Consider the following 282405-nt stretch of genomic DNA (forward strand, 5'->3'; position numbering starts at 1 on the left):
TGAAAAAATAGCCTTATTCTAAGTACTAGATGGTTAGTGTCCTACCTGTTGTGTAAATTATCCATTACATCCTATTTTACTTGTCCAGAGGGTTCAAAAATATTTTTAAATCCAAGTCACATTTGAAAAGCTTTACGTCAGGCTCTTCAAATCATTTAGTTGAATTTTTCTAATTTTTTAAATTAGGTGTGTTAAGATCAAATTTGTATCATCAATTAATTGGAATATTGTAAAATAGTACAATTTGTTGACCAGAATAAAGATTGGGGCATATTATTCAGTTACAAGAGTGGTATTGAGCCTTTAATGGAAACTTAATGGAAATGATCAAAACAGGTTTACCAAATTGAATTTATTAAGTTATTTATTGGCCATCCCCGGTGAAATGTTATTCGTAAATTTAATTGTTGAGTAATATAAAACTATAAATGTTATTTTCTCGGTAGCCAATAGCCAACAACTATTTGAAAAATAAGATTAGCGGCTGTTTTTCTAGAAAATAAAAATGTCTGTCCCATACATTTTGATCAAACGGAACATATTAACTCTTAAACTGTCAGACATGCCATATGGAACATTTCAGGTCATGACCTATATGTAAATATGACAAAAAATGTTAAATATTTTATACCACTGAATAGAGGATTTCATGAACGTTCCAAAAATTTAATGGTTAGCATGTGTGTGCTGTATCATACGGTCTGTCATTGAGTCAACTGGCAAGGTTTCAATTCCCCAGTTGTACGTGACAAGGAGTAGGACCACCTGTTCAACCTCGTGGGTTTTCTCCGGGTCCTCTGGTTTCCTCCTACTGCTAAAGACCCCTACACGCAAGCGAACTATTGAAAAAAAATTGAACCATGTGTTAGTCCCGAAATGACCTAGTTTGTGTCGAGTGGATATTAAACCCCATTTCTCTCTCTCTCTCTGTCTTAACTACATGTATATGCTTTTCCTAGTCGAAACCTCAAAACAATCCGACGGTCAAAGGTTTAAGTTATTTATTGCCAATCTAACATGAAGAGGTTGGGGATCACGGTGGCTAAATGGGTAAGGCGCTGGCTCGCTAGCCTGGAGGTTGGGTGTTCGATCCCTGCATTGGCCGAGAAAGTTCATCCAGATTTTCTGGCGTGGTTTCCCCTTGTCAGTGATGCAGGACGGAGGGCCTGACAAGGACAGCTGTCTAGTCATTCAGATGAGACGAAAAACCGAGGTCCCGTGTACACATTGGCGTGCACGTAAAAGATCCCTTGACAGTTGGAATTCGATATAAGAGTAGGCCGTAGTGCCCCTGTCCGGGCAAAATTTCCCGTCTTCATTAGCCCAATTCTGAACAAAACAGTAGGACGTTAAACCCCATTTCATTTCATTTCATTTCACATGAAGAGGCATACGTAGATTTAATTGTTGAATGATATAAAACTATAACCGTTAACTTCTCTGCAACAAACAGCCAATTAAATCTACGGCAATTTGAAAAATAAGATAAGATTTTATTTTTGTACAAATGCACTTATAGTTATTACCATACACTTAATTAAATCAGAGGGATGGATGGCCGAATAATTAGTGTGTGCGCGTAGTGTTATAAGGTCTGTCATTGAGAGAGAGAGTTTAACGTCCACTCGACGCAAACTAGGTCAATTGGGGACTAACATGTGGTGCAGTTTTATTAATATTTATTGCTTTATCATGTGTTATTATATTTTTAAATTATACTTTATTACTCTTTATCTTTGTCGTAGTTTATGTCTCTCTTTGTTTCCCCGGTTGTACGTGACAAGGAGTAGGGTCGCCTGTCCAACCTTGTGGGTTTTCTCTGGGTTCTCTGTTTCCTCCCACTGCCGAAGACCCCTACATGCAAGCGAATTATTGAAATAAAGTTGAACCATGTGTTATTCCCGAAATGACCTGGTTTGTGTTGAGTGAATATAAACTCTCTCTCTCTCTCTTTCTCTCCCTCTCTCTCTTTCTCTCTCTCTCTTTCTTTGGGGGGTTGGATGGCTGAATGGTTAGCGTGCGCGCGCTGTATCATAAAGTCTGTCATTGAGTCGACTGGCATGGTTTCGAATCCCCGGTTGTACGTGACAAGGAGTAGGGTCGCCTGTCCAACCTCGTGGGTTTTCTCCGGGTCCTCCGGTTTCCTCCCACTGCTTAAGACCCCTACGCGCAAGTGAATTATGTAAATAAAATTAAACCACATGTTAGTCCCGAAATGACCTAGTTTGTGTCGAGTGGACGTTAAACCCCATTTCTCTCTCTCTCTCTCTCTCTTTCTTTAATCAAAACATATCTGCATCCTCCAAATGTAAATATCTGAATTGAGTTCTAGTGAGCCATGGCTTCTTCACATCATGAAAAAAATTGACCAGCAAATTTCCAATTATGTGTGCTTCGCTATAGTAGATCAGCGTTTTATTTCTTTTCCTGAAGTTCATGTCAGACGTTTTGTGGTTGTTTATGTGGGTTTTATGATAGAATATGGTGAACATAATTATTATTCACATAGAGTTTTGTATTGATAGAATTGGATGGAATTAAGTCAGCTTTTATGATGTTAAAGGAGGTCCACAGGCCATATTGCTCTATTAGTATTATTGATCGCTTGTAACTTTTATTGATAATCTATATAATACTAATAGTGGGGGGGTATATAGGTTGTATTTAATAGTCTATATGTATAGTGTATGGTATATAGCTTGTATATAGTGTATGGTATATAGGCTGTATTTAATAGTCTATGTGTATAGTGTATTGTATATAGGCTGTATTTAATAGTCTATGTGTATAGTGTATGGTATATAGGTTGTATTTAATAGTCTGTGTATAGTGTATTGTATATAGACTGTATTTAATAGTCTATGTGTATAGTGTATGGTATATAGGTTGTATTTAATAGTCTATATGTATATAATGTATGGTATATAGGTTGTATTTAATAGTCTATGTATATAGGTTGTATTTAATAGTCTATATGTATAGTGTATGGTATATAGCTTGTATTTAATAGTCTATGTGTATAGTGTATTGTATATAGGTTGTATTTGATAGTCTATATGTATAGTCTATGGTATATAGCTTGTATATAGTGTATGGTATATAGCTTGTATTTAATAGTCTATATGTATAGTCTATGGTATATAGCTTGTATTTAATAGTCTATGTGTATAGTGTATTGTATATAGGTTGTATTTGATAGTCTATATGTATAGTCTATGGTATATAGGCTGTATTCGATGATATGATTAAAAGGCCTACATGTCATCGGTTTCTCCCTTCCGAATGTCAAAAACTAACTTAATCTATAAAAAAAGCCTTTTTGAGAGTATTTATGTTTTATAGATCTGTTTTTCAACATACATTATGTAAGTTGAGTCAACTGGTGTGGTTTCGAATCCCCGGTTGTACGTGACAAGGAGTAGGGTCGCCTGTCCAACCTCGTGGGTTTTCTCCAGGTCCTCCGGTTTCCTCCCACTTCTAAAGACCCCTACGCGCAAGCGAATTATTGAAAAAAAATAAACCATATGTTAGTCCCAAAATGACCTAGTTTGTGTCGAGTGGACATTAAACCCCATTTCTCTCTCTCTCTCTCACATTATGCAAGAGGTAAATCTGCCTATTACAGGTCTTTCTTTAGGCCTGAAATGTTATATAAACTAGACATTAATTAACATGATAACTTGAGATTCCATCTGATGGGTCCGATTTTAAATAAATTTGAATCTGATCTGCAATTCAACAACTGTTTTGTTCATGATTTAAAGTAACAATGGATAATTGAGACTTTGTTTAACAATGTTAAAAATGACAATTGGGGCTACAGTATTTTCTTGGCTCAGAGTGAAGTAATTTGACTGAAATTTTCAGCATAATCTCTTTACGTTATCGGTTTTTGAATTTTATTTCAATAATTCGTTTGTGTGTATTGGGTCTTTATCAGTGGGAGGAAATCAGAGGACCCAGAGAAAACCCACGAGGAGGTTGGTTATTATAGTGAGAACTGTCGCCTCTTTATCTTACTTAATGCTCCTTTACCATGTAATTGTATGATTGATTTTGTGGTAACTACAGCTGATGATAACATCGCTCAATCTTGTCACACTCAATAAGTATTTAATTACCACACGGTCTGTCAGTCCATCATTAATTGGCTTTTGAGAGAGAGAGAGAGTTTAAGTCCACTCGACGCAAACTAGGTCATTTCGGGACTAACATATGGTTCAATTTTATTTCAATAATTCGTTTGCGTGTAGGGGAGAAAACCGGAGGACCTGGAGAAAACCCACGCGATTAGACAGCCGACCCTACTCGTTGTACAACCGGGGAATCAAAACCACGCCAGTTGACTAACAGAGCTAATGATACGATGCGCACGGGCTAACCATTCGGCCATCCCCCCCCCCCCCTCATGATTACAATCCACTTAAAGATTACTAGGGTTTGGAGAGGACAAATTCTATCAATCTATCAATATGTATGCCCAGCATCATATTGAAATGCCTAGTTATAAAACTCTATCAATATGTCAGTATTCAATCAATGTCATGCAGCACTTTCCTTACATCTTGAAAGACAACAGTTTTGAAAGGATTAATCTGATTAAAATACAGATCTATATTTCATTTCGTTTCGTTTTTTTATACTTTCGATGGCCTACACTACATGAAGATCTGACAAGTTAAAGCGATAGGTCGCGTCATCGGTCAAAATACCGACTTTTGACCTATGACGTCAGACATTTGATTAACCAATCAGCGTTGACGTTTCTAGTGGATTACCCACAGTTCCGGGCAAAAAAGGTCGAACACTCGATTCGACAGACCATTTGATTGGCTGATCCCTCATTTCAAGCAGAACACGATCTTCCAGATCCAAGTGTAGTAAAAATAAGTAAAACGAAATTTTGAATTATCAAAACGAAAGGATGTGTTTTAACCAGATTGTTAAAGGATTATTTTCAAATTTGGTGTGAAACATTGGGGTCATGACAAGACAAACCCAATCCCAATCCCGATATTCTGTGTCCTGGGACCTTTTCAAGAGTTACATCCCCTGTGCTAGAAATTAACCCTGCGAACGCTGAATAGATTTTTCACAATTTTTTTTTTTTTTTTTTTTTTTGTTGGTTCATGGGTTACCTATCACTTTTAATTATCCATGTCACACATTATCTATAGGTACACAAACACTCTTAAATTATTTTGTCCCTTATTTTGATATTATTCATTTATCCTGTTGTTAATTCTTGGTAAATATTGACCTGGTTATGAATCGTGATAAGAAACGTATCGTAGCAACTGAATCGCAATACGTATCGTATCGTGACTGCAGTGGCAATACCCAGCACTAATGTTTGGTTCAATATTACCCGGTTGGTGGTGATCTGCCATTAAACCTCATTTCATTTATACTGCATGCTACTAATTTGAATTTTTTCTCCTACTACCAGTGCCAAGTACCCTTATGCGCAAGCTAATCATTAAAATAAAAATGAACCATATGTCATATGTTAGTCACGAAATGACTTAGTTTGTGTTGAGTTGACATTAAGCTAACCATTAAAATAAAAAAAACGGTAAACCATACAATAGTCCCAAAATGACCTAGTTTGTGTTGAGATTACATTAAACTCTCTCTCTCTCTCTCTCTCTCTCTCTCTCTCTCTCTCTCTCTCTCTCTCTCTCTGTATTTCAATCAAGTCATGTTGCCATGTTAATTGTATATGTAAGAGCTTGAATTTCTTGCCGTCTCTCTCTGTGTTTCAATCAAGTCATGTTGCCATGTTAATTGTATATGCAAGAGCTTGAATTTCTTGCCGTCTGTGAGTAACAGCGTACATACTCATTTCGCTAATGTCAAAAGGATTGTTGAAGCATGAAGTAATTGGTGAAAAAAACATGTTTTGTCTAGATATTGAATAGAACTGTAATGACAATATATACACATGTTATAAATCAGGGAAGCGTTAGAAATGAATAGATATAAAATTACCGAGATTCGTGTTCACGATAATCTTAATTGATACCTAGGTGTTGACCGTGTTGGGAATTCTTTATTGAAGTTAGCGACAGATGAAAACACAAGCAGTGATTTTATCGATCAACAAACCACACAACAAACTAATAACATATCAGATGGCTTACTTATCTCAATTGTAAAACCTGCGAAACGTGACATGATAACAGACAAAAAGAACTTAAAGAGCTTGGGGCATGTGAATATTGGTGATGGCTAATTCGATTAGCTTAACAAGGGAAGAAGCTCTGGATATTGGTGATGGCTTATTCAATTAGCTTAACAAGGGAAGAAGCTCTGGATATTGGTGATGGCTTATTCAATTAGCTTAACAAGGGAAGAAGCTCTGGATATTAGTGATGGCTTATTCAACTAGCTTAACAAGGGAAGTAGCTCTGGATATTGGTGATGGCTTATTCAACTAGCTTAACAAGGGAAGAAGCTCTGGATATTGGTGATGGCTTATTCAACTAACTTAACAAGGGAAGAAGCTCTGGATATTGGTGATGGCTTATTCAACTAGCTTAACAAGGGAAGTAGCTCTGGATATTGGTGATGGCTTATTCAACTAGCTTACCAAAGGAAGTAGCTCTGGATATTGGTGATGGCTTATTCAACTAGCTTAACAAAGGAAGTAGCTCTGGATATTGGTGATGGCTTATTCAACTAGCTTAACAAAGGAAGTAGCTCTGGATATTGGTGATGGCTTATTCAACTAGCCTACCAAGCGAAGAAACTCTGGATTCTGCTGATGTTAGATGTACATGTATATTCAACTAGCTTACCGAGGGAAGAAGCTCTGGATATTGTTTTACGGACTTTGTTTTCATTTCAAGGAGTGATCGACTTCCGATTTCCAAACCCAAACAAAATTGATAATTATCTTGGAGAAATAATAGAGTTAGCACAATATTATCGATATTGTTATTTGAGCTTTAAAAAAATAATAATCTTGAGAATAGTATTTGAAAATGCACCACTCTGTCGGTTGCTTTATTATGGTAGAAGTGTGGAAACCACGGTGGCTAAGTGGGTAAGATGCTGGCTCGCTATCCGGGAGATCACATATTCGATCCCTGCATTGGCCGAGAAAGTTCATCTGGATTTTCCAACATGGTTTCCCCTTGTTAGTGGTGCAGGAAAGAGGGCCTGACAAGGACAGCTGTCTAGTCATTCAGATGGGACAAAAAACCGAGGTCCTGTGTAAAGATTGAGTTGCACGTAAAAGATCCCTTATTAGTTGGAATTCGATATAAGAGTAGGCCATAGTGCCGCTGCCCGGGTAAAATTTCTTCCATAGCACACTGTAAGGTGTATGCCCATCTTCATTAGCCCAGTTTGGATCGGAAAAGTAGGCCGTTAAACCTGATCTCATTTCATATTTGATTATTTATTCATGATACTTGTTGTTGTCTTTATAACTGATAAAATAAATATAACAAAGAATCAATCAAACATGATATATCACTGAAATATTTATCAGTGTTACAAGAATAACACTGCGGTGACTGTACAATAAAACTTGTACATTTCATTAAGCTTACTGTGGTGTTAATGTTAGAAGAATGACTTAATTTCCTCAGGGAATATTAAAATAATATATTCTCTGAACTGTAATACCCAAGATAATCAGTAAATCTGTGATCTGTTTGGCCTTTTCTTTAAAGGGCACGAAATCATTAAATTTGTGCAGTTACTTGCAGAATATGTTGACAAGGTTATATCGATCGTGGTAATTTTTTTTTGTTGGAAAGCCAGGTAATCATTCCCTGACAGATGGAATTCGCAAGAGAGAGAGAGAAATGGGGTTTAACGTCCACTCGACACAAACTAGGTCATTTTGGGACTAACATATGGTTAAATTTATTTCATTAATTCGCTTGCGTGTAGGGGTCTTTAGCAGTGGGAGGAAACTGGAGGACCCAGAGAAAACCCACGAAGATGGACAGGCTACCCTACTCCTTGTCACGTACAACCGGGGATTCGCAAAAAGTTTAGGTTGCAATAATTTTATTTTCAAAATGCTAATAAGTAAAAATGCTGATAAGTCAAAATGCTTAAAGCCACTGATTGTTATTTGAGCGATTTTGAATCGTTTAAAAAGTTGAATCTCGGATGCCTCATTCCCATTGTCATGCGATAGTCCCTATTGAGTCCATGATACATTTTGATACAATCAACACGATTAAAACCATGATTTCATTCGCACCATGAATCGTGATAATGAGAAATGAAACGAAATGGGGTTTAACGTCCTACTGTTCTGCTCCTAATCTGGGCTAATGAAGACGGGCATACGCCATACAGTGTGCTATGAGAGAAATTTTGCCCAGGCAGCGGCGCAACGGCCCATTCTTCTATTGAATCCAACTGCCAAGGGATCTTTTACGTGCACGCCAATGTGTTCACGGGACCTCGGTTTTTTGTCCCATCCGAAAGACTAGACAGCTGTCCTTGTCAGGCCCTCCGTCCTGCATCACTGACAAGGGAAACAAACCACAATGGAAAATCTGGATGAACTTTCTCGGCCAATGCAGGGATCGAACACCAGACCTCCAGACTAGCGAGCCAGCGTCTTACCCACTTAGCCACCGTGGCCCCTGTGATTATGAGAACCTAGCATAAAAGAAATATAAGTCCAAATGTGGTTCAGTTTCATTAAGTATTTACTGAGGTATTATGAATTAAAAATTTTACAACATTTGGTTTCCTCTGTCAATGGTATAACCAAATGAAATAAAATGGAGTTTAATGTTCTACTGTTCTGGTACGTGACAAGGAGTAGGGTCGTTTGTCCAACCTCGTGGGTTTTCTCCGGGTCTTCCGGTTTCCTCCCACTGCTAAAGACCCCTACGCCCAAGCGAATTATTGAAATAAAATTAAACCATATGTTAGTCCCGAAATGACCTAGTTTGTGTCGAGTGGACGTTAAACCCCATTTCTCTCTCTCTCTCTCTCTCTCTCTCTCTCTCTCTCTCTCTCTCTCTCACTCTGTTCTGAAAATGAAGATGTGCTATGAGAACAAGTTCACTTAAATGGCAGGGGTGAGGCGAATGGTCAACACGTGAGAGTATGCATTTTGTACCATCACCAATATTCACATGCTCCAGCCCTTTATATAAGGTCTTTTTGTCTGTTATCAGGTGGTGTTTAACAGGTTTCACCATTGAGATAAGTAATCCATCTGATAGCGATATGTAATTGGTTTGTTGTGGTGGTGGCAATGATTAACGCGTGCACGTTGCATCATCAGGTCTGTCATTGAGTCAAGTGGTGTTGTTTCGATTCCCTGCTTGAATGTGACAAGGAGTAGGGTCGCCTGTTCAACCTCATAGGTTATCTCTGGGTCCACTGGGGCTACGACCTACTCTTATTATGAATTCAAACCCTAATCCTTGTCCTGCACTGTTGACAAGGGAAAGCTATGAACAACTTTGTCGGTCAACACCGTGATCAAACCAGAGAGATGCTGATTGCCTTACTCACTGTTTCCGATGTGGTTTCCCCTTGTCAGTGGTGCAGAACGAAGGGCCTGACAAGGACAGCTGTCTAGTCCTTCGGATGAGACGAAAAACCGAGGTCCCGTGTATACATTGGAATGCACGTAAAAGTTCCCTTGGCAGTTGTAATTCGATATAAGAGTAGGCGATAGTGCCGCTGCCTGGGCAAAATTTCCCTCATAGCACACTGTATGGCGTATGCCCGTCTTCATTAGCCCAGTATAGGAGCAGAACAGTAGGACGTTAAATCCCATTTCATTTCATTTTATATTAAGATTCTCATCAAGGGTTTCATTTGAGCATCAAGTGTAGTAATATCTGACTTCATTGTTGTGTTTCCTTTGTGATCATAAATAAAACTACAGGTTAGTTGGTTTCTACAACTTTATTGTTAAACTGGTTGACTTCGAAAGTCCCTTGTTCTCAATAAAGCATAGATGATAGCTGCTAGGAATATCTGAGTGAGCTCTGATCAATTTCGTTCAATACCCCTTATTTCTGTACGTAATTTCTTTCCCAAATATGGAATAAATATCCCCATTCCCCCAAGACCAGGGAGGAGAACATTACCTTTTTTGGTCTATCAAACACATGTCATCAACAGATAGAATTTGATGGATATTTTGACAATGGTTATATCACTGTTTTTTTATATGTAAACATGTCATCCACTTTCATTATTATGTGCGATTTGACTCTATAGAAAGTGTTAACCAATCATTAAAGATACACTATGGTCGCAAGGACCAAAGTATTACACAGTAAGGTTTAGTTGACACTATGTAATATAATTAGTTGAAGATGGAACCCAGCTGATTCTGAATCCAGCTGATTCTGAATCGTAGATAACACGATTACTTAAGGGACGACAAATCTTTCACCATTAATAAGTATATGTCTAGACTCTGGACATTGTAATAAGGAATAATGGTCATCGACAGATTTGGTTCAATTATTGAATTTATATGTATTGTTCAGAGCTTCAAGATTATGCTGACAAAGCTTTCTGGAATTAAGGCACCTGTCACAATGTCAGGCACAGATTTAGGTTTTATCATAAATGAAACCTCTGGAGCCTTTCATTTTGTCCGGTACTGATTTGTCTTTTTTATTGATATTATTAATACTTGTCCGGCAATAAGATGAAAATGTCAGTTACTATTTCATCAGTGCCTGACATTTTGTCAGGTACATCTAAAACTGATATTTCCTGGCCTGGATGTATACCTTTTGTAGCAAGAGAGAGCGAAAGTAACGTCCACTCGACACAAACTAGGTCATTTTGGGACTAACATATGGTCATTTAGCAGTGGAAGGAAACCAGAGGACCCGGAGAAAACCAACAAGGTTGGACAGACGACCCTACTCCTTGTCACATACAATGTATAACGGGGGAATGGAAACCATGCCAGTTGACTCAGTGACAAACTTTGATACAACACGCACGCGCTAACCATTCGGCCATCCACCTCCCATCCCCTAGGAATTGAAACCACATCAGTCGACACAATGACTGACCTAATGATACAACGTGCACGCGCAAACCATTTGGCCATCCATTTGTAGGATGTAATTGTAAACTATAAGTATTGTAATTTAAACATAATGGATGATATGATATACGGAGGAAATTCCAAAAGTGATATATGTAACACAAGAGACAAAAAGCTCTAGAATATTCAGAAGATTTATGAGGACAGACTAGCTAGCTATACCGTAATCCAATTGATCTAAAACGCTGTGGATAAAATACGCGAAAATTGTGTTACTTAAACTATGTTAAATAAAATCAGATTCCATTTGGCTTCTCTAATATTTTATCCTATAATTGTTTTATCGTCAATTTATTCATTGTTTTGAGGCATTTTGGACGTGTTTACTGATTTTTAGTATGTTATGCTAATTGTGCTCATTGATTTTTCTCGGCAAGGGACACGAATCAAATATATTCAACATTTAAACATACTGTGCATACTTAAAGGACAATATTGGTGTCAGCCATTATTACATATATGTGATAGAACTGGTTAAAGTTACAATTTCATATTTTCTAAGAAAGTCAAAACATAATTATTTCTATGTCTTTTGCTCAATAGGTTGTCAATTCACTATTATACGATCATAGGTTATCTTTCTCACACTTAAAAATCTCACACCGGAAATAATAACACAATTACCTCCCAATTACCTCCCTTGTTTTCCTATTCCCCACCATGGAATAGCTATCTTCAAACGTTTGAATTTGAAATTGAAAATGATATTTTTGCCAATTTCTCAACTGGCAATAGTGAATTATAGCATTAATAGGATCACTCTTTAACAAGGTAGGACTGTTTATAGATACCATCTATTTTAGGGCTTTGTTGTAATACATTTTAAAAATATAACTTAAAAATATGAAATTGTAACTTTTAATAATGAAACATTTTGAAATACTCTTTGTCAAGTATCGCAATATATTGCAATATTTTTGGTCAAGTATCGCAAAATATTGCGATTTTTGGTCGCAATATACAGCACTACATGTAAATACAAACTTAAATTTATTTGAAAATTATATAATTAAAAAATATGTTACTGTCTAAACCACTCAAATATTTTTTCCATCAATTATAATTGAAACTGGCTTTGTAGTTTTCAAGGGATCCAATCAGATTAAAACACAGATCCTATTTCGTTTCGTTTTTATAGTTCAAAATTTCGTTTTACTTGTCTTTACTACACAAGGATCTGGGAGAGTCGTTATATAACTAACGTTCTGGATGATGTGAGGGATTAGCCAATGAAACGTTCTGTTATGGCGAGTTTTTGGGGTGAGGTGCACAGAACTGTGGGTAAACCACTGGAAACATCTATGCTGATTGGTTAATCAATGTTTGATGTTAGAAGGTCAAAAGCCGCTTGTATGACATGTGACGCGACCTTCCATTTGGCGTTTCTAATGTTTTATCCTGTAATAGTTTTATTGTCAATTTATTCATTGTTTTGACACATTTTGGATGTGCTTATTCATTTTAGTGTGTTATTTAGATGACGTTCTCATTGATTTTTCTTGACAAAGAATACAAATCAAATAGCTTCAACATTTAAAGGAGCAAAATCACTAATATTTGGGACCTAGAAATTGACACAAATGGGTCGTAACGCATATAATAATGTAATATGAATGTATACAAACTGATTTACATTCAATTGTTTCCATTTTCACTTTAATTTCAAATCAGTTATGTTCGGCGAAATATGCCATAAGTCTTAATCGAATGGCATTCCAATGGCGTCTAGTTATTCCAGTCTACATCGGTAGTATTTATTGCACAGGCTCTCCAGATAAGAATATGGCGTCACCATTTGACATGACTTTTGGAATAAGTCTAGCCTTGTTACAAATGGCACTGAAACGCATTATGGTGCACGATTCGTGTACCAATGGTAAAATGTTTATTTTTTCTTATATATTGGATATCAGAAGCCCATCATAAATACAGATCTATATTTCGTTTCGTTTTTTTAATACTTGCAATGTCTATTAGTCTGTGTTCAGGGTTTCCAGGGGTTTTTTTTGTCTAGTGGTGTAATTTTCTTGCTCATACTAATAAATAATTCATTGTCCATAATAATTTTTTTATAACTCTTCTGCTTTCTTTTTTTGTTTCAGAGACAACTAAACTGTATATACATTGTCAGATGGGAGTCAGTCGATCTTCAACGATTGTTATTGCTTATTTAATGGCAAAGAAAGGGATGGATCTCATGCATGCTGTAAAGCATGTAAGACATCGTCGGGAAATCTTCCCGAACTCTGGCTTTCTGAAACAGCTGTGTGATCTTAACAAAAATATATACGGTGAATAATGAGACCAGTGATACAAGAATCGGGAGGTGGGCGTCTTTCAGTGAATACTGTTACTATAATTATTCACATCTTCTTTTATCAGTGAAACCTGTAAGCTAACAACAATTCCATTACCAAAACTGCCCGGACAAGGACAGCTGTCTAGTCATTCGGATGGGACGGAAAACCGAGGACCTGTGTACATATTGGCATGCGCATAAAAGATCCCTTGACAGTTGGAATTCGATATAAGAGTAGGTCGTAGCGACACTGCCCGGACAAAATTTCCCTCATAGCACACTGTATGGCGTATGCCCGTCTTCATTAGCCCAGTCGGAGCAGACCAGTAGGACGTTAAACCCCATTTCATATCATTTCCATTACCAAACAAGAAGCTCAATTTGTCGAAAAAAAGTTATTCATTGCTAAGTAAAGTCAAACTGGAATGCTATTAGGGTCCCTCGGAAATATTATTATCCTGCTAGATTAGAATTTTCTCACGAAAATAGCATTATCTCACTGATATGGAACTAAACAACTTAGATAGAATTATATTTACGATCGTTGTAGCATTATTCCACTGACATAGTTTTATCCCATTGAGATAAAACTATCCCACTTACCTGGTAGGTAGAATTGTCTCATTTGTGTAGAGTTATGGCACTTACGTAGAATTATCTTTGGAAGATAACATTATCCATTGAGATAAAGTTATCTCATTGAGGTAGGATTATCCAATGGACATCCCACAGTGGTTTGAAGATAACATTATCCATTGAGATAGAATTATCTCATTTGGGTGAAAATTATCCCACAGAGGTTTCAAGATAACATTATTCATTGAGATAGAATTATTTCATTTGGGTAGGATTATCCCATGAAGATAGCACTATCCCACTGAGGTTTCAAGATAACATTATCCATTGAGGTAGAAATAGGTAGGATTATCCCATGGAGATAGCACTACCCCACTGAGGTTTCAAGATAACATTATCCATTGAGATAGAATTATTTCATTTGGGTAGGATTATCCAATGAAGATAGCACTATCCCACTGAGGTTTCAAGATAACATTATCCATTGAGGTAGAAATATTGATTGCATTATTCCTTGAGATAGAATATAGGACAGTTGTCTTTTAGAATCAGACTTCAAAGCAAATCTAAATTCTACAATCTGGTATCTTTCCATTATTAACTAATCCATTCAGTCAGTCTGATTGACAGGATGTAGATTTAATTGCCAATGGTGAATAACAGATCGGAATCTGAACAGAACTAATTCATTTGAGTTAAAAATATGGATATTGGAATAGAATTTATTGACAGTGGAAATGTTGTTTCAGTCAGGTTTCATTCTGTATTGTATTCCGGGCCCAATTTCATAATGCATTCTCTGACTTAATTTAAGAATTTACTCAAAATTGTTCGCCTTATTTTAACTCAAATATAGCCCTTAATAAAAAATTTGTTGCTTTAAATATATCAAATACATCAATATTGAAGTATGTGCAAAGTTTTATGTGTCTGGAACAAAGATATTTCTCATAAACAGTGATTGAAAGTTGAGTAAATTTGTAACTGAAATCTGAGAATGCTTTATAAACTCGGGTCCGGTGTTTTAATATATTGTAATATTTGGCAGTGGTAGTGTTGTTCAAGTCAGGTTTCACTGTGTAATGATGTATTCTGATATTGTATGTTTTACTATACATTGTAATATTTGACAGTGGAAGTGTTGTTCAAGTCAGGTTTCACTGTGTAATGATGTATTCCAATATTGTATGTTTTAATATACATTGTAATATTTGCATGTTATAAATGTAATAACATACTGTTTTGTGAAAATTTGCCTTATTCCAACTATTATATGTATTAACTGGCTTCATTGTTTACTAATGTGATGCTTTTTTTACAATTTTTTATCGTCTCTTTTGAGAACTTTCCTCTCTATTTTGTATGATCTTCCTGTTTAAATTGTTCAGCTTTTGGAATAAAAAAAAAACTGACTTGTATTGAAATTGAATAACATATTATTTATTTTTGAATTTTATGCAGTAAATGTTCTTGTACACGACTACGTTAGTACGATATTTAGGCCAGGCTAATTTGAATTTCTGTTCTTTAGGATCACAAAGGAACAAAATCATGGGGGGGGGGGGGCATGAAAGCCTAATATTTATTGCGTCATTATTTAGCCCATGCATCAATTAAAATTAAAAATCATACTTCTTTGGGAAAAAAAGGATTGCGAAAAAAAAAAAAAAAAAAAAAAAATGTGGCTGATCTTCTCAAAGTTATTACCTCCTCCATATTTTAAAGTTTTCAAATTTAAAAATTTAAAAATATAAACATAGATCTGGAAGAACTGAAAAGCACTTTGGTTATGAGCCTCAAACTTTTTCGAAAAATTACAAGTGTAATAAGTGATATTGAACAAACAGACATCGGGAAAAATTGACCCATGACACTCAGATATGGCTGACTTTAAACAAATTTATATACTTAATGTATAATTTTTTTTAAGTCTGTGGGATTGAGATAGGGAGACACCCCAACTCACCTCCTTTCATTTCACTGTCAGTGAATTTTGATTGATTAACGATGAAATTGACTTGATGAGAAATCGACATGTCAGTATATTTAAATTCCATTTAATCTGTGTCTTGAAAGTATATGAAAGAAAACACGGTGAATATAATTCAAAATTTGTAGTTTTTTTATTTTAAAAGCCCTGAACAATTGGTTTATAAATTGTAAAAATTCGAAAATATCTTGCCAGTCTATGGTTAAAACAAGGCAATGTTACAACTTTTGAATGGACACGTCTGTATTATGTTATTCCTTAATGATTTTATACTACGTACCATATACCTCCTACTATTCTTCCAATTCAACGATCCTTCGCACATTTTGTTTTGCTCAACCAGTCTTATTTAACAGTGAGACGTATTTACTTTATAATGTATGTATTTTATAATAGTTATTAACGTTCAAAATAACTCAACTTTATGGATTTACTTTATATATATACTCAATGGCTTGATGCAACATTTTTATACACCCACTTTGAAATTGGTTGTAAATTGTCGTCGCTGCCGTCCATACGTTCGTCCGATCGACTTTAAATTTATACACAGTGTTTAAGTTCATGAGATGAAGAATCCTATCGATTTGCAGCGATTTCCGATAATTACTGTGAAAGTTATGGCCCTTGATCACTTTGAAAAATCTTGTGGTTGCTCTTGAGGCTAAAGTTAATATAAATTGTTTAAAGTCACGAGACAAACAATCGAAAACAAATTCTAATGTATTCTGATAATTACTTCATGGGTTATTATTCGTAATCAGATTTTCATGTGTTGTAAATGTTCTCATTACTGACAAAAGAAAAAATATGTGACAACACCTGTTGACTGCTCGGACGACTTAGCTGCTCTGGGCGTATGTTTCGTTGCCTGGCAACCTATCTTCATTTTCAATATAAAATTTGTAATGATTTAATCCACACTGACATTTAACTTTTACAATCTGGTTAAAACACAGATCCTATTTCGTTTCGTTTTTTATAGTTCAAAATGTCGTTTTACATGTCTTTATTACACTAGAATCTGGAAGAATTGTTATATAACCGCATTCTGGATGATGTGATGGATTAATCAATGAAATGATCTTTCCAAAATATGCTTCAAGTGGCCTCCGCGGTGTTAGAGGCAAACCTGCATACGTCGTGCAAAATTGTCAATTACTCAAACACATTCCATTTTGGGGAGGCCACTTGGAGCATATTTTAAAAAGAACATGATTTTTATGCAAAGTCACCAAGATAACTGAAACTTTGGGGAATGATCGTACACAGACTGATGTTTTAGTTTGCTGGACATTAATTGTAGGATTTAATAAAAAAAATTTATGCAAAGCCACCAAGATAACTGATACTTTGGAGAATTATCGTACATTTGCTGGACCTTTGTAGGATTTAATAAGAAATTTTATGGGTTTGTTTTTTTACGAAAACATTGTACAGCTATGTAGATCAATATTTATGATATATACAATTAAATATACAATTTATACACAATAATAAAATTCTATAAGTATAGATATACGCTCGAACTAATTTATGGATATTTGTAGCTATACAAACTAAACTCGATTACCCAATCTACGATCTGAATCCAATGAATGTTTTTTAGGTGCTAATTAATTTATTTTTAATTAATGAAGATTTGATTCCCCGGTTGTATGTGACAAGGAGTAGGGTTGCCTTCCAACCTTGTGGGTTTTCTCCAGGTCCTCCGATTTCGTCCCACTGCTAAAGACCCCTACACGCTAGTGAATTATTGAAATAAAATTGAAACATGTGTTAGTCCCGAAATGACCTAGTTTGTGTCAGTGGACGTTAAACCCCATTTCTCTCTCTCTCTCTCTCTCTCTCTCTCTCTCTCTCTCTCTCTATAAAAAACATTATTTGAGTTGATTCCTAATACTGAACAATACTCTTGACGCAAGATGGAGTTTGTATAATCCCATTAATATACAGATGGCCATGATGTAGTATGTTTTAATTGAGAAACAGATCTCAACAGTTTTTGATCACAACTGTTTTAGAATTTATTCCTTGGACTGGATATATATTTTGAAGAACAACTTCCTGCTGGCTGGTTCCGAGTTAGGATCGATGATGTACAATATATTTTTAAAATACATTTCTATATTTTAAGTGTTGTTTAAATGATTTCTGAATTTAGTTAGTTTAATATTCAAGTTATTTCTGTGATTCCTTGGTATCAAATTTTTATAATTTTAGAACTGTAGTATACAGTGTATGGATATTATGACTAGTTATTTGTGTGTAATTATTATATTTTACAATATGTAACTTCAAAGTATATGGATATTTTGACTTGTTATTTACTATTAATATTTCTAGGTATCTATTGTTTATGATTTTAGAACTGTATTTGTGTATAAGTAGAATATTTGACTTGTTTGTCACTATGTTTATGATTTTAGAACATTATTTGTGTATAACTAGAATATTTGACTTGTTTGTCACTATGGATATTATATCTAGTTACTTATTATTAATATTTCTAGGTATCTAATTTTTATGATTTTAGAACTGTGTGTACAGTTAGTATATTAGACTTGACATGTTTGTCACTATGGATATTATATCTAGTTACTTATTATTAATATTTCTAGGTATCTAATTTTTATGATTTTAGAACTGTGTGTACAGTAAGTATATTAGACTTGACATGTTTGTCACTATGGATATTATATCTAGTTACCAGTTTGTACGGATATTATATCTAGTTCTTTATTATTATATCTGGTTCTTTATTATTATATCTAGTTTTTTATTATTAAACATACATTATGTAAGATTTAGATAAAGAGCTGACCATTCTTGTTATATGATATCCAAGTTACAGTGAGACTAAATTAATCATATTTCTGTATAATCTATAGACTAAATCAATCAAGTATCTATTGATCTGTAGACTAAATTAATCATATTTCTGTATAATCTATAGACTAAATCAGTCATGTATCTGTTGATCTGGAGGGGGGGGGGGGTTGGATGGCCGAATGGTTAGCGCGCGCGCTGTATCATACGGTCTGTCATTGAGTCAAATGGCAGGGTTTCGATTCCCCTGTTGTACAACCTCGTGGGATTTCTCCGGGTCCTCCGGTTTCCTCCCACTGCTAAAGACCCCTATGCGCAAGCGAATTATTAAAATAAAAAATTAAACCATATGTTAGTCCCGAAATGACCTAGTTTGTGTCGAGTGGATGTTAAACCCCATTTCTCTCTCACTCTATCTGTTGATCTGTAGACTAAATTAAAGGTACATTAAGTAAGATTTAGACCGAGCTGGCCATTATTGCTATAATAGCTCAAAAATAGATAATGTAAAATGAGAATATTGAAAATTTCATTCAAATAACTTCATTCTGAGCCAAGTTATCACTGTTTGTAGATTTGACAAGATGTGTGCGCAGTGGTAACCAGGACACTGGTATATTCAAGACTTAGCCTCACTTTCCCATTTTTAAATTAAATTTTTAAATGGCGAACCGTTCTAATATAGTTAAAATCTTGGTTATCCGATGCCATCGAGAGTTGATTAAGTTCTTTTCATGTTAATAAATATCTAATTAATACTGTATATAACATTTCAGGGAATCCAGGCCTAAAGAAAGACCTACAATAGGCGGATTTAGCTCTTGTATAATGTATGTTTAATATGATTAATACACCAGTATAATTTTTATGACGTTAGAACTTTAATCTTTTATGTATAATTGTTATATTTTAAAAAATTAAACATCTGTCACTTTATTTAACATTAGTCATCATATCTATTATTATTAATATTTCTAGTAAACCAGTATAACTAATATTTATGATGTTAGAACTTTTAAAAATCTTTTTATGTATAATTATTATATTTTCTATACAATTCTAATGAAGCTTTATCCAAATATGATCGACCTATGTCAGTTTAAGTTATAATATGTATAATATGTTTAGTTTTTATTATTAATATTTCTATGTCAGTTTAAGATATATATATGTATAATATATTTAGTTTTTTTATTATTAATATTTCTAATGTAAATATAGCTGTTATGATGTTAGAATTCTGATCTATTTTACATGCTGTTATTGTGTTCAGGTTTTATTTGATTATTTTATCAATTTTGAATATGTCCCTTTAAAATATATATGTTTACATGACTGACACCACTAGTATTTATTTTTAAAGATACATTATGGGGGATTAGATAAAGAGCTGGCAGTTCTCACTATAATAGTTAAAAACATTAGGCTTTTTTATCGACTTGCCAAATCGATTTGAATTTAGTGGAGATGTCATGTGACAGTATAGTCCATTTCAAAGTACTTTGGCGAGTTCGTTAAATGCTGGACACACTTGAAAAAAACATGTGATCACCCGATCAAATCGTCAAATCGCACCCCAAGTGATTTGGCGATTTGATGTAATCGCTTCGGAAATCGGTGTCGATAAATTTGTTAATTAGGGTAACCAATTTGAATTAGATGGATGGACGTTAAAGATGAAAATTTGATTGAATGCAAATCACTTTGGCTAATCAGTGGTCGATAAAAACGCCTTAGATTATAATGTAAAGGGAATTTGTTGAGAATTGCAATCAAATTGCTTCACTCTAAGCCGGTAAAACCTTATTTTTAAATCTTTGTGGCCTCGATTGTCATTGTTTCCGTTGTCACGATAATTAACAAAGTCTCGATTATCCATTTTTGCATTTAATCATCAACGGACGTTAAACAGCAGATCGGATTCAAATCCAATGAAAACCTGACATGTAAGATGGCATCTAGAGTTGATTATAGTCTGGATAAGTTGGTTAAGTCTAATTAATAATTTAGAAAACAATTCAGGCCTTAAAAAAAACCTGAAATAGGCAGATTTACCTCTTGCATAATGTATCTTTAATATAGGTTGACATGACACCTGTATGTCATTTATAATTAATATTTCTGATATAAATTTAGCCGTTATGATGTTAGAATTTTACATGTTATTATTGTGTTCATGTGTTATTTCACTAAACAGATATCATCTAATTTGATATTATGATACATCAGTATTGATTTTTATCTACGTGGTTTTCAATTACTAATATGGATCTAATTATGTACAGACATGCATCCAAGTAATAATTAAAATGTCAAGGGAATGCATCAAGGACAAAAAACCTTTTTACAATCAATCAATCAATACTTGTTTTTAATTAATTGATTAATTTTGAAATTATTACTTGAGTATTATTGGGAGTGGTATGTTGGCGTTCTTTGAATATTTTTTAATATTGACAGAAAATGCTTTTTGTTTCAATTAAAGAGGGGGTACAAACATTACGAAGAAAATATGATGTGATTGGGTTCATGAGAGACCAACCCTAGAAATAATCCATGTTCTGCAACTTATCCATTTTTGTGGTTAATCATCAACTGCCCTCGAACAGCAGATCAGATTTAAATCTGCTTAAAATCGGACCATTCAGATGGCTTGAGAGTTGATTATGGTCTTGTCATGTTAATAAATGTCTAATTAATAGTTAATATAACATTTAAGGCCGAAAGAAAGCGCAAATAAAATTAGGAATACCGGTATATATATTTTTCAAAATAAATAAAATTCATCTTCACATTTGACTGAAAACTATGATGGCCTGAATCCGAGGAGAAAAAGGATCTATGAGTGATGTGCTAGTTTTGTTTTTTTGTCGTGTCACATATTCTACACTGCAATGGGGGTCCAACGAAACCAGTTGGTCTGAGGGCCCAGTGCTACCCAGTCCTCCCTTGATAGGAATCACCATTACAATATATTTACTATCATTTGAACAAATCAAAGCGGTTATACTTGTAAAACCTTTATAATAGAGAACTGTTTACTGGATATTGATGATATTAAGATACGATATATAAAACCAATAACGTTGATGTGTTGCACTATAAATTAGTAATGGTGAAGGATTTTTTGCTAATATTTTTGAATAGAACTAATAGATAACTACTCTCGATAAATTTGTGTGCAGTATTTCCCGTGATAATAGTTTGTTACAGTTATTGATGCAAGGGTGGATTCAGTGGGATGGACAAGGGGGTGCACCCCTCCCTCTCTCCTTTTGTCTGACAATTAAGTGTGTCTATTGAACTTATTCCCATATTAAACTACATGTGTATTTTTTATAGTGGGGCACATCCTCTTTTCTTAGGTGCACCAATTTTGAAATATATCGTATGTGTGCATTTTAATGTTAGTGCACACTCTCCTTTCTTAGGTGCATCCGTTTTGAAATATATTACGTGTGTGTTTTAATATCGGTGTGCACTCTCCTTTCTTTGGTGCACCCATTTTGAAATATATCTTATGTGTTTTAATATTAGTGCACACTCTCCTTTCTTAGGTGCCCCTGTTTCGAAATATATTACGTGTGTGTTTTAATATCGGCGCACTGTCTTTTCTTAGGTGCATCCGTTTTGAAATCTATCGTACATGTTTTGATATTGGTGCACACTCTTTTCTTAGGTGCACACATTTTAAGATTCATGTGTGTGTTTTAGTATTGGTGTGCACGCTGTGTTTTCAGGTGCACCTATTTTAAAATTCATGTGTGTACTTTAATATTGGTTCACACGTTATTGTTCTAGTTGCATCCATTATAAAATTTAAGAATTTGTTTTAATATTGATGCATATTTCTTGGTTTAAGTGCATTCATTTTAAAATTCTTTTGTGTGATATAATATATTTAGAATATAAACATTGTTTAGAGCACAAGCGTATTGTTAAGTTTCCACAGACAATGAGTTTTTATACATTTTTTCAGGTTGGCAATTTTTTGAATGGTTTGCATTCAATTTTTGCTTAAATTTATACATGCATTTTAACATGTCTACATGGTTTGTGAAATGCTTCTATTTTCAATATCTTATCAATAAAGTTCATAAATTTATTTTATTGGTTTATGAAAACTTCTATGTTTTGTTGAAGAACTTACAGGTGGAGAGAGAGAGAGAGAGAGAGAGAGAGAGAGAGAGTAACTATTTTGGGACTAACTATTGGGAATTCAGCTTGCAGAACTTAAAGGGTTTAACATCATACCAACTGGGCCAATGAAGAACAGCATATTGTGTTATTATGGCGAGAGAGAGAGAGAAATGGGGTTTAATGTCCACTCGACACAAACTAGGTCATTTTGGGACTAACATATGGTTTAATTTTATTTCAATAATTCGCTTGCGCATAGGGATCTTTAGCAGTGGGAGGAAACTGGAGGACCCGGAGAAAACCCACGAGGTTGGACAGGTGACCCTACTCCTTGTCACGTACAACTGAGGATTCGAAACCACGCCAGTCGACTGAATGACCGACTGTAGTGTTATTATGGACATTTTGCCCTGACAGAGGTGTTATGGTCTACAATTATTCAATCTCCAACCACTCTAGTCTAAATCAACAAGTCTCCACTTCATTAACCCAGGGGGGGTGTGTGACTGAATGGTTAGCACGTGCGCGCTGTACCATAAAGTCTGTCATTGAGTCAACAGGCGTGGTTTCGAATCCCTGGTTGTACGTGGCAAGGAGTAGGGTTGCCTGTCCAACCTCGTGGGTTTTCTCCAGGTCCTCTGGTTTCCTCCCACTGCTAAAGACCCCCTACGCGCAAGCGAATTATCGAAATAAAATTAAACCATGTGTTAGTCCCGAAATGACCTAGTTTGTGTCGAGTGGACGTTAAACCCCATTTCTCTCTCTCTCATTAACCCAGTAGGACATTAAACACCATTTCATCTAAATCCACAAATAATTAATTCTTTGTAATTGAGTCGAAAGTAAATTGTTTCAATGGCATTTAGTAATTGAACTGGAATATGCAGGTCACAATTCTTTGGAATAGAATTACTGCTTATTACTGTTTCGACTAGGCTTCAATTACTAGAGAAGCCTAGTCGAAACATTGCTCGGTCAATTACTGCTCAGCATTACTGAGCGACGTTTCGACCAGGCTTCTCGAGTAATCGAAGCCTAGTCGAAACTCACTCAGTAATAAGCAGTAATTGTTTTTCATAGAATTGTGACCTCTATATATGAGCCGAAAGGAGATTGATTTATGATACCATAATGACCAGTTCATTGTTTTATCAATCGGCTGTTTCAAACGTCAAGTGGCTCAAGCTGACTTTAATCAGCTGATTACGATCCCTGCACTTGTCATTGTTGCCATGTCAATCACAACTGACAGGTAGAAACCAGACTTGAACATCCACAGGAACTTCATGGTCAACAACTTTATTACACACAAGATATCCTGGTTTGTGAGTCTAGGTGACTCCTGGAGAACTGATATAAATCATGGCTGGATAATTAAATATGAAATGAAATGGGGTTTAACATCCTACTCCGAACTGGGCTAATGAAGACGGGCATATGCCATACAGTATGCTATGGGGGAAATTTTGCCCGGACAGCGGCACTACGGCCTACTCTTATATCGAATTCCAACTGTCAAGGGATCTTTTACACGTGCATGCCAATGTGTACATGGGACCTTGGTTTTTCGTGCCATCCAAACGACTAGACAGCTGTCCTTGTCCGGCTCCCCGTCCTGCATCACTGACAAGGGGGAACCATGCCGGAAAATCTGAATGAACATTCTTGGCCATTACAGGTATCGAACACCCGATCTCCAGGCTAGCGAGCCAGCGTCTTACCCACCGTGATCCTCAGCTGGATACTTAAGGCATATAGGTTTTAGGGACTGTAGCCCTGGGGCCTCCACCAGTCGGGGGACCTCTAGGGATTAAGTGAAAAAAAACTATTTCATAAGTGATTGCTGAATTAAAGTATACATATTCTCAATTATCTATCCATAAAAGGGGCTCAATTAATCCATTAAACATACTGCAGCAAAAAGAAACACTGTATGGACTAAGACTAGTAATTATTTCCCCTTATTCCATGATGGCAACATAGTGCAAGTTATTAATATACAATTTTTCCCTTATTTTTTTCTCCCCTCTTCCTGCATTTTTTTGTTGACCTTTTGGTCTAGAATTGGAGAAAACGGATCAAATTTGCAATTTCATTTGTAGATGATTTTACAGCGGAGGGATAGGCAGTGTAAAGTGTCTTCCTGCAGAGCAATCATTGTGTCGGAAGTGAGATTTTTATCCCAGTCAACATCAAACCCCTGTAGCAAAAATTCTAAATAATCAACCCCCTACAAAATTATGATGAGGGTATTGTCAAATACGGTCCCCTATGTGCCTATAAAGATTGGAACCAATGAGGTGTGGGGGTGGGGTGGGGCTAGAGGGGAGTAGCGCGTACGTGTTCAATCATGAGGTCTGTCATTGAGTCAACTGGCGGGGGTTTCGATTCCCCGCTTATACGTAACAAGGAGTAAGGTCGCCTGTCCAAACCCGTGTGGCTTTTCTCCGGGTCCTCCGATTTCCTCCCACTAAAGACCCCTGTGCGCAAGCGAATTATTGAACAAAAATTGAACTAATGTTAGTCCCGAAATGACCTAGTTTGGGTTGAGTGGATGTTAAACCCCATCTCTCTCTCTCTCTCTCTCTCTCAAACACTTAATATATTTGGGATGAGTGGAGTTAAACCCACCTCTTTCTCTTTCCTGTCTCAGTCTCTCGGAAATCCACGAGTTCTAGTCCTGTACCCAAACATCGGTTTCCCCACACCCGGTCCTGACCTAGTTTTATATTGTATTAAACCTCATCTCCCTCCCTCTCTTACTCTAAACCATCACAATATTGACTTTAGTAGATTCCATATTGACTTCTCCTGCCATTTTAACCTGTATTTACATTCCATTAACCTTGCTGGTGCTTCCAGTCTCTGGTGAAAATTAAAAACAAATTTCTGGAGAAATGTTGCTCCATAAAGTCTGGCTGACTGTAAGAATATAACCATAATTCATAACTTGAAAACATTTATTTCAGATATAGATCATTTACAACAAAATATGGAGAATTTAACCATGATATATACTAATATAGAATTTTAAATGATGACGTCAGAGATAAATGTACAGAATGAATTGTATTCCCTCATATTATGTATATATACGGCCAACTCTTACAGCGAATTCCAACTGCCAAGGGATCTTTAACGTTATATGTACAGAGTGAATTATATTATATAAGTAATGAAAAATAACCTGTAAAATATTAACAAATTAAATAATACATAGAAATATAGGTATAGATATGTTAAAAATTCAATGAACCAATTATAAGGTTGATAGGTTTAGTCAGTATAAATTACCTGGAAAATATTTACAAAGTAATTAAAAAAAAATACAAACAAATATAGGTTAGATATGTTTAACATTGAATATGAACCAATTATAAGGTTGATAGGTTTAGTCGGTATAAATTACCTGGGAAATATTTACAAAGTAATTAAAAAAAAATACATACAAATATAGGTTAGATATGTTAAACATTGAATATGAACCAATTATAAGGTTGATAGGTTTAGTCGGTATAAATTACCTGGGAAATATTTACAAAGTAATTAAAAAAAAATACATACAAATATAGGTTAGATATGTTAAACATTGAATATGAACCAATTATAAGGTTAATAGGTTTAGTACAATGTGACTACGGCAAGTGCACAAATTCAATAAGGCTAGATATCTTAACCATTGAAATATGAACCAATTATAAGGTTGATTGGTTTAGTACAATGTGACTACGGCAAGTGCACAAGTTCATAAGATATCTTAAACATTGAATATGAACCAATTATAAGGTTGATAGATTTAGTTACGTCATGAACTTTATATAAATCTATATAATACGGTTTATGGTTTTGTGCAATATGACTAAACGGCAAGTGCACAAATTCAATAAGGCTGTATACGGCAAGTGCACAAATTCTATAACATGTAATTTCTGGTACAATTATTATTGATCTTTCTAAAATCACAGACATATTTATCAATTTCAGTTCGTTCCATTCATTACACAAGGCCCCGCGAAGTATAAGGTTAAATCTACATTGTCTCGTGAAATAATGTTGATCTTAACACACATTCATTACACAAGACTCCGCGAAGTATAAGGTTATTAATAATCTACATTGTCTCGTGAAATAATGTTGATCTTTATAATATTATCACATGTATTCATTACACAAGACTCCGCGAAGTATAAGGTTATTAATAAATCTGCATTGTCTCGTGAAATAATGTTGATCTTTATAATATTATCACACGTATTCATTACACAAGACTCCGCGAAGTATAAGGTTATTAATAAATCTGCATTGTCTCGTGAAATAATGTTGATCTTTATAATATTATCACATATAGTCATTACATTTAAAGTAGCCAAGTCTCAATCTGAATACCATCCAAAGTCTTCGACACTGAAAACACGAATTATTTATCAATTCAAATCAACATTGATGTTGGGATCTTACCGGGAAAAGATGGGCTTCTGATATCCAATATTTAAGACAAAATAAACAATTTAGCATTGGTACACGAATCGTGTACCATAATGCGTTTCAGCGCCATTTGTAACAAGGGACCCGAAGAACTAGGCTAGACACATTCTACACGTCATGTCATTACATTTAAAGGACCTAAGTCCGTAACTCAAAATCCTCCAAAATCTTCGACATCGAATACACGAATTATTGGTCAATTTAAATCAACATTGATGATGTAAACTTACCGGGAAAAGATGAGCTTCTGATATCCGATATTTAAGATAAAATAATTTTTTTAGTCATTGGTACACGAATCGTGTACCATAATGCGCTTCAGCCCCAGTTGTATTGAGAGACTCGAAGGACGAGGCTACACACATTGCACCAAATCAAATGGAGTTATGTAGACTAGAATAACTAGACGCTAGAAATTTGCACTTGATTGAGATTGCTGACTTATTTTGCCGAACATAACTGATTTGAAATTGGAGTAAAAACGGAAACCATTAAATGTAAATCAGTTTATATACATTCATATTACAGTATTATATGCGTTGCGACCCACTTTTGTGAATTTCTAGGTCCCAAAATGTTAGCGATTTAGCTCCTTTAAAGTAGCTAAGTCTCTACGGGGATATTATTCAAAGTCTTCGACACTGAAAACACGAATTATTTGTCAATCTAAATCAACATTGATGTTGTGATCTTACCGGTAAAAGATGGGCTTCTGATATCCAATATTTAAGACAAAATAAACATTTTACAATTGGTACACGAATCGTGTACCATAATGCGTTTCAGCCTCATTTGTAACAAGGGACCCGAAGAATTAGGCTAGACATATTCCACGAGTCATGTCAAACGGTGACGCTATATTCGTTCGTTCGTTTCGTTCGTTTCTGGGGTTTTACGTCCACTTCCACCTAAGGTGATATCGTAGACAAGCTATATTCGTGAGAGAATGCGCTATAAATACTATCAGTGTAGTAGACTGGAATAACTAGACGCTAGAGCTTGTCATTCGATTGAGACTTCTGGAGTATTTCGCCGAACATAACTGATTATAAATTACAGTAAAAACTGAAAAGGCTTCTGACATCCAATTTTTTACACACATTCATTACATTTAAAGGTTTCACGAAGTACCCACGTGTCCTGACTTCACAGATTAAGAAAAACATTCAATCGGGCTTGATTCAGGAGCACTGATAATTACAGACTTAAGCCATTGTTTTAATTCACACACAAACCGTAATTTTGAAATTGTCCTCATCTTTTAATCAGATTGTAAGTGTTGAAACAATAGAACTGATATGTGTATATATACACTAGTTTGTTCATCCATTGTTTTTAATACACACACAAATCATTATTTTGAAATTTCCCTCATCTTTTACTCTGGAATAATTTTGTTAATCTGGCCATTTCAGTCATCGCTTCATAGATTCCTTCTCCAGTTTTAGCACAAGCTCCTTGAACGTACCATTTTCTATCTCGGAATGACATCATATCTAATTGATCAGCTATTTCAGATGTTTTTAACGCTCCTGAATTATTCAAATAAAATAACAAATCTCAATAAATGAATTTTATAATGGAATACTATTTTGAATAAAAAGATTCACCCCACGTCCTTCACGCATAAAAAGATTTTATTTAAAAATGCATACTGTTCTTGGTATAATAGTTCAAAAATAGATAATGAAAAATGAATATATTTAAAATGTCGCTCAAAAGAGAGAGAAATGGGGTTTAACGTCCACTGACACAAACTAGGTCATTTTGGGACTAACACATGCAGGCCCGTAGCCAGAGGGGGGCAAGCCCCCCCCCCCCCCCGAAAAAAAAATTGCCGACCATAGCTCTAAAATACCTACTGTAGACTGTGCCGGGTGTGTCCCCCCTAAAAACTTCACTGTCCCTCCGACGCTAACAAGCTGGCTACGGGCCTGAACACATGGCTCAATTTTATTTCAATAATTCGCTTACGCGTAGGGGTCTTTAGCAGTGGGAGGAAACCGGGGTACCCGGTTGGACAGGCGACCCTACTACTTGTCACATACAACCTGGGAATCGAAACTACGCCAGTTATCTTAATGACAGATCTTATGATACAACGCGCAGGCGCTAACCATTCGGCCATACACCCCCCCCCCCCCCTCAGTCGATAAGAAGGTAGAGCTGAGAGCCGAGGTGAAAATAAGGTTCAAAGTAATCCGATCTCAATTTGTATTTTGACTTGCTTAGGGTTACTTTTATTTTCTTTTTGAAAGCGAAACGTCCACTTTAAACGGTAAATGTGTCAGGAAATCGTGAAATTTGTAATTAGTGACCTTACCAGGTAAATCCTGTTTATTGGCTACAATGACAACAGGTACACCTTCCATTTGGATATCTTTACATATAGCATGTAATTCTTCTTTAGCTTCGGCCATTCTGGTAACATCAGCACTATCAACAACATATACCAAACCTAGAATTAAAACATAGATCAATTAATCATATATTCAACATAAAGTATGCCAATAACTATATCTTTAACCATAAAGTATGATATAATAACTGTATCTTTAAACATAAAGAATTTATAATGACAATAACTGTATCTTTAACCATATAGAACGAAATAACGCCAATAACTGTATCTTTAACCATAAAGTATGATATAATAACTGTATCTTTAACCATAAAGAATTTATAATGCCAATAACTGTATCTTTAACCATAAAGAATGGCATAATGTCAATAACTGTATCTTTAACCATAAAGTATGGCATAATAACCGTATCTTTAACCGTAAAGTATGACATAACGCCAATAACCGTATCTTTAACCATAAAGAACGAAATAATGCCAATAACTGTATCTTTATAAATGACAATTCGCCAATAACTGTATCTTTAACCATAAAGTATGATATAATAACTGTATCTTTAACCATAAAGTATGACATAACGCCACTAACTGTATCCTTATAAATGACATAATGCCAATAACTGTATCTTTAACCATAAATAATGGCATAATGTCAATAACTGTATCTTTAACCATAAAGTATGGCATAATAACCGTATCTTTAACCGTAAAGTATGACATAACGCCAATAACCGTATCTTTAACCATAAAGTACGAAATAATGCCAATAACTGTATCTGTAACCACAAGGAATAAAACAACTTAACCGACGAAACAACTTTTATACTCAAACAAAGATCAAATAATCATATACTCAAATTATCAAATCATGTCAGTAAAAGTAACTTTAACCATAAAGGAATTGAAGCGTAGATGAATAATCATAAACTCAAAAAAATGACGTAATGCCAGATCAGATAGGAATTAATTTCCTGTATGCTTTATTAGTAGTAAATTTGTTGTCAGGGCTTCAGTCGTTAAGTATACCATTTTTAAAATGGTATATATACAGTACTTTAATGACCTTTCTATAAATGTAAACTAATTTGAATTATGGATGATGTTCTATCAAGATGATCGATGTCGTTACATAATAATGAATATCTATACTACTAGTCAGCATGGTCCAATCAAATTGAGTGGAGAGACCCCGATGTCGGCCGAGAGAATTGTCAGATTTTCAAGTCTTGTATCCCCTGTAAATGGTGAAGGAGGGTCCGTTTTTGTTTGTTTGTTAGTTTGGGTTTTTTTGGGGTTTTTTTTTTTGAAGTATTAGAAAAATAAATAAAGGTGTTTGAAGTGTTGTGACAGTATTTCTTTAAATCAAGTTCTGGAGGCAACACTGGTGTGACTTCGAATATAATATTTTTATTCTGCTTCTAACATATTATGTACAAACATCGTAATGTTAAAGACACCCAGGACTAAATTACATTAGTTGGCCGTTGTCCGGTCTTAACTCCAAACCTGCCTGGCCTGGAGTTAACTACCAGACGTCGCCTAGCCTCCGCCTGCCCTCATGTCCTGCCTGGACCTCCCTCGTATCCATTAGGTACCTTGATCTAGGCACCCGCCTAGCATGGCCTCCTGGACCCGCCTGAAGATTCGTTTCTGTTCTGAGTTTATAAACGTATTCGAGACAAAGGAGCTCATTAGACACCTGTCTAATGTATCAAGCATCATATGAAGGTTTATCATTCAATATAGTTTATCAGACAAAGAAAGTCAGATAAGACATGCCAACAACAAGTTATAGTTACGCAATGACATAAGGAATACTACCAAGATCTCCAGCCGCGTATTGATAGCGACAGGTTTATGTTACAATCACTAACACGTATTTTAATATGGCAGGACGCCTCTATGACATAAGTCATTATGTTATAGTGTATCTAGATGAAAAATATTTCCTATTGAGTGTAATTTTGTATATACAATGAGTAAACGATACACGCGCCATAGAGCCAATGATCTACGCCTCGAGATGTGACGTCACCTGTAGAAGGCATACATAACTTATAAAGGTTAGTCATATAATACAGAAGTATAAGAAGGCTTTCACAACCCCTTTTAATTTCTAATTCGAGCAGACCTAAATTAAAATCAATATAATTCTATAAAAGTCAATAACTACCTTGTGCGTTCTGGTAATAATGTCTCCATAAAGTTCTAATTTTTTCTTGTCCTCCAACATCCCACACTGTGAATGTAACACCTTTAACAGGTGAGACAGTTTCGACATTAAATCCTATAGTAGGTATTGTACATACTGTCTCATTTAACTTTAACTTATATAATACCGTCGTTTTACCTGTAAAAAATACAATTATTATTACATTTTCATGAAAAAAATTGATCCATATTCAATAAACGTACCATGTGACCCCCCCCCCCCACACACACACACACTGATGCTATGAGTAAGCACAAGAAACAGGTTTGCCATTCCTATTTCTAAAAACAGACTATTACTGTTGTATTATGAATATACTACGTAATCTTCATTCAAGACGCTTGGAAACGTGACAAGGAGTAGGGTCGCATGTCCAAACTCGTGGGTTTTCTCCGGGTCCTAAAGACCCCTACGCGGAAGCGAATTATTGAAATGAAATTAACCATATGTTAGTCCCGAAAGGACCTAGTTTGTGTCGAGTGGACATTAAACCCCATCTCTCTCTCTCTCTCTCAAGACGCTGGGAATAGAGAGATGAAACCCAAACAGGCAGATAAGGGGAGTGCCCCACCCCACCCCCTTCTCCCCGGGTGGATAATATGGCGACTAAATAAGTTAGCCATTTTACTCGACCCATCAAGTGAATCTCGGGGCCTATAACGATCCCTTTTAACGTGTTCACTTCGATTTCCGTTTGACTTGATACCTTAGGCCTTCTTCTTTTTAACTACAAAATATACGAATTCAAGCTATTTAATATGTCACCTGGGTAGTGTTTTGTTGTAAATAATAAATTGTTCTTGGTGTTTGTCTAACAATTTCTCGTTGTTTCGACAAGCAGGGAAAAAATAAAAATGAAATAGATGTTCCAGATGCGGCCGATTATAATCAAAATGTCATTTGGTTTGAGAGTTTTTTTTTTAACATCCAGAAAATTTAACGTTGCACTGAATAACAGTGTATAAAGAGTTTTATTTTTTGGTTCAAGAAACCTATCTCGGTATGTAAATATACCAGTCGTCTATAATCAGATATAATAAAATATATTCTCTACTTACCAGCAGCATCTAATCCTAACATTAATATCCGGGATGGATCACTACCGCTAAAAGCTGTTAAAGCTTCAATAATCTTCGATAAAAATAAACCCATTGTAACCTAAATAAATCCTGTCTTGTAGGCTAATTAAAATGATGTTCTTGAATCGAAAGTTGAAGAATATCAATTCACAAAACAGGTATCCGTCTCTCTTGCAAAATTAACTTTTTAAAACAAATACTGATTTCGATCGGCCTTTTTATCTCTCTCTATCTCTCACAAGGTTTGTTGATTAATGTATTTCTGTTAAAACTAGAGACCCGTTTCTATTCGATGTTTATTTAGTTATTGAAATATCGCATGATAGAAATTGTTTTTATATCAGCTATCAACATGACATGGTAACTGCAACGTTTGACAGATACACGTGGCCGATCTATTTTTAGCACCCAGTTTGATCAGACCAGCTTGGTTGGTGTGACGTCACCAGAGAATGGTATCACGTGACATCAAAGATATAAACAGTGGACGATTTGTAAACATGGGACAAGTTTCTACCGCGATGGAGAAAACGAAACCAGCTGGATTCATTTTTCTCCCCGGATTCTATTTTCAGTGAATGAATTTGATTGATTGTTTTAAATAAATATAGGTCAATTATTTTTACAATGGGGCGGATGATCCCCATAACCCCTCGGATCACGTCCGATGGTCTGAGATCCATGCAGTCCGCCCCAGTTTTTAGACATAAGTCAACATGAGCTACTCTTAGCTATCAATTATATGTTGTTTTAATTAAAGACAATTATTGATTTTTTCAGAGTTATACACAATGTTCAGGTAAACCCAGCGTTAACTATCAACATAAATATTCAATTATCTGCTCTATTTTACTGACTATTTTACAGTCGAATGAACGCATCCACGCTGTATCATAAGGTCTGTCATCATGTTAATTGGCGTGGTTTCGATTTCCCGCGTGTACGTGACAAAGAGTAGGGTCGCCTGTCGATCCAACCTCGTGGGTTTTCTTCGAGTCGCCCTGTTTCCCCCCACTGCTAAGCGAATTATTGAAATAAAATTCAACCATGTGTTAGTCCCGAAATGACCTAGTTTGTGTCGAATGGACGTTAAACCCAATTTGTAATTTTATCGGACTCTTATTTTGTAGAGGCATGGCGGTCCATGGTAGGGGTTATTCAAGTTTTATGTAAGGTGCTCTGCTCTGTTTAATATATTGAAGTGGTTAAACTAATGCGTGACAACGAGAAATCGGTTAAGTAGGTATTTTGCAAGATTCAACTGTCTTAGACTACACCCCCCTCCCCGCCACAGTTCCTGCCACCATCAAATGCTGAAAGTAGGGTACTATCGTCCAGTCATCTCGTGCACAGATTAGTTCAATTAAATAGAATAATGTTGACGTAAAACGGTGCCCACACGAAATACTTACCAAAAAATGGTAATTGTCCCGCCCTAATAGCTGATGTATCTATACTTTCTATATAAGAAACAGCGGGGTTAAATTTACCTTTAGACATCATTCGGAGTTTCCAGGGGAACAGCATACCCACGGCCTCCTCGGCTTAGAGACTAGAGTGAAGACATCATTTGGAGTTCGTATATAGGAATCACACATCATTTAATGTTCCCTGAAGAACGCTCCCACAGCCTGCTCGGCTGAGAGGCTGGGAAACACCGGCGCAAAACACAAGCTAGGGGATAGAGAATTTATATTTAGCTTATATTTAATGTCATAGTTGTGTGTGTAGTTTCCTGTATGTAACCATTATATTATGAATGTTATAAAGATATAAAAACATAGTTAACCAAGAAACTGTTCCAGAGTTAATAGTTTTATATACATTAAAGTGGAGGCCAAAGTTAGTTTCTAATTGATCACAGCATCACAGAACCGTTTTTCGGTGCCGTGACGAAGGATAGTGTCCCAGGCTGTTTTGGGAAGTTTTGACCAGGATAGTCAAATCTGTCCCCGTATTGTCACACATCTATGTATGTGTTCAGATACATTTTTCTAGTAAAAAAAAGGCGATATTAGCCGCCGTGTCATTTTAGCAAATATGCCTATATTTTACAATTGCTTTTTTTTGTTGTCACCGCCCTCGTGGTACCATTTGACACCAAATCTGAAGTTGACCATATCAAATAAATCTAACCTCTGTAAAAGTGGATGTTCTCCTGTAGTTTTGAAACCCTTTCAGTCTCGAATTTACGACGTTTTTAATGAATTGGTAACTTTGCCAATCGCTAAATTTCTGCATAAGCTTGAAACATTTAGGATATATTCTACCATTTACAGTCTGTTTTTAACACATTTTAGAGTGAGAGCTCCTAGTGGGGCCAGGCTCGGGAGTCTCCAACCCCCAGTCCGTCAGTGCGTGCGCAACAATTTACCATTATAGCCCACATATAGGTTACCGTGACATATGTTCGACTTCCATGCCCAGTCTTCGCGCTTAGTCCGGAGTCGAGTACCCTAACAACCCGACTCCCCCCGCCCTCACCCCTCCCACTACTGTTATTCAAACCCATGACACTATTGTCCATAACATATAGTACTGAGTTGACCTTGTTGTGTTAAACCTCATCGCATGTCTCTTTTAAATCGCAAAACCATCACAATATTTACTTTAGTATATAGTTTCCATGTTGACTTTTGATGCCATTTTAACCTGTATTTACATTCCATTAACCTTGCTGGTGCTTCCAGTCTCTGGTGAAAATTAAAAACAAATTTCTGGAGAAATGTTGCTCCATAAAGTCTGGCTGACTGTAAGAATATAACCATAATTCATAACTTGAAAACATTTATTTCAGATATAGATCATTTACAACAAAATATTGAGAATTTAATTATGATATATACTAATATAGAATTTTAAATGATGACGTCAGAGATAAATGTACAGAATGAATTATAGTCCCTCATATTATGTATATACGACCAACTCTTATATCGAATTCCAACTGCCAAGGGATCTTTAACGTTATATATACAGAGTGAATTATATTCAGTCATTTTATATACATAAGTAATAAAAAATAACCTGCGAAATATTTACAAATTAAATAATACATAGAAATATAGGTATAGATATGTTAAAAATTCAATGAACCAATTATAAGGTTGATAGGTTTAGTCGGTATAAATTACCTGGGAAATATTTACAAAGTAATCAAATAATGCATAGAAATATAGGTATAGATATGTTAAACATTGAATATGAACCAATTATAAGGTTGACAGGTTTAATGCAATGTGACTACGGCAAGTGCACAAATTCAATAAGGCTAATAATATATACTAATGTCCAAAAGAAAGTATACACTGTGCATTTTGTGCTGCATCAACCAAAGTCGTTTTTCCATGGTATACGGTATTTGGGTAGAATGTCAATTTGTTTCACATTTTTATTTTGCTTACAAATGTTGAGTTTGGACGCAAGAGACAATCTCAGTAATGCTTTATCAAATGTTTTTAATCTAAACAAAACTTAGTCCTACTTTTAGTGTGTATACTTTCTTTTGGACATCAGTATAGGTAAGATATCTTAAACATTGAATATGAACCAATTATAAGATTGATAGATTTAGTTACGTCATGAACTTTATATACTTCTATAAAATATGGTCTATGGTATGTGCAATATGAATAAACGGCAAGTGCACAAATTCAATAAGGCTGTATACGGCAAGTGCACAAATTCTATAACATGTAATTTCTGGTACAATTATTATTGATCTTTCTAAAATCACAGACATATTTATCAATTTCAGTTCGTTCCATTCATTACACAAGGCCCCGCGAAGTATAAGGTTAAATCTACATTGTCTCGTGAAATAATGTTGATCTTAACACACATTCATTACACAAGACTCCGCGAAGTATAAGGTTATTAATAATCTACATTGTCTCGTGAAATAATGTTGATCTTTATAATATTATCACATGTATTCATTACACAAGACTCCGCGAAGTATAAGGTTATTAATAAATCTGCATTGTCTCGTGAAATAATGTTGATCTTTATAATATTATCACATGTATTCATTACACAAGACTCCGCGAAGTATAAGGTTATTAATAAATCTGCATTGTCTCGTGAAATAATGTTGATCTTTATAATATTATCACATATAGTCATTACATTTATAGTAGCCAAGTCTCAATCTGAATACCATCCAAAGTCTTCGACACTGAAAACACGAATTATTTATCAATTCAAATCAACATTGATGTTGGGATCTTACCGGGAAAAGATGGGCTTCTGATATCCAATATTTAAGACAAAATAAACAATTTAGCATTGGTACACGAATCGTGTACCATAATGCGTTTCAGCGCCATTTGTAACAAGGGACCCGAAGAACTAGACTAGACACATTCTACACGTCATGTCATTACATTTAAAGTAGCTAAGTCTCTACGGGGATATTATCCGAAGTCTTCGACACTGAAAACACGAATTATTTGTCAATCTAAATCAACATTGATGTTGTGATCTTACCGGTAAAAGATGTGCTTCTGATATCCAATATTTAAGACAAAATAAACATTTTACAATTGGTACACGAATCGTGTACCATAATGCGTTTCAGCCTCATTTGTAACAATTAAGGGACCCGAAGAATTAGGCTAGACATATTCCACGAGTCATGTCAAACGGTGACGCTATATTCGTGAGAAAATGCGCTATAAATACTATCAGTGTAGTAGACTGGAATAACTAGACGCTAGAGCTTGTCATTCGATTGAGACTTCTGGAGTATTTCGCCGAACATAACTGATTATAAATTACAGTAAAAACAGAAAAGGCTTCTGACATCCAATATTTTACACACATTCATTACATTTAAAGGTTTTACGAAATACCCACGTGTCCTGACTTCACAGATTAAGAAAAACATTCAATCGGGCTTGATTCAGGAGCAATGATAATTACAGACTTAAGCCATTGTTTTAATTCACACACAAACCGTGATTTTGAAATTTCCCTCATCTTTTAATCAGATTGTAAGTGTTGAAACAATAGAACTGATATGTGTATATATACACTAGTTTGTTCATCCATTGTTTTTAATACACACACACATCATTATTTTGAAATTTCCCTCATCTTTTACTCTGGAATAATTTTGTTAATCTGGCCATTTCAGTCATCGCTTCATAGATTCCTTCTCCAGTTTTAGCACAAGCTCCTTGAACGTACCATTTTCTATCTCGGAATGACATCATATCTAATTGATCAGCTATTTCAGATGTTTTTAACGCTCCTGAATTATTCAAATAAAATAACAAATCTCAATAAATGAATTTTATAATGGAATACTATTTTGAATAAAAAAGATTCACCCCACGTCCCTCACGCATAAAAAGATTTTATTTGAAAATGCATACTGTTCTTGGTATAATAGTTCAAAAATAGATAATGAAAAATGAATATATTTAAAATGTCGCTCAAAAGAGAGAGAAATGGGGTTTAACGTCCACTGACACAAACTAGGTCATTTCGGGACTAACACATGCAGGCCCGTAGCCAGAGGGGGGCAAGCCCCCCCCCCCCCCGGAAAAATAAATTGCCGACCATAGCTCTAAAATATCTACTGTAGACTGTGCCGGGTGTGTCCCCCCGAAAAACTTCACTGCCCCTCCGAAGCTAGCAAGCTGGCTACGGGCCTGAACACATGGCTCAATTTTATTTCAATAATTCGCTTACGCGTAGGGGTCTTTAGCAGTGGGAGGAAACCGGGGTACCCGGTTGGACAGGCGACCCTACTACTTGTCACATACAACCTGGGAATCGAAACTACGCCAGTTAACTTAATGACAGATCTTATGATACAACGCGCAGGAGCTAACCATTCGGCCATACACCCCCCCCCCCCGCCCCCTCAGTCGATAAGAAGGTAGAGCTGACAGCCGAGGTGAAAATAAGGTTCAAAGTAATCCGATCTCAATTTGTATTTTGACTTGCTTAGGGTTACTTTTATTTTCTTTTTGAAAGCGAAACGTCCACTTTAAACGGTAAATGTGTCAGGAAATCGTGAAATTTGTAATTAGTGACCTTACCAGGTAAATCCTGTTTATTGGCTACTATGACAACAGGTACACCTTCCATTTGGATATCTTTACATATAGCATGTAATTCTTCTTTAGCTTCGGCCATTCTGGTAACATCAGCACTATCAACAACATATACCAAACCTACAATTAAAACATAGATCAATTAATCATATATTCAACATAAAGAATGCCAATAACTATATCTTTAACCATAAAGTATGATATAATAACTGTATCTTTAAACATAAAGAATTTATAATGACAATAACTGTATCTTTAACCATATAGAACGAAATAACGCCAATAACTGTATCTTTAACCATAAAGTATGATATAATAACTGTATCTTTAACCATAAAGAATTTATAATGCCAATAACTGTATCTTTAACCATAAAGAATGGCATAATGTCAATAACTGTATCTTTTAACCATAAAGTATGGCATAATAACCGTATCTTTAACCGTAAAGTATGACATAACGCCAATAACCGTATCTTTAACCATAAAGAACGAAATAATGCCAATAACTGTATCTTTATAAATGACAATTCGCCAATAACTGTATCTTTAACCATAAAGTATGACATAACGCCACTAACTGTATCCTTATAAATGACATAATGCCAATAACTGTATATATAACCATAAAGAATGAAACAACATAACCGACGAAACAACTTTTGTACTCAAACAAAGATCAATTAATCATATATTCAACATAAAGTATGACAAAACACCAATAACTATATCTTTAACCATAAACAATGACACAATGCCAATAACTGTATTTTTAACCATAAACAATGACATAATAAATGTATGAAACACGGTAACCTACGAAACAACTTTTATACTCAAACAAAGATAAAATAATCATATACTCAAATTATCAAATCATGTCAGTAAAAGTAACTTCAACCATAAAGGAATTGAGAAATGACGTAATGCCAGATCAGATAGAAATTAATTTCCTGTATGCTTTATTAGTAGTAAATTTGTTGTCAGGGCTTCAGTCGTTAAGTATACAATTTTTAAAATGGTATATATACAGTACTTTAATGACCTTTCTATAAATGTAAACTATTTTGAATTATGGATGATGTTCTATCAAGATGATCGATGTCGTTACATATTAATGAATATCTATACTATTAGTCAGCATGGTCAATGAAAATAATTATAAGAATCCAATAAAATTGAGTGGAGAGACCCCGATGTCGGCCGAGAGAATTGTCAGATTTTCAAGTCTTGTATCCCCTGTAAATGGTGAAGGAGGGTCCGTTTTTGTTTGTTTGTTAGTTTGTTTTTTTTTTTTTGTTTTTTTTTTTTGAAGTATTAGAAAAATAAATAAAGGTGTTTGAAGTGTATCTAGATGAAAAATATTTCCTATTGAGTGTAATTTTGTATATACAATGAGTAAACGATACACGCGCCATAGAGCCAATGATCTACGCCTCGAGATGTGACGTCACCTGTAGAAGGCATACTTAACTTATAAAGGTTAGTCATCTAATACAGAAGTATAAGAAGGCTTTCACAACCCCTTTTAATTTCTAATTCGAGCAGACCTAAATTAAAATCAATATAATTCTATAAAAGTCAATAACTACCTTGTGCGTTCTGGTAATAATGTCTCCATAAAGTTCTAATTTTTTCTTGTCCTCCAACATCCCACACTGTGAATGTAACACCTTTAACAGGTGAGACAGTTTCGACATTAAATCCTATAGTAGGTATTGTACATACTGTCTCATTTAACTTTAACTTATATAATACCGTCGTTTTACCTGTAAAAAATACAATTATTGTTACATTTTCATGAAAAATATTGATCCATATTCAATAAACGTACTATGTGAACCCCCCCCCCCACTGACGCTATGAATAAGCACAAGAAAAAAGGTTTGCCATTCCTATTTCTAAATACAAACGTCTACTGTTGAATTATGAATATTCAATGTAATCTTGATTCAAGAAGCTTGGAAACGTGACAAGGAGTAGGGTCGCCTGTCCAACCTCGTCGGTTTTCTCCGGGTCCTCCGGTTTCTTCCCACTGCTAAAGACCCCTACGCGCAAGCGAATTATTGAAATAAAATTAACCATATGTTAGTCCCGAAATGACCTAGTTTGTGTCGAGTGGACGTTAAACCCCATCTCTCTCTCTCTCTCTCTCTCTCTCTCTCTCAAGACGCTTGGAATAGAGAGTTGAAACCCAAACAGGGGAGTGAAATAATATGGCGACTAAATAAGTTAGCCATTTTACTCGACCCTTCAAGTGAATCTCGGGGCCTATAACGATCCCTTCTAACGTGTTCACTTCGATTTCCGTTTGACTTGATACCTTAGGCCTTCTTCTTTTTAACTACAAAATATACGAATTCAAGCTATTTAATATGTCACCTGGGTAGTGTTTTGTTGTAAATAATAAATTGTTCTTGGTGTTTGTCTAACAATTTCTCGTTGTTTCGACAAGCAGGGAAAAAATAAAAATAAAATAGATGTTCCAGATGCGGCCGATTATAATCAAAATGTCATTTGGTTTGAGGGTTTTTTTTTTTTAACATCCAGAAAATTTAACGTTGCATTGAATAACAGTGTATAAAGAGTTTTATTTTCTGGTTCAAGAAACCTATCTCTGTGTGTAAATATACCAGTCGTCTATAATCAGATAGAATAAAATATATTTTCTACTTACCAGCAGCATCTAATCCTAACATTAATATCCGGGATGGATCACTACCGCTAAAAGCTGTTATAGCTTCAACAATCTTCGATAAAAATAAACCCATTGTAACCTAAATAAATTCTTTCTTGTAGGCTAATTAAAATGATGTTCTTGAATCGAAAGTTGAAGAATATCAATTCACAAAACAGGTATCCGTCTCTCTTGCAAAATTAACTTTTTAAAACAAATACTGATTTCGATCGACCTTTTTAGCTCTCTCTATCTCTCACAAGGTTTGTTGATTAATGACTTTCTGTTAAAACTAGAGACCCGTTTTTATTCGATGTTTATTTAGTTATTGAAATATCGCATGATAGAAATTGTTTTTATATCAGCTATCAACATGACATGGTAACTACAACGTTTGACAGATACACGTGGCCGATCTATTTTTAGCACCCAGTTTGATCAGACCAGCTTGGTTGGTGTAACGTCACCAGAGAATGGTATCACGTGACATCAAAGATATAAACAGTGGCCGATTTGTAAACATGGGACAAGTTTCTACCGCGATGGAGAAAACGAAACCAGCTTGATTCATTTTTCTCCCCGGATTCTATTTTCAGTGAATGAATTTGATTGATTGTTTTAAATAAACATAGGTCAATTATTTTTACAATGGGGCGGATGATCCCCATAACCCCTCGGATCACGTCCGATGGTCTGAGATCCATGCAGTCCGCCCCAGTTTTTAGACATAAGTCAACATGAGCTACTCTGAGCTATCAATTATATGTTGTTTTAATTAAAGACAATTATTGATTTTTTCAGAGTTATACACAATGTTCAGGTAAACCCAGCGTTAACTATCAACATAAATATTCAATTATCTGCTCTATTTTACTGACTATTTTACAGTCGAATGAACGCATCCACGCTGTATCATAAGGTCTGTCATCATGTCAATTGGCGTGGTTTAATCGATTTCCCGCGTGTACGTGACAAAGAGTAGGGTCGCCTGTCGATCCAACCTCGTGGGTTTTCTTCGAGTCGCCCTGTTTCCCCCCACTGCTAAAGACCCAACGCGTAAGCGAATTATTGAAATAAAATTGAACCATGTGTTAGTCCCGAAATGACCTAGTTTGTGTCGAATGGACGTTAAACCCAATTTGTAATTCTATCGGACTCTTATTTTGTAGAGGCATGGCGGTCCATGGTAGGGGTTATTCAAGTTTTATGTAAGGTGCTCTGCTCTGTTTAATATATTGAAGTGGTTAAACTAATGCGTGACAACGAGAAATCGGTTAAGTAGGTATTTTGCAAGATTCAGCTGTCTTAGACTACACCCCCCCCCCCCGCCCTCCCCGCCACAGTTCCTGCCACCATCAAATGCTGAAAGTAGGGTACTATCGTCCAGTCATCTCGTGCACAGATTAGTTCAATTAAATAGAATAATGTTGACGTAAAACGGTGCCCATACGAAACACTTACCAAAAAATGGTAATTGTCCCGTCCTAATAGCTGACGCATCTATACTTTCTATATAAGAAACAGCGGGGTTAAATTTCCCTTTAGACATCATTCGGAGTTCCCAGGGGAACAGCATACCCACGGCCTCCTCGGCTTAGAGACTAGAGTGAAGACATCATTTGGAGTTCGTATATAGGAATCACACATCATTTAATGTTCCCTGAAGAACGCTCCCACAGCCTGCTCGGCTGAGAGGCTGGGAAACACCGGCGCAAAACACAAGCTAGGGGATAGAGAATTTATATTTAGCTTATATTTAATGTCATAGCTGTGTGTGTAGTTTCCTGTATGTAACCATTATATTATGAATGTTATAAAGATATAAAAACATAGTTAACCAAGAAACTGTTCCAGAGTTAATAGTTTTATATACATTAAAGTGGAGACCAAAGTTAGTTTCTAATTGATCACAGCATCACAGAACCGTTTTTCGGTGCCATGACGAAGGATAGTGTCCCAGGCTGTTTTGGGAAGTTTTGACCAGGATAGTCAAATCTGTCCCCGTATTGTCACACATCTATGTATGTGTCCAGATACATTTTTCTAGTAAAAAAACGGCGATATTAGCCGCCGTGTCATTTTAGCAAATATGCCTATATTTTACAATTGCCTTTTTTTTGTATCTAGAAAAATATACCTGTCCATGTCGTGGAACAAGGAAAACCGCTACACACGTGACTGTTGTCACCGCCCTCGTGGTACCATTTGACACCAAATCTGAAGTTGACCATATCAAATAGATCTAACCCTTTCAGTCTCGAATTTACGGCGTTTTTAATGAATTGGTAACTTTGCCAATCGCTAAATTTCTGCATAAGCTTGAAACATTTAGGATATATTCTACCATTTACAGTCTGTTTTTAACACATTTTAGAGTGAGAGCTCCTAGTGGGGCCAGGCTCGGGAGTCTCCAACCCCCAGTCCGTCAGTGCGTGCGCAACAATTTACCATTATAGCCCACATATAGGTTACCGTGACATATGTTCGACTTCCATGCCCAGACTTCGCGCTTAGTCCGGAGTCGAGTACCCTAACAACCCGACTCCCCCCGCCCTCACCCCTCCCACTACTGTTATTCAAACCCACGACACTATTGTCCATAACATATAGTACTGAGTTAACCTTGTTGTGTTAAACCTCATCGCATGTCTCTTTTAAATCGCAAAACCATCACAATATTTACTTTAGTAGTTTCCATGTTGACTTTTGATGCCATTTTAACCTGTATTTACATTCCATTAACCTTGCTGGTGCTTCCAGTCTCTGGTGAAAATTAAAAACAAATTTCTGGAGAAATGTTGCTCCATAAAGTCTGGCTGACTGTAAGAATATAACCATAATTCATAACTTGAAAACATTTATTTCAGATATAGATCATTTACAACAAAATATTGAGAATTTAACTATGATATATACTAATATAGAATTTTAAATGATGACGTCAGAGATAAATGTACAGAATGAATTATAGTCCCTCATATTATGTATATACGACCAACTCTTATATCGAATTCCAACTGCCAAGGGATCTTTAAAGTTATATATACAGAGTGAATTGTATTCAGTCATTTTATATACATAAGTAATAAAAAATAACCTGCGAAATATTTACAAATTAATCAACAAATTAAATAATACATACAAATATAGGTTAGATATTTTAAAAATTCAATATGAACCAATTATAAGGGTGATAGGTTAAGTCGGTATAAATTACCTGTGAAATATTTACAAAGTACATGTAATCAAATAATGCATAGAAATATAGGTAAGATATTTTAAACATTTAATATGAACCAATTATAAGGTTGATAGGTTAAGTCGATATAAATTACATGTGAAATATTTACAAAGTACATGTAATCAAATAATGCATAGAAATATAGGTAAGATATTTTAAACATATAATATGAACAAATTATAAGGTTGATAGGTTTAGTACAATGATGACTACGACAAGTGCACAAATTCAATAAGGCTAATATAGGTAAGATATCTTAAACATTGAATATGAACCAGTTATACGGTTGATAGATTTAGTTACGTCATGAACTTATATAAATCTATATAATACGGTTTATGGTTATGTGCAATATGACTAAACGGCACGTGCACAAATTCAATAAGGCTGTAAATTATCGTCAAATTATTATAGATCTTTATAATATCACAGACATATTTATCAATTTCAGTTCGCTCCATTCATTACACAAGGCTCCGCGAAGTATAAGGTTCTTAATAAATCTGCATTGTCTCGTGAAATAATGTTGGTCTTAACACACATTCATTACACACGGCTCCGCGAAGTATAAGGTTGTTAATAAATCTACATTGTCTCGTGAAATAATGTTATAATATTATCACATATATTCATTACCTTTAAAGTAGCTAAGTCTCTAACTCAATATCATCCAAAATCTTCGACATTGAAAACACGAATTATTTGACAATTTAAATCAACATTGATGTTGTGATCTTACTTTGAAAAGATGGGCTTCTGATATCCAATATTTAAGACAAATTAAACATTTTACCACTGGTACACGAATCGTGTACCATAATGCGTTTCAGCGCCATTTGTAACAAGGGACCCAAAGAACGAGGCTAGACATATTCCCCGAGTCATGTCAAACGGTGACGCTATATTCGTATTCGTATAACTGATTATAAATTACAGTAAAAACTGAAAAGGCTTCTGACATCCAATATTTTACACACATTCATTACATTTAAAGGTTTCACGAAGTACCCACGTGTCCTGACTTCACAGTCTAAGATAAAACATTCAATCGGGTTTGAATCAGGAGCAATTATATTTACCGACTCAATCCATTGTTTTTAATTCACACACAAATCATTATTTTGAATTTTGCTCATCTTTTAATCAGATTGTAAGTGTTGAAACAATAGAACTGATATGTGTATATATACACTAGTTTGTTCATCCATTGTTTTTAATACACACAAAATTAATTATTTTGAAATTTCTCTCATCTTTTACTCTGGAATAATTTTGTTAATCTGGCCATTTCAGTCATAGCTTCATAGATTCCTTCTCCAGTTTTAGCACAAGCTCCTTGAACGTACCATTTTCTATCTCGGAATGACATCATATCTAATTGATCAGCTATTTCAGATGTTTTTAAAGCCCCTGAATTATTCAAATAAAATAAAAAATGTGAATATATGAATTTTATAATGAAATAATCATACGAATAAACATTTACCCCACGCACCCTGCGTATAAAAAAAGATTTTATTTAAAGATGCATACCGTTCGTGCTATAATAGTTAAAAAAATAGATAATGAAAAATGAATATATTTAAAATGTCGCTCAAAAGAGAGAGAAAAGGGGTTTAACGTCCACTGACACAACCTAGGTCATTTCGGGACTAACACATGGCTCAATTTTAGTTCAATAATTCGCTTGCGCGTAGGGTTCTTTAGCAGTGGGAGGAAACCGGAGGACCCGGAAAAAAACCACGAGGTTGGACAGGCGACACTAGTACCCAACTCCTTGTCACTTACAACCGGGAAATCGAAACCCCGTCAATTGACTCAATGACAGACCGTATGATACAGCGCGCACGTGAAAATGTGACTCATAATACTTTATTCTGAGCGGAGTTATAAGTGTCTGAAGATGTAGCGTAGAAACGAGACTTGACGATAAAGTTTAAGTCTCGATTATTCATTTCATCGTTATAATTTTAAATCTCGCTGGCGTTCTAATTCATTTAAATCTCTGTCATCGGATGGTCCAGAGAGTTGATTATAGGCTTGTCATGCGAATAAATATCAAAGAGAGAGAGAGAGATAGAGAGAGAGAGAGAGAGAGAGAGAGAGAGAGAGAGAGAGAAAGAGTTAATTATAGGCTTGTCATGCGAATAAATATCTAAATAATAATTTATATAACATTTGAAGCCAAACGAAAGACCTGTAATAATAGGCAGATTTAGCTCTTACATAATGCATCTTTAACAAACATTTAGTTTTGTGCTTACAATCCATAAGAGAGGAATGGGGGGGGGGGCGAACGTCCATTCGACATAACTAGGTCATTTCAGGACTAACATATGGTTCAATTTTATTTCAATAATTCGCTTGCGCATAGGAGTCTTTAGCAGTGTGTGGAAACCGAAGAAACCCCACGAGGTTGGACAGGCGACTCTACTGCTTGTCACGTACAATCGGGGAATCGAAACCACACCAGTTGACTCAATGATAGATCTTATGATACAACGCGCACGCGCTAACCATTCGGCCATACCCCCCACCCCCAATCGATAAGAAGGTAGAGCTGACAGCCGAGGTGAAAATAAGGTTCGAAGTAATCCGATCTCAATTTGTATTTTGACTTGCTTAGGGTTACTTTTATTTTCTTTTTGAAAGTGAAACGTCCACTTTAAACGGTAATTGTGTCAGAAAATCGTGAAATTTGTAATTAGTGATCTACCAGGTAAATCTTGTTTATTGGCTACTATGACAACAGGTACACCTTCCATTTGGATATCTTTACATATAGCATGTAATTCTTCTTTAGCTTCGGCCATTCTGGTAACATCAGCACTATCAACAACATATACCAAACCTAGAATTAAAACACAAATCAATTAATCATATATTCAACATAAAGAATGCCAATAACTATATCTTTAACCATAAAGTATGATATAATAACTGTATCTTTAAACATAAAGAATTCATAATGACAATAACTGTATCTTTAACCATATAGAACTTTCTATAAATGACGTAATGCCAGATCAGATAGGAATTAATTTCCTGTATTAGTAGTAAATTTATTGTCAGGGCTTCAGTCGTTAAGTATACAATTTTTAAAATGGTATGTATATATAGTACTTGTACAACCTTTCTATAAATGACGTAATGCCAGATCAGATAGGAATTAATTTCCTGTATGCTTTTTATTAGTAGTAAATTTGTTGTCAGCGTTTCAGTCTGTTAGTATACAATTTTTAAAATGGTATATATATATAGTACTTGTATGACCTTTCTATGAATGTAAACTATTTTGAATTATGGATGATGTTCTATTAAGATGATCGATTTCGTTACATATTAATGAATATCTATACTATTAGTCAGCATGGTCAATGAAAATAATTATAAGAATCCAATAAAATTGAGTGGAGAGACCCCGATGTCGGCCGAGAGAATTGTCAGATTTTCAAGTCTTGTATCCCCTGTAAATGGTGAAGGAGGGTCCGTTTTTGTTTGTTTGTTAGTTTGTTTGTTTTTTTTTTTTGGGGGGGGGGGGGGTTGAAGTATTAGAAAAATAAATAAAGGTGTTTGAAGTGTATCTAGATGAAAAATATTTCCTATTGAGTGTAATTTTGTATATACAATGAGTAAACGATACACGCGCCATAGAGCCAATGATCTACGCCTCGAGATGTGACGTCACCTGTAGAAGGCATACATAACTTATAAAGGTTAGTCATCTAATACAGAAGTATAAGAAGGCTTTCACAACCCCTTTTAATTTCTAATTCGAACAGACCTAAATTAAAATCAATATAATTCTATAAAAGTCAATAACTACCTTGTGCGTTCTGGTAATAATGTCTCCATAAAGTTCTAATTTTTTCTTGTCCTCCAACATCCCATACTGTGAATGTAACACCTTTAACAGGTGAGACAGTTTCGACATTAAATCCTATAGTAGGTATTGTACATACTGTCTCATTTAACTTTAACTTATATAATACCGTCGTTTTACCTGTAAAAAATACAATTATTATTACATTTTCATGAAAAATATTGATCCATATTCAATAAACGTATTATGTGACCCCCCCCCCCCCCCACTGACGCTATGAGTAAGCACAAGAAACAGGTTTGCCATTCCTATTTCTAAATACAAACGTCTACTGTTGAATTATGAATATTCAATGTAATCTTGATTCAAGAAGCTTGGAAACGTGACAAGGAGTAGGGTCGCCTGTCCAACCTCGTCGGTTTTCTCCGGGTCCTCCGGTTTCTTCCCACTGCTAAAGACCCCTACGCGCAAGCGAATTATTGAAATAAAATTAACCATATGTTAGTCCCGAAATGACCTAGTTTGTGTCGAGTGGACGTTAAACCCCATCTCTCTCTCTCTCTCTCTCTCTCTCTCTCTCTCTCTCAAGACGCTTGGAATAGAGTTGAAACCCAAACAGGGGAGTGAAATAATATGGCGACTAAATAAGTTAGCCATTTTACTCGACCCTTCAAGTGAATCTCGGGGCCTATAACGATCCCTTCTAACGTGTTCACTTCGATTTCCGTTTGACTTGATACCTTAGGCCTTCTTCTTTTTAACTACAAAATATACGAATTCAAGCTATTTAATATGTCACCTGGGTAGTGTTTTGTTGTAAATAATAAATTGTTCTTGGTGTTTGTCTAACAATTTCTCGTTGTTTCGACAAGCAGGGAAAAAATAAAAATAAAATAGATGTTCCAGATGCGGCCGATTATAATCAAAATGTCATTTGGTTTGAGTTTTTTTTTTTAACATCCAGAAAATTTAACGTTGCACTGAATAACAGTGTATAAAGAGTTTTATTTTCTGGTTCAAGAAACCTATCTCTGTATGTAAATATACCAGTCGTCTATAATCAGATAGAATAAAATATATTCTCTACTTACCAGCAGCATCTAATCCTAACATTAATATCCGGGATGGATCACTACCGCTAAAAGCTGTTAAAGCTTCAACAATCTTCGATAAAAATAAACCCATTGTAACCTAAATAAATCCTGTCTTGTAGGCTAATTAAAATGATGTTCTTGAATCGAAAGTTGAAGAATATCAATTCACAAAACAGGTATCGGTCTCTCTTGCAAAATTAACTTTTTAAAACAAATACTGATTTCGATCGGCCTTTTTATCTCTCTCTATCTCTCACAAGGTTTGTTGATTAATGTATTTCTGTTAAAACTAGAGACCCGTTTCTATTCGATGTTTATTTAGTTATTGAAATATCGCATGATAGAAATTGTTTTTATATCAGCTATCAACATGACATGGTAACTACAACGTTTGACAGATACACGTGGCCGATCTATTTTTAGCACCCAGTTTGATCAGACCAGCTTGGTTGGTGTAACGTCACCAGAGAATGGTATCACGTGACATCAAAGATATAAACAGTGGACGATTTGTAAACATGGGACAAGTTTCTACCGCGATGGAGAAAACGAAACAAGCTTGATTCATTTTTCTCCCCGGATTCTATTTTCAGTGAATGAATTTGATTGATTGTTTTAAATAAATATAGGTCAATTATTTTTACAATCGGGGCGGATGATCCCCATAACCCCTCGGATCACGTCCGATGGTCTGAGATCCATGCAGTCCGCCCCAGTTTTTAGACATAAGTCAACATGAGCTTCTCTGAGCTATCAATTATATGTTGTTTTAATTAAAGACAATTATTGATTTTTTCAGAGTTATACACAATGTTCAGGTAAACGCAGTGTTAACTATCAACATAAATATTCAATTATCTGCTCTATTTTACTGACTATTTTACAGTCGAATGAACGCATCCACGCTGTATCATAAGGTCTGTCATCATGTCAATTGGCGTGGTTTCGATTCCCCCTTTTTATGACCTAGTTTGTGTCGAGTGGACGTTAAACCCCATTTCTCTCTCTCTCTTGCGAATTCCATCTGTCAGGGAATGATTACCTGGCTTTCCAACAAAAAAAAAAAATTACCACGATCGATATAACCTTGTCAACATATTCTGCAAGTAACTGCACAAATTTAAAGAGTAGGGTCGCCTGTCGATCCAACCTCGTGGGTTTTCTTCGAGTCGCCCTGTTTCCCCCCACTGCTAAAGACCCAACGCGTAAGCGAATTATTGAAATAAAATTGAACCATGTGTTAGTCCCGAAATGACCTAGTTTGTGTCGAATGGACGTTAAACCCAATTTGTAATTCTATCGGACTCTTATTTGGTAGAGGCATGGCGGTCCATGGTAGGGGTTATTCAAGTTTTATGTAAGGTGCTCTGCTCTGTTTAATATATTGAAGTGGTTAAACTATGCGTGACAACGAGAAATCGGTTAAGTAGGTATTTTGCAAGATTCAGCTGTCTTAGACTACACCCCCCCCCCGCCCTCCCCGCCACAGTTCCTGCCACCATCAAATGCTGAAAGTAGGGTACTATCGTCCAGTCATCTCGTGCATAGATTAGTTCAATTAAATAGAATAATGTTGACGTAAAACGGTGCCCACACGAAACACTTACCAAAAAATGGTAATTGTCCCGCCCTAATAGCTGACGCATCTATACTTTCTATATAAGAAACAGCGGGGTTAAATTTCCCTTTAGACATCATTCGGAGTTCCCAGGGGAACAGCATACCCACGGCCTCCTCGGCTTAGAGACTAGAGTGAAGACATCATTTGGAGTTCGTATATAGGAATCACACATCATTTAATGTTCCCTGAAGAACGCTCCCACAGCCTGCTCGGCTGAGAGGCTGGGAAACACCGGCGCAAAACACAAGCTAGGGGATAGAGAATTTATATTTAGCTTATATTTAATGTCATAGCTGTGTGTGTAGTTTCCTGTATGTAACCATTATATTATGAATGTTATAAAGATATAAAAACATAGTTAACCAAGAAACTGTTCCAGAGTTAATAGTTTTATATACATTAAAGTGGAGGCCAAAGTTAGTTTCTAATTGATCACAGCATCACAGAACCGTTTTTCGGTGCCGTGACGAAGGATAGTGTCCCAGGCTGTTTTGGGAAGTTTTGACCAGGATAGTCAAATCTGTCCCCGTATTGTCACACATCTATGTATGTTTCCAGATACATTTTTCTAGTAAAAAAAAAAGGCGATAGTAGCCGCCGTGTCATTTTAGCAAATATGCCTATATTTTACAATTGCTTTTTTTTGTATCTAGAAAAATATACCTGTCCATGTCGTGGAAGGAGGAAAACCGCTACACACGTGACTGTTGTCACCGCCCTCGTGGTACCATTTGACACCAAATCTGAAGTTGACCATATCAAATAGATCTAACCTCTGTAAAAGTGGATGTTCTCCTGTAGTTTTGAAACCCTTTTCAGTCTCGAATTTACGACGTTTTTAATGAATTGGTAACTTTGCCAATCGCTAAATTTCTGCATAAGCTTGAAACATTTAGGATATATTCTACCATTTACAGTCTGTTTTTAACACATTTTAGAGTGAGAGCTCCTAGTGGGGCCAGGCTCGGGAGTCTCCAACCCCCAGTCCGTCAGTGCGTGCGCAACAATTTACCATTATAGCCCACATATAGGTTACCGTGACATATGTTCGACTTCCATGCCCAGTCTTCGCGCTTAGTCCGGAGTCGAGTACCCTAACAACCCGACTTCCCCGCCCTCACCCCTCCCACTACTGTTATTCAAACCCATGACACTATTGTCCATAACATATAGTACTGAGTTGACCTTGTTGTGTTAAACCTCATCGCATGTCTCTTTTAAATCGCAAAACCATCACAATATTTACTTTAGTAGTTTCCATGTTGACTTCTCATGCCATTTTAACCTGTATTTACATTCTATTAACCTTGCTGGTGCTTCAGTCTCTGGTGAAAATTAAAAACAAATTTCTGGAGAAATGTTGCTCCATAAAGTCTGGCTGACTGTAAGAATATAACCATAATTCATAACTTGAAAACATTTATTTCAGATATAGATCATTTACAACAAAATATTGAGAATTTAATTATGATATATACTAATATAGAATTTTAAATGATGACGTCAGAGATAAATGTACAGAATGAATTATAGTCCCTCATGTTATGTATATATACGGCCAACTCTTACAGCGAATTCCAACTGCCAAGGGATCTTTAACGTTATATATACAGAGTGAATTATATTCAGTCATTTTATATACATAAGTAATAAAAAATAACCTGCGAAATATTTACAAATTAATCAACAAATTAAATAATACATAGAAATATATGTTAGATATTTTAAAAATTCAAAATGAACCAATTATAAGGGTGATAGGTTAAGTCGGTATAAATTACCTGTGAAATATTTACAAAGTACATGTAATCAAATAATGCATAGAAATATAGGTAAGACATTTAATATGAACAAATTATAAGGTTGATAGGTTTAGTACAATGATGACTACGATAAGTGCACAAATTCAATAAGGCTAATATAGGTAAGATATCTTAAACATTGAATATGAACCAGTTATACGGTTGATAGATTTAGTTACGTCATGAACTTTATATAAATCTATATAATACGGTCTATGGTTATGTGCAATATGACTAAACGGCAAGCGCACAAATTCAATAAGGCTGTAAATTATCGTCAAATTATTATAGATCTTTATAATATCACAGACATATTTATCAATTTCAGTTCGTTCCATTCATTACACAAGGCTCCGTGAAGTATAAGGTTCTTAATAAATCTGCATTGTCTCGTGAAATAATGTTGGTCTTAACACACATTCATTACACACGGCTCCTCGAAGTATAAGGTTGTTGATAAATCTGAATTGTCTCGTGAAATAATGTTGATCTTAATAATATTATCACATATAGCAAAGTCTCAATCTGAATATATTCTACAGTCTTTGACACTGAAAACATGAATTATTTGTCAATTTAAATCAACATTGATGGTATGATCTTTCTGGGAAAAGATGGGCTTCAAATATCCAATAATTTACACACAATAAATGTTTCACGAAATACACACATGTCCTGACTTCACAGAATAAGAAAAATATTCAATCGGGTTTGAATCAGGAGCACTCATATTTACCGACTTAATCCATTGTTTTTAATACACACACAAATCAATATTTTGAAATTTCCCTCATCTTTTACTCTGGAATAATTTTGTTAATCTGGCCATTTCAGTCATAGCTTCATAGATTCCTTCTCCAGTTTTAGCACAAGATCCTTGAACATACCATTTTCTATCTCGGAATGACATCATATCTAATTGATCAGCTATTTCAGATGTTTTTAACGCTCCTGAATTATTCAAATGAAATAACAAATGTCAATAAATGAATTTTATAATGAAATGTTGTTTTGAATAAAAAGAATTCACCCCACGCCCCTCGCACATAAAAGAGACCTTATCTAAGGATGCCTACCGTTCGTGCTATAATAGTTCAAAAATAGATAATGAAAAACGAATATATATAAAATGCCGCTCAAAAGAGGTAGAAACGGGGTTTAACGTCCACTCGACACAAACTAGGTCATTTCAGGACTAACACAGGGTTCAATTTTATTCAGTAATTCACTTGCGCGTAGGGGTCTTTAGCAGTGGGAGGAAACCGGAGGACCCGGAGAAAACCCACGAGGTTGGACAGGCGATACTACTCCATCACGCCAGTTGACTCAATGACATACCTTATGATACAACGCGCACGCGCTAACCATTCGGCCATCCACCGCTCCCACCCCCACCCCAATCGATAAAAAGGTAGAGAATCGAGGTGAAAATGAGGTACGAAGTAGTCCGATCTCATTTTGTATTTTGACCTACTTAGGGTTCTTGCAATACTTTTATTTTCTTTTTGAAAGTGAAACGTCCCCTTTAAACAGTAATTTTGTCCAAACATAAGAGATGAAATCGTGAAATTTGTAATTAGTGATCTTACCAGGTAAATCCTGTTTATTGGCTACTATGACAACAGGTACACCTTCCATTTGGATATCTTTACATATAGCATGTAATTCTTCTTTAGCTTCGGCCATTCTGGTAACATCAGCACTATCAACAACATATACCAAACCTACAATTAAAACATAGATCAATTAATCATATATTCAACATAAAGAATGCCAATAACTATATCTTTAACCATAAAGTATGATATAATAACTGTATCTTTAAACATAAAGAATTTATAATGACAATAACTGTATCTTTAACCATATAGAACGAAATAACGCCAATAACTGTATCTTTAACCATAAAGTATGATATAATAACTGTATCTTTAAACATAAAGAATTTATAATGACAATAACTGTATCTTTAACCATATAGAACTTTCTATAAATGACGTAATGCCAGATCAGATAGGAATTAATTTCCTGTATTAGTAGTAAATTTATTGTCAGGGCTTCAGTCGTTAAGTATACAATTTTTAAAATGGTATGTATATATAGTACTTGTACAACCTTTCTATAAATGACGTAATGCCAGATCAGATAGGAATTAATTTCCTGTATTAGTAGTAAATTTATTGTCAGGGCTTCAGTCGTTAAGTATACAATTTTTAAAATGGTATGTATATATAGTACTTGTACAACCTTTCTATAAATGACGTAATGCCAGATCAGATAGGAATTAATTTCCTGTATGCTTTTTATTAGTAGTAAATTTGTTGTCAGCATTTCAGTCTGTTAGTATACAATTTTTAAAATGGTATATATATATAGTACTTGTATGACCTTTCTATGAATGTAAACTATTTTGAATTATGGATGATGTTCTATTAAGATGATCGATTTCGTTACATATTAATGAATATTTATACTATTAGTCAGCATGGTCAATGAAAATAATTATAAGAATCCAATAAAATTGAGTGGAGAGACCCCGATGTCGGCCGAGAGAATTGTCAGATTTTCAAGTCTTGTATCCCCTGTAAATGGTGAAGGAGGGTCCGTTTTTGTTTGTTTGTTAGTTTGGTTTTTTTTTTTGGGGGGGGGGGGGGGTTGAAGTATTAGAAAAATAAATAAAGGTGTTTGAAGTGTATCTAGATGAAAAATATTTCCTATTGAGTGTAATTTTGTATATACAATGAGTAAACGATACACGCGCCATAGAGCCAATGATCTACGCCTCGAGATGTGACGTCACCTGTAGAAGGCATACATAACTTATAAAGGTTAGTCATCTAATACAGAAGTATAAGAAGGCTTTCACAACCTCTTTTAATTTTTAATTCGAGAAGACCTAAATTAAAATCAATACAATTCTATAAAAGTCAATTTACCTTGTGCGTTCTGGTAATAATGTCTCCATAAAGTTCTAATTTTTTCTTGTCCTCCAACATCCCATACTGTGAATGTTACACCTTTAACAGGTGAGACAGTTTCTACATTAAATCCTATAGTAGGTATTGTACAGACTGTCTCATTTAACTTTAACTTATACAAAACAGTCGTTTTACCTGCAAAAAATACAATTATTATTACATTTTCATGAAAAATGTTGATCCATATTCAATAAACGTATTGTGTGCTCCCTCTACTGACGCTATTAGTAAACACAAGAAACGTGTTTAGAACACAGATCCTATTTCGTTTCGTTTTTAATAGTTCAAAATTTAGTTTGACTTGTCTTCACTACACTAGGATCCGGAAGATTTTTTATATTACCGGTGTTCTGGTTGAAGTTAAAGATTAGCCAGTTACGGCGAGTTCTTGGCGTACTGTGTACGGAACAAATGGGTAAACCACTAGAGAGGTCAACACTGGTTGATTAATCAATGTCTGACGTCATAGGTCGAATGTCGCTCGTATGACCTCGGACGCGACCTCCCACTACAACTGATCATATCTTCATGTAGTGTAGGCCATCGAAAGTGTAATAAAACGAAACGAAATATAGATGTGTAATTTAATCAGATTGGTTTTATAGTAAATAAAAAACGTATCTTGGTGATTGTCTTAACAATTTCTCGTTGTTTCGACAACCAGGGAAAAAAGAAGAAAAAAGAAGTTCTAAATGCAACCGGGGGTGGGGGGGGGGGGCGAATGGTTACCACGTGCGCGCTGTATCATATGGCTTGTCACTGAGTCAACTGGCGTGGATTTGAATCCCCGGTTGTACGTGACAAGGAGTAGGGTCGCCTGTCCAACCTCGTGGGTTTTCTCCGGGTCCTCCGGTTTTCTCCCACTGCTAAAGACCCCCACGAGCAAGCCAAATATTGAAATAAAATTAAACCATGTTACTCCCGAAATGACCTAGTTTGTGTCGAGTGGACGTTAAACCCCATTTCTCTCTTTCTCTCTCTAGATGCGACCGATTATAATCCAGATGTCATTTGGTTTGAGGGTTTTTTTTAGCATCCAGAAATTTTAACGTTATACTGTTGTAACAGTGTGTAAAGAGTTTTATTTTCTGGTTCAAGAAACCTATCTCGGTGTGTAAATATACCAGTCGTCTATAATCATATATAATAAAATATATTCTCTACTTACCAGCAGCATCTAATCCTAACATTAATATACGGGCTGGATCACTACCGCTAAAAGCTGTTAAAGCTTCAACAATCTTCGATAAAAATAAACCCATTGTAACCTAAATAAATTCTTTCTTGTAGGCTAATTAAAATGATGTTCTTGAATCGAAAGTTGAAGAATATCAATTCACAAAACAGGTATCCGTCTCTCTTGCAAAATTAACTTTTTAAAATAAATACTGATTTCGATCGGCCTTTTTATCTCTCTCTATCTCTCACAAGGTTTGTTGATTAATGTATTTCTGTTAAAACTAGAGACCCGTTTCTATTCGATGTTTATTTAGTTATTGAAATATCGCATGATAGAAATTGTTTTTATATCAGCTATCAACATATGACATGGTAACTACAACGTTTGACAGATACACGTGGCCGATCTATTTTTAGAATCCAGCGTGGTCAAACCAGCATGGTTGGTGTAACGTCATCAGATAAATGTATCACGTGACAAGGATTTTAACAACGATATAAACATCCGATCATGTGCATTCTATTGTCATTTCCTTTTCTCATTTTAGACGCTTTATTTCTAAACAGAATTTGTTACGAAATGTGGGATTATTAACTACGTAACGTGGGGATAAAAAAATATATTTCATATAAACTTTTAATACCGACTGACCTCTTTTACTTTAGCCAAAATCGACGAAAAGCCTTTTTTCTCTTCAGTCAGTTCAGTTTCATTTCCCTGGAGTGGAACTCAACATGGGCGTGATTTTCTCAAGACAACTTTCAGCATTATTTTCATGAACCATATTCAGTAATTAAGCCAAAGATGTTTATATAAATAGATAATACAAAAACACACCAAAAAAAAAAAAAAAAAATTTAAAGATTTTCTGACCCCACCTCCAATAATCGGGGTCCCAAATGACCACAAAACAAAAAAAACAAAAAATGAAAATAATGAAAATAAAATAAAAAGATTTTCCGACCGCCCCTATTTTCTGGGGCCCAAGAAACTAAAAACATAGTTATTTCATTTCTGGGCAGTAATTAATTAGGCCTATATTGTTTTAATTGTAAGACAATGTTTGGATTTCGTCGCAGATCTATACAAACCGTCTTCATCTGCTGCAAGCCTTTAATATTGGCATAACCTAGATATTGGACCGACATGTTGTTGACTACCCTAATAACCTAAACATTAGTCAATAAATGACATGCCAATACAGTTGCCCCATTTCTCGTTTAGTTGTCATTAAGAAAGGGGGTCACGGTGGCGCTGGCTCGCTAGACTGGAGATTGGGTGTTCGATCCCTGCATTGGCCGAGAAAGTTCACCCAGATTTTCCGGCGTGGTTCCCCCTTGTCAGTGATGCAGGATGGAGGGCCTGACAAGGACAGCTGTCTAGTCATTCGGATGAGACAAAAAAAATGAGGTCCTGTGTACACATTGGCGTGCACGTAAAAGATCCCTTGACAGTTGAAATTCGATATAAGAGTAGGTCGTAGTGCCGCTGCCCGGGCAAAATTTCCCTTATAGCACATTGTATGGCATATGCCCATCTTCATTAGGACGGAGGGCCTGTCTAGTCATTCGGATGAGACAAAAAAATGAGGTCCCGTGTACACATTGGCGTGCACGTAAAAGATCCCTTGACAGTTGAAATTCGATATAAGAGTTGGCCGTAGTGCCACTGTCTGAGCAAAATTTCCCTCATAGCACACTGTATGGCGTATGCCCGTCTTCATTAGCCCAGTTTAGAGCAGAACAGTAGGACGTTAAACCCCATTTCATTTCATTTCATGTCATTTAGAAGTAGGCTGGTGTGTAAAATTGGCGTTTTTGTATTTTATTATAATAACACAGATCAAATGTACAATGTACATTATTAGGCCTACATGTTCTGATTGATTTATTTACCACCACACAATGGCTACAGCTTCTACAGCTATATGTGGTTATATTGAAAATCAATAAACTTACATTCGATTCTAAGTATTGTTCAAATGTATTTCCCTTGCTGGAAAGCTTTTCACCAACCCATTTCATTTATTAAACATGCATTATGCAAGAGCTAAATCTGCCTATTGCAGGTCTTTCTTTAGGCCGGAAATGTTTTCTAAAGTATTAATTAGACATTAATTAACTAATCCAAGCCTTAATCAACTCTCGATGGCATCAGATTTCTCTGATATTAAATAGATTAGAATGGTTCAGCGATACTTTGATTTAATCAAATATGGAGGACCGAGACTTAGCTTCGATCGACCAGTACGGTGGTTGTAATTATTGCACACATCTGTCAAACGAAATGAAATGAAATGAAATGAAATGGAGTTTAACGTCCTACTGTTCTGCTCCTAACCTGGGCTACATCTGTCAAACCTTCAAAGGCTAATATCTTCGCTTGCAATAGAGTAATTTGAATGAAATTTTCAAATTATTCATTTTACATCATCTACTTTCGAACTATTATAGCAAGAATGGCTAGTTCTTTATCTAAATCTTACATAATGTATCTTTAAGTAGTATAAATCTTTCATTCAACTAACTACTTATACGTCTAAGGTCTGTTGAATGAAGTAATGAACCATATTAATTTATAAAATGTCAATCATAAGGGCGATCATTTGTAACTAAACCAGGTAATAGCGAGAGAATCAGAGAGAAATGAAATGAAATGGGGTTTAACGTCCTACTGTTCTGCTCCTAAACTGGGCTAATGAAGACATGCATACGCCATACAGTGGGCTATGGGGGAAATTTTGCCCGGGCAGCGGCACTACGGCCTACTCTTATATCGAATTCCAACTGCCAAGGGATCTTTTATGTGCTCGCAAATGTGTACACGGGACCTCGGTTTTTCATCCTATCCGAATGACTAGACAGCTGTCCTTGTCAGGCCCTCTGTCCTGAGAGTTAGAGAGAGAGTCAGCAAGAGAGAGAGAGAGAGAGAGAGAGATGGGCTTTAAGGCCCATTCAACACAAACTAGGTCATTTTGGGACTAACATGGTTCAATTTTATTTCCAAAATTTGCTTGTGAGTAGTAGGGGTCTTTAGCAGTGGGAGGAAACCGAAGGACCTGAAGAAAAGCCATGAAGTGGGACAAGCGATCCTACTCCTTGTCACGTACAACCGGGGAATCGAAACCACTCCAGTTGACTCAATGACAGACCTTATGATACAATGCGCACACGCTAACCACTCGACCACCCAACCCCTGACTACCGTGTCAAACTCCCCTGCAAGTAAAGATGGGTGTATGCCATACAATGTGTAATAAGGGGAATTTTGCCCAGGCAGTTCAAACTGTCAAGAGTTCTGTTACGTGCACGCCAACGTTTTCATTTTCTTCCCATCCAAATGATTCAGCCGAAAAAATCTGCGTCGAAAAAAGGCTAGTGTGTTCATCGTAATTTGCTCGAATTATTCACCGAATCAAACACGTTTGATATATTCGGCTGAATTATATTCGCCTAGTGTGTCAGTTTCCACGAAGCATACGCTCGATTGTAGCCAATCACCACTCATTACATTCGCCTAATGTGTCCACCCATTCGGCCAAATAAATTCGGCGCCAAATGATTCAGCTAATGTGTCCACAGCTTAAGACTTTTCTTGATGAGTGGTGCCCCTAGTGTATGTAACCAGTTCCTCGTTTCAGAAGTTTACAGAAACTTTCTACACACCAATCTGATGATCGAATCTATAAATGTGTGGTTCATTATTGTATATTAATTATTATTGTTTAAAGTAGCTAAGTCTCTAACTAAATGTCATCCAAAATCTTACACGTTGAAAACACGAATTATTTGTCAATTCAAATCAACATTGATGTTGTGATCTTACCGGGAAAAGGTAGGCTTCTGATATCCAATATTTAAGATAAAATAAACATTTTACCATTGGTACACGAATCGTGTACCATAGTGCGTTTCAGCATCATGTGTAACAAGTGACCAGAAAGAACCACGCTAGACATATTCCACAACTCATTAAAAAGGTGACGCCATGAGAGCATGCACAATAGACTGGAATAACCAGACGCGAGAAATAGCGATTCAGTTGAGACTCATGCCGTATTTCGCTGGAGACAACTGATTTGAAATTAGAGTCAAAACGGAAACAATTGCATGTAAATCAGTTTATATACAATTAGATTACATTATTATATGCGTTGCGACCCATTTGTGTCAATTTCTAGGTCCCAAATATTAGCGATTTAGCTCCTTTAAGTATTGTTCCCAGAACAGAGAACTATACCCATAAACCATGGATTATAGTATAAAGCCTCTGGGGCCTGTTTCACGAAATTTTAACTAAGATAATATCCAAATTTAAGTAATTTGATTGGATAATATTAGATTGCTTTTAGTGCTTAGCCAATCAAAATTGAAGTATCTACTAAAATTTGGATTTTATCTTTAGTTAAGATTTCGAGAAACAGAATGGGGTTTAACATCCACTCGACACAAACTAGGTCATTTCGGGACTAACATATGGTTTAATTTTATTTCAATAATTCCCTTGGGCGTTGAGGTCTTTAGCAGCGGGAGGAAATCGGAGGACCCGGAGAAAACCCACGAGGTTGGACAGACGACCCTACACCTTGTCACGTACAACTGGGGTTTCGAGACCCAGATTGTCTTAATCCAGATCTATGGAGGTACAATGATGAAATAAAAGTGACAAAATGAGTGTTAATGCATTTATTTTATACAGACAAATTTATTATCCCATTATTTGATAATATATAATAATATATCCAGTTATAAAATTAACAATATATTCAGACTGTATGGTCCACAATATTTACAACAAACATGGTTTCAATATTAATCTCTGGCCCCAAGTTCACAAAGCATTCTCAGTAGTTCAGAATTTACTCAAAATAGTTCGCCTTTTTTTAACTAAATTATAGCCCCTTAAAAAACTTTTGTTGTTTTAATGTATCAAATACATCAATAAGAAACTATGTGCAAAGTTTTGTGTTTCTTGATCAAAGATATTTCTCATAAACAGTGATTGAAAGTTGAGTAAATTCTTAACTTAAGCCTGAGAATGCTTTGTGAACTGGGGGCCTGTGCATTTCTAAAATTGTAGTCAAAGTTCAAAGCTCTTACAAAAACAATAAAATAATAAATAAAACAAATAATAGAAGTGTAAAATGTCAAGTGATAATATGTTAACAAAACTAATTAAAGTAATATGTTAACAAAACTAATTTAAGTAATGTGTTAACAAAACTAATTTAAGTAATGTTAACAAAACTAATTTAAGTAATATGTTAACAAAACTAATTAAAGTAATATGTTAACAAAACTAATTTAAGTAATGTTAACAAAACTAATTTAAGTAATATGTTAACAAAAATAATTAAAGTAATATGTTAACAAACCTCATTTAAGTAATGTTAACAAACCTAATTTAAGTAATATGTTAACAAAATTAATGCATTAAAGTTTTACCACATATTGTTAATGATAAAAATAAATAAAATATTAGTGGCAAGAATATGTTAACAAAACTAATTTAAGTAATATGTTAACAAATGTTAACAAAACTAAAGCATTCAAGTTTTACCACATATTGTTAATGAGAAAAATTATATAAAATATCATTGGCAGGAATTTCAACGATGGTGAGGTGAGATGTTGGAGAGAAGCTCCACCAGGATTTCAGGACAAAAGTAAGTTGATTTGGAGGAATGCAATGAACAGAAATAATTGTATCTTAACATGGATGAGAAAGCCAGAGAGAGAGAGAGAGAGAGAGAGAAATGGGGTTTAACGTCCACTCCACACAAACTAGGTCATTTTGGGACTAACAAATGGTTCAATTTTATTTCAATAATTCGCTTGCGCGTAGGGGTCTTTAGCAGTGGGAGAAAACCCACGAGGGGATGAGAAAGCGATGTAAACACACTTGACATGACAAATATACATGCAACTTTAGTGTGCCCTTGATAGTTCCCCATCCAAATCAATACTTGTTTAGTACTACAGGGGTTTAATGTCCAATCCACATGGTTCAATTTTATTTCAATAATTCGCTTGCGTGCGGCACGTAGGGGGTCTTTGGCAGTGGGAGGAAACCGAAGACCCTGAGAAAACTCACGAGGTTAGACAAGCGACCCTATTCCTTGTCATATGTAACTGGTTAATTGAAACCAGACCTTATGATACAACGAGCACGCGCTAACCATATGACCTTAGTAAATGGTATTTACACAAAGTTTATATGCAATATTCATAGAGGGAAAAGGGGTTTACCGTTCACTTGACACAAACTGAGTGATTGAATCCAAAATTATGTGGCATTTCATGCCTGCACATACACCACACACGTAACATGCATTGCATAGTCAATGCAACACATCCAAATAGGTATCAATTCAGCTGTGAGAGTGATGCGACATACATGTATAAACAAATACTATTCACAATAATTTATATCTATTAATAATCTTTCACAGTATAAGGTTATTGACTATATTTAGATTGAACATCTGTCCACATATCAAATCATCTCTGTGGGCTGTGATATATAACCCGACTGTTCACGATAATCTAAATCTTTTAATAACCTTTCACAGTATGCAGTTTAATATATTAATATTTTATGCTGAACACCTGGCTACATGAGATATCAAAGGAATTAATGAGATTATGGATTTTGGTGAATGGATTATCAATATAGGACTGTATTAGTAAGAGAAATGAAATGAAATGAAATGGAGTTTAACGTCCTACTGTTCTGCTCCTAACCTAGGCTAATGAAGACGGGCATACGCCATACAGTGTGCTATGAGGGAAATTTTGCCCGGACAGCGGCACTACGGCCTTCTCTTATATCGAATTCCAACTGCCAAGGGATCTTTTACGTGCACGCCAATGTGTACACGGGACCTCGGTTTTTCGTCCCATCCGAACGACTAGACAGCTTTCCTTGTCAGCCCCTCCGTCCTGCATCACTGACAAGGGAGAACCACGCCGAAAAATCTGGATGAACTTTCTCGGCCAATGCAGGGATCGAACACCCGACCTCCAGGCTAGCGAGCTAACGTCTTACCCACTTAGCCACGTGATCCCCTATTAGTAAGAGAGGAGAGAGTGAGGGGGAAAGAGAGAGAGAGAGGTTTAACACCAACTCAACACAAGCTAGGTCATTTCAGGACTAACAAATGGTTCAATTTTATTTCAATAATTCTCTTGCATGTAGGGAGAAAAATCACCTACAACCGGGGAATCGAAACCACGCCAGTTGACTCAATGACCGACCTTATGATACAGCGCGCATGTGCTAACCATTCGGCCATCCAACCCTCCCCTGTTTTCAGAAAGCAGACAGCATTTACATAAAGACAGAGAAATGGTGTTTAAAGTCTACTTGACACAGACTAGGTCACTTTGAGACTAACTTCTAGTGCAATATCATTTCAGGTAATGTCCTTTAGTAGTGGGAGGAAACCAGAGGACCTGGAGAAAACCCACAAGGTTGGTTAGGTCTAAATATTAAGGCCACCTGCAGATTCCGTCAAGGTCACAAGATGTAAACATGGCTAGCACTAACCCTTGTACATGTACCTTACCCTAACCCAAAATGCTCGGCAACAATCACGTGCCCTAACCCTGTTTACATCTTGTGACTGTGACAAATTCTGCAGTTGGCCTGTTTATTATGTACAATCTTGGGATCAAATTTGAAACCATGCCACTTGACTCCATGACAGACCTTACATGTACAATGTATGATATAAAGCCATCATGTTATAACCCCCCCACCACCACCATTTACATTAAGTACTGCAATAGCAATCTAATTAAAATGCAGATCTATATTTCGTTTCGTTTTTTATACTTTCGATGGCCTACACTACATGAAGATCTGACCAGTTGTATTGGGAGGTCGCGTCAAGCCAATAGCTTGCCGTAACAGACCGTTTCATTGGCTAATCCCCTCACATCATCCAAAACAGGTCAATGATAACAACTCTTCCAGATCCTAGTGTTGTAAAGACAAGAAAAACGAAATTTTGGACTATAAAAAACAAAACGAAATACGATCTGTGTTTTAATTAGATCGCTGCGATATATTAATAATATTTAATACAAGAAATAAACAAAATACTGTGATGTATTATTTGTATAATATAAGATCTGAGTGTAACATTTTAATTAGTTAGATCAATTAATTACTTAATTAATCCCACAAGAGAGACAGAGAGTGAGTCAGTGTTTAAAGTCCACTCAGACAAAATAGGTCATTTTTAGACTAACATTCAAATTTATTTCAACAATTTGTTTGTGCGTAGGGGTCTTTAGCAGTGGGAGGATACCGGGGAATCAAAACCACGCCACTTGAATCAATAACAGACCTTTGTTACACATGCATACATTTACCCACTAAGACCACCCACTCGGCAAACCTCGACAGATTTCGTTACTCTACATCTAGCCTCCGCTGTATGACGTTAAGTGATATGTACCTATGCTTATACAATTGCGATGCGGCACCGGTTTACTTATTAGGAAAACTTGCCTCTTTTAAAAAGAAGTTATCAAAATTGCCTCGTTCGAAACGTGTAGAATTTTTAGTGCAAAGTTGTCCTTGTTTGAAGAAAATCAGATAAACTTGAAAGAAAAACAGCTTCAGACTTTAAAATATTTGTATGATAAAACATTCTTAAAAGGCGTCGTCATGGGCAACGCCGTTGGTAATCCGCGAACTTGAAAGTAGTTCCAATGGCGGACTTTGTCATACAGCCGAGGCTAGATATAGGGTACAGGAATCTGCTGAGGTTTGCCGAGTGTAAGACCACGCAAACCCCATTAGAAGAGAACAGGAAAGGAGAAATCAATATATACAAAAAACGTAAAATATTTTACCAAAAAGACATTTCATGTTAGATTTTATACATAAATAACAAAAGGTTATTCCAATTTCATAATAGTGTACGTTATACAATAAAAATAAAACTGACAACCATACTAACATGTTGTGCAAAATATCCCAATACATGTATTATCAAAGATAATGTAACCCCAGGTCACAGAAAGCCTATAAAATGATTTCAGCAATAGGCCTACATGTTTCAACTTCCGCGAGCCCAGCTCAATTTTTTGTAATAGTTCACGACCTAGCCCCAATGCTTACCCTAACCCTAACCTACATTCTCGCCAACAATCACATGTCCTAACCTGATTTACATCTCAACGACCTTGACAAAAATTGAGCTGGCCTTAACAAATAGATTTAGCCCAAATCCTCCAGGTGTTTTAAACAATTGGAGTAATTGGACTTTTGCCCAAAAAGAAAAGTTCAATGTCTTCAAGGGATTTCCCTTTTGTTTCTGGCAAAAATCTCAAAACAAAACAAACTGATATGAAACAGGCAGCACCAAATATGCAAAATACGAGAGACGGTCCAATTAGCATCTGAGCTGGTATAAATGAAAGAGTCACGGCAAACGCAAATGACCAATTACTAAAAATAGCAATGGCGCTCGCTGTACCCTTAACTCTTACTGGCAGGATCTCAGACATGACCAACATTGGAATAGGACCCCAACCCAAGCTAAAACCAATAACAAACAGCATTAAGGATATAACAGGGAGCCAAGATGTCTTCATTCCATCAGCTATCCAAGCCGCTTCGTAATGGAAATAATATGCCATTCCGAACAAAGATATCGCCATGGTTAATCCTGAAAATATCAGCAACTTTCTTCTACCAGCACGATCCATCAACTGGGCTGCTACAAATGTTCCGATAACTTGCACCACTCCAATTCCAATTGTAGCAGAATGAGCCAGGGAAGGAACTGCTTTTTCAAATATATTAACCGTATAAAACATAACAGCATTGATTCCGCTAAATTGTTGGAAAAACATGATAAACACGATAATCAACAATGGTTTGAATAATTCTGGTTTCAAAAACTCTGATAGCGGCACCGATTCCTTAACGTCTATACCTTCTTCAATATCTCTGCATTCCTCTCCTACATCCATGTGGGCATCACGCAAGGCCTTCAGCGACTCAATAGCTTCTGCCTTTTTACCTTGCTTAAGAAGCCAATGTGGGGATTCCGGCAAGAAGAAAGCGCCAATGATTATGAATATTCCAGACAATGCTCCGATCAAAGCTAAACCTGACCACCCAATATATGAGCCAAGTACATAAACTGCCAAAATTCCAATAGTTATTAATAACTGCGTTAATGTTCCAAGAACTCCACGATAAGCTTTCGAGGAAATCTCTGCTATGTACACTGGGACGCAAACTGTAATCATTCCACTTGCGACACCTGTCAACAAACGCCCTCCATACAAATATGTATAGGAATTAGATAGCTGATAGGCAATGGCAAGCCAGCCTAGAATAAAGGGAAATGATGCAAAAAGTATCGTCATCTTCCTTCCATTTTTTTCAACAAACCAACCTCCTAGCGGTCCACCAACTAAGGCTCCAACTGTCATTAGCGAACCGAAAACGGGAGATTCTGGCACCGTCAAAACACCATGTTTTATCATATCTGGAATAGCAGGTGAGCTGTAGCCAATTGTGTATCCAAAAGCAAGCGCCCCAGTTGCCGCCAATAATGCGGCCAAAGTTTGCTTCACAGGTGATCCTTCATATTTGGACTGTATCAAACGAGCTTTTGTCGGCTCCATTGCAAACATCTGAAAACAGGTATGTCAATTCCAAAACAATCTAATCTATATATACCCTGTCGTGGCAAACACAAAACAAATGAGAATGTAGACGCAATCTTCCAGTAAGACTAATGCACAAGCTTGATGACGTATATATACGTCATTGAGCTTGATGATCGAGTAAATCTTTATATAGTATAAAGAATGGATGGGACCTAAGCCGAACTATGGAAGACCAGCGGTAAAGTAATTACTAGAATGTGGCAATCCATTTACCTTTACATCGGAAAAAAGAAATGAAATGAAATGAAATGGGGTTTAATGTCCTACTGTTCTGCTCCTAAACTGGGCTAATGAAGACGGGCATACGCCATACAGTGTGCTATGAGGGAAATTTTGCCCGGGCAGCAGCGCTACGGCCTACTCTTATATCGAATTCGAACTGCCAAGGGATCTTTTACCTGCACGCCAATGTATACACGGGACCTTGTTTTTTCTTCCCATCCGAACGACTAGACAGCTGTCCTTGTCAGGCCCTCCGTCCTGCATCACTGACAAGGGGAAATCACGGCGAAACTTTTTCGGCCAATGCAGAGACCGAACATCCGACCTCCAGGCTAGCGAGCCAGCGTCTTACCCACTTAGCCACATCGGAAAATAACACTTTAAGACATAGTAATGCGTTTTATATATTATATAGCCTGATAAACAAAAATACAATCCAAACAATTATTACCGTATATACACAATCATACTAAAATATCGTACACTAGGCTAAATGAGCACACAGAAAAGGGTACCTTCACTTGCATCAAAAAGTATCCAAACCAGCTTTGGTGGCAAAATGGTCTACTAATATGGTTTTCACAGAAACGAAAAATGAATAAACTACTTGACCTATTTGATTGCAAAATTTCAAAAGCCGCCCATGTTGCATGGTAGCGATAAATTATTACCGTAAGCATACTAAAAGTATGGGGAAATCTGGTTATGGTAGGATCACGAGGAACAAGATAACTTCCAAGCTAGCTTTGGTGGGTCGAAGATGTTTATACTTTCGAATCCACAGATGAATAAGGCGTGAACATGCCTAAGTTCATTAACTTTGTATGTTTCATTATCGACTTACATCCTCGCAAATTTTACAGCATCCGGATTAAGGACGAATTTTTGGGGTTGAATAAGTAAAGAGTATGGCCATGCGGTATCACCCCCCCCACCCCCCCCAAAAAAAACCCAAACCAAACCACAAATTGCTTTGGTTGCAATGTGTTTTAATTATTTTTCACAGAATGAAAGGATGAATAAACTACTAGACAGCAAAATTTCCGAAGCCTCAAATGTTGCATTGTTGAGATATATTACCGTAACCATACTAAATATAGGATAGGCTCACTGCGCATACAAACTAACTTTGGTGGCTCCAAGATGTTTATATCTCCGAATCCACAGATGAGTAAGACGTGAATATACCAAAGTTCATTAACTTTCCATTTGCAATGTCGAAGACTTGACTCGTTTAACTTTTATTCAAAGCAAGCTATTTAAATACTACTTTGAAGCAGATAAGTCTTGTCCAGATGATGAAAAGTGGATCTCTATTGACATCAGTTCCTCGTTGAATATTCAAGATATCTTGGACAGGGGAAGACGTGGAAGTAAGAATCAAAGACTATGAATTTTTGCAAAGTTCAAGTTTCGTTCAATGACACGGTTTCCGTGGAGGTCGCCATGTTTGATTTGAGTGTGGTTGTGTCACGACCTCTGATTAGACAACGCAATTGTTCAAGGTTCGTTCAATGACAAGGTTTCCGTTGAGGTCACCATGTTTGATTTGAGTGTGTTTGTGTCAAGACATCTGATTGGACAACGATATTGTTCACGTGTTTTTGGTAAAGGGAGATAACGTAGCTATAAGTTCGGGAATTTCTGACTAAGCTAGCAACGACTAGATATTGTATAACTCGCGGTCGTTGCTTCAGGAACAACAGGTAAAGTAATCCGATTGAATTGAAATGGAGTTTAACGTCCTAATGTTCTGCTCCGATTGGGCTAATGAAGATGGGCATATGCTATGAGGGAAATTTTGCCCCGGCAGTGGCACTATGGCCTACTCTTCTATCGAATTCCAACTGCCAAGGGATATTTTTACGTGCACGCCAATGTATACACGGGACCTCTGTTTTTCGTCCCATCCGAACGACTAGACTATAGCACACGTGTTTATTTATAGATAAGATAACAAACGATTATTGTGCATAAACAAGCTTATGTTTAGTTTTATTAACATTGTGCATGTCCATTGAGTCTATCATAAACAAGCGTATGTTTAGTTTTATTAACATTGTGCATGTCCATTGAGTCCATCATATACACCAGCTGGTAATGGTGCTATCAGATTCTGTGATGTCATCTCAGTAAAATAGTTAAAGTTAGACAACCTGAAATATAAACAAATTATGATACATAAATAATAGCCAGAATAAAGACCGAGAATCAGGATTGGGGCGATGGTATATTTCACTAATTGTCAATAAGAATAGAAAGCAAATCAACATTTGTACTTCAACCAAGCATGTTGTCTGTGTAGTATTAGTGAGATAGTGTCCTATGATAAGTGAAAATGAAATGAAATGGAGTTTAACGTCCGATTGTTCTGTTCCCACTGGGCTAATGAAGACGCGCATACGGCATAAAGTATGCTATGCGGTAAATTTGTAAAGGGAGATAACGTATAAGTTCGGGAATTTCTGACTAAGCTAGCAACGACTAGATATTGTAAAACCCGCGGTCGTTGCTTCACGAACAACAGGTAAAGTAATCCGATTGAATTGAAATGGGGTTTAACGTCCTATTGTTCTGCTCCGACTGGGCTAATGAAGACGGGCATATGCCATATAGTGTGCCATGAGGGAAATTTTGCCCGGGCAGCGGCAATATTATTTATGGCCTACTCTTATATCGAAATCCAACTGCCATGGGATCTTTTACGTGCACGCCAATGTATAAACGGGACCTCAGTTTTTTGTCCCATCCGAACGACTAGACATATGTCCTTGTCAGACCCTCCGTCATTGCAGGGATCGAACACGCGGCCTCCAGGATAGTGAGCCAGCGTCTTACCCACTTAGCCATCGTGGCTCCTCTATATGATAAATATTAGAAGTAATATAATATGTTATTATTATATAACTCACCTGTTCCAGGAATGTGTTTTAGTATTGTATACATAATAAGTATTTGTAGTAATATAATCTGTTATTGTTATATAACTTACGTGTTCCAGGAATGTGTTTTAGTATTGTATACATGATAAATATTTGTAGTAATAGAATCTGTTATTCTAATATAAAGTTTATCAGTCTTTCTATTAAAACCATCTAACACCAATACATCTGTAGATTTTACACCAGGTACATTTAAATTCTGTAATATTTATAAATGAAAACTACTATTATTGAGAGTATATACACACAGTCTGATAAATAGTCTGTCCTCTGTACAGTCTGATAAATAGTCTGTCATATGTACAGTCTGATAAATAGTATATCTCCTATACAGTGTGATAAATAGCCAATCTCCTATAAAGTCTAATAAATAGTCGATGTCATATACAGTTCCTATATACAGTCTGATAACTAGCCAATCTCCTATACAGTGTAATAAATAGACAATCTCCTATATACAGTCTGATAAATAGCAAATCTCCTGTAAATTCTTATAAACTGTCGATGTCATATATACAGTTCTTCCATGATTGTCCGTCATACCACATTCAAAATGACCACCGGTATGATAACACCCATATGAAATTGCCCCATTCTTCACAAATGTACACTTCGGTCCATTCGGTGCTTTTGGATAAGTTGCTGTAATGAACTTATGAACTCCGCGATATTTGGCAACAGTTTTAGGATCTTGACCAGTATATTCCATCATTCCCCAAGAACCATATTTAGAAGGTGTTCCCGTAGATGAAAAATAGTTGAAGAATCCACCTAAAGTGAATTAGAATAACGGTTTCTAAAATTGGTCGTGTCTCACTCGGTAAACCTCAGCAGATTCCAGTACCCTACTTTCAAGTTCTAACGGCGTCGCCCATAACGACGCCTTTGAAGAATGGTTTATCATACAAAGCTTTCAAAGTCTGAAGCTGTTTTTTTTTTCAACCTTGCAATGGAAATTCTACACACTCTTCGAACGACACAATTTTGAGAATTTCTTTCTAAACGCGGCATGTTTTCCTAATAAGTAAACTGGTAGCTGCATAGCAATTGTATAGGTGTCTTTAGCAGCGAGAGGAAACCGGAGGATGCGGAGAAAACCCACGAGGTTGAACAGGCGACCCTACTTCTTGTCATGTACAACCTGTGAATCCAAACCACGCCAGTTTACTCAATGACAGACCTTATGATACAGAGCGCACGTGCTAACCATTCAGCCCCCCCCCCCCGCATCCCCCGACATGCAAAACAAAGACCCACGTTTCATGTGATGGAAATATAGACAAAACAGAACCAACCGTCTTTACTGATGGGATCAGTAGCAACTATTTTATGCCACAAATTTAAAACATCTTCTACACTTTCTGCTATTAATGGATCTTTATTAAAAGCGATAGCTTTGGCGGTTATGTTCTCGTTAGCTTTTCCTGAAAACTTTATGGCGCTTCCTTCCATTACTGATGGGCCTCCCTCATACATTGCCAACTGAACACCATGATCCTAATAATTAAAAATGAAATGAAATGAAATGGGGTTTAACGTCCTACTGTTCTGCACCGAACTGGAGTAATAAAGACAGGCATATGCTATACATTGCGCTATGAGGGAAATTTGGCCCGGACAGCGGCAGTACAGCCTACTCTTATATTGAATTCTAACTGCCAAGGGATCTTTTACGTGCACGCCAATGCGTACACGGGACCTCGGTTTTTCGTCACACCCGAACGACTAGAAAGCTGCCGTTGTCAGGCCCTCCGTTCTGCAGCATTGACAAAGGGAAACCACGCCGGAAAATCTGTCTGGATGAACTTTCTCGGCCAATGTAGGGATCGAACACCCGACCCCCGGGCTAGCGAGCCAGCTTCTAAGCCACTTAGCCCCCGTGACCCCCGATAATTAAAAACAATTAATTAGTGTACAAATTGCTGGTGGGAACATGCAAACAAATACAATAACTATTCCCTTACTAATAATGTCACAATGATTGGATACAATGTAGTTTAAAGGAGCTAAGTCTCTAATTCATTATTTTCCATAATATTCGAAATTAAAAACACGAATTAGAATTCAATATTGATCAATTTCAATCAATATTGATGTTGTTATCTTGTCGTGAAACTAGAGGGTCCTTATATCCAATATTAATATTTTATAATCAGTACACGAGTCGAGTACCCTATGGTTTCGGGTGCCATTTTATAATGAACAATTAAAAACATATCCTACAACACAATGTGAAAGTAATTAGTAAAGACTGGTTCACAAACGACAAAATAAAAACATATCCTACAACAAAATGTGAAAAGTAATTAGTAAAGATTGATTCACAAACGACAAAATAAAAACATATCCTACAACACAATGTGAAAGTAATTAGTAAAGACTGATTCACAAACGACAAAATAAAAACATATCCTACAACACAATGTGAAAGTAATTAGTAAAGACTGGTTCACAAACGACATAATAAAAACATATCCTACAACACAATGTGAAAGTAATTAGTAAAGATTGATTCACAAACGACAAAATAAAAACATATCCTACAACACAATGTGAAAGTAATTAGTAAAGACTGATTCACAAACGACAAAATAAAAATTGTATGACATAAACCTTAGCCACTTGCAGGTAATGTTTAAATTCGTCGCCTTTCTTTGGCAGTTCATCTTTGCAATACTTTTGTATTTGTGCCATCGTCATCTTCGGTAATTCGGCTCCCTGGAAATACAATAAGATATTGTAGTCTATGCTTCAAAACATGGACCGACAGATGGCGTTTCATTTATATAAATACAAAATCGAAAGAAATGAAATGAAAAGGTATGTAAGGTTCGACTGTTCTGCATCGACTGGGCTAATGAAGACGGGTATACGCCATGTATTGGGCTACGAGGGAAATTTTACCCGGACAGCGGCACTCCGGCCTACTCTTATATCAAATTCGAACTATCAAGGGATCTTTAACGTGCACGCCAATGTGTACACGGGACCTCGGTATGTCGGCCCATCCGAACGACTATACGTTGTCCCTTGCCAGGCCTTCTGTTTTGCAGCACTAAAAAGGGGGAACCACGCCGGAAAATCTCGATAAACTTTCTCGAACACCAAGCCACCGTGGCTCCCACAGCGAAAAACGTTTACCAGTTATCAAATGAAAAATTAACATCGGTAGAAACTTACATGATTTTTTGCCACACCTTGACAATCGAAGTAGCCAGTAATAGCGATAAATTTAAATATGTGAACTCTATTACCGAGATCTTGAATAGCACGATCGTAATAAGCTTGATAGCCTGTCTGCCACGCCCATAGTCCAAATACTCTTTTAGCAGCTGTAGCCCCAAACACCTACAATAGAAAACAAAATGAAATGAAATGAAATGGGGGTTTAACCTCCTACTGTTCTGCTCCTATGCTGGGCTAATGAAGACGAGCATACGCCATACAGTGTACTATGAGGGAAATTTTAACCGGGCAGCGGCACTATCGCCTACTCTTATATCGAATTCCAACTGCCAAGGGATCTTTTACGTGCATTCCAATGTATACACGGGACCTCGGGTTTTCGTCTCATCCGAAGGACTAGACAGTTGTCCTTGCCAGGCCCTCCGTCCTGCATCACTGACAAGGGGAACCACGCCGGGCGTAAAACCCCAGGAACGAACGAACGAACGTGGACAGATCCATTGCTTTTTTAAATAATAAAACCGCTAACTTTTAGTTAGTAAGTATCTGCAAAAATGTCACTGGAGGTATCAGTGAGGGTGAAAAGAAAACATTTTCTACGTCTAGTTTTGTCGCGGTTGGACGTCAAACGGATTTCTCTTTTAAAAAACCTCAGTGCGATTATATGCCTACGTAATTTGGAGACGATGTCAAATTTCCTTAAAGGGACAATAACACTCTTGCTGGCTTGACAGCTCCAGAAAATAAAAAATAGCCTTATTCTAAGGACTAGATGTGTTAGTGTCCTATCTGTTGTGTAAATTTTCCATTAAATCCTATTTTACTTGTCCAGAGGGTTCAAAAATATTTTTAAATCCAAGTCACATTTGAAAAGCTTTACGTCAGGCTTTTCAAATCATTTAGTTGAATTTTTCCAATTTTTTAAATTAGGTGTGTTAAGATGAAATTTGTATCACCAATTAATTGGAATATTGTAAAATAGTACAATTTGTTGACCAGAATAAAGATTGGGACATATTATTCAGTTACAAGAGTGGTATTGTCCCTTTAACAGGAATCTGGGAAACCCCCTCCTGCAATAATTCCTGGATCCGCTACTGGAGAATTTGATCGCGACTTTCTAGAATACATTTTATAGCCCAAAAGACTGTATACTCCTCGCCGTGTTTCGTTTGATAAGACCTATTTCCACTCAAGCACTACTGTAATGAAAGCAAATTTCTGTTCCTAATTATGACTGGTCAATAGCCCGATTATCAACCAATGCCTAACTGCGTAACAATGTCATTCGGGTTTAAACAGAGCTCCACATTGTTTGCATAACGTTACGTCATGACTCAGGAAATCTTTACGCACAATTAACCAGTGTATAGCAGAATATTGCAGAAAAACTAAGGTTATCACAGGTTACAATGTAAACAACACTTTCACCGTATCAGAAGCCAATCAAGCAATGGTCAGAGGGATGTCTCGGGCCATTGTTTCAGGAATATGAAAAGAAAGTCGAATAAAGACTGTCCAATGATGATAATATTTTACATAAAATTATATGATTGTACCCGGTTCCAAATGTCTATTATTGCTGGTGATCGTTGATTATAATATTTCATCCCAGCTCTGTAATCTTGTGGATCTAATTTCGAAGCCATCCCCTTTTCTCTTGTATATTTCGTTTGTCTAAATATACCATTCCATACTTCATTAGAATATTCAACAAAAATCTATAATAAAAATATAAATATTTTATTGTGTAGTCGTCTCTCAGACATGAGGGTAGACAGGAAGGAAACCAGCACGATCGTACTGTGGACCAGGAACTGACCATGTTGTTGGATGAAATTCACAAATCTAATTTACCACATCGAATATTCAACAAATATCTTCTAAAATGTACAATCAAAGTTACACAAACTAATCCTAAGTTCCCACTGCCGTGCGATGCGTTACGGTAGGAGTGTCTCTATTGAGTACACGATATGCAACGTTTAGCTACGTTCAGATGCGTTTCGATACGACCAACACAAATACTACGTCTGACCTCAATATATAATAAGACCTGATAGGATCACTATGATTACTCCACGGTTAAAACCACGATGTCAATCGCAGCACGAACCGTGATAGTGGGAACCTGATAGAATCACCACGATTACTCCACGATTAAAACCACGATTTCAATCGTAGCACGAATCGTGATAGTGGAAACCTAGCTTTAGGTATTGCCAGATTCCCACTGTCGTGCGATATTTTACGAACGCGACAATTGGCCGTGGAAGTTTTGTTCACGTCTCTGCAAGTTCAAGTTTGAATATGGGTGGAATATCCCCTCGCCATTGGGGTCCTAAATGGCAAACATATTGCTATCAAGAAGCCATCTCACACAATTACAAGTGTTTCTTTTCGATACCACTTCGGGTTTGGGGATGCGAGAGAGAGAGAGAGAGAGAGAGAGAGAGAGAGATGGGGTTTAACTCGACACAAACTAGGTCATTTCGGGACTAACACATGGTTCAATTTTATTTCAATAATTCGCTTGCGCGTAGAGGTCTTTAGCAGTGGGGGGAAACCGGAGGACCCGGAGAAAACCCACGAGGCTGGACAGGCGACCCTACTCCTTGTCACGTACAACCAGGGAATCGAAACCACGCCAGTTGACTCAATGACAGACCGTATGATACAGCGCGCGCGTGCTAACCATTCGGCCATCCAACCCCCCTTTGGTGGATGCAGATTACAAGCTTGTGTTGATGGGGCTTAGTGGATGGCATCTGATTTTCGAAGTTGTTGTTGTTGTTCTTATTGTTTAACGTCCGCTTCCACCGAAGGTGATATCGCAGACAAGTCTTATTTTTCATTTTTATTATTTCAGCGCACGCGCAGGGGTCTTTCCTGTGGGAGGAAACCGGAGTACCCGGAGTATACCCACGATGTTGAGAAGGCGCCCCTATTTCCAAGCCACATGCGCTCACACCAGCCGTAAGACAGAGGTGACCGGCCAGCTAGAGGTCGAAGCGCGGCACTCTATACCACTCGGCCATCCCAACCCCTAATTTCGGCCTTTTATAATCCCCGATTTCTCGTATTAATCAGGTGATTGGTCAATTACACACAATGACGTAAGAATTAGCCAAATAAGGGTATTGACCTTCACGGCCAACCGGGTAAAATTCCATTTAAAGTGCAATTACAATATCGTGTGACAACCAAAAAGATAAAAATCTTCCCCTATAGGTCATTTTAAAATATCAGACTTTCATCTATTGTCATTGGATTGCGTTATTTATGATTTGGGAACCAATTAGGTCAAGGCCATTGTTATATACGACTGATCCCAAGCTATGATAAGACCTGATAGGATCACCCCGATTACTCGCCAGATTAAAAACATGAGTTCATTCGTAACCTAGAATAACTAAAACCACGGTTTTTTTTTTCAATTACAAAATAATCTCTGAATAATCAAACATACATAGAAATATATAAATGACTATTTCTATGCAAACATACATTATGACGTCACATTAATAATGACGTCATTGTATTAATCATATTAAACAAACATTATGCAAGAGCTAAATCTGCCTATTACAGGTCTTTCTTTAGGCCTGAAATGTTATATAAACTATTAATTAGACATTTATTAACATGAAAAGATCTTAATCAACTCTCGATGCCATCTTATGTGTTGGATTTTCATTGGATTTGAATCCGATCTGCTGCTCAACGATTGAATTTTAGACCTAGCCTCGATCATCATTACTTAAGTCGGTACGACAAAAATCATAGTCTCGATTATCCAGATTATCCAGTCTGGACGTAATTTATTTTTAACCATATGATATATGTTAAATATATATTAAATGTAATATAATATAACCGTTAATTCTAGACGTAATTTATTTTTAACTATGTGATATATGTTAAATATATATTAAATGTAATATAATATTACCTTTAAGTCTGGACGTAATTTATTTTTAACCATTTGAGCAAATTGTTGTATATAATTATCATCAGCAGCATGAGGCATACAAAACCATGGATTAGCTCCTAATCTATTGCTTATATCAATCATATATTCTAATGCTCCACCTTGATTACCTGCTTGGGTATGGAAATAGGGATCGTGTCGACTACTCCACGTTGTTGGTTCAGGCTAAAAAAAAAGCAAATATTTTTAAACAATCTGTTCAAATACAGATCTGTATTACGTTTCGTTTTTTTTTTATAGGGCCCACTTTCAGTGGCCCATACTACAAGTTGTAGTGGGAGGTCGCGTCAGGGGTCACACGAGCGGCTTTGGACTCTATGACGTTAGACACTTGGTTAACCAATCAGCCTTGATGTTTCTAGTGGGTTACCCAATCGCCGTAACCCTCGTTCTGAATGATGTGTGAGGGATTAGCCAATGAAACGTTCTGTTACGGCAAGGTTTTGACGTGAGGTGCATGAAACTGTGGGTAAGCAACTAGAAACATCAAAGCTGATTGGTTAATTAAATGTCTGACATCATAGGGTCAAAGCCGCTCGTGTGACCCCTGACGCGACCTCCCACTACAACTAGTCATACCTGCACGTAGTGTAGGCCATCGAAAGTACAAAATTTCTAAACCTAACCCAAACCCAAGACATAGCCCCAATGCTTACCCTAACCCTAACCTACAATCACGTGCCCTAACCTTATTTCCATCTCAGCCACCTTGACGAAAATTGACCTGGCCTTAACAAATAGATTTAGTCATCACTTACCCCGTGACCATTAGTTGCATAAAAATCCATATATCGTATTTCCGAGTATCTTTTTATACTTTCTAAAAATAGCGGGTGAAATGGAAATCTGTCGTTAACTTGCTCGTATCCTGGCGCTAGAAATCTAAGATTTCTTAATGGATGTTTAGGATTGACGTCTCTAATGGTGATGCCTATACCTCCTGCTTTAATAGTTGGAAAATTAACCACCATTCGTCCTGTAAGATATTAAAGGACAATATTGGTGCCAGTCATTATCCCATATGTGATAGAGCTGGTTAAACACATTTCAAATATAATTTTAACACAGAGATCATTGCTACGATAGCTGAGTAATACAGGTTTCCTGAATCGGAAGTGACGAACGCCAAAGGAAAACACGAGTAATCCCTCTATATAACTGACTGATGTGACGAGTGATAACAGATACACGGCCGAATTTCTGCTCACTAATAATATTTGGAATGTGTTTAACCAGCTCTATCACATATGTGATAATGACTGGCACCAATATTGTCCTTTAAGTGAGGTATTTATTATATTGAAATGAAATGAAATGAAATGGGGTTTAACGTCCTACTATTCTGCTCCTAAACTGGGCTAATGAAGACGGGCGTACGCCATACAGTGTGCTATGAGGGAAATTTTGCCCGGGCAGCGGCACTACGGCCTACTCTTATATCGAATTCCATCTGCCAAGGGATCTTTTACGTGCATTCCAATGTATACACGGGACCTCGGTTTTTCGTCTCATCCGAAGGACTAGACAGCTGTCCTTGTCAGGCCCTCCGTCCTGCATCACTGACAAGGGGGGACCACGCTGGAAAATCTGGATGAACTTTCTCGGCCAGTGCAGGGATCGAACACCCGACTTCCAGGCTAGCGAGCCAGCGTCTTATCCACTTAGCCACGTGATCCCCTACATTTATTATATTAATCACCAACCTAACTAGACATTTAGTAATTGGAACATAATCAAATAACACACTATTTATGGATAAAAATTACTATGGTTTATTTCACCGTAACGTTTCAACTATGGAAGACCAAACTGCTCTTTATGCAGTGTTCTTAGTCCTAATTTCTTAATTCATAGTCTCTAATTCTTATTTCTTCATTTGTTGTCGTATTTCGACATTTGTATGCTAAAATTTACATTTGTATCTTAAAATCAAAATTTGTTTTACAAATCAGACATTTGTTTAACAAATCAGACATTTGTTTTACAAATCAGACATTTGTTTTACAAATCAGACATTTGTTTTACAAATCAGACATTTGTCATATCAGATTTGTAAAATGTATTTTTGTTCAATTTAATTTTATTTTATTATAAAGATAAAATATATTTTAATAAATCAAAAAAATAATCTACATTTACATTTCATCATAGACATACAACGAAAAACAAATCTGGAACAGCAAATTTCTAAATACAAATCTCCAAATACAAATCTTACAAAACATTTCTCCAAAAACATTTCTTCAATAACATTTCTCCAAAAACATTTCTCGAAATACATCGAACCGGAATATCATGACGACATGAGCGGAAATCAACTTTGCATACAATAAGTCACCAAGCAATAATGCAGAATGGAGCAAGCATTATATACAGTAAACGAAATCGCTCGATGACCGCGACATCAGTGAAATCGCGAGAGGGGGTTTAACGTCCACTCGATACAAACTAGGTCATTTCGGGACTAACACACGCTTGCGTTTAGGGGTCTTTAGCAGTGGGAGGAAACTGTCCAGGACCCGGAGAAAACCCACGAGATTGGACAGGTGACCCTACTTCTTGTCACGTACAACCGGGGAAGACGAAACCACGCCAACTGACTCAATCACAGGCCTTATGATACAGCGCGCACGTGTTTACCATTAATAATAATGAATTATTAAACTATAACAAAAAATATGAAACTGAAGCCATGTTTTAATAAATTAAATAAAAATACCTTTACTATGATACAGAATAGTAAAACGTGTTAGTTGAAAACTTATTGCTCCATCACCATCCCATAATAATGTGTAGTTTCCTGTCTCTTCGTGTATGCCGAAACCTCTATATATCAACTTAACCACCTTCATATTAGCTACAATAAAATATAAAATAATTAATATTTGTAGGTCGGTTATGGAAACCGGAAGTCGTAGGCCAAACGCCACGTAGCCGGGAGATGTTATTTGTAGGCCGGTTGGGGAGGTTCGGGAATTTCCGGAGTCCAAAATGGCCGCTTTATATAACTTTTGGGGAATACTAGCCCTAAACCTGACCATTTTAAGAGGGGGAAAAGTTAAATTGGGTTCAAGTTCATAGTCCTAAAAAAAAAAGTTAGGGTTAGAGAGAGAGGGAGAAATGGGGTTTAACGTCCACTCGACACAAACTAGGTCATTTCGGGACTAACATATGGTTTAAATTTTATTTCAATAATTCGCTTGTGTGTAGGGGTCTTTAGCAGTGGGAGGAAACCGGAGGACCCGGAGAAAACCCACGAGGTTGGACAGGCGACCCTACTCCTTGTCACGTACAACCGGGGATTCGAAACCACGCCAGTTGACTCAATGAGAGGCCGTATGATACAGGACGCACGTGCTAACCATTCGCCCCCCCCCCCCCCCCAGCTACAATAAAATACAAAATAAATAATATTTTGGGAGATGCTATTTGTAGGTCGGTTGGGGAAACCGGAAGTTGTAGGCCAAACGCCACGTAGCCGGTAGATGCTATTTGTAGGCCGGTTGGAGAGGTTCGGGTATTTTCTGAGTCCAAAAAGGCCGCTTTATATAACTTTTGGGGAATACTAGCCCTAACCCTGACCCTTTTAAGAAGGGTAAAAGGTAAATTGGATCCAAGTTTAGTCTTCTAAAAAAAGGTTAGGGTTAGTATTCTCCTAAATACTCATTTATATAAAACGGGCATTTTAGACCCCGGAAATTTCCGAACCTCCCCAACCGGCCTGGAATAAGTATCTCCCGATATGTTTATGGGAGTAATCAAGCTTTCTTATTTTAACGAGATTAAATACTTATGAAATACTACCCAATATTATAAAATACTAATATCGTCAATTAGCAACACATCAGTATAATAATTGCAACGAATGTTTGATAAGTATTGGGTAGTATTGGGTAGTATTTGATAAGTATTTGGTAGTATTGGGTTATTATTTGTTTTATTCGGGTGAATGTAACAACTAGACATCGGTATTTGAATTGCATTTCCCGCGATATAACTCACTATTTTTGAAAAACATTAAATAAAATATGCCCATTTAGCATAATTATGTTGTAGTATTGGGTAATATGTCGTGATATTAAGGTGATAATGGGTTGGTATTGGGTAGTATTGGGTAAATCGCCCCACCCGTGGGTGCCTGAAAATTTTCATTATATGAGATTTAATAGATGAATATAAGATTGAACACATACAAGGTAAAGAAGCCGGATAACCGTCAGATAACCACTTGACTTTATCATGTTCATTGGTATTCCATGCTTTAACGCCATCTCTTTGAGTTATCCATTCCTGGGATTGTTTGGCTATATCAACAAACTTTACTTCAGATGAATAATAATTTATTCCTCCCAGATTTATTCCAACTTTCACCCCATAATTCATCATTCTAAAACATAGAGAATGTCTATTTTAACAATACTTGTACAATTAGTCACAGATCACTTATGATTTCCCCATTGATTTTAATGTTAATTCTCGTCTCTTAGATCGTCTCTAACTTTTTCCCAAATTTTTACCACAGATGGAGCAACATGTGGCAACTCTTACTCAAAAGCACGTATGAGGTTCACCATGGAAAACTTGAGATACACAAGCTGGAAGTAGAGACAAGAAACATGCAATTTTGGACCCTACATTTCAACATAACCAACCTACTCTTGTATCCTTCCGCCTCAAAATCATGAATATTCACCAAAACCTGGCAGAAAATGTAATCGCAAACCATTTTCTTCGATTCTGCACTAAAAAGGTCAACAAAAATCGCCATGCAAAACGGCGAAAAAGGGAAAGGGGTGACGACGTAGGAATATGTGGTGAGCTGTGTCCAATTAACATCACAGGATTAAGTTCACTGTGGAGACAGGGGCTGACCAATCACTGCCTTTCTAACACCATCCAAATTTCCAACCCAACGCCTATGGTAAACCAACATAGACCGACGAATACAAACACACCCAGCCAACATGAAAGTATGTGTGGTTCCCAGTCCAGTGCCCGAAGAATCCATGATATACTATGCGAACGGGAGTTATCCAACACAAAACTACATCACCTACGACAAGCCATAAGTATAACAAAGGAGATTCTTTATTTCAAATTGATGAAAACTATGTAAACAGTAATAATATATGAGTCGAGCTGCTGAATTAATTTTGAACAGGTTGTTAACGTTCCACCAAAGGATTTATAAACTTACATTTTAGGGTCGTATGTGATTATAACTGAAACTTACATTTTAGGGTCGTTTGTGATTATAACTGAAACTTACATTTTAGGGTCGTATGTTGAACAATCTTGTCCTTTATATCCATTCCAACATTGACATTCTCCATTTCTACAATTTCCCATCTTACATGGATGTTTACAACCACATTCACCAGGAGCAATACATTTACCACCTGTCATAAAAATTACATTTACCGTAGTTAATGTAATACAGAATAGTCTTTATGTATATAGTCAGACCAAGACAAATATTGAATTAAAATCAACGGGCGGAGACTTATGAGGGTAAAATTGCATTGTGTTGTTTAATTGTTGATATTGTATAGTGAAATGCAGGATTACCATCTGAACAGTGACAATCCCAAACACATTGACTACCATCCCATCTCCATCCTTCCTCACATTGACATGAATTATCTAAAATATAAAATTATCAATATCTAAAATCTAAAATATAAAATTATCAATATCTAAAATATAAAATTATCAATAAAAAATAGAATTATCAATAAAATATAAAATTATTAATAAAATCAACATCTCTCATAGCACACTGTATGGCGTATGTCCGTAGTAGGGGCAGAATAGTAAGACGTTAAACCCCATTTCATTTTCATTTGGTTGTATGGAGAAGAAATATACTTTTAACATTTACTGTACTTACAAAAACGCGTATAAATTTTTTACAAATACCTTTTAGGCATACGCCGTGTCCATTACAGCCACAATCACCATTACAGTCAGTTCCATAAAAACCATCATAGCATAAACACCGAGATTTAGCTTGATTACATATTCCATTGTAATGACAGTTATTAGGACACGCTGCTAATGTCGTACTAAAATATACAAAAATAAATATTAAAGATTATGGGAGATTGGATAAAGAGCTGGCATAATGTAAAGCGAATTTGGTAAAATAAAAATTTCAGTCAAATTGATCCACTCTGAACCGAAAATTTAGCGATTGAATTTTGGGCCTAGCCTCGATCATCATTACTAAAGTTGGTACGATAAAAAACATAGTCTCGATTATTCATTTTTGTATTTAATCATGAATGAGCGTTGAGCATCAGATCGAATTATAATCCTGTAAATATCGCAGGCTAGCGATGACATCGACAGTTGATTATGGCCTTGTCATGTTAATAAATATCTAATTAAAAGTTTATATAACATTTAAGGTCTAAAGAAAGACCTGTTGTTTGGCAGATTTAGTTCTTGCATAATGTCTGTTTAATGCAGCTTATGATAACAGTAAATAGATTCTGCTGCCAACGTGGTACTAAAATATACAAAATACGGGCGGATTTAGGTTAGAGCTTATAATTACAGGTGAATTTAGTTTGGATACATAATAATAACATGGTAAAAAAAAATCTAAATGCAGCTTATGATAACAGTTTTTAGGACCTGCGATATCACTTCGGTGGACGCGGACGTTAAATAAAGATAATTCACACACACGCAACTAACATGGCACTAAAATATATTAATTAAGTCTTTGAAATAAATTGGATTTTCCTCCAATCTGATAAAAATACAGATCTATATTTCGTTTCGTTTTTTTTTATACTTTCGATGGCCTCTACCACATGACGATCAAGCCAGTTGTAGTGGAAGGTCGCTTCAGCTATAGTACGTGCGGCTTTTCGACCTATGACGTTAGATATTGATTAACCAGTCAGCGTTAATGTTTCTAGTGGATTACCCATAGTTCCGTGCACCTCACGCCAAAAACTCGCCGTAACAAACCGTTTCATTGGCTAATCCCTCACATCATCCAGAACGCGGATTATATAACAACTCTTTCAGTAAAGACAAGTAAAACGAAATTTTGAACTATAAAATAAAAACGAAAAGAAATAGGACCTTTGTTTTAATCAGATTGAATTTTCGTCAAGGAAGTAATTTATATAATACTAGAAGAATGCCCGGCTTCGCTCGGGGGTCATAACCCCGAAACCGGAAGTGGTAGACTAACGCCACCTGGCCTATGTTTCTTCCCGGTCAGAGCTACCCCTATAAACCAAATTTCAGACTCAGGGCAGACCTAGTGTAGCCGCCAACCCCGAACAGACAGACAAACAGACAGACAAATGACAGTCACAAATATTAGTATAGATAGATAGATATTATTAAAAGAGAAACAGCTAATAATCTACTACTGTCATACAGATAGATTTCCTACCTGATGCCCAATAACAGAAATATTACAATACACTCCATTACACCCATTCCCTCTCCGATCTTTTATTATAAATAATTCCAGTAATATAGACCTTCGACGTTTATCTATTTTGTTTCCATATATAATAGATAATAAATGCCCAGATGGTTAATCAGTTAGATAGAGCTCATATGACAGATAGCGGAGAACTTTAAAATCACTTAATATCGTTGTACGTGACAAGGAGTAGGGTCGCCTGTCCTACGCAAGCGAATTATTGTAATAAAATTGAACCATGTGTTAGTCCCGAAATGACCTGGTTTGTGTCGAGTGGACTTTAATTCCCCCCCCCCCCATCGGCGTACACGTAAAAGATCCCTTGACAATGCAATTTGATATAAGAATAGGCCATAGCGCCGCTGTTCGGGCAAAATTTCCCATATAGCACACTGTATTGCGTATACCCGTCTTCATTAACCCAGTCGGAGCAGAACAGTAGGACGTTAAACCCCATTTCATTTCATTTCAATATTGGGAACAATCTGTTTTAGCCTATTATTCCTTTACTGTGTCTTAAAGGGAGGGAACCCGTCTTTCATAAATAATTCTAAATTAAAAGAACGTTAGTGAAAAATGGTAGGGAGGCACCGACTGTTTATTATAAATTATTTGTTATATGTTTAAAATAAAACAGCAGATTAAATCCCCATCTGCATCCTTTTTTAGCAAAAATTAAGGAACGGTTGTAGAAAAAGGCTGACCTTTTAAGAATATTTGAGGCGATCACGTTGGTAACAAAAAAAATGTTTGTTCGTCTTTGGTATTAGCTGTATTATTTATTGATAAGATTAAACAGAACAAATTGTGGCGTGGAAATATATCAGATGGTTCTAACATGTCATGCTTTATCATTCAAACTAAACAAACTTTCACATACAAAAATATGCAGCACGTTTGATTTCAGGCCATAAAGGAGAAGATATAAACAAAATAAATTAAGATCCTGTGGCTGTCTAACATGGACAAGGCTAGATTTATAGTGTTGCTTGTTGGATTAAGGTACGAATCTAATATTTTGTTTTTCTTATCGATATAATGTTTAAACTCATTAATAACAGTTGCTATAATGGTATGCAATCAATCCATATCTAGTATATTGTAGGAATGCAACCAAGCTGATTCTAGATGTGGTGTACTATCTTCTAATAACTGTTGTTATATTAGTATGTAATTAAAAATACATTCGATAACGAGTTGGCAGGTCTCACTATAATAGTTAAAATCTAGATAATGTAATGGCAATTTGCTGAAAATTTCATTCAAATTGATCCACTATGAATCGAGAACTAAGCGAATGAAATTTCTGCCTAGCATCGGTCATCATTACTAAAGTCAGTACGATAAACAGCATAGTCTCGATTATCCATTTAATCGTTCAATCTAGAAGGAAAGTTATGCAGTAAATCGGCCCACAGTCCACTTAAGATCGCAGGCTAGATATGCCATCTAGAGTTGATTATGGTCTGGATAAGTTAATTAATGTCTAATTAATAATTTAGATAACAATAAAGAAAGGCCTGCAATAGACATATTTAGCTCTTGCATAATGCATGTTTAAGTTAATTCTAATTCCTAATAACTGTTACGATATTAGTATGAAATGAAGTTTATTTCTAGATGTGTTATTGCCTTATTAGTATGTAATCAAGTTGTGTCCATTAGTAGTCTCTTCTAATAAATATTGTCGTATTAACATGTAATCAAGTTATTTCTAGATGTGTTCACTCCATTAGTAGTCTCTTCTAATAATTGTACATATATTAAAATGTAATTAAGTTAATTCTAGATGTGTCATTACCATATTAATATGTATTCAAACTAGATGTGCTGAGTCAATTTCTAGTCTTTTCTAATCAATATTAATTTATTAGTATGTAATCAAGTTAATTCTAGATGTGTGGTGTCTAAAAGTAATAACTCCTAATAACTGTTATTTTACAATAATATAGTATCTATCTAAACCCAAGTTTTATTATTTGGTAACATTAAGTGCTACGTTTCGACAAGTATTTCTTTGTCGATACAAGCACAAATCACGAAGAGGGAATATAAATACAAATACATCAATGGAATTTGTGTTTTAACCGTTATTAATATCCCATAGCTGTTATTTATAATTGTGAAATCAAGTTATACCCAGCTGCATCTTGTATAAATTATGTAACCCAATCTGATTAAAACATAGATCCTATTTCGTTTTGTTTTTTATAGTTCAAAATTTTGCTTTACTTGTCTTTACTACAATAAGATCTGGAAGAGTTGTTATTTTACCGGCGTTCTGGTTGATGTGAGGGATTAGCCAATGAAACCATCTGTTACGGCGAATTCTTTGCGTGCGATGCACGTAACTGTGGGTAAACCACTAGAAACGTCAACGCTGATTGATTAATCAATATCTGACGTCATAGGGTCAAAACTCGCTCCTACGACCCCTGACGCGACCTTCCAGTACAACTGATCAGATCTTCATGTAGTGTAGGCCACCAAGAGTATAAAAAACGAAATGTAATATAGATCTGTATTTTTAATCAGATTGTATGTATCCAAACTAAATTCACCTGTATTTTGTGTAATAAAGGTATCTGTATTTTGTGTAATAAAGGTACCTGTATTTTGTATAATAATGGTACCTGTATTTTGTATAATAAAGGTACCTGTATTTTGTATAATAATGGTACCTGTAAGCAGACTAAAACCGCCTGTAATTTGTATATTTTAGTACGACATTAGCAGCATGTCCTAATAACTGTCATTACAATGGAATATGTAATCAAGCTAAATCTAGCTGTTCGTGCTATGATGGTTTTTATGGAACTGACTGTAATGTTGATTGTGGCTGTAATGGACATGGTGTATGTCTAAAAGGTATTTATAATACAAAACGTTGACAATAAAGTTTCCCGGGTTTTGTAAAATAAGTAAACATATCCCATCTGATGCATGACAGCCGCTAGCACCTATAGATAATCGGAACTGAGAAGTCGAACCGCATCTTATTAAACACATACCCGCTTTACCATCAACATCACTTTGTATGAATAGGGTTACTTTTTTATTTCGGAATGCAAAGTAGAATTTGACAGGGGCTGTGTTAAGGGCAATAGATAATATTAACAATTTTATTTCAATAATTCGCTTGCTTATAGGGGTTTTTAGCAGTGGGAGGAAACCGGAGAAAACTCACGAGGTTCGACAGTTGACTCTACTCCTTGTCACGCCCAAGCGGGGAATCGAAACCACGCCACTCGACTCAAATACAGAACTTGTGATTTAACGTACACTCGTTAACCCTCTAGACCCCCCCCCCTTCCAGAATTAAAAAAAAACATGTAATCGAGACAAGGAGCGCCTAAACACATTTGATTTACAAATTATTCAAATTTTATAATTTATTATTATTTTATATTTTATTGATAATTTTATATTTTATTGATAATTTTATATTTTATTGATAATTTTATATTTTTGATAATTTTATATTTTAGATAATTTTATATTTTTTTGATAACTTTATATTTTAGATAATTCTATATTTTATTGATAATTTTATATTTTAGATAATTCATGTCAATGTGAAGAAGGATGGAGATGGGATGGTAGTCAATGTGTTTGGGATTGTCACTGTTCAGATGGTAATCCTTCATTTCACTATACAATATCAACAATTAAACAACACAAGCTAATTTTACTCTAATTAAATCTCCGTTTGTTGATTTCAATAAAATATGTATCAATATTTTTCTTGGTTTGACTATATACATAAAGAATATTCTGTTTTAAATTAACTACTTTAAAGATGGGGTAGGGTGGTGAGTATAGGATTTGTCATTGTTCAGATGGTAAATGTATATTTTCAAAATACTGAGTTCACAAAGTTGATGTTTTTATTGAAAGTATGTTGTGTCAGAGGGTCGAATAAATACGAATCAAAACTTTACATCATATATCTCATTCTATTTTACGACAAGTGCTAAGTGTATTGCTCCTGGTGAATGTGGTTTATTTCAACATCAACTACGGTAAATGTAATTTTTACGACAGGTGTTAAATGTATTGCTCCTGGTGAATGTGGTTTATTTCAACACTAACTACGGTAAATGTAATTTTTACGACAGGTGGTAAATGTATTGCTCCTGGTGAATGTGGTTGTAAACTTCCTTGTAAGATGGGAAATTGTAAAAATGGACAATGTCAATGTTGGAATGGATATAAAGGACAAGATTGTTCAACATACGACCCTAACATGTAAGTTTCAGCTATAATCACATACGACCCTAAAATGTAAGTTTCAGCTATAATCACATAGGGCCCTAAAATATAAGTTTCAGCTATAATCACATACGACCCTAAAATGTAAGTTTCAGCTATAATCACATACGACCCTAAAATGAAAGTTTATATATCAGTTGGGTACTTAACAAAATACATGTTCAAAATTCAGCAAATAATAATTATTCCCAAGAAATTGGACAGACGACTCTACTCCTTGTCACGTACAACCATGCCAGTTGACTCAATGACAGAGCGTATGATACACTGTGCACTCGCTAACTACCCCCCCCCCCCCCAACTGTATTGTACTAATAGCTGGTAACCCGACTGATATGCATTGTACTAATAACTGGTAACCTATGGCTGATATGTATTGTACTAATAGCTGGTAACCCGACTGATATGCATTGTACCAAAAGCTGGTAACCTATGGCTGATATGTATTGTACTAATAGCTGGTAACATATGGCTGATATGTATTGTACTGATAGCTGGTAACCTATGGCTGATATGTATTGTACTGATAGCTGGTAACATATGACTCATATGTATTGTACTGATAGCTGGTAACCTATGGTTGATATGTATTGTACTGATAGCTGGTAACCTATGGTTGATATGTATTGTACTGATAGCTGGTAACTTATGGCTGATATGTATTGTACTGATAGCTGGTAACCTATGGCTGATATGTATTGTACTGTTAGCTGGTAACATATGACTTGTACTAATAGCTGGTAACATATGGCTGATATGTATTGTACTGATAGCTGGTAACATATGACTGACATGCCTTGTAATAATACAAGTGATATGTATTGTTCTGTTTTCTGGTAACCTATGACTGATATGTTTTTTTTAAAATCTATATATTATACAGTATGTGTAATTATGTGTATTATACTGATAGCTAATAACCTATGATATGTCTTATTTCAATTCTGTATATACAGTATGATGAATTATGGAGTGAAAGTTGGAATAAATCTGGGAGGAATAAATTATTATTCATCTGAAGTAAAGTTTGTTGATATAGCCAAACAGTCCCAGGAATGGATAACTCAAAGAGATGGTGTTAAAGCATGGGATACCAAAGAACAGGATAAAATAAAATGGATGTCAACTGGTTATCCAGCTGAATTAAGTGGTATGTGTAATTAAGGATCTACAAAAAAAGAAAGGGGGGGGGGGATATAAAATTTGAAGAGGCATAAGGCCTACCGCCCACACAGAGATAATTGGTCTATTAAATTTTAAATAATAGCATAGTTTTAAAGTTACAATTTCATATTTTCTAAGAAAGTCAAAACATAATTATTTCTATGTCTTTTGCTCAATAGGTTGTCAACTCACTATTATACGATCATAGGGATCATTCTCACACTTAAAACTCATTTACACCGGAAATAATAACACAATTACCCCCCCAATTACCTCCCTTGTTTTCTATTCTCCACCATGGAGTAGCTATCTTCAAACGTTTGAATTTAAAGATGAAAATGATATTTTTGCCAAGTTCTCAACTGGCAATAGTGAATTATAGGATTAATAGTATTATTCTTTAACAAGGTAGGACTGTTTATAGATACCATCTATTTTAAGGCTTTATTTTAATACATTTTAAAAATATAACTTAAAAATATGAAATTGCAACTTTAAGCAATTTTAGACTTACTAAGGGTAAATGTTCCCATTGTCATGCGATACGTTACGATAGTATTGTCCCTATTGAGTCCACGATCTGATACGTGCAGATACGTTCTGATACGTTCCAATACGTTACGATACGTTCCAATACGTTACGATACGTTCCAATACGTTACGATACGACCAACACAATTGCTACGACTGACCTCAATATATGATAAGACCTGATAGGATCACTACGATTACTTCACAATTAAAACCACGATTTCAATCGCAGCACGAATCGTGATAGTGGGGAAACTAGTATTAAGATTTTGTATCCAATCAAATTTGAAAATGTCATTTTGAATATAATAATAGTGAATTAACGTCAAATCAGCGTTGACCACTCAATGCGCTTATACGTTTTGAAAATAATTGCATTACATCCTGTTTTTTGTTTTGTTTTCTTTGTTTTTTTTGTTGTTGTTTTTTTGATATATAAAAAATACAATCATTACATTTTTTAAAATACAGAAGGGCTGAAAGTGGCTAAATTGGTATACAGAAATTTTGGGCTTCATGAAGAAAGAGGAAATTACACTATTTTATGGGATGGAGATGGAGAAGTCAGTTTTGGTCTAACACATAATACTATTCTTTACCACAGTAAAGGTGAATAATTCTATTGTGCCTCTAAAATCTTATATTGAGTCATACCATTACAATTTATATCTAATACATTTGGGTGGCCGAATGGTTAGCACGTGCGCGTTGTATCATAAGGTCTTTCATTAAGTCAGCTGGCGTGGTTTCGAATCCCCGGTTGTACGTGACAAGGATTAGGATCGCCTGTCCAACCTCGTGGTTTTTCTCCGGGTCCCCCGGTTTCCTCCCACTGCTAAAGATACCTACGCGCAAGCGAATTATTGAAATAAAATTAAACCATACGTTAGTCCCGAAATGCCCTAGTTTGTATCGAGTGGACGTTAAACCCCATTTCTCTCTCTCTCTCCCCCTCTCTCTCTCTCTCCCTCCTCTCTCTCTCTCTCTCTATATATATATATATATATATATATATATTACATTTAATGTTAAAGTTAACACGGATTATATGGTTCTTTCTTCGCCGTACAGTGAGATAAGTTAGATGTTTCAATCAGATTTTTCAAATGTGTAAGATAGAAAGGTTTGTGTGGAATACCGGTAAATCATTCCCGATCTTTCTTACCGATCGGAGAGCCAGTGAGTAAGGCCCTGTAATCGATCCCTGCGTTGATCGAGGAATTTCATCGGATTTTTCAGGCGTGATTGCTCCTAATCACTGTTGCTGGACAGAGGACCTGACTAGGGACAACGTATAGTCGTTCGGATGGGATAAAAAAAATCGAGGTCCCGTGTACACATTGGCATGCACGTAAAAGATCCTTTGGCCGTTGGAATTCGATATAAGAGTAGGCCGTAGTGCCGCTAACCGGACAAAATTTCCCTCTTAGCACAGTGTATGTCGTATGCCCGTCTTCATCAGCCCAGTTCGGAGCAAAACAGTAGGACGTTAAACCCTATTTCATTTCATTTCAGATAAGTATGCCATTGAATCTATATTCGCTAGGCGGATACAATCACTGATAGGGATGAGACCAAAAACCGTGTACACATTGGCAAGCACGTAAAAGATCCCTTAGCACCTGGAATTCGAAATAACAATAAGCCGTAGTGCCGCTATCCAGGCAAAATTCCCTTATTAATCCAATCGAAGTAGAACAGTAGGAAGTTAAACCCCATTTCATTTTCTTACAGGTCGTATGGTTGTAAATTTCAATAATATCGGAAAAGGAGGAATATTGATAATTGTTAGAAACGTGAACCCTAAAAGTCCATTAAGAAATTTAAGATTTTTACCTCCAGGCTACGAACAAGTTAACGACAGATTTCCATTTCATCCGCTATTTTTAGAAAGTATAAAAAGATACTCGGAAATACGATATATGGATTTTTATGCTACAAATGGTCACGGGGTAAGTATGTAATCGACATCATGGCCAAAATGACCGAGTTCTAATGTATATATATGTTAATGCCAATCGGATGAAAACACAGATCCTATTTCGTTTCGTTTATTATAGTTCCAAATGTCGTTTTACTTGTCTTTACTACACTTGGATGTTGTTGTTGTTTATTACAGATTTAACGTCCAATACAATTTGACACAGAAGAGAAGCGGTAGAATATTAAGCAATCTGATTAATACACAGATCCTATTTCGTTTCGTTTTTTATAGTTCAAAAATTCGTTTTACTTGTCTTTACTACACTAGGATCTGGAAGAGTTGTTATATAACCCGTGTTATGGTTGATGTAATGGTTTAGCCAATGAAACGTTCTTTTGCAGAGAGTTCTTGATTGTGGGTAGCCTACTAGAAACATCAACGCTGGCTGGTTAATCAATGTCTGACGTCATAAGGTCTGGAAGAATTGTTATGTAACTCACTTTCGGGATGATGTATGGAATTTTCCAATGAAAAGGCCTGTTACGGCGAGTGTTTGGTGTGAGGTGCACGGAACTGTTGGTTTTAACCCACTAGAAACATCATACTACTTTTTTTTTTAGTAGTTTATTATTTAGCACCAAAAGTTGGTAAAATTGATATAACTTGTAGATGATTTTCATCTTTTTTAGCCTGAACCAACAACATGGAGTAGTCGACACGATCCCTATTTCCATACACAAGCAGGTAATCAAGGTGGAGCATTAGAATATATGATAGATATAAGTAATAGATTAGGAACTAATCCATGGTTTTGTATGCCTCATGCTGCTGATGATAATTATATACAACAATTTGCTCAAATGGTTAAAAATAAATTACGTCCAGACTTAAAGGTAATATTATATTATATTTAATATATACCACATGGTTAAAAATTACGTCCAGACTTAAAAGTACCAACTACAAATCTATTTAAGTATTTGGAGAAAAACCAAAGCTACTTTATGTGCACTTAAAGTAGCTAAGTCTCTAACTCAATATCATTCAAAATCTTCGACATTGAAAACACGATTTATTTGTCGGTTTAAATCAACATTGATGTGGTGATCTTACCGGGAAAACATGGGGTTCTGATAGCCTATGTTTATGACAAAATAAACATTTTACAATTTGTACACGAATCGTGTACCAGAATGAGTTTCGGCGCCATTTGTAACAAGGGGCTCGAAGAAGGAGGCTAGACATGTTCCGCAAGTCATGTCGAACCGTTAAGCCATATTCTTCTATGGACAGCATGCATAATAAATACTATCGGTGTAGATTGGAATAATCAGACGCAAGAGATTGCCATTCGAGGGAGACACGTCTGGTGTATTTCGCCGAACATAAAAACAGAAACGATTGAATGTAAATCAGTTTATTTACATTCATATTACATTATTATATGCGTTGCGACCCATTTGTGTCCATTTCTAGATCCCAAATATTAGCGATTTAGCTCCTTTAATATTCCTTCGCATTTCTTTTTGGACCAGGAACTGGTGGCTATCTATTTCTTTTTGGACCAGGTACTGGTGGCTATCTATTTCTTTTTGGACCAGGAACTGGTGGCTATCTACGACTCTTCGCGGAGTGACGCTGTTAATATAAAGCCTAAGGTTTCGTCATTTCAAGTCCGATTGATATGAAACTTTGGGCATGCTTGTTCTTTGAACCATTCTGTATAGATTTGGTGAATTAGATTTTTGAATTTCATCCAACAAAATGGTCTGTTCCTGGTCCACAGTACGATCGTTCTTGTTTCCTTCCTGTCTGCCCTCATGTCTGAGAAAGTGAGAGAGAGAGAGAGAGAGATAGAGAGAGAGAGAGAGAGACACCTCTCACTGTATTAGCTTTTAACCTCGACAATGTATAGAAGGCCCCTGTTTTATATAGGATGTTGCCTACTCAATAAAATATTTATATTTTTATTATAGATATTTGTTGAATATTCTAATGAAGTATGGAATGGTATATTTAGACAAACGAAATATACAAGAGAAAAGGGAATGGCTCTGAAATTAGATCCACAAGGTTACAGAGCTGGGATGAAATATTATAATCAACGATCAGCAGAAATAATGGACATTTGGAAAAAGGTAGACTAAACTTTTATAAAAAAGTTACAATTATGAATAGTATTTTTTTTCTAAACCAAATTTATTCACAGAACCCCTTGAATATTAATATAGTATTAAACATTAGTATTGCATAGTATTGAATATTAATTCCTAAAATTTAAACAATTGCTACCTTAAAAATAACATCAACAACAACATCAACATCATCATCATCATCATCATCATCTTCATCATCATCGTCATCATCATCAGGAAGAATAACATCAACAACAGTAACAACAACATCAACAACAGTAACAACAACAACACCAACAACAGTAACAACAACATCAACAACAGTAACAACAACATCAACAACAGTAACAACAACATCAACACCGCCAAATGCACCCGAAACCATCATTATGCTATGATTGACAGTCTCGACAAAGCAAAACATTAACCCAAATTTTAAATGAAATGATAACTTGTTCTGAATAATTTGTAACAATGGTTTTTATTGGTTTAGCCAACTATAGTCTGTATCATATTATTCAGGTGTTCGGGACAGAGTCTTCAAGAGTTAATGGATTGTGGACATGGCAAACAGGTTATCAGGATTATTATCGTCAGGCACTTGAAGATCTTGGTGCACGAATTCAAAAATTTAAACTCATTGCAATAACTGGTTACTTCAGCTGTTTAGGAGTAGCAAGTAAAAATGTAAGTTTATGTTATTGTGTTTTAAGATAGAATTTATCTAAAGTTATAACACTTCTTAATCTGAAGAATTGATACACAGCGCTAGAGAAGTCACATTATAAGCGGAGGGGTTGGGGGTGGTGGTGCATGGTATAATGGCTTAATCCCGTGGAGAGAGGTCACATTATAAGCGGGGGTGTTGGGGGGGATTGAATGATTTAGTGGTATAACGCGTGCGCTTAAAATCACAAGGTCTGCCATTGAGTCAAACGACGTGGTTTCGATACCCCGCTTGTACGTGACAAGGAGTAGGGTTTCTTTGGGTCCCCCGGTTTCCTTCCACAGCTAAAAGAACCTGTGCTTGAGCGAATTATTGAAATAAAACTTAAGCCCGACTCTCTCTTTCTCTCTCTCTCTCTCTCTCTCTCTCTCATATTATAGGCTCATTCTATTGTTTAAAGAAAACTACGCTCGTTTATATTCGCAGGCGACAGAGTTACCACACATGACCATGGCAGAAATACAGAAATATTGTAAAAATGAACTGCCCAAAAAAGAAGATCAGTTTAAACATTATCTGCAAGTGGCTAAGGTTCGTTGTTTCAGATTTAATCATTATCCTGTCGTAACTAGGTACCAAACTGATAAAAATACAGTTCTATATTTCGTTTCATTTTAATACTTTCGATAGCCTGCACCACATGAAGATCTAACCGGTTGTTGTAAAAGGTCGCGTCCTAGGTCGTGCGAGCGGCTTTTGACCCTATGTCGTCAGATATTGATTACTCAATCAGCGTTGACGTTTCTAGTGGTTTACCCATAGTTCCGTGCATCGCACACCAAGAAGTCGCCGTAACAGATCGTTTCAATGGCCAATCCCTCACATCAATCAGAACGCGGCTTATATAACAACTCTCCCAGATCCAAGTGTAGTAAAGACAAATAAAACGACATTTTGAACTGTAAAAAACGAAACGAAATAGGATCTATGTATCAATCAGATTGGCATTAATATATATATATATACATTAGAACTCGGTCATATTCTTATCTCTCGGACCTTTAGCTTACTCCTAAAAAGGACAGGATAAATCTGAATATTTGTTGCTGTTGGGGGGGGGGGGCGAATTGTTGTATCATAAGGTCTGTCATTGAGTCAACTGGCGTGGTTTCGATTCACCGCTCGCCTGAGTTTTCTCCGGGTCCTCCGGTTTCCTCCCACTGCTAAAGACCCCTACGCTCAAGCGAGTTATAGAAATAAAATTGAACCATACGTTAGTCCCGAAATGACCTAGTTTTTGTCGAGTGAACGTTAAACACCCCCACTCTCTCTCTTGTTGCTGTTATTTTAGGACCACGGTGTTCAGCTGGGTATGTACGAAGGTGGACCAGGGGTGATGGAGAATAGTGCTATTCAACATTTCGGACAAGCTCATGACAATACAACCGCCAAAGCTGTCGCTTTTAATAAAGATCCACTGATGGCAGAAAGTGTGGAGGATATTTTAAAATTATGGAACAGAATAGTTGCCACTGATCCAATCAATAAAGACGGTAAGATCGTATAAATAAAACCCAATACATATATCTGACAGTGCTATCTGATTAAAATACAGATCTATATTTCGTTTCGTTTCGTTTTTTGATTCTTTAGATGGCCTACACTACATGAAGATCTGACAAGTTGTACTGGAAGGTCGTGTCAGGAGTCGTACGAGCGGCGTTTGGCCCTTTGACGTCAGACATTGATTAATCAATCAGTGTTGACGTTTCTAGTGGTTCACCCACAGTTCCGTGCATGGCACGCCAAGAAGTAGCCGTAACAGACCGTTTCATTGGCTGATCCCTCACTTCAACCAAAACGCCGGTAATATAACAACTCTTCCAGATCCTATTGTACTAAATACAAGTAAATCGATATTTTGAAACATAAGAAACGAAAAGAAATAGGATCTGTGTTTTAATTAGATTGCTGACAGGGAGATGGGTATACTCTTGGCATTCTTCACACAGAGTTCCATCTACTTTATACTTCGAGAATAGATCTCTGCCCTAAATGGCCGCCATATCTAAACATTAGTATACTGTTTTGTAATGCGGTTCATCTCGGTTTCACATCTGTCATACACACAAAGACTTAATAAAGTTTTTCAATTTTATTAAATGGAAGCGGAATATATACTCAACAAAATTCTCAAAGTATACTTAGTGTTTTTGACTAAAATCAACTAACTTGATATGCCTGGTTTAGACGCTTAAGTTAAACTGGTTTAATTTTGTCGTCTGAACGCACACGTGGGTCAAATAAACCAGTTTAAAACCCCCAGCTCGCGACCTGTCTTCGAGAAGGCTTTTTATTTTAAACTGGTTCATCTTGGCCGTCCGAACGGGTTTGCCTTAAAAACCCCGTCCCGTCCCCAGTTTGCTTTGAGCATGCGCAGTACATGCGCAGTACGCAGTAAGTTAAATTCCTGTGAACATATCGGGGTCAGACAGTGCCATTTTTATCGAAAGCGTGCGAGACCCGAATAAAGAATATGAGTCTACCCATGTGCAGTTAACTCTAACCTCCGACCGAAGAGGCCAGAATAGTTAAACTGGTTTGGCTTATAGTCTTAAAAACCCCGGTGATTTTGAACTGGTTTAAAAATAAGCGTTTGAACGGTATATTAGTGTCTGTTCTCAAGGGAGCCAATTGTAGACAATCAGACTAAGTTTAGTATGTAATGCTATTTTCCCACTATCGTGCGACGCGTTACATTAAGGCCAGTCGTACCAATCGTGTTGATCGTATCGAAACGTATCCGAACGTACCAGATCGTGGACTCAATAGGAACCTTCCTATCGTAACGCATCGCACGACAGTGGGAACCTGGCTTAAAGCGATAGTTGCATATTTTTTAATTCCAATTACTTGAAATGAAATGGGGTTTAACGTCCTACTGTTCTGCTCCGACTGGGCTAATAAAAACGGGATACAAGATACAGTGTGCTATGAGAAAAAATTTCTCAGGACAACTGCGATACGGCCTACTCTAACTTCTAACTGCCACGGGTTCGTCTACGTGCACGCCAATGTCCACACGAGACCGCAGTTTTTCGTCCCATCCGAACGACTATACGCTGTGCCTTGTAAACTTGTTAATATTTATGGTGCATTTTTTGTGGGGTTTCTCATGTGTATCAATTGGTTTGTTGCAGCTGGATTCTTCAACTATTTTGCATCTACCGGAACACCTTCTAAATATGGTTCATGGGGAATGATGGAATATACTGGTCAAGATCCTAAAACTGTTGCCAAATATCGTGGAGTTCATGAGTTCATTACAGCAACTTATCCAAAAGCACCGAATGGACCGAAATGTACATTTGTGAAGCATGGGGCAATTTCATATGGGTGTTTTCATACCGGTGACCATTTTGAATGTGGTATGACGGACAACCAAGGGAGAACTTGGAATGTAAGTTGGTATAATTTAGCTTTATGACTGACAACATTAAAGGTTTATTTTTGCTTAGGCTTACGTCACACTATTTATCAGTATGTATATACGACTGACTGGTTATCACACTGCTGTAATATACATTAGCGAAAAAATATATTATTTATTGGACTGCAGATTTATTATTCATCAAACTATAGGTGAGATCTATTATTTATCGGATTACAGGGGAGAATTATTATTTATAGGAGATCGACTATTTATTAGACTTTATTGGAGATGGACTATTTATCCGAATGTATAGGATATCCGATATTTATTAGATTTTACTGGAGATCAGCTATTTATTAGACTCAATAGAAGATCGACTATTTACCAGACTGTACAGATGACAGACTGTTTATCAGACTGTGTGTATATATTATCAATAATTGTAGTTTTCATTTATAAATATTACAGAATTTAAATGTACCTGGTGTAAAATCTACAGATGTACTGGTGTTAGATGGTTTTAATAGAAAGACTGATAAACTTTATATTAGAATAACAGATTCTATTACTTCTAATACTTATCATGTATACAATACTAAAACACATTCCTGGAACACGTAAGTTATACCATAATAACAGATTTATTACTAACAATACTTATCATGTATAAAATACTGTTTAACGTCCACTCGACACAAACTAGGTCATTTAGGGACTAACACATGGTTCAATTTTATTTCAATAATTCGCTTGCGCGTAGGGGTCTTTAGCAGTGGGAGGAAACCGGAGCACCCCGAGAAAACCCACGAGGTCGTACAGGCGACCCTACTCCTTGCCACGTACAACCGGGGAATCGAAACCCCGCCAGTTGCTTATTATAGGCCACTACACAAACAACGTGCTTGGTTGAAGTACTACATACTTTGCCGGCGTGGTTCTCCCTTGTCAGTGATGCAGGACGGAGGGGCTGACAAGGAAAGCTGTCTAGTCGTTCGGATGGAACGAAAAACCGAGGTCCCGTGTACACATTGGCGTGCACGTAAAAGATCCCTTGGCAGTTGGAATTCGATATAAGAGTAGGCTGTAGTGCCGCTGTCCGGGCAAAATTTCCCTCATAGCACACTGTATGGCGTATGCCCGTCTTCATTAGCCCAGGTTAGGAGCAGAACAGTAGGACGTTAAACTCCATTTCATTTCATTTCATTTCACATACTTTGCCGGATGATGATGCTGGGTCTTTATTCTGGCTATTATTTATGTTTTATAATTTGTTTATATTTCAGGTTATCTAACTTTAACTATTATACTGAGATAGCATCACAGAATCTGATAGCGCCATTACCAGCTGGTGTTTATGATGGACATGCACAATGTTAATAAAACTAAACATACGCTTGTTTATGATGTACTCAATGCACAATGTTAATAAAACTAAACATACGGTTGTTTATGCTCAATAATCGTTTGTTATCTTATCCACATATATATTAACAAGTGGGCTGTAGTTTACTTTACTCCGGGTTGACAACAGGGGCTAAGTGAGAGGGACGCAATGACGCGCTTTGCGTCATGGTTTTGAGTTTTTGTGCCACCTTGGGTTTTTGCGCCCCCTCGCAAATGGCAAAAATCACGCAGTTTCAACATTATAATTATAGTCATAATACTTAACCCGAATCAACTCTAGCATGTTCCACACAGCCAAATATTACTTGGTGGCACTGGGAGGGACCTCGCCTCCCCCTGCACGCACATATAAAAATTTTTGGGGGGTCCCGGGCGGGATCTTATTCCTTATGCAAACTCATGGTTCACCATACCCCTGGTTGAAACGCATATATCCACTATTTCCATTACACAAGCATTACCTCTCTCACAATCGGATTAAAACACAGATCCTATTTCGTTTCGTTTTTTATAGTTCAAAATTTCGTTTTACTTGTCTTTACTACACTAGGATCTGGAAGAGTTGTTATCTAACCCGCGTTCTGATTGATGTGAGGCATTAGCCAATGAAACGATCTGTTACGGCGACTTCTTGGCGTGCGATGCACGAAACTATGAGTAAACCACTAGAAACCTCAACGCTGATTAATTAATCAATGTCTGACGTCATAGGGTCAAAAGCCGTTCGTACGACCCGTGACACGACCTTCCACTACAACTGGTCAGATCTTCATGTAGTGTAGGCCATCGAAAGCATAAAAAAACGAAACGAAATATAGATCTGTATTTTATTCAGATTGTCTTTTACAAAACTGTTCATTTGAAAAACAATGTCAGTTTCAGAAGACATTTTGAAAATAAATACGACCTTCATCTATTTTCCGTAATGGAGTGGCACTTCCTTTCCTAAGTTAGGGACAGGTCATTGTAAAATACAATTTTAAACAGCCCCATCTGTTAAAGTTATGTCGTGTTTGCCGCATTCTGTTACATTTGTAAAATGTATAAATTAATGTTAACCTGCATTAATATCAAAGATTTGATAGTAAATTAAAACTAATAATGGAAATAGAACAAAACACAAATACCGACTGTAATAAGTCATATAATTAGAATTTTTGCATGTGTAACTAGCCAATTTAACAAGTAATTAAGAAGAAAAATGCATAGAAGTAAGCATATTAGCATGCGCATTACTAGGTTAGAATTATGGCGTAAATTCCGCTCCATAATTTTGTACTGCTACCAACATAGGTCATAAAATTAGCATTTTACATAATATGTAAATAGCCAATTTAAATGCATAGAAGTAAGCATATGACCATACGCATTACTAATTTTGTACTGCTACCAACACCAGTATGTGACATTTTATGTCTGTTCGTAAATTGGTATCATAAGGTCTGTCATTGAGTCAACTGGCGTGGTTTCGATTCTCCGGTTGTACGTGACAAGGAGTAGGGTTGTCTGTCCAACCTCGTGGGTTTTCTCCGGGTCATCTGGTTTCCTCCCGCTGCTAAAGACCTCTACGCGCAAGCGAATTATTGAAATAATAATGAACCATATGTTGGTCCCGAAATGACCTAGTTGGACGATAAATCCATCTCTCTCTCTCTCTCTCTCTCTCTCTCACTGTGTACGTAAATTGACTGTGGAGGCAATAGTTTCAAATGTCATTTAAATTCGATATGCACATCTGTTTCAACTTAGGTGCGTGGGCTATATGATATATAAACATAGACTGTTCAGGATAAATCTGTTAATAACCTTTCACAGTATGCAGTTTAATATATTTATATTTTATGATGAACATCTGGCTACATATTGTATCAAATGAATTCATGAGATTATGGATTTTTGAGATTTGGATTATTGGATTTAGACATGGTTTGTTCATTTTCAGATATTCGATCATATTGACATTAAATAACTGAAATATTTAGATTTTTGTCGAAAGAGAAATGCACAATGTCTTTTTATGATTTCCCTTTTGTTTCTGACAAAAATCTCAAAACAAAACAAACTGACACGAAAGATACAGCACCAAATACGCAGAATACCAGAGACGGTCCAATGATCGACTGACCTGGTATAAATGAGAGAGTCACAGTAAATGCAAATGACCAATTACTAAAAATAGCAATGGCACTCGCTGTACCCTTAACTTCCTATACTAGTTGAACATGTTACTTATTCGACAATTCTCAGATTCAATAATGTTTGTGTTTCCAGGGAAACAAATTTGACTTAGTTTTGGGGTATAAAAGGGGGTGGTATGTTGATGACTAAGTATTTTTGTAGTTATTGTATGTTTCTTTAATTAAAGATACATTATGGGAGATAAGATAAAGAGATGACTGTTCTCGCTATAATAGTTAGAAACTAGATAGTGTAAAGGTAATTTGCTGAAAATTTCAGTCAAATTTATCCACTATGAGCCGAGAAAGAAGCGGGTGAAATTTTTGCATAGTCTCGGTCATCATTACTAAAATCATTAATATGGACTAAGACTAGTAATTATTTCCCCTTATTTCATGATGGACGAATGTAGTGCGAGTTATAAATAGACAATTTTTCCCTTAATTTTTTTCTCCCCTCTTCCTGCATTTTTGGGTTGACTTTTTGGTCTAGAATTGGAGAAAAGGGATCAAATTTGCAATTTCATAGCAGTTTTGGGTAATACTGATGATATTACAGCGGAGGGATAGGGGGTGTAAAGTGTCTTTCTGCAGAGCAGTCATTGTGTCGGAAGTGAGATTTTCACCCCAGTCAACTTCAAATCCGTGTAGCAAAAAATCTAAATGGTCAACCCCCTACAAAATTATGATGAGGAGATTGCCAAATGTTGTCCCCATTGTGCCTATAAAGATTGGAACCAACGGAATGTTGAGAAAAAAGCTACAGCCTGTGATGTTACAGCCATTTAACATTGAAGTCAATGGGCAAATAATTGCTAGTCTGAGTCCATATAAACAGCATAGTCTCGATTATCCACTTTTATTGATTTAATTATCAATAGCCATAAGCGGCATATAGGAATCTAATCCAGCCTACATCGAAAGGTAGCCTTGACATCGAGAGTTTATTATGGTCTGGATAAGTTAATTAATGTCTAATTGATAATTTAGATAACATTTCAGGCCTAAAGAAAGACTTGTAATAAGCAGATTTTGCTCTTGCATAATGCATATTTAATCCCGGACAACATACCGATAATAAATCAAGAGATTTCTATTTATTTTTTACAAATAAATAAATACAAAAATGAATAAAACATAAGTCAATATTACATACGACATTTAATTTATATTATAATAAAATAAAATATATACAAAGAAAGAAATTAAGTCAATATTACATACAGCATTTAATTCGTATTAAAATAAAATACAAAATATATTATATACAAGGAATAACACATAAGTCAATATTACATACAACATTTAATTCATATTCTAATAAAATAAAATATATACAATGCATAACACAGACGTCAATATTACATACAACATTTAATTTTTAGAAAAAAATAAAATATATACAAAGAAAGGAACTTAGCCAATATTACATACATATTAGAATAAAAATAGAATATATAGTATATACAAAAAATGAACCATTTTTATAAGTCGACTTTACAGTACAAAGGTATAGCCTAAGTTGTTTTCGTTTCCTGTACCCTTCGTGTAAAGAGTACCTGCTACTTCTATCGACGTGCCTCTATATCACAGAATCTAATTTGAAACTAATCGCCGTATAGATGGTCCCAAATGGTCCAATATATTAGTTTGTGTCCTGATACAGGCTATCGGAGGGAATGTGGTGAGTATAAAGAAATCCCTGATTTGATAAATTTCTGATGATTATTATACTGATCGTTAATGGCGCTTCGAGATAGGTAAGAAAGACTTCGGTATAACTTCTATTTAAAGGAGCTAAATTGCTAATATTTGTGACTTAGAAATTGACACAAATGGGTCGCAATATATATATAAATGTATATGAAGTGATTTACATTCAATCGTTTCCGTTTTTACTCCAATTTCAAATCAGTTATGCTCGGCGAAATACGCCAGACGTCTCACTCCGATGGCTATCTCTTGCGTCTGGTTATTCCAGTCTACACCGCTAGTATTTATTGCGCATGCTCTCCAGACAAGAATATGGTGTCACCGTTTGATATGTTACAAATAGCACTGATACGTATTATGGTACCAATGGTAAAATGTTTAATTTGTCTTGGATATCAGAAGTTCATCTTTTCACATTAAGATCACAACATCAATGTGAATTTAAATTTACAAATAATTCGTGTTTTCGATATATGCACAGCCCACAATCACTCCTCACTTGTAAATCCATATGAATATCACAGTAAATACAGACTAAGATATATACATCTTTTCAGTATAAAAGTTATGATTGTTTTACAATATCACACATCTCAAAGTCAAAACAGGGTTGTTTATCTTTGCGATTTTTTAAAGTCTTTAACTAATCTTGCGAGTTCTTTCATGGCGGGAAAAATACCATCACCCGTTACAGCGCATGTCCCCTGTACGAACCATTTCCGGTCTGTAAATTTTCTCAGATTCAAACCTTCAATTAAAGCAGATGCGGACATCGCTCCTGTTAATAGAATAATAAAACAAGACACTCTAAAAACATATTTAAAAAGAAAGAATGAAGGGGAATCCACTAGGAAGGTAATATTGGATAAGATAAATTAATAAATGAAATGAAATGGAGTTGAGCCTCCTACTGTTCTGGTCCGTCTAGGCCAACGAAGACGGGCATACGTCATACAGTGTGCTATAGGGGAAATTTCGCCCGGGCATCGGAACTGTGGCCTACTCTTATATCGAATTCAAAATGCTGCCAATGGGTCTTTTACAAGCGCGCCAATGTGTAGCCTACATGGGGTCTCGGTTTTTCGTCCCATCCGAGCGACTAGACAGCTATCCTTGTCAGTCTCTCCGTCTTGCATCACTGACAAGGGGAAACCATGTCGGAAAATCCCAATGAACTTTCTCGGCAAATACAGGGATGGAACACGCGAGCTTGCGTCCTACCCACTTAGCCACCGTGGTTCCTAATGTTGGATAAAATAAATAGAAAGTGCGGGAGAACGGTTCTGAAGTCAAGAAACCCAGAAGACGAACACGTATCATCACACACGGAGATCGAAAGTAATAAATAATAACAGAGCTATCAAATTAAGCAAACGTATTCGGGGACCATTCAATCGCCCACTGCACTGCAGTTGGACTAAGACTAGTAATTATTTCCCTTTATTTCATGAGTTATAAATGCGAGTGCGAGTTATAAATTTTTCCCTTAATTTTTTTCTCCCCTCTTCCTGCATTTTTGGGTTGACTTTTTGGTCTAGAATTGGAGAAAAGGGATCAAATTTGCAATTTCATAGCAGTTTTGGGTAATACTGATGATATTACAGCGGAGGGATAGGGGGTGTAAAGTGTCCTGCAGAGCAATCATTGTGTTGGAAGTGAGATTTTCACCCGAGTCAACTTCAAATCCGCGTAGCAAAAAATCTAAATGGTCAACCCCCTACAAAAATATGATGAGGAGATTGCCAAATGTTGTCCCCATTGTGCCTAAAAGATTGGAACCAACGGAATGTTGAGCAAAAAGCTACAGTCTGTGATGTTACAGCCATTTAAAATTGAAGTCAATGGGCAAATAATTGCTAGTCTGAGACCAGTTACAGTGATACAAGGGAGACAATCCGCAAAGGAGCGTTATATTAATGGAGGCAGACCACCATTAATTTCCCCATTGACTTCAATGTTAATTCTGGCCTCTTTGCCCACCTCCAACTTTTCCCCAAATTTTCGTTGGGCTGAATGCTTTTCACTACAGACAGAGGAACAAATGGTCATGTCTTTGCACTAAATTTTGTATGAGGTTGACCACCAAAATTTTGAGATACACAAACTTGAAGAAGCATACTAAAAACATGTAACTAGTTGCCGTACATATGGCCGTAGCCAACCTGATAACCCTGTTATCCTTCCGCATCAAAATCATGAATATTTACCAAAACCTGGCAGAAAATGTTAATTCAAACCCTCTTCGTCCATTCTAGACCAAAAAATCAACAAAAATGGGCACACAAAAGGGGAGAAAAGAGAGAGAGAGAGAGAGAGAGAGAGAGAGAGAGAGAGAGAGAATTGCTTTAAATAGACGAACTACAGGGTACCGAGATGATGAAATTTAATGGTGGTCTGCCTCCTAATCTAGTACACGTCATGATACCCCGGCTCGTGCAGTAAGGTAAGACGTTAAACCCAATTTTATTTCATTAACATCATGATCGATTGTGTGTTTACACGATATCCCAATGTTAAGTACTATTCGCTTTTATAATCCTCGAGTGGTATTTAGTGATTGGGTACATTTAAAAACACAACATTCTTTTATATGGAATACAATCACTGGTTTATACACATATAACACGACCTGATAACGATAAGAGAATACTTGTTGAAACGTCGTGTTATATGTGTATAAACCAGTGATTGTACTCCATATGAATTGTGTTGTGTTTTTTACTATTCGCTTTTTAGAAATGGGGCAAACAGGGACTTTTTGATTGTAATTGATAGAGATTTAAACATTATAAGGGAGAGGTTGGGGCGCACAGATACATGGAACCCTAACCGCCCCCCCCCCCCCCGCGTATGACTATTGTAGTAGATACAAAACTATAAAACAACAGCGAAACTTGTAATGGCTGGACTGAATCTACAGTAGGCGCTATGAATCGACCAAGTTATGAAAATGAAATGAAATGAAATGGGGTTTAACGTCCTACTGTTCTGTTCCGAACTGGGCTAATGAAGACGGACATACGACATACAGTGTGCTATGAGGGAAATTTTGCCCGGGCAGCGGCACTACGGCCTACTCTTATATTGAATTCCAACTATCAAGGGATTTTTTACGTGCACGCCAATGTGTACACGGGACCTCGGTTTTTGTCAGGCCCTCCGGCCTGCATCACTGACAAGGGGAGCCACGCCGGAAAATCTGGGTGAACATTCTCGGGCAATGCAGGGATCGAACACCCGACCTCCAGGCTAGCGAGCCAGAATTTTACCCACTTAGCCACCGTGGCCCGTGAATGGTGGAACGGAATGATAACTGGAATAGAAATATGTAATATTATTCTTACCATTAAGATCTTGTTTATTTGCTAACACAACAATAGGAACACCTCTCATTTCATCACTGTCACATACTGTCATCAATTCATCATGAGCTTCTTGTAATCGTTCATGATCAGCGCTATCAACAACATATAATACAGCTGAAAAAGGTCAAATGTTATGTTCCATTTTTGAAAATAGAAATTTGTTTTTCCGGAATATGATTAAAATACATATCTATTTTTCGTTTCGTTTTTTTATACTTTCGATGGCCTACACTACATGAAGATCTGACCGGTAGTATTGGAAGGTCGCGTCTTTTGACCCTATGACGTCAGACATTGATTAATCAATCAACATTGACGTTTCTAGTGGTTCCGTGCATCTCACGCCAAGAACTCGCCGTAACAAACCGTTTCATTGACCAATTCCTCACATCAACTAGAACGCCTGTTATATAACAACTCTTCCAGATCCTAGTGTTGTGAAGACAAGTAAAATGAAATTTTAAACTATAAAACGAAACGAAATAGGATCTGTGTTTTAATCAGATTGTAAAGTTGTAATAAATTATACAAGATGCACATGGATCTAACTTGATTACACAATTATTGTGAGATATTAATGACGGCCAAAACACAAATTATATTTGTGTCTTTTATCCAAATCAGAAAAGCACCAAAACACTGATGTTGTGAAAATGCCATTTGAAAATAAAAATATGACCCTGTTTTTTTCAAGAGTCGTAACTACCGATAGCCTTCCGTCATTGTTTTGTTTTTAATGAACTAAATGATAACTTACCATCTGAATTTTGGAAATAATGTCTCCAGAGAGGTCGTATTTTATCCTGTCCTCCAACATCCCACATGGTGAATGTTACACCTTTAACAGGTGAGACAGTTTCTACATTAAATCCTATTGTAGGTATTGTCATCACATTTTCATCTAGCTTGATTTTATACAATAACGTTGTTTTACCTGAAAATGGACAAAATATATTAACTGGGGAGTATGAGATATTAGATAACGAGCTGGCAGTTCTCATTATAAAAGTTAAGACATAGATAATGTAAAGGGAATTTGCTGAAAATTTCAGTCAAATTGATCCACCTTGAACCGATATATTAGCGATTGAAGTTTAGGCTAGCCTCGATCATTATTAGGCCTACTAAAGTTGGTACGATATAAAACAAAGTCTCGATAATCCGCACAATACTGGATCTTCAAATTCGTGCGAAATATTTTGATATAAGGATTGTGGGTTAGGGTTAGGGTAAGGTTCCTAGCCCTAACCCTAACCCTTACCTACAATCCTGGTATCAAAATATTTCGCACGATTTTGAAGATCTAGTATTGTGCCGATAATCCACTTTTACGTTTAATTATTTTTCAAAACATGTATTCCAGTCCACTATATATCGCAGACAAGCGATGGCATACTTATATGCAGATTTAGCTCTTGTATAATGTATGTTTAATAAACTGAAACGTATCAGAAACACTCGGCAAACCTCGGCAGATTCCGTTACTCTACATATTAGGAAAACTTGCCGCTTATAGAAAGAAGTTATCAAGATTTCGTCGTTCGAAGCGTGTGTAGAAAATTGAAATGAAATTATACCAGTCTCTCTCTTATATCAAGAAAAGACAATTAGTGATTTTAATAGTTGCATGTCCTACCTGCGGCATCAAGTCCGACCATTAAAATTCTAGCTGGATCGTTCCTGAAATCTGCGTAAATATCCGCTAACTTGGAGAATAGAAATCCCATGATGAATTTTAGAAAGTGGTAATAAGTTGCTATCCTTGTACAACAAAGTGTATCTTAACAAAGCCCAGACTGTTGACTGATATATTCTGATTAATGGATTGAAATTATCTGAAAGTCGCTTTTATAGTTTTTATCTTTGGTCTAATTTTAGCAACGTTTTTATTTGGCCGTGTTCAGATTTACGTGTTTAGGGACTTCTTGCTAAATGGTGATGAAATTATCGGTGTTCCCTGTTTTACTTGTCAACAAAACCACGTTGGCGAATATGACGTAGACTTACAACCGCCTTGACATTCTTGGGATCTCGCCAAGTGATTAAAGGGACGCAACTTCTATTAATAAATGAATCTGGAGTAAGACTACTAATTTCTCATACTGTCTTCAGTGTTAAATCCATGGCATTTCTAAGACAGTTTATGGACATTCCGATGATTTTATTCTTTATCTAATAATAGACCAACAACCGCCTTGACATTCTTGGGATATGGCAATGTGGTTAAAGGGACGCAACTCCTATTAATAAATGAATGTGGAGCAAGACTACTAATTTCTCATACGGTCTTCAGTGTTCAATCCACAGCATTCCTTAGACAGTTTATGGGTATTCCGATGCTTTTATTCTTTATCTAATAATAGACCAACAACCGCCTTGACATTCTTGGGATATCACCAAGTGGATAAAGGGACGCAACTCCTATTAGCTCCGATCTGGGCTAATGAAGACGGGTGCTATGAGGGAAATTGTGCCCGGACAGCGGCGCTACGGCCTACTCTTATATCGAATTCCAACTGCCAAGTGATATTTTACGTGCACGCCAATATGTACACGGGACCTCAGTTTTTCGTCCCATCTGAGCGACTAGACAGCTGTCCTTGTCAGCCCCCCCCCCCCCCCACGTCCTGCACCACTGACAAGAGGAAACCACGCTGGAAAATCTCGATGAACTTTCGAGGCAAACACCGGCATCGAACCCGCGACCTCCAGGCCAGCGTCTTACTCACTTAACCACCGTGGCTCCCGTTTTAGAAATGAAATGGGATTTAGCATCCTATATTTCTGCGTCAACCGAGAGAGAGAGAGAGAGAGAGAGAGAGAGGGAGAGAGAGATGGGTTTAACGTCCTCTCCACACAAACCAGATCATTTCGGGACTAACATCTGGTTCAATTTATTTCAATACATCGCCACGAGGTTTTACAAGCTACCCAGGAATCGAATCCACGGCCCTTGACGTAATGACAGACCTTATGATACATTCGGCCATCACCCCCACCACCCCCACCCCGTGATAATGAAGATGAGTATATACGGGTGAAAATTGTGCCCGGGCAGTGACAGGGGTTCTTTTACGTGCACTCTCGACTAGATGTTGTTCCTTGCATTACTGGAAAGGGGTATCCATGCTGCTGGAAAATCCCGAGAAAGGTTCCAGTCAACATATTGTGCTAATACCTAAATGTCTCAAATATCTCCGAAAACACCACAAATTTAATTACAAATTCAATTTGAAAGTTAATGATTTCGTGTGTAATACGGATTAAAAGTGACGTCATGCCATTATTCTACGTAATATAATAGAATGACGTCATAACAATTAGATTTACCGTGTATATTACTACTGGAAAGTCACACATCGTATTTTCTACAAGAATATTTGCTATTTTAGCACGAATTTCTTCAAATTGACCTTAAATTGTCTTCATTAACTTCTATAAGGTAAGTGACAACAATATTCTGTTATTTTCATCATTAAAATTTAGGATTATTTCAGATTTAGATTTAGATATATTATAATAATTAAACAAGTGATTTAGATTAAGATCTAAGCCCCCGAACTAGATTATTTAATAAACACACGTTATAATAAAGATTGAATTAAGAAGAAATGAAATAGGGTTTAACGGGTCGCTGTTCGTCCCGGCTGGGCTAATGAAGACGGGCATACGCCATATGAAGTGTGTGCGATGATGGATATTACGGCCTACTCTTATTACAAATTCCAACTCAACTGACGTGGGTTCTTTTACGTGCACGCCTCTGTTTTTCGTCCCATCCGAACGACACGGCCTTGCCTTGACCCGACACATGTGAAACTGCGCTGGAAATTCCAGAGGAACTTTCTCGGTTCTCGGCCAACATCAGGGTCGAACCCGATACCTCCTGGCTAGCGAGCCAGCGTCTCATACGCCGTGGCGCCGTAACTCCGTGAAATTAGAGGAAAATAAACTCTAAAACTCATTAGCCCAGTCGAAGCAGAACAGTAGGACGTTAAACCACATTTCATTGTCAAAATAATTCAACAAATCCTGATTATTTATTCATTTATTTAATTATTCATTTATTCATTTATTCATTTATTTACTTACTTTCAATCATGTTAAATTATTACATGTAATTTATTCCAGAAATAAAATGGAGGATATTAAGATATTGCAGGAAGAACTGAGAACTAGGACATCTAAAACTCGACCAAATACTCGACCTAAAGGTTTGTTGAAATTGTAATATTCTTATCAGAGTGAGAGAGAGAGGGAGAGTTTAACATCCACTCGACACAAACTAGGTCATATGGTTCAATGTTATTTCAAAAATTCGCTTGCGCGTAGGGGTCTTTAGCAAATTGGAGAAAACCGGAGGACCCGGAGAAATACCACGGGGTTGGGCAGGCGACCCTACTTCTTGTCACGTACAACTGGGGATTCGAAACCACGCCAGTGACAGGCCTTATGATATAGGGCACACGTGCAAATCATTCGGTCATCTCCCCCCCCCACCCAACCCATTAATTAAATCATTTTATATCTGCGGCAGAAGAATATCCTAGAGAGTTGATTATAGGCCTGTCATGTGAATAAATGTCTAAATAATAAATTATATAACATTTGAAGCCAAAATAAAAACCTGTAATAGGCACATTTAGCTCTTACATAATACATGTTTAAAAAACCTAATTGAAAAGGGGGTGAGGAGTGGGGGTATATTTAAGATCTATTTATTTCTTTGGTAATATTTATATATTCTATTTTAATTTTTTCAGGATTTTTTCCTACACCTGGTCGTCCTATAATCCGATTTAAATTGGTTGATTTAGACTTCAGCCTCCAACTAGGCGACATCCAGGACATCAAAACACGACCTCTGTTTTTCAGCATCATCAACGATTCTGATGCTACGAGTCGTAGGAATGATAGACCAATATGCGAAATCTTGTCAAAAGCTAATTATAAGACCACAGCTGCTGAGATCGGTGGTGGTGATGGCAAAATTATTCCCGGAGATCTAACGAATAAGATGCTAGGTGCAGCTGGAACTCGTCAGAGAAACTTGAATGTTGCAAGACAGAAAGAAAATGACGAAATGAAATATGGCGATGTTGATAGAAAAATTATTCCTCAAGATCTAGAGACAAGGATGCCACGTACCCTTAGGTCGTCTGCAGTTATGACCCTTTCTAGAAACTTGATTCCTGGAGTTATAACGACAAAGATGTCAGCTGGAACAGTTGCTACATCTACCCTTAGGTCGTCTGTAGCTGAAACCCTTACCAGAAACTTGATTCCTGGAGATGTAAGGCCTAAGATGCCAGGTGGAACAATTGCTGCATATTTCACTCCATGTACCATTAAATCGTTTGCAGCGCAGAACCTTTACAGAAACTTGATTCCTGAAGATGTAACGACAAAGATGCAAAAGATGCAAGGTGGGACAGTTGCTACATATTTCACCCCATGTACCCTAAGATCGTCTGCAGCTGGGACCCTTTATAGAATTTTGAATGCTGTTAGACCGAAAGGAAATCAAGTAATCGTAGATGGAAATATTTCTGAAAGGACAACTTATAAAAATGGAGCCATAAATATGGTTGACAAAACGAAAGCTGAAAACGTCATAACTCAAGTCAAACCGACGTCTAGTGGAACCATTACTGAGATTGAAAGCTCAGACAGAATTATAAATCAACGGTGCCAAGATACCAAAGATATTGTTGATATAAACACCTCCAATTCTACAGTTTCATCAGTCATGACAGAACATCGACCTTTCTCAGATAAAACAGAGGAACAAGAAACACCTAAACCCAAGAATAGACAGAATTTTCTTAAAGTAAGTTTTTTTTGTGTTTAAAACGCATTGTCATGGTAACATATAACAAAATATTGTTTCCGTGTTATATACAATAATTTCAATGGGCATTATCATTTTCATTCAGAAAATTACTTAATTTTAAACTCACCAAGTTATAAAGATCCAAACACAGATTTCAATAAAGAAAAATATATTTTATCATTTTCAGAAATTCTGGAAAAGAATCAGCCGGAAATCAAAGAACAAGACAGAAAATAAAATAGGTCAGTTTTATATTTTATACTAGTACATCATCAATCAACTCATATAAAGGGGAGTCGCGGGTGACTCAGTGAGTAGGACGCTGGCTCACTAACCAGGAGGTCCTGGATTTTCCACGTGGTTTCCCCTTGTCAGTGGTGCAGGACTGAAGGACTGGCAAGGACAGTGTCTAGTCGTTCGGATGGGACGAAAAACGAAGTCCCGTTTCGGCATTGGCGTAAAGTTAAAGGAACTCTCAATTTTTGGAATTCGAATAATAGTAGACTGTAGCGCCGTTGTCAGGGCAAAATTTTCACCAAAGCACACTGTATTGTGTATGACCGTCTTTATTAGCCCAGTCGGAGCAGAACAGTAGGACGTTAAACCAAATTTCATTTCATTTCGAGATCGCACTCAATGATTTTTAATATAATTTTTGTTAAATCGAAATCTGTATATTTTTTTAAATATTTCAGATGAACAAAATGTTAAAACTATGAAGAAATCGTCCAAGCTGACATCTTTAATGTGTTTATGCCAACCAAAGACCATGGATTAAAATGGAGAGTGAAAGTTAATTGTTTATATATTTTATCTATAGAAGATCGTATCAATACAAGTTTTACTTTTATTTTTGTAAAAAAAAAAAAAAAAAATTTTAAAACCAAAAATCACGCCTAAATTCAACACATAACCTCCCAACAATGTATTTATATATAAAATTATTATTATTAGAAATTGTTTGCTTTGTTAACTTGTGGGGGGAGAGAGAGAGAGAGAGAGGGGGGGGGGGGGTAACGTCCACTCGACACAAACTAGGTCATTTCAGGACAAACATGTGGTTCAATTTTATTTCAATAATTCGTTTGCGCGTGGGGTCTTTAGCAGTGGGGGGAAACCGGAGAAAACCCACGAGGTTGGACAAGCGACCCTACTCCTTGTCACGTACAACCGGGGAATCGAAACCACGCTAATTAACTCAATGACTGACCTTATGATGCAATGCGCAGGCGCCAACTATTCGGTCGATCCGCCCTGGCAATGTCTTGAGGACAATTACGAGCAGTGAATTATAACGTTAGTGGGCTTCATCCTGCATGAACTTTGCGCACTTTTAGAGTCGAGCGAAGACGGGGTAATTTGGCTTGAATTGACAACTTAGTTCAACTCAAGGGAGATAATAAATTATTAAACAAATGACATGATTACGGGATGCAGACCACCATTAATTTCCCCATTGACTTCAGTGTTAATTCTGGCCTATTTGCCCACATCCAACTTTTCCCCAAATTTTCGTTGGGCTGAATGCTTTTCACTACAGACAGAGGAACAAATGGTCATGTCTTTCCACTAAAATTTGTATAAGGTTGACCACTCAAATTTTGAGATACACAAACTTGAAGAAGCATACTAAAACATGTAACTAGTTGCCGTACATATCACCATAGCCAACCTGATAACCCTGTTATCCTTCCGCCTCAAAATCATGAATATTTACCAAATTTGGCAGAAAATGTTAATTCAAACCCTCTGCGTCCATTCTAGACACCCCAAAAGTCAAAAATCAACAAAAATGGACATGCAAAAGGGGAGAAAAGAGCCAGAGAGAGAATTGATATTAATAGACGAACCACAATTAACGGTGGTCTGCCTCCAAATTTTTCGCGGAAGAAAACGGATTTATTCCTCAGGACCAGGTTCCAAATATTACCCCCCCACCCCCCCGTTGTCAAGAAAAAACGTTATGTGGTCAAAAAGTAATTACGGTTTAGGCAATCTCCAATCCAATCCTAACTAGAATCTCCATACAACCATTTAAAGATGTATTATGCAACAGCTAAATCTTCCTATCGCGAGCCTTTCTTTAGGCCTTAAATGAGCTAATATTGGGCCCTAGAAATTGACACAAATGGGACGCAACGCATATAATAATGTAATATGAATGTATATAAAGAGATTTACATTCAATCGTTTCTGTTTTTACTCTAATTTCTAAGTTCGATCCCTGCATTGGCCGAGAAAGTTCATCCAGATTTTCCGGCGTGATTCTCCCTTGTCAGTAATGCAGGACGGAGGGGCTGACAAGGAAAGCTGTCTAGTCGTTCGGATGGGACGAAAAACCGAGGCCCCGTGTACACATTGGCGTGCACGTAAAAGATCCCTTGGCAGTTGGAATTCGATATAAGAGTAGGCCGTAGTGCCGCTGTCCGGGCAAAATTTCCCTCATAGCACACTGTATGGCGTATGCCCGTCTTCATTAGCCCAGTTTAGGAGCAGAACAGTAGGACGTTAAACTCCATTTCATTTCATTTCATTTCTAATTTCTAATCCGATATGTTAGGCGAAATACGCTAGAAGTATCAATCGAATTGCAATCTCTAGCGCCAGGTTATTCCAGTCGACACCAATAGTATTTTTGACATGACTTGTGGAACATGTCTAACCTCGTTCTTCGTGTACCAATGGTAAAGTGTTTATTTTGTCTTAAATATTGGATATCAGAAGCCCATATTTTCCTGGTAAGATCACGGCATCAATGTTGATTTAAATTGACAAATAATTCATGTTTTCAATGTCGAAGACTTTGGATGATATTGAGTTAGATGTTAAATGTTATATAAATTACGGGGTTGGATGATCGAATGGTTAGCGAGTGCACGTTGTATCATAAGGCCTGTTCAACCTCGTGGGTTTTCTCCGGGTCCTCCAATTTCCTCCCACTGTTAGAGACCTCTACGCGCAAGCCAATTATTGAAATACAATTCAACCATATGTTAGTCGCGAAATGACCCAGCCCAGTTAGTTCCCTCATAGCACACCGTATGCCCCCCTTCGTCAGCCCAGTCGGAGATGAACATTGGGACGTTAAACCCCATTTCATTTAATTTCTCTGTATCTCCTTTTAATGCACATGCGTGTGCATCAAGTCGGACTCGTATGCATACCCAAATGAAAGCACAGATGCACAATTCTAGTAATTTACAGGAGCTTATAGAGCTATGAAATGAAATGAAATGGAGTTTAACGTCCTACTGTTCTGCTCCTATACTGGGCTAATGAAGACGGGCATACGCCATACAGTGTGCTGTGAGGGAAATTTTGCCCGGGCAGCGGCACTTAGGTTTATTCTTATATCGAATTCCAATGTATACATGGGACCTCGGTGTTTCGTCTCATCCGAAGGACTAGGTCCTGTGTATACATTGGAATGCACGTAAAAGATCCCTTGGCATTTGGAATTCGATATAAGAGTAGGCGATAGTGCCGCTGCCCGGGCAACATTTCCCCCATAGCACACTGTATGGCGTATTTCCGTCTTCATTAGCCCAGCATAGGAGCAGAACAGTAGGACGTTAAACCCCATTTCATTTTATTTCATTTCTAACAATTCCGATCAATGCATGCTCGTCGGAACACTTTGAGAGAACACCAAGATATTATTTATGGATAAAATAAACATTTCTCAGGTGGATCGATTCAAAGTTAATTATAGACTGGATGTAAATAATTCCTAAGTTTCCTCCGATTAAAATACCTTTCAGTCATAAAGATTGTTTCGTTTAAATTGATATATCAAACGAAGGGTCAATAAAGTGGTTGGATGGTGGTGGTGGTATTGCCGATTGATTGAAGTGCAGAGGACAAAGGCATTCCACGAACGTTCAGGGTCAAAGGTAAACGTCTCAACAAGGACGTGGGCCACATATTGTAGTCAGTCATCCATGCTCTTTAACCTTCTCCGTTTCGTCTCATTTCATTTTATTGCCACCTGACCTACAAATAACAAAAAAAACCTCAGTTCTACCACCGTCAAGCGACTCAAGCAGACGACAACTACACAGGTCTGTTATGATATCGAGCAGACGACACTTTACGATGTGAAACCGGGGAGATTCATTGACAACTATTCTGGGCCATAAAATAAACAGTTAAAAGTTAAACAAGCGAGATTCGTCAAGTGATATGATCGTTAGTTATAAGTGAAAGCGGACAGTTGACCAGTGGACGGATTTGTTTGATGTCAGTGGACAGTTGACCAGTGGACGGACTTGTTTGATGTCAGTGTTAGTGTTAGGTAAATGACCACAAACAAGGATATCATAATGGCCGAAACATGGAGTGTGACAGCCGGTAAGTAATTGTTTTAAGCATTAGTCGTAAATTTCAGCCTGTATTTAATTGTGTTATTTCTCATAAAAGCACACCGTTGCATTACATACACCAAAAGGCATTCCCACATTAGAACAAAGCAACGTTAACATAACGCCATTTTACACACTTGACTTTGATTTATGGTTGTAATTGTTTTCACATAGTTCACAACATACCACAGTATTGTAACACTTGACGATAAGATAGACTACCCATTTGAAAATAGTGTGGTGTCCAATATTCATATGTACTGATGACAACTAATAAATAACGATTATTATAATTATTACAATATTTATTGATCATGAATGCGTGTGTGTGTGTGAGAGAGAGAGAGAGAGAGAGATTAACGTCCACTCGACACAAACTATTTCGGGACTAACATATGGTTTCATTTTATTTCAATAATTCGCTTGCGCGTAGGGGTCTTTAAAGATTTTAGCAACTTACAAAAACCCCGCCATGATTAAACAGCTAACAATGCCGCTTATTCATTTTAATCTCCGTACAAGTATGCTATGTACAGGTAAGAGATGGGTAAATATATTCATTATAATCTCCCTACAGGTATGCTATGTACAGGTACGAGATAGGTAAATATATTCTAATGATGTTTATAGGTTTTATTAATCAGATATATAAACATATATCAGCATATCTATGTGTGATAGCCTTGGGTAAATAAAACAAGGCACGTATATGATATGTAGAAATGATACAGGTATCTACCTATATAAGCTAGATATAAACATCAAAGTATTCGCCCACCTTTAGATAAAACATATGTTTTTGTAAACTTTAAACTATCAATACAGATATGTAGAAATGATACAGGTACTTAACTATATAAGCCAGATATAAACACATGTAGCTATTAATATAGAACGAATAGTTAGTTATAATTTGTAATACAGATGGATTTATAAAACGACGAATACATAATTATGCAGTCACAGACTCAGCTATTATTTTAAAACCATTTTTGTCGCACGTAGAACGACGTTAAATTAGCTAAGTTTCTAACTCAATATGATCCAAAGTCTTCGACATTGAAAACATGAATTATTTGTCAATTTAAATCAACATTGATGTTGTGATTTTACTGGGAAAAGATGGGTTTCTATATCCAATTTGTAAGATTAAATAAACATTTTACCATTCGTGTACCATAATGCGTTTCAGTGCCATTTGTAACAAGGGACTCGAAGAACGGGACTAAACATATTCCACAAGTCATGTCAAACGGTGACGCCATATTCTTATCTGGAGAGCATACGCAATAAATACCATTAGAATTTATAGTAAAAATAGAAACGATTGAATGTAAATCAGTTCTAATAGTAAGTGCAGGAGGACCGCACTACACGTAAAACAAAAATCTACAAGATAAACCTCCGGACACGACAGAAAATAGACATTGCACCAAATAAACAAATATCAAATCAAGTGAATGGATCCGGGGGGCAGCCGTAAGCGTCCACTGCGCTGTACAGTCCCGGGCCATTATATACGTTGTGGCAATTTCTGGGTCTCAAATAATATCGATTTAGCTCCTTTAAAGTCTTCGAATATCATTTGAGGGATTAAGAAATTCCGTACCAAACTACAATATTGTGAAAGTTAAATATCTAAACGGAATATCAGTCAAAGATAACTTTAAAATATTAAGGTAGTACCCCAGGGGCCTGTTTCACGAAATTTCAACTAAGATAAAATCTAAATTTTAGTAATTTGACTGGATAATATTAGATTGATTTTAGTGCTTAGCCAATCAAATTTGAAGTATCTAGTAAAATTTGAATTTTATCTTAAGTTATAATTTCGAGAAACAGTCAAACAGGGCCCTGATTTATAGAATGATAGTTATTTGAGGAAAAGTAAAATTCAACAAACGCAAGATACTTATCTTCTTCTATTCATCAAACATGTCACAGTTGACTCAATGGTAAAACAAACATGGAATACGTAAAGAGAGAAACATGAAACAGGTTGAGGTGTATATACCATGATGATAAAACATGCAGAATATTTGTGTTTTCTTAAAAATAAATATCATTAAAACTAGGGTTAGCTGTTGAAGTTACTTTGTCAATCTTTATTTATGATAAATACATCTTGACACAGAAAAACAACTTAATTGGAATGATACAGATTCTTCGTCTATATTCTCCTCGCAGTTTCTCAAAGTCGCCATTTTGACATTCGTTATACTCTCCACGCCATCTTGGTAGTAGTCTTTATGAAATATGAAAGATAATATATAGTTATGTACAGCGATTTTACCTAAATTGATATATATATTATTAAGATCAGAGTTAATTCTTGTAATAACTTCCAAAGTTATGGCCCTTGATCACCTTGAAGAATCGCGTGAACGCCCCATCGAGAATAGTTATCATCGCAACTACTTGATATTTATCAGATTAGTGAAACAAAGAATTCTATCGGATTTCAACAATTTCTCATAACTACTTTATGAACTTCCCGGATGACTTAGCTACGGTGCGTATATGTTTCGTTGCCTGGCAACTATCTCCATGTTTCAGTTTGTCACGGAAATAAACGCTTCCCGTGTGATTTATTCATCAAATGCCGCTGCTTCTTTTAAACATGTTTTAGGGGTCATGCATGCTAATGCACATTACATGATAAAGATAGTTTTGTTTGTTATACCAGTATTTATGACTAAATCTATTTGTTAAGGCTAGCTCAATTTTTGTCAAGGTCGTTGAGATGTAAATAAGGTTAGTGCACGTGATTGTTGACGAGATTGTAGGTTAGGTTTAAGAATTTGGGGAGAGGCAAAGTCTCCGCATAAGCACTGACTTACAATGATGTAAATTTGGTTCGTGATACATGCAATACATTAGATTAATAAACAAAGTTGTTTTTTGGTGTTGGTGGAGCTGATGGTCTTCCTGTGGTGTCGCTTGTGGTATTCTGGTATTTTGGTTTCTGAAAAAGAATGAGGTTAGGGTAAGCGTTACGGTTAGGTCCAGGGTTAGGTTTAAGAATAGGGATTAGCGCTAGCCCTCTTTATATCTCGTGACCTTTGACCCAACTTGAAGATAGCCTTATCAAATAGATCTAACCAGCATCTAGCTGTGTATATTACCGTGAGACATAACATAGCCCGGTGAGTTTGTTTTTAACCAATCGAACTGTAATCCATACAAAACTTGAGATACACCAGCTGGAAATAGAGACAAGTAAACATGCAATTTTCGGCTCTACATTTCGACCTAACCAACCTCTCAACTCTTGTATCCTATAATTCTTCCGCCTCAAAATCATGAAGATTCACCAAAACCTGGCAGAAAATGTATTTTCAAACCCTTTTCTTCGATTCTACACCAACAAGTCAACAAAAATGGCCATGCAAATGGGGGGAAGGGGAAAGGGAAAGGGGCTACAAATAACTTTCGTCCTACATTCGTAGGGTGACGGCGTGAAAGTATTTGGCGATCTGTGTCCAACTATAACCCAAAACAACATGAGTAATTGATGAGTATTTGATGTAGCTGTTTCAGATTCATCAGGGTTTGTTTATTTGGTGAATACAACCTGCAGTATTTGCGCATTCCAGGCAGTTCAGTTACAAACGCCTCTTCTGTTGAGCAAACACGGGAGCATACGACGATTTAATGATGTAACAGATTTGACACACAAACTGGCCCCTTGAAGAACTCCAGCAATGTTAACTGTAGATTTTGGAGTGGTTACTCTAAACTAACTGTACAAAAATTGCGACATCAGTAAATTATCAGAGTTTTCTTGCCATCCTTCTGTCTATATGTTCTGTAATGTTTCTGGATTTATAAGGGTATTCTTGCTACGAAGTACGCCTTTTGCCATGATGTGGGCTGAACATACAATTTATGACCTAACGAAACAATAAAATGCTTTCTTAGTTAAAGACGGATTAGGTACGATTAGATACATGAACCTTGAAAGTCCCTTGGAAATCTAAAAAATATATTAGGTTCAAAAGCATTTCAGAGAGAGAGAGAGAGAGAGATAGAGAGAGAGAGAGAGGGGAACGTCCACTCGAAAGAAACTAGGTGATTTCTGGACTAAACATATAGTCAATTTTATTTCAATAATTCGCTTGCGCGTAGGGGTCTTTAGCAGTGGGAGGAAACTGGAGGACCCGGAGAAAAAGTTGTGATAACAATAAAATCTAGACTATGAATGACCTATAGCGGTCTTTAGTGTCGCTTTTGTTCGGTGTCAAAACGGGCTGAGAATGCGGGTTCTGTTTACAGAGCTTATAGTCCGACATCTTTCTACTCGAACACACTACAAATTGTGTACATTGACCATGTTAGTATTCGTGTGTCCTCTTAATACAATCTTGATGGTAAAGCGACGACTCATTCACAAGGTTCTTTATTTAACTCTATGAAAATAAGTCGAGACAAAAACGACCCTTGTCTCATTTCGCTGTCACGCTTATCTGGTGACCAATTCCTGTTGAATTCTCGCTTCAACACGCTCCGTCAACAGACGAATAATTTGACAAGTTTTTAATCGATCAACCGAGAAAAATCAATTCTGGTCATTGCTTCCCTGGAATAATAATTTCTATTAGATTAATTAAACCGTTTTTTTTGTGTTCTTTTGTTAAAACTTGTGGCCACTGGATGCGAAATAATTAGTTCCTCAAAGCCACTGTTCACTTTCTGCCTATCTTATTACTACAACTGGTTTCAGTTCTTTGTTTGACGGATTCCCACAACTCGTAGCGAATTAAATCTAAAGAGACTGAATTAGCCTGATTGCTGCAGATAATTAATGAAATGAAATGAAATGCAATGAAATAGGATTTAAAGTCCTGTTCTGCTCCGACTGGGCTAATGAAGGAGGGCATACGCCATACAGTGTGCTAATCGTTCGGATGGGACGAAAAACCGAGGTCCCGTGTATACACTGACATGCACTTAACAGATCTTTTGGCAGTTAGAATTCGATATAAGAGTAGGTCGTAGTGCCGCTGCACGGGCAAAATTTCCCTCATAGCACACTGCACGATGTATGCCCGTCCTCATTAGCTCTGTCGAAGCAGAACAGTAGGACGTTAAACCCACATTTTGTTTCATTTCTGACCATAAATCACAAGAGACAGCATAGACTTTCAAGCCATGCACATTAGAACGTAAACCTATAAAGAAATAAAACACATTGATCTAAATTAAGTTATGACTGTTTAAAATTCACACTACTTTTTGTTTATTTTTCGCTAAGACTACCTTTTATTTTGAAAAGTTTATATTTTTCGTTTATTTGTAATGCCGTGTCTACTTACACTAACATTTATATATATGTAAATATTTACATTCCAAGTGCAAAAACAAATTGGATACAAACGAATACATTATAAGAAAAGATGCTGGAGGCTAGACATGAATGGATGTCATGGCTTAGAAATGTAATAATTAACGATAACAACTCGGAATATCTGTTTATGTGACATGTTTAAGGCGATTTACGATCGTATTTAATAGCTCAGCTACACATCAAAGACCGACCATATTTATAATAAGAAAATATTTGATGTCAACAAAACTCGATCCACTTAAGATGAAAACTAAACATAAGATTGTTATTGTTGTAAGCGGCGATATTGATGAAAAAGTTAGGATAACAACGAGAACACGCATAGTTTCATAAAATAAAATAAAATAAAATAAAACCAAGTACGAACAAACCAAACCATTGGACAAAATTCGAGAGAGAGAGAGAGAGAGAGAGAGGGAGAGAGAGAGATAGAGAGAGAGAGAGAGAGGAGAGAGAGAGAGAGATGTGGTTTAACATCCACTCGACACAAACCTGTTCATTTCGGGACTAACATATGGTTTGATTTTATTTCAATAACTCGCTTGCGCGTAGGTCTCTTTTAGTAGTGGGAGGAAACCGAAGGACCCGGAGAAAACCCACGAGGTTGGACAGGCGACCCTACTCCTTGTCACGTACAACCGGGGATTTGAAACCACGCCAGTTGACTCAATGACAGGCCTTATGATACAGCACGCACGTGCTAACCATTCGGCCATCCACCCCCCCCCCCCCCCGACAAAATTCGAAGTCCTAAAAAAAAAACGATATAGGCGAAATGGTGTAATCAGCAAATGGACTGTTCACCGTGTACAAAATACACGATAAACAGTGGTAACAGGTGTCTGGAAGAGTAAGCTTACCCTGCCTGACACCACACTCGCCATAGCTGCATCCAAACCATTAGACGAAATCTGAATCCAAAGCTAAATTATTCGTGAAAATTCGAAGGGCAGTTTATTTTTGCTATTGTAGGAATTCGATATCGATATGTTAAAATAAAATTCTATGCTCGATATGTTTTATTCGGTATTGTTTTGTGCAAAAAAGAAAAGAAATGAAATGTACCGGTGTTTGGATGGGTCGAATAACCGAGGTCACATTAATAGCATTGCCAGCCCATTAAAGGAGCCAAGTGTTTAACTCAATATCTTCGACACTGTAAACACGACTTATTGGTCATCTTAAATCAACATTGATGTTGTTATCTTACCGTGAAAAGTTGGGCTTCTGATATCCAATATTTAAGACAAATTTAAAACTTTAAAAATTGGCACATGAATAGTGTGCTAGAGTGATTTCGTGAGCCAGTTGTATGGAGCGACTCGGTTAACGATGTTAAACATATTCCCATGTAGGATAATGCTACCGGTGTAGACTGGAATAACTTGACGCCAAAGACTGCCATACACTGTATGGCGTATGCCCGTCTTCAATAGCCCAGTCGGAGAAGAATGGTAGGACGTTAAACCCCATTTCAGTTCATTCATCATTTTATTTTAAGCTGACCTCACTTAAGTTGAATCACTGGACCTTAATACGTACATTTTTACTTATTAACAATTTTTTAAGATGAAACATCGCATTTTATTACAAATATCTCACATTCTTTCATTAATATTTTAGCCTAAGGACTTTTAAAATGATTAAATTTCATTCACTAGCAATGAATTAACCCCTACGAGTTTTAAATTAGATGAACCCACTCATTCATAAATATGGAAAGGACGTTTGTAATATATATTATTTATATTGAATATCTCATTACCCCAGATCAAAGAAAATAAAATATTTATTATTTGTACACTTCGAATACGATACACTATTTACTAAAAAAAATCAAATTACAATTTTCTTTCAATTTGATATTCTTAGAAGGTCACGTTGGTACATTGGTATTGTGGGTTTCAATAAGTCCATGTATTTGATGCATTGGGTGTATATTGGGTATATTTTGAATGAATGATATATTTAATAGTATACAGTGGGTAAATACGAACAATAACTCACGGTTTGTACACTTAGATAAAGAGTTTATTGACACTGGATTAGATATCAATATTTTCTAAAGGACATTTGGACGAAAATATATAAATTAATCATATTTCTCTCTCGTGTATACATTGGCATGGAAGTAAAATATCCTTTGACAGTTGGAATTCGATATAAGAGCAGGCCATAGTGCCGCTGTCCGGGCAAAATTTCTCTCATGGCACACTATATGGCGTATGTCCGGCTTCATTAGCCCAGTCATGAGCAGAACAGTAGGACGTTAAACCTCATTTCATTTCAATATAATTTACCATTCAAATTCAATTTTATGGGGGGCGGGGGGGCGAATGGTTAGCGTGTGCTATGGTTATTATAATTTCTGTCATTGAGTCATCTGCCTTGGTTTCGATTCCCCGGCTGTACGTGACAAGGAGTAGGGTCACCTGTCCAACCTCGTGGGTTTTCTCCGGGTCCTTCGGTTTCTTCCCACTGCTAAAGACCCCTACACGCCAGCGAATTATTGAAATAAAATTCAACCATATGTTAGTCCCGAAATGATCTAGTTTGTGTCGAGTGGACGTTAAACCTCATTTCTCTCTCTCAATTTTTTGTGGACAGAATGTCTCTTTAATTGATGTGGATTATTGAAGGAAGTGTTCAATCTATTTGGAATGTAAAGAATGGGGACATTTATTAATCTCGTCAATAGACCGAGTTAACGTCCTGCTGATAAAACTGTTAGCTCCTGGCCTGAACTTATCTTTAAATATACTCGTTGTCCCGATAGACGGGGGTCAAGCTCAACCTCTCTATTCGTATCTATAATTTTCTAGACAATTATGATATACAAATAATGACAGACTAGTGGTTATTAAGATATTCGAAACACCGAATGACCTCTCAAGAATCCATCAAATATTCATTTAAAAAACAAATTGACATGGGGTTTGACATCTTTCTTGTCTTCACCAACCGAGCTTTTAAAGCGAGAGAGAGAGAGAGAGAGAGAGAGAGAGAGAGAAATGGGGTTTAACGTCCACTCGACACAAACTAGGTCATTTCGGGACTATCATATGGTTTAATTTTATTTCAATAATTCGCTTGCGCGTAGGTGTCTTTAGCAGTGAGAGGAAACCGGAGGACCCGGAGAAAACCCACGAGGTTGGACAGGCGATCCTACTCCTTGTCACGTACAACCGGGGATTCAAAACCACGCCAGTTGACTCAATGACAGGCCGTATGATACAGCACGCACTTGCTAACCATTCGGCCACCCAACCCCCCGAGCTTTTAAAGGCGATATGCAGAGTGCAACAAGGAAGAGATTTTGCTCGGACAGTTGCGCTAAGGCCTGCTCTTAGTTCGATGTCCAGCTGTCAGGGGATCTTTAACGTACTGACAGTGGTTTATTAAGAACGATTCACACTTGTCATTGGTGGGGCAGGTGGTGGGGAGGAGGGGAATGAGTTTAGACATTTTGTTGGACACTTTGGGCTGAATTAAGTAATTAGTTTCAATTTCCACAATCAATTCAAGAATGAGAATAAGTCTATGCAATCCAGAATAATTAGTCCCCATTAACAAGTCCTCGATTTAAACTAATCTAACCGTTTAAACCAGAGTATTTGTCGTCATTAACCACCCCTTTTTTTCAAACTAATATAATAGTTTAAACCAGGGTATTTGTCGTAATTAACCAATCCTCTATTCCAGTTAGTTATATGCATATCAATCTAATCGTTTAAAGCCCAGTATTTGCAATATGTTCCGTGAGTATAGGGTCGTCTGTCCAACCTCGTAGGTTTTCTCCCGGTCCTCCGGTTTCCTCCCACTGCTGAAGACCCCTACGCATAAGCGAATTATTGAAATAAAATTGAACCATATGCTAGTCCCGAAATGACCTAGTTTGTGTCTAGTGGACATTAAACCCCATCTCTCTCTCAATATTTTCCAGTAATGTCCATTGTTGTTGTCTGATAACGTCACGTTCTGTAAACATTTGTTATTTTGGTTAACATCTAATTTAAGAATAAGAGTTTTAAAACGTTTATTTTTAAAAAGTGGACGTTCGAAAATTACCATAATATGGTATGTTTTAACTCAGTTAAACATTTGGACGTTTCTATATGACCATGTTATAACTAACTCCATGAAACATTTGGACGTCTCTATATGACCATGTTATAACTAACTCCATGAAACATTTGGACGTCTCTATATGACCATGTTATAACTAACTCCGTGAAACATTTGGACGTTTCTATATGACCATGTGTGAAAGAATAAGAAGTGGTTGGTATTACTTTATTTGACACAATTTCGAACTACTGTTTTGTAATAGTTTTTTTTTCAATTCATTAAACATACATTATACAAGAGGTAAATCTGCCTATTGCAGATCTTTCTTTAGGGCTGGGATGTTATCTAAACTATTAATTTAACATGTATTAACATGAAAAGACCATAATCAACCCTCGATGTCATTTTGTGTCCGATTCTCATTGGATTTGAATCTGATCTGCTGTTCAACGTCCGTTGATGATTAAACGCAAAACTGGATAATCGAGACTTTGTTAATTATCGTGACAGGGGTAACAATGACAATCGAGGCTACAAAGATGTTAAATAAGGTTTTCTCGACTTAGAGTGAAGCAATTTGACTGAGATTGTCAGCAAATTCCCTTTACATCATCTAGCTTTTATCTACCAGCTCTGGACCCCGTTTCTCGAAATCTTAACTAAAATCAATCTAATATTTAAGGAAATTACTAAAATTTGGATTTTATCTTAGTTAAAATTCGTGAAACAGGCCTCTGTATCTAACCTTCCATAATGTAACTTTAATTTAATAAAGTTAATGGATTTGTTAGTTATATATTCTGGAAGACTTCTATCAATCTTCTGCTAAAGACCCCTACGCGCAAGCGAATTATTGAAATAAAATTAACCCTTATGTTAGTCCCGAAATGACCTAGTTTGTGTCGAGTGGACGTTAAACCCCATTTCTCCCTCTCTCTATCAATCTTGTGAAAATCTTAGTATACTTTTTCTTGTCTAACGGATGAATAAGTATATAAGTTTCAGTGCGTGGGAATATAAACACCAAGAATTACTGACCCTTGTCGTCATATTGTACTAGATAAATACCTGTATTATATGAATAGTGTTATCTATGTTAATAACAGGGATTGTGCGTGATGTTGGCCATCTTCTGATATATGGTGTATTGTTGTGCTCTTATTGGTATCTATCAAAGATGATAATATACACATAGCTATGTATCTCAGATATAAGTTATAGGACAGGTGTGTTTTATATCTATATGTATCTCAGGTATAAGGTATAGGACAGGTGTTTTATAACTATATTAGGGGGAGCCACGTTGGCTAAGTAGGTAAGACGCTGCGTCGCTAGTTTGGAGGCCGTGTGTTCGATGCCTGCATTGGCCGAGAAAGTACTTCGGGATTTTCCGACGTGGTTACACTTTGTCAGTGATGTAGGTTGGAGGACTGACAAGGACAGCTGTCTAGTCGTTCGTATGGGACGAAAAACCGAGGTCCCGTGTACTCATTGGTATGCACGTGGAAGATCCCTTGGCAGTTGGAATTCGATATAAGAGTAGGCCATAGCAAAATTTCCTTCATAGCACACTGTATGGCGTAGGCCAGTCTTCATTAGCTCAGTCGGAGCAGAACAGTAGGACGTTAAACCCCATTTCATTTCATTTATATTCTAGTCTTGCTGCAGGATGAATTTAGTTATTATTTTCTAGATTGTGGGTTCCGATTTCACGTAACAATTTAGCGATATAATAGGCATCTTCCACTATAAACCAAAGAAAAAAATGAAATGAAATGAAATGAAATGGAGTTTAACGTCCTACTGTTCTGCTCCTAACCTGGGCTAATGAAGACGGGCATACGCCATACAGTGTGCTATGAGGGAAATTTTGCCCGGACAGCGGCACTATGGCCTACTCTTATATCGAATTCCAACTGTCAAGGGATCTTTTACGTGCACGCCAATGTGTACACGGGACCTCGGTTTTTCGTCTCATCCGAATGACTAGACAGCTGTCCTTGTCAGGCCCTCCGTCCTGCATCACTGACAAGGGGGAACCACGCCGGAAAATCTGGATGAACTTTCTCTGCCAATGCAGGGATCGAACACCCGACCTCCAGGCTAGCGGGCCAGCGCCTTACCCACTTAGCCACCGTGATCCCCCCAACTCAATTTATCGTTCTAGGTCACGGGATGTAAACAGGACTAGCGCTAATCCCAACCCTAACCCTAACCCCAATGCTTAACCTAATCCTAACTTAGAATCGCGCCAACAATCACGTGCACTAACCTTATTTACATCTCAGCGACCTTGACAAACATTGAGCTGGCCTTAACAAATAGATTTAACCATTGTTGAGGTCAGCTATCACATTATAAAGAATGTTTTGAAATGTAAGTTAATAAAGCCACTAATAGTTATTGTGCCATATTTTGTTTAAAAAACAAAATTGATATCGTTTAATCTAATCATAAATGTCTGAATAAATTAACCTCGACACCCCATTATGAAGGATAAACTTCATAGCATTGATTTAAACGCTTTGAATAAGGAAGGGACAATCAAAACGAAGGAAGTTTCTATGGAAAAGACGGGTGACAATCCCGTGTCCAGTGCCCAACTGTCCATGTCAAGTCGGCGTCTTTCTTTGGTTTTCCGGCGTGGTTCTCCCTTGCCAGTGATGCAGGACGGAGGGGCTGACAAGGAAAGCTGTCTAGTCGTTCGGATGGGACGAAAAACCGAGGTCCCGTGTACACATTGGCAACCTTCAACAATACGTTAATCAATATCAACCAGATCATTATCTATATCAGTATATTAAGTATTTGTAATAACATATTGTTGACATAATATCTTCACTTACATAAAACCAATTGGAGTTATCTTCACTTAAAGATTCGGTCATTCATACGCCAACTTTCTTTTCACATTATCATACGAAGGGACCACGGTGGGAAAAGTGTCTAGTCGCTCGGATGGAACGAAAAACCGAGTCCTGTGTACACATTGGCGTCTACGTACAAGAACCTCTGGCAGTTGGAATTAGAAATAAGGGTAGACGTATGTCAGTCTGTATGAGCCCAGTAGCAATCGATTAAAAAACAGATCTATATTTCGTTTCGTTTTTTTATACTTTCGATGACCTCTACCAAATAAAACGAAATTTTGAACTATAAAAAAAGAAGAAACGAAATAGGATCTGTGTTTTCATCGGATTAGCTCAGTAGTTGCGGGAAAAGTAGGACGATAAACCTCATTTCATTTATCAAAAATCCAATCACAGTCTTGTTTATTCTATATCCTCTTGAGTTTCATGGCAGATTCTATACGAATAGTTTTTAAAATCGTCTATATTTCGAAAATGAATCGATGCGTTAACCTTGTATATCTTTCAACCCTCCATCCAACCTCCCCACCCTAAAAAAAGAGATCGTAAATATGATATTGACTCTTTAATTAAACTAGAAATAAGCACGATCATTACCCACTTTAAACTTTCCCTCAGTTGATATCAGTATGTCATATAGACTTAATGCTTGGATATAGTTTGTAGACAAATGGGCGTGTGGTCCTCATAATATGCACAAGTAAGTTGTTTTTTTATCAGTTACGGGACGGGCTTTACAAGTTCACTTCACTCTTTTCGGGGGTGGCGCTTATGGAAGTAAAGATCGACGTGTGGCTAGTCGTTCAGATAGAGGTCGTTAGAAGTGGAAGGAAACCGGAGGACCCGGAGAAAACCCACGAGGTTGGACAAGCGACCCTACTCCTTGTCACGGTCAAGCGGGAAATCGAAACCACGCATTAACCACTAGACCATCCACCCCCTCCCCCCACCCTCACCCCCGCATGGAAAAAACCCATTGGTAGTTATAATTCAACGTATAGCAGCTCAAAATAACATCAGAAGTATTTAATTGAATTGTAAACTTTATAGATATAGCTGGTTACTACTGAAAGACCCAGAACAGGTGCGTGACATTATTGAGGTCTATTTATTACAGAAATTAACCTCGTTTTGTCTAGCGAAACTTTTGTTTTCATTAATTGACTTTATATATGAGTTAAGAAATTGACAGGTGTAGGCTTCATTGTATATTGAACACGTCAGATAATAACCAAATTGAGTCTATTGTATATTCAACACGTTAGACAATAACCAAGTTGGGTCTATTGTAACTCTAGTTTATTTTATCGATCTAATGAGAGAGTTGAATAAAGACACACACCTTACCATAACAGTTGGGTAATATTATATAAAAAGACGATATATATATATATATATATATATATATATATATATATATACAGGTATATTGATTAATACAGGTAACATAATTATTGTTACTCTTTACTAAGGTATAATCGATCATAATCCTTATAAGACATACAGAATTAGATTTCATTAAAAATAAACACACTTATATGGATATGTCGAGTAGGAATATTGGCATATTCCATTTCCCCCCTTTTAGGCAAATATATATCTATGTTTATATTCGATCTTAAAGAGTGATGGTGTTTTGTTCTTATAGATAAAACCCAGTTGTGGCCCCCTCGCTACACCCCCAGGAAAAAGGGAAGCTGCAACAATAGCCGCAACAGATATACTACTTCTGAATTTTATTAACATTATATTTGATTGATAACGATACCTGTATGTGTACTGAAACCTAGTATGTTAATAAAATTCAGAAGTAGTATACACATATAAGTCGTGTGTTTATTTTTATAATTGATCAATACGGGCCCCGAGTTCACAAAGGATTCTCAGACTTAAGTTGAGAATTTACTCAACTTTCAATCACTGTTTATAAGAAATATCTTTCATCCAGAAACACAAAACTTTGCACCTAGTTTCTTATTGATGTATTTGACACATTTAAACAACAAAAGGTTTATAAAGAACTATATTTTGCGTAAATTCTTAACTTAAGTCTAAGAATGTTTTGTGAACTAAGGGCCTGATCGACATGCTAAAAACTGTATTTTAAAAAAAAAGTCCCGTGTACACGCTGGTGTTCGCGTTAAAGAACCGTTTACAGTTGGAATTGATATAATAGTGGGCGATAACGTCGCTCTCTGGGTAATAATTTCCCTAAAGCATAGGCCTACTTCGTGGCTTTAGTGCCCGTCTTAATCAACCCAGTCGGCCCAGGAAAGTAGGGCGTTAAACCCAATTTCATTTAATTTCATTTGATAAAACTGTAAATATAACGTACTACTTTTTCTGCAACATCCGGTCTAGTGAAGACGTAGATATGTCATAGTTAGATCTATTTTTCAAGGCTACCTCCACATTTAGTCAACGGTCACGAGATATAAACAGCGCTAGCACTAATCCTAACCCTGGACCTAGCCCAAAATCTCGTCAACAATCACGTGCCCCAATCTCAGTGACCTTGGTGAAATCTGGGTGTGACCTTAACAAATAGATCTATCCCATATGCCATATGCAGTGTGCTATGAGGGACATTTTGCCCTGCCAACGCTGGTACGATCTTTTCTCATTTCTGGTATACACGGGTCCGCGTTTCTGTGTTATCAGAACGACTCGATGCTTTTCCGTGTACTTTCCAGATTAGAGAATAAACTCCGAAAAGAATTGAATTGTGGTCAATTTTTCAATAATCAAATAAATACATTATCGGCAGTATTCGATATCGATATTGAAGTTCCCGCGAAGAGGAGTTACCTCCCTTCCGCTGAGTTTGATCCACGCAGTAAATCTTTGATTGAATCAATATCGTTTCTCCAATAAGTTACTTTGATTAATGCTATTCATGGTATTCACACATATTTTGGATTAAGTCAACAAAGGTACTGATTAGTTTTTCATGTTTGATTATTGACAATTGAAATCAATGGTAGCCATATTAAAGAATTTATGGGCAGACACGGAATATTCTGATTTATTTATAGAATTCGAGGAAATGAGCTGTTTTTTTAAATGAAATTCTATATTGAACATTTCTTAATTAAATAACACAGAAAGGCAAAAAATTCTCGATCATTTTTACCAATTAACTAAGCTACATACGTGTTAATGAAATACCATGAAGTTTATCGACCTTTTCCAATACCATGGCTAATGAGAGAGAGAGAGAGAGAGAGAGAGCGAGAGAAAGAGAGAGAGGGAGAGAGAGAGAGAGTTTAACGTCCACTCGACCCAAATATATATCGGGACTAATATATCGATTAATTTTATCTCAATAATTCGCTTGCGTGTAGGGATCTTTAGCAGTGGGAGGAAATCGGACGACTCGGAGAAAACCCACGAGGTTGGACAGGCGACCCTACTCCTTGTCACGTACAATCGAGGAATCGAAACCACGCCATTTGACTCAATGACAGACCTTATGATACAACGCACATGCGCGCTAACCATTGGCCATCCAATACCGCTAACATGGCTAATGAAGACGGACGTTCGATTTGTAACTCTGCAGTTTATACGAGTCCTCGGTTTCTGGTTCTGTCTGATAGTAAGTGCGGGGGCGGGGGGGGGGGCTGCACCACACATAATTTACACAAAACGCAGCAATCACAAACAAACGAACATATCAAATTAAAATACACATCTATATTTCGTTTCGTTTTTTTATACTTTCTATGACCTCTAGATAGTGAAGTAAAACCGTCTCCTATCTAGCGTTCTCCTTAGTAAGACAAGTAAAACGAAATTTTAAACTATAAAAAAAAGAAACGAAATAGGATCTGTGTTTTAATGAGATTGTCTAAGAACTTGAGGCTTTACCTTGACACTCCACCGTGCACCAGAATCGAGCCAGGGACTTCCTGGATATGGAATTACGGGCGCCATTCTCACTCGGCCACTGTGACAGTTCTGCATTTTGGCTCGTAAACAGATGATGTTACTGTCCTTGTTAAATTCTCTACATCATTGGGCACAGAATGGGTCTAAATTGTCGAAACGATATCGCAGAACGTGCAGGGCAGAGGTTCTGGCGAGGAACAGCGTATAGATGTTCGGATGGGGTAGAAAACTGAGGTCCCGTGTACACATTGACGTGCACGTAAAAGAACCATTGGCAGTTGGAATTTGATATAAGAGTAGGTCGTAGCGCCGCTGTCCGGGCAAAATGTCCCTCATAGCACACTGTATGGCGTATGCCCGTCTTCATTAGCTCAGGTTAGGAGCAGAACAGTAGGACGTTAAACCCCATTTCATTTGACACGGAATGGACCTAAATGGTCGAGACGACATAATAAAGGACGGCAGCCATTTTGTGTCTTTCGGATTCATTTTCTCTCATTACCAGACCAACAAGCATTCTGGTGAAATCACGTGACATGAAGAAGAATGGAGGCAAGCGATGACTTTGTTTGTTAAAACTAATCCAAATCAACAACATGAAGGTCAGACAACCTCTCTTCTAATCAGACACAAAATCTGGCCATGTTTTAACTCTTTGTTTACAAAGTCGTCTTTAAAATTGTCGAGTATTTGTGATGCAGAGATTATGTTTATTGTTAGTCTGACATTAAGATAACAAGCCAGTGTTAGTGTTACATATTCATGTCAGTAGTCGTGTAAATATAATGACATGTAATTAATAGAAACGGTGGGATATGTTAAAACATGTCATTAGTGGCGGGCACAAGATGTGGTGCGGGTGGGGGTTCGGGGGTGTGGGGGCTGGGGAATTTACCTCATGTAAATATAATGACATGTGATTAGTAGGGACAGTGGGATATGTTAAAACATGTCATTAGTGGCGGGCACAAGATATATCTGTGGTGGGGGTGGGGGTTCGGGGGTGTGGGGGCTGGGGAATTTGCCTCATGTAAATATAATGACATGTGATTAGTAGAAACGGTGGGATATGTTAAAACATGTCATTAGTGGCGGGCACAAGATATATCTGTGGTGGGGGTGGGGGTATGGGGGTGTGGGGGTTGGGGAATTTGCCTCATGTAAATATAATGGCATGTGATTAGTAGAAACGGTGGGATATGTTAGAACATGTCAGCAGTGGCGGACACAGGATGTGGGGGGGGGGGGGGTGAGATATGGGGTTTGGGGGATTCGCCTCCGAGAAAATTTAGGAAATCTACTCTGTGTCAATGATGATTTGCGGCCCATTTCAGCTCAAATTTACACGTTTCATAAAAATAGAATGTTAACGGGTGTGGATGCCGAGCTGGTGAAGACTAGTTCGATGAAGTTCACCCCACTAAATTATTCACATGACACCGCTACAAATCTAAGCTAGTCCCTTTTCAGCATATCGTTACATACGCGCGTCACCGCTTTGATAAAACCCCATGATGTGTCCATAAGAAATATGAAACTGCAACATAACAACTATTTATTCACCATCACATTAGTTATTTCACAAAGGTTCACTGGTTACAAGTCATATTCTGATAGATACATACATAGATAATCTTAGCGTTTTGGCTCGTGTTAACTTGCGGTAGAAAACAGTACGCTGTCACCAGCTCACATCACGCACTTTCATCTTTACTTTCATCGCACATGTTCACAACATCCGCTCGGTTGCTAAGCAACTGACTCGATTTTCAAGACACTAGATACTATCCTACAATATGCAATTAGACTCGATTAACTCACATTTAACTTAATATACTGCATGTATGCACAGACACATTATATTGCCATATGTAGATTTTGAACATTACATTCCGGCCCCTATCTTATGATAACAAAGAATAAGATATACAACATTACAATGTTCAAAGATCAAAATAAACAAGAAACTCTTAACTAGAGCTAATTCACCAAGCTAACTCACTTCACAAATACTGTTTCACAATTCAGCACTCACACTTCAGTACGACTTTTACAATTATAATCAAACTAAACAAATGAATAAAACTGTAATTTACAACAAAATAAACAATAATGTTATAAAGAATGATGTCACAATCTACAAATTCACAAGTTTACTGAAGTTCACAATTAAGTTAAAGATTACATGATTCACATATAAAGAAAAGATACTAGTTGTACAGATTTCACAAATGAAAGTTACCTTTAAACTTAAAGTTATGACATTCTAAAGTATTTAGAAAGTTCACGGGTTCACAGTTCAGCACGATTCACAGTTCATCACGATTCGCATTTCACGCATCTTGCTCTAATAAAAAGCATAATTTAGTTATAGGTCTGACCAATGTAGTGGTCTTTGTCCTTAGCTGTACACTTCTCACTAGACCTTGTTTATTTGGATATACATCAATAATAACACCCATAAGCCACGAACATCTAGGTGCATTATCGTCCACTATCAAAACTACGTCACCTATTTTAAAGTTCCTATTTGGTTTTAGCCACTTTTGTCTTTGTTGCAACATTGGGAGATATTCCCTAGTCCACCGTTTCCAAAATAACTCGGCTAGATATTGTATTTGCCGCCATCTACGTTTTGAGTAAATGTCACGTTCACAGAATACACCTGTAGGAAATGACGTCACAGGTTGCAACAATAATAATGAGTTTGGAGTAATTACTTCCAAATCATTCGGATCTTCAGAGACACGAGTTAAAGGACGACTGTTTATAATCGATTCCACCTCACAAAGAAATGTTTGTAATTGTTCTTCAGTTTGACTGGTTTTCAAATATTGTTCACTCAACAGTGATTGTAATATTTTGCGTATTGTGCGTATTTGTCTCTCCCATACACCACCGTGGTGAGAGGCAGTAGGAGGGTTAAAATGCCACTTAAAGTTAAGTTCTACAGCAAATCTGTTAAGATCAGCTTGATTAAGTTCTTTCACACCATCGCGTAGTTCTTTACTTGCACTTACTAAATTAGTTCCATTGTCAGAAAATATGTCCTTTGGCACACCCCTTCTAGCAATAAACCGACGGATAGCACTAACACAAGAACTAGTATCTAAAGAAGTTGACACCTCTATATGGATGGCACGGGTAGTAAAACATGTAAATATCACTCCATACCGCTTTTTCACCGATCGACCTACTTTAATCTCAAAATGACCAAAGTAGTCGATGCCTACACTGGTAAATGCTTTAAGATCAGCTTGAACACGAGTTTTAGGCAAATCAGCCATCTTTTGCTGACCAGCACGAGAATTTATCTTACGGCATATGACACAGTTACGGATTATCTCTTTCACTAAAACACCAGATCTTATGATCCAGAATTTCTGACGTATCTCAGCAGTCGTATGATTACGACCCTGGTGACCTACTTTATGATGAAAGTATTTAACAATTAAGATCGACACATGATTATTCTTTGGGAGAATAATTTGATGTTTAGCATCACTAGGAATGTCAGCATTTCTTAATCTGCCACCGACACAGATTAGACCATTTAAAAACACAGGATCCAAATTTGACAAAGCACTATTGGACTTAACAGAATTATTTTTGTCACCAGAGATTATTTTATAATCTTCAGAAAAAACAGATTTCTGAATACACTGAATGATAGATTTTTCAGCACTTGATACTTCATCCACGGTCAAGATTCCATTCCGTAAACTGTCAGGAATTTCGAGTTTTTGGCTTTTCAATTTTAAAATAGCCTTTAGTCTTAACCACCACGATATACCGCGTTTAAGACGATTCCAGTTCGAATAATGATTAAATAACTTGTTTACATCGTCTTGATTTACCTTGATACACCCGACGTTTATTTCACTCACAGTTTCATTGTCAAGTTTTTCACTAAATACTGGCATAGGCGGCCATTTCTCAGATGACTCATACAGAAAACCTGGACCCGTTATCCAGTTGACAGATTTAAGGGCATCTGCACTAAGACCTCGAGAGGCATGATCAGCGGGGTTCTGCTTAGACGGAACATACCTCCATTGATCAATTTCCGATCCATCACGTATTACTGCTAAGCGATTAGACACGAACACCTGATAACGCGCTTTCTCATTCGCGATATACTTCAGTACCGTCTGGCTGTCTGTCCAGAAGTACACTTGGTTCACTGGTATAGTCAATTCCATATTCAACATATTGTTAATTCTTACAACTGACGTAGCAGCTGATAATTCCAACTTTACAATTGTGTGCGGTTTAATAGGCGCAACACGTGATCTCCCTATCACAAATGACACATGTACTTCACCACGGTCACTTTCAAATCTTACATAAGTAACCATTGCGTATGCATTTTGCGATGAATCTGCGAAATGATGCAATTGTGTATTCACAATATTACCAAAAGACTTCGGCTTTAAACAGCGATCAATTGACACGTTTTCTAAGTTCGGTAAATCATTTACCCAGTTTCTCCAATCGCGTTCATGTTTTTCTGGTATTTCTTGATCCCAACCAAGTTTTTCGCGACATAAGTCTTGAATGATTAACTTAGCACGGAGAACGAACGGAGAAGCGAACCCAAACGGGTCGTACACAGAACTCATAACCGATAAAATGTTACGACGAGTTGCTTTTGGATTCATAGAGCTCACACTAAATTCAATTTTATCGTCTTCGACACCCCATTTCACACCCAATGCACGTTGCACTGGTAAATTGTCATTGATATTGTCGAAATCCAAGTTTTTGGTTTCATCAACTCTATCAGATGCCGGGATAGTTTTCATCAAATTGCGACTGTTACTGACCCATTTTGTCAAATTAAAACCACCGGATCTTAATACAGTACGAATATCTTTCACTAAGGAAATGGCTTCAGGTTCACTCGGCAACGATTTTAAAAAGTCATCCACGTAAAAATCATTGTTGATTGAGTCAATGACACTTTGATCTACTTTACCTATATTGTCGCTTGCTACACGTTTGAGAGCGAAATTGGAACAGCTCGGAGAACTGACAGCTCCAAATAAATGGACTAACATACGATATTCAGTTAATGCTTGATTTATATCCCCTTTTGGCCACCATAAAAATCTCATAAAGTCTACATCAGATTTACTAACTCTGACTTGATAAAACATGCTCTCTATATCGCTCATGACAGCAAAATAGTCTTGTCGCCATCTTAAAAGCACACCGAGTAATTTATTTGTCAAGTCAGGGCCTGACAATAATTGTTCATTGAGAGATGTATTATCATACATCAAAGGGCAGTTAAATACCACTCTCACCTTATTGGGTTTTCTTGGATGCACAACATTATGATGATTTAAATACCATACTTTACCATCTAGTTTCACCAATTCACCTTTTGGCACTTTTTCGGCATAGTTTTTCGATTCTAAATTATTCATGAAATCGGTATATTGTTTATGAAGAAATTCATTGACACTTAATCTCTTTCTCAGTTTATAAGCGAACACTTCGGCTTGAAGCCTGTTATTTGGCATCACAACATCACGATTTCTTAAAGGCAGATTGGTTTCATAATGTCCATCTTTTAATTTTATAGAATTGTCCATAATATTGATGAACCGTTTATCTTCTACTGACATGAATTGTCGGTCATCACATAGCCTTTCACCGAATTCGAGATTAAAGTACCTTTTAACTTGTAGCTCTAAATTATGGTCAACATGACAATAATTAACACTAATATGATTTTCAAATTTCCCGTTAAGACCGTAGAACAACCAACCCAAAGGTGATCTTACAGCATACGGTTCACCGAGGTTGCCTGTACGAATCTCGAGTGGCTGTGTCGCCAATGGAAAGTTCACACCAATCATCACTGTCACTTTGGGTATACAGTTACCACCCAAATCAGGTAATTTAATGTCCTTAAAATGTTCCCATTTATTGATATCGGACTGTTGAGGTGCATCCTTCATAGTAACTGGAATTTCATCCCTTATGTACGCTGGAGGCAAATCATAAAATGCTTTACCACAAACATCACTAACTTGTACAAGATCAGTCACTATACTAGTGTTTATAGTCTCTTCCAAATTAATGGTTTTTAACACAACTTGAGTTTGTTTACATCTGAGTTTCAGATGATATGAAATCTCATTGTTAAAAAATAACACACCCGAGCCATTATCTACGAAGGCATAGGTTGAAACTATATCGTCATTCACTTTTGGTTTTAGGCAGATAGGAACAATTGCCATTAAAGGGTTTCCACCCATAATTTCAGCTTTAACACAACCTGAAGTTATTTTGTAGTTCGTATTATCAATACTTTTCTTGACACTGGTTTCACTATTATTATTAAAGTTTTTCCTGTCCCTTGCAGGATCATGCATAACAGTTTGGTGAGTTCTCGTACACTTGTCACATTTTGACCATTCAGGATTTGGACATGTATCCTTCATATGACCAGGATTTAGGCATGCATAACACAAACCAAGTTTTCTTACTGACATATCACGATCAGATTGAGTGATTCCAGCAAATCGTCTACACTGCAATAAAGAATGATACGTTTGCTGTCCACAATAAAGGCATGGCGACTTTGCTGCTAGATTTTCACGTTTCGTACCATGTTGTACCACAGGTTGAATGTTTGTTGCGTTCACTCTCCTTTGTGGGATTTTTGGTTGAACGCTGAATGACTGATAATTTGATCTCTGTTGGTAACCCAATCCACTAACTCTCGGATCGTTCTCGTTCCTTGATAAAACACCCACAAAGTTTTCAAAGTCAATTAAAGTAGGAGAACGATTCTCCTTTTCACGGAGTCGACCAACTTCCGAAATCCACTTTTGTTGTATGGCTATAGGCAGTTTACTACACAATGTCTTAATAAATTCAAAACCATCAAGAAAGTTCATGTCTTTATTATTTTGTTTTGAATTAACACAATTGGTTAAGAATATTGAAAACTTTCTTAACCCCACTTTATCACCATTCTGAATTTTCGACCAATGTTCAGCTTTTGATGCAAATGCAGAGGCTATGAGTTGCGAATTACCATAGTCCCTGTCTAACAGTCTTCTTGCTTCACGATACGCATCAACAGGCGGTTCTATCAAAGGGCAGAATTTGATCAGTTCGTGTGCTTCACCCTTTGTGTATTTTAACATAAATTCTAAAAGTCTGGCAGGGTCACTAGTGTTCCGTTCAATAATAAATTGAAAATTCTTCACAAATGTTTGATAAGATAACACATCAGTTCCATCAAAATAATGTAATTCCTGACTAGGAAGTACTTGGTCCCTCTGATTTTCAACAAGTTTAGCCAATATATCGGATATGTCAACATTATTCACAGCCGTTTTAGGGCAACTATCAGAACTCACAGGGATTTCCGGTTCAATATTCACACAACTTTCAGGTTCAGTCACATGATTAGAAACACTGCTGGGAGAATGTTCAGGAATTATAGGTTTTTGTTTCAATGTTAGTTCTGAATCTGACACTCTACTTTTATTTTCTAACACTGTTGCTATTTCTGTTGCTGCTTTAAGTTGTGCTCGCAGACGTATTTCTTTTTGTTTTCTGTTGATTTCTTCCATGGCTCGTTGCATTTCAAGTTTTTGTTTTTCTAGTTGATTGGACTCTTCCAAAGCAAACAATTCCTCTTTTAGTTTAATTGCACGCATTTTGGCTCTAGAGGCTGAAGAAATTTTACTCCCTTTACTACTAATATTCGAGATACTATCTTCGGGATTCACAGTGGGTTTATCATCAACCATAGACATAGTACCGGCCCCATGTGGCGCACGTGCTGCTGTCACTTGTTCGTCATGAATACCGGCCCCGTGCAGGCCAGTCGGCCTGTCGTCATTCTCAGTTACTTCAATGTCATTTTGTATCACATCATCGGAAATCAATCCAGGATCCGAGACAGTTTCACGACTAGAATTTGTACTTACAATTTCTATGTGTGGCTCCAAGACAGGCGGAGGAGGGGTTATGTTTCCCGCTTCACGTTTCTTCATTCCAGACATCAGAAAAACACAAATTAATGTCACAAAAGTGAAAGTCGCACAACACGATGTTTTCATCGAAATGTCAATTTCAGATGTTTTCTACTTGATTATGTGGATGCCGAGCTGGTGAAGACTAGTTCGATGAAGTTCACCCCACTAAATTATTCACATGACACCGCTACAAATCTAAGCTAGTCCCTTTTCAGCATATCGTTACATACGCGCGTCACCGCTTTGATAAAACCCCATGATGTGTCCATAAGAAATATGAAACTGCAACATAACAACTATTTATTCACCATCACATTAGTTATTTCACAAAGGTTCACTGGTTACAAGTCATATTCTGATAGATACATACATAGATAATCTTAGCGTTTTGGCTCGTGTTAACTTGCGGTAGAAAACAGTACGCTGTCACCAGCTCACATCACGCACTTTCATCTTTACTTTCATCGCACATGTTCACAACATCCGCTCGGTTGCTAAGCAACTGACTCGATTTTCAAGACACTAGATACTATCCTACAATATGCAATTAGACTCGATTAACTCACATTTAACTTAATATACTGCATGTATGCACAGACACATTATATTGCCATATGTAGATTTTGAACATTACAACGGGAGATTATGAAAGATTAGAGAAAGAGCTGACGGTTCTCGCTATAATAAATAGATAATGAAAAGAGAATATGTTGAAAATTTCAGTCAAATGGCTTCACTCTGAACCGAGATATTAGCCATTGAATTTTAGGCTAGTCTCGATTATCTATTTTTACTTTCAATTATCCGTCACAAAATGTATTCAAATCCAGTAAATATCGCAGGTTAACGTTGACATCGAGAGTTGATTATGGTCTGGATAAGTTAATTAATGTCTAATTAATAATTTAGATAACATTTAAGGCCTAAAGAAAGACCTGCAATAGGCATATTTAGCTCTTGCATAATGTATGTTTAAATGAATATTTTACGCTGTTGCTTAGACCCCCCCCCCCCAAACCTGTATCTGCCACTGCATGTCAGTATTGTATAATTATTTTATTTAACAATGCGATAAACAGGTTGACATTAATTACTCTGTCTATGTAACACTCCACGAGGTTCTATGTCCGATCGTGTCATGTAGCGACGACAGACATGTTTCCTATAACTGGCCGGGTTACGAAGTTAAGATGAGTGTCATCGAAGACACCCAGTTGCTAAAGTAGACAATACTGTAGGATGACCCGTGCACTCTACAGAAAGTTGGTCTCGACACGGCTAAATGTGCACGCTTCAGTTGCGTGTCTCGAACTGATTTCTGACTACCCCGCACTCTCTTTGAGTCGATAAATAGCCATGGCATGTGCAATTCTCTACAAATATATCAACTATTACAGCCGTAAAATATCTATTGTTGACGATTTTGAATAGTAGTAAAATTTAACTTCTTGGTTATTACAGCAGCTTTAGAAATTACGTTTGTTTTATTTTTTAAATTGATTTATCATTAACTGTACCGTTAAGAGCGGCATCTTTTGGTTTAGTACAAATAATATCTCTGAATCACTTTCGTTAGCAGGAACATGATACTAGCAGTAGTTTCATTTTACTTTTACAAGTTTCTTAAAACAATTGTTGAGTTGTCTAAAGTGCTTATTTCTAAATTCAATTTCTTGTTCTAGCTTTCTGTTATGTTTCGTAAAAAAGTAGTCTTGATTATCCCGACCTGTCAATCAGACGTAGAATGGTCGATAGACTGGTTAAGCGAGACTAATTTCAAAACAAGGGCACGTAACCTATCTTTTACTCAAAAGTGTCTGGATGTTATGGACGACATTTGGAACCAGTTTTCAGTCTATTATTTATAGATGATTAATGGTCATAGCTAATTAAGTACAACATGATCGTTTATTTAGTGACTATAAGTGTGTGAAACTGATTTGAGGCTTGGCATATATATATAAATATTGTGGCGTAATTGTCGAGATATTTGGAGATATTTATTTATGGTGGGTCACCCTAATGCGATAAACAGGTTGACATTAATTACTCTGTCTATGTAACACTCCACGAGGTTCTATGTCCGGTCGTGGCATGTAGCGACGACAGACATGTTTCCTATAACTGGCCGGGTTACGATGTCATGATGAGTGTCATCGAAGACACCCAGTTGCTAAAGTAGGCAATAGGGAACATATAATTCCCTCCCCAACTGAAATAAGCATGGTTGATGCAGAAAATAAACCGTACTTCATTCCATTGATGCATTATTAGCATGATCAACCATGGTCAGAATTACGGAGAAACATCCCCATGTGTACGATATTAAATAAAATGAAATGAGTTTTAACGTCCTACTGTTCTACTTCGACTGGGCTAATGAAGATGGGAAATTTTGCCCGGGCATCGGTACTATGGCCTGTTCTTGTATCGAATTCCAACTGCCAAGGGATCTTTTACGTGCACGCAAATGTACACACGGGACCTAGGTTTTTTGTTCCATCCGAACGACTGGACAGCTGTCCTTGTCAGCCCCTCCATCCTGCATCACTGACAAAGGGGAACCATGCCGGAATATCCCGATGAACCTTCCCGGCCAATGCAGGGATCGAACACCCCCCAGACTAGCGAGCCGGTGCCTTACCCAGTTACCCCCCCCCCACACACACACACAGAGAACCGCGGTGGCTCAGTGAGTAAGACGTTAGCTCGCTCCTGGTGTTGTCCAAGAAAGCTCCTCGGGATTTATCGGAGCAGTTTCCTCTTGTCAGTGGTGCTGGAAAGTAGGGGCTGGCAAGAGCAGTGTCTAGTCGTTCGGATGGGACGAAAAACCGTGTTCTCGTGTAAACATTATCGTCCCGTTTCATTTAATTTCTATTTCTAAAAGGTCACTTGTACAATAACTATATACTTTTATTAAGAAGCGTTCAGGTTTTTTTCGGGTATAAAGTATATTTTGTCGTGAACAGCTGCTGGACCGGGTATTCTGTAAGGTGTCAATCATTATTGACCACCCGTCATTTGAATAATAATAGCAATAATATAGGCCAATAATATCAAGTTATAAAAACTTTTTATATCGAATACAGATTGTGTTTACCGAGGGAGATAAATGAATAAAGATCTTAGAAAATTATTGATTCAATTATTTCTGTTTATATGACAAACAGCTGATGTTGTATTTCATATCGACACTGATAACATTTTTAATAGTTTATAGTTCTGTAGCCTGGGACTGATGAGGTAAGTCTAAAAGTTCGCTATTAACAACACTTTGTTGTTGTTGTTTATTAAAGATTTAACGTCCAATACACTAGATATGATATTATGGACAGGTTGATTTTAATTAAATTATTTACACTTAATGGGTTGAAAATTGGTAAAAAAAACATACAATACAAACGTAGTCTATATATTTAGCAACATATTAAAACATAGAACTTATTTCGTTTAGTTTTTTATAGTTAACAACACAAACTAAGTCTCTATATTTAGCAACACAACGTTGTGCTAAATACCAGATCTGTCTTTCGTTCCGTTTTTTATAATTAAAAATTTCGTTTTACTTGTCTTTACTACACTAGGATCTGGAAGAGTTGTTATATTACCGGCGTTCTGGTAAACAATCTGATTAAAACATCGATCCTATTTCGTTTCGTTTTTTATAGTTCAAAATTTTGTTTTACTTGTCTGTACTACAGTAAGATCTGGAAGAGTTGTTATATTACCGGCGTTCTGATCTGATGTTGTCTCTGAAGATTCTGTGTAGTCTGTAAGGTCCTAAAAGGTATCGCCACTCGGTCATCTTGTTCTGGGGGTAACGCTCTTCTACAAAGACTATGGCTCTGTTAATGCGGGTCCGATCGGCATGATCATTGGCATGCTTGTTCGTTGAACAATGATGCGTCGATTTGGTGAATTAAATTTTTGAATTTCATCCAATGATCAGTTCCTGGTCCATATAACAAGATCGTGTTTATTTACCCCAACTGGGCTGTTAAAGAAGGACATGCGTCATGCCCTGCTTACACTTATTCTATTTTCAACTGTCGGGGGATCTGTGCTGTGAATGGAACCAAGGTTTTTCTCCAACCCACAAGACCATATGGCTTTTCTAGCTAGGTCGTCCGTCCCGCACCTCTAACAACAGGAAAGCAAGGAGGAGAATCTCGATGAACTTTCTCAGCTGACAACGGGATCGTGCCCTGAAATTCCTGGTCATGCTAGTTCCCACTATCAGGATTCGTGCTACGATTGAAATCGAGGTTTTAATCGTGGAGTAATCGTGGTGATCCTATCAGGTTCCCACTATCACGGTTTGTGCTACGATTGAAATCGTGGTTTTAATCGTGTAGTAATCGTGGTGATCCTATCAGGTTTTATCATATATTGAGGTCAGTCGTAGCAATCGTGTTGATCGTATCGAAACGTATCTGCACGTACCATCGTACGGCAGTGTGCACCACTGACACGGGGAAACCACGTCGGAAAATCTGGATGAACTTTCTCGGCCAATGCAAGGATCGAACACGCGACCTCCAGGCTACCCACTAAGCCACCGTGGCTCCCCTCAGCTATGGAGACATGAAATAAAAATACCCATTATCTCAATCCAGAAAAGACTTGTTAGTGTCGAGTGGATGTTAAACCCCATTTTCCTCCCTCTTCGTTATCATTTCAAAGTTTACATTTGACAAAACGAATTCATTAATATTTTTAAAAAATGCCAAGGAAAGCTGTCTAGTCGTTCGGATGGGACGAAAAACCGAGGTCCCGTGTACACATTGGCGTGCACGTAAAAGATCCCTTGGCAGTTGGAATTCGATATAAGAGTAGGCCGTAGTGCCGCTGTCCGGGCAAAATTTCCCTCATAGCACACTGTATGGCGTATGCCCGTCTTCATTAGCCCAGGTTAGGAGCAGAACAGTAGGACGTTAAACCCCATTTCATTTTTTTCAAAAAATGCCAATATAATATACTAAAAACATACCATTATTTATATAAGTTCAATTAAATCTTTTAAAGGCCCTCCCACGCGCTGTGTAAGAGTTAGAACCCATATAGAAAATTCTTCATGGTTTAGAAAGGGCGTAGCCCTTTCTAAACCATGAAGAATTTTCTATATGGGTTCTAACTCACTTAGAACATGATCTCTACTTTCAAAACTTATACAAAATATAGTATGATATTTGTATTATTTATATTTCATAAAATATTTGGGGAAAACTAATTGAAATATGAAATTTGTTAAAGTTGAATAATTTGTAGGTGTGGTCATAGAGTGATTGACAATTGGGTGGAGTCATTCAATGTCACCTGTATAAGTCATGAGATTAAGAGATTAAAGGTGATTACAAGTGATTACAAGTAACTTTTGATCGTTAATGAGTACAACTTTAATCTTATTATGTTCCTTCATTCATTCAGTAGTAATTTTATAGTCACTATAGTAAATGTACTTCAATATGGATGTGCCAGATTTTGCTGTCGACTGGGCATCGTTTCCATCAGATGATGAACTAATTAGCCTATCGCAAGTGATGGATATTCCAACGCAACAACTAGTGGATATGCCATGTGTGACTCGTGATAATAAAGGACGTTTTTCTAGTCCTGTGAAGCAGGCAGATTTAGAAAATATACAAAAATGTTCAGTTCCAATCAAGACCAGAAACAACAACAAATGGGCGTTAAATTTATGGAAGGACTGGGTTGATAATAGGAACTCTAAGCCAGAGACATATTTTGAGAAAGGAAAATTAATTCCTACGGACATTAATACATTAAATGATGAAGAATTACAATTTTGGCTGCAAAGATTTATTGTTGAGATAAGGCGTAAAGATGCGACAAATTATCCACCAAACACTCTTGTTCAAATTGTTTCGGGATTACAAAGGTATATCAAAAATGATTGTAACAGAAATAATGTGCATATTTTGAGAGATGATGATGAGAAATTTAGTACATTCCGCAAAATATTGGATTCCGAAATGAAACGACTGACATCTCTTGGATTTGGAACAAAAGTAAAATCATATGAACCAGTGCTTCCAGAAGAGGAAAAAGTAATGTGGGATAAGGGTGTTTTTTCTATGAACACAGCAGAAGGACTGAGTAACGCGATATTTTTCTATAATGGAAAAGCCTTTGCATTTAGAGGTATGGAGCAACATAAGTGTGTTGAAGCTGAACAATTTGAAATTTTGACTGATCAAAAAAACAAGAGAAAATTTATAAGATTCACTCCTAGGATACAAAAAAACTCGCAAGGTGGATTAAAACGAAAAAATGTGACAATTACACCAATTGAACACTATGAACAGCCAGATAATGAGCGTTGTTTGGTGAAAATGTATGATTATTATCTATCGCTTATTCCCCGTAAAGGATTTCTATATAAAAAACCACTGACCACAACCGTAACTGATGAAAGTCAACATCCCAGGTTTAGTGCTGCCAATATAACTTTTAATAAACTTTCTCAAATGTTTAAAAAATTTTATCAACAAGCTGGACTTAGTATTGAGGGTCGAACAATATCAAACCACTCTGGTCGGGTAACTTGTTGCACAACTTTGTACAATGATGGTTTTTCGGATAAGGCTGTGACGTCAAGGAGTGCCCATAGAAGCAACGCTGTCCAGAAATACCAAAGAGAGTTATTTTCTATTAAAGATAGTGTTAGCAAGTCTTTGGGGCCGCCTGAAATAAATGACATTAAAACTACCGGTACACAAGAAGATAATGACGAAATTCAGGAAATTAAGAAGTTGAAAACTTGCGTAAACCAAGATGTGCCATCAAGTGCTAATAACACTCTCGAAATAATAATTCCAGATTGTGTAAATAAAGTAGTTTTGCGAAAAAAAGATAAAACTGTAACGGTTGAAATATAATGCATGTAAATTATATTGTAAATATTAAGATATAACCACAATTAAATTATATTAAATGTTGTTGTCTTTATCCTTTATTTAGCTCACCCTAAATCAGCAGACCGTGTAGTTAGCTTACTGTGTTAATCCCAATTAGCGATCACATACCATGACCTGAGCTGTGGGTGGGGTTTTCTACAGCCAATGGCAAGTACTTAAGATAACTTCATTCTTCATGAAATAGAACAGTGTCACATGGTCATTTTAAAGGTATCTGATTGGAAGAAAAATGAGGTTATGTTCTAAGTAAAACTAGAACACAATATCAACAAGACCTCCACTCCCTGTCAAACACCTTTCATATCTTCACAATTAAACCCCATATACCACTGCGTACGATACAAATTCCCACCGTTAGTAGTTTAAAGCGCGTAGTATTATGGACGACTACAGCCACCAATAAACATTTCATTGATATTGTTATTAGATAACATATGAAATGATTTTTGTCACAATGTTTACCATAATTGTTATAATGCACCGTTAGGTCATGTGAGATAGACGGCTTATCGTTTATTATAGAATGACCTATATTGATATGAAAGCGCGTGCACCTTATAACATTAGACAGGAACGCAATGTCGTGATATAGGAACGGATATAGGAGAGAGGAGACAAGGTAAATATAGAAAATAATTATTATTATTAATGGAATATTACATGACGTTAGTCCGAGGTGCCACACCATGAACTGATATTTAAATCTGGGCTATGTCGTGACGAACTCTCTTGTCCATTTTGTTGTTTTGTTAAATATTATATTGATATTTAGCACTAAGTTGTCAATAATACACGAAACCGTAAACAGGTACATCCTGTAGAAGATAAGATTACCTAGTCAATTATAAGACTTGACAATCATTAGTTTCCAGGATAATTATTTGGTTGCTATGGTGATTCAAATTGAATACAACCAAGAAAAGGTCATTCAGTATTGTTAATGGCGTAATTTGAAGCGTGTTGGGCAATCAGTTGTGATTTGTTTGTAAATTGTTTCAAGTCAGAGACTGTTTCTAAACCCCCATTTTATGTTGCTAAGTTAGAATTTTATGTTGCTAAGTTTTATTATGAAAACATACAATACGCTGGTACATGACAAGGATTAGGATCGCCTGTCCAACCTCGTGGGTTTCCTCCGGGTTCTCCGGTTTCCTCCCACTGCTAAAGACCCCAACGCGCCAGCGAATTAACGAAATAAAATTGTACCATTTAGTCCCAAAATGACATAGTTTGTGTCGAGTGGACTTTAAACCCCATTCCACTCTCTGACATGTATTCGCTTAACGGTTTATATCATTGACCACCGGAAGTAATTACTAGTGACTGACCTAATCTGAAATTGACAAAAAATAGAAAATGAAATGAAATGACAAAAAATGGAAAATGAAATGGGATTTAACGTCCTACTGTTCTGCTCCTAAACTGGGCTAATGAAGACGGGCATACGCCATACAGTGTGCTATGAGGGAAATTTTACCCGGACAGCGGCACTATACGGCCTACTCTTAAATCGAATTCCAACTGTCAAGGGATCTTTTATGTCCATGCCAATGTGTACACGAGACCTCGGGTTTTCGTCTCATCCGAATGACTAGACAGCTGTCCTTGTCAGGCACAAAAAATAGAAGGTGGGGTTAGAGATTTAATTGCATCTAAAATATGTTAAAATGACACGACATATTTGATTTAAGTGAAAATGAAAAACTTGATATGTTCATTTGTTTTGTAAATTAATACGCCCCTAGATTAAGATATGGCTGATATCTGTTTTAAAACGTCGATTGGTTAAGCCAAATATTTACTCTGCAGAAATGAAAACTTAATCGCATTCAAAATCAAACGTTAGTAAAATAAGTATTGTGTCCATACAGTGTGCTATCAGGGAAATTTTGCCCAGGCATCGGCACTATGGCCTACTCTTATATCGAATTCCAACCGCCAGGGAATCTTTTACGTGCCCGCCAATGTATATACGGGTCCTCGTTTTTTCGTCCCGCCCGAACGACTAGACAACTGCCCGTTTCCGGCCCGCACCACTTACAAACGGAAATCACGCCGGAAAATCCTCGATGAACTTTCTCGGCCAATGCAGGGATCGAACACGCGACCTCCAGGTTAGCGAGCCAGCGTCTTACTCACTTACCCACCGTGGCTCCATTGGTTGATATGATAAAAAATAGAGAATCCTAGTTGAAATCTCGCTCGGTAATAAACAGCAATTGTATTCCATAGAATCTTGTCCTGTTTGAAGAGCTAGGATAAATAATTTGCCTTTCGTACAATAAACAAATCTAGCCCTCGGGTGTATGCCGATTTGGGAAGTCTAGAAATAAATCTGGTGTCATTTTATATTTTCTATCGGGAAGTATAAAAATAAAGCTGATACCATTTTCTATTTTTAACTAATGCATGAGAAACAAACATGATATCATGCTTTGATTTAATTAAAGCCGTCTGCGATGAAACCCCGTCTTCATGAGCCCAGTATAGGAGCAGAACAGTAGGACGTTAAACCCCATTTCATTTCATTTCTGCGATGAAAGTTCAAATCAAGAAGTAAACTAGAAGGAACTATTTAAAAGTTAAATATTGAAAACCCAATTTTCTGGATGAAACCCACATGTTTTACTTTTATAATAAGATTCACATATCTTTGGTTTCTGATCAGATAAACTCAAGTCTGAATACAGGGCCAGATCTAAAAATTAAGGCCATCTGCAGATTTCGTCAAGGTCACATGATTGTAAACAGGACTAGCGCTACCGAAAACCTAACCCATCTCTAACCCTAACCCACAATCACGTGCCCTAAATAGAAGGAGTGTGAGTGTCATATGTGGGGGTAGGCCAGTTGGCATGGAAAAATGACTTTCAAGGTTTCTGTTACAGACAAATGGGAATCATTTGCTAAAGATTATTGTAATCCGTACTGATTTTAACATATAGTTATATTTCCCCATCGGGCCTGGGAATATAACTAGACCAGCTTGGGCCAAAATAAACGGTTTAGGACATCCTAAACCTATCCATGATTTAAAAAAAACCAACCTAATGCCCGTCTTCATTAGCTTAGTAGGTGCCGAACAGTGGGACGTTAAACCCCATTCCATTTCATTTCATTTATAACCATGCAGCACGGATGCGCTGACAAGGACAGCTGTCTAGCCGTTCGGATGGGACCTAAAACCAAGGACCCGTGTATACATTGGCGTGCACGTAAAAGATCCCTCATTGCACACTGTATGGCGTATGCCCGTCTTCATTAGCCCAGTTCGAAGCAGAACAGTAGGACGTTAAACCCCATTTCAATTTATATGTGACGTGGTTGCATGATGATAATTCTATTAGGAAATATATCCCGAAATGATCTAGTTTGTGTCGAGTGGATGTTAAACCCATCTCTCTCTCTCTCTCTCTCTCTCTCTCTCTCTCTCTCTACTGATATTTCAAATACAGATCATGAATACACCTTTCTTTCTATGTGACGTGATTGCATGATGATAATTCCACTAGGAACTGTATCATTGTTATCGATTGCACTACGTCACTTGTGATTTTTAGAATCTTCATTATTAGAGCCGAACTACAAAGAATAGAAATACTCTTGTTAATTAAAGATATAACGACACTGATAACATTTCCCACACTTCTATAAAAATACAAATAATAAAACTACTCATAAATATAACATAGGGTGATCTTAGATGAGACTTTTACACTATTTGATTAATGTTTTCCTCTGTTTAAGCATACACCCAGTTGACCTATAGTAGACACTCCATCGGCAACTACTCAAATTGTACATGTGCGTGCATTCGTTTAAAAGAAATATTGCATGTATTATAGATTTTACAATTGATTTGAGATAATTGTATTTACTCTAGAGATTTTTTTACAGTTCTGTGCATGAGTTTTCCTTACATCTATTTGTTTCGCCGGTTATTTGTTGTGCAGTTCTATGCAGGAGTTTTCCTTACCTGATATTTTTTTTTGTTTCGTGAGTTGTTTGATGTGTTCCAGTAGAACGCACTTTATAACGGAATGCTAATTTAATATTCTAGATATTAATAATGGTATTTGTATTAAATAATTTTTATTGACGATGTAATCCACGGTGGCTAAGTGGATAAGACGCTGGCTCGCTAGCTTGGAGGTCGCATGTTCGATCGCTGCATTGGCCGAGAAACTTCATCGGGAATTTCCGGCGTGGTTCCCCCTTGTCAGTGGTGCAGGACGGAGGGCCTGACAAGGACAGCTGTCTAGTCGTTTGGATGGGACGAAAAAACCAAGGTCCAGTGTACACATTGGCGTGCACGTAAAAGATCCCTTGACAGTTGGAATTCGATATAAGAGTAGGCCGTAGTGCGCTGTTCAGACAAAATTTCCCTCATAGCGCACTGTATGGTGTATGCCCGTCTTCATTAGCCCAGTTGGAGCAGAACAGTAGGACGTTAAACCCCATTTAATTTATTGACGATGATCGAGAATATGAATTGAGGATATTAGTTAAATATAGGTGCATAATGTAATCACGGATGTAGGAAATATGTTAAGGAAAAAAATAAATATTTTCTTAGAAAATATGAATGATAAATATAATACAGGTCTATTATTAGTAATAACAAATATTTGAATAATTTGAAATTAAGTGACACCTGTGTATGTTTGAATAAAAGAAGAGGAAAGAAAGTCGTGGTACATAATATATAAACTCAACTTTGACCTTTCAGTGTTGTAAAGTTAATTATTAACTACGTCTTGAACAAATTGTTGCTTACTGAAATAACGCGTGGACTATTTTCTTAATAAGAAAACTTTTGAAAGTGGCTGCAGTTTAGAACTTTAAAACATTGGGTTAAAAATTCGTAGAAAATGTTATGTTTTTATTTTACGTTGCTTTAATGTGTGATAATGGAAGACATTAATTGGCTGGGAATATGTGACGATTATCTAAAAGTTGTTCAGAAAGTTTTTTAAACCTGATGTCAATGTTGTTTTAAAACGATATTAGAAAGTGTTTTAGACATGTTAGTTTTTAAACCATATCAGAAAATGTTTTCAACCTAGTGTCCTTGTAGTTTTAAAACCATATCAGCAAGTTTTCAAACCTAGGGTTCCGGCTGTTTTAAAACCACACCAGAGAGTTTTTAAACCAAGCGATTCAGTTGTCTTAAAACCATATCAGAAAGTGTTTTATCCTAGGGATCCGTTAGTTTTTAAACCATACCAGAAAGTGTTTAAATCTAGGTATAGGGTTGTTTTAAAACCATATCCAGAAAGCTACATTTTTACTATTAACAATGACACGTGTATGCTAGAATATAATTCTATCATTATTTTGAACTAAGTTTTTTATTTCAAGAAAAATTGATGAGGACAAACCTCAAGATTATTTCGAACTACATGTCTGTGGTGTCCTTCAAGATAAAGGACGAGGGACAACGTTAAGATTATTTCTATCTACATGTCTGTGGTGTCCTTCAAGATAAAGGGCGAGGGACAGCGTTAAGATTATTTCTATCTACATGTCTGTGGTGTCCTTCAAGATAAAGGGCGAGGGACAGCGTTAAGATTATTTCGATCTACATGTCTGTGGTGTCCTTCAAGATAAAAGGGCGAGGGACAACGTTAAGATTATTTCTATCTACATGTCTGTGGTGTCCTTCAAGATAAAGGGCGAGGGAAAACGTTAAGATTATTTCAAACTCTCAAGATGCTATCTTTCAAGAACAATTGATGATAGACAACGTTAAGATTATTTTGAACTCTGGAGATGTTATCTTTCAACAAGAATTGATGATGGACAATGTTGAAGTTGTTTTCTTAACGCTTGCTTAGAAAGTGGCCATTAACTTTTAAAAGAAAATCACCATCTTAGAATGATTGATACGTGTACGTTGTCAGCTATAAATCAAATATGGACATTGTGTTCCAATGAAGGATTCCACTTGAGGAGTCGTTAACGGTTTAACACGTTTAATACGGGATGCTGGCTAATTGAATGGTTAACAAACCCCCATTTTCTCAGATCAATGCCTTTGAAAGAGAGACATCACTGAAGAACAGTTGTCGAGAATAAGGAGAAACAGTTTACAGTGATCGAAGTGAAATCGTGTGTGAATTAAACGACCTTGTCTTGCTCAGATGTGGGTGTGTCACAATGAGTTAATGTCTTGGTGAATTGATAGTATAATAATTTTGGAACAATTAATTATTACGGCTACATGGATTCAGTTGTATCTAAAATCTCAGAGGATTTGGAAAACTTTTATGTAGGATTCGGTTTATTGTTCGACGATTCCAATTGTCAGTTTCTATATAAATGAAATTCCTTTTAATTTTCTCCAAGATTATGTTTAATGCTTGACGTTTATTTGGCGATTTGCATCTCATCCCATCTTTGTTTCTGGTTTCAATTTGAGCTTAGAGATTCTGGACGGATTTACGAATATTGATACAATTTTCTCCGCGATCATGCATATTAAAGTTGTTGCGTTTATTTGAAATATATTGTGATTATTTAAAAAGAAAGCTTTTTATCTCATCCAAAGCTTTGTTTTTGGTTTCAATTTGAATTTAGAGATTCTTGACTGATTTTCAAAGATCATGCATATTTAAGTCGTGACGCTTATTTGAAATATATTGTAATTATTTAGAGAGAATCAAGATTATGCCTATCTAACGCCTAAAATGATACGTTTTAATTATTTAAAAACAAAACATTTTGTCTCATCCAAAAACAATTAGTCGTACTTGCTTGAAAACGTTGAGAGAATACTCTCGGAAACGTCGCCTAAATAAATCAGTAATTGTTCTACCATAAGCATATGTTATAGTTTTAATTTGAACGTAGAGATCCTATACTGATTTACAAATATCTATATCTCACGAATTGATATAATTAACGTAAAAATAGGATGTACATATCCATGGTTGATTGGGGATTATATTACTCTTTGATGTCCTATCGATAATGAACCTCTCTATAAATAGACATTAATCCCCTTAGTTTAATATATTTGTGATATGATGATAATGGAGCCTTTGTTATTTGCATACAGGTAGATTATAAGATAAGTATTTAATCAATTGAACCAATTACCCTATATCAGTTGTGTTGATCGATTGTGGAATGTTATCGAACTTAACCCATTGTTGTCTGACCTTTCACTTTTGTTTAAATTAATTAAAAGTTTATCAGATAAAATTTCATGAGTGTGGTCTATGAAAGACGGACATAGTTTCATTAGAAACGCCCTGTCGGCAGCCATTGTCACATTCTTGCATTCAGCAACTCATAAACCCTGTGTTCTTCTCTAATGCTATATAACGCAGTAAGCAACCGCTACATTAAAGTCATACTCGTCCGATAATTCGCGAACGTTCGTCTACTGCCAAAAGCCAACACCATCTGCCAAAAACTAAAAAAAATATAATTGACATTGGCAAAAAAATTCGCCACATTATATCTTTATAGAGAAGGAGAAAACACGTGCCTGTATTTACTAAGGCTATAGATCTCATTGATCAATTTAAAGCGTTGTCGTCAACTTCAATCTATCGTTCTAATACAGACCAGGACTAGCAGCACTTTATTATCGGCACGATGTAGACAATGTTGTATTCTAGAAACTGTGGTATATCAAGTTCATATACCACAGTTGGATTTCGCGCAAGAAGACAAGGGGACAGTGTGATTGCTCAATGTGTGATTCCAGTGGTCAATCTATAGAATGGTCAGTGTTATCTCAGGAACGCAACTGGACAGAATGGGCGGATATGAACAAAAGATGGTTGTGGGTGGTATTGGATGAAAACGAGATTGGAGTAAGTCAAGTGTAGATTTTATTAACACCGTGTTTACGTTTATTATGTAATGTCTAATAAGTTAATGGGGTTCGCGGTGGCTAAGTGGGTAAGACGCTAGCCTGGAGGTCGGATGTTCGATCCCTGTATTGGCCGAGAAAGTTCATAGGGATTTTCCGACGTGGTTTCCCCTTGTCAGTGATGCAGGACGGACGGCCTGACTAGGACAGATGTCTAGTCGTACGGATGAGACGAAAAACCGAGGTCCCGTGTACACATCCCTTGACAGTTGGAATTCCATATAAGAGTAGGCCGTAGTGCCGCTGCCCGGGCAAAATTTCCCTCATAGCACACTGTATGGCGTATGCCCGTCTTCAATTGCCCAGTTCGGAGTAAAACAGTAGGACGTTAAACCCCATTTTATTCATTCTAATGAGTTAACGAACATTGAGTTTATTTTGGTTATTGTAATTTATTGATTTTGATACCGTTAAGATCCGTATTGATTTTAATTCCATCAACGTTTTGATAGAAAATATCTTGGGTGACATGTGTTATGAACTTCCAAGTTAATATTTATTAACACAACCAAACTGAAAGAAATTTCAGGGGGTCAGAGAAATTAATATGAATTAGAAAAGGTCGCATTTGTATTGAATTCTCGTCGGATATTATAAATATGTAAATATTTGTTTATATTACTAAAGCGAAAGTGATTTAGGTGGTCGTGGTTAGATTGATTTCTGTGGTAGATATGTAAATTTGTGTAAATTTGTCTTTTTGAGTGAAATTATGGGAAAGTTCAGTGAATTTTAATGAATTTGTTTAAGCGAGTCATATTATCAGATAGATTTGTAAATATTTAATAAGTTAGGTATTTGTATATCAATTAATACCTAAAACGAGTATATAATTAGAAACATATCTTCTAGTCCCTTATTACAAATGGCAATCTCTAGCGTTTGGTTATTCCAGTCTACACCGGCAGTATTTATTACGCATGCTCTTCAGATAAGAATATGGCAACCGTTTGACATGACTTGTGGAATATGTCTAGCTTCGTTCTTCGAGTCGCTTGTTACAAATGGCACTGTAACGCATTATGGTACACGATTCGTGTACCAATGGTAATATGTTTATTTTGTCTTAAATATTGGATATCAGAAGCCCATCTTTTCCCGGTAAGATCACAACATCAATGTTGATTTAAATTGACAAATAATTCGTGTATTCAATGTGGAAGATTTTGGCTGATATTGAGTAAGAGACTTAACTCCTTTAAGCTGACATAACGCATTGTGGTTATGTTGCTAATGAGGTTCTAATTATATTGTTTGTGCAGCATAATGAACTGGTATGTCGCGGTAATGAAGAATCATCATTTGCCAAACCTATCATATTTGTTTTTTTAATAACTATCTTATTAACATATCATATTTTTTTTTACCAACGATCGCACGAGTTGGTGGTAATTTATTTGTAATGTAATAATGGATTTAAAGATATGATGCTCGGTGCACTGCTGCACGATTAGCAGGAGAATGCGGGGGGAGGGGGTCTCCGTCCGGCACCACTGTGACCACTAACAAGGAGAAGCTACAGTGAACAATCCCGAGGTATTATATGGGTTATCACCGGAATTGAATGACACCTCGTGGCTAGTGCGCAAACGTAATACCATCAGAGCCACCTAGGTAAACGAATGAAATGGAGTTTAGCGTCCTACACGTAGTTCACTGGGTGCCGTAGGATGCGCCTAATCCTCGAGATTTCTAATTTTCCTGGAACACCTCCGACAAACTCGGCCACTGCCTTAGGCGCGCCTAATCTGTCCGAGGATACGCCGCGCCTTTAAATACATATATCATAATCAAGCTTATAAATATTACATATATATTAATCTAAACTGTAATGACTTATGTGTGGATTACGATTTAATGGCGCTACTAGCTCCCTAAGCCACGAGATTTCTATTTTTTCTGGAACACCTCCTACACAGTCATCGCCTTAGGTGCGCCTAATCTACGCGAGGATACGCTGCGCCTTTAAATAAATATATCATAATCAAGCTTATAAATATTACATGTATATTATTAATCTATACTCTAATGACTTATGCGTGAATAACGCTTAAATAGCGCGCGTAACGGATGTTATAGAGATAGAATCAATGCTGATTTCATATGAGTACAGTTTTATTGATATGAAGTATTGTCTTAAATATTTAACGAATATATGACAACATGCATTTGCCATAGTCCCAGAAGATCATGTTTGTATTCGAGGTAGTAAAGTCAGATATTGGCCGAGTAAACTTTCATGAAGATTGACCATATTCATTGGGGGTGTGCGAATGTTGTTCCCTAAGATAATAAAATTAAGGCAACTTGCCTGCGATATCACCAGCGGTGGAAGCGGGCGTTAAACACCACGAAGAACAACACGCTTTGTTTACTCAATACCGATTAACGGCAGGGGAGGGGGTGGGGGTGGGTGGTCTTTCATTAACTCAACTGGCATGGTTTCGAATCACCGTGACAAGGAGTCCAACCTCGTGGGTTTTCTCCGAGTCCTCCGGTTTCCTTCCACTGCTAAAGACCCCAACGCGCAAGCGAATTATTGAAATAAAATAGAACCTTATGTTAGTCCGGAAATGACCTAGTTTGTGTCGAGTGGACGTTAAACCCCATTTCTCTATCTCTCTCTTTATTGGCCTACAGTTATTTTAGGGCTGATAAACTTCAAAAAACTGAATAAAAAACATATAATTAGTTATCATAAAATCAATAGCTATCTGTCTTATATAGTCAACCTTTCAAATGCACCAATATGCAACGGATAACCTTCAAAATATAAAATGAATTGAAGAAAAATATACTAGTAAAAAAATTTATATGATATTATTAAAATCGATAATGTAGGCCAACTTTCATATTCACTATAAAGGAATGTTTAGCCATTTTGTAGGCGTTCCATCAGAGTCACTACAAGTCTTGAATTATATTCTCAGTAACCAGGAAGTCACGAGTTCGAGTCCTTAGCATTTCCGGCGCGGTTTCCCCCTTATTAGTTTTGCAGGGTAAATAGAAATTGTGTATAGTTGTTGGGATTGTACGAAAAGGCGAGGTCCACGTTAAAGATCCCCATTAACCGGGAGGCAAGGAGTTCGATCCTGGTGATGGCCTGGAAAGATGCCCCCCCCCCCTACCTGCCTGTCGAGAAAAATTGTATAGATGCACGAAAAACCGAGGTCCCGTGTATATATTGGTGTGCACGTAAAAGATCTCTTGGCAGTTGGATATAAGAGCAGTTCGTAGTGCTGCTGCCCTGGCGAAATTTCTCTCATATAGCACAATCTATGGCGTATGCCGTATGCCGTCTTCATTAGCCCAGTCAGAGCAGAACCGTCGGACGTTAAACCCTATTTCACTTCATTTATCATTTCCAGAATATTATCAGCGTTTCTCGCACCAAGAATATTCTGTGTATGTTCATGTGGGGCATTTCAAGAAGTTTTTTTGTATATTTAAACTTTGTTTAAAGATAAGTAAAACGATATATCTATAATATAATATTGTACTGGTTTAACCATGGTGTAATGGGGGATGTTGATTCATTCATCTACATCAGAAGGTTAAATATTTTAACTCAGAAAGGTCATGAGAAATATTTTACACTTTGATTACTGAAGCAAAAACACGACATATTTTAAAGTTGTCTCGAACAGCAGGTTTTTAAAAAAAAGTAATGCAAATTTGGTTGCTAGTTTTTTATAATTATTTAAATCTGGATAAAAAAGCCTCAGTGTTGAATCGAGAATGATGTATACTTGTATGTAAGTGTATATTTTGTAAGTTATCCAGGCCTAGTTGAATGTAGGACACACCGGGTGTGTGTATAAACCAGCGGTAGTGTATACACCCCAGGTATAGGGTAGCACGCGACATGGACAGAGGGATTCAACAGGGATCTGTATTATAACGAAGTCTTTTCGTTTTTCGTGTTTCGTATTTCGTAAATAGATAACCAGGTACAGCTGCGTAGATTTTTATTTTTGTTAATATGTAAGTAAGTTTATTTATAAGTTTATTTTATTAAATAATTATTTACATTAATGTGTAATTTGGTCACAGGCTGTATATACATGCGAGCTATAATGTAACATCACTGCACGTGTAATGTTTATATATATAATTTGGTAACAGAGTGTGTGCAGGGAACAATGTAACATCACTGCACGTGTAATGTTTATATATAAGCAAATCAGCCGAGCACTTGAATTCCCACAGGAAGAAAATACAATTACTCATCAAACCTGTGAATTATTACAGTTCTAGCTATTGATTTTCTTATATTGTATTCATGATATTATATAACGTCTCTACAATGACGGATATGATATGAAATGAAATGGGGTTTAACGTCCTACTGTTCTGATCCCAACTGTGCTAATGAAGATGGGCATACGCCATACGGTGTACTATGAGGGAAATTTTCATGTTATATATAGTTTTTTTTATCTCTTTCTACCCACCATCATGTATGCATGGTTGTTCTTTTGGTTGTTTTTTTTTTGTGTTTTTTTATTCATGTGTGCAAAACGTTATAAGGTTTATATGCAATGAAGTTTGTTATATAGCAGTGAAGCAGAAAATGGTTAATCACATTTTTATGTGACTCACCAGAATCATAATCATGAATAATAATCTCTGATATACTGTTTCTGGAATATACAGGTGACAATTCTATAGAATACAATTACTGCTTATTACTGCTTATCATTCGACTTATATGGCTTTTATTTCTTCCTTCGGAATCTACTTTCTACCATCCATCGACTGTGGGACGTAAACCGAGGTCCCGTCTACACAATAGACCAAATGGTGCAGAAAAATCCCGTTTCATTTCAATTTCATTTCTATCACCGGATGATAACTTAATGGTTTATGTTAATTCATTGCATAAAAAGAAATTCAGGGTTATGTGCATATATGATACATGAATAATAGATAAACAACCATACATAGATAATTAGAGAAACATAAAGATATAGATACAATAGTGTATATAACTGATTAATATACAAAGATATAGATATAACTGTGTAATATATAAAACACCCTGTATTTATCATAGTTCTAGCTATGTACTCAGCATTAATACTTGAAATTGTTGGGAATCGTTCAGTTCATTGAGAAAATTGGTTCTTGTACGAGTTCTTTTCCTTTGTATGTTTTTTGCGTGATGTTAGAAAATGATTTTCATCCTCTGCCTCCTCGCATACTAAGATTTTATATATCATCTTCTCAGACTTGTCATTACTTGATCAAATATATGTATTCACTTGTTGATATTATATACATTCTTTGATGTAGGTATAACATTGTCTACACCTAATAAATTAATTATATAACACTGTTATAGCAGTCATATCGTATATACTGCTAGCAAAAACATAATGATTTTAGCAAATGTTTTTGTAAGCCTATCTTGTTCAGTTTGTAAACACGTTTGGCAGGTCATCAAATTAACATAAAGCGGTTACGTTTTTGGTTTGTGGATATTTAGAAATTCAGGAAAACTGTGTCTAATAACGTGAGTAGAAGCTGTGTTTATTATTTGAATTTGGGAGCCTCTGGTTATTAATGTATTTGGAAGCCACAGAGGTTCAATAGAAGCTCAGGTTATTATTTGTATTTGAGAGCCACGGAGGCTCAGTAGAAGCTCTGATTATCATTTGTATTTGGGAGCCACGGTGGCGCAGTATAGAGCCTGACCATCATTTATATTTGAGAGCCACGGTAGCTCAGTATATGGTCTGGTTATCATTTGTAGTTTGGGAGCCACGATGACTCAGTACAAACTATGGTTATCATTTGTAGTTTCGTAGCCACGTTGACTCAGTACCAAATATAGCTGTCATTTGTGGTTTAGGAGCCACGGTGACTCAGTACCCAATATGGTTGTCATTTGTAGTTTAGGAGCCACGGTGACTCTGTACAAACTATGGTTATAATTTGTAGTTTGGGAGCCACGGTGACTCAGTACAAACTATGGTTATCATTTGTAGTTCGGGAGCCACGATGACTTTGTACAAACTATGGTTATCATTTGTAGTTTGGGAGCCACGGTGACTCAGTACAAACTATGGTTATCATTTGTAGTTTGGGAGCCACGGTGGTTTGGTGAATAAGGCGTTGGCTTACTAACGAGAAGGTCCCTATGGACCTGACAAGGAGAACCCTCTAGTCGCTTTGATGGGACGAAAACCCGACGTCTAGGATATAACAATAGCGACACGTTAAAGATCCTTTAGGAGTGGGCGTGTCCTAGTTGTCTAGAGTGTCACGCTTCGACCTCTAGCTGTCTGGTCACCTCTGGCTTGTGGTTGTTGTTTCGATCCCACTGTGAGCGTATGTGTGGTTTGGAGATAAGGGCGCCTTCTCAACCTCGTGGGTTTACTCCGGGTACTCCGGTTTCCTTCCACAGAAAAGACCACTACGGGTGCGCTGAGCATAGTAAAATAAGACCACTTGTCTGCGATATCACCCTTGGTGGACGCGGACGTTATACACTAATAGAATAAAAAGAAAGATCCTTAAATTTGGAAGTCGAAATAAGAGTAAACCTTAGCGTGGCTGTTAGATAGCACAAGACATGGCCTTATTGCCCTTCTTTAATAGGTCGACTGGTGCAGAAAAATAATTCATTTAACTCTATTTTTTTGGTTTTCGACATTCTTCAGTGAGATTTCCTTTTTGTCTCCATTGTTTGGCTCTGATATTACATATTCAATGATAAATATTCTCTTCGTGTGGTTTAAACATATATCAGTGAGGGACAAAGCAGTTGATGAAACCCCTCTCCTCCCCCCTCCATTCTGGCTACCTCCCTATAGAAGACGTGGGAGGTTGGATGGCCGAATGGTTAGGGCGTTTTCTAGCTCCGGGTCCTCCGGTTTCCTCCCACTTCTAAAGACCCCTATTGGAATAAAATTGAACCATATGTTAGTCCCGAAATGACCTGGTTTCTCTCACTCTCTCTCTCTCTCTCTCTAGAAGATGTGAAATATTTTATTATGAGAAGGTTAAAACTGTTCAAGTGTATATAAGATTGTTGTGATCATTAGCCCACGATTCACAGTAATAAACGTGTTCTATTATTAAAGGTTAACACCAGAAGATAACCTGAAAAACTAGATTGTACGTGGTTAATTATTAGTTAACTCTTCCACTTTCAGGATAAACTGTAGATAAACGTTCGGTGGTCTAGGCGTACAGGATTGGGGTGGTTGGGGGGTACAGTTTCGGTTCCTGAGTTTCTCTATTTTTGGGCCAAATATCACAAAACACCGATTTAGCAAAATGTACCGAAATAAGATTCTCGCAGTTTATTTTCAAAGGATACGAATATTAAACATATATTATGCAAGAGCTAAATCTGTCTATTGCCGGTCTTTCTTTAGATAAATTATTAATTAGACATTTATTAACATGACAAGGTGGACACTGGGATATATAGATAGCAGTGGGGTGTTTGCCCAAATGTATGTGACCGCCTTGTATGAATTTTCAGGCGCCCGAATATTTAAGGGGCCTGTTGCCCCCATCCCCTCGCCCCGCCATCTGGGCTAATACGCTACTGTGAGGTGGTAACTAACTCGGATATCAGAAGTCGACTATATTTAAAACAAATTCAATTTGAGACAATGGCCACCGGCCAAGCTGTTTAAATACACAGTTCAACAAAATAAAATATATATTAGCTGATTCAAGTTGTAATGTGAATGAAAGCCATACATCTGCACCTCTCACAAATGAGATTACCATTTATCAAGTTTTATTTAATCAAACACATTCCAATAGATAGCCTTACACAACTCTTGAGACAGCAGACGTTAATGATAAATCGCAGACGTGTCTGTTGTAACACGTGTATCTGATATTTCTTAATTTATATATCAACACTCAAAGATCATTTCTAATGGCGTGAATAATCATTAGGAAAATTAGATAAGATGGCGTGTTGCAGGCTTCTTTGTTACAATGTTTTATTTGGAGGTGATTAAGAGTGTTTATTTGTCCATTTGTGTCGTCTTTTAAAGCGGAATTCCAGTGGATAACCATGTTTGTATTTTTAAACGGAATTTCTCATTATTAGTAATTTCTCCCAGAAGTTTAAAGTGTACCGGGGCTGCCTCGCTGTTAGTGACAAGAAATTATTATAATCTATCTAATCCTGTCCGGAAAAATTAAAATTTGTGACAAAATGCAGAAGTGTCATCCTCTGTGCACAGATTTACTGGTTTGGTGTTTGGAAATGACAACCTATATGTGAGTTAAGGGGTGATATTATGAGTATTTGGTTTGGTTGAAATTAATTTCAATCTATGACTCTACTTTCATATGTTCTCATTTCTGGAACTTTTTAAAGTATTTATCATGTAAAAGAGAGAGAGAGAGAGAGAGAGAGAGAGGGGGTGTGAGATGTTAATGAAAGTTATGTGACTGGATTTTGACAACACCGGAGTTCTCATACTACACGGAGGCAGACCACCATTAAATTTCATCATCTCGGTACCCACGAATTGTAGTTCGTCTATTTATAGCAATTCTCTCTCTCTCTCTTTTCTCCCCTTTTGCATGCCCATTTTTGTTGATTTTTTGGTCTAGAATGGACGAAGAGGGTTTGAATTAACATTTTCTGCCAGGTTTTGGTAAATATTCATGATTTTGAGGCGGAAGGATAAGAGGGTTATCAGGTTAGCTACGGCGATATGTACGGCAACTAGTTACATGTTTTTAGTATGCTTCTTCAAGTTTGTGTATCTCAAAATTTTGGTGGTCAACCTCATACAAATTTTAGTGCAAAGACATGACCATTTGTTCCTCTGTCTGTAGTGAAAAGCATTCAGCCCAACGAAAATTTGGGGAAAAGTTGGTGGTGGGCAAAGAGGCCAGAATTAACATTGAAGTCAATGGGGAAATTAATGGTGGTCTTGAGTATTGAGAATTATGCGCATACTAAACTTAGGCTGTCTGTCTACAGTTAGCTCCCCTTGAGAACAGACACTAAGCTAGTTGACCGATATTTTAAGTCCTAAATCGACGATTTTACTCGAAAACACTAAGTATACTTCGAGAATTTTGTTAAGTGGTTATTTTGCTTCCATGTAATAAAATTCTTTAGTGTTTAATAGATGTTAATCGGAGTAGAACCGCTTTACAAAACAGTATACGAATTTTTGGATATGGCGGTCATTTAGGGCAGAGATCTATTCTCGAAGTATGAAGTAGATGCATCTCTATGTGCAGAATTCAGAGTTCTGTGTAGGGCTACATAACCTTGTCTACGTAGCTTAGATTTAGATCTTCTTTTCTTCATTCTAGAGAGAGAGAGAGAGAGGGGGAGAAATGGGGTTTAACGTCCACTTGACACAAACTAGGTCATTTCGGGACTAACACACGGTTCAATTTTATTTCAATAATTCGCTTGCGCGTAGGGGTCTTTGGCAATGGTAGAAAGCCGGAAGACCAGGAGAAAACCCACGAGGTTGGACAGGCGACCCTACAACCCGGGAATCGAAACCCCGCCAGTTGAATCAATGACAGACCGTATGATACAGCGCGTATATGCTAACCATTCGGCCATCCAACTTTTAATTTCACTGAAACGTATAAAATAAAAAAACCAGCATGTAAAGAGCTTGTCTGGCGTTTGATGACGATGGAGTAATAATTAGGGGTATTAAGAAGGATGGCGTGTTGCGATCACCCGGATTAAGTCACCATGGTGAATCGGAGAAACGTGACGAAGTAGAGTGGATGGGGGTTTATCAACACGATTTGTACGCTGTTTCAAATATACATAACGTGACGTTGGAGCTTTGAATGGCTCAGTCATTCGTCAAATGTCAGATTTATGTCATATGTAAAGTTGGTCAGCTTCTTATCAACGTAATGAGCATACGAGTAATGAATGTGGAATTTTCGACATATTCCGAATGCAAGTATTATTGATGATGGCGGAAATTGGTATGTTTTTAACTTATAAATATACAATGAATGTGGAATCTTCGACGAATTCCGAATGAAAGTATCCCAGAATTAATTATTGACGATGGCGGATATTAAAATATATAATTCCTTGGGTGTGAATTAGTTATTTAGAAGCAGAGTTTTATTATTAAGTGACATTGTGAGAAATGTTTTTGGTGGTGTATATAGCCTAAAAATGAGATTTTGTCATAATGCACTGTCAGGTATATTACATATCGCACGGTAAGGTATATTACATAACAACGAATTTTTTTCGGCTTTCGGGGATTTTTTAGTTCCTGTCGTCACTTGCTGCATTGGTCTACACGTAAAAGAATCCTTGACAATTGGAAATCTATGACGAGTAGGCTGAAACGCCGGTGGCTAGACAATATTCGCCTACCTCAATTCCACACGGAACCGTTGAAACAAAAAATAATATACCATATGTTTGGCTCAAAATGTCTGAAGTTGGCGGAACATTAAACCCCATTTCTTATTCTATTTGTGTTTAACGCCCGCTTCCACTGCTTATTATCTTAGTGCACGCGCAGTGGTCTTTCCGGTGGAAGGAAACCGGGGTAAACCCACGAGGTTGAGAAGGCGCCCCTCAAAGCCAGATACGTTCACATCAGAGACCGAAACCACGACCGCGAGCTACCCCAATCTACCTAAAATTCCATTCTATCTCGTGGATATTATACGCGTATATTGTCGTTTCATAGTGTCATGTTAGGTGGTTGTCAACGATAAACATTCGGGGTGGGGTGGGGCGGGGTATACTGTCAAGTAAATTGGTTATCAACAATATGACAAATGTAGTTCCAGACAATATTCAAATTCCAATTTCAAATTAACCTAATTCTGTTAAATTACGTTGGAATCCCATCGTCGTCATGGTAATCGTGTCATGTATATATATGCCATATATCCTACCATTATATAATATTGATTATATCGTAGACTTGGTTGACATGACATGTCTAGACGTATATAAGTTTAAATATAAAATACTGATTCACCGGAAATAGACAGGAAATCGGACCCCGAGTTCACAAAGCATTCTCAGACTTAAGTTAAAAATTTACTCAAAATTATTCAGCTTAATTTAACTAAAATATAGACCTTTTAAAGTTAAGAATTTACTCAAAATTGTTCACCTTATTTTAACTAAACTATAGCCTTTTATAAAACTTTTATTGTTTTAATGTATCAAATACATCAATAAGAAACTATGTACAAAGTTTTATGTTTCTGGATCAAATATATTTCTCATAAACAGTGAGAATGCTTTGTGAACTTGGGTCCTACCAACTTCTCTGTACATACAGAATATCTGGTTTAAAATATGGTTTAATTTACCTTCGAGGGGGGTGGGGTGGGTGGGGGTGGGGGGAATGACATGACACGCGCGCGTTATATCGCAGGGTCTGGTATTGAGTCAACTGGCGGGGTTTAGATTCCCCGCTTGTACGTGAGAAGGAGTAGGATCGCCTGTCCAACCTCGTGGCTTTTCTCTAAAGACGTCTAAACGCAAGCGAATTATTGAAATAACATTGAACCATATGTTAGTCCCGAAATGACCTAGTTTGTGTCGAGTGGACGTTAAACCCCTCTCCACCTCTCTCCCTTTCTTTTTCTCTCTCCCTCTCCCTGCCCCCCCTCTCTCTCTCCCTGCTCCCCCCTCTCTCTCTCTCTCTCTTTCTCTCTCTGCTCCCCCCTCTCTCCCTCTCCCTGCTCCCCCCCTCTCTCTCTCTCTCTCTTTCTCTCTCTGTAATAGGCCCATAATTCTAAATTAAAACAAACAATAACTTTCATTCATTATGACCCGTCCATTAAAGATGCATTTTCATGAAATCATTAAGTCACAGTTTGAACAGTTTGAACGTTGGATGGATCTGTAATATAAATATCGTTTGATCTACAACTGTAATATAGCGATGATTTATAGACATAGTTTTACTATAAACATACAACCGCATTATGCATGAAGTCATGCTTCATTAACATATATAAATCGCCCAGGGTATGTACATTTACTTATATAAAAATATGTTTATATTAAAAACTTATATTAAAAACTGTTCCTGTTCAATAATCGGCATTTACAACGAGTTTGTTGATGGTGACAGCTGACATCAACACGTATATCGTTGAACATGAAATATACATTCTGTTGATTAGACGTTTATTGTGTGTTGATGGAATGTCAATATGGATATAATGTATGTGTATTTATGCTCAAGTTGTTTTATGTGATGGTTTATAAAAAAAAAACCATAAACAATTTGTCTGCGATATCACTTCTGTGGAAGGAGGCGTTAAAGCACCAGTTAGTAGTAGTAGTAGTGTATTTGGACATAAAATTGAAAAGTGTTTCTGAACATAGAATTGTTGTGGTTCGTGTATTTTAGATCATTGTGCTGTTGTTTTATTATAATGGGGATGTACATTTTAATTTAAGATCACTTTGCTTTGATGTTTTATTCCAGTGGGTCCTCCGGTTTCCTCCCACTGCTAAAGACCCCTACGCACAATTGAATTATTAAAATAAATTTAAACCAGTTGTTAGTCCCGAAATGACCTAGTTTGTGTCGATTCACTCGAGTGAACGTTACCCCCTCTCTCTCTCTCTCCCTCTCTCTCTCCCCCTCTATCTCTCTCTCTACCCCTCTCTCTCTTTCTCCCCTCTCTCTCTCTCCCTCTCTCTCTCCCCCTCTCTCTTCCCCTCTCTCTCTCTCCTCTCTCTCCCCCTCTCTCTCTCTCTCTCCCTCTCTCTCTCCCCCTCTCTCTCTCTCTCTCATTTTAATTTAAGACTATGTTTTATTACAGTAGTTATTAGAATATACAAAGTATACAAATTGATAACACGGGTTGAGGTTGTAAATTAACACCCTGTATTGAATTATACAGATTCCGTCAAAGTTGAATTTGCTAAATCGATCAACATAATTATTATGTTGTATCAAACATAGTTGCTGTTGTGGTACTCAGGTCCTGTTTAAGCGGAATGGGGTGACTGGGTGGCAATATGAAAAGAGCCCCCAAATTAGTTATATTTTTGTTATTTAGGGTATATGATTTATAATTCTATGATTTTATTTATTATGTTGTGGTTGTGCCAGATATATCAATACTGGCATACATGTACAAGTTGCATGTGTGTGAGTGTGACGGACAATGTCCCCTTTTAACCGTTGATACAAGGATCTCAGTGATATTTTCAGCCAGAATCCTCATGTAAGGTGAAACTTGTCCTTGTCGTACTAGCATATTGGGTCTAGCCCCTGTTGATATCGATTCCCTTATTATCGTTGATTATGGCCGAATGGTTAGCGCGTGTGCGTTGTATCATAAGGTCTGTCATTGGGTTAACTAGCGTGGTTTCGATTTCCCGGATGTACGTGACAAGGAGTAGGGTCGAATGTCCGACCTCGTTGGTTTTCTCCGGGTCCTCGGGTTTCCTCCCACTGCTAAAGACCCCTATGCGCAAGCGAATTATTGAAATAAAATGGAATGATATGTTAGTCCCGAAATGGCCCTATTTTGTGTCTCGAGTGGACGTTAAACTCCACCTCTCTCTCTCTCTCTCTCTCGGTGTTCGATCCCTGCATTGGCCGAGAAAGTTCATCCAGATTTACCGGCGTGGTTCTCCCTTGTCAGTGATGCAGGACGGAGGGGCTGACAAGGAAAGCTATCTAGTCGTTCGGATGGGACGAAAAACCGAGGTCCCGTGTACACATTGGCGTGCACGTAAAAGATCCCTTGGCAGTTGGAATTCGATATAAGAGTAGGCCGTAGTGCCGCTGTCCGGGCAAAATTTCCCTCATAGCACACTGTATGGCGTATGCCCGTCTTCATTAGCCCAGGTTAGGAGCAGAACAGTAGGACGTTAAACCCCATTTCATTTCATTTCATTTCTCTCTCTCTCTCACTCTCTCTCTCTCTCTATCTCTCTCTTATCGTTGAATGATATCAATAACGTTTTATCCAAGATGGCCACACTAAAGAACAGATAAATTATGTTATTTATTCTGGCAATCTAGTGTACTGTGATATGATTTCAACTGTCTTATCCTATACCAGTCAGGATCTATAATAGTTTAACTGGAATATTGCCAAAACATCTGGAGAGCTGTGTGTTATGTCAACAGCTGAATATTTTAAGAAATTTAATAAGTTTTAAGAGATCTGAGAGTTGGCAATAATATACACTCATTCAATATGATATGGATATAGCTTAAACAAGTCATTTAGTTCAGAGTTGAATATTTTGTGTACCTACTGCGTCTTTTAGAATGTTATGGATAAAACTGATTATGGATAGTATAGGTTTGTACGAGTTTGTGTTTTTTGGGGTTTTTGGGTTTTTTTGTTTTTTTTTGGGGGGGGTGTCTAACAAAAAAGCTATAAATAAATTAGTGATACCGCAACGCAGAACCGGAACTGTGGTTGTTTTGGTCGTGTCTGTGGACCGAGTTTTTACTTTTTTTTAGGCGCGGGGGTTGGATGGCCGAATGGTTAGCACGTGTGCGCTGTATCATAAGGCCTGTCATTGAGTCAACTGGCGTGGTTTCCATTCCTCGGTTGTACGTGACAAGGAGTAGGGTCGCCTGTCCAACCTCGTGTGTTTTCTCCGGGTCCTCCGGTTTCCTCCCATTGCTAAAGACCCCTACGTGCAAGCGAATTATTGAAATAAAGTTGAACTATGTGTTAGTTCCGAAATGACCTAGTTTGTGTCGGGTAGACGTTAAACTCCATCTCTCTCTCTCTCTCACTGACATCAATATGGGAGTATTATAAATTGCTTTAACCTCGACACATGGCGTGTCTGTGGATTTATAATCTTATTTTTGTGAATGAATAAGTTTAAAGTCTGGGTCTAACACCCCGCAATAATGGCTTTATATTGAACTACGTTATCTCTATGGGGGGTCTTGCGTTGTTATGGTTGCTAATGAAATCTTTAAGCTCAGTTTTTGTGTTTTACGTCAACAGTTTGTGATGTCCCGTAGTGTCGAGATTTGATTTTCTATAGAATGTTTTTATTTTGTAAGTGTGGAATGTGATTATAGGTTGTTTTTTTACCTAACGAACCCAGGTGTGGGTGAGGGTTAATTAGATAGCGGAGATTAGCAAGAAGATTAACGGGGTTTAGGATAAATACGTGATGTTTGAGGAAACCATCTTGGATAAACAACTTGAGCTGACTTTGGGGCCTTGGGTTGATCTGTGAGCAAGTATCGTCACGTCTAGGAGAATGATAGGTTAAATGGACTAATTTAACGATACGGAATTTACCACAGTCAGGCATCGATACGGAATTTACCACAGTCCAACAACGATACGGAATTTACCAGAGTTCCATCGATACGGAATTTACCACAGTCCGACATGGGGATAGGTAAGAACAAAGTTATGTAACCCTGTCCTGTGTTTATTAAGGTTTGCCAGAAGTCTTATCTCTGTAAATAGTTTTAAAATTGTTTCCAAGCATAATATCGAGGAACCTTTGGTGTTATAATGAAATGTAAATCTGTGAAGTTTGTTACAGCATTGCAGGTCTTTGAAGTTATCCTCTTTGTAAAATGAAAGAGAAAAGGTCAATCTATATTTTGTTTCGTTTTTTTATACTTTCGATGGCCTCTACTACATGAAGATCTGGCCCTATGACGTTAGACGTTTCTAGTGGTTTACCCACAGTTCCGTGCGCACGCCAAGAATTCACCGTAACAGACCGTTTCATTAGCTAAATCCTCACATCAACTAGAACGCGTGTTACATAACAACTCTTCCAGATCCTATTGTTGCGAAGACAAGTAAAACGAAATTTTGAACCATAAAAACTAAATGAAATAGGGATCACCAACCCCTGGAGGTCTAAAGAGAGTTTCTCGGGTTTTTGTAGCGTTCCCTTTATCAAGACGGATGGCCTGGGAAGGAACAATGAAAAGGTTTTTAGAATTTCGGATGGAACGAAAAACCTAGGCCCTGTGTATACGTTGGCGTGCATTACTTTGTCTTCATTACTTCGTTAGGCGCAGAAAAATAGGACGTTAAACCCCATTGTATGTCTTTGTGAAAGTAAAACTACTTTATTAGCGATTGACGCAGAGCCCTCGCCCCTCCACGCACGTGTACCCCCTACTTGAGAGATTAAACTTTGATGTGACATTGATGACAGATAACAGGCCCTGAGTTCACAAAACATTCTCGGACTGACTTAAGTTATTTTAACTAAAATAAAGCCCTTTATAAACTTTTGTTGATTTAATGTATCAAACACATCAATAAGAAACTGTGTGCAAAGTTTTGTGTTTCTGGATCAAAGATATTTGTCATAAACAGTGATTGAAAGTTGAGTAAATTCTTAATTTAAATTTGAGGATGCTTTGTGAACTCTGGGCTAGATAGGAATGGGGAATATTCCCAGGATAGGTTTACCGTTTTTGTTCGTTTCTGGTGTTTTACGTCCACTTCCACCTAAGGTGATATCGTAGACAATAGGTTTACCATTAAATATAGGCTATATATAAAGAGAGATTACGTATAGATCATGGAAATGAAATAAAATGGGGTTTAACGTCTTGCTGTTCAATATAGGTCACGGATCAATGGGTTGATTAAAGGGTATTGTATAATCAGGTGTAATCCACATTAGTATATAAACGCTAATAAAACTAGACTCTAATATATTCCTTGTTAAACAGAGCTATAAGCTGTTAAACAGACGAGGTTGCGTAAAGAAATGGTTTTATTGTTGGTTATTACGGTCTAATAAAGTTGATGTTATATTAAGGGATCTGGGGTAATCGCTATTATATAATACCTGTCTATCGTATTTGTTGTTGTTGTTTGTCGTTTTAAAATTATGTTTTTGTGTTGAATTGTTTGTGAAATAGCTTATTTAACGTCCGCTTCCACTGTCATTCAATTTGCACTCTTCGCATATTTCGCTGAACATAACTGATTAGAAATTACAGTAAAAACAGCAACGATTGAATGTGAATCAGTTTATACTACAGTATTATATGCTTTACGACCCATTTGTGTCAGTTTCTAGGTGCCAAATATTAGCGATTTAGCTCTTTTAATATCGAATGATGAACGAGACTAGGCCTAAAATTCAATGGCTAATATCTCGATTTAGAGTTGAGCAATTTGACTGAAATTTTCAGCATTATGTAGTTTTTAACAGCCAGCTCTTTATCTAATCTCCCATAATGTATCTTTAAACAGCATTAAAATAATCATAAAAGTTATATTCGAAATAGTTTTAATCGTATTTTGGAATTATTTTAATGTTCTATGCTTACTGTAGAACCTTTGTGTAGAACGCTACTATTGTATTCTAATTGCAGCTAATTTTCTGCCACGATTCTCTTATCGTTTTCAAACATAATGACGTTTTAATGTTTTCATCTTTATAACACCCTTAAATATGCAATAAATTATACTTTCGTGACTAGCTTTCGTAAGCTTCACGAAAACTATCAAATATCCAGCAATCTATCAGTTGTTATAGGTACATTTGTAAAATATTGGTATTTAGCTCGCGATTCTTTAATAATTATCAAAGCTTTAGGTAGCTTTGGTCTGGAATACTAATAAGGACGGTAGATAACAGGCTCTAATCCCCTGAAGGCGTTCTAACCCAGCTGTTAGGGTAAAGAAAACAGGGGCTATTGTTAATTAAATGATTGACAGCACACATACAAGTTGGCCCCACCCACTTTTATAATTAGCTGACCGTCAGTAAGGGTCGGAGGGTTTAAACCCATAATCAGTTTGACCACTTGACTAGACACTGGTCATTCAAACCAACTGGACGAAGACAAGACAAGACGGAAATTGCTTTTATATCTATTGGGATTTCTATCTAAATGACAGACGCGGCTTCTTGTTTTTAAGAGACGGGTTAATAAACGAACAGTTTAATAGAATATCAGAAGACTTGTGAGTTAGGGTCTTTGTTGTTCCAGCAACTATAACAATTGTGTTGGATTTGGAGTCAGACGAACATTGAAAGGGCTATTGAGATCTTTTCTTGATTCGGAATATTTGTCAAGTGTTAGCGATTTTTGTTATTTGGACAACCAAAATGGATAACTTTTTAGTCGGTATGTATTTCTGGATTATTCAGTGAGTTTGCTGTTGTGTATTTATGTTTTTTGGTGCATTCTATTTGAACCAAGGGAGTCCCGGTGGCTTATTTAAGTGAGTAATAAGCTGGCTAGCTAGCCTTGGGGTAGCGTTTCCGATCCCTGCATTGCCCGAGAAAGTTCATTGGGATTTTCCTACGTGGTTTCCCCTTGTCAGTGATGCAGGACGGGGGGGGGGGGCTGACAAGGACAGCTGTCTAGTCGTTCGGATGGGACGAAAACCCGAGGTCCCGTTTATACATTGGCGTGCACGTAAAAGATCCCTTGGCATTTGGAATTCGATATAAGGGTAGACCGTAGTATCGCTACCCGGGCAAAATTTCCCTCATAACACACTGTATGGCGTATGCCCGTCTTCATTAGCTCAGCTCGGAGCAGAACAGTGGGACGTTTAACCCCATTTCATTTCATTCTATTTATTTGAATCAAAAACAAATGATATTTATTAAAACCACGTTTTGTTAATAGAATATACGACGACCTCTAACATGCTGCTATAAACATTATAATATAATCTATTATATCACAGTGACCCAGTCAGAATGGCGCTGGCTCACTACCAGGAGGTTCCCGGTTCTGCCCCGGTGTTAGCCTTGAATCCTCTTGTCAGTGGTATATGACAGAGGGCCCGACAATTAGAACCATCTAGTTGTTCGGATGGGACGATAAACATGTTCCTCCCGTGTAGCCAAGTGTAAATGCAGGTGGAAACGAGAGACAATGTTCTTCTGCGTACTCTGCATGGCGTATTTCCTGTTTCTTCATGAGCCCAGTTGGTGTAAAAAAGTAGGACGTTAAAACCCCATTTCATTGTCTGCGATATCACCCAAGGCGGAAGTGGACGTAAAACTCCATATCATTTCCAATATATTTATCTATCCAATGTAGGATTTAATCATTTTTACCACCATGCCATTACCATAATGTAGATGAGCGGACCCTATTAAAATTCCGCGATTAGATACATCAACCACAGGTACACCGCCTTATCTTGTAGATAATATCATATACATATCACGTGACAGGAATAAATTATCTGTGTACATCAATTGAATTTAATGCATTCTATATTGTATAGTCTCAGCAAGACTAGTCATCAATCTCAGGTGCATTCTTTTGTATAGGGTTTTTATCTAATCTTCTGCCATTTTACCATAAACCATCTTAAAATTCATTCAAGGTGAACGGAATGTGGTGCAAGCGTTTGTATCAAAACCGTAGATGAGGTCGTTTTATGTAGGGTGTGTGTGTGTGTGTATGTCTTGGGGGGGGGGGGGGTAGCACGACAATTCGGCCCCAACACAGACGACCTTTAGAACTAGGGTTCGGGGGAGGGGGGCAGTGGGAGTAAGGCGCTGGCGCACTACCCAGGAAGTCACCGGTTCGGTCTTCGAGATTCCTCTGCCTGGCTTCTCCTTATCAGTGGTGCGGGACAAAGAACCTGGCAAATAACTACGCCTGGTCTTTCGGATGGGACAAAAGCAACGAGATCCAGCGACACTTTGGCATAAACGTAACATAACCCTTGTCAGTTTGAATTCAATAAAAAGCGTACCCGTCTTCATAAGCCCAGTTGGTGCAGAGAAGTAGGACGTTAAACCCCATTCCATTTATATAGGGATATAATTTCTCCTTGAATGAAAGAATCAGAAATGCTTGAGTAAAATCTTTAGACAAGTGAATTTATCTGGTCGGACGTGACTGCCTATTAACAAATGGTTTTCATGATTTGATGCGAGTCACAATAGACAATGTGTAGAGATTACTGAGAGTTTAACTGTATCCGCGGACAACACGTGAACTCTTCGACTGTGTTACTGTACATCCAACCAAATAACTAGTTTTAAAAATGGATGGATGAATGAATGAATGAATGAATGAATGGGGATGGATGGATGAATATTTTTTATGGTTTAAGCTTTTCTGCAACCTTTCACTAAAGGAGTAGATCTTATTACATGTATGTATTTTTTAATCATATCGGGGGGGGGGGGGTTAGCACGTGCGCGCTGTATCATAAGCCTGTCATTGAGTCAACTTACGTGGTTTCGAATCCCCGGTTGTACGTGACAAGGAGTAGGGTCGCCTATTCAATCTCGTGGGTTTTCTCCGGGTTCACCGGTTTCCTCCCACTGCTAAAGTCCCATAAAATTCAACGATATGTTAGTCCCGAAATGACCTAGTTTGTGTCGAGTGGACGTTAAACCCCATTTCCCTCTCTCTCTCTCTCTCTCTCTCTCTCTCTCTCTCTTTAATCATAACCGACCCCAACGATACTACGTACATATATGTTATACACTCGATGTCTGTACTGGTACACACAGTAAATTGGAATTAATTCATAAAATAATTGATGAGCTACATGCAATTATTCCAGGAAGATGCGCTTTCAGATTATCCCGACAAAAAAAAACAAACAATAACCACGTGTTCAAGACAGTTGCTTCCTTCAGAAACCATTATTATTATTAATCAACGCTGTCAATTAAAACCCGAACACGAAAACTAACTTAGTGATGACCGAGGTCAGAGGACTCATTTCTCCTGAACTGACTGCTTTAATACTGGAGGGGATCAACGGGGGATTTAGATGGTGTTATCTTCTTGAGATTCTTGCTATTTATCCTCGAGTAACCCCCGCTGTTCCAATCAAGCCATACTCCATTATACTATTTTGGGGAAAATGGAGTTTGATGGGCTATATCTATTTGTTAAGGCCAGCTCAATTTTGTTAAGATCCTTGAGATGTAATTAAGGTTAACCACGTGATTGTTGTTGAGATTGTAGGTTAGGGTTAGGGTAAGCATTAGGGCTATGTCCAGGGTTAGGATTAGGGTTGGGATTAGCGCTAGCCCTGTTTACATCTCATGACCTTTGATCAAAAATTGAGCTGGCCTTATTATTTAGCACTAACCAGTTGAATGTCGTTGCTATGGTTTGTAGGTTGACTGGACGTTTTGTAGAGAGGGACATTAACATGCTTTTACTTGAACATCGTGTTTGTGTGAAATATCTTCTACGTGTTATCCTATTTGACACGATACAAGAGATGTGTCCCCGGGGTATGTCAAGAAACTTTACAGAATTCTCGCAGCTTTTTCTTATAATGAGGCCCCGAATACACCGTGAAGAGGAGACAAAAAACATGACATCATGTTGCTAACAATTTTAAATAGATTATTCTTAGATCAGAGCTTTAAGCCGTTATTATTTTTGTAGCAACCTGCCATGTTTTTGGCAACATTTGGTATATTTGTTTATTCACTGAGGACATCTTTGACTGTTTACGAGTATTATTAGGTCACGCCTTGAAGATATTATTACTTGGCTATCAGTGGTGTGTATATAGGCCTATATAGAGGTCGCATTAGTTATTAATTATTATGACACTATCGGCTGATTGGAAACTGATTTATCTGTATTTGTGTATTGTAATTTTATCGTGTAGATATCGTGAAGATAAGATAACGACTCGCTAACGATCATTGACTTTTTGTTTTACAACGAATCTATTTGTTCATTGTCTAGTGACATGCCGAAAGTAAACAAGGTAAGACAATTTTGTTTAAGGTCGTCTATCTGATGACTTGAGTCAATAGCGAGAGAATTGTGTATTCAGTTTAGAGATGCTACATGCATATAATAGTGCAAGGGTCCTCGACCAGATTTGTTGATTCTGGATTTGTGCAAATTGTTTTTCAATTATTTTTAAAAGACTCTGAGGTTAAGAAGAACGTACGTGGAATAAGTTTGTATGCTGTTATTATCGTTATTGTTATTTGAGCTTTAAAAAATGAGAATGTTAAGAACAGTATTTTAAAATGGACCACTTTGTATGTTGCTTTATCATGGTAGACGTGTGGAAACCATGGTGGCTAAGTGGGTAAGACGCTGGCTCGCTATAGCCTGGGGGTTGGGTGTTCGATCCCTACATTGGCCGAGAAGTTTCATCGGGATTTTCGACGTGGTTTCCTCTTGTCAGTGATGCAGGACGGATGGTCTGACAAGGACAGCTATCTAGTAGTTCGGATTGGACGAAAAACCGCGGTCCCGCGTATACATTGTCTTGCATGCAAAAGATCCCTTTGGATTTCGATATAAGAGTCCAATTTAATGTTAAATAATCAAATTGCGCTGCTATTCTAGTCCATACAACACCACGGCCACCCGATGATTATTGGCTTTTCATAACATTGAAGCCAAGAAAAATGAACTGCAATAGGAAAATTTAGCTCTTTCATAATCCATCTACGCGGAAGCGAATTATTGAAATAAAATTGAATCATATGTCAGTCCGGAGATGACCCAGTTTGTGTCGAGTGGACGTTAAACTCCCCCCCTCTCTCTCTCTCTCTCTCTCTCTCTCTCACTTTCTCCATAATACACCCCTAATTGATATGTCGAATATTCGAATATTTAGCTGTCCTAATCCTAAATCGGAATACAACATAAGGTGTATAAATCATTCTAATTATTATTCATTTAATTGTATTTGAATATGCAAATTGGGATAATTTATCATCTTGCTTAGACGGTTTAACTGATTTGCATTTTTTGATTGACAGACAAGCGAATTATCTCTTGTCTGAATATTTCACGAAGAGTAGCGAATGATGAGTTATTTAGTTCAAGACCGTTTGTCTGTTGTTTCGACCCATGGCCATGTCGATGTTAAAAGACACTAACTAATTGAATATCAATATGTCAAATACAGCTTAAAGCGCTGCCTGATCCTAAAGTCAACCCCAAATTTCACAAACAACAAAGACAATAGTTGTCCTTAAGTTATAACCCAAGATAAAAATGCTTGGAGATGTTTTTTTACAAAGAGAAAATTAACCTCCTTGGTTAAACAGTGAAAAGTCTTATAAACAAAAGGGTTGGTTTATAAACGAAAGTGATACTCGTGTTAAGTTCAGTATTGTAGGCATACAGAGAGAAGGTAATATTATAGATTGAATTAAGATAATGGCTAGTTTTATAGTTTGTTAAAGTGCCTAAATGTATACCATCGCTGTTGGATATGTGATTAGGAACACTGCGGACGTCACTGTAAGTACTTTATATCTCGATATCTCGATATTTATGGTAATGAGCTCCAAATATGCTATTTGGTGTAAAAGGTTTTCAAATTGGGAGAGGAGTTCGAGACATGCAATGATTCATCTAAACGATTTTTGGAAATCGTCTGAAAATCATGTAATGTCGCAGAAATTGTTTAACATCAGATAATAGTCTCTGGTTTGTCAACTTGTAATATTATCAGTAGAAATACACCGTTTCACTAGGGTAATATCGTACTTTCTACGGCTACTACTGCTGTTGTTGTTGTTTATTAAAGATTTAACGTCCAATACAATAAATATGATTTTATGGACGGGTTGATTTAATTATAATTCAATGGTTGAAAATTGGTAAAAACACAAAAGTCCTTGTAACTCAAAAAGTCACTTTAAAACACAGTTTGAATATCGCTGTCGTGAGAAGAGAAGGCGGGTCATGCTACTACTACTACTACTACCACTACCAGTAGTAGTAACTTGGTGCTTTAACGTCTGCTTTCACAGAAGTGATATCGCAGACAAGACATAGGAGAGCCGAAGCTGCTTCCTCATTTTAGAATATGATTTTGCAATCTTTCCATTTTAGGCCTTAGGCCATGGATTGGGTTTAGTGGGAAGTTCTTCCCTTTATTTAATAAGAAACATATTGTTTGATAGTTGTTCTCTCTCGTTTCTGGATTGGTAGATGTCATCGTTGTGGGTTTAGTGTTTAGGTGCGACCACTAGTTGTTGTTAGTTAGTTGTATTTTACGTCCGCTTGCACCGAGGTGATATCGCAGACCACTACTACTACTCAGTTTTATATATCAATTAGAGACATACACAATGTATCTTAATTACAGTTGTTACAAACAATTAGAGACATATACAATTAGTTTAATTACTCTATTAGCTTAAATAATCAACTTTATTTAATAATAAACATTCAGAATGTATACACACTTTGTTTAATTAAACTGTCATTTTAAATACACAATTAGTTTTAATTTACATTTAGATTTTATTTACACTCTGTTAATGACTTATTTTAAATACCTAATTAGGTTTTATACAAAAACACATTTTATACACAATATGTTCTTATACACAAGTGTATCATTTGTTTAGATATCCATTAGCGATCCGTTTCAGGGGAGTTGGGTGACCGAATGGTTTAACGGGTGCGCTTTAGATCATAAGGTCTGTCATTGAGTGTGGGGTCGGATGCCCGATTGTACGTGACAAGGAGTAGCGTGACCTGTCCAACCTCGTTAGTTTTCTCTAGGTCCTCTGGTTCCTCCCACTGCTAAACACCCCCAGCCACCCACAGAAATATGAAACATTACTAATGTTATCATAATAATACAAAAAGTTCAGATCAAAGCAAAGTGCACCACTCTATTATGGATTGCTACAAAGTGTTATTTTTCCTTTATGTTGTGTTATGGAGTTATTCATATCAAAATAAATTTCACCTTACATAATATAGATTTGTTCGCTTTGATGTCATTTACCAAAGTAAGGTCGTGGCTTTTGATTATATTCACAACAGTAGTCACACAGGTGCTTGTCCCTGTCATATATATTATCTTATAACATTGTCACTATGATATATCACTGTCATTACTGCCATATAATGACATGTCATGTCAGCTATTTGTGATATCAGCTGACATATATTAACTACTGGTAATAGTGTTAAGTTCTGTTTGGAATATTAAGTACTCTAACATACGTGATTAGTGTAACGTACCGTTCTAGTTTGGCGGGACATATTCTTCAATGGACTTGGTTAATGTGAGAAACTGTTGCCTAAGGTTTTATTTTGAAAACTGAAAAGTTTTTATACGACAGTAGTTTTGATTTATTTGGAAAACGTATGTGAATAACGCTAAGCTTGCCGGTTTTGCAAGAGTTTACTATTTTTATCCGTTCCTTCCTTAAATCTAATTTCTGAAATTTATGACAATAAATATTTAGTGAAAAAAGCGTGGATTTTGTTTAAAGACGACTATACAAAAAGAAAACCTGAAAGTAGCGACAATACCCGATAATAAGTAGAGACAACTTATTTATATTCGGACAACGAAAAACAATTAATAGAAGAAATAAAACCCATGAACAAGGAACATCAACATATCTTAAAAACTTAGGAAGGGAGAATTAACAAACAATTGATGCGAGAATTAACAAAACTTTTTCAGAGAAAATAACAAACTTTTTCAGAGAAAATTAACAAACTTTTCCAGAGAAAATTTATGAAGAGAAAATTTTCAAAGTTATGAAGAGTAAATTAACAAACAATTGAAGAGAAATTAACAAACATTTTCAGAGAAAATTAACAAACGTTTAAATAGAGAATTTATGAAGAGAAATTAACAAACAATCGGGACAGAAAATCAACAAACAATTGAAAAGACAATTTGAAGAGAAAATTAACAAACTTATGAATGAGATGTATAGAGTTGAGATATGGATTTTAAATAGCTGATTTAAATGATACTGAAGCTTGTATGAGTCTAGTAGATCTATAAAAGTGAACTCGTACACGGATCATACCGAGCACCTATTAAACTGAACATCGTGATCATGTCAGCGATAAGCCCACATACAATTATTTTAATTATATTCCATGGATATAAAAACAATCAATGTCATGATTTGAAATAGAAATTCTCAAATCATCGTCAATCGACTGTTCAGCTTCAACAACTTTCCAATTAATCTAGATGAAAACGTCAAACAATGTCCGCCCTTCCGAGGTAAACATTCCCGGTTCCAAATTCCGCGGTCAAGTCTTAATTCAGTAGGCGTGACAGCTTATCGTCGTTATCACGTGCCCCGGGGCGATTAATCACTTATATCCGGCAAATACAAGATAGTTTCTTGTTGACCCGGTAGCATCCTTTGTGTGTTGATTACTTGGCTGTGTTGCTATGAACCTAGACTAGAGTGTCTTATGTGTTGTACAACTCGAGCTTAAACAATATCAACAGACATATCACCCCCTCTAACACTTCATAGCTTGTTGAGGGGTTGGATGGCCGAATGGTTTAGCACTTGCGCTCTGTATCATAAGGCCTGTTATTGAGTCAACTGGCGTGGTTTCGAATCCCCGGTTGTAGGATCGCCTGTCCAACCTCGTGAGTTTTCTCCGGGTCCTCCGGTTTCCTCCCACTGCTAAAGACCCCTACGCACAAGCGAATTATTGAAATAAAGTTGAACTATGTGTTAGTCCCGAAATGACCTGGTTTGTGTCGAGTGGACGTTAAACCCCCTGTCTCTCTCTCTCCCTCTCTCTCTCGCTATCTCTCTCTCTGACACACAAATTGTTGTTTCATAGGCGAAAAGCAGCTAATAACAAAACGGCTGTTGTCCCCTACCGTGCAATAAGTACAGGGGAACCACTATCATAATATTACACAACATGACCCATACATTCTTTGCGAGGATCAAAGGGGCTCATATATTCTAAGAAGCAGGTGTTAGTTTTCAATATTTAAAAATATATGTACACTAAATAGGTTTTTTGTTTGAGTAGACTAAACTGGAGAGGACGCTTATTGGTTAAACTAGAAAATAACCCATTCACTATTTTCAACCTTAGCTCGTAAATGTCTAACGTGTTTTCCATTTAAATTTAAAATGGTAATAGATACGAACTTGGATATAGGTAGAGGACATATACACTTTATATCTACAATACTGTTAAATGGGGCTTGATGTTGTTATTGACGAGAGCCAGCCAAGATTTAGGCTCTTCTTTTAAAAGATGCTTCAAAACTTGAGGCAATCGGTAGGATATGTGAATAGTAGGCAAATATGTACAGAATATACAACAAAAATAACCATCAAATACAATTAAAAACATGTTATTTTTGTTTCGTATTCTGTATATATTTGCCTACTATTCACATACCTGTATCATTCGCTTGATAAAGATGAGATTATCCTCGTCGAAACGTCGCTTAGTTTTAAACTCAGTAATTGTGTATCCATAAAATTGTACCTTATGTTAATATGTTTACATTTGTAATTACTAAATGTCAATCAGAGAAGAAATCGGCACGATGTTAACACACCAGCTAACCATACCTGATTTCGTAGCTTTTTTTAATTAAACATGTAAATTAATTGACCTTTTTTTATCTTTTCAGATGGAGTGGCGCCAACCACGACCTGGACGCAATAGAAACGTTTTTAAAGGTTCATTTTTAGTGTCGACTTTATTAGATCAACATTCCAACCGATTTAAAAGTCGAGCAGTTGCCGTTAAATTTGCCAAAAAACTGTTCCGTGAGGGTCAAATTAAAAGTATTTTTGGAGCCAATTCATTCGAAGACTCTGCCCATTTGTACATGTGGAATGATGACGTCATTAACGATCTACAGCGAACTAATATGACGTCAAATAAAACTGTGAATCACGTGAGCACTGGAATAAAGGAATCTCGTTACGACCAGAAAGTCATTGATGATGCTAAAAATAAAATACTTAATAGAGGCGAACAGATTAATTTAGTGAAGCCATTTAATAATTTTATTCAAGAAGTTCAAAGGGATTATTTGCGTGGTAGTGAACAGGACAGTATTAAAAATCCGCCAAGTGTAAATCCGAAAAATTATAGTTCGCTTCCAACCTACCCTGTTGTTGAGCCTAGGATATCTCCGAGCCAACGGGAGAAACTTACATCTAAATATATAATCGGTAACGCCATGTCGAATTCCAGGAATCGCGTTGTTTTATCCGGAGAAAAACTGATGGATAGTAACGATCGTAAGGAACTGGCGCCTATGGAGTTTAATATGGCGGGAAACGTGACGGGCACCATGAACAGTCAGACGTCTTCGGTTGTGACGGCGGAAAGTAGCGAAAATAACCGAAGATGGGGAGAGACAATTTATTCTTATTCGGACAACGAAAAACAATTAATAGAAGAAATGAAACGCATGAAAAAGGAACATCAACATATCTTAAAAACATACGAAGAGAGAATTAATAAACTCATGGCAAAGATGCATGAATTAAGAAGCATTGCCGAGATGTTAGAAAACTCCAGTACTAAGTCTTCCCCGTATGGTGTTCTTCCAAATAAAGCCAATCTCTTAAGCATTATAGGTAAGCATTTTTCATTAAAACCAATCTCCCTTTATTGGGTGAAATCGGGGTCAAAATTAAATGAATTTACATATAAGTGTGTCTGAGATATGTGCAATCTGATTCAAACACAGATCTTATTTCGTTTCATATTTTATAGTTCAAAATTTGGTTTTACTTGTCTGTACAACACTAGGATCTGGAAGAGTTGTTATATAACCTGCCTTCTGGATGATGTGAGGGATTAGCCAATGTTACGGCCAGTTTTTGGCGTGAAGTGCACGGAACTTTGGGTCAAAGGCCACTCGTGTGACCCCTGACGCGACCTATCGCTACAACCGGTCAGATCTTCATGTAGTAGAGGCCATCGAAAGTATAAAAAAAACGAAACGAAATATATTTTATCGGATTGTGATATGAGGATTGTGATATGGTAGTTTAATTTTGACCCAGTTTTGTAATGTTCCATTAAAGAAACGAAATTAAAGCAACTGCAATTGTATGTCATTTGCGTTTTTCGGAAAATATAAACATTTTCTCGTCTAAATCCACTCCAAAATATACCCAATGTGATTATTTAATATTTCCAGTAGTGGATAATCTCCCGGCTTGGATTAAACAGAGGTCCATGAAAATATTTTACCCGACATTTTGCACGTGGCGCTTTCTTGTTTATATCGTGCACTCGTTTATATTCCCTTTAGAGATTCACTTTCGCAATATTGACATTTGCAACGGATAGAAGCTGGGGTTGGACCATAAGGTCTATCATTGAGTCAACTGTGTCGTGGTGTCGATTTCCCGGTTGTACGTGACAAGGAGTAGGATCACGTGGGTTTTCTTCGGGTTCAACGGTTTCTTCCCACTGTTAAAGACCCCTACGCGCAAGCGAATTAATGAAATAAAATTGAACCATATGTTAGTCCCTAAATGACCTGGTTTACGTCGCGTGGACGTTAAACTCTCTCTCTCTCTCTCTCTCTCTCTCTCTCTCTCTCGCGCATGGATGGGAAATTCCCAAAACGACGATCGGTAGTTTTAATTAATGTCATAATGTCAAATATAAATCACACGTGCGTGAAACGGTCTGTGCAATGTCCGTATTGAATCAGGATCGTTGAAGTAAATCACCAACTCGTTGAATGAAAGGGGTTTAAAGTCTGATAATTGTAAGAATCTGCCGATTATCTAGGCGGAAGTTTGGCACCGATTACATCAAGATTGGTGAGATATAATAGCTCTACCGTGTCACAAAAATTGTTACCATGGTGTTAACTAAGACATAAAATAGTTTAATTCATGTTCTTCCCCTCGTTTCAATGGGCCATTAAATTGTACCACACTCGCTAGTTTTACGAGTATTAAACAAATGCTTGAAGAATAAAAACTCTTGAATGACGACCTTTAAAAACACACGATATGCAAAACAGCTTCATGTCTATTATAAGTCTCATTAAATTCCCGGGGTGAAACACGTGGGGAATTTAGGCCAGACAGGTAAAACAGCCACCAGGTAAATTGTTATCTTTTAAAATTATCCGATATATATCTTAAATTCTTTATAAGTTGTCTTTCTGGGGTTGTCTACAGGTAAATTGTCGGGTTTTTTCTTGGTTTTTTGCTCAAGCTATAAGGTATAATTTACATAAAAACTATTTAGGATATGTAAATGATATATATATATATATATATATATATATATATATATATATATATATATAAAGGATAGGTAAAGTTACTGAGATAACAAAGCTAGTATTATTCTAGAATTAGAACACTTCCATGCTTCTTAGTGCTGGACAGATTGTACTTTGCTGCGGATAAATTTGGCATGTGAGCGATTATCTATGTGTGAGTTAGTTGTATTTTACGTCCGCTTCCACCGAGGTGATATCGCAGACAAACGATTATCTACGGGGATACATTTTTGGAGGTTTTTTTTATTACTCGAAATATTGCACTTGGCTACGGATATATTTGGCATGTAAGCGATTTTCTACGGGAATACATTTATTAGGTTTTTTTATTGCTCGAAAGATTGTATTTTGCTGCGGATATATTGGGCATGTGAGCGATTATCTACGGGAATACATTTTTGAGTTTTGTTTTTTTTTTATTGCTCGAAAGATTGCACTTTGCTACGGATATATTTGGCATGTGAGCGATTTTCTACGGGAATACATTTTCTCAGGTTTTTTTTTATTACTCGAAAAATTGTACTTTGCTACGGATATATTTGGTATGTGAGCGATTTTCTGCAGGAATACATTTTTTGAGGGTTTTTTTTATTGCTGGAAAGATTGTACTTTTCAACAGACATGTTTGACATGCAAGCGATTATCTGCCTTAATTAATATTAGACGCGCATGTGTAATACAGCGAAAGGTAAGCTGTTTGTATTGGCTGTGAAAATATCTGTGGGCGTGGTGTTTGTGATTAGCCTTTCATCTGCTGACGAATACAAACGGTACCAGTATAACAATGATGTCATTATGGTCGTGTTATTATTATCCAATCCATATTAACTAGGGTATTTTGGGTATGTTAATGGCTGTATCATAAGGTCTGTCATTGAGTCAACTGGCTTGGTTTCGATTCCCCGGTTGTACGTGACATGGAGTATGGTCGCCTGTCCAACCTCGTGGTCGAATGGTTAACACGTGCGTACTGTATCATAAGGGTTGTCATTGAGTCAACTGGCATGGTTTCGATTCCCCGGTTGTACGTGATAAGGAGTAGGGTTGCCTGTCCAACCTCTCCCGGATTGCTCCTACTGCTAAAGACCCCTACGCGCAAGCGATTTATTGAAATAAAATTGAACCATATGTTAGTCCCGAGATGACCTAGTTTGTGTCGAGTGGACGTTAAACCCCATTTCTCTCTCTCTCTTTCTCTCTCTCACTCTCTCTCTCTCTCTCGCTCTCTTTTGGCACAGTCGGTATAGTTTAATTCCTAGAAAAAATACTTTCGCTCTTAGAAAACAAGAGTCTAGAACCTTACAAGCTATTGGGTTGTTCCGTGTAGGGATTGTCGGCTATATTTCATTACAACTTCTGTGTGTTTCAGGTAGTAAATTAGAGGAAGAAAGAAAACAAGCAGCTTTACTGAATGGGGAGGATGCACCCCCTCCCCTCCCCCCTCGTCCATCACGAGGCAACAAGGTTTATCCTAATAAACCCATCATACATACAGGTGTTCCCATGAAAACTTTACAATGGACCAGAATTATAGTAGCAGACGGTAAGTCTGGATAATGTTTCTTTATTTTTACTTATGTCACTTATATCTGTTACTTTTATGTTTGTTACTATAACCGGCACGTTGTATTAATAGTCACGACAGTTTAACGAAGAAATTATTTTCATATTTCTGTTAAACGAAGGATTTTTAATGTTTAGAGTGGAGAATGGTGGTAGGAGGTGTGTGTGAAATATGTTGATTTAACGTCCGCTTCCTCCGAGGTGATTCGGATGGGACAAAAAACGGAGGTCCCGTGTACACATTGGCGTGCACGTAAAAGATCCCTTGGCAGTTGGAATTCGATATAAGAGTAGGCTGTAGTGCCGCTGTCCGGGCAAAATTTCCCTCATAGCACACTGTATGGCGTATGCCCGTCTTCATTAGCCCAGTTAAGGAGCAGAACAGTAGGACTTGTTAAACCCCATTTCATTTCATTTCACTTTCCTCCGAAGTGAAATCAGAAATCGCATACCATGACAATCTCGTTCCCAGAGATAAGTTTGCCCTTCGTTTATCGCTCATAAAACTCGCCGGCCATTTTGAAATCGGCAGCATTTCATTCTAACAAATCCTGTCAATCAGTGGCTACGGGGGCGGAGCTAAACAACCGAATTCACGCTGATTAATGGCCGGCGAGTTTTACCAGATACACGAGGGGTAAAGTTTTATCTGGGATCGAGATTGCAATATTGACTGACTAGTATATGTTTGATATCTACTTAAGGGGTGGTCAGCTACATTTTACAGAGACGGCTTACGGTCGCCATATTTGATGGATGATAATGCATGGTGGTAGTTTGGTCATTGTTTTTTAATGTAGTTTTTTTTCAAATTATTTTAGTTTTGAAACGAGATGGCCGAATGGTTAGCGCGTGCACTTTGTATCATAAGGTCTGTCATTGTGGTTTGATTCCCCGGTTGTACGTGACAAGGAGTAGAGTCGCCTGTCTATCCGTATGGGTTTTCTCCGGGTCCTCTGGTTTCTTCCCATTGCTAAAGACCCCTACGCGGAAGCGAATTATTGAAATAAAATTAAACTATATGTTAGTTCCGAAATGACCCAGTTTGTGTCGAGTGGACGTTATCCCCCCCCCCCTCTCTCCTCTCTTTCTCTATCGATATCTAGATATAAAAGTCCTACGATAAGAGATGCGAACAGTTTAATTCTTTTCACGCCGACATGAGAATTAGACAACTATTTCCCCACGTCACGTTCTTTGGTGTAAGGTGATAACAAGACCGGGATAATTACAGATTAATCCGCCCTTTGATGATCACGTGACATCAGCAGAATGTAAACTGGCTGTATTTGTTTTATTGTGACCAATTAAACACACGAGTGACCACTTAATGACCAGTAACAGTCACATGTTAATACGAAGTTTTCACACCCCAGGCCGGCGTTAATTAAACTCTAAACTTTCATGGTAAATATTCAAAGTTTTACGTCACCTAGAGTGGATTGTTAACTGATCGTAAATCCTATCCAAGTCATCAAGTGTCAACGCATTAAGATGTATATGTCATTTGGTTATACAGTGGTGACAATCTAGTGATGATGTTCATGTTAAAGTTTTCGGTTTAGCACTACATTTATGTTAAACGTGTAACTTTGGTCAAGTTTTCGAAACAGGGCATAAATTAATAACGATTCTCCTGATAACTGTATGTGACAAGGAGTAAGGGCACCTGTCCAACCTCGTGGGTTTTCTCTGGGTCCCACGGTTTCCTCCCACTGCTAAAGACCCCTACGCACAAGCGAATTATTGAAATAAAATTGAACGATATGTTAGTTCCGAAATGACCTAGTTTGTGTCGAGTGGACGTTAAGCCCCATTTCTCTCTGTCTCTCTCTCTCTCTCCCTCCCTTCCCGTCTCTCTCTCTCTCTCTCGGACCCGGAGAAAACCTACGAGGTTTGACAGGCGACCCTACTCCTTGTCACGTACAACCGGGGATTCGAAACCACGCAAGTTGACTCAATGACAGATCTTATGATGCAGCGCGCACTCGCCAATCATTCGACCACCCAACCCCCCATACATATAAGTATATTTTTTTAAAATGGATACATATTTGAATTTAAATGTATAACCGTTGCATTAAGATTATATCATTTCTACACAACCCGGGTGTTTAAAGGGACATTTGGGGGGTTGGATGGCTGAATGGTTAGCACGTGTGCGCTGTATCATAAAGTCTGTCATTGAGTCAACTGGCGTGGTTTCGAATCCCCGGTTGTACGTGACAAGGAGTCGGGTCGCCTGTCCAACCTCGTGGGTTTTCTCCGGGTCCTCCTGTTTCCTCCCTCTGCTAAAGACCCCTACGCGCAAGCGAATTATCGAAATAAAATTAAACCATATGTTAGTCCCGAAATGACCTAGTTGTGTCGAGTGGACGTTAAACCTTATTTCTCTCTCTCTCTTTAAAAAGAAATTTGCAAATTTTAAACATTAAATCCTCTCATTACAGCGTGTTTTATAACCAGAGAGTTTATATAAGTGTGTGATATAATCTAAAGAACATACGTGTAGATACTTACTTTACTAAGTCAAGATTTAATACAATATAATATACTAGCTAGTGATTAAATATACACTTGTCTATATTAACCTTGTCTTTAAATAATATACATAGGAAATAACAGGAATGTTTCCAGTAAGTACTTTATATACTCATAGATTAGAGCTTTTTTAAATAACGAATTTTTTATTGATCATTGGATTCAATTGCGATTTTGGTTTTATTAGGAATAACAGGAATAATGTTCCCAGTAAGTAATTTATATACACATAGATTAGAGCTTTTTTTAAATAACGAATTTTTATTGATAATTTGGTTTCTTCTTTGATTGGCATTTAGTAATTGAACATATTAACACGAGGTATAATTTTATGGATACACAATTACTGAGTTTAGACGAGGATAATCTCGTCTTTATCATTTACTTGATAAAGATGAGAGTATCCTCGTTGAAACGTCGCTTAGTATTAAACTCAGTAATTGTGTATCCATAAAATTGTACCTTGATATTGTGTTAATAATTTGATTTAATTACGATTTTGGTTGTTTAAATTAGCACTGTTCTTAACGTCGCATTCTAGGTGATATGGTTAAGAATGAACAATATAAATTTTAGGTTTATGAAATTCTCAATTAAATGATAAGTTGTATTTGGTGTTTTTGAAAGGGCAGACCTTTGGATAGTTGTTTATCCCAAATTAAAATATTGTGTTCAATTAGATAAATATTAGAGGTTTTTTTGACGGGGGCTTAACATTCAATTAAATAAATATTTTGCAAAAGTTATATTTGGTGTTCCTAGATAAATATCTGGCAAACTGTTATAATTTGTTATGATTACATTACATTTTTTCGCCAGATTTAGTTCAAATTTATTTCACAATCATCATTTCATAATTGGTTCTTTTTGACGGAACGATCGTATACTCATTTCTTATTCATTATACTTCTGTTGCGTACGGGTATTTAAAATCTAGTTCGCGAGACACACTGAGTCTTATAGGCTACTTATTTTAATACTTAGAGAAGAAATTCAAAATATACAAAAATAAAACATTGTGGATATTTTAAGTACCAAGGGGAAGATTTTATGATTATGACGTATTATAATATTAGTAATGGCTGGAAGTCAAATGTTTTACTAATGACTGTGAATAGTAATCATTTAATATGAATCATATTATGAATTGTTTCTAAGTATTTACTAGGTCGGGCCTTTGTTGTGACCAATTATCAACGTACACTATTAAAATAGTTCACCTTTACACGTGTGTGTTAAAAAATCTATTCTATGAAACACTTGGTTACGTTAGTGACGAACCCAGTATAAAAATCGATATTAATTTAGCAGAGAAAATCACTACAAACAGAACTGCTCCTTCTTTTTTCGTTTGTCTTGTGTTGAAGATGATAGGATTTCAAAGGATTTACTAATTACCTGTATGTATGTTCATTAAACTATTGTCTTTAATGATGTGAACAATGGGTTTTAATCAGGATAGCGGTACTATTTATTATGGCGGTTAATCTTTATCTATTGGAATAATAGACACATGTGGGTCTTATTCCCTGCGTTTATTGATAAGTATGGCGGCCTAGATCAAAGGTGTAATTAAGGTGAAGGTGAAATAAGACGGAAGGTTCCTAGTCAAGATCGTCGAGATGTAAATAAGGTTATGACGCGTGGTTGTTGGCGTTAGGGTAAGCATTGGGGCTAGGCCTAGAGTTAGGGTTAGGATTGGGATTAACGTTAGCCCTGTTTACATCTTGTGACCAATGACGAAAAATTGAGCTGGCCTTATCATTTAGTCGATAATCTAAGGAACGACAACTCGTTTTGACTCAGTAAGTTGGAATGTTATATATAACAGTGAGTTGTTAGATTATTGAGCTGGGACGATATAGATCTGATGCTAGACTTGTGTAGGCTGTTCAAGTAATAACAGTAAATCATTTCACTCATTATAAAATAATGACTGGATTGGTAGCGTGAACTTCTACAATGGATGGATATACAAGCATAACATACGGTTTAATGTTCTTGGCTACATCAGCTGTATCAACGTGTTCAATATTTTACATCTAAGCATTTGATCAAATTGTGTGATATTTGTGAATTGACTGATTTAAAAGTAGTGTTGTTTATGATGATTATTCCAGAGACTGAACATGGCCCCGCTTCTGTCTGGCATGGTATAATGGAACCCAAGATAGACGGTGAAGAATTAGAAAAGTGAGTGTTTGATTTCATTATTAGATTTGTGAGGGGTTGGATGACCGAATGGTTATCGCGTGGACGTTGTATCATAAGGCTTGTCATTGAGTCAACAGGCGTGGTTTCTATTCCCCGGTTGTACGTGACAAGGAGTAGGGTCGCCTGGCCAACCTCGTGGGTTTTCGCCGGGTCCTCCGGTTTCCTCCCACTGCTAAAGACCCCTATACGTGCAAGCGAATTATTGAAATAAAATTGAACCATATGTTACTCCCGAAATGACCTAGCTTGTGTTGGATGGACGTTAAACTCCATTTGTTCTCTCTCTCTTTCTCTTTCTCTTTCTCTTTCCCTCTCTCTCACTCTCTCTCTCTATCTATCTCTATCTTTCTCTCTCTCTCTCTCTCTCTCTCTCTCTCTCTTTCTCTCTCTCTCTCTTAAATTTGTAATGAAATAGGTTTAACGACGTCCTATTTTTCTGCTCCAACCAGAATAATATAGAAGGACACACACCATGCAAGGAGGGACATTTTGCCCGGACAGCGACTCTACAACTACAACCCTCTCTTATTTGAATTTACAACTGCCCAGAGATCGTAGAAAAGACATCTGTATATATAGACGTGATTAAATAAATGTCAGGATCAAACTCATGGATATTAACGGTAAAACAAAGATAGCAGTATTGGAGCATGATACCACCGTCAGTACTAATGGCACTTCCAGCAATTGCACATGCATTTTAGTAAATTGTAGTCATACTACATATTAAAATCATTTTATTTTCTTGCCTTAATTCTTTAATTTTTGTTTTATAAACAATATTTTTATTCCTATTTGTATCTGAATAGGGATTGGGGGACAGGCATAGCCTATATTAAACCCTATTAATAGATCTAATAGATTATTACTTTGACAGTGTTCTGTAGGTCAGCCATATTTTGCCATTTTGAGAATACAAACTAGTAAGAAGACGTTGCGTAATATGTCAGATCTTTTTTAAAAGGTGCACATAATTAATAAAAATGTATTAGATTCGCATGATATGAAAGGAGACGTTGTTTGAAATGTCAGCGGTTTTTAAATGATGTACATAATTTTTAAAAAATATATATTACGTTCTTAAATACATTCATATACGTTGTATTAGATTCGCACGATATGAAAGGAGACGTTGTTTAAAATGTCAGCGGTTTTTAGATGATGAATATAATAAAATAAGATATAATGCATGTTGCATTCATATACTTTTTATTAAGTTATTGGTGATATGAACCGTGTAATATGTAATTGTATGTCACAAACATCAAAGCTATCCTCCTCCAACACTATATAACAACATTGGAAACCATTTTAAAACCAATCAATAAATAATTGAACATTGGCTATTTTTATCTATGTTGTTCCAGGTTATTTTGTGCTGCCAAAGAATCACTGGATGATATTTCTTTATTTGACGATATTTATGTACGACGTGGTAGACCTAAACAACAGGTATTTTTATTGATTATTGTTATAAGCTATATAGACTGTAGTATACAAGTTTAGATCTAGTTTATGTGTAGACATCTGGTTATGATATTCACTATTCAATATCTATTATGTAAAATAATTGATTATAATATCCGTTTGATATTCACTTATTGTGTTATGTATTCAACTTTATGCAAGTAGCGTAATGCGGTGTTGAAATGATAATAACAATTAGTCCGTCGTATCGGACAAAAAAACAGGCCGCGCTGACACTTTTCTCAAGTGTGGATGGGGGGGGGGGGGGGTAAAGTGTGCGCGTTGCATCATGAGGTCTGCCATTGAGTCAAGTGACGTGGTGTCGATTCCCCGCTTGTGTGTGACAAGGAGTAGGGTCGCCTGTCCAACCTCGTGGGTTTTCTCCGGATCCTCCGGGTTCCTCCCACTGCTAAAGACCCCTACGCGCAAGCGAATTATTGAAATTAAAATGGAACCGTATGTTAGTCCCAATATGATCTAGTTTGTGTGGAGTCTAGTCGTTCGGATGGGACGAAAAACCGAGGTCCTGTGTACACATTGGCGTGCAAGTAAAAGATCCCTTGACAGATGGAATTCGATATAAGAGTAGGCCGTAGTGCCGCTGTCCGGGCAAAATTTCCCTCATAGCACACTGTATGGCGTATGCCCGTCTTCATTAGCCCAGGTTAGGAGCAGAACAGTAGGACGTTAAACTCCATTTCATTCATTCTCTCCTTTTAGCAATCTGGTATGGTTTACATGAAAGGATATTCTTGCCATTTCTAGAACACCCTGTGTCACTTCTTACATTTGTTATTTTGCTATTTCACAGCAATAACCAACTTAATCTAAATACGACCACAGTTAAAATCACGCATTATTATATGGTATCATTAATTTGCGCAATTCTATTTTCTATTTCAGTTAGTTAATATTTTTGATAACGAGAAAGCGCAAAGAATAATTGTCGAAATGCGCAATATACGCTGTACGTTAAACGATCTGATACAATCTGTGTCCCAACTTGACACCAAGGAATTCAGCCAAGAAAGGTAACAAAAATCCATGTTGTATTTGATATATAATCGATTCGTTAATCACTACCGTAAAAATACCACTGGACGATGTCGATAACAATAAAAATATCCCGATTAACAAGACGGGTTATTGAAAGGGTGTTGATATCAATAAAAGTATTCACATTAGATCCAATGATTATTGGGACTATTAAAGCTAATAATAAAAGTATAGGGTACATTGTGTTATACATTTACGACTGTCCAACATCTGGGGAGCATGCGTAGAGTAAGATTTATGTGCATTCTATTAATACTATAATCTGCTACACGATATAGAAGATGTAGCCCATGAGTTACAGTTGATGGTCTAATAAAAGTTAACGATTGTAAGTGCACATTGTGATCGATACCAGTAAATACATCTCTATATATAAAATTACCAGCTACACAGTTGATCGCGAAAATCCACGCGATCAGTTGTCAAGTTTTCGATCTTATAACAGTTGGTATTTTTGGTTGATTTTTTTAATCTCGAGTAATAAATTCAACTGTAATTTAAGTTCTTCATGGTTGATATTTGTAAATCTCTAGTATTAAATTAACGCGACCAGTGTTATAATCATATTTTTATATATATTATGTTTTATTTTAAAACAATCGTTCTATTAGTTATATTTCCTGGAATGAACGTTGCATGTAAACTGTGTTTAATTTTAAATTTTGTTTTAAATTCATTCTAGTTTTTGTTTTAATTTGTTCTGACTTTGTTTTAAATTTGTTCTAATTTTATTTTAAATTTGTTCTAATTTTTTTTTTTTTTTTTGATTTGTTCAAATTTTTGTTTTTAATTTTTCTAATTTTGTTCTGTTTTCCAGTCTTGCTCAACTACTTGATTTAATATGTTCATCACGTGACATGGATAAAATATTACATCATATAAAACGTAAAGGAGCCGGTAAGTCCGCCATTTTCATCTAATTTCTGGACATGATGAATAGGAAATATTTTTGTGACATTGAACGTGACTTTTTAATCATGTTTACCTTATTTTTAAATCAAGTATTAATAAAAAAGGAGTTGTATTAAATAAAGGGGGTGGAGGTGGATCATGGCCGAATGGAATAGCGCGTGCGCGTTGTCTGTCATTGAGTCAACTGGCGTGGTTTAGATTGCCCGGTCGTACATCATGACAAGGATTAGCGTCACCTGTTTAACCTCGTGGGTTTTGCAGGGTCCCACAGTTTCCCCCACTGCTAAAAACCTCTACGCGCAAGCGAATTACTAATATAAAATTGGATCGTATGTTAGTCCCAAAATGACCTAGTTTGTGTCGAGTGGACGTTAAACCTCATTTCTCTCTCTCTCTCTCTGTATTAAATAACACTTATTATTTCGCAACCAACAGCACCTTTGATGAAATGAAATGAAATGGGGTTAAACATCCTACTTATCTGTACCGACTGGACTAATGTAGACGGTCATACGCCATACCAGTACGGTATGAGGGGAAACTTTGCACTAATAGCTTATTGTTTGTTCTGTATTTTCAGGTCAACTGGATTATCCAGAATATCTCATCTCAGAATTAGCAAAGATTGATCATTTTCGAGAAAGATTAGATTTTCTCCGATTTAAAGAGAAATTACAGATTAACCTGTTTGAAATAGGTCAGTAAAACAGATTTCTATTTAATCGTGGAAAACTTTTAGATGAGGTGGATGGGGTGGGTCGGTGTGGTTGCGGTGGTCATGGGTTGGCGGTGGTGATGGGGTGGTTGCGGTGGTCATAGACCGATGAAATAAATAATCTTTAACAATGTCCTTTACCCAAATAATCTGGTTAAAATTTAGGTCAATATTTTGTTTCGTTTATTTATACTTTCGATGGCCTCTGCTACATGAAGAACTGACGGTTTGTACTGGAAGGTCAGGTCAGAGGTCACACGAGCAGCTTTTGATATTTCTAGTGGGTTACCCACAGTTCCGTGCACCCCACGTCCAAAACAGACCGTTTCATTGGCTAATCCCTCACATCATCCAGATAGCGGGTTATATATAACAACTCTTCCAGATCCTAGTGTAGTAAAAACGAAAGGAAATAGAATGTGTATTAATCAGATTGGATCTTTTGTGTTTTAAAATACACAAATAAAATATTTATTAACTTTTGTTTTTCAGAACAACAGCTCCGAGAACTTCATACAGCTTGTGATGAAATCAGTAGCAGGTAAGACTGTGTTCAGTAGTTACCGGTGTCGTGCACGTAGCAGGGTATGCTTTGCTTACTCGTTATGCTATAAAACACTGCCTTCCACATTTTTATTTATTTGTCGATCCACGGTGGCTAAGTAGGTAAGACGCTGGCTCGCTAGCCTGGAGGTCGGGAAAGTTCATCGTGATTTTCCGGCGTGTTTCCCCCTTGTCAGTGATGCCGGAAGGAGGGCCTGACAAGGACAGTTGCCCAGTCGTTCAGATGGGACGAAAAACCGAGGTCTTGTGTATACATTGGCATGCACTTAAAATATCCCTTAGCAGTTGGAATTCGATATAAGAGTAGGCCAAAGTGCCGTTGCCGGGCAAAATGTCGTCTTCATTAGCCCAGTCTTCATTAGCCCAGTCTGGGCAGAACAGTATGACTTTAACCCCATTTCATTTTGATTTATTTTTATTTATTTAGCGAGTTTTGATACTAAATTCTGCGTGGTTCCTTTAAGTGTATTGATGGTCCAAGGGAGATAAATCTTTTGAGAATATATCTTTTAAGGACCGAACCGTGTTTTCGTTTGTTCTTTTCCTACCTAACTAATGCACACATTGTTGTGCCAGGGTCAGAATAGACCCAAATCACCGAGAATTTATTGTGTCAGTCCTAATAGTCCGAGAGCCACCGTGGCTTGTGAGTATGCTGTTGGCTCACTAAACAGGAGGTCACGAGTTCGATCCCAGTGATGACCGAGAAAATGCATCACGATTTCGCAGCCTAGTTCGCCTGTCTAAAGATTTCAGCCCAGTCGTTCGGATGGGATGAAAACCGAGGCCCAACCGTGTACTCGTTGGCGTGCACGTACAAGAACCCCGAAAATTGGAACGATCCCATAGTCCACTACATTAATGTTGTGATCTTACCGGGAAAAGATGATCTTCTGATATCCAATATTTAACAAGAGACTCGAAGAACGAGGCTAGACATATTCCACAAGTCATGTCAAACGGTGACCTCATATTCGTATCTGTAGAGCATACGCAATAAATACTATCGGTGTAGACTGGAATAACCTGACGCTAGAGATTGCCATTTGATTGACACTTCTGGCGTGTTTGGTCAAATATAACTGATTTGAGATTAGAGTAAAAAACGTAAATGATTGAATGCAAATCAGTTTATATACATTCATATTACATTATTATATACGTTGCGACCCATTTGTGTCTATTCCTAGATCCCAACCAAATATTAGAGACTTAGCTCCTTTAAACTAACTTCCTAACTTGTATATTTTCAGTTTATCATTAAAAAATCTATTAGCGACATTATTAACAGTGGGTAATTATTTAAATGGCGGATCTGATAAAGGACAAGCTGACGGCTTTCATTTAGATATTTTAAATAAACTGAAAGATGTCAGTGATAAGGTGAGTCAACTTATATTATATTAAGTTCTTTTCTAATTGCATGAACCTGTTGTAACGGTTGTCGTATACAGTGCAGGTTATGTATAGTCCTATAGGCAAAGATGGGTTGGATGGCCGAATGGTTAGCGCGTGCACGCTCTATCATAAGGTCTATCATTGAGTTAGTTGGCGTGGTTTTGATTCCCCTCATGTCCTGAATCAAATCTCATCGAAAAAAAGCCGGGATAAATTCGGTTCTCATTTGTCAGAGACTAACAAGTAAAGTGTACCTAGCTCTTCGTAAGGGATAGCAAACGAGGTTCAGATTGTCAGTTGAAATGCGAAGAAATTATCTCCCTTGCATTATAACTATTGGAATGTAACTTTATCGTCTGTATTGTGACCGGTTTCTGACGTGGTTTCCCCTTGTCAGTTATGCAGGACGGGGGGCCTGACAAGGACAGCTATCTAGTCAATCGGATTAGACAAAACACCTAGGTCCCGTATATACATTGGCGTGCACGTAAAATATCCTTAGGCAGTTGGAATTCGATATAAGAGTAGGTCATAGTGCCGCTGACCGGAAATAATTTCATTTGATTTCTTTGTATTCTGACCCACGTATTCTTTCGGCGGACGTTAAACCCTATTGGTTTTAAACAATATTATATAATTATTATTTTTAAATATTAATATTATATAATTATTATTTCAGACAAGACGTGGTAATCTACATGAGTTTATTGTCAAATCTTATTGTAAAATATATGAAAGTGATGTAGAATCTGGTTGTCCTACTAAATTTAGATTACCTGAACCTTCTAATATGAGACATGCTGCACAGGTAAGATATATATATATATATATATATATAGTTAGTAGGTAAAACACCTGACAAATCAACAGGTAACATATAGTAGTTCAATATATAGTTAGTAGGTAAAACACCTGACAAACCAATAGCTAACATAGTAGTTTATTATATAGTTAGTAGGTAAAACACCTGACATATCAACAGGTAACATAGTAGTTTATTATATAGTTAGTAGGTAAAACATCCGACAATTCAGCAGCCATACAATCGTAGGAAAACCGTGTTTTGAAAATGCCATATTATTATATTATTTTTTAAAAACATATACCTTCATTATTTTCCCTGTAGCATGAAATTCCCCTCCCCCATTTGTCTTTTGACTGTTGTTTAGGGTCTTTCCTTTTGGACGGTAGTAGGCATTTTACCAGTAACTACCAGGAATGAAACGTTCAGTTCAACTGAAAGAGCTAACTAAAAATAAAAAAAAGAACCACGCATTGTGTCTTTTCTATGAATTCAAATGAATATATAAAACTTTATTGTATGTAAATATTTAAACTATTAATATGTTATATCTATGTTGTTTTTTAATATGATCTAGGTATCTTTTGATGATATACAACGTGCATTATCTAGTTTACGACAAGAATTACATGGTGTTAGAGATAAGGTAAGAATAACATAATCCTTTAGTGGCATTTAGAGATTGGAGACATACCAAAATTAACACAGTTATATGTGACAACAATCACTGGTTTATTATACTCAAGCACAACGTTCCGATAAGTATCCTCTTATCTTCTTATCGTTACCAAGCACAATGACATTTAGTAAACTTGAAGGTCTATATATATTGTGCAATGGGGATGAGGCATTTAAGTGTGTACGTCAGCTTAAAGCTAGAAGGTAAATATATCCAAGTGTGCAACAATCTATATTGTACATTTATATATATTGACCTCAAGTTTACTAAATGTCATTGTGCTTGATAACGATAAGAGGATCGGTATCGAAACGTTGTGCTTGTGTAAAATAAATCAGTGATTGTTGTCCCATATAACTGTGTTAGTTCTGTTAAGCAAAACTTATTTCTGTTATATAGGTTCTGGACTTTTATGGGTTTATTATACTGAACTGGTTTATATAACTTTTAATTAAGGAAACGAAACCAAAATATCAACGGTAGACAATCTTTATGCCTTGAATCAGTGGGATTACAAACAGGGCTAATAATGGCGCAGTTCAAATACTGAACTAAATTAAATCATTTTTGTTTGAAATAACGTCCCTTTTAGAAATTTCCCAAGAATTTTAAGCCAGAAATTCTAAATGTCTTTACCTATTTCAGATTGAAGCATTAGCTAGAAAAGAGAATAGTAATATAACTTATCAACTTAGAGTTACTAGTGAAAACTACCTCACGTGTGGTAAGTCATTAATAAATAGACAACTTACTTCCTGGAGTCAACCCACTGTAGTCAATCTATGTGTTCTCTACAGTGTAAGGTTATTTGATTAAAACTATTGTAATCAAGATTTAATTTAAAATATTTGATGTTAGTCCATGCGACAGGACCCGCCGAAAAACTTTACGTAATCGTAATGTGTTTGTCATTGGATGTTCTTTGGAATACACATATTTTAAATTTAAAATATTTGATGATACTCCGTGAGACAGGGAAAGGATAAAAACTGTACAGGCAGAGAATTGATATTAAAAACAGTTTAATATTATTTGATTAAAACTCCACCAGATTACATTTAAAATATTCGGTTTTATCTTGCAATCAATTTTACCGGACTTGGTGAACATGAAATAAAATGGGGTTTAACGCCCCACTGTTCTTTGTTCTGCTCCGACTGGGCTAATGAAGACATGTATACGTCAAGTAATATGCTATGAGGGACATTTTGCTCGGGCAGCGGCACTACAGCCTACTCTTATATCGAATTTCAACCACAAGGAGATCGTTTACGTTTATGCCAATATATACACGGGACCTCGGTTTTTCGTCCCACCCGGATGACTAGACGCTTTCCCTTGTCAGACCTTCTGTCCTGACCCCTGACACGCCGGAAAACCCGATTAACTAACCTCCAGGTTAGCGTGCTAGCGCCTCACTCACTTAGCCACCGTGTCCCCCCCCCCACACTATTTAAAGACACAGGACATTGGTTTATGTGCAATGATGAACTTTCTCGGCCAATGCAGGGATCAAACACGCGACCTCCAGGCTAGCGAGCCAACATCTTACCCACTGATCCACCATGCCACCCCACCCCACACCCACAGATTAATTATTAATTAATTTCTTACAGCTGTAGAAGTGTTGTCAGAAGAAGACCGACTTCTAGAAGAAACTAAAAAATACTTCCGCCGAACAACGACCTTTTTTATACATGATAACAGACAGTGTACTCCTCAAGAATTCTTCCAAATTTGGGCATCGTTTCTCCATGATACAAAATTCTACTGGAAATTGGCGCACCGAAATTTAGCTAAAGCAAAATTTGAAATGGAATTTTTGTCTAAAAACCAAATGGTAAGTTTATTTTAATTTATCCAGGGGGGTTGGATGGCTGAATGGTTAGCGTGCGCGCGCTGTATCATAAAGTCTTGCATTGAGTCGACTGGCGTGGTTTCGAATCCCCGGTTGTACGTGACAAGGAGTAGGGTCGCCTGTCCAACCTCGTGGGTTTTCTCCGGGTCCTCCGGTTTCCTCCCACAGCTAAAGACCTCTATGCGCAAGCGAATTATTGAAATAAAATTAAACCATATGTTAGTCCCGAAATGACCTAGTATGCGTCGAGTGGACGTTAAACCCCATTTCTCTCTCTCTCTCTCTTTAATTTATCCAGATTTCTATTTGGAGATATAAAGACAAGGTAGCTCTTATTAATTATTGTACATGACAAGGAGTAGGGTTGCCTGTCAAACCTCGTGGGTTTACTCCGGGTCCTCCGATTTCCTCTCACTGCTAAAGACCCCTACACGCAAGCGAATTATTGAAATAGAATTGAACCATATGTTAGTCCCGAAATGACCTAATTTGTATTTAGCGGACGTGGGCGTTTAACTGTCTTCCCCCTCTCTCTCTCTCTCTCTCTCTCTCTCTCTCTCTCTCTCTCTCTCTCATTGGTTTAAAGATTCTTTTTGTTTTATTTTCAGTCATCAACATCACAACACAGTCATGGTAAATACCGTAACGAAGTAAAGAAACGTTTAACTAATCTAGGAGAAGATCATGACCGCCATATCTCCCGCGCCCAACAACTCAAGCATATTAACAACTGGATAGAATCCGTGGGAAAATATGCAGAAGAGATAAAGACGGAGATGCCGGTTCATTCATCATCTCGGACCACCGGGAAAAAAGACAAGCATCATAGTTCTAGAGGTCATGAACATCGTCCATCATCACCTAAACCTCTCACTTCAACACCACCGGATGTCCATAAACCCCTTGCCCTGAATCACAACAGCCCAACACAAGCTGTAGCTCCGTACACTGGCAATGGACATAATTACATGAATCAGGAATCGCCGTATGACACAATAGTAAGAGGACATAATACTGATAATGATGATCTAAAGAATCTTGCGAACACTGCACCACAAGACTCTTCTGCCCAGAAGAAGAGTAGCACTCAGTTCTCCTTGAAATCATGGCTGAAACGCGAGCAGTCAAAACGCACGGATGATGGCACCAACACACAAGCACAGAAATCACAGACTCCTGTAAGTACAGGTACCTTGGGTAAAATTCGCAACACTGTTGTGAATAAATTTTCGAATTCTAAGAGACCTAACGATACTCAACAGGAGCCTATTAAAAATGAGATCGAGAGACAGCAGAAGGGAACCGACACGAGTAATTCACCACCTCAGCACCAGACAATTTTAACCGGAAATGAGATCAATGTCAATATGGTGACCGGTCCTAATATTTATGTGGACAGAGCCAAGGGAGATTACCAAGGATTGTATTTTGAGGTTCCTATTTCTCGGGATAGTGGTTACCACGGACAGAACTCCAACCCCTCAACACTGAGCAGTACTAAAAGTCGAGATAGTTCTCCTCCTAAATATGATTATAGCAAAGATCGTCAATTCGCGGTACCGAAACCCGTGAACAATAAAAATACCTCACCGCCTAATGATATGAACAATAATAGAAAACATAGAGTAATCCCACCAGAAACTCCCCCAAAACCCTTACGATCAAAGGATCGAGCTCTCTTAGCTCAAAACAGTGGGCATAATATCCTCGATTCTTATGGTAGGACGAAACCAATCGACATCCAAATGGATAAACCACAACACCCAACAACGATTCACAAAGCGGAGTCGGTGCCTGTTTACAAAGCTAAGTTAATTCCTAACTATGAAAATCAGGGCAAAATGGATCCACGCATGCAGGGCATTCGTGGTCAGGCTGAACCAGTAGTAGCAGCTCATAAACCCCAGATATCCAACTCCTCTGATGCTTACAGAAATGAACTAGCCAGAAAGAGCGAAATGTATATTAAATCTGGTCAACCATCTTCTGTTAATCCGCTCAAACAAAGCTCCCTGTCTCCAGAATCATATGGTTTAGCAAATGGCCACGGTTCAAACTCAGATTTTGGTCGTTGTCCACAGCAACATTTTGGTGAATATCCAGCTCGAAGAAGTGCTAGTACTCAAAATATATTGGAGAGATCATCCAACCAATTCCTCAGCCCACCACAACCATCATCAGATCCACGACTATTATCATCAAATCGCCCATCAGCTAATTCAGCTTCGGTTACTAATTTAATTGATAGATTCGAGAAGAGTCCGATTCAAATAGATGGAGATAAACCACCATCGATGACATCCACGCCCCTCACTCATCGACGAAATCAACCAACAACGTCTCCTGAACGCGACTCCTACAACACATCACCTCATAAAGCTAGATCCCAGGATCGCAACAACCCGCGATCTCGAGAATCAAGTCAACCGCGGCATCGGGATTCTAGTCAACCACGACATCAAGATTACAACCCAGCGAGACAACTGGATTACCATGACGCTGACCAGAAACCACAAGTTCATCCAGTTCCAAAACCACGCCGAACGAATCCACAATCATTATCACCGGGAAATCAGTTTAATTATAACCAAACGAGTCCACATCAACAACAGTCAAATCATCACGATCAACATCACCATGGACATCAGCCACATCAATCCGCAAATCAGTATCATCAACAATCTTCCAAGCATCATCACCAGCAACCAGTGCAGCAGAAGAACAACCACCCGCAATCTGAACAGTATGGTGTCTTCAAGGCAACACCTGTATCTTATCACATCCCTAGGCCAGAGAATAATTACGGGTTAAGCGATCCGGAAGACAATTATTCCGATCAGTTACGGAAAGCGTCTAAGGCCAAAAATAGTGCTACGTTTGATCGTTATCAAACCACTAGTCCACATTATAGTCGTCATCAAACGGGTGCCATGGCTGTTGTAAAACCCACAATTGTTCAACCTACAGCAATGGACATATAGTTTACTATAGGTCACATACAATAATATATTGATGCAATATTTTATTAATATTATTATTTACATAATCATTATTCATTATCAGTCTGATTACAACACAGATCATATTTCGTTTCGTTTTTTATAGTTCAAAATTTCGTTTTACTTGTTTTCACAAGACAAGGAGGATCTGAAAGAGTTGTTATATAACCCGCGTTTTGGCTGTAGTGAGGGATTAGCCAATGAAACCACCTGTCACGGCGACTTTTTGGCTTGCTCTGCACGGAACTAAAAACGTCGACACTGATTGATTATTTAATGTCTGACGTCATAGGGTCAAAAGCTGCTCGTATGATCCCAGACGCGACCTTCAACTATAACCAGTCAGATCTTCATGTAGTAGAGGCCATCGAAAGTTTTAAAAAACGAAACGAAATATAGATCTGTATTTGAATCAGGTTGTATTCATTATTGTTATATAAAACATATTAAAAGATTTAAAATATATAATCCGATTTCTTATTTCTTAAGCAGTAACTTTTAGAACAGTGGTTCTCAACCTTTCTTTGCCAACGGCACACCTTGGAACACATGAAAAAATAGGGGCACACCTGGCTAAATATATATGAAAAATATATGAATTTTGCACAAAAAAAAATGGCAAGTCGGGCGCCATACAGTTGTAGACATAGACTAGTCATAGAAACATAGAATGACTCAAACTATCAGTGGACACAGTTAGGAAGATCTCGCGGCACACATGAGTGCCGGTGCACACTGGTTGAGAATCACTGTTTTAGAGTAAAATACATTAATTACTGAAGGCTATGTCAGGGACAAGCCTAGTTACCGATGTTAAAAGAACTAATGTAAGGGAAGAGTAGAGTAGACTGGCTTCCAGAAGAAATGAAATCTTCGGTGGAATTTCCCATAATGATTATCATCTCAAACTAGTCCCCTATTGACATGCAGATTCAAGGGACTATTTATTTAGGAAATAAGAACAGCAGCTTGGCTTCAGTCAGTACTATAAAATGAACCAATGGATTTATTTTAACCAGATCAAAATGTACAGCCTTTCTTGTTGTATGATAAGTAAGAACCTTTTAAAAACAGAACAATTGAAACGAATGGGGATATTTATGATATATTTGGGAAAAGGGGTATACGGTAGTAGATCATCCAGTGAAATTGATTGGTAGTTTACATAACCGTAGGGTCGCCTGTCCAACCTCGTGGGTTTTCTCCGGGACCCCTACGCGCAAGCGAATTATTGAAATAAAATTGAACCATATGTAGTTCTGAAATGACCTAGTTTGTGTCGAGTGGCCGTTAAACTCTCTCTCTCTCTCTCTCTCTCTCTCTCTCTCGCTTAATCACTAATTAATGGCTACCCGAGCTAGCTGTTGTCAGCCAAACTTTCACAGGTTTTTCCCGTTTGATCACCGACACCTTACCTTCAATTATCCCCGACAATCTTTATTCGATTGCCTAAATACAAAGGAATGATATTTCGGTTAATTTTTTTTCAATGATTTTCTATGAAATGTCACGGAGGCGAAACCGAAACTTTTATATTTTGTTCGCCTAGTTTTCCGGACCCACCCCATTAATCGTTCATTGGAACCACGGTGGCTAAGTGGGTAAGACGCTGGCTCGCAAGCCTGAAGGTTGCGGGTTTGATCCCTTCATTGACCGAGGAAGTTCATCGGGATATTCCTACGTGGTTTCCCCTTGTCAGTGACAAAAACAGCTGTCTAGTCGTTCGGATGGGACGAAAAACCGAGGACCCGTGTATACATTGGCGTGCACGTAAAAGATCCCTTGGCAGTTGGAATTCGATATAAGAGTGGGCACGATTTCCCTCATAGCACACTGTATGTCGTATGCCCGTCTTCATTAGCCCAGCCGGAGCAGAACAGTAGGACGTTAAAACCCCATTTGATTTCATTGTTTACCGCACCGGGCTTCCATGCTCATTAACTGGATATTGATCCATATAAGATATTATACGTTCCAATGAGTAAACTAACAAGGCCTTTGATCAAAGATATCTTCATTATTATTTCAAAAGTTTAAAGTGAATTAATAGGGCATTTCAATATTAGGAATATTAAAAGTGAATCAATAGGGCGGGCAGTGCGGGCACATCAACATTAGGAATGTGTAGGTTTAGGTAGGGTGTGTCGTGAACATTAATTTTCTGTTTACGTTTCAAATATTGATCATTGTTGAAATTCAAGTAAGCGGATCGACTCTGCAGGGGTCTCGTGTAATATTCATTGAAGATAAGTTGTTGAACTAGATTCTGACCAAAACCAGTATGCCATTGAATAGGGCCTAAGGTTAGTGCTAAATGATAAGGCCAGCTCAATGTTTCGTCATAGGTCATATCATCCTAGGTCAGTGCTTATGTGGTTCTTAACCTCTCCCCCAAATTCTTAAACCTAACGCACAATTTCGCCAACAATCACGTGCCCTAACCTTATTTACATCTCGGCAACCTTGATAAAAAAAACTGAGCTGGCCTTAACAAATAGATTTAGCCTAGGTCGTACCTACTACGATGTGTTAAACAAATATGGAGTGGAGACACGGTGGTTAAGTGGGTAAGACGCTGGCTCGCTTATCTGGAGGTCACGTGTTCGATCTCTGCATTGACCGAGAAAGTCCATCGGGATTTTCCGACGTGGTTTCCCCTTGTCAGTGATGCAGAACGGGGGGCCGAAAAAGGAGAGCTGTCTAGTCGTTCGGATGGGACGAAAAACCGAGGTCCCGTGTATACATGCGCGTGCGCGTAAAATATCCCTTGGCAGTTGGAATTCGATATAAGAGTAGGCCACAGTGCCGCTTCTCGGGCACAATTTCCCTGATGCCCGTCTTCATTAGCCCAGTCAGAGCAGAAGAGTAGGAAGTTAAATTCGGTTTCATTTAATTTCACAACTAGGGAGGCCTTGGTTGTCAATTCACCCAAAAGAACCTTTTGATTTACAACCCCGACCCCCACTGACATGTTAATGTTTCTAGTCGTTCGAATGGAACGTAAACTCGCTATCCACCTCTGTACACATTGTCGTACAGTTGAAATTGATGAAAAATAGGCCGTCCTTACAAGCCCCGCCCCCAGCACACGTGACCATAGAAACAAATCAACGGTATTCCCGACATCTTGAGTTCCATCTGTCGAGTAGTTGCAATGACTGAATTTCCATATATCTCAGTCAACAGGACTCAAATACAATATGACCAGTAAAAAAATTATAAAGTTTCGCTGTCATGGGCAGCAACTCTGCAAATAGTTTACGAATGGCCCTGAATCTGGATAGAATGTGATGTTTTCGAATAATTCCAGCAAAATCAAAATCTCAAAAACTTTGACAAGTAGCTAGAGTGATGACGGACTGAGGGACGGGGCCGGGTGTGACTATAAAATAGAATTCTTGAAATGCTTGAAAAGAAAGACATCGTATTGAGGGCCGGATCCGGGAATTTTAGCCCGAGAGGGTTTGCCGGGTTCCTGAGACACTGAATCTTGTTAAGGAAATTTGACAGTTGACAATGCACGATGCTATTCTCGTCTCCAGATTACGTAGGCATACATACACACTGAACTTTTTAATGAGAGATATCCAACACCCCTTTTTACGTCAATGTTTATTATGAATTAGTACGATCACATTGTGATTCAATTTCATTGATGCGAAGCATTCATTGTGATATCACACATGTCTGTATCATTATCTCGCGCCTTGAATGCCCATCTCATCCCACCATCTGATAAAGGATAAAGCACACCACCGTTACACTTTTCTTATAAAAAGTGTTGTTTTACATTTTTTTTATGTAGCTGCCACCCATGCACCCCCTCCCCCCTTCCACCGCTCCCCCCTGGATCCGCCCCTGGCATATTTCGCCCGTTACAAAATATTAGAGACGAAGACGACTTTATGATTAGGTGATTTCAACTGATAATAAACTTCGGTTAGAACGAGATACGTGAGATTGAATACTTCACCTCAAGCTGTGACATAATCACTTATCTATTATTTATTATATGTTTAATCAATGTGTTTAGACTGGAGGGTTGGTGACTAGGGCGTGAGTTCCAAAACAAAAACAGAAAACATAGTTACATGATTTCCACTTCAATAAGTTATGTGTTGGTATATTATTTATATATGTAATGGTATGTTTGTTTAGTTACTGTCGCGTGTTCCATCACTACTTTGGCCGAGAAAGTTCATTGGGATTTTCCGACGTGGTTTCCCCTTGTCAGTGGTGCAGGACGGAAGGCCTGACAGTGAGAGCTATCTAGTCGTTCGGATGAGACGAAAAACCGATGTCCTGTGTAAACATTGGCGTGCACGTAAAAGATCCTTTAGCAGTTGGAATTCGATATAAGAGCAGGCCATAGTGCCGCCGCCCGGGCAAAATTTCCCTCATAGCACACGGTATGGCGTATGCCGAGCACACTGTATGGCGTATGCCCGTCTTCATTAGCCCAGTCGGAACAGAACAGTAGGACGTTAAACATCATTTCATTTGATTTCATTTCGGTTTGTGACTTCCAGAGACAGCGTTATGTTGGTCTTAATGATCTTGCTCCTTCCCAAGTCTATTGTGGGGGATTGGATGTCCGAGTGGTTAGCGCATGCGCGTTAGATCAGAAGGTCTGTCATTGAGTCAACTGGCGTGGTTTCTATTCCCCGGTTGTGTGTGAGAAGGAGTAGGGTCGCCTGTCCGACCTCTCCGGGTCCTCGGGTTTCCTCCCACTGATGAAAGACCCCGAAGCGCAAGCGAATTATTGAAATAAAATTGAACCATATGTTAGTCCCGAAATGTGTCGAGTGGACGTTAAACCCCATCTCTCTCTCTCTCTCTCTCTCTCTCTCTCTCTCTCTCTCCCCTCTCACTCACACACACCCTTCGAGAAACAGCGTAATGTTGGAATGAAAGTTCCCCCAGTCTCTGATTAGCTACGAGGGGTGTTCCAAACGTTCCGGACCTACCAATCTACTCATGCTGCTAGAAAAAATATCCCAGCGTGTGCCTGACATGCCAAACATGAATTCTCTCTCGTGAAGTGACCACCCAAGAAAAAGTTGATGCTGTATTCAATACCCCAATGATCCATGAACATTTCCACATGAACAAGGTGTCTACCCATTGAATGTCCAGAATGATGATTAAAGAGCAAAAAAGTTTCATAGAGTCATGGTTACCCAACAGCTTCTCAGGGACTTTTGTGACCAAGAGCCTGTTTAAATAGGTCTGTACGGGTTGTCAGATCTACAAAATTATGTAATATTCTAATACAACTTTCTGAAATTCAATTACGGCACATTCTGGTAATCTATGGTGAAAGACAATTTCCGGTTTATTGCAGCTGTTTATCGACCATAACTCGTTGATGTTTTTTTTATAGATAGATTAAATTTTTAAAGAGGCACAGTTGGTGCCTTAAATGATACATAAATATTCGGTTCAAAATTATTACAGAGAGAGAGATAGATAGAGAGAGAGAGAGAGAGAGAGGGTGTTAACGTCCACTCAACACAAACTAGGTCATTTCGGGGCTATCATAGACAGAGGGAGAGAGAGAGAGAGAGAGAGAGAGAGGAAGAGCGGGAGAGAAAGAGAGAAAGAGAGAGAGAGCGGTTTAACGTTCACTCAACACAAACCAGGTCATTTCGGGACTAACACTATCATATGGTTCAATTTTATTCCAGTAACTCGCTTGCGCGTAGGGGTCTTGAACAGTGGGAGTAAACCGGAGAACCCGGAGAAAACCCACGAGGAAATTATTACTGTAGAACAATACAAACACACAAATTTGCTACACAATTAAGCCATTTTATAAAAAAATAATTTCTGATTACACAGTTTATTCCGCCGTCAAAAATTACATGAAAAATGTGAGATAAATTGTCATCTAATAATCGGCCAGTTCTGATCTTGTTGACGTTATCAAATAAAGACTTTGCTATGAAAACAAATTTTAGGTTATCTATCAAGGCCGTCGTCTGTTACATAGTCCATGCATTTATTAAATATTTCTATACAATAATCAAGGCCAATGACGCAATAGTTTCTGTTGGTTTATGACAATATATTTTTTATTTCCGGTCGTCTTCATTAGCCCGGTTCGGAGCAAAACAGTAGGACGTTAAACATCATTTCATTTCATTTCATTTGTTCAACGGTTTGAATACATAACCGTGACAGTCACATATTGGAAATTGTATAATTATTAGTCGTTGGTTTAGCTTGACAGACCAAGATGTAAAAATAAAACCCCATAATTTTATACAGTTTATTTGTATAAGCTATCAAAAAAAGGCATTCCATTAATAATAAAACACTGATAGACCTGTCATTATAAGTTACAAATAGATATCTGATGTTATATGGCTGAAACTTCTAAAGTGGCATAGCATGAGCTAAAAAATGCTTCCACCATGCTTTCATTTAAGGTATCGAAAACAGGAAAATGTACACTGCATAGGGAACTAATAAAATGATGTGGTTTGAAATAAAAACAACATGTATAGGAACTAATACAATTACAATGTCTCTAATACTGAAGGAAGTGAATGGTTTGTTCGGATTTCGGGGAGATTGTTAGATCATGGCGGGTTTGTGGGCTTCTCGGTTACAGGAACTATCAGATGTACAACTCGACACGGACATATCCTGTCACATACAACTCAAATCGAACATCTTACTCGGATAACCTTTTGTTCTAATGTAATATCATGAACTGAAATAGAGAAACCTGAACATCTATAAATCTATCATTAAATAGAAACTATTAAACAAAAGGTTTGAAGTAGAAATATAAGGATATATATATATATATATATATATATATATCCATCACAAGCAGAGACAGAGAAAGAAAGAGAGAGAGAGAGGTGTAACGTTGCAAACTAGAGAAATGAAGTGTGAAGTTACAAAGAGAGAGAGGGGAATGGGGTTTAACGTCCACTCGACAAAAAAAATTTCGGGACTAACATATGGTTCAATTTTATTTCAATAATTCGCTGGCGCGCAGGGGTCTTTAGCAGTGGGAGGAATTCGTAGGACCCGGAGAAATACCACGAGGTTGGACAGGCGACCCTACTCCTTGTCACGTACAACCGGGGAATCGAAACCACGCCAGTTGACTCAATGACAGACCTTATGATACAACACAAGGAAAGATTAAAACGGCGTCAAATGAAATGAAATGGGGTTTAACGTCTTACTGTTCTGCTCCTACTGGGCTAATAAAGACCGTAAATTGCCGCCATGTCAAGTAGATATGTGGCGAAACCTATTTTGTTAAGGCTAGCTCAATGTTTGTCAAGGTCGCTGAGATGTAAATAAGGTTAGGGCACATGATTGTTAGTGAGATTGTTGGTTAGTGTTAGGGTAAGTATTGTGGTTAGGTCCAGGGTTAGGATTAGGGTTGGGATTAGCGCTAGCCCTGTCTACTTCTCGTGACCTTTGACCAAACTTGAAGTTGGCCTTATAAAATAGATGTAACCGTAGATATTTAGTTCAGTTGACCGGATATAAAGGCGATATCAACACAAAAGGTCAAATGAATTAAATATCCCTGACCTCTATTCATTCTCTTGGAAAACATCAACCATCATTGAGGTAAGCACACTTTAAGCGCTGATTAATTTCTAAATGTCAGATATAATATTAGTTCCTTTTGGAACGGTCTCTGATCGGGCTATGTACGCTGACCAATTCAAATCGCAAAATTCTACTTGAAAATAGTGTTGAATTATTATAAATTTGTCTCAGAAGTGGCGAGAAATGATTCCTTTGGCAAACAAAGAAGAATCAGGGTGAAAAATAGACGGTTAGGTTTCCAAAACACCCTTACAACAGAGGTGGGGAGGAGCGGTATTTTCATATTGCAGCTGTATAGGGGATGGTTAAGAACGGTCAGTGGACAGGCGTCCGATCAGAGACCGTTTCTAAAGGAACTAATAAAATTATATATGATCATACACATAGTAAACATAACCTCTCTAAATTAACAATATTCCGGATTGAGAGAAGCCAAGAGAGGGAGAGATAGAGGGGGAGTGAGAGAGAGAGGGAGGGAGGGAGAGAGAGAGAGAGAGAGAGGGTAACGTCCACTCAGACCAACTATAGGTCATTTCTCGACTAACATATGGTTCAACTTTATTTCAATAATTCGCTTGCGTGTGGGGGGCTTTAGGTTGGAATTGAACAGGCGACCCTACTCCTTGTCACGTACAACCGGGGAATCGAAACCACGCCAGTTGACTCAATGACAGACCTTATGATACAACGCGCACGCGCTAACCATTCGACATCTACCCCCCCCCCCCACTCTGCTAGATATACATATATCTACAAAATATAAAAACTGGACAAGTCCACTTTAAAGCCAGCTGTTTCAAACTGTGTTTAGTATTTTATCGTTTATAATATCTATGATATATACATATAATTATATATAGTCAGTTAGCAGCTTACAAACAGTAAGTATTTTATATACATTAACTCTGTTTATAATTCACATCAAGTACAAACGTTGGTTTTTATTTTCAGAAACTTATTTCTAGAATTGTCTCTAGTTTGTTGTCTCATTTGTCTAGTTTGTAACTTCGTACCTCGTTTCTCTAGTCTGTAACTTCGTACCTCGTTTCTCTAGTTTGTAACTTCGTACCTTATTTCTCTAGTTTCTAACTTCGTACCTCGTTTCTCTAGTTTGTAACTTCGTACCTCGTTTCTCTAGTTTGTAACTTCGTACCTCGTTTCTCTAGTTTGTAACTTCGTACCTCGTTTCTCTAGTTTGTAATTTCGTACCTTATTTCTCTAGTTTCTAACTTCGTACCTCATTTCTCTAGTTTGTAACTTCGTACCTCATTTCTCTAGTTTGTAACTTCGTACCTTATTTGTCTGGTTTGTAACTTCGTACCTCATTTCTCTAGTTTCTAACTTCGTGCCTCATTTGTCTAGTTTGTAACTTCGTACCTCGTTTCTCTAGTTTGTAACTTCGTACCTCGTTTCTCTAGTTTGTAACTTCGTACCTCATTTCTCTAGTTTCTAACTTCGTACCTCATTTCTCTAGTTTGTAACTTCGTACCTCATTTCTCTAGTTTGTAACTTCGTACCTTATTTCTCTAGTTTGTAACTTCGTACCTCGTTTGTCTAGTTTCTAACTTCTTACCTCGTTTGTCTAGTTTCTAACTTCGTACCTCATTTCTCTAGTTTCTAACTTCGTACCTCATTTCTCTAGTTTGTAACCTCATTTCTCTAGTTTGTAACATCGTACCTCATTTCTCTAGTTTGTAACATCGTACCTCAATTCTCTAGTTGGCTCGCTAACCTGGAGGTCACGTGTTCGATCCGTGCGTTGGCCGAGAAAGTTCATCGGGATTTTTCCGGAGTAGTAGTCGTTCGGATGGGACGAAAAACCGAGGTCCCGTTTACATTAAAGATCCCTTGACAGTTGAAATTCGATATATGAGTAAGCCGTAGCGCCACTGTCCGGGCACACACACCCCCTCCCATATACTCGTCTTCATTAGCTCAGTCGGGGCAAACCAGTAGGACGTTAATCTTCATTTCATTTTCATTATATATATCATTTCATTTATTTTGTATTTGTTACTTGAGTTCTATTGTCTCATATCTCACCTCTTTCATGATTTTGTCTTCTGTTGTCCTTTTAAATGTTGAAACTGCTAGTTATATAACAATGTTAAATCATACTACCACTGCTATTTATATAACAATGTTAAATCATAGTATCACTACTAGTTATATAACAATGTTAAATCATACTATCACTACTAGTTATATAACAATGTTAAATCATACTATCACTACTAGTTATAAAACAATGTTAAATCATACTACCACTGCTAGTTATATAACAATGTTAAATCATACTATCACTACTAGTTATATAACAATGTTAAATCATACTACCACTGCTAGTTATATAACAATGTTAAATCATACTATCACTACTAGTTATATAACAATGTTAAATCATACTATCACTACTAGTTATATAACAATGTTAAATCATACTATCACTACTAGTTATATAACAATGTTAAATCATACTATCACTACTAGTTATATAACAATGTTAAATCATACTATCACTACTAGTTATATAACAATGTTAAATCATACTATCACTACTAGTTATATAACAATGTTAAATCATACTATCACTACTAGTTATATAACAATGTTAAATCATACTATCACTACTAGTTATATAACAATGTTAAATCATACTACCACTGCTATTTATATAACGATTGATTTTCTATCTCTGTTTTTGTACGAAATGCTGAGTACAAGTTTAATACGTATACAAATATAGATTTTTATGATAACTGAAATGAAAATAAAATGGGGTTTAACGTCCTACTGTTCTGCTCCTAACCTGGGCTAATGAAGACGGGCATACGCCATACAGTGTGCTATGAGGGAAATTTTGCCCGGACAGCGGCACTACGGCCAAGGGATCTTTTACGTGCACGCAAATGTGTACACGGGACCTCGGTTTTTCGTCCCATCCGAACGACTAGACAGCTTTCCCTGTCAGCCCCTCCGTCCTGCATCACTGACAAGGGAGAACCACGCCGGAAAATCTGGATGAACTTTCTCGGCCAATGCAGGGATCGAACACCCGACCTCCAGGCTAGCGACCTAGCGTCTTACCCACTTAGCCACGTGATCCCCTTTCATGATAACGCACTTACTAGTGTGAGCGTTGTATCATAAGGTCTGTCATTGAGTCAACTGGCGTGGTTTCGATTCCCGGGTTGTACGTGACAAGGAGTAGGGTCGCCTGTCAAACCTCGTGGGTTTTCTCCAGATCCTCCGGTTTCCTGCCACTGCTAAAGACACCTACGCGCAAGCGAATGATTGAAATAGAATTGATCCATTATGCTAGTCCTGAAATGACCTAGTTTGTGTCAAGTGGATGTTAAACCTCATCTCTCTCTCTCTTGTTTTGTTAATAAATGTCTAATTAATAATTTAGATAACATTTAAGGCCTAAAGAAAACCACGCACACGCGTTAAATTATTAGGCCACCTCAACTCCCTACATAGATAAAGAGAAACAGGGCCCAGTTATATTATGATTGTTATAGTGGTTGTTTGTCCACAGTTGCTAGGTTACGGTATTGTAATCTCCGGATAAAATAATATCATAAATTATTGTAACAAGATTCAATTTGACAAATAGGTCAGTGACAAATGGTTTAGACAATATCATCCATAATGCTATAATGGGTAATGAACTTTAAAATGTCAACCCACTCATTAATTTGTGTATATTTTGCTATTTGACCCAAGGTCTGAAATCGTTCTGTTGTATATGTCAGTGCTGAACGGTGAAATGTATCATGGCCTCAATTCAATCCCAAGCCTGTACGTAACAGAGGGATTGGGGCGCCTAGACCCCAACCCCCTTTACCCCGGTGAGTCTGATTTCCTCAGGTCCTCTCCCACTGCACTTTTAACGATCCCACCACTCAAGGGAATACCAGCTGTCTAGTCGTTCGGATGGCGTACACGTAAAAGATAGCTTTGCAGTTGGTATTCGATATATCAGTAGAACATAGTGCCGCTGCCCGGGCAAAATGTTCCTCACAACACACTGTATGGCGTATGACCGTCTTCATTAGTCCAGTCGGAGCAGAACAGTCTAGTCGTTTGGATGGGACGAAAAGCAGGTCCCGTGTACACATTGGTGTGCGCGTAAAAGATAGAATTCGATAAAAAAAAAAGGTGGACCATAGTGCCGCTACCCGGGCTAAATTTCCCGTTTTTAAACCCCATTTCATCTCTCTCTCTCTCTCTCTCTCTCTCTCTCTCTCATTTTACATATATATCTAAACAATTTATTCGAGGCGTGGTGCCTAATATATACTAAATAAGAGATAAGGCATGCGTATCGTAGTAGGTGTATAATCATTCGAGGGTAATAGTGGGAATTAATTGATGTTGGACGATAACTTGACCCCAAAAACCCCAACCAAGTTTGCTGACGCTGGGTATTTATTCAGTGTTGGGAGACATTTTGTGAAGAGGTTTTGTAGTAGTATCGACATTCCAATCAACGAACGTCCATGGTACAGTTGTGACCTTATTAAAAGCTGTGAATATTTGTGTCATTTAAAGCAGGTAAGACGGTTATTTCTTGTCATTATTACCTGGTACAGGTAGGGTATTGTATTAAAACATGTAGTTCAGTCCTCCAAGTTTTAATAAGTTTAATATATTGCTATAGATAAAATGATTTACTAGTTTCCATCAGTTAAGTAAATAAGTGAAGACATGGGCTTAATGAAAGGGTATAACATTATTATACCGCTGTCAAACCGTGAGAACTAAATATTTCACTATAAGTCATAAATAAAGGGGTTGTATGGGTAGTCGCACCGGGGCGTCAGAGGAACAGGGGAGACAGGGTGGGAGAGGCAGCCGAGGATGGTCTCTCACCCCGAACCCTCCCCCGATAGAACTCTTGAAATTCTGATTACCATTTAAACCCCATTAGATTAGAAAGCAATTCAGATCGAGAATCCATTCGGTACACTTTGACGTACATAACGAGAGAGAGAGAGAGAGAGAGAGGGAGAGAGAGAGAGAGAGGGGGTAACATCCACGGTACACAAACCAGGTCATTTCGGGACTAACATATGATTCAATTTTATTTCAATAATTCGCTTGCGTGTAGGGGTCTTCTTTAGCAGTGGGAGGAAACTGGAGGACCCGGAGAAAACCCACGAGGTTGGACAGGCGACCCTACTTCTTGTCACGTACATCTGCAAATGTTCTGAATCCAGGTTTCATCTGAAGGAGTGATTCGTTGAACCACCTCAACCCTGAATGCTTGTAGAAATATATTGTTGAAATACATTTTGAAAATCTAAGAGTAGTGGGGGCAATTTCCCAGTGCTTTCCAGGGCAGGGATGGGATGGTTGTATTTGCACCAACAGCACCACCCTTCCGGTGCACGTGACTAGGGGACGCTTGTCGTTTGGAGGACCAACAAATTCTCTTAATCATTCGCAATCACAATCGTACTGCCAAATGTTACAATGTAGACAGAGTGTACGACTTTTCAACCTCTGACGTTTTGTTTTTAATCCTGGCCAGTTGACTCCTATTACCACCAGTCAGTACGGCCTATTTAACCTCCGTGGCCGGAACATTGGTCTTCCTCCAGACGTGGGCGCCCTGAAAGATTTAATTATTTATAATCTGATTGGTTTCCCGTTAAGGTGAACGCTGCCTTGCTGAAATCATTTCATATTTAACTTAAAGGGTGTATGGCTCGATTTTAAGGAACCTTGAAATAGACAACAATGGATCTAAAAACACATATTAATTTATATTCAATTTTTGAAAGAAAAAAAAAATAAAATAAAACAATTTCTAATCAATTATGTTCGGTGAAATACGTGAACAGTTCAAATTGAACGGCAGTCGTTGATGCCTGCTTATTAGTTCATTATTCACGTTTTTTAAAATTATTATTGTGTCGTTTGTGAATCAGCCTTTACTAATTACTTCCACATTGTGTTGTAGGATATGCTTTATTTGTTCATTACAAAATGGCACCCGAAACCATATGGTACACGACTCGTGTACCGATTATAAAAATGTTAATTGTGTTTTAAATATTAGATATTGGGATCCTGCAGTTTCGTGGCAAGATGACAAGATCAATATTGAAGGAAATTGATCAATATTGAATTCTAATTCGTATTTTTAATTTCGAATATCATGGATAATATTGAGCTAGAGACTTAGCTCCTTTAAATCAAATAACATTTCTCAATTAAATACAGTAGAAACCTTAAAGGTCTCAGTTAAACACAGTATAAACCAAATAACAAGCATCAATTGAACCCAGGTAGTTAAATGCTTGTCTTCTCCTTTAACGAGGGGGATGGGGGGGTACGAAATTCCTCCCAATCCAACCTTAGGCTGGAATGGCATCTCACAAACGATTGACTTTTATCTTATGACAAGTTTCGTAGGAAAAATGTGTCTGCGATATCAACCTGAATGGCAGCGGACGTTAATCGTCATTAAGAGATGTTGATATAGCAGGGATACCATCTCAAGCCTTTAGTATTGTTTGTATAAAGTCGTCTATTGGTTTAACTAAGCAATCGTTGACCAGGTCGATTGTTTCGTGAATTACGAACAAATATAATGAGGGCCTAAAAAAACTATTAAAAAAACCCGTTACACCCAGTGATATCATCAAGGTGCATGCTATTATCATAACGTTACGTTAATCATAACGACTTCACATATAGGTACATTGTAAAACACCCTTTATATACACTTATAAAACCCTATTATAGGTCTATCAGGTGATTTTAAGGTGAGATCAACACCCACGCCCACATTCTTTCTACTGAGTAATCCAGGTATTTATTGGAGAGGGAGAGAGAGAGAGAGACAGAGAGTTTTTATAAAAAGGGGGTTCGATGGCCAAATGGTTAGCGCGTGCGCGTTGTATCATAAGGCCTGTCATTGATTCAACTGGTGTGGTTTCGATTTACCGGTTGTACATGACAAGGAGTAGGGTTGCCTTCCAACCTCGTGGGTTTTCTCCGGGTATTCCGGCGTCCTCCCACTCCTAAAGACCCCTATGCGCAAGAGAATTGTTGAAATAAGATTGAACCACATGTTAATCGCGAAATGACCTAGTTTGTGTCGAGTGGACGCCCCCCCCCCCTCTCTCTCCATTCCATTTCATTTCCTATTTTTCTGCATCGACCGGGATAAAGGGTATGAGCAAGGATGTGCCATCTAGTATCACTTCAAATACCCGCCACTGGCTTGTGAATCAGTTGGGGTTTAATATGGTAGTGCTAAATGATAAGATCAGCTCAATTTTTCATCATAGGTCACGAGATGTAAACAGGGCTAGCGCTAATCCCAAACCTAACCCTAACCCTGGACCTAACCCCAATGCTTACCCTAATCCGAACCTACAATCTCGCCAACAACCGTTCGTTTGTTCCTAGAGTTTTACGTCCACTTCCACCAAAGGTGATATCGTAGACAACGCCAACAATCACGTGCCCTAACCTTATGTACATCTCAGCGACCTTGACAAACATTGAGCTGGCCTTAACAAATAGATGAAGCCATACCTAATATGGTTTATGTATATCCGGAGACATGTATAATAAATTACAAGTTAATGTGTTCACTAGCAATACTGTTGATAATTTGTAAGTCGCGTGACTGACGTTCCTTTGGATTATGAATTTAAGACTAGGTTTACCAGGTTCGCGGTTGAATCAATAGACGGTCTGTTGACTCGATTATTGACTAATCCCGGACAAGTTGCTATAATCCTTACTAGAAACAGCTCGACTATTGTGGCTATTTTGGTAGTTCAACAGGTAAACAAAGACTAGTGTTGACAGTTTTATACATGTCTCTACTATACTGGTGACAATGAATGGGAAAGGGGACGTGATGTTTACCTAGAACATGTTGAAACATTTAACCTGATACTGATCTTCCAGATCAAACGTCGTATTTGTCAATAGCTTAGCACACTCAACAACTATACAAGTAACAAATCGTTAACAGATACAAAATGTCGCCCCGAATCTACATGGACGTTTCATGGCCGTCACACAAGCCTAGTCAGCATGGACGTTTCGTGGTAGCCGCATAGGCCTAATCAACATGGACGTTTCAATGTCGCCTTATAGGCCTGACCTACCAGACGCTTTCACTAGATTCACACAGGCTTTATTTAAACGAAAGTTATATTTTATTCACATAGGCCTAACCAACATGAACATTGCGATGTCGCCTTATTGGCCTGACCTACCAGACTCTTTCATTAGGTTCACATAAGCTTTATCTAAACGAAAGTTATATTTGATTCAAATAGGCCTTATCAACATGAAAGTTGCGATGTCGCCTCATAGGCCTGACCAACTAGACGTTTTCATTAGATTCACATACGTTTTATCTACACGAAAGTTACATTTGATTCACATGGGCCTGACCAACATGAACGTTTCAATGTCGCCGCATAGGCCTGACCTACCAGATGTTTATATTAGATTCACATAGGCTTTATCTACACGAAAGTTACATTTTATTCACAAAGCCCAGATCATCATAGGCTTGACCTACCAGACGCTTTCATTAGATTCACATAGGCTTTATCTACACGAAAGTTACATTTTATTCACAAAGCCCAGATCATCATAGGCTTGACCTACCAGACGCTTTCATTAGATTCACATAGGCTTTATCTACACGAAAGTTACATTTTATTCACAAAGCCCAGATCATCATAGGCTTGACCTACCAGACGCTTTCATTAGATTCACATAGGCTTTATCTACACGAAAGTTACATTTTATTCACAAAGCCCAGATCATCATAGGCTTGACCTACCAGACGCTTTCATTAGATTCACATAGGCTTTATCTACACGAAAGTTACATTTTATTCACAAAGCCCAGATCATCATAGGCTTGACCTACCAGACGCTTTCATTAGATTCACATAGGCTTTATCTACATGAAAGTTACATTTGATTCACAAAGCCCAGATCATCATAGGCTTGACCTACCAGACGCTTTCATTAGATTCAAATAGGCTTTATCTACACGAAAGTTACATTTGATTCACAAATTCCCCACAGGCCTGAACTACCAGAAGTTTTCATTAGATTCACATAGGCTTAATGACATGATGTCACTTCTAGTGACTAAAGATTGTGTATTGAACTTCGCTAATGCAGTTGATTTTTTTTTATATACAATATTTTTATTCAGGATGTCTAAATGGGATCGGGGAACAGGCTTAACCTGTGTAAAACCCCCCTCCCTCTCAACTGTATGCAGTTGATCGTTTTGCTTGCATGTCAAGTCAAGGGGATTAAGATGGCCAAGGCTCCCGTCAAAAGGCAAAACCTAGTAACTCACTTTTTTCTTATTTTGAGAAAACAAAGGAAAACGTAATGAATAAATATTAAACTCCAGCTTATCCATTGATTTGACTATTGAGTTACTAGGTTTTGCTGTGGTATACTAGGCAAATGAAGGAAGTTGCTAGGTTGTGTCATGGGTGTAACTGCTTATAAAATCAAAAGATTGGAAGATCTAGTACAACAACAGGAAGCACATACCCTAGTAACTACAAATTTGGTCCTAACTCAAAAGTGAGTTACTAGGTTTTGCCTTTTGACGGGAGCAGTGGTCTAGAGTGTCGCACTTTGGGTTCTAGCTGGTCGGTCACCTCTGGCGTACAGTCATGGTTAGAGTTAGGTTTAACTATAAGTTATTTGGAACACTAAGGGATAGATATGGGTTAGGATGTGTGCTCATTTGAAAACATGAATATACCATTATTCTCGTATGTGAACTGGCAAACACAAATCTGTTTCGTTAGAATTATTGTAGACGTAGCGCAAACCAATCTTACCTGTTGGGATTAATCTAGATTAATCTGGTTTGTTTTTGTATACAACTAATCAACCGATAATTTATTTTCCGGGTCTGGTTATTCTCTCATTTCAGTTTTATTAAGTACATTAAAGATCCAATTTCAACCGACATTCTTGCTAGAGGGTTAATCGGAACACCCACTGGAAATATCACAGTATATCAGCAATTGAAATGAAATGGGTTTTAACGTTCTACTGTTCTGCTCCGAACTGGGCTAATGAAGACGGACACCCACTGGAATCTGGAATAGGTTTTAATACTTCCTAATCTAATTAATGGAATAGTAAACATTAATTATGCAAATATAAGCAATATTAATCGGACATTTATAGAAATTATGGAATAGTTATTGAACTAATATTAGTAACAGGAATAATATAAGCAATAGTAATTGTGACAAATATAAACAATAGTATTTAGAATGATATACGTAATTAGAATAATATAATATAAGCAATATTACATGGTTATGATAAGTAATTAGAATAATACAAGCAATTTAACAAATATAAGAAATAGTAATTTTTGACAACTTTGAAATAATAGTAATTAAACAAATATAAGAAATAGTAATTAAACAACTATAAGAAATAGTAATTTAACAAATATAAGAAATAGTAATTAAACAAAAAATATAAGAAATAGTAATTAAACAAATATAAGAAATAGTAATTAAACAAATATAAGAAATAGTAATTAAACAAATATAAGAAATAGTAATTAAACAACTATAAGAAATAGTAATTAAACAAATATAAGAAATAGTAATTAAACAAATATAAGAAATAGTAATTAAACAAATATAAGAAATAGTAATTAAACAACTATAAGAAAAAGTAATTAAACAAATAATATAAGAAATAGTAATTAAACAAATAATATAAGAAATAGTAATTAAACAAATAATATAAGAAATAGTAATTAAACAACTATAAGAAATAGTAATTAAACAACTATAAATAATATAATTAAACAACTATAAGAAATAGTAATTGGACTTTCAAGTGAATGACACGAGAAGTTCTATTTAAATTTTACCTGTAATCCTAATTCTTCCTCTGATGTTGTCAACGTCAAGAGCAAGAAAGTCATTGCTCTCTATTGATTGTTAACAATCATAAGCTTATTCTTTGAAATCAGACGTTGTTATTAAAGACACCATACATTCCTTTAATGGTAGAATGACGTGTATAAATTGATAGCTACCATTCAGTGATATTATTATCGATCAGAAGTCTACTATAATATTGGTTTTTTACCTGAACAATGTTATTATACATGGATACAGGTATTATTTTAATTGGCATCATGTCTGGAATTGTCAATAAAAGGATCAATTACCTTACGCTAGGGACCAAAACACATAATGACGAGACGCTTTTTCCCTAGTAGGCCCTCGGTCCTGCGGTGGCTCAGTCCACTGGTAGGACCTCCGTCCTGCGGTGGCTCGGTCCACTGGTAGGCCCTCCTTCCTGTGGTGGCTCGCTCCACTGATAGGCCCTCCGTCCTGCAGTGGCTCGGTCCACTGATAGGCCCCCCCCCGTCCTGCGGTGGCTCGGTCCTTGGTAGGCCCTCCGTCCTGCGGTGGCTCGGTCCACTGGTAGGCCCTCCGTCCTGCCGTGGCTCGCTCCACTGATAGGCCCTCCGTCTTTCGGTGGCTCGGTCCTTGGTAGGTCCACTGGTAGGCCCTCGGTCCTGTGGTGGCTCGGTCCGTGGTTGGCCCTCCGTTCTGCAGTGGCACTGTCCACTGGCAAAGAGTAGGTTGAGAAAGTTCCTCTGAATTTTAGTGACGTTGGGCTTGGCAAGACAAAATGGGGTCCCATGTGAAACCTTGACAGTTGAAATTCGATGAAGAAAAGGCGGAAATGCCGCTGTCCGGGCAAAATTCCCCCAATAGCACAGTTTATGACGTTTGCCCGTCTGTAACAGCCCGTCATTTTGTCATTTCAAATATTATTTGATATGAAGCGTTATCTATTATAAATTGTTGTAACCGTTATTCGTTTTATCGACCTACCTAGATTTATATCAAACTGGTTGTAAATCTATAAATAATCTTTGTTTACACAGACTACTGGTAATGGCCAATAGTCTCTCAACCGACTTTGCAGTGAATAAATGAAATGGGGTTTAACGTCCTATTGTTCCACCCCAACTGGGCTAATGAAGACGGACATACGCCATACAGTGTGCTATGAGGGAGGAAAATTTGGCCCGGTTTTTTCGAATTCCTACTGTCAAGGGACATTTTAAGTGCACACTATAGTGTGTACATAAGACTTCGATTTGTCGTCCCATTTGAACGATTAGACACCGTTCCTGTTATAACAGACACCTCCAGGAGGGAGAGCGAGCCAGCGTCCTACCCAATACGCCACAGTGACTCCAATTAATTACACAATATGAAACCTGGTGATCGCCAACACCCGATTTAACCCGAAGCATGTGCAAATAACACGTATACACTAAAGGTAATGACACTTATGACGTCACCGATCGTGTACACTTATGTAACACAATAAAATGAACGTCCCACACACTATTACCACCAAAATAACCCATACAATTATACAATAGTTGACATTATTCATGCAGTAACTGGATTGTGCACTCATATTAATACGGGTGTGAAAACCGTTTATTTGGTACCTTTGACCCATTGCCAAACAGAACACTAAAGCGGTTATAATGTCTTGATTTCGCGTCTTTATATTGTAGCGAGTGCCTCCATGACGATAACATACACAAATAACAAACATTAATAACGTCTTTACCTCTAGCCACAAGCTGTGAAAGCGAGAGTTGGATGACGCTAGCGCTACTACCGAGTTTCTTGTTTTGATTCTGTCTATAGTATCGTATACTTGGATTTCGACATACACGCCAGGTTAGGTAAGTAACTGTTTCGTTGTTACGTGTGACGAAATTTATGAAAAGCTGCGGTACTTGAATTGACCATGACCTGTCAATAATATCGATCGTGTTAAATGAATAGATTATCTAAAGTAGTTGCACACTTAGACGTGTTGAACAGGTAAAAATAGTATACCTGATACGTTCTCTACCCGCTTACTGAAGTGTATCCGTCATTGACTCGTCAAAATGTACATAATATAGTTTTTCACTATTTCAAATGAAATAAAATGGGGATTAACGCCCACCTGTTCTGCTCCTACTGGGCTAATGAATACTTGCATACGCTATACAGAGTGATATGAGGGACATTTTGCCCGGGCAGCGTCACTATGGGCTACTCTTATATAGAATTGCAACTGCCAATGGATCTTTTACGTGCACGCCAATGTATACACGGGACCTCGGATTTTAGTCCCTCCCAAACGACTAGATCACTGTCCTTGCCAGGCCCTCCGCCCTGTACCACTGACAAGGGGAAACCAGGGGAAATGCCGATGAACTTCCTCGGCCAATGCAGGGACGCTCTGGCTAGCGAGTCAGTGTCTTAGCCACTTAGCTACCGCGTTATTCGACGTACGATATGTAAATGATGTGTAAATGACGTATATTTCGCTTCCTGTGTCATGATTTGTAACCAGTAAAATGCAGTTGATTTAAATTTAAAGTAGCTAAGCTAGTTACGGTCCTGCTATATTGGCGTGTATGTTAAATATAGCTTGACATCTGGAATAGTTGGAAACGCATGTGCATTGCAACGTAACCTACACATGCGTTATTCTCAAAACAAACATGTAATGTGTTGACGAGACGTTAAACCCGATTCTAATTATAATATTAAGGTAGACAAATGTCGTTTAGTGAGGAGAGAGAGAGGGAGAGGGAGAGAGAGAGAGAGAGAGAGGTCAAAAACGTCAATTTTCACTTTTGACAGTGTATCTCTTAGCGAGTGAAATGGGGCCGTCAGATAAGCCGCCCATATGAACTGATTATGTTCATGTGTAGGCAATTGGCCTGTTATTAACATACACTGGCAGTGCATTTCCGCAGTTTTGTACTGTTTCTGAATATCCCCTACTGTTTTTTGAAGAGTATAAATGTTTCCACCTCAAGGAGACCAGATTGCGCGTAGGTGTCTTTAGCTGTGGGAGGAAACCGGAGGACCCGGAGAAAACCCACGAGGTTGGACAGGCGACCCTACTCTTGTCACGTACAACCGGAGAATGTCTTTTAGTAGGAAAACGTATAAGACTCTGACAACCAACATTCGTACGGTATTATCTTAAAATTTGAACAATGTGTTTAATGAAGCGTTAACCGGGTCATTGATCTTTATAGGTGCAGAACAGTAGGACATTAAACCTTCATTTCATATATATATATATAAAAAAGTAAATAAGGTACAAGTACTTCTTTGTTTACGGTAGATAAATGCATAAATAAATTAAAAAAAATCCGTCCAGATAAAAAATTCTCCACTTTACTTCATTTTGACATACATTTAATATATATAGAAGGAGAAACTTTATTGCATGAAGAAACCTTACAAGGTTATTGGCATATAGAAATAAAAACAATAGAAAATGTACACGAAACAAACATATATATATATATACACAGGGCCTGATCCAGGAGAGGGAGAAATGGGGTTTAACGTCCGCTCGACACAAACTAGGTCATTTCGGGACTAACATATGGTTTATAACATATGGAGGAAACATGAGGACCTGCAGAAAACCCACGAGGTAGGACAGGCGACCCTACTCCTTGTCACGTAAAACTGGGGATTCGAAACCACGCCAGTTGACTCAATGACAGGCCTTATGATGCGTTTAATAATATATACGTTATCTTTTTATAAATTCATCGAATAAAATACCGGCTATCTTTTCATGAATGGCTTTGTTTTTAAACTAGGAGGTCGAGTTTTAGATATCTGGCTCACCTCAGGAATAACTTCTAATAAACATTTTGGTTTAGGAGATATCCCGTTCAACGATCCTGTGAACTTTTGAACAAACATTATTATTTCTAGTAATTTCTAATGAAATGGGTCTGCTAAAAACCCGAAATGACCTAGTTTGTGTCAAGCGGACGTTAAACCCCATTTCCCTCTCTCCCTCTGGATCTGCCCCTGATACATAATTATAAGAGAGAGAAATGGGGTATCTCTCTCTCTCTCTTTCTCTCTCTCTCTCTCTCTCTCTTTCTCTCTGGGTCTGCCCCTAATACATGTACATAAAGAGATACAAAACTTACAAAGACACGAGAATGATATACAAAACTTACAAAGACACGAACGAATGGTGTACAAAAGCCCCTAAACATTTTAAAATTTCTACATTTGTATTCATGTCGACGTCGCATAATAATTTAGACGTTTGGAGATAGGAGACTAATTGATTAGGGTTGAACTATTTACCCAATACTACCAAATACTACCCAATACCACCCAATAAACGTGTCTCGTTTTAAAGTCCAGTAAGGTTACAATCAACATCAAATAACACTGATAACTACCAAAATGGAATCGTTCAGCGTGCCGCATCGACGCTTAACCTCCATGGCAGAAACGACCGAAACTTACTATTCTTGCTTTCCCACAAATATATTTTACCCTTACCATATAATATTTACAGGGTTTAAAAGTAAAAGTAAATTAGTATTTTAATTAACTGGGTTTAACTGATGTGTACAGAACAGCATCTGTAGGGAACATATAACCATGTCCAACGTAATCGTGGTAATACCATGGAAGAACAATAATGAATGTCTTTATACAGAACAAATATCGCATTTCTTACCTTCTTTGTTCTGTAATTTATTGGCCGTTCTTTTAATAGCCAGATTCTGAATCCATTGTCCTCTCCACTTTCACGACCAGAAAGATCTGAAGCTGTCCATGTGGAGATGGGGTGCCGAGGATTCGTGTCTCAAATATTTTGGAGAGCACTCAGGAACTTAGGCATCACGGGGCCGACACGCAGGACCTTAATTACCAAAGTAGGCAAACAAGCCGAGGAAGCGTCAAACTGGTTGTGGAGGAAGAGAGAAGAGCAGTGGAAGTGCAAACTGTTTCTGAGCTTATTCTGATCAGCTCAGTTGACGCACCTTTCGAGAGCGTTGTGGAAAGCGCCGAAACGCTTGAAGACAGAGGACCTCCACCTGATGACGGAACCAGTTCCGCAGTGGAAACACTGTATTCAAGATATTGGTTGACCCCAATCACCACTGTCCAGTTTGGTAACATTTGTCTCTTGTAAATTGTTCGTTTTAGTTTTTATATCAATTGTTGACTCCGTTCTATAAGGACAATGGCTTTGGTAGGACGATTGTGCTCTGTACACTTGTGCTGTTAGGTGTGAATAGTGCTTGTGTTCTGTTTGCAACAGGTTGTGTTTTGTGGTTGTATTTAGTGACGAATTATCTTCTTGTTTTCCATATTTTTCATTTTTGTTGTCTCGTTGAGGATCCAGAATTAATGTTATTCTTTTTTGTTAAGTCATCTTCTTAAGATTCCGTTGTTGTCCAGATGTTACTCGCATATAATATATTCTCTTTTTCTTCATCGGTTCTATTTCCATTGTTTTTTTACCTTAATAACTTTTACTGGTTTTCTCGAGTGAACTGAATCATCTACGAGGAACACTGAACAAGTAGAAGCGGGCGGTATTTGATTTGGTTCAACGGGAGTTAATCCATTTTTGTTTGTAGATTTCGTGTTGGTAAACTCATCTGGTGTCCGTGCACCAGTTCTTCTCCAGCTGTGGTCCTCATCGACCGTCTCAAAAGAAGTAGAAGCGGGCGGTATTTGATTTGGTTCAATGGCAGTTGATCCATTTTTGTTTGTAGACTTCGTATTGGTAAACTCATCTGGTGTCCGTGCACCATTTCTTCTCCAGCTGTGGTCCTCATCGGGCGTCTCAGAAGAAGTAGAAGCGGGCGTTATTTGAATTGGTTCAACGGGAGTTAATCCATTTTTGTTTGTAGACTTCGTATTGGTAAACTCATCATCTGGTGTCCGCGCACTATTTCTTCTCCAGCTGTGGTCCTCATCGGATGTCTCAGTCGCATGTACATTTCTAGATGTCCTCGCCTGCAATATACAAGGCACTCGTTCAAAGATGTTCTTGTAAACTTTATGACGCAAGTTTTATTTCGCAAGCGTGGAGATAATTCAAATATTGATGATAATGACGTATTCAGTAATTCTTGGAGCTCATTAAACTATTCTACTATTAGTATAGAAAGACGGGAGTCTTTGGTCATTCAAAATATTTCAGTCGTGCGTTCATCCGGGTTTCCTCTCACCTTATCGTTGTTTTCGGTTCCATTTTCCACATTTGAAAATCTTCTTTCGCCGCGATTAGATCGCATTGGGTAAACAGTAACACCGCCCCACTTTCTGCTGAAATGGTTAAAACGTATATACCTTCAATAATATTGGTTCAGTAAGAATTCCTTTTTATAAACAAATATCTTAAACTTGGATATCTCGTCACTCATATTTTTACGACTTTGCATGACATTATGAAAGATTGCTCTACATATATACTCTTTAAAAAAAGTAGGGGATATTCAGAAACAATACAAAACTGCGGAAATGCATTGCTGTTTTTATTAGAGGTAACCAGTGTATGTTAATAACAGGCCAATTGCCTACACATGAACATAAATAGTTCATATGGGCGGCTTATCTGACGGTCCCATTTCACTCGCAAAGAGATACACCGTCAAAAGTGAAAATGGACGTTTTTGATTTTTGTCTTAATAATGAGTAATTGCTCCACCAATCCTCAGACATTCAGCAATTCGTCGTGGCATACCCCTATTCAACCGTCCAATCACGATTTGGGGCAATCTGACCCATTCCTCTTGCAGTGCCACGGCCAATTCTTGCAGTGTTGTCGGTTGACATCGACGAACATGGATAGATAAACCAGCACGCGGCAGTTTTCATCAACCCTTCCTTGAAGTGTCAAATTTGACAATGAACCCCTCCCACGTGTATGGCGCTATTGCGTGTCGCATGTGCAGCTCAGTGGTTCTGTTGGGGCGATAAGTTCTTCATGTCAAGTATCTATGACTATTTATCATATCACAACCTGCATAGGTATTTGCATTTCAATATCCCCTACTTTTTTAAGAGTATATAACATAAAAGGTTGAACATATGCATACCATATACAACACCATATGAAACCAGTCATACACAGTATCACCAATAGACACAACATAACAGCTAGAAAGGCATACCACCAATCAGGAGCTAGAAAACAAATTAAAGATACATTATGGGAGATTAGATAACGAGTTGGCAGTTCTCACTATAATAGTTAAAAACTAGATAATGTAAAGGCAATTTGCTGGAAATTTCATTCAAATTGATCCACTATCAACCGAGAATTAAGCAATTGAAATTTCCGCCTAGCCTCGGTCATCATTACTAAAGTCAGTACGATAAATAGCATAGTCTCGATTATCCATTTAATCATTAAATCGTGATGGAAAGTTATGCAGTAAATCGGCTCATAATCCACTAAAGATCGCAGGCTAGCGATGTCATCGAGAGTTGATTATGGTCTGGATAAGTTAATTAATGTCTAATTAATAATTAAGATAACATTTCAGGCCTAAAGAAAGACCTGCAATAGACAAATTTAGCTCTTGCGTAATGTCAAATGTATGTTCAATTTATTGCCAAAAGTCACAAGTTCTTCTAAGTCAAAACTTACCAAATGTATAATGATCATTGGATTGGTCAGTGAAAGTTACACTATTTTTGATTGGCTGACATGATGGTGCGCGACCCCATCCGTTTGTGACATCACACTCGATAACCTTACTCCCTATCAGCTGAAATCCGGCCAAACATTCGTATTCCACCCGACTGGTCCCATCCTGGGCTACTATATAGCCGTTGTTAATAACGGGGAGGCTAGTGCAAGCCATTTTAAAACAGATTTTCTGAAATACATTTGAATTTAGATAATTAAAATACACATTATATACCTGTGTGTTTCCGGTAGAATTCCAAAGATGCTGGTGAATTGTGCATAGAAGACACTTTATTGAATTAAAATACAGCAAAAGGACAACAGTCTTCGATGTATTTGCATTAGAAATGAAATGAAATGGGGTTTAACGTCCTACTGTACTGCTCATAAACTGGGCTAATGAAGACCGGCATACGCCATACAGTGTGCTACTACGGCCTACTCTTACATCGAATTCCAACTACTAAGGGGTCTTTTACGTTCACGCCAATGTGTACACGGGACCTCGGTTTTTCGTCACATCCGAACGACTAGACAGCTGTCCTTGTCAGACCCTCCGTCCTGCATCACAATTTGCATTAAAATAAAAAAAAGGTTACATCCATAATTAAAAACGGAAACAAACTTTGATGTAATAAATGATTATTATTATAAAGATAATTAGTTATAACGAAAAGTTAGTTATAGTACGTAATAAATTAACATGTACTCACCCTTTTCTGATGTATAAAAAATTATCAGGAGTTCCGTCCCCGATGTTTAGTTTTTTTAATATGAACATTTGTAAAGAGATACTTTTCTTTAAGTAGATAGGTAAGATATTTAAAATTAATTAAGAGGTGTATGACTGTTGTATCAAAGGGTTTCAAATCAGTATTCTTTAGAAATTAATTTACACTGAAGATTTCTAAGAATCATATTAATTATTTTTAATCATTATGACATGTTTGTTCGTGGCTTTGCTTGGTTACAAGTATATAAAATACATAAATAGTTAATTCAGGTGTAGCAATAGGAACCGACACTATTTATATGGACACGATCAAGGCTTGAAAGTCAGAGGTCGGTATCAGTTTGTTTAAAGAACATAACGTGGAATGGCACGTCAAGTGTTTGTAAAATGAAACAATATCAATACTCTAAGCACTAATTGCAATTTAAAGATAGGTTCCCAGAAAAGTATTATCGGGTGGTTATTTCCAATAAAGGTATGGCAATTTTGGTATATATATATGGAAAGTACATGTAGAAATATCCAATCTTAGTAGAAAAATACTGGATGCCCTGAAAAACACTCACGGAGCGCATACAGGACAAAAATGTAAGGGTTCTTTAATCGACAGCCCGACGATTAGGAGTGTCTGTACGCGTGACGTCAAAGGTCGCACGCGGAGATTAAATGCTTGATATACATGTTGATAAACATTATGAACAGTTAGACTTACAACACTTTCTGAGTTAAAAACCACAGAAAAAAAACTTTGGGAGTGGATAATCCTAGAATTTAATTAAGCTTCGATATTTGTAATAAATAGTCAGCGATTAAAGACAACATCGTCTTGTGTATGCAATGAATTCTCCTCCGACTTCGCCCAGTTGCTAGGTACCGAGAAAGGTAAGTCACGTGACACAAACATGACCACTTTTGATCGATTTTATCATCAAATCACCCAATTTGTACGTGGGAAGGTATCTTTAAAATATACCGCAAGGTATTGAGTGTTTATTATTTGTATTAAAAATATCTCCGTGAGACACGCCCGACACGCCCTAATCTAGCATTGGGTTGACGTATGGAATATGGACACTATATTAAAAGAGCTAAATCACTAATATTTGGAACCTAGAAATTGACCCTAATGGGTCGTAACGCATATAATGATGTAATCTGATTGTATATAAACTGATTTACATTCAATTGTTTCCGTTTTGATACTAATTTCAAATCAGTTATGTCCAGCGAAATACGGCATGAGTCACAACCGAATGGCAATTTCTAGCGTCTGGTTATTCCAATCTATTGCGCATGCTCTCCAGATAAGATGGCGTCACCGTTTGACAGGAGTTGTGGAATATGTCTAGCCTCGTTCTTTCTGGTCACTTGTTACAAATGACGCTGAAACGCACTATGGTACACGATTCGTGTATCAATGGTAAAATTAATGTTTATCTTGTCTTAAAGGAGCTAAATCTATAATATTTGGGATCTAGAAATTGACCCAAATGGGTCGCAACGCATACAATAATGTAGTGTGGATGTAAATAAACTGATTTACATTCAATCGTTTCTGTTTTTACTGTAATTTCTAATCAGTTATGTCCAGCGAAATACGTCAGAAGTCTCAATTGAATGGCAATATTTAGCGTCTGGTTATTCCAGTCTACACCGATGATATTTATTGTGCATGCTCTCCAGATAAGAATATAGCGTCACCATTTGACATGACTTGTGGAATATGTCTAGCCGCGTTCTTTGAGTCCGTTGTTCCAAATGGCGCTGAAACGTATTATAGTACACGATTCGTGTACCAATGGTAAAATGTTTATTTTGTCTTGAATATTGAATATCAGAAGCCCATCTTTTCCCGGTAAGATCACGACATCAATATTGATTTGAATTGACAAATAATTCGTGTTTTCAACGTGTAAGACTTTGTATGATATTGCGTTAGAGACTTGGCTACTTTAAATAAAGCTAATTATTTGGGAGTTCCATTCTTTTACTGCCGTGGTGTATTTGACGCTTGAAAATTTAAATCTCTAATATTTTACTGTAAACTGTCTCAATTTTAGAAATGTTCTGAATTATCTGCCACAGCAAAGCAATTACGTAGGAATAATATCATACAAAATATATCTACCATATAAACATTTAAATCTTGATTCTTGAAACGACTTTCCTTGAAATATTCATATATTAGTTATCTCTTTATACAGTTTCAAAATTCCCAATCGATAGTAGGGTGGGGGGGGGGGGATGGCCCAGTTGAGTCAACTGGCGTGGTTTCGAATCCCTGTCCAGCCTCGTGGGTTTTCTCCGGGTCATCCGTTTTCCTCCCTCTGCTAAAGACCCCTACCCGCAAGCGAATTATTGAAATAAAATTAAACCATATGTTAGTCCCGAAATGACCTAGTCTGTGTCGAGTTGACGTTAAACCCCATTTCTCTCTCTCTCTCTCCCCCTCTCTCTCTCTCTCTCTCTCTCTCTCTCTCTCTTCCCTTCTTCGCCCCCTATTTGCCAATTTTATTGCGTTTTTGTGCGAATCTTAGAATCTTAGAAGGTGTTTAGCAGTGGTTGTGCTTTTTAAACAAAAAGTCATTAACCTGTAAACTGATTGAGAGTTAAGTATATAACTAGAACATTGCACTAATTCCATCTCGTGCTACCTATATACAATTCATTATCACGACCTTGAACTAATAGCTATTTCATGACGTGTGCAGTGTTTTATTAGAAGCCCGAGTTATGCAAATACATGTCAAAATCTAAACACCTGACATTAACAATTTATTATAAGCTCTATGAAGATGTTTTTAGTACTAGTGATTTTTTAGAAAAAAAAAGAAAACAATTTTGTCATGATTAACGGTGAAGATATTTATCGCACAATGCTGTTAAAACTTGCTGAATCGTTAAAATAGACTTGAGAAACATCGTATAAGATCTGGTAAACTGTTTTTAAAGTGTTACTATAAATAACTTTACTATGGTATATACATGACGGTATATATAGTTGTAAATACTATAACTTTACTATGGTATATAAACATATAGGTATAGCAGTATACTATAACTACTGTACTATATATACTTCCTATATCTATATTAAGTTACCAGGTCTCTTTCTAAGTTCATTAACCAATATACGTAGATTTATAAATGGCACCTGGCGTGACCTGGCTACCTTTTCATAAACTGATCAAATTAAATAAACGTTATTTTTTTAATTTTTTTTTTGCGAATTGAATTCATCTAATAAAATACAGACCACCTTTTTTATGAATTGAATTCATCTAATAATATGTTATTTTTTTATAAATTCATCGAATAACATACCAGCTATCTTTTTATGAGTGGCTTTTTATTTAAAGAAAAACAACCCAAAGTAGTAACACAGCAAAATTTGTATTTGTTACATGAACATTTACATACTCAGTTGCTGTATCTTAAAGTCTGTCATTGAGTCAACTGGTGTGGTTTCGAGTCCCCGGTTGTACCTGACAAGGAATAGGGTCGCCTGTCCAACCTATAGTGGGTTTTCTCCGGGCCTCCGGTTTCCTCCCACTGCTAAAGATCCATACGCACAGACGAATTATTGAAATAAAATTGAACCTTATGTTAATCCCAAAATAACCTAATTTGTGTCGAATGGATGGTAAAATCTCTCTCTCCCTTTCTCTCTCTCTGTCTCTCTCTCTCTCTCATTGGCGATTGGTCTGTTTTAGTAGGAATTTCCCATACTTAACCAATTACCAAAAAAAACACAAAGCCACATGCATTGGTTTGTTTTTAGGGATTTCCCATAATTAACCAATTAGCAAATGCAACACAAGGTCACATGTATATGTGTAATGTCAGTCTCTGCCTGGAGCTACTCCTACTTTAAGTTTTTCTAACTCACATGATCGTAAATACATAGACGTTGTACATTCTACACTCCAACAATCTGGTATGTTGACCTCAATTTTATTATTTTTTACTATTCAGAATCTTTGTAAGTTTATAATTATAATATATATATATATATGTGACAGGTTTGTGTTTAATCATTCGTGTGTATCTTTTATCTTACAAACACAGTGTATAGATGTTTTTATATAAATGTTTTATACGTATAACTGTAAGTGGGAGGATTTTTTAATACTGCATATTTATCCCCCTCAGGTACTATTTGTTCTATTATCATACATAGGTACATATATTTAATATGCGCACCCGCCCCGCGTACCGCAAAATCTATTTGTTAAGGCCAGTTCAATTTTCGTCAAGGTCGCTGAGATGTAAATAAGGTTAGGGCACATGATTGTTGGTGAGATTGTAGGTTAGGGTTAGGATTACATCTCGTGACCTTTGATCTACCCCCCCCCCCCCAGTACTGAACAGATTGTTGTGCCCCCTATATGTACAGGTAATTCAAAATAAAAACAATATTAATTACACCTGGATACAGACCATTATAATATATCAATAACCCCTTCAGTACTATACTAATACTTTAAAAAACGTGTTTTTGTAAAAATAAAATTGAGTCATTGATTGTTACGTCCATTTTTGGGGGTGGTGGTGGTGGTGGGGGGGGGGGTTATCAGCACCGCAGTAGACCTGGCACTGGAAAGGAAAGTTTGTGGGGCGGTTTCATCCAGCCCCGTGCCCAAGAACGGAAGCTTCCTTCTTTATTTTAGAATCTAATTTTGCAATCTTTCCAGGGGGGTTGGGATGGCCTAGTGGTCTACAGTGTCGCGCTTCGACCTCTAGATGGCCGGTCACCTCTGGCTTGCGGTTGTGGTTTCGATCCCTGGTGTGGGCGTATGTGGTTTGGAGATAGGGGCGTCTTCTCAACCTCTTGCGCCAAGATAATGAAAATAAGAAAACTTGTCCGGAAGCGGACATTAAGCACTAAGAACAACAACAATCTTTCCAATTGCGGCCTTAGGTGATAGTTCATATCGGCAAATGTTTACTCTGTAGTACTGACACATATACTCCCCATGCATCCTTGACTGAATCACACATGACCGTTACAGGAAGTGCAAATATTTCAATCTATATAACATATAAACTGTCATGGCAGATTATACACATAATATCACATTGATCCGCAGTGAATATTCGCTAGGCCGCGACAATCACTAATAAGGATGACATCAATGCGACTTAATGAGCCACAAATATTAACTTTTTTCCTCCGACAAATTAAATTCTAAAACATTTTTTTTTATGTATTAGAAAAATAAATAAAGACGTTTGAAGTATTTGTAGGTAAAAATTATTTCCTATTTAGTGTAAATGGGTATTAAAATGAGTAAAAGGCACCATTCTGCCCGGACCAGTAACGTCTTATATATACGCCACGTGTTGAAGGCAGTCATCTTTTACAGAGATATTAGAAGACTTCGGTAATCCTCTGTGGAACAGATTGATATAATATTATTATGATATACTAGCAGGATACCCGGCTTCGCTCGGGGGTCATAACCCCGAAACCGGAAGTGGTAGACTAACGCCACCTGGCCTATGTTACTCCCCGGTCCGAGCTACCCCTATACCCCAAATATTAGACTCGGGGCATACCTAGTGTAGCCGCCAACCCCGAACAGACAGACAAACAGACAAACGACAGTCACAAATATTAGTATAGATAGATAGATAGATTAAATAAGGATTTGTGTTTCATAGGCTACCTGGCGTAGGTTCAAAACGCAAATTAAATACTTCATAAACTCACATTGTGGATTTGGAAAAAAAATTAAAACGGTTTTAAAAGCTGCATAGTTATTACATTTTAAATGGCTTTTGATTTCTTGAAGAAGTTTAACTTTAAAAATACATTCAAGCGGCACAAAATGGCTGGCTTTATTCTGAATTATAGCCGATAGTAAGTGTGATTTTAACAAGTTAACATGATAGAAACTAGTGAAAATAATATGAAATGGAGTTTAACGTTCTACTGTTCTTCCCGATTGGGCTAATGAAGACGGGCATACCCCATACAGTGTGCTATGAGGGAAATGTTGCCCACTCAGCGGCACTCCAGCCTACTCTTATATCGAATTCCAACTGTCAAGGTATCTTTTACGTGCACGCCAATGTGTACACGGGACCTCGGTTTTTCGTCCCATCCGAACAACTAGACAGCTGTCCTTGTCAGGGAATAGTAAGTAACTATAGAAATCTATTAAGTGAAGGTATATTATATTTTTCAGATTGAAGCAACATGGGAGAAGGTCAAGGTGAGGGTAGTGGGGCCGGTAAAGCCGGAATTTGTCCAGGATTATTATGGGGTATATTATGGTTTCTGATTCTATGGTTCATCGGATGGCCGGTTGGTTTCTTCATCGCATGGCTCTACGTGTTCCTGATACCATTCTCAGCCTGTATAGAACCTTTAAAGGGTGTTTGTGACGCCATCTTAAAATTAGTGCAGCTACCTCTAACCTGTGCTGAGAATATGATCGCTATGAAGCCATTGTGTGGTTAACTTTTAAAAAGGCTAGTTCCGGTAATGACTTGTATATTGTTATTTAGCGCTTTTCGTATCTCACTCACACGTACTGTGTATAAACTCATACTAATTTCTGCGGATTGAATTACATTATAGATGTATAAATAAAACTGCCACGATGTGCCTATATTTAACATAGAACCTAATGAAGTAGTCTCTATTGACAACGGTCCCAGATCCTCCCCCGTACGTTCAAGACTAGGGGGTTCTGGGTGACCAAGACTACTACTAAAGTACATTTAGATGATGGGAATACCGGATTGTTATGGATTACTATGGATACGAATGCAGAAATTGGACAATATAACTCATATGCAACTTCATCTACATAAACTTGCATACCCATTTTCATCTTAGAGGTGTAAAAGTTATTCTATGAAACTATGATCAAATTGACAAAAAAAGGAACAAAATTGTTTTCATTTTCAACGTTAAAGATACATTAGTTCAGAGTTGGCCATTCTTGCTTTATTAATTCAAAAATAAATGATAAAAAAAAAGAGAAAATATTGAAAATTTCAGTCAAATTACTTTATTCTGAACGAAGTGGTCACTGCTGGAAGTTTGTGCTAGAAATAGGCATCAACGGTCTCCGCACCGTCTCGGAGAATTGCCGATCGTTTGACAGACGATAACTCCACCCACATATTCTCGATTATCAAGTAACATTCTCAGTGACTACGGTACTCTCGATTGTCAGGCCTTTAATCGACATTCTCCGGTGGTGACGTCAGTGATTAACGGTAAATGTTAGCTTCGTCAGCCATTTATTGATTTAATAATTAAATGGACGACTGTTTAAACCCAAGCTGTATCCAAGCCAACCGAGGGTCTACAGAGTTGATTTAGGGCTTGAAATGTAAATAAAGAACTAATTAATAATTTCTATAACATCTGAAGCCTAAAGACCTGCAGTAGGCAGATTTAGCTCTTAACTAATGTATCTTTAAACATACATTATGACGTCACATTAATAATGACGTCAATGTATTAATCATATCAAACATACATTATGCAAGAGCTACATCTGTCTATTGCAGGTCTTTCTTTAGCCCTGAAAGGTTATCTAAATTATTAATTAGACATTAATTAACTTATCCAGACCATAACCAACTCTAGGTGTTATCGCTAGCCTGCGATATATTCTGGATTTGAATCCGATCTGCTACTCAACGTTCATTCATGATTAAATCAAAAAAATGATTAATCGAGACTATCTTATTTTATCGTACCGACTTTAGTAATGATGATCGAGGCTAGGCCGAGAATTCAATCGCTAAATTCTCGGTTCAGAGCGAATCAATTCAGCAAATTTATTTTACATTATCTAGTTTTTAACTATTATAGTGAGAACTGCCAGCTCTTTATCTAATCTCCCATAATGTATTTTTAATCTATAGGATACCAAATAATAGTTTATTACAGAGGAATTATTAGTGTAAAGTACTGGTTATATAATACGATCGTTGAATGGATAGGTTTATGTTGTAAATTATATAAATTAATAATTATTGTTAAAGATAATATCATTTATCTGTAGCTTAGTTATAAAAACAATTATATTTAGATAGTTCGGGATATTTTTTTTATTTTCTTAGGCCTGTTTTCCATGTATCCGTTTCCGCACGCGTTTTCGCCGGTGAAAACGTCTGACTAATGCAAATGTAATGGGACCATCCCCATGTCACCGGCGAACACGCATACATGAAACCGTTCCAATGTAACCGGCGAAAACCCATACATGAAACCGCTCCCAAGTAACCGGCGAAAACTCTATTTCGCTAAAACTCTATTTCTCAAACGTGATTACAGGATCCATAAAACAAGGACACCACGGTGGCTTAGCGAGTAACCCTGGCCCGATCCCTGTTGTTCCAGCCTGGCTTATCTTGGTGCTGGCGAGGACAGCGTATAGTCGTTCGGGTGTGCACTTGAAAGGGCCTTTGGCAGCTGGGTTCCTCCCCCCCCCCCGCTTAGCAACTAGCAACAGAAGTCCCATTTACACCATTTGCAAAGCTCCGTTTATAGCACACTAAAGCCGGTTGACACAGACAAGTTAGACCCCAATCTCCAGTACATTTCGTTGAAACATCTGAACTGAGTTAGTTCATGGAGCAAATCTATATATTATCTGAAGAAGTCCCATTCTTGTTCTGTAAAGAACAACAGCTTGTTCGCAGGAATTAGCGGACCAACTAACGCATGACAGAGCGGAGACAATACAGACTAAATAGGTCCCCAAAACTACGTGAGTTTACAGACCTGCGAGCCTGTCATACTTGCATGCTCTTTCGAGGGACTGACAGAGGTGGCAGTTTTATCTACATTACAGAGACAATAAAGACACAAAACACATCTTACTGTTTCAGCATGTTGAAGGTCTTGTGTTTTTCTACGTCTCGGGTGCTAGCTAGAATTATATTAATTAGTAATCAGACAGATTTTTGTCTGTTCAGTAGAATTACAGACGATTATGAAGGGGATAATAATACAAGACATATTCAGGTTAGTCATTGATTTCCGATTAGCACAGTATTATTATCCAACTGATCAGAAGTGATTATTCGCTAGGCCGCTACAATCACTGGGAGGGATGACATCGGTGCGGCTTAATGACCAATCCGATTAAAATACAGATCTTATATTTGGTTTCTTTTTTTTTTATACTTTCATGGCCTACACCACATGAAGATCTGACCAGTTGTAGTAAAAAGTCGCGTCAGAGGTCCAACGAACGGTTTTGACCTATGACGTCAGACATTGATTAATCAATCAGCGTTGACGTTTCTAGTGGTTTATCCACAGTTCCGTGCATCGCACGCCAAGAAGTCGCCCTTACAGATCGTTTAATTGGCTAACCCCTCACGCTATCCAGAACGCAGGTTATATAACAACTCTTCCAGATCCTAGTGTAGTACAGACAAATAAAACGAAATTTTGAACTATAAAAAACGAAACGAAATAAAATCTGTGTTTTAATCCAATTGTTTAATGAGCTCACAATATTAACGGTTTTCCATCTGCAAATTAAATTCTAAAACATTTTTTTGAAGTAATAGGATAATAAATAAAGGTGTTTAGAGATTAAAAGTATTTCTTATTTAGTGGAAATGGGTATACAAAATAAGTAAAAGTCACCATTCTGCCCGCACAAATTAACGCAACAACGTCTTATGTAAACAATGCACGCACCATAAAACCAATGATACTTGAACTTATAAAGGTCAGTCATCTAATACAGAGGAATCAGAAGGCTTTCACCTCTGTTAAACATATTATACGGTATTACGTTTTCTGTTAAAACTGAGGCGAAATGAAAACGTGCCAATAATGAATCACACCAGTTATTTGATAATCTCGCTTACGAACATGGACATAGCAGACTTTAGACATATACTTATTCATAGCTTAATGTTATTTTTTTAAATATTTTCCACGTTACAGACGCCTGTGGTACTCATGCCCTCTCCAATTCACTTCTGGGATTTCAGGTGTCACCATTTTTCTTCCACAGAAATATAGTTGTAATGACCCTAGCTTTCAAAGTCACATTCTATACCCCATGACTCCTGATTTTTAACATTCCCTGTCGGTCGAATTCAATTGTTTGTGCATGAGATTTTCAATTATACGGTCATAAAATTAGAGAAAAGGATTTGGGGTCAATAAGAATATAATGCTTTCGATTCCCTGGTTGTATCTGACAAGGAGTAGGGTCACCTGTCCAACATTGTGGATTTTCACTAGGTCCTCTCATTTTCTCCCATTGAACCATATGTTAGTCCCGAAATGACCTAGTTTGTGTCGAGTGGACGTTAAACTCTCTCTTTCCACTCGACAGAAACTAGGTCATTTAGGGACTAACATATGGTTCTAATTTATTTCAATAATTCACTAGAGCATAGGGGTCTTTAGCAGTGGGAGGAAACCGGAGGATCCGGAGAAAACCCAAGAGATTGGACAGGCAATCGGGGAATCGAAGGCCCGCCAGTTAACTCAATGACAGAGAGAGAGAGAGAAATGGGGTTTAACGTCCACTCGGCACAAACTAGGTCATTTCGGGACTAACATATGGTTTAATTTTATTTACATAATTCGCTTGCGCGTAGGGGTCTTTAGCAGTGGGAGGAAACCGGAGAACCCGGAGAAAACGCACGAGGTTGGACAGGCGACCCTACTCCTTGCCACGTACAACCGGGGATTCGAAACCACGCCAGTCGACTCAATGACAGACCTCATGATACAGCGCGCACCGCTAACCATTCGGCTCCCCAGATGGGATAAAAAAAAGGGCACATATAAAAGTATTCTTGACAGAATTCCAAGTAGGCGGTATAGTGCTGCTGTCCGGGCAAAATTTCCCTCAAAGTACACTGTATGCCTGCTGTCTTCATTAGCCCAGTGAGCGCATAAAAGTAGTATATTAAACCCCATTTCATTGTTTTATTTTATAAATATAATATTAATTATAGTAAATTCATTATAAACAAATATAAATAACAAATGTTTGAATTATGTCAGTGAGTTCTGTTAGGATGTTTCCATCATAATTCTTTTACGTTTCCGATGTTTTTTCACCATTTCCGAAGTCACAAGTTTTTCCGTTTCTCGAGTTTCCCATTTTTGAAACTCTATTAATCCATGCTGCCCTGCATTAAATAAATGTTTTTCCATTTCGTCTAGTTTAGAAGTTATATTTGATGTGTCTAGTTTAAATGAGTTCTGAGATGAGTCCATGATAGTTCTAATTCTTGTTTGCATCGTCTACAAATAAAAATAAAGTATATTAATTATAAATAAGCCCCCCACCCCCACTCTCGCACTTAAAAATATCTTTGTTTCGACTAACGCGACCGACTAACTAAAACCACCCCCGACTTAAATTATTTTATTGCACTTTTCCGCTATCTTTTTATTTTATTTTGTGTGTCAACCTGAAATATATCACGAGAGTTATTTCCCTTTAATATGGCTATGGTTTGATTCATTATTGAAACTGGTTGATCAAGACGAAAGCATCATAGGTGTCGCTTCTCAACAAAATGGTTGTAGACGAAAGCACGTCCATTCCCACGAAATGATTCTGCCTCTATTTTTCTCGAAAACAGATATTGAATATCCGTTTTCGAGAAAAATGAAGGCACAACCCGCACGATCGTTAAAAACGTGTTGAGGGAGTTTCAAAGGTCAGTTTCTGGCAATTCGTGTGGGAGTCGTGCATCACGAAAAATCCCGATGTCATTGATTTGTTTGACAATAAAAGAAGACGAATGTTTGCACCCGGAAAATTATCAAGCTGTCAAATTAGCTCTTAAAAAAAAATCTGAAAAAAAACCCCGACCTACCGACCCTTCTCCTCGATTGTGGGTCGGGTTTGGTGAAACAAAGATATTTTTAAGGTCAGCCCCACTCTCGCACTTAAAAGAAATGATAATTGAGATGTCAAATATACTTTACATTTGTTACTCTCTGTATAAACTAAGCCTAAAACCGAGGCCCTGTGTATACATTGGTGTGCACGTAAAACATCCCTTGGCAGTTGGAATTCGATATAAAAGTAGGCAAAATTTCCCTCATAGTACACTGTATGGTGTATGTCCGTCTTCATTAGCCCAGTCGGAGCAAAACAGTAGGACGTTAAACCACATTTCATTTCATTTCAAACTAAGACTAGCTTCTTCGGTTGTAGTGTCTATATCAAAAGAGTTACTTCCCTTTAAATATAACAGAACCTCAACCATAAAAACCATATGTAACAAAATGTAAAGCCAACTTTAAGACAACCACATGGATATTTTTATATTTGGGGCAATGATAGCAGCATTAATTACCATGTGTATAGGTTAATAGAGGCAGAGAAGTGTATTGTACAAAATTTTACACACATAAAAAGTCTTAATATCAATTGACGATATACAGGTAGATGTAGCACAAATCAGATTTCATCTGACTTATTTCTAAAATGGTAAAACTTCTGAAACACAACTGGACAGCTGAACAAAAATGCCTTAAGTTAAGAATGTAATTGATGACATTCGACTAGCTCACGAAGAGAAGAATCACTGCATATTGTATAAGGCATTATCGCCTTTGTCACTGGGATTGTACTCGTTTTGAAAATTAATCTAGGAATATGGGCCTTATAGTCTTAAAGCCAAATTATTAGATAGGCCCTATAGCCAAATTTAAGAGAGTCATTTTCAAGAATTTGGGTTGACTATTATCCAATATCCAACAGTTAATTTGCCACCATTGTTAATTTGCTGATCTTTTTCCTTTCACTATCCCCATTGCTTTTGTGCCCATGAATTACATTGCTAAGCTTAATTTATGTAACTTGTACATCACCCATATTATTCATATAGAACCATACCTTGATCAGACATTTGGCAATATCATTTACTTCAGGGTGGTCAAAGTTTAACAGATCTGTTCCGAAACTGTAGAAATATGGACCCAGTTGATGTAAATCTACAACCGTGGCATCAGCTGTTAATATTTCTCTGTAACCTTCACGATATTGTTTTGGCATTTCAATACTAACAATCTGGCGTCTTCTACTGCACAGACCTCTGGCCATCCAATATGGCAATTCTAACTTGGTTCCTGGTAGAAGATCATCACTATCAGAACTGCTATCCAAATATCCTGAAATAAAGATTTCATTGATTAGTTAGGCCTATATCTTAATTATGCTTTTAACCCTGCTTTACATCTAAACAGCGACTACCGGTACCCAGTTCATTAAAAAAATAAATAGGCGCGTCTTACTTAATCTTCGGTTTGCAAAAATTATGTCTAAAATCATATCGCCAATCAACAAACAATACACAAGGTTACTTTATAAAAAAAAACATCAGTGAACTCATGTTGGTCGTTATCGGTCACCAAAGGTAGATGATCATTGGGTAAATAAAACAATTATAACGAGTAAAGCTTATTTCATACAATCAATTTACGTGTGTACAAGTCAACTATAGTTGTGGACGACATGTGGATGACTTAACCAATGCTTGTGGACGACTAAACTGTGGACAACTACTGCACACTATAGCACCTCCAACTGTGCGAGTCATGTCAATAGCTCTCTGTAAAGTGGAATGGGATTATATACTAGTTACATATAGTTGGGGGCACCACACTTACATATATTCACATGAATGTCAGTCTGCAGCACAAACTTTCAAACCCACTTGCCCAGTACAGTTACAGCTTTTATTTGTCCGCCGTGAATTTTACTTGTCCTGGGCAACTAGACAAGCGCTAATGTCGAAAACTGGACTGTGACACATTGGGCTGCTCCTATTTTGGTGCTCAATTTTTCATCAGCTGCACATTTTGGAAACTAGCTGCAAAATGAAACGTTCTGAGCGGACTCTAATAATCTAAATGCCTAAATTGGATAAGTAGGCCTGGACAGTGGTACTACGGCCTACTCTTATATCCCTGTCAAGGGATCTTTTACGTGCATGCCAATGTGTACACGGGACCTCTGTTTTTCGTCCCATCCAAATCCGAACGACTAGACAGTTGTCCTTGTCAGGTCCTCCGTTCTGCATCAATGACAAAGGGGAACCACACCGGAAAATCTGGATGAAGTTTCTCGGCCAATGCAGGGATCGAACACCCGACCTCCTGGCTAGCGAGCCAGCGTCTAATCCACTTTGCCACCGTGACCCCTTAATCTAAGTACGGTACTCAGTTATTGAGTTAATGTGTTATAACCGTGTGCAAAGTTTCACCTGTCTAACTGAATTCCTCACCTAGTCTGTAAATTGGTAGTTCCACTTTACAAGGTATTTTTTCCTGTGTTGCTAGAATACCATCTATGTTGAAATAATTATCAGTTTGTTTCGCCATAACCAGCAATAAACAGATCACAGAAAGCCAAACAGTTTAATCTACCGCCAAACTCACGAGCCAGGGTCAAGGTCTGTCGAAGGGAGATATCATTGTAATGTTATTATTTGGTGTATCAACATCGGTCTAGATAAACGTAAATACAAGTCAGAAACCAAAACAGAATTATTTAATTATTTGTAACATCACGATACTTTCGAGTGAAGGGATTCTGTGAATCGTCTTAGAATCGGAATTCAGTATTCGTTACATTTCATAAATAAACTCTCCCAATAAACATAAACTTCCGGTGTAGGAAAGCACATGTTTGTTTGTTTACAACATATTTACAGGTAAGAACGCCATTATGTTGTTATGCTTATAGCTGTTATTTAAAAGAACGTGTATTTACTTCTGAATCGTAAAAACTCAATATGTTAGATCTTGGGTGATGGTTTTTATTTATTTCTACTCAGTTATAGGCATTCAATCCACATCCAGCGTGTTTAATTGTCTGCCCGGGCGCTGGCTTTTTTTTTATTGGGTCAAAACATAGCCCAATCAAAGATTTAAACAGTTCCGTTTTAAACGACATTAGTATATATATGTACCTTGGTATCATAAAATCATTTCTCGTTTCTTTTCAAAAAGAAAAAAACGTTTAAAATGATTCTATAAACGAAGACGCAATTGTTTTGTGAAAAGTTATATGGGAGATAACTCTTCACGGATTAAAGCGTAATATCGGGTTACGGACATAACGGCCCAAACATTTTGTCAATTTTGGATTTGATAACAAATAGGTTCAATTCTGTCATACGTGGTCTGAGACGATTAGTATTTATTTGCATTGTGTTTAACTTACATGTATTGAATAGACCGATGTAAGTTAAACCATTATTTGATTAGAGTATTAGAGAGGTTTAATTCTCCTTACTGAGCCAGTTTTAGAGAATTCGTTAGTATTTTTCTTATTTTGTCATTGGCTGGTAGAAATGGATTATGTACAGCTGTTTCTTTTACCTTAGGTAAAAAAACCCAAAACAAATGTTTTACGTCTAGCTCAAATTACCTAATCAGATTAGGGGTGTGAAGTATCTAATTAGGGATTTATTACTAGTTAATCACCACTAATCCCATGTAGCCATCTTCAAAGAGATTATCAGAGAGAATTTTAATTGGCTAGGACAAGGAGTAGTATCGCCTGTCCAGCTTGTCCAACCTCGTGGGTTTCCTCCGGTTTTCTCCCAGTGCTAAATACCCCTACGCGCAAGCGAATTTTTGTAATGAAATTGAACCATTATGCTAGTCTAGAAATGCCCTAGTTTGTGTCGAGTGGAGGTCCCCACCCCCCTCTCTCTCTCTCTCTCTCCCTCTCTCTAACCATATAATAGCCCAGAAATGTCCTAGTTTGTGTCGATTGGAGCCCCCCCCCCCCCGCCTCCCTCTCTCTCTCTCTCTCTCTCTCTCTCTCATCCCAGTTTCTGTCGGTAATCTCGCACCAGTGTGATATCCTTTCAAAGCATATATTTGATAGATATTCCGATAAAGGTATGGACAGTATTCCATGAATCAATAATGATATCAAGTCGAGCATGTAAACTAATCCAATCTAACCAGTTAAAGCCGCGGTTGATAAGATTTTTTGACAACTTGTCACATTAAATAGATAACCAGACAAGCTTGGTTACCCTTTACAGCACACAAGCCGTCACAAGCACGCGGTTACCTCTTCCGGTCTGTCATATTTTTCTGTCATATTTTATATTTCAAATACTTCATTGTTGATAGTTCAAAGGGAACAGTTATTTATGCAAATTATTTAGACACTGGGAATGTTTTTGTAGGGGTAGTGAATTATGATTTTATGTTTAAAAGATGTTTATGCGAAAGGGGAATTATAGGTATGACTTCTCTTGGCTACAATAACGTTTTAACGAAAACCCATACTTATTCGTATGTTGCTATTCTAGTAGATTTTTTTTATAGTTTCATGTGGAAGTATATTGTCGTCGCCCCTGTCCGTTCACATTGTGTTTGTGGACACAGGTCACAATTTTTATCCGATTTTAACGAAACTTGAAATATAGGGGTATCTTCCTTACGATCATGGTTCCTTTCGAAATTGGCATGTATCGGACCGTAACGTCATGGATTATGGCCCCTGATTGTACGAAAAATCACGTTTTTAGTTCGTGGACACTCTAGAGGTCACATTAATTGTTATCCGATTTTGATGAAACTTGATTATAACCCAAAGTCCCCAATTCCTTTCGATATTCATGCATACCGGACCGTAATTTGATTATGGTCCCTGATTATACAAACAATCGCATTTTGGTTTAGCTTGTTCTCTGTTTTTCTCTTGCCAAATGTGGGCGTATCCTGTCGTATCCTGGCGTATACATGGGCTATGGCACCATGCTACAACCTCGCGTGGGTTTTCTCCGAGTCCTCCGGTTTCCCCCCACTGCTAAAGACCTCGACGCGCAAGAGAATTATTGAAATAAAATTGAACCATGTGTTAGTCCCGAAATGACCTAGTTTGTGTCGAGTGGACGTTAAACCCCATCTCTCTCTCTCTCTCTCTCTCTCTCTCTCACACACACACACACACACACCCACACACACACACCAATATCTATATGTCATATCCATTGGTGTGTTGTTATTTGTGTGTTTTGTTATTGAAATTGACATGACAACATTTGCTTCTATGTCTATATGGTCCCTTTTTACATCAATATACATGTATCACTTGCTTTAAAATTTCATTGATAAACAAACAAGCATACACTACCACGATTTGTATCTTTAATTCTTGAATATATAAGTTTAGAAATATACCTGCTTTTCTATTAGCCCAAATCATTAAATATACTTATTCTGGTAAGTTGTATTTCGAAACCAGACGTTTGAGAGATTTCTGAAGTGTACCCGATTTATTAAGAAGGCAAGCCCATATATGAGTACACAATGCGATATCGTATATGAATACGTACAGTTGGGTTACTTGTAACTCGGCGATAATTTCTCTTTTTCAAGTCAACATTTAATTGAATAATGTACCTGGATATTTTGTTAACCCCGAATTTTATTTAATCAGTCCATGAAGACATGTTATATTCCATAACACTACCTTTTTTTGTCTGACGATCTATCCTAATATTGTGACTGTCGTTCGTTTGTCTGTCTTTCTATTCAAGGTTGGCGGGTACACTAGGGCTGTCCCGAGGCTGAAATTTGGAGTATATGAGTAGCTCGGACCGGGTAGTACCGGGTAACATAGGGGATGCTTGATTGAAACGTTCCGAAATTGAATCTGTCAAACCCCAAAATAGTGACAATTTAGTGAAAATGGTATTTGGGGCTAGAACGCATGCGTCGACTGCATGAGAACATATCTCAACCAACCATAGACTGGACAACCTGCTCTAAATGACGTCAGGCTGGTTCCTACGTCACTGCGCTATTCTGACTGCAATATATGCAAGTCAGAAAAGGAGTGACGTAGGAGCGAGTCTGACGTATTAGAGCAGGTTATCCAGTCTAAACCAACCATGACAGCTGAAACATATTCATTAGGTTTAATTACATTGTACGTCACGATTCTACTCACTGTGACCGGACTGAATTCCGAGTAACTCGATTGCAATACTGTCAATTCGGAACGTTCAGGTCTGACAATCGAACATCATACAGGCCTGGTGACGTTATATTACTTTCAACCCGTGCAGCGCCGGACATCCGCTAATTTCTGATATTCTAAATGAAGTTTGATAGGAATTGGACATGGAATGATGTGATTATTTACATACCTTCGTACATGTGTGACTGAGCAGACTCCACGCAATACTGTCATTTATCTTTTCTCTTCCCATAACATAATACAAAACCCGGTTTTAATTCTTTATCGGAATCCCCGGTTGTACGTGACAAGGAGTAGGGTCGCCTGTCCAACCTCGTGGGTTTTCTCCGGGTCCTCAGGTTTCCTCCCACTGCTAAAGACCCCTACGCGCAGACGAATTATTGAAATAAAATTAAACCATATGTTAGTCCCGAAATGACCTAGTTTGTGTCGAGTGGACGTTAAACCCCATATCTCTCTCTCTCTCTGTCTCTCTCTCTCTCTCTCTCTCTCTCTCTATCTGAATCATCGATAGATCTAAAGCATCCACGAATTAGTAAATCACTGTGCCGTACGCTAACGTGAATTTGAAGTAATTACACCATTTAACTATAAAGAAAACATGACGTGTGTTTATCAATATCATCTTTATGCTTAGTTGACTCAACCTAGTATTACATCTCATTTACAATAAATTGTGTGTAAATTGTGTGTAACAGAGTGCATCCGCTCCAAGTTGATTAGGCAGCCATTTTGTAATAAAAATAAATTGTCAATAACGATTTTGATAGGAGCGTAAAGTAGTCGTGCGGGAGCTAGTTCTTCACACGGTTGGTAATATTGTACCATCCAACGATTTGGCAGGGAAACAGGAATATAGAACTACAGGACAAATTTATATATTTTAGTGTCGAATACCCAAGCCCTAACAAAGAAATCGCGACATTAAATTCTATACTTTAACCTTTTGAAATATTTACATTAGCGTATGTATAAAAAAAAACCTTTGTGTTCATGCTTTGTTAACTCTTGTACAAAGTCGTTTCCTTTCATCACCAAACAAATGTATTTACAAATAATCATCTTCAGTCGACCATCGACTAGACAGGGCTAGAAATTCACGCGAACCTCCGAATCTAATTCTTGCAAGGATTCTCGCAAGAGCTTACAAAATTTTTCTAAAAAGTAAAAAAATAAATCTCGGTGAATTGTCGAGTCCGACTGTTGAATGTCAGCCAGGGCCAGTGTTCACCATGGGGCCGTATTTTGTCGGCTTTAGTCGATTGATGTTTATTCAAGCTGCTTGGTAAAACAATGAATGGGCCACTATGGTATCGGAAATAATCAATCTAATTTTGGCTAAATTACAACGGGTTTAATTATTACTTGTTCGAATTCCAACTGCCATGGGATCTTTTACGTGCATTCCAATGTATACACGGGACCTCGGTTTTTCGTATCATCCGAAGGACTAGACAGCTGTCCTTGTCAGGTCCTCCGTTCTGCACCACTGACAAGGGGAAACCACGTCGGAAAATCCAGATGAACTTTCTCGGCCAATGCAGGGATAGAACACCCGACCTCCAGGCTAGCGAGAGAGTAGGCGATAGTGCCGCTGCCCGGGCAACATTTCCCTCATAACACACTTATGGCGTATGCCCGTCTTCATTAGCTCAGTATAGGAGCAGAACAATAGGACGTTAAACCCCATTTCATTTCATTTATTACTTGTTAATTAAGAAGACAATCAACCTGCTTGTCGGCTACAACAACAGTCATACCTTAGTGAGAACCGGCCATATGCGGTCCATAATCCGAGTAATTAGCACATTTAACGGTGATTTTGATAATCCGGTAAAATAAACAAAACAAACTTGCTGATAATTCATACTAGGTTCAGTAAAATAAGCCATGTGGCTATTGAGGACGGTCTGGCATGGTTTCCGAATTGCGCGTCTTCCACGCTCCGTCCGTGTGAATTCCAGGTACCGGTAGATATGAAAATAATAACTGGATAATACATTGATGAATTCATCGACCAGTTGTAAGTTAAATTTAAATCTTCATTGGATATAATCCCCTGATAGAACACCGAATACACGGAGAGAGAAACTGGAGAAGCAATGGGTAATTTCCCGACAGAATCTCTAATGCCGAATTCCAATGACACGTGAAATATCGGTTGGAATTATGTCAATAAACCAGTTTTGAATACATTACTGACAGAGGCTTAATTTCAAAAATATTATTGAAGGCTATATCATAGTCGTACAGAATTTTATTATTTTATAGCAATTTCAGTTATGGTTGTCACGTGATCATTGTGCCGTTTGTCTATCATCGACGAATGAATAAAAACTTTTGAAAGTTACGTGACTGTTACGTGATGGACAGAGGACTACAAATTGTGTTATGAAGAAATGCCACGGCGCCGTATCAACTTATTTTGGCTACGGCATTTTCTCATACTGGCAATAAACAATAAACACAATTTTGTTTTTTAGTCAGTATTATTAAGATTCGAAAGATTCACGCGGATTGCATATATGAGAATTCTCTTAGATTCTCGCAAAAAATGACGAATTTCTAACCCTGCTAGAATTTATGTACAGATATTCACCGACAGTCGACCCTCGACTAGAATGTAGGTACAGATATTCGCCAGCAATCGACCCTTGACTACAATGTTCTGGGTTCGAATCCCAGCGTGGCCCGAGCAGAATCTCATGATTTTGCAAGCCCAGTTTCCAATTGGAAGGGCTGGTGTCTGTGTGCTGACAAATGAAATGTTGGTGGTCTTTCTGATGGGACTGACCACAGGGGTCCACCGTTTACTTGTTGTCGAGCACCTAAATTTGGTATTTGACAAAGAATTGAGGTAGCGTATAAAGCTGAGGTGTAGGCCAAAAACGATCATTGGGATTTTCCAGTCTGGGTTTCCCTTGTTCGAGGAGCAGAAAACAGCGTTCAATCCTTCCGATACTACCAAAAACAGAGGTACCGTGAACACTTTGAATCACAGATCCTATTTCGTTTCGTTTTTTTTTTATAGTTCAAAATTTCGTTTTATTTGTCTTTACTACACTAGGATCAGGAAGAGTTATTATATAACCCGCATTCTGGTTGATGCGAGGGATTAGCCGTTTCATACGTGCTGTGCACGAAACTGTGGGTATCCCAGTTGAAATATCAATGCTGATTAGTTAATCAAAAGTCTGACGTCGTAGGGTAAAAAGCCACTCGTATGATCCCTGACGCGACCCCCCACTACAACTGGTCAGATCTGCATTCAGTGGAGGCCATCGAAAGTATGAAAAAAACGAAACGAAATATAGATCTGTATTTTAATCAGATTGACGTAAAAGAAACATTGGCATTTGGAATTGTCGGTGCAAGATCACTCGGCAAACCTCAGCAGATTCCAGTACCCTACATCTAGCCTCGGCTCTATGACGAAGTCCGCCATTGGAACTGCTTTCAAGTTCCCGGATTACCAACCAACAGCGTTGCCCATGACGACGCCTTTGAGGAATCTTTGATCATAAAAATATTTCGAAGTCTGAAGCTGTTTATCAAGTTTATCCGATTTTCTTCAAACAAGGACAACTTTGCACTGCAAAATTCTATACACTCTGCGAACGACGCAATTGGTTTTAGAAGCGACACATTTTCCTAATAAGTAAACCGGTGCCGCATCGCAATTGTATAGGCGTAGGTACATATCACTTACCGTCATACAGCCGAGTGGATGCAAGATTTCTCTCCTGGCAAACTGCACTCATATGAGCTTGGTTGATGCAGAAACCCCATTTCATTTAATTTCTTATCATCAAAGAAATTATTACATGAATAACTCTTATATTGAAGTGAAGCAAAACATCGTCCTTGGCGTCAAGAATACGGAGCATTGTTTACATAACGACTACAATCATGAATCATTCTCTTCTGTTTGAAAAACAATGAAACCATAGAAGGTCTGTTTTTCTTCAGAAATAGGATATTTTAATGATGAAATAATAGCATTTATCGTAATTTATCATGGATTGGTATTTGCGAGCTATGGAAATTGGAATCGGTGCCTTGTTTCATGTATTGTTTAAAGAGAGAGAGAGAGAGAGAGAGAGAGAGAAATGGGGTTTAACATCCACTCGACACAAACTAGGTCATTTCGAGACTAACACATGATTCAATTTTATTTCAATAATTTGCATGTGCGTAGGGGTCTTTAGCAGTGGGAGGAAACCGGAGGACCCGGGGAAAACCCACGAGGTTGGACAGGCGACCCTACTCCTTGTCACGTACAACCGAAAAAAAAAAACATGAAGTGAAATGGGATTTAACGTCCTACTTTTCTACACCGACTGGGCTTGTAGTCGGGCCATGCGTCCGTTCCTGCGGTTTGACGACGCCCATTTCCATCTAGGGTGATATCGTAGACAAACGGGCCATGCAATATGCTGTGAAGGATATTTGGCCGGAACATCCCACTCTACTCTCATTTTGGGTTGCTACTTGCTGATACCTTGTTCCTTGCTAGGCCCTTGATCCTGCACCACTGACATGGAAGAACCATATCGGTCAAACCAAGAGCTTATTGTGCAAGGTGGGGGGGGGGGGGGCGAATGGTTAGCGTGCACGCGTTGTTTGTATCATACAGTCTGTCATTGAGTCAGCTCTCTCTCTCTCCCCCCCCTCCCCCCTCACATATTGTGCAAAACATATATATAGGGAAGAATGAACAACACAAAAGAAATTTTTATCTTTATTTTAAATACAATAATCTTTATACAGGTGTAATTTTAATACCAAATATAGAATCATATATAGTAATATATTAACATAGATCTCTATTTTACAAACTATAAATGCTAAACTGGTATCAACAAGCCATCTAAATTGTACTTTTTCTACTATATGCGATTCTAATTCTATTCTAAGTTAAGACTATTCATAGCACATACTTCTTAATGAATTATTGTCAGGCAATGGACTTATACTTAACTTTGGTCCAAATCTGATTCAAACACAGATCCTATTTCGTTTCGTTTTATAGTTCAAAATTTCGTTTTACTTGTCCTTACTACACTAGGATCTAGAAGAGTTGTTATATAACCTGTGTTCTGGTTGAAGTGAGGGATTAGCCAATGAAACGGTCTGTTACGGCGAGTTTTGGGCGCGAGATATACGGAACTGTGGGTAAACCACTAGAAACATTAACGCTGATTGATTAATCAATGTCTGACGTCATAGGGTCAAAAGCCGCTCGTATGACCTCTGACGCGACCTCCCACTACAACTGATCAGATCTTCATGTAGTGTAGGCCATCGAAAGTATAAAAAACGAAACGAATTATAGATCTGTATTTAAATCTGATTGCTTTGGTTCAAAGACAGAACAATAGCGTAATAAAGTTAATAGTAATGTTCCAGTAATGTAGATCACTAACCTCCCAAGTCAGATCAGATAAGGATGCCTTTGTAGTGGGGGCTTTATGGATTGTATATATACACTAAGAAGCTTTTATTGTCATGAATAATTCGTTCTTAATATAAATGGATAATCAGAAATTAATCGCCACAGTTTATCGCTTCTTATTCTCAAGAAGGCGTCTATTGCCATGGCAATAAAGTAAACAAACTGTTGCCGTTTTTTATCTTAATGTTTTAAGACGCAGGTGATGCTAGACAAAAGACTATATTTTTTTTTAATATTATTTTCAAAAAGACAATAATCTGAGACTTTATTTTTAAAAATTTATCATCTTGGCATTTTATGACTAAGCAACATCAAAGGAAATGCATCCATCTTAAAAATACATTCTCTAGATTTCTCTTTGATCAATCGTATTAGAAGACAGAACTCGTTTATCTTAAAATCAACAATATCAAATTAACTTCCTTATAAATGTTAATTTATATATCTTCCTCGTCTATACACGCATTGCAAGTTAAAACCCTGTCTTCAGAGAACAGATTTACGACTTATAATCGTGCTAATCAGAAAACAGAATCATATTTATCGTGAAGCCAGAGTCAACAATGCGTCCCTTGTTTAAAATTGAACAATTCCACACTTTGTCCAAGCCATTTGCTTTTCTCGGACTACATTTAATTTTTCTCACGACCAAATCGAACACTTATAAGTGACGCTTGCTTATTTTCTGTGTTCTTCAGATTAAGTCGAATGTTGGAAATTTTTCACTTTATCCAATCTTATATCATATGGAAGTTTCACAATTTTGCAGATTGCGAGGGATTCAAATTACATGAAATGAAATGGTGTTGTTCAGAAGAAAGTAGAAATGAAATGTTGTTAAACGCCATTTCATGTCCTGATGTACTGTGATAATTTTTTTAAAAATACAATCAATATAAAAACACAACACAACAAATATCAGTGACCAAAAAACTTGAAATCCTGTTCATGACATAAAGCTTGTTTGACATTTCACTGATATTGTGTAACATTTGTCAATTTGTTTTGTAGGACGCCAACCCTTGTGCCTTGACAGTTTATTATGTCAACCCAGAATGTCTAAAACTCTAATTCTAAACAAGGCGCCGAACGCTAAATGTTCGAATGGAAAAGAAATAATTGTGTAAAGGTTAAACAGACATTATGTAAGAGCTAAATCTGTCTGTCGCAGGTCTTTCTTTAGGCCTAAAATGTTATCTAAATTATTAATTAGACATTAATTAACTTATCCAGACCATAATCAACTCTCGATGGCATCGCTAGTTTGCGATATTTACAGGATTATGATCCCATTTGCTGCTCGACTTCCATTCATAATTTAATCATGAAATGAATGATCGAGATTAAGTTTTTTTATCGTACAGACTTTAGTAATGATGATCGAGGCTGGGCGGAAATTTCAATCGCTTAGTTCTCGGTTCATAGTGGATCAATATGACCGAAATGTTCAGCAATTCCCCACAACATTATCTAGTTTTTAACTATGATAGTGAGAACTGCCAGCTCTTTATCTAATCCCCAATAATGTATGTTTAACTCTTTACTCATCAATATATCAGATAAACACACTTGAATACTTTAGACGAAAAAAACCGAGGTCCCGTGTATACATTGGAATGCACGTAAAAGATCCCTTGGCAGTTGGAATTCGATATAAGAGTAGGCGATATTGCCGCTGCAAGGGAAATATTTACCTCATAGGACACTGTATGGCGTATGCCCGTCTTCATTAGCCCAGTATAGGAGAAGAACAGTAGGACGTTAAACCCCATTTCATTTAATTTCTATTTAGACCTGAATCAAAGAGGTTTACTTCCCACCCCTCCGATCAGTTGGAATTTACGTTCTCAATGCAGAATCTAGATTATTGATAGCACCCTGTTTAGTGGGCGGCTAAAACCGATAAAAACTACATGAAAAGAAGACATCTTGACAGGTTTATATTGATCTGTGTTAATCAGAATTACCGACAAAGGAAGTTAACTTCTCTTGCAATCTCCTTACAATATTGTCAGCTCTTGATTGACATGACTGGAGTTGTCAAGTTGGTTTATTTTCTATATAAAAAACCCGAACATGTGTTCTGTTGATTTAAAGGTTAAACAATTCGTCTTGGCAACTAGAACAGTTTCATTTGTAGGAATTGTTCTGTGTCATGTTTTTGATAGGGGAGAGAGAGAGAGAATTTCGGGACTAACACATGGTTCAATTTTATTTCTATAGTACACTATATTGCCAGAATAAATAACATAATTTACCTGTTCTTTAGTGTGGCAATGAGAGAGGGGTGTCAACATCCACTCGACACAAACTAGGTCATTTCGGGACTAACACATGGTTCAATTTTATTTCAATAACTCGCTTGAGCGTAGGGGTCCCCGGAGAAAACCCACAAGGCTGGATTGATAGGAGTAATAAACCCATGCCTCTATTTGTCCTCTAATTCTATTTAAAACGCTAATCTATCGTCCACAAATTAATTTTAGCCCTTAAAATAGGTATCCAGAACCCAGCTAAAACATATTTATAAAAATCTTAAAAAAGGGAGCTTTTTAAAAACCAGAATCGACAATGTGCTCAGGCATTAAATATCTAATTCTTGTGTAGTCATAAAAAAATCAATTCTAATTAGGGTTTCACACGGCATAGCTTATGTAAAACACCATTGTTTACCAGTGAAACCCGTCATCACTGCATCGCAGTTCTAGTTTTATGTATTTTATAGTTTTGTTATTCATTGATTGTTAATACAGCACTAGGTTAACCTATAAATGATGGCACTTGGGATTCTTTAAGTCCCGCTCGTTCAATCATATAACACGATTAAGCACTTAATTTCATTAATGGAGCGAGTAGAAATTATCACTAAATCGTTATGTTCGGTTTATCGATAATTCAAGAATACAACGCAAAAAACAAATATAATATAGCACAAGAAGTGAATGAAGAGTCCAGGGGAAGAACGATCTAAGTCACATTTTTGACTTTTTGCATAAAAGGCAATTTTAAAAGACTTTTGGATGAGAATGCTTGACGCGAACAGAACAACGAATGGGTTTAATTACAACTTAAAAATGATGTTAAATACAAATCATAATTACCAGTACAACAACTGATTTCCACTTTTCAGCCAAATTAAGGTCAAATAAAGGGTACGATGGACGTATTTGTCCGGGAGGCCATTTCAGAAGGGCCTTGTTTTTACCTGAAATTGATTGTTCCACAGAAAACTTATGCAATTTGTTACCAGATGGTGCTCTTAAATGGGGTTCGTTGAAAAAAAAAGTGAATTAGATCGTTCTTCCCCAGGGCTCTTCAAATGTAACCACCACATCTACCACAATAATTGACATATTTAATAATAAAATTATATATTAATATTGGTCCCTTTACTTATATTACTTATATCACAACCAAAAGAATAAAGGACAAAATATAACTGTACATCTCTACAAATACAGCTTATTAACCAACTCCAATAACCGGACCCCGAGTTCACAAAGCATTCTCTGACTTAAGTTAAGAATTTACTCAAAATTGTTGGCCTTAATTTAAGTAAAATATAGATCTTCATCAAACTTTTGTAGTTTTAATGCATCAAATACATCAATAAGAAACTATGTGCAAAGTTTTGTGTTTCTGGATCAAAGATATTGCTCATGAACGGTGATTGAAAGTTGAGTAAATTCTTAATCTGAGAATGCTTTGTGAACTGGGGACCTGATACATACAAAATATCACTGTATATCTCTACAAATACAGCTGATTAACCTACTCCAATAAAACTGATACATACAAAATAATGACTGTACACCAACTCCAATAAACTGATACATACAAAATATGACTGTACACCAACTCCAATAAACTGATACATACAAAATATCACTGTACACCAACTCCAATAACTTGATACATACATATTATTTACATTTTATTTTTTTTTTGATTATTTCTGTATATAATGTTGACCTAATTTTATAAATGTCTTCATAACATCTGTGAGAATTCACACTGTATATATCGAAACACAACATCTGTCACTTTCCTACAGTACTGAAGACTTTTCCAGATAAATGGCGTATTTGTCTATTTGGTCTTTATCTGTGTATCCTATCACTATTTTTGGCAAGAAACCGAATTTTTGTTTTTTCATGACAAGGGCCTCCATTGAGGCTTCTTTCATACCCAATTGGAAAACCCATTTTCCGGCATTTTCATTTGTGAACACGGCAGAAAATTTTGGTTTGCCGTAAACATCAGACACATCCAAATAAGATAGTTTTCGATCTGCCTTTGCGTTCTGTTTCACAGTTCTTTGTAATTGCGGGCTGGATAATCCATAATATGTTTTGAAGTTCACTTTTGGCGCATTTGTCCGTTTTAAAAAGACAAAGGATATCTTTTCTTCGTCATCATGCATGATGTAACTTTGGACTAACGGATGATATCCCTTTTCGAGGTAAAGGCCCATTAAACTCATATAGGGTCTAGGAAAATGGTGGATTCCAAATTTCATGTGCGTTTTTTCGTCGTAAGCACCTTTTCTAAAAATGGCTAAAAATGCGTGCCGGGAGTCATGTGAAGCGCTCATATAGTTTTGTAAAAATGTCATGTTATAGCCCTCTGCCTCCAAAGCGATTTTATGGTGCAGAAGCTTCTTCTCCATTAAGCCGTGCTGTACAATATAATCCATAGCGTACTTAGCTGGAAGGTCAAACGGTTCGGCAAGCAGTGTGAAACAAGTGTGCCCATTTCTATCAGAAGCACTAATCCATTTGATATCCAGATTCTCCTGTTTGAGAGCTGAAACATAAGCATCAAGATGATGCTCATCTACTTTGTATTTGATAATCACATCTTTGTATCCAGTTGAGTTGTGGATATCCGACAGGTCTGAGTAGAATGGATGAGAAACGGCTTTGACGTCCACGAACGAAACCAGTTCATGGGCCTTGTGTTTAAGATGCTGAAGACCTTTTCCATTGAGCAAGAACACGAATGAATCAACCGAATGAGATTCCTTCTCTGTGGAGGTATCTTTTGTTTTGTGGTACAGAATGAGATCGTCCGTATGGGGATCAGCTAATGTCCAGATAGCACTGTGAGAATTAACCTTAAATCCAGCACCGTACCACGTGTCGCTGTGCTGAATAGGGGCAGCAACTGGCCGAAGCAAGAGCTTCTGGAAGAAGGTGGGATTCAACAGCTTTCCATGGTGATTGGTATCCAAACACTTAACAAATCTCATTATATCATACACGTTTGATTGCCACCCTAAAGCCGAGTCCATATCTTCTGGATTTAAGATGTCATATAAAGAGACATCGCTATCCTCAAATTTATCAATTGGACCATTTGGTCCATTGATGCTGGTTCCGAGGTTAACGATTTCGGAATTACTTCTGACAGGCCCGACTCTTGTATGCCACATACCACAAGGAATTAAGATATTGTGTTTTATGTAATCTTCATAACCAGTATCGGCAACTTCTTCAATGATTCTTCCCAGGATAAGATACCCGAAGTTGGAATAAACCATTTTCGTCCCTGGGGTAAAATCCAGCTTTTGGGAGATCATGTAGCGCATCGTGTCATAGGGTGTCAAGGGAGCTGTATCCTTCATGACTTTGAGAATATCCGGAACCTTATGACCCCGACTTATATAAACAGAGTTCATGACTGGGTCGTATATCGGGGGTTTATTGAGGTTCCACCCAGCAGTGTGGTGGAGAAGATGATTAATGGTGATATCATGGATTCGAGGGTCCTGGACTTTCTTATAGGGTTTTATCATATGAAGTACCCCACCTTTACCGAATATAGTTTGTTCTAAACTCAACACCCCCTTCTCAGCCAGCTGCATGATGGCCACTGCTGTTAAAGATTTGGAAACGCTTGAGACAGGAAACATTGTTCCGGCATGTATGGCGTTATCAAATCTATCAACTCCAAAACCATTGGCGTAGACAAGTTTACCATCCTTCATGGCGGCCACCGACCCTCCATTATAGTTATGTTCATCCAGAAATTGCTGGAACTTGGTACCAAATTCATCATTAGTGCCATTACATCCTGAAAATAGACAAGATAAGAAATTTAAACATACATTATGTAAGAGCTAAATCTGCCAATTGCAGGTCTTTCTTTAGGCCTGAAATGTTATATAAACTATTAATTAGACATTAATTAACTTATCCAGACCATAACCAACTGTCGATGGCATCGCTAGCCTACGATATTTACTGGATTACATCCCAATCTGCTGCGTCTGATTAAATCAAAAAATGGATAATCGAGACTATGTTTTTATTATCATACCGACATTACTAATGATGATCGAGGCTAGGCCCAAAATTCAATCGCTAAATACTCGGTTCAGGGTGGATCAATTTGACTGAAATTTTCAACAAATTCCCTTTACATTATCTAGTTTTTAATTATTATAGTGAGAACTGCCAGCTCTTAATCTAATCTCCCATAATGTTTCTTTAAGTGTACCTCCTTGATATCAATTACTCTCATTTTCATCTGATTAGTGGTGATTCGCGATGATTAACACGTCGTAAAGTGGATTGCTCTTAATAAATAAACACATCTGATTCAGTTCTAATTGGTACTCGGTCGTACTCGAGGCAACCTATACTTACATACGTATAAATAATTAATGGCTGGCACTGATGTCATTAGCAACCTTAGAATTTAAATAAATATAGTTTTCAGCGACAGGGCCAGGAAACGTTAATAGATGGCTATAATTGTACATGCTGTGAGGTATAATTATTTCGCAGTTATTTGATATTCTTTTCTTTTTTTTAAAAAAAAAACCAGAGAAAATGTGTGTGTTTTTATATTTTGCACGTGGAATAAAAGGCAGTAATTAGATGGTATTGTGTTTCGTTGCCATGGTATATATAGAGTTACATCCCTTCTAAAATTACCATAAACTAACTTCTAAAAGACTATAATTATAGAATGATAAATATACACGTATCTTTGTGTGAAACGACACACATTTGGCTCTATAGGCGGTCCCCAAACCTTATACCATGTAAATTGATACCTTTCTTTTTTTTGGACAAATATAAGCAACGGTCATCTTACGGTCAATGAACACACTAAAATGTAGACTACACTTCATTTTAAAAAGACATTTCAAATGAATAGCTCGTTCAAATAAAATTGGCTGTCGACGGGATATTTTCTTTTTAGAGATAAATGTACGTTGAAGAGGGATGTGTATGATCCATAGCCCATCTTTAATGTCCTTTTCGTTCATCAAAACTTCGCTAATGGCCTTTGAATCTATAATGGTGGGGACAAGGCATAATAGTTTTAATGACATGGGATTGACGCATTATTAGCGAACTTCATTTGCATATATATTCATAATTCTTGTCATACATTTAGTTTAAATATATCAGGCGAGCTACTGCCAAACACAACCGTAAACTTTGTGTGTCATTTTAATGGTAAAGTTATTCTAGGAGTTTAAATCAGGCTTATTTGGAATGACAGAGTGATTCTCATTAGTTCTACACGTTTTTCTTTTCATTTTTTTTATATCCTGAACTTTGAAGAAATGGCGACAAGTTGGTGTCATCTGAATAGGTTTCAACTTTTGTATTGGTTTTTTACCCCCGGAATCTCCTTTCGCAGCTCCCGACAACGCCACCTGTATATGTATCTTAAATTGTCAAAATCTTGGTGTTAAGATATGAGCTTTCATTCCGAATGAGAGAGAGAGAGAGAGAGGTTAACATCCATGACATAAAGTAGGTTTCGTATGGTTCAATTTTATTTCAATAATTCGCTTGCGCGTAGGGGTCTTTCAATGGCAGACATGCGACCCTACTCCTTGTCACGTACAACCCGGGAATTGAAACCACACCAGTTGATTCAATGACAGACAGACCTTTTGATACAACACGCATGCTCCAACACTCCTGTATTATCTGGCATTACATGATAAGCCTATTGGTTTGTTATTACAACCCACACAGCAAAACACTTAATAATCGCAACTTTTTCATTTCTAGCAGTAACAACACGTTCTTTGTGTGCTGAGTTAAGATCTAAATTATTTTAGGATTACAGTGGGTGCGCCTATATGAACTTTATACATGATGAAGGGATTATGCTATGTTTATTGCACGGTTACCTATATGAACTTCATACATGATGAAGGGATTATGCTATGTTTATTGCACGGTTACCTATATGAACTTCATACATGATGAAGGGATTATGCTATGTTTATTGCACGGTTACCTATATGAACTTCATACATGATGAAGGGATTATGCTATGTTTATTGCACAGTGACATAATAATACAGTGAATATTTTGTGTCAACTGTAAAAGCGTTTACTTCTTAATTAAATTAGGGGGATCACGTGGCTAAGTGGGTAAGACGCTGGCTCGCTAGCCTGGAGGTCGGGTGTTCGATCCCTGCATTGGCCGAGAAAGTTCATCCAGATTTTCCGGCGTGGTTCCCCCCTTGTCAGTAATGCAGGACAGAGGGCCTGACAAGGACAGCTGTCTAGTCCTTTGGATGAGACGAAAAACCGAGGTCCCGTGTATACACTGTATGGCGTATGCCCGTCTTCATTAGCCCAGTTTAGGATCAGAACAGTAGGACGTTAAACCCCATTTCATTTCATTTCATTTACTTAATTAAATTCTTAAGGAAGTTTTGTCGGTTGTTATCGACTTGGTTATTCGATTTTCGTCAATGGCTAGACGAATTTGTGTTACATATTAGTTTCTAGGAAAGTAATCCGCTTGACTACCCTTAAAATTTGGCTATCGCACCGTTCTTCATTTATGTGTCTGGTTAGTTAATGGCCCCGATATGTTTGGTGTCGAAAGGAGCATCACGTATTATGTATGTAGTTTACACTGAGACTGACAAGTTAGTTTTATTGTTTTTAAATGGTTCACAAAAATAGTGTAACAAGAAGTTTGTTAGGTGAACTCTTTCATTTTAGAAGTGTTCTTGACGAATAAACATGCCTGGCCTCGTGTACAACACCAGGCAATACGCATTGCTATATGAAGCGATAAGTTTGGAACTGTATTTTAGAAACAGAACACAAATGAAATGAAATGAAATGAGGTTTAACGTCCTACTGTTCTGCTCCTAATGGGCTACTGAAGACGTCATACAGTGTGCTATGAGGGAAATTTTGCCCGGATAGTGGCACTGTGGCCTACTCTTCTATCGAATTCAAACTGCCAAAGAAACCGAACACAGTAGTTCAATGGGATAATAGAAATCGGTAGTCATTTGACCTATTGTCTAAAGCTCGGTCCATACTACATCCGTATTCATAAACGTATTCGCATCCGTATCCGCACCCGCCGTTCAAATAGAAAACGCGAAAACGTCCGGCTTTCAAGGCTGAATTGTCCGTCAGAGATTGAGTTTCTATTTCGGGAGATGATGTAATAAGGGCAAAGTACTCGCTGATTAGCTAAAGCTCGGCTCACTAGCCGAAATGCCGGACGCACTTTACAAAAATACGCTCTGGGAGCAATCAATCCGGCTTAACGGACGCAGTTGTTTTTGTGCGCGATACGTGCCAGATTCTATTTGAACCCTTTCTCTAAAAATGACTAAAGTATACCAGTACTTATCCACGCACATATTTACAGATACGGATACGGATGTAGTATGAACGGACCTTTATTATTATAAGACCAGATCTGTTGAACTATCTTGTAATTAATGTGATCATGTTAACTTTCAAAAGACTGACTCCAGACAAATTACCCTATTATCATATTAATCTTACAATGTGTGATTGTAGAGATTATTATAAACATCCCTTCTATATATCATATCTACAAACATGACAGTTTTTATAGTGCTCAAGTTATTCTAGATGAATATAAATTGTGTAATTTTGAGAAGAACTGTCTGCTACACTGTATATATTTAAATAATAAGTATCAAACCAGATTACATATGGTGGCTGTTAGCGGCCATTCTATATTCTCGACTTGTTAAGGCGACAAGTCGAAATAATTGTATTTTGTTGACTTGTTGGGTTGTAAAAAAGTCGACCGAATTGAGCCCACAATTTCAGGTTCTACGTTTTTAAATAGTAAAATTCTATCAGATAGTTTTGTTAGATGTTAAGTTATTTGATTTAATATGCCATGCACTAGTATTTTGTTAAACATTAAGTTAAATTCAAGCGCTAAAATCTTGGTTCAGAGTGGATCAATTTGACTGAAATTTTCAGCAAATTCCCTTTACATTATCTAGTTTTTGACTATTATAGTGAGAACTGCCAACTCGTTATCTAATCTCCCATAATGACCTTTTAGATTAGTTATTTGATTTAATATTCCATGCACTAGTATTTTGTTAGATGTTAAAAGTTGCAATTTCATATTTTTAAGTTATATTTTTAAAATTTATTAAAATAAAGCCTTAAAATAGATGGTATCTATAAACAGTCCTACCTTGTTAAAAAATAATCCTATTAATCCTATAATTCACTATTGCCAGTTGAGAAATTAGCAAAAATATCATTTTCATCTTCAAATTTCAACGTTTGAAGATAACTACTCCATGGTGGAGAATAGAAAACAAGGGAGGTAATTGTGTTATTATTTCCAGGGTCAAAGGATTTTTAAGTGGGAGAATAATACCTATGATCGTATAATAGTGAGTTGACAACCTATTGAGCAAAAGACATAGAAATAATTATGTTTTGACTTTCTCAGAAAATATGAAATTGTAACTTTAGGTTATTTGATTTAATATGCCATGCACTAGTGTTTTGATTGATTGTCACGGTGTATAGATGATAACAGATGGTTGATGGAGGAACTAACCGGAAGGTTAATAAAAATATTGATAGTTAACAGTGTGTGGTTTATTTATTATCAATCTGTCCACATAATTCACCAAGGTGTGCTTTATTTATTATCAATCTGTTGGAATAATTCACCAACGTGTGGTTAGTATAATAAATATATCTGTAGTCTAAATAGTAAATACACGTATATGGATTACTGATTTCCTGTATGGCTTAGGTGCAAATACTTTGTGGTGGCATGGCTTCGGAACATTTTGTTACAGTTGCTGTCCGTTATTTTCATTTTTCACTGCTCTGATCGTCATTTGAGGAATTAGGTTCACATATTGTTAAAGTTGCTGTCCGTCATTTTAATTTTCCACTGCTCTGATCGTCATTTGAGGAATTTTTGAAATGAAATGGGGTTTAACGTCCTACTGTTCTAAGGAATATACTGGCCCAGAGTTCACAAAGCATTCTCAGACTTAAGTTACGAATTTACTCAAAGTTGCTTGCCTTATTGTAACTCAAATATAGCCCTTTATAAAACTTTTGTTGTTTTAATGTATCAAATACATCAATAAAAAACTATGTGTAAAGTTTTGTGTTTCTGGATCATAGATATTTCTCATTATCAGTGATTGAAAGTTGAGTAAATTCTTAACTTAAGTCTGAGAATGCTTTGTGAACTCGGGGTCAGCTTTCTAAAACACTGTAACCCAGGCAGCTATCATTTAATCTTGTGTATTTAGCACTAATTTCTTTCATATTCTCTTAATGTCATATCTATGTTTAAAAATTCGTAAAAAATCATTTAGAATCACCCAAAATCATCTAATATGTACCTATGTTCAATTTTAAAGCTGAATGATTAATTTTGATAATGAGTGTCCAATTTACAACTGTTTAATTTCTTGATCACTGTTCAAAAATTAATCATTATAGATCAATAATCAATTAGGTTGTTTATTTTTTTAACAGTGATTGAGAAATCAAACACTTATAAATTGGACATTCATTATCAAAATTGAATGGCCAGCTTTAAACTGGACAAGTACAAATTAGATGATTTTTATGAATTTTTAAACAAAAATTTGATATTGAATGAAAGTGAAAGAAATTAGTGCTAAATACACAAGATTAAATGATACCAAGGTTACAGTGACAGTTGCATGTATCTTAAAATGGGTCAGTTGACGTTCAGTATTTACAAGGATTTAATGAAATGAAAATGTGTCAACATTCAGTATCCACTGTACAAATGGTCAAAACCAGCCTGCTACACCACAATTGGATTAGCCAATGAAACTGTCTGTTACGGCCAGTTCTCGGCGGAAGTTGGACGGAACTGTGGGTAACCCACTAGAAACATCAACGCTGATTGGTTAATCAAATGTCTGACTTCATATGATCATGACCTACATGTGAAATGAAATGAAATGGGGGTTTAACGTCTTACTGTTCTACTCCTAACCTGGGCTAATGAAGACGGGCAGCGGCGCTACGGCCTACTCTTGTATCAAAATCCAACTGTCAAGGGATCTTTTACGTGCACGCCAATGTGTACACGGGACCTTGGTTTTTCGTCCCATCGGAATGACTAGACAGCTGTCCTTGTCAGGCCCTCTGTCCTGCACCACTGACAAGGGGAAACCACGTCAGAAAATCGGGATGAACTTTCTCAGCCAATGCAGGGATCGAACCATCGAAAGTATATAAAAAAAAAACGAAACGAAATATAGATCGGTATTTTAATCAGATTGGCCACACCAATAATTTTCGAAGAAATATTTTGATGGGCCTCCTTTTAATCCGATTGAATCCCAACCGTTGTATGTTAGATTATTACGGTTGATATTTTAGTAACAATGTTACAAACAACAGTTAAATATTAACACATAAAACATTCCTTAGAATATATTGTGTAAACCATTAATCTATCATTTGTTACACATCCAATGAATAAGTGATGAAGGAAAGAAGAGTTGAGTACCCCATTAACTATTACAGGAGAGCGAGAGAGAGAGAGAGAGAGAGGCGAGAGAGAGAGACAGAGACACAGAGAGAGAGAGAGAGACAGAGAGAGAGACAGAGAGAGAGGGGAGAGAGGAGATTATCATTGATTTATATTTCTATTTGTAGACAATGCAAACAAGAATTAGAACTATCATGGACTCATCTCAGAACTCATGCTGGCATTGCACAATGGGTTCTTTGGGTTGTATTCCTAATTGGGGATCACGGTGGCTAAGTGGGTAAGGCGCTGGCTCGCTAGCCTGGAGGTCGGGTGTTCGATCCCTGCATTGGCCGAGAAAGTTCATCCAGATTTTCCGGCGTGGTTCCCCCTTGTCAGTGATGCAGGACGGAGGGCCTGACAAGGACAGCTGTCTAGTCATTCGGATGACACGAAAAACCGAGGTCCCGTGTACACATTGGCGTGCACGTAAAAGATCCCTTGACAGTTGGAATTCGATATAAGAGTAGGCCGTAGTGCCGCTGTCCGGGCAAAATTACCCTCATAGCACACTGTATGGCGTATGCCCGTCTTCATTAGCCCAGTTCGGAGCAAAACAGTAGGACGTTAAACCCCATTTCATTTCATTTCTGTATTCCTAATTGTTTTCAAATTTGTGTGAAGTCTGTGTCACTACAGACCCGGGACTGTACAGCGCAGTGGACGCTTACGGCTAGCCCCCCGGATCCATTCACTTTTTTTTGAATTGTCTGTATGTTTGTGTTTTCCTGAGTATGATGTCCTGTCCGTGTATTTGTTTTTGTGTAAATTTTGTGTGGTGCAGTCACGCTGCATTTACTATGAAACTAGACACATCAAATATAACTTGTAAAATCCACGAGAGCCTTAGAGAGCCTTAGTTTAACGTCTATTTGTTCGACACAAACTAGGTCATTTCGGGACTAACGTGTATGGTTCAATTTTATTTCAATAATTCTCTTGCGCGTAGGGGTATTTTTTTTAGCAGTGGGTGGAAACCGGAGGACCCTGAGAAAACCCACGAAGTTGGACAGGCGACCCCACTCCTTGCCATGTTATTGCAGAACAATTACCTAACAACACATAGTGTAACTGCGTATTTATTAACTGTAATTTAAGAATTTATAGGATTAAATCAGTGAAATTTGATCATGTCGCCATTATGCAAGTAAATTTAGCGAAGAAATTCGAGATCCTTTGAAGATAGATTTATTTCAGAAACAAGACTACTCACATTTCACCATGATTCATGTAAAATCAGAGAGAAAGATAAATTTTATTTCAGAAATTACATTTTATATCACACCTGCGTTTTGGATAGGTTTTTTTAGAGCAGTAATTGTGGTTACATTTTTATTAGCATATTTTATGCATGACTGTTATTTCACTAAAGTAATAATGGTTCCGATTTCGTAAAAAAAAAAAAAAAAGTTTTGTTTCCGCCAGGGCATGCGGCCAAATAACGACGATAATTATCTTAATATTAGTATTTATGTGACACCGGATATTACGTTTGACGTGCATATATCGTACATTCAATTATATATTGCAATATGTCGAGTAATTCGTATAATTGCATACATACCTTTTAGCAAGCGAATGGGATTGTTTAAATAGAAGTTATTCCTGTTCTGTTTGTATGGTAAATATATATCAAGATAAGACAAATATTTGGGCATGTGATTTAAAGATTATATATGTGGTAATATTGCCAGTAATGACCTGAGAAGCAAGAGAATTGTCAATACAATTGTGCACGTAGGTTGGAAATTCATACATATAGGTCTGACTCGTGACAGTTCAGGGTTTGTCGATCGTATAGCACATATTTTTAAAATATATATCCAAATCAATTACATTTTTATATGAAATGAAATCGAATGAAGTTTAACGTCCTAATGAAATGAAATGAAATGAAATGAAATGAAATGGGGTTTAACGTCCTACTATTTTGCTCCGAACTGGGCTAATGAAGACGGGCATACGCCATACAGTGTGCTATGAGGGAAATTTTGCCCGGACAGCGGCACTACGGCCTACTCTTATATCGAATTCCAACTGTCAAGGGATCTTTTACGTGCACGCCAATGTGTACACGGGACCTCGGTTTTTCGTCCCATCCGAACGACTAGACAACTGTCCTTGTCAGCCCCTCCGTCCTGCATCACTGACAAGGGAGAACCACGCCGGAAAATCTGGATGAACACGTCCTAATGAAGACGGGCATGCGCCATACAGTGTACTATGAGGGAAATATTGTCCAGACAGCTGCTCCACGACCTACGAATTCCAACTGTCAGGGATCTTTTACGTGCACACCAAACCTGTATTTTAGTAGGTGTAAGGTTAGCCAATAGATTGTCTTGTCTCAATTGAGGAGGTTTTTTTTAAAGTTTTTTTTTTAAAAATCAATAAAAACTTCAGTGTATAACATTATATCATAGAATCTCATTAAAATTTCAAAACAATAATCGTCCAAAAAGATTGATTTATTATTGAAAACTATCATATATTTGTAGTTTTAGTTATTTCTCAGTTTTAGTAAATCTGTATTTTAGTAGGTGCTGGTAACAAATGTTCTTGTTAGTTTTAGTACAAAAAGAGAAGGAGAAATGGAGTTTAACTTCCACTCGACACAAACTAGATCATTTCGGGACTAACATATGGTTTAATTTTTTTTTCAATAATTAGCTTGCACGTAGGGGGTCTTTAGCAGTGGGAGGAAACCGGAGGACCCGGAGAAAACCCACAAGTATGGACAGGCGATCCTACTTCTTGTCACGTACAACCGGGAAATCGACTCAGTTGACTCAATGACAGACTTTATGATACAGCATGCACACGGTAACCATTCAGCCATCCAACCTTCCTAGTACAAAAAGGGTAAATATAAAGAAATAATGAAATGGGGTTTAAGGTTGGAGATAAATATAAGGTGGTAATTGTAGAACATGCTGAGTATAAAATAGTGTGTATTATCAGCTACTTAGAGGATGGTGTTAACAAAGACGTATTATTTACATGCTAACTGTGAGTTATAGTCCTCCTTTTTTACTCATTAATTGCCGTGGCTAAAACAAACTTTTATACTCGACAACCCTACAACATCAAGGAGCATATGCTATTCACATAGTTCGACCATAGTGTCAGGTCATATATAGCATGCATCTTAAAGAAAGGAAATGAAAGTGGGTTTACCATTCACCAACTGAACTAAAAATGAACAACTACATTAAAGATACATTATGGGAGATTAGATAAAGAGCTGACACTTCTCACTATAATAGTTAAAAACTAGATAATAATGGGAGATTAGATTAAGAGCTGACAGTTCTCGCTATAATAGTTAAAAACTAGATAATAATGGGAGATTAGATTAAGAGCTGACAGTTCTCGCTATAATAGTTAAAAACTAGATAATAATGGGAGATTAGATTAAGAGCTGACAGTTCTCACTATAATAGTTAAAAACTAGATAATAATGGGAGATTAGATTAAGAGCTGACAGTTCTCGCTATAATAGTTAAAAACTAGATAATGTAAAGGGGATATGCCGAAAATTAAATCAAATTGCTTCACTCTAAGCCAAGAAAACCTTTTTATAAAATCTTTGTAGCCTCGATTGTCATTGCTATCACTTTCATGATAATGAACAAAGTCTCGATTATTCATTATTCATCAAGGGGTATTGAACGACAGATCGGATTCAAATCCAATGAAAATCAGACACAAAAGATGGCATTGATAGTTGATTATGGTCTGGATAAGTCAATTAATGTCTAATCAATAATTTAGATAACATTTCAAACCTAAAGAAAGACCTGCAATAGGCAGATTTAGCTCTTGCATGTATCTTTAAGTTTGACATAATGTATGTCTAAGTAGTGAAGTGTTAGATATTGTCCAAAACGATGATCTACAGCTTTATAATAAACTAGCGGACGATCCGGAGCTGCACGGATTGAAAGTAGTATAATCCCGAAACCGGAAGTCTATGTTGCTCCCCGATCTGTTTGGGTTGGATGGCCGAATGGTTAGCACGTGTGTGCTGTATCATAAAGCCTGTCATTGAGTCAACTGGCGTGGTTTCGAATCCCTGGTTGTACGTGACAAGGAGTAGGGTCGCCTGTCCAATCTCGTGGGTTTTTTCCGGGTTGGACAGGCGACTCTACTCCTTGTCAAGTACAAATGGGCAATCGGAACCCCGCCAGTTGACTCAATGACAGGCCTTATGATACAGCGCGCACACGCTAACCATTCAGCCATCAAACCCTCCTAGTACAAAAAGGTACACCCGGAGAATTCAGTGTTCAGATGGCAATCGGAAATCCCCAACTGTTGTAACAGTACACACTGACATTTTTTTTAAATAACATTCGAGTCGAGTTTTATCCATATATTTTGAAAAAAAACAAATGACAAACTGTCTGTTCTTGTGCGGAAACAATTTGAAAAAATGTGAACCGTTATTCGTGCTCACTTCACTGAGAATGTTACACACGTCATTAGCTATACATTTTGCTGGCTGTAACTTTGACGTGTAAATTTATCAACCCTTTGAGAATTCCTTTCATTTTGAGAAGGCATGAATATTAATGGTTCTACAGGGAGTCGTAAAACATTTCCCTAGTCCAATCTTTCTATTTCAGTATTGAATTGTAAGGTTAGAAGGCTATACAGTTTACAGCCTCGAATATGATAATAGAATAAATCTCGCCTCCAAACAAATTATGCAATTGTTTAAAGGAGCTAAATCGCTAACATTTGGGACCTAGAAATTGACCCAAATGGGTCGCAAAGCATATAATAATGTAATCTGATTGTATATAAACTGATTTACATTCAATTGTTTCCGTTTTGACTCTAATTTCAAATCAGTTATGCCCAGCGAAATACGGCATGTTTCTCAACCCTATAGCAATTTCTGGTTATTCCAGTCTATTGAGCAGGCTCTCCAGTTGAATATGTCTAGCCTCGTTCTTTCTGGTCACTTGTTGCAAATGAGGCTAAAACGCACTATGGTACACGATTCGTGTACCAATGGTAAAATGTTTATTTTGTCTTAAATATTGGATATCAGAAGCCTGCCTTTTCTCTGTAAGATCACAACATGAATGTTGATTAAATTGACAAATAATTCGTATTTTCAATGTCGAAGACTTTGGATGATATTGAGTTAGAGACTTAGCTACTTTAACAATTGGAGTTGAATGGGGCTTTATTGCTGTTTAACGCAATACTTCAGTCATTTAGAGACGAACATATGGTGATTTGTTTATGTTACTATGGTTACGCGTGCAATACACAGGAAGTGCGTTGGGATAGCGGTGTTACCGGGTAAAGTCTAAATGTTATAGTGCCCGAGATCTAAATACGGTTAGGGCACATCATTGTTAACAAGATTGTGGGGTGAGCGTTAGGTTTAAGAATTTGGGGGAGAGGTTAAGTCTCCACATAAGCACTGACCTAACGTACGACTCGTGCCACAGAGCAACCAATCAAACCCCCGTTGCTGTACTCTGACGATGCAGGAGCAAAGTTTGAAACCATATGTTTTGCATAGTCCTTGCACAGGTGTGTAAGCGGCCCCAAAGGACCCGGAGAAAACCCACAAGTATGGACAGGCGACCCTACTTCTTGTCACGTACAACCGGGAAATCGACTCAGTTGACTCAATGACAGACTTTATGATACAGCATGCACACGGTAACCATTCAGCCATCCAACCTTCCTAGTACAAAAAGGGTAAATATAAAGAAATAATGAAATGGGGTTTAAGGTTGGAGATAAATATAAGGTGGTAATTGTAGAACGTGTTGAGTATAAAATAGTGTGTATTATCAGCTACTTAGAGGATGGTGTTAACAAAGACGTATTATTTACATGCTAACTGTGAGTTATAGTCCCACTCTTTTACTCATTAATTGCTGTGGCTAAAACAAACTTTTATACTCGACAACCCTACAACATCAATTAGCATATGCTATTCACATAGTTCGACCATAGTGTCAGGTCATATATAGCATGCATCTTAAAGAAAGGAAATGAAAGTGGGTTTACCATTCACCAACTGAACTAAAAATGAACAACTACATTAAAGATACATTATGGGAGATTAGATAAAGCGCAGACACTTTTCACTAAAATAGTTAAAAACTAGATAATAATGTGAGATTAGATTAAGAGCTGACAGTTCTCGCTATAATAGTTAAAAACTAGATAATAATGGGAGATTAGATTAAGAGCTGGTAGTTCTCGCTATAATAGTTAAAAACTAGATAATAATGGGAGATTAGATTAAGAGCTGACAGTTCTCACTATAATAGTTAAAAACTAGATAATAATGGGAGATTAGATTAAGAGCTGACAGTTCTCACTATAATAGTTAAAAACTAGATAATAATGGGAGATTAGATTAAGAGCTGACAGTTCTCACTATAATAGTTAAAAACTAGATAATAATGGGAGATTAGATTAAGAGCTGACAGTTCTCACTATAATAGTTAAAAACTAGATAATAATGGGAGATTAGATTAAGAGCTGACAGTTCTCGCTATAATAGTTAAAAACTAGATAATAATGGGAGATTAGATTAAGAGCTGACAGTTCTCGCTATAATAGTTAAAAACTAGATAATGTAAAGGGGATATGCCGAAAATTTCAGTCAAATTGCTTCACTCTAAGCCAAGAAAACCTTTTTATAAAATCTTTGTAGCCTCGATTGTCATTGCTATCACTTTCATGATAATTAACAAAGTCTCGATTATTCATTTTTGCGTTTAATCATCAAGGAGTATTGGACAACACATCAGATTCGAATCCAATGAAAATCAGACACAGAAGATGGCATTGATAGTTGATTATGGTCTGGATAAGTCAATTAATGTCTAATGAGTAATTTAGATAACATTTCAGGCCTAAAGAAAGACCTGCAATAGGCAGATTTAGCTCTTGCATGTATCTTAAAGTTTAACATGATGTACGTCTAAGTAGTGAGAGAGAGAGAGAAATGGGGTTTAACGTCCACTCAACACAAACTAGGTCATTTCGGGACTAACATAAGGTTTAATTTTATTTCAATAATTCGCTTGCACGTAGGAGTCTTTAGCAGTGGGAGGAAACCGGAGGACCCGGAGAAAACCCACGAGGTTGGACAGGCGACCCTACTCCTTGCCATGTTCAACCGGGGATTCGAAACCACGCATTAAAATTGCATAGTCACATTGAATAAGATGTGATCCAGATCTCAAAGATAAAACTAATGGTTCGTTTATTATTGTAGGCTGTCGAGAGAGAGAGAGAAATGGGGTTTAACGTCCACTCGACACAAACTAGGTCATTTCGGGACTAACATATGGTTTAATTTTATTTACATAATTCACTTGCGCGTAGGGGTCTTTAGCAGTGGGAGGAAACCGGAGGACCCGAAGAAAACCCATGAGGTTGGACAGGCGACCCTACTCCTTCTAAGTAGTGAAGTGTTAGATATTGTCCAAAACGATGATCTACAGCTTTATAATAAACTAGCGAACGATCTGGCGCTGCACGGGTTGAAAGTAGTATAACCTCGAAACCGGAAGTCTATGTTGCTCCCCGATCCGTGCTACCCTTATTCACCATATTTCAGCCTCGGGACAGCTCTGGTGTAATTGACACCCCAGAATAATTCAAAGAAGACGATTCAGGACATTAAATGTGATTTCTTGTTCAGTCGTCCACTCGACACAAATTATGTCGTTTCGGGACTTACATATGGTTTAATTTTATTTCAATAATTCGCTTGCGCGTAGGGGTCTTTAGCAGTAGGAGGAAACCGAAGGACCGGGAGAAAACCCGCGAGGTTGGACAGGCGACTCTACTCCTTGTCAAGTATAAATTGGCAATCAGAACCCCGCCAGTTGACTCAATGACAGGCTAACTATTCAGCCATCAAACCCTCCTAGTACAAAAAGGTACAAGCAGAGAATTCAATGTTCAGAGGGCAATCGGAAATCCCCAACTGTTGTAACAGTACTCACTGACATTTATAAATGACATTCGAGTCGAGTTTTATCCATATATTTTTAAAAAAAAATAAATGACAAACTGTCTGTTCTTGTGCGGAAACAATTTGAAAAACGTGAACCGTTATTCGTGCTTACTTCACTGAGAATGTTACACACGTCATTAGCTATACATTTTGCTGGCTGTAACTTTGACATGTAAATTTATCAACCCTTTGAGAATTCCTTTCATTTTGAGAAGGCATGAATATTAATGGTTCTACGGGGAGTCGTAAAACATTTCCCTAGTCCAATCTTTCTATTTCAATATTGAATTGTAAGGTTAGAAGGCTATACAGTTTACAGCCTCGAATATGATAATAGAATAAATCTCACCTCCAAACAAATTATGCAATTGTTTAAAGGAGCTAAATCGCTAATATTTGGGACCTAGAAATTGACCCAAATGGGTCGCAAAGCATATAATAATGTAATCAGATTGTATATAAACTGATTTACATTCAATGTGTCTCAACCCTATAGCAATTTCTGGTTATTCCAGTCTATTGAGCAGGCTCTCCAGTTGAATATGTCTAGCCTCTGGTCACTTGTTGCAAATGAGGCTAAAACGCACTATGGTACACGATTCGTGTACCAATGGTAAAACGTTTATTTTGTCTAGAATATTGGATATCAGAAGCCCATATTTTCCCTGTAAGATCACAACACCAATGTTGATTAAATTGACAAATAATTCGTATTTTCAACGTGTAAGACTTTGGATGCTATTGAGTTAGAGACTTAGCTACTTTAACAATTGGAGTTGAATGGGGCTTTATTGCTGTTTAACGCAATACTTCAGTCATTTAGAGACGAACATATGGTGATTTGTTTATGTTACTATGGTTACGCGTGCAATACACAGGAAGTGCGTCGGGATATCGATGTTACCAGGTAAAGTCTAAATGTTAAGGCCTACTGCAGATGTTTTTATAGGTCCCGAGATCTAAATATGGTTAGGGCACATCATTGTTAACAAGATTGTGGGGTGAGCGTTAGGTTTAAGAACTTGGGTGAGAGGTTAAGTCTCCACATAAGCACTGACCTAACGTATGACTCATGCCACAGAGCAACCAATCAAACCCCCGTTGCTGTACTCTGACGATGCAGGAGCAAAGTTTGAAACCATATGTTTTGCATAGTCCTTGCACAGGTGTGTGAGCGGGCCCCAAAGTTGTATTGCTCCGGCACATAAAAAGGATCTTGGCAGCCCTGGTGGCCACCTCTTAGAGATTCTTATCGACCCGACCCGATTCGAACCCGGGACACAGCATAGATGGGATGCTCTATTCTCAGTCCAGAATTGACAGAATTCAATAAAGTGACGCGGAATTCAGTCCTGTCACAGTTCAATCAGTCCTGACAACGGAGGTAGTGTGAGTAGAATCGTGACGTATAAACACAACAAATATGTTTCGGTTGCATGGTTGGTTGGGATATTTTCTTATTCAGTCGACAATTGCGTTGTAGCCCGAAATAGCCCTTTTCACTCGATTGTCACTTTTTTGGGGATTGAGAGAATTCAACTCTGGAACGTTCAATCGAGTACCCCGACAATAGCAATACAACAAATCTAACCTCTAAATAAATTACATCAAATGTTGAAGAAGAGCGAGATAAAAGCGCGAAATAGTAAGATATTTGTCAGTGAGTAACCGGACGAGAGAGGTTTAACAATTGGCGCGCTTCAAAGAGTCTTGGTTGTTTTTCTCGTGTTTACAAACAATCGCTCAAGTTTACCCATCAAGGATTTGTATTTGCTAACCAGACGGGTTACCGTTTAAGCTACATTTTCATTACATCATACACCTTTTTGGTTTCAATGAATCCCCCTTAAGATTTGCCTTTGCTACTTTCTCGACAATTTTCTTTCAAGACAATCCCAAAGCAAATTTGAATATTGGGCCCAATGATTGATTTTGTTAGACTGGCTTAACACTGTTTTTACTTTGACGGAAAACAAACGAATCTGTATTTACTGTCGAGGGAAATTCTCCATCCAATGTTTTCGTTGTTTTCTAGGCTTGGTAATATTGGTTTTAGTGTCAGGTCCTCTTAGTCGTTTTAATAGAAATGTCATTTAACCAACAGCGATGATAAATAATCTGTCAAAATCTCATCTCTCGAGAATGGATAACGATTTTTTTTTTCGTTTATCAATTCCATTTCGATGTTTTTTTCTGATATCATCTAGCCACTCAGTCAGCTCAATTCTGTTTATTTGATCCCCGATTCGATGCTGTATCGCATTCTAAAAATCAAATTGATCCACTTTGACCATCCAACCCCCCTTTCAGTAAATGAAATGTACAGTACTTGGCATTTGAACGAATTACCACTTAATTATATTTAATGCTAAGTTGCCTTTGTGCCATTTGGAAGTTAATGAATAGGTTTATTTTAAATCCAGGAAAAGCTGATACAGAGATTATTAACAATAATAAAACGCGTTGACCTACACCTGGGGTCGGATATAAATTTTCTAGAAATCTGTTCAATGACTTATTGTATCGCATAAACTAATCCTGATCAAGAACTTAACAAAATGTCAGATCTTGGGATGGAATGAATATCATTAGTAATAGGTCATACATGTACGATAATTAGTATGAATATCACTGTATATCGATGTAATTTTATGTTTTGCTTTTAGAAAAAGATGTATAATTTCAAAATTCTTCTTCTTTGGGTTACTTAGTTTAAAGCCGCTGATTTGAGAGAGAGAGAGAGATAGAGAGAGAGAGAGAGAGAGAGAGAGGCGACCCGGCTCCTTGTCAGGTACTAGCCGGGAATCGAATAATTAATTAAGAAAACAAAAGTATTAACAGTGGCAAACTTCCTCCTCTGGAATCCAATAGAATTAAGAAGGTTACAACAGAGAGAGAGAGAGAGAGAGAGAGAAATGGGGTTTAACGTCCACTGTCCACTGTCCACTCGACACAAACTAGGTCATTTCGGGACTAACATATGGTTCAATTTTATTTCAATAATTCGCTTGCGCGTAGGGGTCTTTAGCAGTGGGAGGAAACCGGAGGACCCGGCGAAAACCCACGAGGAGGTTACAACAGATTTTACCCAACATTTGTTGGTGGCTCTGGCTTGTTTAGGGTGCTGAGCTGGTAAAATTCACCAGACCTCACGAGAGTCTATGGGGCCCATACATATCAAAGTTCAAAATTGAAATGGGAAATTATGCATGAAGTTTTTATTGTTCCTTTGAAGCTTATATAAGTATGTACAAAAGTTTTCGCTTTATTGCAGTTTGCTTAATCAAAATACCCCTGTTGGAAAGGAGGGGGGAGGGGTAAGGGGTCTCGCTCCAGCACATGTTTTTCATCTCAAGGGCCCTGTAATTCACAGGGTATCTGCATCTATCGAAATGAAGTAGTCCATGGAGATCAAGTGAAACATCCTTGTCTCCTTAATGACACTCGACACAACTTGACATGTAAACTCTGGTGAATTTCTCTAGGAAAATAATCGTAATTGAATTTATATTATATTCAAAACAGACCTGTCTCCCGTGGACATGCAATTATCGGATATCATCAGCAATGAATTGCTCAATTTGTCCTAATTTGAACAATAATATGAATACGTCCGATATATTTTAAATCGAAATTATTTTATCACCAATCAAACGACAAAGAGATAATTCTTTGTTTAGTTTAAATTTCACCCATACTAAACCTAACACTACTTTCTAGAAACATCGGTCTATCGGATTTCTTTTTTTTTTAGCTAGGATTGGAGGTGTAACATTTACCTTTGCAGACTCGTTTAACTTGTTCAAGCGTGCGTTGTCTTGGAAATGAAGTTTACAATACACTAAAATAAAATTAACTCGTTTAAAGAAGTATAAAATGTCACCACTGATTTACGTCAGTTTCAAAAAAACATTTTTCGTACAAAACTGGTTTTGGCATTTGAGAAATTTAATAAAGAACAAAATGGATATCTATAGGAAAAGGTGCAATACTTTTCACACGATTACATTCTGTCAGTGGCTTTCAACAGCCTTTAGAGCCACGGTGGCTAAGTGGGTAAGACGCTGGCTCGCTAGCCTGGAAGTCGGGTGTTTGATCCCTGCATTGGCTGAGAAAGTTCATCAGGAATTTTTGACGTGGTTCCCCTTGTCAGTGGTGCAGGACGGAGGGCCTGACAAGGACAGCTGTCTAGTCGTTAGGATGGGACAAAAATCAAGGTCCCATGTACACATTGACGTGCACGTAAAAGATCCCTTGGAAGTTGGAATTCGATATAAGAGTAGCCCATAGTGCCACTGCCCAGGCAAAATTTCCCTGATAGCACACTGTATGGCATATGCCCGTCTTCATTAGCCCAGTCAGAGCAGAACAGTAGGACGTTAAACCCCATTTCTTTTTTTATCCGTGAATTGTCTTACATCCAATTGTACATAGAGTAGATTTTAATGCGATTTTATAAGTGTTTTCTAGTTTCTAAACAAGAAGAATTAGTTTTACTGTCCTCGAGTGACAATATGACACCATTTCATG

General features: G+C 37.2%; 11 protein-coding genes and 3 long non-coding RNA genes across 25 annotated transcripts in view; 4 read left to right on the forward strand and 10 right to left on the reverse strand.

Annotated features, from left to right (window-relative positions):
* Window positions 1–28645: 28645 nt before the first annotated feature.
* LOC130012183 (ADP-ribosylation factor 6-like) lies at window positions 28646–33327 on the reverse strand. Its single transcript, XM_056099600.1, has 4 exons — window positions 33019–33327; window positions 31922–32098; window positions 29711–29845; window positions 28646–28919 (listed from the first exon to the last, which is right to left on the reverse strand). The coding sequence occupies exons 1-4, from the start codon at window positions 33110–33112 to the stop codon at window positions 28759–28761; spliced, it is 567 nt and encodes a 188-aa protein (XP_055955575.1). The 5' UTR covers window positions 33113–33327; the 3' UTR covers window positions 28646–28758.
* Window positions 33328–38020: 4693 nt separating this feature from the next.
* On the reverse strand, window positions 38021–41874 carry LOC126814838 (ADP-ribosylation factor 6). The gene is made up of 4 exons (XM_050540235.2): window positions 41781–41874; window positions 40696–40872; window positions 39090–39224; window positions 38021–38293 (listed from the first exon to the last, which is right to left on the reverse strand). The coding sequence occupies exons 1-4, from the start codon at window positions 41872–41874 to the stop codon at window positions 38133–38135; spliced, it is 567 nt and encodes a 188-aa protein (XP_050396192.2). The 3' UTR covers window positions 38021–38132.
* Window positions 41875–44726: 2852 nt separating this feature from the next.
* On the reverse strand, window positions 44727–50067 carry LOC126814839 (ADP-ribosylation factor 6). The gene is made up of 4 exons (XM_056099790.1): window positions 49936–50067; window positions 48848–49024; window positions 47738–47872; window positions 44727–46431 (listed from the first exon to the last, which is right to left on the reverse strand). Exons 1-4 carry the CDS (start codon window positions 50027–50029, stop codon window positions 46271–46273), a joined length of 567 nt encoding a protein of 188 aa, XP_055955765.1. The 5' UTR covers window positions 50030–50067; the 3' UTR covers window positions 44727–46270.
* Window positions 50068–53125: 3058 nt separating this feature from the next.
* On the reverse strand, window positions 53126–57814 carry LOC126814837 (ADP-ribosylation factor 6). Its single transcript, XM_056099789.1, has 4 exons — window positions 57508–57814; window positions 56298–56474; window positions 54951–55085; window positions 53126–54312 (listed from the first exon to the last, which is right to left on the reverse strand). The coding sequence occupies exons 1-4, from the start codon at window positions 57599–57601 to the stop codon at window positions 54152–54154; spliced, it is 567 nt and encodes a 188-aa protein (XP_055955764.1). The 5' UTR covers window positions 57602–57814; the 3' UTR covers window positions 53126–54151.
* Window positions 57815–62189: 4375 nt separating this feature from the next.
* LOC126814826 (solute carrier family 2, facilitated glucose transporter member 8) lies at window positions 62190–68265 on the reverse strand. Its single transcript, XM_056099557.1, has one exon. The coding sequence runs from the start codon at window positions 68178–68180 to the stop codon at window positions 66774–66776; it is 1407 nt and encodes a 468-aa protein (XP_055955532.1). The 5' UTR covers window positions 68181–68265; the 3' UTR covers window positions 62190–66773.
* A 3566-nt stretch (window positions 68266–71831) lies between these two features.
* Window positions 71832–79528, reverse strand: LOC126815394 (uncharacterized). The gene is made up of 7 exons (XM_056099940.1): window positions 79316–79528; window positions 78519–78722; window positions 76126–76287; window positions 74561–74728; window positions 73994–74098; window positions 72676–72877; window positions 71832–72151 (listed from the first exon to the last, which is right to left on the reverse strand). Exons 1-7 carry the CDS (start codon window positions 79526–79528, stop codon window positions 71832–71834), a joined length of 1374 nt encoding a protein of 457 aa, XP_055955915.1.
* A 1796-nt stretch (window positions 79529–81324) lies between these two features.
* LOC130012169 (uncharacterized) lies at window positions 81325–84597 on the reverse strand. Its single transcript, XR_008787539.1, has 5 exons — window positions 84477–84597; window positions 84126–84200; window positions 83827–83956; window positions 82751–82944; window positions 81325–81414 (listed from the first exon to the last, which is right to left on the reverse strand). It is a non-coding gene; the product is annotated as an uncharacterized LOC130012169 (long non-coding RNA).
* Window positions 84598–90354: 5757 nt separating this feature from the next.
* Window positions 90355–101513, forward strand: LOC126815877 (uncharacterized). The gene is made up of 12 exons (XM_056099943.1): window positions 90355–90366; window positions 91239–91432; window positions 92449–92586; window positions 93712–93929; window positions 94591–94794; window positions 95878–96039; window positions 96559–96723; window positions 97190–97294; window positions 98055–98256; window positions 99904–100163; window positions 100605–100753; window positions 101420–101513. The coding sequence occupies exons 2-12, from the start codon at window positions 91240–91242 to the stop codon at window positions 101511–101513; spliced, it is 1890 nt and encodes a 629-aa protein (XP_055955918.1). The 5' UTR covers window positions 90355–90366; window position 91239.
* Window positions 101514–105077: 3564 nt separating this feature from the next.
* LOC126815960 (uncharacterized) lies at window positions 105078–110583 on the reverse strand. Its single transcript, XM_050542085.2, has 4 exons — window positions 110432–110583; window positions 109553–109729; window positions 108775–108909; window positions 105078–106208 (listed from the first exon to the last, which is right to left on the reverse strand). Exons 1-4 carry the CDS (start codon window positions 110520–110522, stop codon window positions 106045–106047), a joined length of 567 nt encoding a protein of 188 aa, XP_050398042.2. The 5' UTR covers window positions 110523–110583; the 3' UTR covers window positions 105078–106044.
* An 8121-nt stretch (window positions 110584–118704) lies between these two features.
* On the forward strand, window positions 118705–207179 carry LOC126815870 (uncharacterized). 11 transcript variants are annotated; one of them, XM_050541876.2, is made up of 15 exons: window positions 118705–118978; window positions 185313–186273; window positions 189319–189492; window positions 194174–194246; window positions 195635–195719; window positions 196638–196765; window positions 197608–197687; window positions 198283–198399; window positions 198910–198958; window positions 200235–200364; window positions 201059–201187; window positions 201759–201827; window positions 202506–202584; window positions 203477–203700; window positions 204327–207179. In XM_050541876.2, exons 2-15 carry the CDS (start codon window positions 185313–185315, stop codon window positions 206697–206699), a joined length of 4671 nt encoding a protein of 1556 aa, XP_050397833.2. In that variant the 5' UTR covers window positions 118705–118978; the 3' UTR covers window positions 206700–207179. The 11 variants fall into 11 exon arrangements, with proteins under 11 accessions (XP_050397833.2, XP_055955715.1, XP_050397831.2 ...); XM_056099740.1 differs by lacking the exon at window positions 118705–118978 and adding an exon at window positions 131957–131974; XM_050541874.2 differs by lacking the exon at window positions 118705–118978 and adding an exon at window positions 135747–135767.
* Window positions 207180–226678: 19499 nt separating this feature from the next.
* On the forward strand, window positions 226679–241677 carry LOC126815967 (uncharacterized). The gene is made up of 2 exons (XR_007678133.2): window positions 226679–227078; window positions 239801–241677. It is a non-coding gene; the product is annotated as an uncharacterized LOC126815967 (long non-coding RNA).
* Window positions 241678–244522: 2845 nt separating this feature from the next.
* LOC126815958 (DNA replication complex GINS protein PSF3) lies at window positions 244523–248027 on the reverse strand. The gene is made up of 3 exons (XM_050542082.2): window positions 247863–248027; window positions 246473–246747; window positions 244523–244863 (listed from the first exon to the last, which is right to left on the reverse strand). Exons 1-3 carry the CDS (start codon window positions 247957–247959, stop codon window positions 244630–244632), a joined length of 606 nt encoding a protein of 201 aa, XP_050398039.1. The 5' UTR covers window positions 247960–248027; the 3' UTR covers window positions 244523–244629.
* A 158-nt stretch (window positions 248028–248185) lies between these two features.
* The window catches only part of LOC126815970 (uncharacterized), a 66139-nt gene continuing 31919 nt past the window's right edge, over window positions 248186–282405 (forward strand). Inside the window, exon 1 of the long non-coding RNA XR_007678141.2 lies at window positions 248186–248291. This is a non-coding gene — a long non-coding RNA (uncharacterized LOC126815970). The remainder of the gene's footprint in view (window positions 248292–282405) is intronic.
* Window positions 256316–282405, reverse strand: part of LOC126815878 (uncharacterized) — a 31487-nt gene continuing 5397 nt past the window's right edge. Inside the window, exons 2-3 of one of the 2 annotated variants that reach the window (XR_008787665.1) lie at window positions 260952–263117; window positions 256316–260910 (exon numbers count right to left, since the gene is read on the reverse strand). Coding sequence is in view for 1 of the 2 variants with exons in the window: in XM_050541889.2 (XP_050397846.2) it covers window positions 261091–263117 (2027 nt within the window). In the remaining variant the exon portion in view is untranslated. Of the gene's footprint in view, window positions 263118–282405 lie in introns of both variants that reach the window. The other variant, XM_050541889.2, reaches the window with a different exon arrangement.

This window comes from Patella vulgata, chromosome 3 (assembly GCF_932274485.2).
Source record: "Patella vulgata chromosome 3, xgPatVulg1.2, whole genome shotgun sequence".
Taxonomy (NCBI): domain Eukaryota; kingdom Metazoa; phylum Mollusca; class Gastropoda; family Patellidae; genus Patella; species Patella vulgata.

Excerpts from the sequence above, each read along its gene's own strand:
- LOC126814837 (XM_056099789.1), bottom strand. The coding sequence starts at position 57,601 with ATGGGTTTATTTTTATCGAAGATTGTTGAAGCTTTAACAGCTTTTAGC. Across the intron at positions 55,086-56,297 it reads TTATTACCAGAACGCACAAG|GTTTGGTATATGTTGTTGAT; the intron begins GTAAATTGACTT and ends TTTTAATTGTAG. Across the intron at positions 54,313-54,950 it reads CAATAAACAGGATTTACCTG|GAGCGTTAAAAACATCTGAA; the intron begins GTAAGATCACTA and ends TGAATAATTCAG.
- LOC126815877 (XM_056099943.1), top strand. The coding sequence starts at position 91,240 with ATGATGAATTATGGAGTGAAAGTTGGAATAAATCTGGGAGGAATAAAT. Across the intron at positions 94,795-95,877 it reads AATTACGTCCAGACTTAAAG|ATATTTGTTGAATATTCTAA; the intron begins GTAATATTATAT and ends TTTTTATTATAG. Across the intron at positions 96,040-96,558 it reads TAATGGACATTTGGAAAAAG|GTGTTCGGGACAGAGTCTTC; the intron begins GTAGACTAAACT and ends CATATTATTCAG.
- LOC130012183 (XM_056099600.1), bottom strand. The coding sequence starts at position 33,112 with ATGGGTTTATTTTTATCGAAGATTATTGAAGCTTTAACAGCTTTTAGC. Across the intron at positions 32,099-33,018 it reads GTTAGGATTAGATGCTGCTG|GTAAAACGACGGTATTATAT; the intron begins GTAAGTAGAGAA and ends TATTTTTTACAG. Across the intron at positions 28,920-29,710 it reads CAATAAACAGGATTTACCTG|GAGCGTTAAAAACATCTGAA; the intron begins GTAAGGTCACTA and ends TGAATAATTCAG.
- LOC126815870 (XM_050541872.2), top strand. The coding sequence starts at position 157,813 with ATGTGTGATTCCAGTGGTCAATCTATAGAATGGTCAGTGTTATCTCAG. Across the intron at positions 195,720-196,637 it reads GTGGTAGACCTAAACAACAG|TTAGTTAATATTTTTGATAA; the intron begins GTATTTTTATTG and ends TTTCTATTTCAG. Across the intron at positions 197,688-198,282 it reads TATAAAACGTAAAGGAGCCG|GTCAACTGGATTATCCAGAA; the intron begins GTAAGTCCGCCA and ends CTGTATTTTCAG.
- LOC126815960 (XM_050542085.2), bottom strand. The coding sequence starts at position 110,522 with ATGGGATTTCTATTCTCCAAGTTAGCGGATATTTACGCAGATTTCAGG. Across the intron at positions 108,910-109,552 it reads TTATTTCCAAAATTCAGATG|CTGTATTATATGTTGTTGAT; the intron begins GTAAGTTATCAT and ends GACCTTTTTCAG. Across the intron at positions 106,209-108,774 it reads AAATAAACAAGATCTTAATG|GAGCGATGTCCGCATCTGCT; the intron begins GTAAGAATAATA and ends TTCTATTAACAG.
- LOC126815394 (XM_056099940.1), bottom strand. The coding sequence starts at position 79,528 with ATGGTGGTTAATTTTCCAACTATTAAAGCAGGAGGTATAGGCATCACC. Across the intron at positions 74,729-76,125 it reads TAATAGACATTTGGAACCGG|GTGTTTGGGGCTACAGCTGC; the intron begins GTACAATCATAT and ends TTTCTATTGTAG. Across the intron at positions 72,152-72,675 it reads TGATCCCATCAGTAAAGACG|GTGGATTCTTCAACTATTTT; the intron begins GTTGGTTCTGTT and ends AATTCACTTTAG.
- LOC126815958 (XM_050542082.2), bottom strand. The coding sequence starts at position 247,959 with ATGGCGAAACAAACTGATAATTATTTCAACATAGATGGTATTCTAGCA. Across the intron at positions 246,748-247,862 it reads ACTACCAATTTACAGACTAG|GATATTTGGATAGCAGTTCT; the intron begins GTGAGGAATTCA and ends TCTTTATTTCAG. Across the intron at positions 244,864-246,472 it reads TTGCCAAATGTCTGATCAAG|ACGATGCAAACAAGAATTAG; the intron begins GTATGGTTCTAT and ends TTTTATTTGTAG.
- LOC126814826 (XM_056099557.1), bottom strand. The coding sequence starts at position 68,180 with ATGTTTGCAATGGAGCCGACAAAAGCTCGTTTGATACAGTCCAAATAT.
- LOC126814838 (XM_050540235.2), bottom strand. The coding sequence starts at position 41,874 with ATGGGTTTATTTTTATCGAAGATTGTTGAAGCTATAACAGCTTTTAGC. Across the intron at positions 39,225-40,695 it reads TTATTACCAGAACGCACAAG|GTTTGGTATATGTTGTTGAT; the intron begins GTAGTTATTGAC and ends TTTTAATTGTAG. Across the intron at positions 38,294-39,089 it reads CAATAAACAGGATTTACCTG|GAGCGTTAAAAACATCTGAA; the intron begins GTAAGGTCACTA and ends TGAATAATTCAG.
- LOC126814839 (XM_056099790.1), bottom strand. The coding sequence starts at position 50,029 with ATGGGTTTATTTTTATCGAAGATTGTTGAAGCTTTAACAGCTTTTAGC. Across the intron at positions 49,025-49,935 it reads GTTAGGATTAGATGCTGCTG|GTAAAACGACGGTATTATAT; the intron begins GTAAGTAGAGAA and ends TATTTTTTACAG. Across the intron at positions 47,873-48,847 it reads TTATTACCAGAACGCACAAG|GTTTGGTATATGTTGTTGAT; the intron begins GTAGTTATTGAC and ends TTTTAATTCTAG.